At 44.4% G+C, this 221,180-nt stretch overlaps 1 protein-coding gene across 1 annotated transcript; it reads right to left on the bottom strand.

The window, feature by feature from the left end:
• Positions 1–441: 441 nt before the first annotated feature.
• On the bottom strand, positions 442–214,369 carry LOC144827307 (maternal DNA replication licensing factor mcm3-like). The gene is made up of 17 exons (XM_078685676.1): positions 214,210–214,369; positions 213,531–213,643; positions 200,415–200,623; positions 168,310–168,440; positions 167,970–168,208; positions 160,024–160,132; positions 159,775–159,928; positions 134,797–134,928; positions 112,048–112,256; positions 85,455–85,629; positions 33,226–33,352; positions 29,163–29,313; positions 25,572–25,712; positions 25,403–25,491; positions 25,230–25,324; positions 21,074–21,164; positions 442–794 (listed from the first exon to the last, which is right to left on the bottom strand). Exons 1-17 carry the CDS (start codon positions 214,282–214,284, stop codon positions 596–598), a joined length of 2,439 nt encoding a protein of 812 aa, XP_078541802.1. The 5' UTR covers positions 214,285–214,369; the 3' UTR covers positions 442–595.
• Positions 214,370–221,180: the final 6,811 nt, after the last annotated feature.

The following is a 221,180-nucleotide window of genomic DNA, read 5'->3' as shown; positions in this document are numbered from 1 at the left end:
GGAACGACGTCCACCCACGTGGTACCCCGACTCGTGCCCTGATCTAATGCAGGCCATTTACTGATCTACCCATATTCGTGTCAGTAGTTTAGAAGTAGTACTTTGCCAGTCCAGCCTGATGTAATGGGTTAACATGGGAGCATTTATTGAAAACGACTGCTTTTACCCAACATACCCAGGTTCTATTTGGAACCCTACACATAACAGAATGCTCCCCGTTTTTAATCTCTTAAGATTTAGGGATGTTTTTGTGTTTTATTGGGCAGATAATTAAACTTGCTAGTAACAGCCTGTCATTTGAGCAGCTTACCATGTGGCAAGCCATGGAACCAACTGGCAGGCTGAATATAGGACACCAAAGAATAGACTATGGCTCCCAGAATCCGCAAATGCAAATCAGACCACAGACTGGGGAAAAAATACATTACAAGAAAATCTGCATGTGATCATTTTTTATTTTATTTTGCGCTTAAGAGTATTGTGTAGGATTTTACAAAACCATAAAAACTATTTGCTATAAATTCATATATATTTGTTACACTATACATTGATATATTATTGATCTATTTGTACAAATACACAAAATATAGACTCTTCAGATCAGAAAGACTACATCCTCAGAAAGCATGACTTGATTGTCACTTTGCATGGTTTCCAGAGCCTGCTGCACTTCATCATGGTCGAAGGGGTCGTTGTTGACTTTGTTGATAATCTCGAGAAGCCGCGCAACAGCAATGGATTCAGATCGGGTCGTCTTGAAAGCTTTCAGGAGGGCTGCTTTAAACTCCTTTATTCTGTGAAATAAAAGTACATGAATCAGACCAGTGACAACACAGCAAAATTATTTCTGCAACAGATCTGCAGTGTTTGAAGCACTCAAAGCCTGGTGGGGCACATCAGCAAGGGTATACACACATGATACAAATCAAGTTCAGATCAGTTGTCGCGCAGGGATCTGTACCTACACTTATTTTTTAGCAATCATTTCCAAAAAGTATGCGACAGTCAGGAGCAAGGACATCAAATTCCACTTTGGATTTTGCTTTAAAACATTCTGATGTCAGTATCTAAATAGATGTACATTTTAAGGACTCTTCAGGCACCCATAAATTAGTGAAAATCCAAATGATTGAAGCACACAGATGCACAGGTTAGTGCAATCAATGAAGCAGATCAAGAATCCCTTCACTCTCTCTGCCATTGTTACTCAGCTGCAAGCCTGAAAACGGTCAGAAAATACTATAACGTAGTTGCGTGGGTAGTAGGTAGCATATGAAGATGCAGTACATGAGGAATCACCTTCCAGAAGAAATCCACAACCAGCAGCCACCATCAGAGTAAATAAAAATCAACCTTGTCGGAGCATCTTGCTACTGTTATTACAGTAGCACTTCAGTTAGAAGTTTCTATATGCCGGGGAGAGGATCTACAAACATTAGCTGTTCAAGTACCTAATGTTACTTTTGTACGTGTTTCAATGCATTTACAGCTTATCTTTCACTTTCAAGTATGATCAATGTAGAACTTTTCTAATTTTTTGATGAAGGGATCAGGAGTCTGTTTGGTCAGCTCCTTGATTCAGCGATGCAACTGATGGGCGGATTACTTACTGGTAATCTTCATTACTTCCATTCTTCCTTACTGGTCCCAGTACTTATGAATTGGGGGAATATGCCCATTCACTATACCGGTGTCATTGCGTCCCAAGTTGTTTTCCCTTCCTACGTCCTGGATAGAACCTACCCATGAAGCCCCTCACTCCATCTTTGACTTCCTGTTCTAGATCAGGACCAATGAGGGCTGATAAAGGGACCCGGGAGGATGAGTCTTAAGTACTGCGATGAATAAGGAAGAATCAGAGCAATTAAGATTACCAGTAAGGGTGGGTTGTAAGTGCTGCAATGAATAAGGAAGAATCATAGAAATTAAGATTATCAGTAATAATCCGGCCATTACTTCCGCTTTTCCTTTCTTGTCCCATTCCTTAAGAATTGAGGTATATCAAAGGAAAGATATTGCATCAGCTGAGATAAAACCAGAACACTTGGATAAAGTTAACAGCATTTTATTTCATTCTTACACCACTCATGCTTTTCGGAGATTCTAGGGTAAAAAAATGAACATTAACAAACTAAGGAGTTTAGTACATTATCCTGACATCAAACCCAAGACTATTTGAGAACCAAATGCAGAACCCTGAGCAACATGCAATCTATAGTGTGCCATAAATGGAGCAGAAGCCGAGCTGGCAACCTTGCAAATATCTTCAGTTGAGACACCTGCCCATTCAGCCCGGGAGGTAGCCATGGCTCTAGTGGTGTGGGCCCTAATTGAACCCGGAATTTCTTCGCCAAAAGCCTGATAAGTGAAAGATAAAGATTTCATCCACTTTGCTAAGGTGGAAGAGTAGGGCTTTTTGCTCCTCTTTACAAGCCAGAAGTTGACAAAAAGAATCTGAAACTCTATATTCAGATATTCTATTTAGCTAGATCCTTGCAGCCCTGACCACATCCCAAAACATGTATTAAAGGATCCATGCTCTCAACATGGGTTTTAGAATAGGGAGAACAATCTCTTGACTCCTGTGAAATTTGGAATTGATTGTCAACAGGAATGTTGAATCTAGAGAGAGGATGATACGGTCCTTTAAGACCTTCAAGTATGGATGTCTACAAACAAAAGACCAATGCTCACCTAAGTGCCTAGCCGTGGTAAAGGCAACCATAAAAAAATTCTTAAAAGATTAGGAACTTTAACGAATGGTCTCTAAAGGCTCAAATTGGCCCTTCTGTAGGAAAGCCAAAACGAACAGTAAATCCCAAGAATGAAAAGGTATGCGTACCTTTCGTAACAAAACTCTTCAAGGGGTTTAAACTTTTGAGACCTATCAGTCAATTGTAGACATTTAATTCCAGGGAGACCTAAACTATCAAATTGCAGCCCAGTGTAAACTAAGATGGTTATAAACAACATATCCAAGCCCTCCTGTAGAAATTGAAGTAAAATAGATGTTGCAGCAGAGATAGGATCGAAGGAACTCTGAGAATACCATGAATCAAAGGCAGCCCAGTGGTGATCATAATATTAGTTAGTAGACCCCTTTTAGATGCTTGTAGGGAGCTACAGACAATCTTATTCAGAAAGCCTTCCCTTCCAACCTCCAAACCAATAGTTTTAAATGGCCCAGAGTCTCTAAAGGAAGAGGAGGAAACATAGGGGGAAGGGGATATCTGACCCAGCTGTAGACGTCCCAGCAAAGGAAACCACGGTCTCCTTGCCCAAAAAGGAAGAACTAACGCCATATCTGCTGCCTCTCCTTATAGCCTTGCGAATGCTCTTGGGATCAGAGGAATGGGGGGAGCTCAGAGACCCATCTGCTAGTCAAAGACGCCACGTCCACTGCCATCTGCTTGTGAAATCTTGACAAATAGAGGTAGTTGGGAATTTTGGCATGCTGCAAACAAGTCTATCCTAGGGACTCCCCTCCAGCATTTATTTCCAAAATATGAGGGCTCCGGCTGAAATCCTGTGAGCTCAGAAGGGTCCTGCTGAGAGAGTCTGCCTATGTGTTCAAGAATCACTTGATAAAAAGCTCTGAGATCTAAGAGGTCATTCTGTCCACAGATACAAATCTGCTGTACTGTATGATTTATAGATTTTGAGCCTGTACCGAACTGATAACTTGGGTAAGCTGTGGTTACATTGTTGTCTGTCTGAATCAATCACTAAAACCTTTCCCCTCACTAGAGGAGTATAGTATTGTATTGCTTTCCCGACTGCCATAGCTCTTTCCATATATCTCTTCCATTCCGTTCCCCAGTGACCCAGAGCAATCAGTCTTCCTGGTCCACCCCCACCCAAAACTGCCATCAATTGCGGTCAGGACTACTGGGTTGCAGTATGTGAACTGAGATTCTTTAAGTTAGAAGGCATTGTCCACCATGCTAGATTGTCTTATAAGGAAGATGCAACTGGGATTAGTTCATGGTGACTGATGAGAAGGCTGCCAGTGACTGCGTGTAGGAGGCTGGCTCTGTATATACCATACCAAAGTAAGGTATAGTGTGTAAAGAGTCCAGTGGATCCCCAGAGGTATAGCAGAGGCTAAATTAGGTAAATACTAGTAGCTCTCTTTGTGGTAGTGTGGGTCAACATTAATGCTTATCCAGAGGGTGTGTTAAGCATTTTTGTATTCACTCAAGACTGAATGCACACACTCAGACTGAATCCAGATAATTGGGTAAGTATAAAAAGGTATACTTACGTTTTATTGTCTAGAACCAAGTAGGTCTTGGTACAGGTAGGTAAAATATACAATCGATGATAGAACATTTCACGAAGTGCAATTGGGATTGAGTTTGCAATCTGTAGAGGTTTGTATTGGTTCAAAAAGCAGTTTAAATTACACAGTATTAGTTTAGCTTACTTTCTCATTACTTCTGGATTACATAGACTATGCCTAGATATCACACCATAGATATTGTCACTTACAGGCAAGTATGACAATTATCAGTTTAAAACATAGTTGTGTTCTTCCCATGCAAAACAGAAGTTCAAACACTAAGAACATTTTTGGAACAAACACACAACATTAGTCCCTATGGGAGAAAAATGGTTATCGGTTTTACAGATAAGTAGTATCCTTACAGGCATGACTTTTGGGGTTGAGGGCTAAGGTTACACAAGGTCCAGGTAGGCACTCAAATAGCACCATCAGTGGCACTGGGGATGCTGGGTGCTGAAGCCCAATCTTTCTTTCTCAGTTTTATATAGCGCAAACTTGAGCCGAAGGTATCGGAGCGCTTTACATGAGCACCAGTTGCGTCACACAAGGACACATTAATTTGGCTTTGTTAGGCAATGTTAGCCAATAGGCCAAGTGGGCCTTCGGTCAGGGGCTGCATACGAGCAGGCAACTCTGGTGTGGGAGGAAGGCTCCTGTGGTTAAGATGAGCACTGTAGGGACCAACAATCTGCACAGGAGCTGCACAACCAGCAGCACAGGGACGGCCGGGTGAGAGTGCCAAGGCGACGTCTGGGACCCTGTAGATGTCAAAGGAGATATTCAGTTCAGTAAGGATGCTTCAGGCTCAGGCAGGGAGGCTTTCTGGAAGCGACCACCGGCAGGAGAGGTAATTTGGGATCTTGGGGGATGCCTGGGCACCGTCGGGTAGGCCACCCAAGGCAGTGGGGCGTCGGGTTCTTCTTACCACTTCCAGTCACGGTTGGGGGGACCCTTCAGGTTGAGGCTGCCGGTGTAGGCTTTACGATTGAGGGAGGTCAGGGATCCCAGGTCAAGATCGCTGGGGAGACCACCTTCTGGTATTGGGCCACTCGAATTCAGGCCGTGGGGTGCAGAATCGCGGAACCGCCTGGATGCAGATTCTGGGGTTGAGTCTTTGATTGTGCAAATCTAGTGCTCACGGGAGACAGTGTTAGTTGAGTGTAGGGCAAGTCCTTCGGTCTCTGGGGGCTTCTGGACTTGCTTGGATTCTCGCTAATTGGTTCGGTCCCCTCATCTCCAAGATGGAGGGGAATGAGATGTTTGCTCCACCTTGCCTCCCCCACCTGAGGGATGGGGTTTGCGAAGCTGGGCACACCTCTCCTCCTAGCTCTGTTTTCCCACTGATCCTCTCACCCAAAGTGGGAGGCAGAACCGTAGGGAGCCAGTTGCTGGGGGCAGCAAAAGGCAGGGAGAGCTTAGAAAAGGCAACAGGCCTTTGAAGCTTCCCCTCTCGTGGACCCAGCCCATCCTAGACCCAGAGAGCGGGGCTCTCTACAAAGGGGTGCAAAAAGCTGCCTGGTGGTAGCAAATGGCAGGCAGCATTTCAGGAACCACAATAGGGTTGGTTGTTTCCCAGGGGGCCTCTCTAAGATCCCCTCTGTTTACGGTTTAATATGCTGAGAAGTTTGCTACCATAATAGAGCTGTGGACTTAGTAATCACCAACCCCCAGACCATATACTCTTTATGGTTTTACTACACTTACAATGTCTATGAATGGGCTTAGACACTGTAGGGGTACAGGGCTCATGACACTGCACCCTCACCTGGGGCTAGTGCACCCTTCTAGAGGGGTGACTTACCTAGGCATCAGGCAGTGGGCTGCAGGCATGGCACACAGGGATGTGTGCCATGTCAACGTCATGCTTCTCTGCAACAAAACACAGCCTGCAGTGGCAGTGTGAGGGTGTTAAGGTACAGGGCCTACAAGGGTGGCACAATAGGTGCTGCAGCCCTTCGAGACCTTCTCTGGTCACAGTGCCCTTGGTACCTTTTACAAGGGGCTTATCTGTGGCCAGAGATGTGCCAATTGTGGGTACAAAGGTGCAGCTTTGGGAAAGAACTCAGGCCCTGGGAATGTGATTGGTAGGAACCCAGGTCACACCAAGTCAAAGCGCATCATGTGTCGGGCAAAAAGTGAGGGGTACCTAAGCAAAAAGGGGCACTTCCCTACACTGTGGATTTTTGGAAACTACTTAGCCCAGGTGGAGTTGCACCCCAAGAACAAACTCCTACTTGCCGCCTGAAAGGAAGGAAAACAAATCCCCAGAATCTGTATAATTTCCATAAGCAGGCACAAAAACGCATGTTAAAGTGAAATAATTAGTATCTTACCATGTTCACACAAACACATAGCCACTCATTGGCTGTAGCCTCCTGCTTCATCAACATACTCTGTATTGAAGTCCTAAGCTTGTTCTTCCTGGATTCTGGGAGCAGCGTCAGTCCCTGCACTGTGTAGCAAGTAGCTCCTATGTAATCCAGTCGCTGTTCTGGTTGAAGATTGGACTTCTGCCAGTGGATTAGAAAACCAGACTTCTGATGTGTCTGGATGATCAGGAGACCAAATAAGGGCATCCAGATATAGAGTGAACTACTACTCCGTGAACAAGTAAAAGACCCATAATTGGAGCCAGGACTTTGGTGAAGACCCTGGAGGAAGTCTTCAAGCTGAAGGGGAACACCCAAAACTGCCAGTGGAAACTGCCCACCGCAAACCTAATAAAGCTATGATGGGTGAAGTGTAATCAGGTAGGCATCCTGCAAGTTTGTTTTGTTATGACATTTTTTAAAATCAAAGGATTAACCCTCTGTAAAGTGTTCACCTTAAAGTGGTTGTGCGGAAGAAAAGATCCAGTAACCGAAGGTCTATGATTATCCTAAAAATCCTGCAACACTGTCTGGATGATAAAAACTTTAACACCCCTGACCCCCTTCCAGAGGGGTAGGGGAAGTATTGCTTTCTTCGGTCTCAGAAATTCTGTAAGGCTGGCGTCCTGGTCTGCTCGGCTTGTCAGAAAGTCAGTACAAAATGAGGCTCAGGTAGGTCTGGGAGTACTTCTATCAGGCAACCTGGAGAAACATGCTTTACTCATTTTTCCGACATTAGATCACAATCCACTCCCCCACTGGTGCCTGACTTTTCTCCATCCACCGGCAGAAGGGATTAGAGGAGTTATGAAATTAGTGGCTTTAGATACTCCTTCAAGATGTACTTTCCTCTATGGGACGAGGAATCTACAGCAAACCCAAACTCTTCATCATACACTGGCAAAGTCCAAGATCAAACAAAGGGGGATGAAACAAAATAAAGGATCTATCTGAAGGGGGAGGAAATTCCAGGAGGAGGAGGAGATCTATAATGACAATTCTACGCCTCAGACAGACCTGACCAGGTTCAGCAAACCCCTTATAGAAACCCTTATGAAGGGGGAGTAGTATGGGGAGACTTCATCTGATGTTTTCCCATACCGAGAACCACCAAATGAATCTCTTTATATGCTGTAGGTGTCCTTCACTTAGCTGCCCATTGACTGCACGTATAAATAAAAACAATCTCACTTAGGAGGGAAAAACAGAACCTATAAAATTCTTTAAGACAAATCTCATTAATTGTTGAAAAATTATAAAAGTATCTTGCTCTAAAAACATATGGCCATCACAAGGTATCCCTAATCCCGTTAAAAAGAGGCCAGACCAGGCCAGTCTGTACAAGAATTTTACAATACATTGAACTCAAGCAACTTAACTGTAGCGCACTGTCCTCAATCTAGTGATAAACCTTTTATACACTGAAGTTTATTGATTTTGAAGCATACAACAACGTGCTAAAAACTTTATGCTGTTCTTAACCCCATTAGCTGCAGTTTATAATGTTATGTTATAGTGTTTGCAAATAACAACAAAAAGGTATTCGGACACTAAGAAACTGATACAAATACCAAACTACCATATAGAGATCCCAAAAGATATAGCAAGCTTCCACTGTGATCCAATCTATACAGAGAGCAGCATGATTACGGTCTACATAGCCAGGTCTCTACGGCGTTTCTAAAATGGGGGAGGGTAGACATTTTCTAAAACCTTTTGAAGCAGAGTATTTCATAATTATGCTGTTGCTACAGAAAAAGTCATGCCACTGGCTGGGCCTTGAATAAATCTGGGGACTGAAAGAAGCAATGCATCCTGGGAATGTAACGAGTGCCCAAACAGAGATGCTGAATTACTTCCTCCAGTAATATGGACTATGATTCTTTTCTCACAGGAAGTCAATGTAGTGCATTGAAGTCAGAAGAGGCAGACCTAGGCCATCCAAGTGCTAATTATTGCGCTGCATTTTGGATGTACTACTGCGTCTTCGGCACACCCAACCCAGAAAGAGGGGGGTTGCAATAGTCATGAGACTAAGAATAGCTCCCTGAACCACAATCCAATTGGATTTAGTGTGAACGAGTGGAGTAGTTATTCTCAGCACCCTCAACAGGAGAAAGAAGATGGAAGTCAAATGATTGGTTTGTCTCTCCAGAGGCAAATTGTCTTCCAAAAAGAAGACAAGATTGTGTACTAACCATGTCTGAATCAAGCTCATCAAATCGAATGAATGAAAAATTAAGAAACTCTGCTACTGGAAAACTGCTGAACACAATTTGGAGAAAAACAGGTAAAACTACTTAAAACGTTTTGCTCTCGACAGCACGCTGGATGTTGATGCTTATTATGGACATTATGAAGAAACAGAAAAAAACGCTTACCCCATCATCTTTTCATGGTTTTATTTCAAGGCAAATTGTGCAGAAAAATGGATTTGGAAACTATTCAACTAGGTGGGAGACTTTGTATCAGTGGCGGCTGGTGACATTTGAAAGTGGTAAGGCGGCAAATTATTGCCAGCCCGCATGGCGGCAAGTGAGCGTAGCCAGTGAGCCCGTACAACCTCCAGGGCCCCGGGGACCGGGGAATTAGAATAAAGATGCACGATGCTGGGCATTGAAGATTCGAACTCGTGATGGCACGAGGCGCGTAGAACAGCGTTCATGCTCTACATGGAGCCAGACTCACTTTGCTCGTTGGGATAAAACTCCGAGGCTGCCTGTCAGAGCATGACTTGGAGTCTACAGGCTTGGGATATGATGTGTGGCATGGAGAGAGCAGTTGTGTATGTGGTTCACATGTTGAACGTGCTTGAACCCAGAGCCCATGGCACACTAGGATATAACACCATGCCTTTGTTCCGATAGGCACCTTGTGCATTGCTTTCTTCAAAGGGGCACTTTGCAGCCGTGTTGCATTCTGTGTTTGAGAATCACAGTTGCTCTTGTTGTCAGGAGGTGGTCTGTACAGGGTAGGGTGCCAACGCCGTGACCTCTTGGCGCCAGTGCAGTTCGAAGGGTAACTTTTGATGGTGCGGATTTCACATTGCAACCCGATGGGCATGAGATAGTGCGTAAAAGCAGGCAGTGCCAGGGAGCGCCCGCCGAGCAGATAATCTGTTGTGTACTCAAGCCTAGATGCTGCTCTGGAGGATTGATAACGCCTTACTGGCTAATTGGATTAGTCATCTTTGTGTGTAAGTTGTTGTACAACAACAGGAAGATAGTGGGTGCAAGACACACAACGAGTCCTGTCCAAACTAGGAAAAAGACCACAGATGAACATACCAATAATAAAAGAACAACTGGGATTACTAAACTCAACATACATGTTCAAAATGTTATCATACAAAACAGCCCCTTCTAAACACGACATTCAAATTGATTGGGAGATTTGAACCCATTCAACTTCAGGCTATCACAGTGTGATGCCCCATAATCCATGAAAAATATGGGAGTCATGCAACCCATCTGACATCAACACGTTCTACAGCAGGTAACCACCCAGCAATCCAATCAGCATAAGACATTCTGGGACACAAACATTCGATAACCTTAATTGGAATTCATTTCTGAGCACATTCGGGACACTGAAAGTACGAAATAATGCACCCGTAGCATGTAATGTAAAGCACCTGAATGCTGATATAATTCAACACACAGCAATTCAGCACAACTCTTACCCGGTAAAATTTAGCACACAACACGTTCAACCCACAGCAAAACATGAAAACCATGATCAGCTAAACGTAACCGCAAACTCTCACTCCTGTTGAGGCCCTTCAATAATAAACTAAGCCATCGATGGTACCCCACTCTGTGCTACTCCTCGATCGCTGAAATTAAATTAACCCCATAAACCACCACAAAGAGCTCAGTCTCAGTGCATACAATTCCTGCCATTAACTGTTCACACTATGCAGGGGCAATACTGACTGAACGCACCCCTTAACCTGGGCCTGTCGACTGCCTTGCTACCTCACTTATGTAGCTCTGGGTTGTTTGGAAAAGCCGGCTGCATTTCTTCACAGCAGAGAAATAGTTACCGTTCGCTTGCAATGTTTCTAGACACACCACTATGTGCAAAGGCCGGGTTATGAGTGGTTAACTGGAAATAATGGCCTCTGCTACACATTTGCCGCCTTGGAATAAAAGAAATGCGTTGTGTTTCGTCTTATTGGACGGACGGCCTCATGTAGCACATTTCCCATGTTAGCTTGAATTACAGCTGTTTGTTTTGCAGCTTTACTTAAGATTAATTAAATGCAAATGCAACTCGGCGAATCCCGGGAATACCTGCCAGGGCCCTTATTAATACCTTCACTTAAAAACCCCTGTGCCAGAGAGTCGTTAATTTGCACAAAAAAAAGTGCTAACTGCTAGAGCAGCCATTTGCCTGCAAACAATTCGCGGATGACTGCCCAATTAGTTCAGTAGCACTCAGATGCTCCTCTCAGGCCCTGGCCCTTTCTTGAGGACACAATACACAAAAACTATGAAATAAATCGTTAACCCCAACCTAATCCAATATAATTACATAAATAAAAAGGGTCATTTTAATTTACCTGACCGCCGTCCGTCAGCGCCGCATCCTGGGACCTTGGAGCCTTCACTGGAGCGGAAACCCCGCCCTCCGTCCTCAGCCAATCCTGGCGCTGGAGCAGCGCCAGGATTGACACAGGGCATGGTTGCTTTCTGCCCGCCTGCCCATTAGGAGAGCGAGGTTTCGCTCTTCTAATGGGCATGCGTGGGCACAAGTGCGCATGCATGGGCAAGGCTGAAAAATGTGCCTCTGTCCCCACTCATTCGCACCTGTGTGCTGCTGCCTGCCCCAAACAATGCCTTATGCCTGTCAGTCAACATGACACAGGACCGCCCACCCCCTTCAGACTCTGAAGGGGGTGGGCGGTCCTGCATCATGCTGACTGACAGGCATTGTCCCTCGGCGTTTTGAACTTAAGTAAACTGAGAGTTTACTTCAGTTCAGAGTACGCCGAGGGAGCTGCGGGTGCGGGCGGGCAACGCCCCAACGGACCAGCCGCTACTGCTTTGTATCACCACTGGAAAACAGAGGTCTGACACAGCATATAGTCATCAATTCCCAGGCAGTATTTACAATTCAGGGCAACTAATAGACATATGGAGGGACTTTCACAAATTGGAATTATCATATTTAATTTCATCTGAAGTCTTTTACACATCTATAATTCGAAACTGCCACTACAGAGGGAGGAGGGGATGGCGAGGCTTTTCTATATAAGTTTGGGTCCCCAAAATTCTTTAAGCGGGTATGCCTGAAGGTTCTGAGGGCGGCCCTGGAGCTATGGTATAGGGTCAGATGCAGTTGGTGCATAGGATACTACTCGGACAGTGCCCCTGTATGGGATACACCAGGAACACCGGGTTGCCTCAGGGACAGTTTGGCGTTGCCCATAAGGGCAGGCATCACCACCTGGGCCGAGCTTGTAGACTCCGGGGGGATACATCCATGGGAATACTTGAGAGCAAAGATTGGGCCAGGGTTCTCTAGATTTAAATATCTACAGTTGGTGTCATGGTACGATGCAGAGAAGGGGGAGGTTAGCGGGAATGGAGAGATCGAAGGGATGTGGCAATTAAGAAGGAAATCTCTGTATGGTATAACAACTTGCTGGAAGCTGAGGATCACGAGGCACCCCCTTTAGCTGCAGTGTGGACCGAAACCCCCCTTGGGCCATCGATAGAGACCTTGTATGAGCCCTCTTTAAAGGTTTTGTATAAATATGTCAAGCCTTACTTGTTTAAAGGAAAACCATTTTTTCATCATTAACAGGCTCTATTATACCCCCGCTAAGATCGCCAAGTTTGCTCCAGAGCCATCCCCTAAATGTCCCAGATGTTTACTACCTCTTGCTAATGACCTACATATCTTCCTAGAGTGTCCAGTACTTGCAAAATTCTGGACAGAGGTGGGCGACAATATTCGAGATATTCTCAACACCACTATAGATATTAACATGTCATTAGTGTTTTTTGGAGATGATGGCCGACTTAGCCAGACCCTCTCTCAGAAAAACAGAGGCCTATTAATTTATCTGGTGTTGTTGGCACGAAGGCAAATTTGCAAGAGGTGGAAAGACCCCCTACCTCCACAAAGGGAAGATTGGCTTATGGCCTCATTCTCCATGGCTCGGCTAGACTACGAGGGCGCAGAAGATAAGCCAATAAACATCTGGCATCCTTTTGTGAGATGGGGCCAAAATTTAAGATTAATATAATTGGTCTAATGATTACACCAGGCTCCCTCACAAAAAGGGACCGGTCGGACGACACAAGCGAGTGCGGCAAGCCGTAGGGACCACAGATCATGAAAGCGGCTTCATAAAACCTGCAGAAGCTTGATAGGTGAGATGAGGACCAAAAAAAAACAAAAAGAAACTGCCACTGTGAATTTGCATTAAGAAATTATCATTTGGACTTTAAAACATTGATTCGAACTAGTAACTTTCAAAACCTTAAAAAAATCAGGCTGCTGAAGGTTAAAATGTATACCCTGAAGAAGAGACACTACATTATGTATGTCGTAAAACATGTTGGTATTTTCATAGAGCTCAATAAGCTAATATTTTTATGACTCTTAGAAAGTTTTGCTGGTGTGAAAATAATTTCTATTGATGTCAGGCAGATGTAACAAACTATGTTGCAACATGCAATTTTGGGAAACCTGGAGGACCCATAATCCCATTTTAAGGTTCTGCAAATGGTACGGTTTGCGGAGGGCCCCACCCAAACGCAGGCTTGTCATCAGGTGAGAGCAGCTCACCAGCGAGACAATAAAGGTAGTACAAACAGAACAAATGACAGCAATACTCCGCAGTCCACACTGGAGTATTACCCACTAAAGGCCATTATCCTTGTGGACAGTGTAGTGTGTAAAAATACAACAAGCATCATGAACCCCAAACAGAGGACTTTCAATGCAATAAGGTCATATCAATTGTTATACTAAAATTGTGTTTCAACTCATGTCTGTGTAAAACACTAGGCGGGAATGACCACAAGAATGTAGGCACACAAGGGCACTGTTGGGTGCTTCAATTTAACAAAATTGAGGCCACGTTTTAGTATACAAAGTTGTGATGTTGAATCCAAGAAATGGGAAATACAATAGATAAATGGACAATGGCATGGCAGTGATATACATTCTACACCGTTACGTATGGAACACACTGCTTATAAATCGTATTAAAATGGCCAGGGTCTAAAGGATGTACAATGGCATGTGTAATAAAATGATTACATAGGATAATCTCTCTGCGCGCCACACCAGCAACTACTGGTGTTCATTATAAGGCTAGTAAATCAGTCTGTACAAGAATCTTACAATACATTTAACTCAATCAACTTTTTTGTAGCACACAGTCCTCAATCTAGTGATAAGCTTTTAAAGTTATTTCCTAATCCCATTAGCTGCACTTTGTTATGTTATATATTTTATAGTACCGAAAAGGCGTCCTGGCACTGAGAAACTGATGTAATCACCAAACTACCACAGATATCCCAAAAAATATAACAAGCAACCTTTACAAGTCATTCTATACAGAGGGCAGTATGATTACGGTCTATGAAGCCAGGTCTTAAAGGTCTTTCTAAATTAAAGGAACTCTGCGCCTGGAAAACTATCCGAAACAATTAAAATAAAAAAATGAAATCAATAAAAAAAATTATTAACCATGTACCATCACAGGATGAATGAAATTGAGTTGCAAGGCTACACACATTTTAATCCTTTAAGAGTGCCCTTGGTAAGAAAGACTATATGTACACTAATTGAGCAAATGTTTTTATAAGACAGCTAGTTTCGCACTCATATTCCCAAATCTTGGTCACCCCTGCAAGATATTGGTGCTTTACTCAAACAATTAAGGATCCCCCAATAGGAACAGAATGGTACGACAGGGTGAATGGAAACCAGAGATTTACAGACAGGTTTAAGGATGTCTATTTCCCTCTTGTTCCAGACTGCTCTAAAACCTAGAGGGCAAACTGAACCCAGGAATATTCAACCTTCAGCCTTAGTTTTTTTTCCATACGAATAAAAATAAGATGCTATGTAATGCATAATTAAGAGTAATTCCATATTTCTAAGCAAAATGCTTGGAAACTAGGATTTCATCCGAACGTATCTCACTAATCACAGTGTGTCCTCTGGGAGGAGACAAACACTGACTGATGACCTGCCATTCATGCCAACTGGTTACGCTACAGAGGCAGTGTGCCTGTGCAGCTGGAGGCTGAGGCACGAAAGGTTGCCAGCTGCACTAATGTGGCTGGTCCTTTGACATAAGCTGATGAAGCTATATATTTGTTAGGGTGGAACATAGAACAAAGGACCACCCCTCCCGCAGTCCACAATGAAACTTTAGAAATAAAGAGCTTATGAAAGTCACACATTGCAGAAAATGAATATATAAAACGAATTTCCTGACGCACCGCAGTACATACGGATATTACTCAAAATGTCGATATGACACTCAATTGAGCTTGGCGAGTCAGTCAGTAAGACAAATGTGCCAATTTCTGCAGCAACAGAGCAGTCTGGTGGGAGGGGATGAAGCGAGAGCACAGACACTGAAGTGATGTGCAAATAGGAGGTGGAAGCATCCCTGCTGGAAAGAAACAATCTCAGGAAGTTAAACAAAAAATATAAAACTAGGAAAGTTCAGCAGAAATGTGTGTCAGGGAAGCCCATACAGAGGTGGTCAATAATGCAGCCCACAATACTCAATCAAGATGTGTTACTGTATAATGCTTCAGACAAATCTCACACATTTGCCCCCCCCCCTTCCCCCAATTCGTTAAGTAGGAGGATTATACTATTTGACAACAAAACGAAGCAAGAGAATTATTCTAGCAAAATAACGATTTTGGAGGACTCCATCACTGGATATTGAAGTTAATGGAATAGAAGAAAAAACTTTCCGATATAATCCTAACTACACATGAATAATATCTATCCTATTTTATTGTTTGCTTTTTCTAGCCACACCTATGACTCACCAAACTGAAGTCTCAAGCAATTACACTAAGGAGAAGCAAAGTTATTTCCTTAAACATGCAAGATCACCTTTGGCAATAGAGACTAGTAGAACGTTGTTCCCATTTCACCAACCGAAATGAGACTCAATAAGAATTCTCGGTTATATTTCAGGGTGCCCACAAGGCAGAATTTGGACTGGGGATAAGGTAATCTGCACAAAGTGATCAAACAAGTGCGTTTATTAATGTAACCAAGAGTAACTAAGGTTCAGCAAGATGTAATAAAAATACAACACAATGACCATCAATAGAAACGTTAAGGTAGGGAAAAAACTAGGACACAAAAATTGGAGAGAAGGAAGCGGTTACCTCACACAAGAAGTAGGATGTAAATATGAGTTCTGATCTAGAAACAAGTGATGCTTCTCAGACACCAAGGGACATCTTATTTAACTAGGAATTACAGCTTTTGAAATGATCCCGTCAGGCTCATCCACGCCAGTTTGTAAGTACAGGAGCCTTCCCTCAGTATTTGGTGCACGAACATAAAAGGAGCAGTTTGAATGCCCCTGTGAAATAAAGGCTTCAGAATGTGCTGTCTATTGTCCCTGTGCAGACCCTGCCTATTAACAGTCATCCTCAAGGGTTGAAAACTAACTGGGAGCACAGTTGAGACATTACGTTTGGCTCCAACTAATCCATCCTGCTTCTTCCTTAGACGTCCATACATTCAGGAAATGGTTTGGAGTATGATCCTTGGCCAATTCTATAAAATACATTCAAGAGACATACCAACATCAAGGGGATGACCAACTCCCAATAAATGACACAATCCTGTTTCTCAGGCCTTGCATAACCAAAGTAAACGTAGGTATCTAGATTCATGAATTTTTTTTGTATCTCTTGGAGGAAGAATAATCATCTTATCACTGCTACCCACATTACTTCTAAATGTGGGTAAAGTAGATGTTAGGTGATCATATGCTAGTGGTTTTAAAATGTTGTACCTCCACACATCCTCAGTCTGAACACCCATCCTGGTTTCATGAGGAGGCAAGAAATGTTAGCAATTATAGGCATCTGAAAGGGTGGATGGTGTTGAAAGCCTCTGTATTTCTGAAAGGTGAGGCAACTGTTAGGTTTTTGTAAAAGTAAATTAGCACATAAGTCCAACGTGGTAAAATTGGGGATGTTGACGTTTTTAATGTATGATTTTCGCCCATTATGAAGCTCAGAGATCGTCCTAATTTATTGTGTTCCCAGCACCTATATTTTCAGCACAGTAATTATCGCTCAGCTTGAACCCAGCCAAGCTTAAAAATGTATGCAGAATTCTTCCTTTCAATGTGCCTTTTGTAGAGCTTTTCTACGCACAGATATGGTATAGAGAATTTCAAATTTCCGGACCTTTTCAACGCACAACAGCATTGAGGAGGCAACTTATTCTTTCAAGTATATACACTGGAGAACGATTCTGGTCCCATAGCTGTAGATAAAATGTAATTGCAAGTATCCCTAGACTTTCACAAAGGTTGCTTAAAAAAAGATCTTTGCAACATTGCACTCCTAATTATGTGGGGGAACAGTCTGTTGTATTGAATTAATAGTGATTTTGGCAATCATCTAAAACCTCTACAGAGACACCTGGGAGAGAATAGGAGCTGCAATGGTTGGCTTTGGAGAACAGCAACTACATAACATTACAAAATAGAACTACCATATATAGTATTTGTGGTGCACATCTATTCACCAAAATTAGATGGGGCAGGATATCCAGTTTTGGCACATGCCATTGCAGCTATTTTCTTGGAGTTGCCAAAGAGGACTGCAAGCTTTAGTCATTTATTACCAGTCACTTTTTTTTAGCCTAAAGGTAATAAAAATGTCCTTTGAACGAAAATGGGGAAGTATATGTGGAGAGTTTTCAAAATTACTTGACTCTGTTCAGATCACAACTACCTTGGGGTGACATTTGAAGTTATTGTGGCACAAAGAACAGGATGTGGAAGGCTAAAGTAGACACGGTAGATTCAAATAGGTTTGTTCTAGAGCCAAGTGACATCCAGATTACTCAGTTTGTGCAAAATGAGATCTCCAATTTTTTATGTTGCCCCGTGTGATTGGGAAATGATATATCAGACCTGCAGAAGATTGCATGGTCACGTTCTCTTGTGATGGGGTCAAGTTATCTTGCGATGATCCAACAGGAGCGCAGAGACCATAGAGAGTGGCAGCATTCCAGATGTTACTGTCATTTACACAGACTATGAGCAGGTTTAAGCGAGATACCCAACTATATTTTCGAAGGTTCGAGGTTTGCCTTTTTTTGAAGGGAGGGAGAGCAACTTGTAAAATACTGCAGTGATGATTGTACTCTGAATATTTATTTGAACACTCATACACTCAAACTTTTAAACTTTGTGTTAATTTTTTTTAGGTAATGCCAAGTTAGTAAGGTTTAAGTAACAGCTTAGTTAGGCAAGTTTCACCTGGTTTCTCGGCTGTAGCCTTCAAACGTCTCCTGGAATTGGGATTTACTCAATTTATGGCTATTCATTTTGGTGAGCTGCTAGGTTGGGTCATGGGGTATGGGTAGATTAATAAGGTATGATATATAGAATGCTAGATTGATCCGTAGGCTGCAGTAAGGTTTTAAATTAATAAAAGTATTACTCAATTGTCTGTACTTCATTCTAGAAGGAATTAAGCACATTATCCCAAGGTTCAGTTCAGACAAAGCACCACAGCTAGAAATGTAGCCAGCCTTGTTGGTCACACCATGAAGATCAGATGGCAAAAACATGAGAATAAAGAAGCTCAGTGCAGGCAGCATTGAGATGGAGACTGGATGCCTTGAAAGATTTATGGAAAGGGTATGTATGGAGGACTGAGGTGCTTAAATGCAAATGTAAGTTTTACTGTATTGTCCACAACTGCTTTAGAAGTCAGGCTTACACAATCTCTGCTAGAAGAAATCATTTGTATGATAAGCTTGCCATGATGAGAAGATATATTTGGAATAAAAAGGCCTCAAGAGTCAAGCTCTCGGTGGTACAACTCTCCGTAAACCAAGGTGGGCTGGCTCTTCCCCATTTTAAGACATACTATGAAGCAGCCTTTTTCGATATAGTGGCAGGATTACTAAGGATTAGACAGACAAGAGACAATTTTTTTTTTTAGATAGAATGCTAGAGGAATCAGGCTCTCAAATTTTTTTCTTTTTGGAAACGGCAAAGCTTCCAAAGAAAACAAGATACAAGACATTGATAGGGTACTCATCAAGATTACGGCTTTTATATAAAAAACACGGTTCAGATGGTTCCATTTATTTGAAATTACTAGAATGCGTTAAAATGGGTCTCAAGATATTCCTGAATCACCTGATAGAATGGGAATCTGCCAGATTTTGCGAAATAAGACACCTACTTATTCAAAATAAGGTAATTAGCTGGCAAACGGTTATAGATAGTGCGTATCCTAGGCGGCTTATGTTTTTTGAATACGTACAACTGGTTTATTTTATAAGAAAAGAGATTGGGTGAAGTATCCAAACCCCCTATGTCTTGTTAACAGCTCTATATGGGGAGAAACATAAGAGTATAGGATTTTGGTACAAAAAGTTATTCCTTTCTGGATCATCTCCTGTAATTGTTAGTCATCTAGAAAAAAAAATGCCTCACGTCACAGTGCGTTTTTACAGATAAAGACTGGGAAGTAGTATGTCGTTTAGGAAACAAAGCACTCCGAGCAGCTAATTATAAGCGAATGTCCTTTCTTTCTTGCTGGCTGGCGTACTATACCCCGGAGGCCTTGCAGAGAATATTCCCTGAATGTGAGAATAAATGTTTTAGATGCAAAACTAGGGGTCAGGGTGGGTGGTATCATATTTTTTCTCTCCTGCCCAAAGCTAGAATCTTTCTGGAAGGGGATTTTCGCAGATATGGAGCTGGCAACTGGGAAAATACTATTACCAGAAGCAGAGGTGGCCCTTTTTGGTATTTGTAAAGAAAGGAATAGGTTCAATAAATCAGAAGTATTTATTTTTATTTCTACTGTTGTAGCACGGTCCTTGATTTTACAAAATTGGAAATCTGTGGTGATTCCATGTTAATTAAAATGGGTTAATAAAATGAGAAGAACATGTTATTTTGAGAGAGCTTATGCAGGTAGGGTGGGAGCGATTGCAAGATTTGAAAGGAATTGGAAATATTTTGAGAAGCTGGAATCGATAAAAGGAAATTGATGCTTTACTATTGCTTTATTTTAGTCAATTTTTACATGTTACTGCATTGGCACTTTAAGAATTGCAAGTATATATTTGCTGTTTTATATCGGCTGTTTGTGCACTTTATCGTATTAGCACCTTATGAACTGTAATAGGTCTCTTGCTGTTTTATTTTTTTTATTAACCAACTTTGCATGTTACTACACTGGCACTTCAAGAATTGTATCAATATCTTTACTGTTTTATATCAGCTGTTTTTGCACTTTATTATACTAGGCTATAGGATGTATAATAGTAATCTTGATGCTTTATATCAGTCTTCTTTTTATATTAGCCAATTTTGCACGACATTGCAGTAGCATTTTAAGTATTGCAATAATATTTTTGCTGCTTTAAATCGGCGGTTTTTGCACTTTATTGCACTAGCACTTTATGAACCGTATAGTAATCTTGATGTTTTTTATCAGCTGTTTTTATATTAGCCAACTTTGCACGTCTCTGTACTAGCACTTTAAGAATTGCAATGATATCCTCGCCGCGTTATATCGGCGGTTTTTTGTATAAATTATAATAGGAATTTCAATGTACTAGATCAGTTGTTTTCCTTGCACTAGCACTTTAATATCGGTACGCTTAGTCGTACGCTATTGCAGTTTTTGCACTTTCGCTGTGGTATTGTATATTCTAGGATTGTCTCTTGTATATTGTTTGGAAATGTTGTCTAATGATGAAGAATGTAATGTACCAATGTCTTCCTACTGCCTTGTTCAATAAAAAAAAATAAAAAAAAAAGCTCGCCAGTGGGGAAGGACAGTGCTCACTCAAATGAGAGCGGAGATAGTGTATTGGCGCTCAGAGCACAATACTAGGCTTATCCCACATGTTGAACCACAAAGCCCCACCTCTTAGAAGCTGGTGTTGGAGTCTTACCAAGCTCTTGGTGCAACCACAAGACCTAGGCTCCTTCCCACCTGAATACTAATATGCCTACAAAACCCACATATGCCCCCAAGCAAAATGAGTCACCAAATAAGTGCACGTGATTACATTATTTCGAAGAATTACTAAAAACCAATGTAGGTTGAACCCAGAAGCACTGGTGGCAGTTTTAATGTATGTAGGCCAGAAACCAAAACACTCAATTCACCACAAAAGGCCAAACACAGATTGAACATACCTTTTATCTGTCAAAGATTGCTTTTTAATTGCCCCCTGCCCAATATCAGTTGGCTTTTTTCTAGGAGTCCTTGTTATCCGAGCTGACAACGCTAAAAAGCAATACAAAAACATGTTAATTTGTTTATATTTGCTCCTCTGTTTACATGAAGATACCCCAGTTTATAATGAAGGTCATCGGATGCCTCTGTGACGAAACGTGAAATGCACCTTTAAAACACAAATACAGTGCGTTTGGAAATATTTAATGCTGTGTAATAGTTCGGACATGAACGTTAAGTAGTTTTTGTGAGTGGAGAATCGTGAAATGTGCTGTGTGGTTATTCAAAAAGCCAAAGAGGAAATGTAGATTTCATAGTCCACAAATAAGATATGGAGGCAAAAATATACTTTTTCTTGCATTTTGAAAGCCTCTTTCTTAATACCTTCATTTTCTTTTTTTTTAAATTACATATAAAGTTTATTAAAATAGTAAAAATCATTGTTTTCTCATCTTTAGAAATCCCACCAAGTTTCTTGGCCCTCAAAACATGCTTTTCATTCTCCTGGCTTCTTCGCCCATTGACTGTAAAAGAATGTCCGAAATTGGCTTTGGCTGCTTTAGACCAATTCTGCCGTGATGCCACTACAACTCCTGCTAATTGGAATGTATTAAGTTTGGGATGTTGTGCAACGTTTGGTATAAGAATTTTTCAATTTTGCAAAAATAAAGACCTTGTTTTAGTCTTAGATAGGCAAGTCTTCATGAGCTCCATTATGAACTTGGGTACTCGATAAGCTCTTATTAAGAGGATGGTAGCTTATTTGGTTTTAACCCCTTTTTAACCACTGGCATTCAGTTTTGATCTATTTGTTTTCTGTTTGTTCATCGTGAATGGCAGACCTAGTATTTTAGCGATCAGTTTTTGTAACTTGCTTAACTGATACCGTGTTATGGTAGCAATTCGCATTTGGTCACGCAACACTGACAGTGCAAACTGCCAGCATGAATTAGTGCCTCAGGAAAGGTACCTGTACCAGGAACCTAACCCTATAGATAGAGCCGGCCCTCACCCGAAAGCACCTTGGGCGTAAATAAATGTGCCACCCTTGCTGCTGCTGGTGAACAAAACGAGACATCAGGGTGTCCTTTTCACAGGTCAGTCCTTGGCTGGCTAGATCACTGATTTGCCACTGCACACAACTATCTCCTTCCCCCACTTTACCAGAGCCCCTCCAGCTTAGCTCCATCAGGCAGGTAAATAAGATTAGAAACACTTTAAACAGAATCACTGGAGTCAAAGTGAAGGTACTGTCCTCTGCAGGACCTTAATGCAGAGCTCCATGAGCCCCTCTAAAGATTGGCACACAGGGCCAGGGCCGAGCGCGCCCATGCCAAAAGCCGGCTCGACTATACAAACCTTTATCCTCACACCTCTACAACCCCATTGTGTTTCAAAAAATAATTTCAGCAATGTGATTAGGCAAGAATCCCATTATTGCATGGTATATTCTAATATTATTAAGTCATTGATGGGAGTGTTCTGATTTTGGGAGAAAATGCTCCTACAAAAAGTAAGTTTATTTGGTATCAGGGGTACTGCAAAATATTTTGACTAGTGGGGAAAAACTGCACATGCCTAGCGCAAATGTCCCTCTACGAAGCAAAGCTCGTTGACCTCAAAGGCTGATTAGTTTCAGCATTAGCGCTCAATTTGTCCACTTGAAATACAAACGCTCTCTCCGGCTCGGATCATTTTTTTGCTGCATCCTCGTGATAAATATGGTGATGGAGTAAAAGTGTGGCTAGCAGAAGACCGATTATGCACGTGGGGTGTAATCCAGTAGAAGGCTCACAAGTCCTAATATCGGTATAAGCAAAATGCCATACAGGAGGAGAGAGTACCATGAAAAATTACCAAATTGCAAGAAAAAGGCTCTTTGACCATTCCTTAAATGTAGCAGAGAAAAAAAGGAGTTGGAATGCTAAAGGTTTGCTAAGCTCAAAAGCTCTACTGCAGAGCCAGGTGACAAAAGAAAAGGACTGTTTTTTATTGCTCAATGGGAAACATTGCAGCACGAGTTTTGCCATCCAAAAATGAATTTAGCTTATAAAGCAGTTTTTGGTGTATAGGAACACGTTCCATACAGGTTCCTTTGACCACCCGATGTCTTTTTACGCTCAAAGCAATGGACTATCACTATTAACTTTCGAGGAGTAAGTTGAGGGCAAAGCATTTTGTAGAATGGTTTTCGAAAGGGTGGGGGCTTGCAAGAATTTGGGAAGATCCAATCGGTTAACTGGGATCAGGGGGTGATGCCAGGAAGAAATGGGCAAAAGCATGAAAACTGGTTGCAGAGTTAAGGAAACACGCCTGCACAGCAGGAAAGCCACTGCTGTCAGGATAATGCTGAGACCCTGCGGCTTGATGACCCAGTGACAGTACCCTGTGCAACAAAATCATTCAAGCAGACCTTGAAGAGACAGAGGGGCTCAACACATGTAAGGACCCACAGAATATACATAGTCATTCTCCACCACAGTATTCTTGCATGATTAATCTCAAGCAAGGAGCATCTTTCTAGACAATGTCTAAACAAAATCAAGGCAACCCGAGGAAATTGTTCCTGGAGGATGATCGGGGTGAGCAAAAACTGCTCGGGGAGAAGGAGCACCAATTAATTAGTACCCTGCACACATGCAGAACAGGACCGAATGGAGAGAACAAATTAAGATGGATGAATACTGTACAGCCTGATGGGTAGAGTAAAGGAGATCTAGCAAATGCATGGAAGAAAAGGAGCTCACCCTTCTTCCCTCGACCACACACTTGCTATAAATGCCTTCCTGGAGTGCTTTGGAGACTACAGACAATACTCTGTAGTGGATAATGCAAGTCTATACAATGAAGGAGTCACAAGAGAATTCACGAACAGGCACCGAGATGCAGATTTTGGGAATTCAAGTAGAGGCAATGGAGGAGGAATGCCACTGGTGGTGAGGCTGTTGCTAGAAGATCGATGCAATTCGGACAATACAACAAAGCTGACAAATTAAGGAGGTGGCACTGTTCTGGCAAAGGTCACATCTCTGCAACTGAGCAAATTCATGTGGAGGCCTTTGCAAATAAGGAAGCAACACTAAATGCAGTGATCCAGAAATAAGAGAATAGGAAAAGGTTAAGTAGAAAGAAAATTATGATTGCTCTTGGAAATAAGTCAGTAGACTAAGAATAATCTGCATTACGAGTAAGAAACTACAGATTTTGGAGATTTCGGCCACCATCAGCTAACCGGGAAAACTAATGGTAGTGCACATGTACGCAACATGTGCTCTAGGGATGAGGCTAGTTGAGCCTCTGCAAAGCAAGTTACGGGAGGGTCATATTGATTTGTTCAGATTTGCTCATAAGTGTTGCTCACAATAGGAGAGGAGCCGCTGGGTGAATGCATGAAAGGCTGGGGAGACTAACTCACTAGTTCTGAACTTTAGCTAGGTCTTCTGCAATGGATACTGAAGGATTTAGTTACTGGGTTGAGTTTGGCGTTACCCATACTTATGTTGATCTGTTCCAGTCTTCCTGATTGGCTCACATCAGAGCAACAGTGTTTTCTAACCTGGAAGTACTGAAGCACGTACTTCTTGAAGTAAAAAAAATGGAGGATTCTGCAATCAATTTTTAATGTGCAGCTACAGATGATGGTTGCACTGAGAATAGTATGTATATGTGAATAGGATGTATGCTTTGCAACGGACTGTGCTTACGTTAATCAAGCCACAAGTCTCAGTGGTACCACACACCTTATGGAGATCAGTTTTTATTATGAGGTCCAAGATCTAAAACCCTAACTAGTCTGACAGCCTTTGACTTTAACCAGAGAACACTACACTGAAATAGTGAATATGTTATTTACAGCACAAGGACCTCACTGAGACAAGCACTCACTGCTAATATTTGTGGTTTACCTACAGGTCACAGGTTTTAATACTGCAAAAGCAGAGCCAGTTTTTCTCCTTCCAAGGCCAATCAACTGAGGTCCATTACGTTATGAACAAACTGCCCTTTACTGTGCACAAACAAATTAGCCATCAACCTACAAAACCAATTGATCCACTTGAGTAAAATTAGGACTCTATTTTACTAGAAGTGAAAGAAGAAATATAATAAACATTGTACCTAAATCCTGGGTCATGCTTTTTCCGCTGAAAGAGTACGGATCATTTATGTCCATCGCATCATCTTCATCTTTTGACTCTCCCCTAGAAGGCTTCCTACAATACAAGCAGAAAGGCTAAGAACATGCTGACACAATTCTCTAAGAAGCCCTTCGCAGACAACCTGGGATTTACCTTACACTTTCCTGGCTTGGGACGACTTGGCTAGATTCATCACCATTTACACTATCAGCATCAACTTTTTTCTTCTCTTTCTCCAAAACCTAAAGATCAAATTTTAAAGACATCAATTTTTGCCCCGGTGCAAGTATTCCACAAGAAATATTTATAATCTGAACATTACCTTTTTGAAGTAAGCAAACTGAACAAGTTCCAGGGCCACTTCAGCATCTTGAATATCGATGGTTTTGCTCATTCTGAGTTTAGCATGAGCTGTGGACAATCGGATCATGGTCTCCAGAGCTCTTGCTGTAACGGGCATCGTCTAAATACAATTCAAATACATTTGATTAGTGATGAAATGAAAAAGAGCACTAATCAGAACAATAAAGTTAACTTAAAACACCACTTTGAACGTACTTTTGTGCCATTCACAAAATCAAGACCTACAAAGAAATCAAAATGTTAGCTACCCTCCAATCCTGGTAACAGACATTGCTAGTCTTTCAATACGCATATCAATCTTTGCTTCACAAATGTAAGGGTTGCCACCACCCCCCCAGACATTGCACTCTCACAAATCTTGGCAGTGGATGGTTTGTCAAACTGTGGTTACTACATAAAAAGTTTGTTCACATGAAAACAAAGAACATAATGCAGTAACAGTCCACAAACCATCTACCTCACACATCACATGTTGACTGGCTTAGCCTTATACAGCGCATCACTGCCTTTCAGCTAGGTTTGCACTACATAAATGGTGCATACAAACATAGCAGTGATTTTAGTTGGGCTTAAAACATCATGGTACAGAATCCACGTTAATAATAATATATATATTTTTTTTTAAAGTGTGTGTGTGTTGGGGGGGCACAATGGATCACTGCCAGGGAGCAATGACTGGATTATGCCCACATCCTTTCACATTATCAACAGCTTCAACATGGTGACCCTTCAATATGCTGCCAGAATTACAGAAACTGTACTACAATGGTTCAGATCTTATGCTGCAATACAACTCACCAGTTAAAATACAGCAATTGTTTAAATTCAAGGGAATGCTGTGCAATCTAAAAGACTCTTCCTGGCTCTCTCCGATACGTAGACGACAGCCCTCATAACCACATTTAAAAAACAGCAAGGTTAGCAAGCACATACAGACCGCACCAAACGACATCAACATTTCTAAACGGTCGGGGAAACTACATTACAGTCAGTAAATGTCTTAATAAGTGTAATAGTGCATAGTTCCTAATTAGCACTGCATGAATTGCAATAACAGGTAATATCTTATAGACCGGAAGGGGTGGGAGCACACAACTGACCTCCCAGCACAGTTCGCCCCTTAGCATTATGGTAAATGCAGTTTATAGTGCATGCTTTCTTGGTATTCTGCTGGAGTGTTACAAAGTTGGTGCAGGTTAGTGCTGTACATCTCTAGACGTGTTTCTGGATTTTATCCATCATCAGTATAGATAAAAAAAACAAAAAAAATTCATCTGAGGTGGCTGAGCAGGCTGCCACAATTCTTACAGGACTCAGTATCTCACAGGTGCATCTCCACAAGCTCGTCAGCTCAACTTTGGTGGAACACTCCAGCAAAATAACAATTAAGCATGAACTACAAACTGCATTTACCATAATGCTAAGGGGCGAACTCTGGTGGGAGGTCAGCAGTGTGCTCCCACCCCTTCCTGAATATCTTACTTTTAGACCTTAGAGACACTGGTGTACTGCTATTTGATTGTGCCAGTTTCCTGCAATGGGGAGCAACCATCCACCTCAACTCTCAAGCATGATCAGGAATACTGGGCTAATCTTGGTTTCGGAAGTGTCCTTCATTCACAAACATGCAGAATGTGATCAATCTCAATCACGTTTTTTGGATTCCTCCAACTCTCGTATACTCTCCGAAAACCTATCATTCCCATAAAAACTTTTAGTATGGATCACTGCAACAGGCCGAGCTCTTCCACCTAAAAATCCTCACATAAACCAGATCTTTGACTCATTCCGGTCCTTGTAATGGACCACACGGTCTGCTTTGATGCCAAGCAAATTACTGCCAGTTACAGAGAAACTGGAATTTAAAACCCTCTGCATGGTGCTAAATCTATGCATATCAGGAACCCGGAGTTCATGAGTTAAGTGATGTTGAAAAAACAAACCAAGGCACCAGGACGGACGTATCAAAGCTCCGCCTTTTTTTTTTTTTTTTTTTTTTTAGAGCCGGATCTAAAAAGCTCCACTCTGAAAGAGTTTGAAGGAATTCCTATTGAGGAACATACTGAAGAAAAAAAAATATTTTACACATTGGCCAAAACGAACAGAGGAAGCTGATTAAATAGGCCTATAAACATTTGGTTTTAATCTAAGTACGGATCAGGGACGAGGCAGCTGTTGTGATCTTAAAACCAGGGCTGGTCCGCCTCTTTGCATCAGATGCCCTATTCTCGTACAGATTTTGTGGAATAAAATACTGATAAGTTTGGACTATTTTATTGAAGTGCTCTTAAGATTAGATTTTTTGCAGTATTCTGGGGCAGACCTTTCATCAACCCCTCAAATTTTGAAAGAAAGGGAGTAACAAGACTACTGTCTTGAAAAAGAAGGTGCTATGTGAAGAAACCTTCGAAACACGTCAATGCCCTTATTGTAGCCACAAATCCATCTGTATGAACATTACCTTAGATGTGTATGATTTGAAAGGCATCAGGGTTCATGTGTATAAATTCTATTTTTGATTGTGGCGATTCATGACAAAGATTACTGTCCGTTTTTAAACTCTCGTGTTATGTTCTTGGAATTATTTTTAACTATGATGAATTTGTTTTAATATTGAATGCAATGCAATTTCTTCATTGTGATTTTTGGATATAATTGTTTTTAACTGTGTACTTTTTTGGAAAATATATTGTTTTAATAAATTACAATTATCACTTTACTAATTACAAGTGTTTTGTGCCAATACATTGCAGCCTCAAGGTTCAGAGGTGGTTGTTATGATTAGGTTTTGAATGTATGTGGTTTTGATTATCAGTATGAGATAAGGTGCAGATACAAAATACTCCCAGAGGACGCTTTTGTAAAAATTCTTGCTGAAAAACGACCCAGACACCCAAAGTCCAACCCCCCTCTTCTATGAAGCATAACGTTTTTTCTAGTACCAGTACTCTGCTAGTAATTCCCACTCATTCATTCTTTTAAAGGACTTTGGAGAATCCCTCTGGTTACCAAAGTGCTTTACTGAAGCCATAAAAACAAATGGATTGCCATGATGGCAACACCAATGTAAACATGGGGCTCATAGTGACAGAATGTTGACCGTATTAGCTGGAAATTGAACATTAAGCTTTACTTTGGGAATAGTGCAGAATTCACTATGACGGTTTGTACATTTTCACAAACGAATTTACCTCTTCTCCCAAAATACACATTTCCCCAGAAGGATAACAAAATAAATAAACCAAGGGTGTATGCAAGCACAAACTTTATATGGAGTGGCGCTCTAGATAAAGTGTAATACGTTTTGTTTCCAACCCTTGCTAGATATTAAAAACAACTTAAAATCCATTGTATAATAGCGGCACAGATAAAACTGTTATCTTCTATTGCTTCATTGGAAAAACTTATTAGCAAGAAATGGTGCGCATAAGAACATTTTATTTTTGGGGTTCACAAATTGGCAACACTTGTGAGGTCGCTCTTAGGGGAACAAAAAGGAGCTGCTCAATTGCCAAAACCATCAAGGAAGATAGGATGAATTAATACTTACCCTTGCACGTTCGTTATTCATCTGATCATGGCTGCGGATCTTCGAATATTCTTCAGCTATATAGTCCGCCGCTTCCTGGCTTAGAACCGGCTTTACCAGTTTAGCCACATGGATATACTTTCGAATAAATTGCATGCTTACAACCTTGTCTCTATCAAAGAAAAAATACAAGCACAACACTCATTAAATAGACTCAATTTAGCGAGAACTCGATCATGAATAGCAGCAGTTGAACACGTGAATTACATCTCATAACACTAACATGAATGGATCCATACTTGCATAGCGTTGCACTCAAATGGCACCACAGGATTTCAGTGCAATTTTCTGCCAAGGTATGATTTCATGGTTTGTTCTCCAACCAAACCTCTAATTTAATCTTTTAGTAGGTATTCCATGATTCTTTTAGAGATTTTTTAGGGTCCCTCCGAATCTTATCAGAAGTAATTTCAGCTTTGTTTGATATTTTATGCGTAGTCAAAGTTATTTTCCAAGTCTTCAACTGTCTCCTTGACTAAGATATGGATTTGCCTTCTGCATTATTATTGGGAAAATGAACTAGAATTTCCTACATTCAAAAACAAAAAAACTCTAAAATGTTTGTAGAGCTAGTCCAGGGTATGTGCAGCACTAATGCGAACTTCCAAAAATGGACTTTTTTGAGGATAAGAAAGCGTCGTAGAAAGCAGATATATGCCGTTCATGCAACCCAGCCCTCAGCTGACATACAACTTGTCAGAATTGAAGTTCAGAGAAGAATATTGGAGGGTAACATGAAGAGTCTAAAGAAGAGCATAGGAGCAGTGCTATGCTCCATTCTAGGGGCCAACTATCCTGAATCCGGTACTATAGAAACCACCTTGGTGCGCAGTATGTTACCTCTATTGTGGAGGTAATTCAAAGAAATTTACCACAAGGTATAGTATATATATATATTTTTTTTAAATGGCACTATTATATATATATATATATATATATATATATATATGTTCCTTATAGCCTGAGGCTGAAAGGGTATTATTCGATCTGCACTTTCTGAACCTCGATGACTAAAATCATTCATCACCAACCTTAGGGCCAGTATGGCTCTAAAATACATCTATTGCCCATTGCACCTTTATTTCCAACTTCGCACCCTGACCCCCTCCACTATCAGACAGAAATTTGAATGAGAGAACATATCTCGAATTGATAGTATCTATTCCCTCAAAGTGCTGTTACAACACAGTGACCATGTTCACAATGTTGTAGTGATCCTTCACAACAATGTTGGTTAAATGCTTTTTTTTTTTGCTTTTTTAAAAAGCTCCTCATGGTTCGGAATTTGTAGGTGTGGCTGGCCTACTACCATGCCCGAGTCGTGCTGGTTAGAAAATATTTCCATGGGTACTTAACGCCACAGTGGAGAGGAGGGTACAGGCCAGTGTGTGCATCTGCAACTCATATCCTCAAATCTTGCAAGAATCCCTTCCGAATAAAGTTTGAGTTGGTTCAGAGGCAGGCAAGCATCTGCTCTTGTTCTCGGATGCTATTTATTCCCTTTGTTACGCCCATGATCTGGGCCATGATCGCATTCTAAGCCACTGACATAATGGCAGAACCACAGAACATGTATTAATGGGTAAGATGAAGGCCTATGATGCATAGAGTCTTGCTGGTTCTATTCAGAAGGCATTGGGATGTTGCTAGGGGTCACACTTTCATGGGAAAAGAGCTGCCCATTAGCACTTTAGTGCTAGAAACCCACAAGATGTCATCAACAATGTTTGCTATGGGAGATTGCGGGTTGTGTCCAGCTGCAATTCATGCTGAAAGAAACTAATTAAAAACGGGGAATGATATGGCTTGTAAGGCAGTCAATTAAGGGGGCAGAAACAATGCACATCATGGTGTTTTTTTGTTGCAAGTCTAATCCTAAAAAATGAGAAAAGTAAAATAGTAGGATAGCCTACCTCGTACCTCCACAAAGCCCTACTGGAATAGGCAGGTTATGCAGGACCCAACACCCTTCAAGTAGAAGCATCTTGGACAACTCCAAAGAGCTCGCCCTGCCCAGCAGGATAAGCAACTTTTTACTTTTCCACAGACTACCATGGGTCATCATTTCTACAAACTAGACAGCTTGTGATCATTGTACATTTATACGCAGTGTGTGCAACTGGAGAGTGCACAGCAGATAATGTTTAGCCAGGTTAAACTCTGAAGAAACCAGTGTATTTGGACAGTGAAAGTTGCCACTTTGTGTGCTTCACAGTAATTGCATGCTTCCTGTTGGATGGGACCACAAAGGTACAGCATTCGACCTTTGGTTTGATAGTGCAGTTGTCACTAGACCTCACGTGGTCACAGAAAAAATGCCTTCAGATGCACTACTGGGAGAGGGTCTTCGATTCCACCTACATGTTTTCTCTGAGCACAGGTTTGGATTGGACAAAAGTTGAGCACTTCTGCTGAAATAGTGCTTGCATTCCAATTGTATGTGTTTGTAAAGCGCATCATTTACCCTCAGGAGGGTATCACGGTGCTGATGGAAAACAGACACAAGGAAAAATAAAAGTGCTGGAACTGAAATACAGCAAACCAAAGAAATTAATCACGCTGAGAGAACAGCCATGTATATAATGCTTTCCTAAACGTCGAGAGATCAGACAACTGTCAAGTTCAATGGGAGAGAAATCCACTGTATGGCAACGATACAGAAAAGGCATGACCAACATATGTTTTGTAGTGGACTACGACAGCGAACGCTTTTTGCTTTCTGACAAAGGTTCAATGAAGAAAGTCACATTCAATCCCAAAGGTCTACTTTGTTTATTATGAAATGTTATAACAAAGGCAATAGGCCTGGCTTATTTATTGTGAAAATCATTTGCTAGATCCAATAGGCATTTAATAGTGGATTTGTTTTTATCATACTGTGTTACGGGTTGTAGTTCTGGGAGTTAAAGATTTTCACTGTGAAAAACCTTGCTCGATCATTCGGAGAGGGGTGTAATTTCGTTTAGATGTGTAATTTAAAACTATAGCATAATGGTAGTCCGCTTATGTGCACGTCAGTAGGCCAATGTTGGGTATGGTGCCGAGCCAGTTGTAAAGGCTATAGGCTGTATTGGTTTATTGCGAAACATGAAGTTAGATCCCATAGGTTTTATATGTGAAATAAAAAAAAGTGAGGAAGTAGCCAGTAGGACCAACTTGTGTATTGTGAAAAGCTTGCATTATTGGCAATTGGCTTTTCAGGGTGGGTTGCTGTTACACTGTACTAGTACGGATCCTTGGTTACTTGGAATCTCACAGTTTACTATAGTAGGCAAGGGTTTGGTGTTGATTAACCACTCTACAAAACCGTTGATTTGCTCTATGCAGGCAGATGCCACAGGGCAGCAGAACCAATGGCTGAAGCATTCTGCTTCCACACATGAATGTATGCAGAGGAGGGTGAACCAAATTAAGCCATTGGCTCTATTACTCTGTGAACAACTGCATTTGTCTGTCCACATAGGCACATCCGCCTAAAAAGGAGTACAAGTCCTTTAGTTTTCCATTTTCTCCACTTTCATGTCTTACCTTGGATGTTTTCATTTCAGAGGACACTACATCACCCCAGACAGTGCCACTTCCTTACCTCAATTCATATGTAGTGTGCTGCATCCCCCCCGAGGCCAACGCCTCTTAACCAACCCACTACCATGGAATACTATGGTCAGTGTCGTTTTTCACATTTCTATGATGGGCAACACGTTGGTTATAAATTTGGTGGCCATGCAGGACTTTCAAAACAAAAGAAACCCTACACACCACCAATGCAAGGCAGCCACGGGCTGTGATGTTTCAATTTTATTATTGCAAGGCCTACGTCAATAGGTGCTATTTTTTCACTTTAATTTATCTTGCAAAAGTTGATAAATGTGTGTGTTTAGTTGTGGTTGTGTAAGAGAGTAAGTTCGGAAACTTTAAGTATTTCAATTCTGTTGCTTTTTCATTTGGTGGAAACGATTTGAAGAAACTTTCTGGAGTATATCAAATTAACACCATGCAGCATTATGGAAGGTCCAATCATTACCTTTTGGTACGTGGACCATGAAGTAAGTTGTCATGTTTTTCATAAATCTGCAGTTCTTGCTCTGCTTCGTTTTGAGCATTTGGGTCATCAGTTGCAAAGACCTCAACATTGCATCCAAGCGGTAACGCTGAAAAAAGCAACCAAGAACTTGATCTAGACAAAAGCCAAAAATGTACAATTTTCACAAGCATTTTTGATCTCACTAGGACTTAAACAACTAATCAATAAACGCTTCTCTAAACAGTTACATGTAAAGTGATTTTCTGAGATGAAGCAACAGTGCTGCCCTTGGGAGTGCAATACATTATACTGGTCGATTAAAAAGAGAAAGGAAAATGGACTATATTTTATATGCAACTTGACTATTACAGCAGATGTTAATCAGGGAACAGCGAGGGCAATAATGACAGGAGGCGTGGGACAGCCGGCACCTGTGTTCCACCGTATCACTCCTGTCCTTCTCCGCTCCACCCCTCCCCCCGGCAGTACGACCAGACCAGGTGGATCTATGTCACAGGGACATTTTTCCATGATCGGACTTTGCTTTGACGTATCATGGTCATCATATGTGCTGTCCCAATTGGCTCAACTAAAACGAACCAAGACAACTCCCAGAACGCACAGGTATGTAAAAACAAAGTCCAGGAGTGAGAGTGTCCTGTTGACATGGGGTCAACTGGCAAACCCAGTCAAAGATCACCAGAGGCACCTCCTATGTAGCCCATTACTCAGACCCCCCCCCCGTCATGCAGAGCGCTAGCTCTCTGATGACAGAACTTTTACCCATGTTAGAAGTTCATTATTTCCACCTCAAGATGGCTTCCAGTGCCTGCCACGCTTCCCATGAATATTCGAATGTGGAAGCTGTCCATTCCCCATCCGTTTTTTCACTTTCTGCACAGGAACGTCCATGCTAGAAGTAACCGTACTAAAAACCTAGGTGCTTTGTTTTGAATATAATAATTGTTAAAGTAGGGTTCAGAGAGTCGGATTTCACGCCGTGGGAGAATATGCATTAAGAGGTTGTGCCTTGGCGGACCAGTGTTGGTGGGCAGTTCAGTTTTGTTGCTTCAGAGGACTGTTATGTTGCTAATGTATTTTCAACTCTAGAATCTGGTCGGCGAGTGTCATTAGGAGCGCAACTGCCACCTGACTAAAATGGCAACAGTCTTGCAAGACGAGCAACGAATACTGTTTGAAATCAGGACCTGTTTGCAGTGCCCCCACTTTTTGCTCCATTTGAGACCCCTGGATGCTGGTTTTCTGACTGAGAGTGCCCTGGGTTCTGTTCCGCTGGGCAGGCCCAGTGATATGTTGAAAACACCCACTGTTATAGTGAAAAAACACACATACATTGGAGTACACTGTGTTTCGGTACCCCTATGATTGGCATGACCTACCCAATAAGGCCCTAGTACATAATAGAACAGGTGGATTAAAACGACCTTTAAGTCACTAGAATATATTAGGGATGACAGTTTAGAAGCCAGCAGCTTTTGCTGCACTTGTGTGCACTGCTGAGAGCCGGAGATAATTTTAAAAGCAGCCCTGTTTTGCAGCACTGCTTTTAAATGTAAATTGTGCCCAAACTCTACTTTGGGGGTAGGGCCACTCATAAAGTGATAAAACTACAATATTTTGGCAAATCCTGTACCTCCAGGGTCTCCCCTAGGTGTCCCAGGGGTGGGGAGGGGTTATGTACTTATAAGGAGGAACCTTATAAAAGAGATTTTATGCACCCTGGGGATAGTGAAATTGCACATATCACTTCCCCCATTGTAGTAAAGTGCTTCCCAAAATCGACTTGTGTTATGAGCACTGTGGTGTGAGGATCTACATTGTTGCATATTCAGGACCCCTAAAGTCTCCTCTAGGTGTCCCAGGGGTGGAGGGTCATTTAGCTATAAGCAGGGTCCTTATAAAATTATCTTTTATAGGCCCTGGTGTTGGAGAAAGTGCACATTTAATTTTCCGCATTGTTGATCCCCGAACACATAGGATAACATTGCAATATTTTATGAACGCACAACTATTAGTAGGAATCAAAGGAAAATATAATTTAAGGACTTAGGAGGATGGCATTGATACATCCAACAATATGCTAATGTTGAATGTATCCTAAAATATACAGAAAATAAGTTATGACTGTCTGGAAGCCAAAATTCTGCCTTCTTGTAGTCTCCCCTGATTGGTCAGAGTTAAGAGGATTAGCCAGGCTGCTTTGATGAAGTGATGAGTGGCACCCAGGAAAGGCTTTCTCTTCGAGAGAACTCTGCTAGACAGGAATGTCAGAGCAGGGTGGAGGGGGTCGTAAACATGGAGCTTCAAAGGGAGATAGGATAGGATAGGCAGGGAATGCCAGGCCCATCTACCCACCAGCTCCCCTGACTTAGCCAGATGCCAGGCATTTGCTGATGGTAGGGGGAGAGGAGAGCTATTGAAATGACACATACTGGGGGTTGGTTTAACTAGTTCTTGCTCCTCTGCTGCAAGTTCAGCCGTATTGAATTTGAGAAATAGGGCTTTCTGGGAGAAGATGATGCCACACTTTGGAGGAAGTGGTTGGCTCTGGAGTGTTGCCTTGCACTGCATTGGATAGGAGTGCTCTCCTGCTTGACCCCAGAGAATACTGAATAAATATGTGAGGTGCAGAGCATCTCACATCTGCTGCTTGAAATGCAGAAGGTGGCTTGCCAAGCTGGAAACCTGATTTGCACCATCAGGCCCTGCATTCTGAAAGACTACGCCTGCTGCATTATTTTGAACTACAGCCCTTTGCATGGACCTTGCTTCAAGAGGAATAAAGGGTGGACTCCCTGCAAGCTACAGGTTAACGGAGCTCACCTGGACCATCACAACCTAGAATCCCCAGCCTGGAGCACATCCAGGGAATTTGTATTATTTAGCCAGTGAAGTTACTGCTTTGTGGACCGTGTTCCTGGTGCCTGCGTGGAGATACATTTCTTTTTTCCTGTAACGGCTAAAAAGACTGAGAAAGGGAAGAAGAAAATATGGTGGCTAAAGTCTCTTGAGAACGTGGAAGAAGAAATGGTAGCATACCTGCTTGACTCTCCCGCATGCCCGACTGGTTTAAATTAAGCACACACCTAGGGATCTACAGCTGCAACTGGCTGGGCGTACCTTGCCCCTTGACTGCAGTTCTGATGTGTGGATCCAGTCAAATTCTGTAGTGGAGTGAATGGAGTCAAAGAACGAGCACAAATACGGTTACAACTTTAATTTTAGTCAGTAAGCCAATTATAATGTTTCTGTGTTGCTCATACTAAAACTTTTAAAGACAGGGGCAGTTCTTCCCCATCACAGTGCATCTGTAAAATGTAACCTCAAAGCTCTGAGCACATATATATATATATTTTTAATTATGAACCATAAGAGCCAGGCCCAGAATTTCACTTATTTCAAGTGCAAAATAGCATGATTATTAATAAAGGCACTTCTAGTGCACACAGAGTCTCCAAAAAGTGTCCCAGTGCAGTACCTGCAGTACGGTTAGGCAGGGAACATGCACAGTTTAAAGAACCACGTTTTCAGCTTTTTTAAATAAAACTATCGCTTACAAAGCGTAAATCCAGCAGAAGAGGATTCCAAGATACAGCACACAACATGGAAAGCGATCTGCCGCCAGCTCTCGGTCTGTGAATCCTAGGTGTACAGACCAGCAGCTTATTTGAGGATCGCAGTTGCCTCGACTGATTGTAGAAGCTGAATCTGCAGCTCAAATAGGAGGGACCTTTGCGGTACACGGCGGCATGGAGCAACACCGTTTTGAACGTCACTCTTTCCCCAATAGGAAGCCACTGGAGATCCCGAAGAGGAGGCCTCGCTGTCTCCTTCCTAGCGAGGAGAAGCAGGAGCTGCTGCATTCTGGATAACCTGGAGTTTGTCAAGGAGATATCCTGGCAGACCTGCTTACAAAGCATTGCCATAGTCAATGCGGGACGTAATAAGTGCTTGAATAACAGTTGTCTTAGCATGAGAGGAAAGAGCGGCATACATTTCTTTAGCGTTCTCAGAATTCCGAAGTAGGTCCCAACCAGTCTTTTGTGATTTGGGTCCCAAAAGACAACTGGTCATCAAACCATATCCCCAAATGTTGTATCAGCCTACCATGGGGAGCCTACGGGGGTGCATCGTCCGGCCAGAATGAAAGCCAAAACTGCAGGGAGAAGTCCCCAAAGAGGTGAATATCCATTTTGTCATCATTGCATTTCAATTGAGCCTTTGCCAGCTAGGGGAAGACTGAAGAGAGCAGGATTTTACATGAGCAATTTGCCTCTCTCCCCTTATTCTTGGAAAAGAGCAGCTGTGTATCATCTGCATAGGGGATAACGTTTGCACCAAGTTTATCTGATAACTGAATTAAAGGTGTAAGATAAATATTTAACAGCGTGGGGCTCAGTGCCAAACCCTGAGGAACCCCAGTGTCCAATTTTTGAGAAGTGGCGGAGAAGGGGGTGAGATCCAGATTTGTTGGCTTCTATCCTCCAGGAAGGATTTTAGCCAGTTCCATGTTGATCTGGTCACTCCTCTTTCAAGCAACCGTTCTAACAGAAGGGCATGCAGCCCGTGTCAAACATCGCCGACAAGTCCAGTAGCACCAGTATCAGCCTACCCCCTGTTTCCAGGGTGCCCCGGATAGCTTCTGCTACCTCGACTAGTGCAGTTTCAGTACTGTGCAAGGCCCTGAAACCTGATGGAGCCTGATGAAAGAGCTCATTGTGCTCCACGAACCTCAATAGCCGTCTGTTCACCTGCTTCTCAAGAATCTTAGAGAAGGCTGGAGGTAAGGAAATGGGCCTATAGTGGTCAGGTGAGGTGGGATCTGCTTAAGGTTTTTCAAGCAAGGGAAGATTCATCACCTGGTTCCAACCTCTGGGCACTTTGGCAGCTGCGAAGGATAAGTTAAGCAGCTTATTAGCCAGAGGCTTAATAACTTCTGCCCTGCAACCAACAATTTGGGGGTGCAAGGGTTGATCGGGGAGCCTGATTTTAGTGACTTAAGAGCGTGGAGTGAATACTCCAAAGAAATGACTTCAAAGGCATTTAATTCGGGGAGACTAGCCGAATTCCTTATGATAGGGGTTTCATCCTCCAAATCCTGTCTTCTGCCAGCGCCTAGACTTGCCAGGATTGTTTGGACTTTTCACACCACTCCTTGGAAGCCTCCTTGGAGTGAGTACAGGCAACTGGGGTCTCTGTAGAGTTATTACCAGAGCAGACAATGCGCTCCTCATACTAAAGGCATTTAGTTCTTAGGATAGCCACATAATAGTTTATTTGAGCTTTTTTAAAGATTAGTCTGCTAAATTATAATCCTTCCTCCACTTGCGTTCTAAATTCTTGCAGTTTTTTTTCTTCCAGTTTCAAGGAACCGGACAACTAAGGCTTAGAGTGGGTGATTCTTCCTCCTCTATGCTGGAAGGTGGGAGCCAACTCTTGAGCAATTTTTTTTTTATCCAATTATAACAGCTTAGTGAATCGCCCTCAATTTACCCAGCCAGCTCAAGGGTGCAAAAAGCTAGGCTCTTCAAGAATTCAAGGGGGTCTATCTTATTAAAGGCCTTCACCCTCTGTATCTTTTCATTAGAGAGCGGTTTCAGTTCATTCAGTGTCTGCCAGGCAAACTTAATCACAAAGTGATCTGACCAGATCACACGATGAGGGTCTTCCAATAGTATCTCCCCATTGGAGCAAGCATGATCTAAGATGAGCCCCCCCCCCCCTTCGATGGGTAGGTTTCACCACAAATTGTTTAAGGTTTAGCTGGTTCATGAATTTAATAAACTCTAACGCCTCCCCATCCTCAGTGTAGATTAAAATCACCTAGGACCATGAAGTGGGAGTATCTCAAGGCCAGGTGAGCGATTGCATTGTCCAAAGATTTCAAGAAGGCACTGGCTGGACCCAGTAGTATTTATATCAAGACTCCTGCTATTGCATGCTGGCTAAATGTAAATGTAAATGTTTGTATTTTATATAGCGCACTTCTACCCGGAGGCCTCGTAGCGCTGTATTCATACCGCTGCGGAACCCATCCTGGCTTTCCTGTGAAATGTCCACTCCTGGGCACCCCCAAGGTGAAGCCAGGCATCCACAGCGCTGCTGGGGCCGTTGTGGAGATTAAGCAAGCTATTGCCCAGAGTCACAGAGTGGGACCCATGATTAGACTAGGCACCGAGGCGAGAATTATCAGGTCCGGGGAAATTGAGCCCAAGACCCGCCGAGGCGGGAATCGAACCCTGGTCCCGGGCCAGACCTCTGCATCAGGGTCTGCCGCTCTAACCATTGAGCCACACTTCTCCACAACGCTAGAGAAGTTGATACAGAAGCCCAATGCTTCAGCTCCCATCAACTCCCCCAACTCATATCCCTGGCAGCCCTATTGGTCCTTCAGCACAATTGCTAGACCGCCTCCACTCCCCTCTTTCCGGTCCAATCTGATAATCTTGAAGCCCTTGGGAATGGCCATTGCAATGACCGGATGAGGTTTTGGTGAGCCAGGTTTCAGTATTGAAGCTCAGGTGAAGAGCCTCATCATTTAACAGGTGAAAGAGGTGCTGTGCGCGTTTCTGAATAGAGCGTGCATTATGAAGGCTGCCTTAACCATGAGCTTGCCCTGCTAGTTCTGCGCGCACACTCCCAAATGCGCGTGTCAATGTGTTTCGAGAGAGCTTAAAGTTACATTCCACACAGCACGAGGTGTTTCTCAGCGCTCTTTTACACAGATGCTATCAGGGGCAAGCTGCAAGTGCCCCGTTCTGCTGTATTTAAAATGTGACCGTCTCACCTTTTGTAACCGAACGGGCAGCATGGCTGGCCACATCCCAGATGCCGACGGGCACAAATGGGCTTGTACACAGCCAAAGATGCTTATTATTCATAATCAAATAACCTTTTTTTCTGAGCTTTGATGTTTTCCAGGTCCCTGTGTGAACAGCTCATCCAGTCTTGGCTTTTGTAGGAATTCTTGGATTTGTAGTCCTGGTTATACCTTCATAAAATTAGAGCTACAAATCTCAGAATAGAAAGCAACTAGATGAATTACTCCTCAGTAGACCTAGGAACCTTAAGAGCTCTGGTTTAAAAAACATTATCCCTCCATTATATGCTAAATGTTATAAATATGACCCTGAATACCACACATATCCACCAATAGTGAGTCTATAGTGAAAGATCGCAGTTACAATAATAGGGGTTATAGTGTCTTAGGAGTTTCTAATGACGGAACCATTATGGTTTCTGATAGACATCGTAGAAATGTGACGTAAGCTTTAGAGTGCAGTGAAGTGAATGCAGGTTTAGAATGTCGAGCTTGCGGTTACACGCTCAGTTATATTAAACTCCATGTGTGGTGTAGTCATTGGAGAGTACCCTGGCTAGGAAGGATGCTACAACTGGCCACAAGATACGGGATAAGTAACCAGAAGATACAATGCTCTCCCAAAGAAATTACAGTGGTCCATCAAGTTGCTTGTGCATGCCACATGTGCCTCTGAAGTGCGGAATCGACATTTGGAGTATGTGAAGTCAAAGCACAGTCCCAGTGCCATGGAAAGCATTTGCCGGTAATGAAAGCTTGACTGAAAAAACCTGCTGGAATGTCACTCAAAGTAGTACTCATCTACTATACAACTCAAAGCCATACATTCATACTGAGTGTGAACACTGCAAACCGACGCGCTGAGAGGCAGAGACCAACCATGTGTCGGACAGCTCAAGGAGTCGCCTACAGGCAAAGTGATACCCAAAAAAGGGTCAATTGCTTACCAGTACGGAGTAAAGAGTGTCATCACACCGCAGCAAAGGAGGGAGTGACTCCGGAGAAAGCACCCAGGATTGTGTCTGCCGAGCTGTCCAAACTTGAAGCTGCACCAAACCAAAGCTACCGAGTGGGGCTCAGAACAACTCCAAATGTCTCCAAGGTTCAGAAAGCAGAGAGTGGTGACTGGAATCATTAAAGTTTGCTTTTCCAATGGAGACCAAGAAAGGGGTCATGTTTCATGTCAGCCTGAAAGATGATCCAGAGGTCAGCACATCACAAGGCCTCAGATTTGTTTGCATAAACAAGATCCCGAATCAGCGGAGAGAACTCTACTCTCCAGGTCAGCAAGTTCCACAAATACCTTCTGCAAACCACCACGCTGTTTATTGTCAAAAAGTTGAATATTGGCGACAAATGCACCTCCTGGATAGAGACATTTGATGATTTCATTGAGGAGATTGAGGAAGCAGATATTAAGATTAACAAGCATTGTAAGAATTTTGCTAGTGAAGGTGTAAAAGACAAAGAAAATGGCACAAGCTGATGAAATTGCGTACAGTCAATACAAAGCAGCCTTAAATCTCAAATTGAATCCAATGTAAAACGTAGATTAAGAAAGGTACATCTTCAGTCAAGAAGGACAGAAAGCTGGTGAGACTATTCACAAATTTGTTGAGAAACTGGACACGCTCAACACCAAGTTCAAGTAATTTAATGAGGAGGAAGCTATATGCCTCAAGTTGATTGACTGATGCTTGTCAGTTTCGTTCAGATGAAGAATGCGGAGAGAAACCCGGAGTCTAGAGTGAGTTCTTATGGTAGCCAGAGCTGAAGAACGTGCTGTTGACATGGAGGCGAGAGGTGCTCAGAGTTAGTCACTACGAACGTGAGAAATAACTCAAAGCGCAAGGCAGAGAAACCCAGAGTGATTTCGCTATAGAAGAAGCTGTGCTTCAAGTGTGGATTTTCATTTCCAAATGAAGGCAAAAGTATCTCCATTGGGCAGATCTGCAAAAGCTGTGTAAAGGAGAACCATTTTGTGACTGTATGCAAGGCAAAGTCAAAAGTGTATCACGGCACAAAGACAAAATGGCTGCTCGAATGTTCCAGAAACGACGTTCGATGCACGCTCATGAGGCCAAGCAACCTGAACAGCTGAGGGAAATCAACACCAAACAGCCAATTGAAATCGAAATCTTGGTCAAATAGTTCTTCTGTATCAATATGAAGTGAAAGTGAGGAAGATTGTTGTGCCATGTTTATGTTGTCCTCAGATAAACATGTGCATGTTGGACTGGCCAAATGTGAAGAAAAACACTGGCCCAAGAGTAGTAGACATGATAAAGCACCAAAGACATTCAAACATTGTCCGGAAATCACACTAAAAGTCAATAGTTGTTCAATACCCTTCATTATTGTTAGTGGTGCATCAATAAATATTATGCCAGAGGAGAAGTATAATGAACTGTCTCCATTGCCCCAACTCAAGTCATTGAAAACTAAAGTTTATACGTGCACTGCTTCAACACCCCTAAAGAGTCAAGGCTTATTTGTATCAAAGATGAAGCATAAGACAACAAAAGCACAAGCACCCATTCATGTACTGCAAAGTACAGCGCCAAGCAACTGTTTACTCGCCTCAGCACAGCTTCTGATATGGGACTGATATCAGTGAACTAGAACATGCACGCTCATCACAAATAGTAAGCCAATTGCCTTCATTGTTTCATGGGTTGGAAAAGCTCAGGACTATGAAAGCCCAATTACTCATTGAGCAACAGGACAGACATCCTTAAAGAAACAGATTATTTGCCCTTAACGTACAAGAAGCTGTTGAAAAAGAACTTAAATCCTTACTCAAATGAGATGTAGCATTCCACTGGTCCAACTTCATTGGTTTCTCCCATAGTGGTAGTACCCAAAAAAAACAGTGAATAAGCTGTACACATCTCCATGGATATAAGTCAAGCGAACAAAGCAATTGAAAGAGAACAACATCCAGGTCCACACACTGCAGACATAATAACAATTGAATGGTGCAAAGGTATTCTCTCACCTGAATTTGAATAAAGGATCTCAGTTGAAACTTGAGGAGAATTGCAGGTACATTACAACCTTTTCTACACATGTTGGTATGTTCCATTACAAAAAACTAAGTTTTGGTGTGCCTTCAACTGTAGATCTATTACAAGAGGTCATTTGATGTATCATACAAACTGTCATGAATGATTTCAATTACAGCGATGACCTATTGCTTTTCGATGCCACAAAGAATGAACATGACCAATCTCTCAAACAAGTGTCTCAGCTGCTTGCTGATGCCGGTTTAACTTTGAATGCTGAGAAATATGAGTTCCATAAGACAGTTAAAAATTCTCTGGCCATATCTTTTCGGATGAGGCATGACCCCAAAACCAGCTAAGGTGCAAGCACTGTCAACTGCACAAGACATTTCCATGTTACGTTCATTCCCTGGCATGTCCAGCTATTGCTCTAGATGAATACAAGACGTTGCCACTATTAGTATGCTATTAAGAGACTTGAATAAAATGGGATTTTTGGTCACATGAATGCAAGCAAAGCTCCCAGAATATCAAAACCAGCTATTGAGAACACGACTGAAAAGGCATATTTTAATCTTAAGCTTCATACTGAAGTTGTTGTTGGCACTAGCCCCGTCGGGTTGGGCCCCTTCTTTGAGCAGCCCAGCAGACACCCAAATGCTTGAAAATGTAATGCAGCATTTGCAAGCCAAATTTGCCCCAAGCTGAACATGCTCATTCACAACCTGAGAAAGAAAGCTTAGTAGTGGTGTGGGTTTGGAACATTTCCATGCATGCTTGTGACCGATCATCAAGCATTGTTGACTGACCATCCAAAAGCAAAAATGCCCACTCGCATTGAACATTGGGATATGCGATTACTAGAGTACAACTACATCATTGCGCATCCTGCAGGGAAAGATCAGAACCCTGCCAACAACTTCTCATGAGTGCCTCTACAATGCCCTGGCACCACTTCAAAGACTGCGGAGGGTTACATAAATGTAATTGTGAAATCAAGCACCACAGCTGCCATTTCGATTGAACACATTGTCACTGCGAGAAGTCAAGATAGTCAACATCTACATGGCTCATTATGAAACTAAATTCATATATAATGAGCTAACCCTTTCTTTGAGTCTGTTTCCCATTGGGCCCGATACATAGATGATATCTTCTTTGTCTGGACCGATGGGAACCAGACCCTGCAAGAATCCCTCACTTGGTTGAACCTGACAGATACAAACTTAAAATTTACTGCCCATACTAGCAAGAACCAAGTCAAATTTTTAGATATCATAATCAGACACAACTCAGATAAACTAGAAGTAGAACTATATGTAAAACCGATGTTAGAATCGGAGGTCTCTGGTTGGCACAGGCATGCGCTTGTGACAAGCAGGGAACCTCTCTTCTAGTCAGGGCAAGGGAAATACTCCTTCGAATACCCCTGCTCACCCTCTAGGTAGTGTGGCGTGAGCAGACAAGGCTAATCCTCAGGGCGATAGTTAGTTTTTGCGATCACGCACAGTAAACCCACTGACCCACCACAAATGGACACCAGTCGTAAGGTATCAAAAATACGTATACTTTATATAAAAGGTATACTCATATGCAGATTTAACACAAGACCATATAGCGTTTAGCGATTGGAGGCCACCAGATTTAAATAGGCAATTAGTCTTTAAATGTTCGTTGCTCAGCAAGGTACGATGACAGGGAAAACAGAACGTTGCGGACCCTGGATCCGATATGAACTCGAGACTGAGTTCAAGTGTACCTTGCTTGTGAAGGTCCGAGGCGTTTCAGGCGCGGCTACTGGTGAGGGCAGACCCGGGACGAGGCCGACTGTTCTCCAGAGGATCTCTCCAGCTCGGCCCCCCTCGAGGTGCGTGAGCAGGACTGTGGAGGGTTGTGGCGATCCGGGGTCGATGCAGCTCACGGGGCGAGGCACCGTTCAGGCCTGCGGGGTGTACTACTTCTTAGCACGCCAGGTCGTACTCGTGGATCTCTGAGGGGCGTCGCGTTCTCGGGCAGACGGGTGCAGCACCAGGTTTCCGGTACCGCGGTACGGGGAGGCCTTTCTTGAGGTGCGGCACGAGCCATGGTATGCAGAAGGGCAAAGCGAGACAGTCTGGTACGTTACGACGTACGGACCGTCCGAGGCTAGGGAATGCGCTCCGTGCAGATTCCAGCTGGAGAAGATGAGAGGCGCACAACGCGCTCCGTTAGCAGGCGAGGTGACAGGAGAGCGGGCGGCCCGGCACTGAAGCGAAGAGCGACTCAGGGATGAGCGGGGCTCTCTGCGGCGGAGCGGCCAGGCTCCGAGCTGTCACGACCTTGGGAGGGACGAAGGCGCCCGAGTCACGACTCCAGCGAGGGAATAAGAACTAAGGCCCAACAGCAGACGGGCACAAGCAGAATAGAACCCAATGGTCCTGGGGTTCTGTTCAGGGGGCAAGCTCGCAATCAAGCCCTTGGAGATCGTCTTAGGCACAAGTCTACAAAGTCCTCTCTGGTCTTTTCCTCTCCTTTCTCAGCAAGGCACCACTGCAGGCCAGTCTTACAGGATACAGACTGCTTTCTGTCCTTCAGCTTCTCTTGGTCCTTCTAGTCAGGCAGAGGTTCGTCGTGGTCAAAACTGAATCTGATTTGTAAGGAGTGGAGCTCCTATATTTATATTGGGTTTCTTTTGTCTTGGCAGGCCAGGGGGCCTGAGCCTGGTTCAACCCAGTTTTGGAGCACTCTGCTGACAGGAAGCTGCCGTCTTCTTTCAGGGTGCAGGGCAGGGACATCGGACGCTCCGCAGGAGGTGGAGCCAGCATTGTGGTGGTGGAGCACAACCCTATTCAGAGTCAAGGACTACTCCGCCCACCCATCCTGGTGTAAGCACCCTATTCACCACCTGGAGGCCAAGACTGTCCCCGGGAATTCCCCAGCCCTGTCACTCATACAAACCAGACAACAGATACGCATCCTGGCAGAGGCGGGCTGAATAGTTAGGCGAGCAAAGGCTAACTTTCTAAAAGTAGCGTTTGCAAACACAGGATATTAAAATAAACCTTGCTAAAGGAAGTATTTTATTATTCTGAGTTCAGGCATACTAAACTCGACGTGCCACCGTGTTCCCTGAGCCTACCGGAACTTATAGCATGTAATAAGTCCGGCAGCTCACCTTGGCCCAAGAGAACAGGCAGCCCTTCAATAGTGAACGAAAAGGGCGGTAATTAACTATTAGGACATGCCACACCCATCATGGCTTGTCCTACCTTACGCTTACAATGCACCCTGCCCGTAGGCCTACCATAGGGGTGACTGATATGAAGGTTTAGGAGCTGGCAAGTGTGGGCACTTGCGCAGTCGGCGTGACAGTATGAGACTGTACGCAGAGTCTGCAATGGCGGACCCAAGACATCTTACAAGGCCGCTTCTGTGGGTGGCGCAACCAGCGCTGCAAGCCCACTAGCGGCATTTGTATTTACAAGCCCCGGCAGTCCTCGTGCACTTTACTGGGGACTGACCGTAAACTAAATAAGCCAATCGTGGAAATCAATTACATATACACTTTACCTTGGGAGCACTTGCACTGCAGCATGGATTGGCCATGGCGCAGTGCCCTGAGCATCGGATACCAGCAAAACATCTGAGGCACATCAGCAAAAAGTGGAAGGGAGACTCACGCCAAGGTGCCAGGTCTAACACATGTCCCCTCCAGCTGAAATGTGGGGAGAACTACCCTTGCCCAGGGAGTTCCTCATCACTAAGGCGGAAAAACCTTGACAGACCGTCAGCATTGGAGTGGTCTATGCCAGGGTGGTGTTCCACCGTAAAGTCCATACTCTGTAGAGAAATGGACCACCTCAACAGTTTCGGGTTCTCACCCCTCACTTGCATCAACCACCTGAGGGGCCTGTGGTCCGTCTGAACTCGGAAGTGAGACCCAAACAAGTAGGGTCTTAGCTTCTTCAGGGCCCAGACCACAGCAAAAGCTTCTCTCTCGATCGCACTCCACCTCTGTTCCCGTGGAAGTAACCTCCGACTGATGAAGGCTACAGGCTGGTCCCAGCCCTCCTCAGTCATCTGTGAAAGGACAGCCCCTACCCCATGCTCTGAAGCATATGTCTGCACTAAGAACTCTTTGTAGAAATCAGGAGCCAGGAGCACAGGCGCCGTGCACAGGGCCGTTTTCAGGGTGTCGAATGCTTCCTGACAGGCATCAGTCCAGATCACTTTCCGGGGCTGCTTCATCGAAGTCAGCTCTGTCAAGGGGGCAACGATGGTGCCATATCCCTTGACAAACCTCCTGTAGTACCCGGTGAGTCCTAGGAAGGCCCTCATCTCCGTTTGGGTCTTGGGGGGGGTTCCCAAGCAAGGATGGTCTGAATTTTGGGCTGAAGGGGCACCACCTGGCCGCTCCCAACTTGGTGTCCCAAATACACCATGGAACCCTGCCCGATCTGACACTTGCTTGCCTTGATCGTGAGGCCTGCCTTGCGCAGTGCCGTCAACACTTCCCACAGGTGTCGCAAGTGTTCTTTCCACGTACCGCTGAACACTGCGATGTCGTCCAGGTAGGCGGCACTGAACGCGTCCAGTCCAACCAACACCTGGTTGACCAACCTTTGGAAGGTGGCAGCGGTGTTTTTCATCCCAAACGCATGACCCGGAACTGGTAATGCCCGTCTGGTGTTGAAAACGCCGACCTCTCTTTGGCCCCATCAGTTAAGGCGATCTGCCAGTATCCAGACGTTAAGTCAAACGTGCTGAGATACCGGGCAGCCCCCAACCGATCGATGAGCTCATCAGCTCTGGGGATGGGGTGTGCGTCGGTCTTCGGGACCGAATTGAGTCCTCGACAGTCCACACAGAACCGGAGTTCGGGTGTGGCTCCCGGCGCTGCAGCCTTCGGGACCAAGACCACTGGGCTGGCCCAAGGACTGCTGGAGGACTCAATCACCCCGAGAGCAAACATCTTTGAGACTTCCTCCTTGATGCAGGCTCTTACCCCGTCAGTCACACGGTAAGCCTTGTGCTTCACCGGCAAACTGTCTCCCTTGTCCACATCATGGACGCACCAATCTGTGATACCCGGAACCAGGGAGAACAAGTCAGAGAATTGCCCCAGCAGCTGGCGGCAATCACTCTGCTGATCAGGGGTCAGGGAGGGTGAGAGGTTAACTCCATCCACTGACCCATCTTGCTCGGAGGCCACCAAGAGGTCCGGAAGAGTCTCGGTCTACTCCTCCATTCCGTCATTGGTTGCCAACAGCATGCCCACTTGGGACCTCTCCAAGTGGGGCTTAAGGCGGTTAACATGTAGGACCCTCAAAGGGTTCCTGGGAGTTTGCAAGTTCACCAGGTAGGTGACAGGACTCTTGCGCTCCACAACCTCAAATGGACCCGTCCACTTATCCTGAAGTGCACAGGGCTCCACTGGGGCCAAGACCCACACCTTCTGTCCAGGTTGAAGCTCTACCAGAGTGGCATTCTGGTCGTGACACCGCTTCATCTCCTCCTGGCTGGCTTCCAGGTTTGCCTCAGCAAGTTGCCTGAATCGCCGGGTCTGGTTTCGGAAGGCCAGCATGTAACTGTATACATTCTGGGGATGTTTCCTGGGAGATCCCCCTCCCCACTCGCCACCCCGCTCCCGCCTCCCAGCTGCTCCTCCCTCCCACTGGAAACATAAGGTGAGACCCGCGAGGCGGGGAGCTGTGACCGACCTGACCTGGTCAGAACTGGTCGCTCCACCCGCCGCGTGGCCCTCCTTGGTGTGCCCGATCTCCGCCTGGTATTGTATCTGCCCCTGATCTCGTCTTGCATTTTGTGGCAGTAATTGTATTTCTGTGACCTCCTTGGTGTGCCCCTGATCCTGTCTTGCATTTTGTGCCAGTAATTGTATTTCTGTGACCTCCTTGGTGTGCCCCTGATCTCGTCTTGTGCCCGCATTGTTTTTGTGCCAGTATTTTGTTTGTGCCTCTAAGTCCGTCTCTCTCCCGCTGCTCCACCCCGCACCCCGCTCCCTGCCGCTGCTCCCCTGCGGCCCCACCCCCGTTACCTCCAGCATCACCGGACCGATCCCCTCCCCACTCACCACCCCGCTCCCGCCTCCCAGCTGCTCCTCCCTCGCTCCGCCCCCCCACTCTCCATTTACGGCAGAGTCCGAGCGTACGCGCAGCGGGCGCGCCGATTGTGCGCCGAAGGCGCGCCAAAGGCAAGCCCGTCCGCACCTGGACCGCGCCCAGCGACAGACCCCCTGGCCCCCGCAGAGGCCATCCCACCCGCCGGACTTACGACGACGCCACCCTCAGCGCCCTCAACACCGGCCGACTCCCCGGCTGCCACCGAGCCGCCCCAGGACGCACCCACGGACCCTTCACCTGCCAATCCTGCAAGTTCTCCTGCATCCGGACCTACACTGCACCCGCACCCGCCAAGCAGAGCACCAACAACAACCACCTGAAGTGCATCCTGCTCAACACCCGCTCCGTCCACAGACACGCCGTGGAACTATGGAACCTACTCGACACCACATCTCCGGACGTCGCCTTCCTCACGGAAACCTGGATGAACGCCTCCTCAGTGCCCGACATCGCCATCCCGGACGGATACAAGATCACCTGAAGGGACCGCGTCAACCAGACAGGAGGAGGCATCGCCATCGTCCACAAGAACACCATCCGCATCACAACCAGCTCCGACGACACCCTCACAGCCGACGAACACCTTCACTTCCAGATACACACCGACCCCAAGACCACACTCAGCGACACCCTCATCTACAGACACCCAGGACCCCGCACACAATTCAGCGAAGCCATCGCAGACTTCATCAGCCCACACGCCCTCCCCTCCGATGACTACATTCTCCTAGGGGACCTAAACTTCCACCTGGAGAACAACAACGACAACAACACCATCACCCTGCTGGACAACCTCGCCAACCTCGGACTCAAGCAACTGGTGAATACCCCCACCCACTACGCCGGACAAACGCTCGACCCAATCTTCTCCTCCAACAAGTACATCTCCTTCAGCCACGCCACTGGACTCCACTGGACAGACCACAGCTGCGTCCACTTCAGCTTCAGAAAGACCACGACCCACCACCCGCAACAGGTTCCCCGCAGGAGCTGGAACAAGATCACCACCGACCAGCTCACCGCATCACTGAACCAGAACCCTCCCGCCAGATCAACGGACCCCAACCAAGCAGCCAACAACCTCGCACAGTGGATCACCAACTGCGCTGACGACCTCGCACCCCTGAAAAACTATCACAGCAGGCCCGGAAGCAAGAAAGCCTCCTGGTTCAACGACGACCTCAAGAACTCCAAGAAGAACTGCCGTACCCTCGAGAAAGCCTGGCGAAAAAACCCGACCACAGACAACATGACCGCCCTCAAGCACGCCACCCGCAAACACCACCAGCTGATTCACACCACCAAGAAATCAGCATTCAAGGATCGACTAGACAACAACGCCCACAACAGCAAGGAACTCTTCAGCATCATCAAAGAGCTCTCCAACCCCAGCGCCGGCAACAACGACATCATTCCCTCACAAGACCTCTGGGACTCACTCGCCTCGTTCTTCCACAGCAAGATCGCAGACATACACAACAGCTTCGGCGATCAGACCATGCACCCAACCACAGAACCGACGCCCCCCACCACCACCCTCCGTGCCTGGACCCCGATCAGCACTGAAGACACCATCCGCACGATGAACACCATCCACTCCGGATCGCCAACCGACCCATGCCCCCACCACGTCTTCAACAAGGCCGACTCCGTCATCGCACCCCAACTCAGAGACATCATCTACTGCTCCTTCAACACCGCCACCTTCCCGGAGAGCTGGAAGCATGCCGAACCCAGCGTCCTCCTGAAGAAACCATCAGCAGACTCCACCGACCTCAAGAACTACCGCCCCATCTCACTCCTCCCGTTCCCCGCCAAAGTCATCTAGAAGACCGTCAACAGTCAGCTTGCCGCCTTCCTCGAGACTAACGGTTCCCTCGACCACTCACAGTCCGGCTTCCGAGCCAACCACAGCACCAAGACCGCCCTCATCGCAGCCACAGACGATATCCGAATCCTGCTCGACAACGGGGAAACAGCAGCCCTCATCCTCCTGGACCTCTCCGCAGCGTTCGATACGGTCTGCCACCGCACCCTAGTACAACGCCTCAGCAACGTCGGTATCCAAGAGAAGGCACTGGAGTGGATCATCTCGTTCCTCGCCGGAAGAACCCAGAGAGTCTGCCTCCCCCCGTTCCGATCTGAGGCCACCGAAGTCATCTGCGGCGTACCACAAGGATCATCACTCAGCCACACCCTCTTCAACGTCTACATGAGCCCTCTCGCAGCCATCGCACGCCAACACAACCTCAACATCATCTCCTACGCCGACGACACCCAGCTGATCCTCTCCCTCACCAACGACCCTACCACTGCCAGAACCAACCTACACGAAGGGATGATAGAAGTAGCCGAGTGGATGCAGAACAGCCGCCTGAAACTGAACCCAGACAAGACGGAAGTCCTCATCCTGGGATCATCACCCTCTGCCTGGGACGACTCCTGGTGGCCCCCGGCCCTAGGCAGCGCACCCAAACCATCGGACCATGCACGCAACCTGGGCTTCATCCTAGACTCCTCCCTCTCGATGACCAGACAAGTCAACGCCGTCTCATCATCGTGTTTTAACATCATACGCATGCTCCGAAAGATCTTCCGATGGATCCCCACCGAAACCAGGAAGACTGTCACCCAAGCACTCGTCACCAGCCGACTGGACTACGGAAACACTCTCTACACCGGAACCACCGCCAAACTGCAGAAAAGACTCCAACGCATACAGAACGCCTCCGCACAACTCATCCTGGACATACCCCGACACAGACACATTTCCAGACACCTGAAAGACCTGCACTGGCTCCCAGTCAGCAAGAGAATCATGTTCCGTCTCCTCACCCACGCACACAAGGCCCTCCACGACCTGTGCCCCAGGTACCTCAACAACCGCCTGACCTTCTACTCTCCCACCCGCCAACTACGATCGACCAACCACGCCCTCGCCGCGGTTCCACGCATCCGAAGAGCCACCATGGGAGGAAGATCCTTCTCCTACCTGGCTGCCAAGACCTGGAACTCCCTCCCCATCCACCTCCGTCGTACCCAGGACCACTTCTCCTTCAGGAAGCAACTCAAGACCTGGTTGTTCGATCAGTAGCGGACCCCTCTCCCCCAAGCGCCTTGAGACCCTCTGGGTGAGTAGCGCGCTATACAAATTTCTTGATTGATTGCTCCCAGCCTTCCCTAACCAGACTCAGAGGTCCTCGGACCGGGTGACCATACAAAAGCTTGAAGGGACTGAACCCGAGCGACTTCTGTGGCACCTCCCAGTATGCAAAGAGTAGGCATGGTAAGAGGACGTCCCACTTACGCCTGATTGGTCCTTCTAGGCCCATGATCATGCCTTTCAGGGTTCGGTGTAACCTTTCAACCAACCCGTTTCCTTGGGGGTGGTAAGGGGTGGTGAACTTGTAGGTTACACCACACTCTCGCCAAAGGGATTTCATATAGTTCGATATGAAATTGGTGCCCCTGTCAGACACCACCTCTAGAGGGAATCCCACTCGGGAGAAAATTCCCATCAGTGCTCGTCCCACCACGGGGGCCGTGACTGTCCTCAGAGGGATGGCTTCAGCGTACCGGGTGGCATGGTCCACCAAGACCAGGATGAACCTGTTGCCCAGGGCTGTCTTGGGGTCCAGAGGCCCCACAATGTCAATTCCCACTCGCTGGAATGGGGTACTGACGACGGGGAATGGTTGGAGGGGAGCTTTGTTCTTCCCTCCACACGTATTTATTTAGTTTCTTATATCCCTCCGCACTTATTTATTTATTTTCTTATATCGCGCCAGAATCGACCCCAATGGGGTATCTCCGCGCTTTGCACGCCAGGATGGAAAAGTTCGTACCTATGTGGATGAGCTAAAGGCCATTAGTCTTCCAGGAACAGAGTTGTTTTAAGCATTTTCCTGAAGGATATGTGGTTGGTGTTTTGTCTGAGGCTAAGGGGCAGATTGTTCCACAAGGTCGGCCCCACAAGAGAGAGGGCACGGCCACCTTGTCTGGTCTTCTTAATGAATGGAGATTTTAGTAACAGTTGGTTGCTTGATCGAAGAAGGCGATCCGGTTTATAGAGCTGGAATTTTTGGGCCAGGTATTTGGGGCCACCTCTAAAAAGGCATTTCTGAACAGTGCAACAGATTTTAAACTTGATACGTTGCCATATCGGTAGCCAGTGGAGTTTTCAGTAGGGGCTTGGAGGGGGTTCTTGCAGGAGCATTCCGGATCAGTCTTGCCGCCGTATTTTGGACCACCTGCAGCCGGTTTAAAGCATCCTCGTTAGCTAATATCAGGAGCCCGTTACAATAATCCAACCGGCTTATCACCAGGGCTTTTACAAGGGTCTTTCTATACGTGTCGGGCAGGAGGGGAAAAACTCGCCTTAGCAGGCCAATGGTGCGGAAACATGCTCCCAAGATTACATTTGCATGCTCCTTTAAGGTTAGATTTTGATCTAACTTCACACCCAGGTTTTTCACGGTCAACTTTGGGCAGGGTACTGGTCCCAAGTCCTGAGGCCACCAGTCGGGAGACCAGAGTATGGTGGCTTTCCCAAAAAGCATTACCTCCGTCTTCCCGACATTGCATTGGAGGCAGTTGGAAGCCATCCAATTTGACACTGCCCTCATGCCCTCAGCAAAAGTTTCCCTAACATTCGAGTTAAGAGAATGGAAAGGGTAGAGAAGTTGGGTGTCGTCAGCGTAAGACACCGGTGTGAATCCGTACTTCCTTACAATCTCAGCAAGGGGGGCCACGTACACATTAAACAATGTGGGGCTTAGGCATGAGCCCTGTGGCACCCCCTTCGTGAGCACCCTTGAGGTGGAACGATAGGGGCCCAAGCTGACAGATTGTGATCGCCCGATGAGGAAACTCTCCAGCCAGGACAGAGCCTGTCCTCCAATGCCCACTCCCTGCAAACGGCTTAGAAGTATTTTATGAGACACAGTATCAAAAGCGGCCCACAGGTCTAACAGCATCAGAATCATTGAGCCTCCTCTATCCTGTGACATCTTGATGTTGTCGGTCACGGAGAGGAGTGCCGATTTGGTGCTGTAGTTGGGCCTGAACCCAGATTGTGAGTGGTCCAGGCCCCCTGTCGCCTCTATGAAACTGGAGACATGGATGTTGACATGTTTCTCTGCCAGTTTGCTCAGGAGGGGTAATAAAGAGATGGGACGGAGGTTAGAGAGTTCCGTCCAAGGTGAAGCTGAGTTTTTCCGTATAGGATGCACTACTGCCTCTTTCCATTGCTGAGGGAGTTGCCCTTCTTTGAAGGAGAAGTTCAACATTTTATAAATGATTGGGCATAGTGTCTTGCTCAAAGTGGTCGCCACTCTAGCAGGAAGCAGATCAAGGGGGGAGCCAGTTTTCATGTTGTTTAAAAGTGACATAATGTCACTCTCAGTGGCTTCAGGGATGTCAAGAAAAGTGTCTCTTTGAGTCTCCAAATGAAGAGTACTGGGGGCCTCAGTGTCCATGGGGTATTTGGCCAAGATGATTTTATTGTAAATAGTTTCAATTTTATCCTCAAAGAATTGAGAGATATTGTTACACAGCTCTTGGGAGAATGTGTCGGGGCTTTCACATACCAAAGGGTTAGTGAAGGTCTGCAAGATTTTGTATAGTTCCCTGGTGGAATTGCCAGCTTCGGCTAGCTGTGATGTTAAGCAGGTCTTTCTAGCTTTAATATTTTTATAATAGGTGGACATTGCCTGCAAGTAATGTTCTTTACTAGCACTAGTGTGGGTTTTCCTCCAGAGTTTTTCCAACTTTCTACATCCTTGTTTTTCTAGTTTTAATGCTTCCGTGTACCATATCTCTTTTTTGGCAGTGGAGCGTTGTTTAATTAGTTTGTGAGGGGCCAAAGAGTTGATAACATCCAGGAGTGCATTATTAAGCTTGGATAGAGCCGACTCAGTATTATCAGAGTCTGATATTATTGGCTCCTTCCAGACTTGTTCAAATGTGTCCGGGGTGACTTTATGCCAAGGTCTCCGCTTGATAGTCAGAGTGGCAGGGGGGTCTGTAGATTTGGCTAAATGCATGAAGGAGAATTCCAACATACTGTGGTCTGACCAGTTTATACATTTGGGGGGGTGACAGTGTATGGTAGGATAATTAGTGAAAATTAAATCCAGAGTATGTCCTCTCTTATGAGTGGGGCCACAGTTTCGCAAGTGAAGACCTAAAAGGGCGAGATCAGCTAAAAGGAACTTTGTGTCAGAGTGTTCCGGAACATCAGCATGAAAATTAAAATTTCCAAGTAAAATAAAATTTTCTTTGGCCTTCATGTGCGGAGCTAATATTTCGGTTAGGGCTAGTGTAAAGCCAGCATTGGGTCCAGGGGGCCGGTACACTAAAGCACCTTTCCAGTGATCCTTGGGTCCTGTTTTTATTTTAAAAACCATTATTTCCATGGAAGGTTGTATGATTTGTTCTATCACTGAAATATGGAGCTTTTCTTTATGTATAATTGCGATCCCGCCACCAATTTTGTCCAGTCGGTCCTGTCTTAGGATTTTGTATCCTAGGGGAATCCCCAAAGTAATGGACGGGATGGTATGTGGTTTTAACCAAGTTTCCGTGAGGAAACAAACCTCCGGTTTGAGGCTCTGGATAGTGTCCCATATCTCGGAGTGGTGTCTCGGTAGTGATCGAACATTTAATAGGAAGCTTTTCCAGCCTTTCAATTCTGGTTTAGTTTCCTTGGGATACCCGCTAATAATAGTGGTGGATGTGGCTTGGAACCTGCATAACCGGCAGGAGAAAGGCCCTTCGGGACATGGCCAATTATCACGGGCGCACCTTTGCCACCCCTGAGGTCGAAGAGCTAATAAGGATTGAGAAGTGTACCTGAGACGTGTGTCTTCTAGAAGGGCCATGGTGATGAGTAGAAAAATGGACAGAGTGAGTGGCCCAGTCCTGTCGCGGACGGGCGCAGACGGGCTACTCTTCGGCTCCCCTGCGCGCGATCGCTGCGCGCTCGACCGGGGGCGAGGGCTAAATAGCCCCGAGAGACCCAGGCGCTAGAGCGCTAACCGCCAAGCAGATACTGGACAGGAAGTGGTGTCCTCCCCCTTGCTAATCAGAGGGAAAACGAAGAAACGAACACAAATGCGGCTACTGCACACAATTAGGATGAGTGTGGCGAGTTTCTGCAGTGAGTGCAAGAATGTGAAGTGCAATTTTAAAAATGTAAAAATGTAAACTTTTTCCGTTTTAAATCACAGATAAAACAAAATTTAGCAAATCACAAAGCACATCTAGGCTGGAGCACAGGCTCTATACAATGGCCTCTGGCGAGCTAGTGGGTCAGGAGGAACTGCCACTACCCCTTACCGCAGCGCGCTGTTGTCAGGCTCAGCCTAAATAGCCCCGAGAGGCCCAGGCGCTAGAGCGCTAACCGCCAAGCAGATACTGGACAGGAAGTGGTGTCCTCCCCCTTGCTATTCAGAGGGAAAACGAAGAAACGAACACAAATGCGGCTACTGCACACAATTAGGATGAGTGTGGCGAGTTTCTGCAGTGAATGCAAGAATGTGAAGTGCAATTTTAAAAATATAAAAATGTTCCGTTTTAAATCACAGATAAAACAAAGTTTAGCAAATCACAAAGCACATCTAGGCTGGAGCACAGGCTCTATACCACTTGCCTGGCAAGTCTGGCAGGTCCTACAGTGAGCATCTGAGCTCCTGTGCATTTGGGGCCAATAGAAGTGGGTGACAAGCCTGTCATAGGTCTTGTCCATCCCCAAATGTCCTGCTAAAGGCACATCGTGAGCCAAACCCAGTAGGAAGGCCCTGAACTTCTGGGGTACCACCAGCGCACGGGCTGACCCAGGTTCAGCAGCCTTAGGCTCTGAATACAGGCGATCGTTCTCCCAGTAGACTAAGTGTTTTCCGGACTGAACACCATTGGCCTGGTCTGCAGCCTGCTGCCGCATACCCACGAGAGAAGGGCACTCTTTCTGCTCCTTGCAGAATTCCTCCCTGGAGGGGCCTCCCTCCTGCTGCCAATGGGTCAGCTCAGGTAGGTCCCCCAGTTCGGCGATCTGTTCCCCCGTAGGCTCCAGGGCATCCCCCTCGAGGTCTGCCTCCTCCTGGGCCGTGGGAACTTCGGGGGCCGGCTGTCCGTGCCCCGGCGCCTTCTCTCCAAGGCCGGTTCCTGGGCCTCTCCTTCAGGCTCCAGGGCATCTTCAACACCCCTACTGGCTGCCATGGACCGCGTGGTCACGCACGCCCAGTCGGGTAGACCCACCATCCGCAGATGAGCCGTGTCCTCCACCTTTCCCCAAGGGGAGTTCTCCAAATCTTTCCCTAGCAGACAATCGACAGGCATGGAGGTCCTCACAGTGACTTGCAGAGTACCTGAGACCCCCCCCCCCCACTCAAAGGGAACCTGAGCCATCGGACACTGGCTCTCTGAATTGTCAGCATTGACAACCCTACAGTAGGCGTGCGGTACTACCTGCTCTTGAGACACCAGGTGCTGCCTTACTGCAGTCACACTGGCTCCTGTATCTCGAAGGGCCTCCGCCTTCTTTCCATTGATGGTCACTACCTGCCCATACTTTTAAGTGTTGCTGGGTAGGTAGTTTTCAGTTTTTGGGGACCATTTCACTATCTCCTAGCGAGACTAGGGTCATCTGGACGGGATCCCCACCCCCGTGGATTGCCATCTCCCCCCCCCCCCCCCAAGTTAACATTCGCTATTTGCCTGGGGGGAGCACCAGTGGGTGCGGATTTCGCAAAGAGGTGACACTTCGGGTCAGAGGAAACGTGACCCTGGTCGCCACACCTAAAACAGGTGATGGGCACTCTCTGAACAGGTTTACCTGTCGGGGCCCCGGTCTGCTTCGGGGGTGGAGGAGGCGGAGAACCTTTCCCTTGGTTCCCTTGGGGATTACTTTGGGGGCCTTTGTGGAACCCTTTCTGTTTTCCCCTGTCAACCCCACTCTTCTGCTGGGGACCCTGCCCACCTTTAGCTCGGTCTCCCACTGGACCTTTGTGGACCCTGGTGCTGAGCCAGCGGTCCGCTTCCTTAGCAAGCTTCCTCGGGTTGGACAGCTTGCTATCATTCAGGTGCTGGCGTAACTCAGGAAAACAATTAAGCAACAAGTGCTCCCATGCCATTAAAATCGAGTAGCCCTTGAAAATCATTCACCTTGCTACCCTTCACCCATCCATCCAGCGCTCTGCAGCAAAAGGTCACATACTCCACACACGTACCCCCTTGAATCTTCACACAATTCCTAAACTGCTGCCGGTACATTTCAGGGGTTAACCCAAATCAGTTCATCAGGGCATCTTTCATGTGCTGGTAGGAGGTAGATTCTTCGGAGGGAAGATCTAGCAGGGTATCCCGCCCCTCGGTCAGGAACCGTCCCCACAACCCCGCTCCCCAATCCTTCTCAGGGACCCGGTGGGAGGACATGGCTACCTCGTAGGCCCTGAACCACTGCCCTATGTCATCCCCCTTAAAATACTCTTTAACCACATCCTTTGGTACGTAGACCCTTGGCTCTACCTGCGCTGGCGTTGTGCTGCCACCAGGAGCTGCGTCCAAGCTCTTTGCTTTCAGCTCCAATTCTTTGATGCGTATTTCATGCTCTAGCTGGAGTTTCTTCTCCGCCATCGCCATCTGTCCATTCAATCTTGCCATCTCTACTTCATGCGCTCTGGTTGTGGCCCTGTCCGCCAGCTCTTCTGACGACAGGCCCCGGGGTACCTCGACAAGGCTGTCTGGGGGATCCAGCACCAGCTGATTCTCTGGCTCTCTTGATTCTTTCCAGGCTCTCAGTGCCTTGATGGTCTGGGTTTTGTTTTTGCACCCGGTGTGGGAGACTCAGGACTTTAAGCAGAGGGCTTACAATTGCTCGGCTTTGTAATTTTCAAGCCCTTCCCAATTGACATCATCTACTCCAGAGATGACAGAGGGTGCTCTCACAGGGAGTGAACCAGGCATGGTTTAGCGATACGAGATCTCTCGGCAAGACAATAAATCTGTGGCTTCGTTATAGGTCTGCTCTCACTACGTGGTGATAAGTAATTCACTGTAAATAAATCACAACTGCAAATCCGGAATCCTCACCGCTGCTGCCAATGTTAAAATCGTAGGTCTCTGGTTGGCACAGGCATGCGCTTGTGACAAGCAGGGACCCTCTCTTAGTCAGGGCAAGGGAACTACTCCTTCGAATAACCCATACTCACCCTCTAGATAGTGTGGCGCGAGCAGACAAGGCTAATCCTCAGGGCGATAGTTAAGCATTTCGTTCACGCACAGTAAACCCACTGACCCACCACAAATGGACACCAGTCGTAAGGTTGTATCAAAAATATGTAGAATTTATATAAAAGGTATACTCATATGCAGATTTAACAAAAGACCATATAACGTTTAGCGATTTGAGGCCACCAGATTTAAATAGGCAATTAGTCTTTAAATGTTCGTTGCTCAGCAAGGTACGATGACAGGGAAAAATGAACGTTGCGGACCCTGGATCCAATATGAACTCAAGACTCAGTTCAAGTGTACCTTGCTTGTGGAAGTCCGAGGCGTTTCAGGTGAGTCTACTGGTGAGGGCGGACCCGGGACGAGGCCGACTGTTCTCCAGAGGATCTCTCCGGCTCGGGCCCCCCTCGAGGTGCGAGGTGGGTGAGCAGGACTGTGGAGGGTTGTGGCGATCCGGGGTCGATGCATCTCACGGGGCGAGGTGCCGTTCAGGCCTGGGGCGTACTACTTCTTAGCACGCCAGGTCGTACTCGTGGATCTGTGAGGGGCGTCGCGTTCTCGGGCAGACGGGTGCAGCACCAGGTTTCCGGTACCACGGTACTGGGAGGCCTTTCTTGAGGTGCGGCACGAGCCTTGGTATGCAGGAGGGCAAAGCGAGACAGTCGGGTACGTTACGAGGTACGGACCGTCCGAGGCTAGGGTATGCGCTCCGTGCAGATTCCGGCTGGAGAAGATGAGAGGCGCACAACGCGCTCCGTTAGCAGGAGAGGTGACAGGAGAGCGGGCGGCCCGGCACTGAAGCAAAGAGCGACTCAGGGATGAGCGGGGCTCTCTGCGGCGGGGCGGCCAGGCTCCGAGCTGTCACGACCTTGGGAGGGACGAAGGCGCCCGAGTCACGACTCCGGCGAGGGAATAAGAACTAAGGCCCAACAGCAGACGGGCACAAGCAGAATAGAACCCAATGGTCCTGGGGTTCAGTTCAAGGGGCAAGCTCGCAATCAAGCCCTTGGAGATCGTCTTAGGCACAAGTCTACAAAGTCCTCTCTGGTCTTTTCCTCTCCTTTCTCAGCAAGGCACCACTGCAGGCCAGTCTTACAGGATACAGACTGGTTTCCGTCCTTCAGCTTCTCTTGGTCCTTCTAGTCAGGCAGAGATTAGTCGTGGTCAAAACTGGATCTGATTTGTAAGGAGCGGAGCTCCTATATTTATACTGGGTTTCTTTTGTCTTGGCAGACCAGGGGGCCTGAGCCTGGTTCAACACAGTTTTGGAGCACTCTGTTGACAGGAAGCTGCCGTCTTCTTTCAGCGTGCAGGGCAGGGACATCGGACGCTCCGCAGGAGGTGGAGCCAGCATTGTGGTGGTGGAGCACAACCCTATTCAGAGTCTAGGACTACTCCGCCAACCCATCCTGGTGTAAGCACCCTATTCTCCACCTGGAGGCCCAGACTGTCCCCGGGAATTCCCCAGCCCTGTCACTCATACAAACCAGACAATAGATACACATCCTGGCAGAGGCGGGCTGAATAGTTAGGCGAGCAAAGGCTAACTTTCTAAAAGTAGCGTTTGCAAACACAGGATATTAAAATAAACCTTGCTAAAGGAAGTATTTTATTATTCTGAGTTCAGGCATACTAAACTCGACGTGCCACCGTGTTCCCTGAGCCTACCGGAACTTATAGCATGTAATAAGTCCGGCAGCTCACCTTGGCCTAAGAGAACAGGCAGCCCTTCAATAGTGAAGAACGAAAAAGGCGGTAATTCACTATTAGGACATGCCACACCCATCATGGCTTGTCCTACCTTACGCTTACAATGCACCCTGCCCGTAGGCCTACCATAGGGGTGACTGATATGAAGATTTAGGGAAGGTTTAGGAGCTGGCAGGTGTGGGCATTTGCGCAGTCGGCGTGACAGTACGAGACTGTATGCAGGGTCTGCAATGGCGGACCCGAGACACATCTTACAAGGCCGCTGATCCAGCGGCCTATAGGAAATATGCCATAAACAACGCTACCCAACTTCATAACCTATAAACAAAATTCTACACTAACTCATGGACCCATTTATAAACCTGACATATTTGGGCCTGCTGAATCAGGTGGTCAGATTAAATCTATATACACCTTATTTACAAACTATATACAAATGTATACATTTGCGGAAAGAATGTTGTCATTATAACAAATCCTAACTATTTAAACGACCACCATTGGCGACGTGATCTAGCCAATAGTAACCTACACTTCTGAATAATCAAGACCAGCTTGTTTGTCAAAAGTACGATTTTATTTACTAATTATAGTATTTCAAATTGTAGTTTTATAAATGTAATTTATTAGCATTAAAGCAAGCATGTTTATAAAGAATCATGAGAAAAATACAAATTAAGCAAGCGAATCAAAGTTTAAGTAAGCATTTAAATTTTTTCATTTCTAAAACCTAAGTCCCTAGCTAAGCTAAATAGATGGAAAATAAAGTTCTTTGAGGATTCTTACGTGCTCCACGCAATGTCCGACAGCACTTCACCCTCATCGGAAAGTCAGAAAGCAGCAGCCAGCCCATCCCTAAGGGCATGACTTTTTATACCTTTCTATGCTAACTAATCTAAGCAAAGGAAAGTTTTCAAAAATCCACGACGTCCCATTGGTTGAGAGTGACAAGTGACATGTCACCCACATTTCAAAATTTCCATTAAGTCACATTTCTTAAGAACCATTGTCCTTTCTGAATGCAACCAGGAGCTTCCTCGGTTTGCAACAATTGTAAATAAAAGTTCTCGCAGCGTTCGATTTACTTCCGTGGGTGCCAAGTTAGAGTTGACAAAATTGTCCTTTATCACATATCCGACCTTGGCCACGTCCGACAGAATGATGACAGCACATCAGTTTTTGCTTTGTGAATGCAGCTTTGACGAACACTTTATTTCAGAATGGGCATCTCGTGATTTTTGTAGAAGTAAATTTCAGCTTTAGTAAACTCGAGCAAACTAGGCCCAAAAGCAGGCAACTTATGCTTTCTAGTAATAAACAAAAACAAGAAAAGTATTAATGTAAGAAATAATGTTGATTCTGTATCCACCCTAGGTTTGCTAATTAATTAACCCACCCGAATTAGTCAAAATATTACCTAGCAAATGCAAACAAATAAAGCAGCGTTTATATCTACCAGTCTTCATTAATCCATGAGACTTAAGTGCACCTAGAATAGTAGAATTGACATCACATAGACAAGGAAAAGCAAAATAAGCACATGCTTCTTTTAAGTTTGCTGCAGTTAGTAATGACAAAAACGAAAACAATAAATTATTTTATTATTTTGCACGAACAAAAAGATGCAACACTTATGCACGTTTATGAGCACACATGTTAGTCCCCCCATGTGTAAAGTTTAATCTATGTTGTATTAGCACGACATATCACAAATCATTAATATTATTATTCATGTTATGGAAATGTGACTTCGCGAGTTTAAACAAAATTTTGTTTTCTATCTCGCTCCATCAACTCCCTCATCTGGTGATTAACAAATCACCACACCACCACCCAATTTTTGGTAATTTAAACTTCCGAGAAAAAGATTCAAATTCATTTGTGTCAGTAAATTCTAAAAACCAGTATCTGCAAAATCCTCAGAATTTGCATAACGTTCTCTATGTAATTCCTGTAACTCAATCTCCCTTTCTTCTTCTTTTCTAAGTTTATAGATCCTTTTCTTTTCTTTCAACTGCTTCTTTCTTTTATGCAACAAACAACCAATTTTAGTCAAAATAAAAATGAATACTATTATAATCAAAGGTGCCAAAATCTTGCCAAGAATTGAACTCCCAATGTCATGAAACCAATTTCTAATTGCTTGAAATCTTTTTGAAAGTTTCTCTGTGAAATCATCTTCTAAAGGAATTATCTCCGAATGCATTTGTGTAATATTCTTGATGTACATTTCAATATTCTTACTTTCATCAGGTATATATGTACAACAATGTTGCACATGCAAAATGCCACAGACTCCTCCCTCTTTTGCTAGGAGTATGTCTAAAGCAAGGCGATCTTGAATTACCATTGATCTAATTGCAATTACTTCAACATTCACTAATTGGAATCCATCAGCTGTATCTGTTGACAATCTGTCAACTATTGTGGACAATTTTCTGATTCTCCCTGCATTTAGGGTTATACCAACAAAAGGTATTACTGCTTGAAAAATATCTCCCAAAACCTCTGTGAAAGTTTCTCTTTTGACTCTATTTACATAATTATGAATTTTAAACAATCCTTCTGAATCTCTGTCAACATGAAACACTTTAGGAAAAACAATTCCCACATAACAAGTTCCATACCAGTGGTCTGGAAGGTTGTAGTAGGCTTTGTCACCACAAACAAAATAAATCCCAGGAAAGATTGGATCCTTTCCACCTTTGAATCCCCAACCTCCCATAATCTGATAAGTATCTTCACAGTTACTTGCACCTACAAAATAATTATCAAAAAGTGTATTATCTCTTCTAATGCAAAGCTTTCCACTAACTGGTTTATCTATGTGAATAGCAACATTTTCAAGCATTTTGCCATTTAACTTCTCATCCTCTTTCTGCCAGAATTTTGACTTAGTCTGTTTGACTAATTCATTCCTTTTGTAAATTGCTCTCCTCTCCTCAACCATATTCAAAAATTTCTTTCCTTCAGCACTTAATTTGCAAGTTAGATTATTCTTGTAAGCATACTCATAAGTGAGTTCATTAGTAACAAGGAAAAATTCTCTCATTTGTTTAGCCTTCTTATGCTTATTTAAAGCATTTTCAATCTTTATATTTGCGAAAATCTCATCAAAATCTGAATAGTAATATTCTAAGCGTCCAGTTTGATAAAATAAACTAGTTAACACACTACATGTTACACCATAAGTAAGAGGAAGCATATTATATGTTACTCCCTCAGAAACAGAAGCAGGTAACTTGACGCAGACGTAGCAGTCTTTTGCATCCATTACCTTAACATATTCACTCAAAAGCTTTGTGAATGTATTGCTTGAAAAATCACTAATGGATTTATCTAGATGAATGTTAGGCTGATGATCAATAACTTTTGCAGATGTACTATGTTTAGTTTGGCTAACCAAAGCTTTGCTTGTTATGTTAACTTTGTGTAATTCTCTGTTCATCTCTAAAGGGATAATCACAGCTAAAACTAACCAGAGCAGAATTAAAATGAGCAGACACACCAGAGTCATCTTACAGCATCTCTTAAAAACAGAACACCTTGAAGTGCTCTCCTTAACATAAGGCATTTTTGGTTAGTTTAGCCTCAAAATAAAACAAAATAAAACAAAATTTTAAAATCTAAAATTATATTTACACCCCCCTTTTAAAATATATATATATATATATTTTTTTTTTTTTTTTTTTTAAAACCCTAAACAAGATTTCTTCGACCTTATGTCATACATAAGTTTTCTTCAACTAAACAGTTTTTCTTCGACCTTGTGTCAACTAACAAAGTTTTCTTCAGCCTTTTGCCAAATTAATATTTCTGTACTTCAATCATTGTCACTAATTTCCTCGATTTCGTCTTCTTCTTCACTACTACCATATATATCAATAACAGGTGGAATTACTAAATAAGTCCACTCAGGAGACTTGTATTTCTGGTTTGGTCTTACTATTCTTTTTCCTTTTCTCGACACCACTTCAATTTTCCTTCCAACTCCAACTTCCTTTCCAGGACTCTTTTGACTACTGATTTCTTCAACTTGCTCTTTAGGTTTCTTGATCAACCTTACTCTTAATCTTCCACCAGGCCAGTAGTCTGCTTTTCTCACGTATTTCTTTCTTGGTTCAGAATTATTTGATTCTGACTTCCAAGTCCTTTTCTTTCTGTTTCCACTTTCACCATCCACGTCACTTTCTTCAGTTTCGTAGTCTGAAATTTCAATTGACTCAGGAACTTCTCTATTCGGCAATTTCACTCCTTCAGGAACTTCACTTTGTTTTCCATCACTGGTACTTGGTAATTCGTCTTCCTCCTCTTCTTCAATTACCCCCAATTTCCCAGATTTTGGATTTCTGTTCCTTACTCCAGAGCTTGTTTTCTGCCTTTCGATACTCTCCTGGTCTGAAACTTCTTTTTGTTCTGCTTCTTTGTCTTCAATGGAGACAACCGAATCCTCAGTTATCTTTCCTTTTAACAGATTCTCTTCTCCTTCAGAATCTATTTCAATGATTTCTAAGTCTTTTCTTGTTAAATTTCCATTCACAGGCACAGTTTCCAGATGTCGACCTTCTTGTCGATCTTCAGAATCTGGATTTATTTCACCTTCTGCTTCACCTTCTGCTTCAGAATCAGAATCATCTGTAGTATCACTTTCAACATCAGAACTTTCAGGAGTTGGTACTGGAATAGTATGACTCGGATGAATCCAACGTTTCAATCCTTTGCACTTTACAGCATTAGTAGTGATCAAAATTATTTGCCTAGGCTTCTGCCATCTAGGAGCCAGACAATTTCTTCTCCGATGTACTTTTGTCCTGACCCAATCACCAGGTCTCAGATCATGTGTTAAAACCTTTTCATCTGATTGAGCTTCAGTTCCCACCTGATTAGACACAGAAGTCACCATATCAGATAACCTTTTACAGTAGTCCAAAATAGCACTGTCATTTATGCTCAACAATTTACCTACAGGTACAAAAGCTTGCCTCATAACTCTTCCCATTAAAATTTCATGAGGACTCAATCCTGTCTTTTTATCTGGTGTACTTCTTAATGACATCAAAACAAGTGGAAGAGCATCTGTCCACTTTACACCTGTTTCAAGACACATTTTTCCAATTCTGTTTTTAATTGTTCCATTAATCTGTTCAACCACCCCAGATGCCTCTGGTCTGTATGCACAGTGTATTTTCTGCTCAATGCTCAAAGCTTCACAAATTAACTTCATCAGTTTGTTATCAAAATGGCTTCCTCCATCACTCTCAATAGTGACTGGAAAACCGTACCTTGGGATGATTTCTCTGAGCATCAATTTTGCTACTGTAATTGAATCACAATGTCGTGTAGGGAAAGCCTCTACCCATCTTGAAAATAAGCAAACAATTACAAGGACATATTTCAAACAATTGTGTAAGGGCATTTCAATGAAATCCATTTGTAACCTGGTAAAAGGACCACCCTCTCGACCAATAATTCCTGTCCCCACCACTGATTTTCTGTTTGGATTCATTTGTTGGCATGACAAACACCTTTGACAAAAAGATTCTGCAATTGTCCTAAATTTAGTATTGAACCATGTTTCTCGGAAAAGTCTAACCATAGAATCTCTTCCAAGATGTGCTGGACCATGATATAATCTGGCCATGTCAGCAATCAAGCAATTTGGTAAGACCACTCTGCCATCTTTGTAAACCCACACTCCATCTTCATCACGTGGTCTACAATCTGATCTTAACCATTGATCTTTCTCATCATCATCTGCTTCGTTTTGTAAATCTCTAATCTCATGCCATGTTTCTACAACTGTTGTTAGCATTAATGAATTTGAATCAGTTTCTTTACTTCTTTCCCGATTGTATGAATAACCCTTTCTAGCACAGTATTTAGCCGTTTCATCTGCAAAGGCATTGCCTTTGGAGATATAATCAACTCCTTTAGTGTGTGCTGCACACTTAACAATAGCGATCTCTTTTGGCAATTGTATTGCTTCAATTAATCTCCTAATGAAAATTGCATTTTTAATCGGTGACCCTGCTGATGTCATGTATCCTCTCTGTGACCAGAGTTGTCCATAATCATGCACAACTCCATATCCATACTGACTATCAGTAATGATGGTAACTCTTATATTTTTCGATATTTCACATGCACGAATCAAAGCAATCAATTCAGCCACTTGTGCTGAACGAACTCCTTCAAGACATGATGCTTCTTCAACATCTTTAACTGTACAGATAGAATATGAAGCTTTTAAGACACCTCCTTCGGATCTTAAACATGAGCCATCTACAAAGTAGACAAAATCCGATTCAGACAAAGGTCTGTCTTTGATGTCTTTTCTTGGTTTAGTGCAGAATTCCATGACATCTAAACACTCATGTTCTGTCTCAATGTCATCAACGATTTCAGAATCAGGCAGTAATGTAGAAGGATTCAGAATTAAACATCTTGAAATCGAAACATTATCTGCCCCTAGTATGATTTTCTCATACTTTGTCAATCTGCTGCTTGTCAAATGCTGAGTTTTACCTCTTGTCAGCAATATTTCAACTGAATGAGGTACAAAAACTTTCACAGGAAATCCCATAATGATTCCCTCGCTTTGTTCAAGACTAATACTTGTAGCTGCAACTGCTTTCAAGCAACCTGGTAATGCTTTTGCAATGGGATCAAGAACTGCAGAGAAGTATGCAATAGGTTTCTTTAGATTTCCATGTCTCTGAATCAACACAGATAATGCACATCCTTCTCTTTCACTGCAATACAGTTCAAAATCTTTCTCATAATTTGGCATACCTAAAGCAGGAGCTTGACATAAGCTCTTTTTCAGGTTTTCAAAAGATTCCATCTCAGCATCATTGAGAATAATTGGATCTTTTACATCTGACTTTGTCAGTCTTTGCAGTGGTTTCGCAATTACTGAGAATCCACTTATCCATTGACGACAGTAACCAACCATTCCCAAGAACATTCTGACCTGTCTCTGTGTTCTTGGAGGTAACATAGCTTGAATCATTTTTATTCTCTCAATTGTTACTTGTCTTTTTCCCTTTGCAATTCTGTGACCAAGATATTTTACTTCTTGTTTGCAAAATTGTAGCTTTGCTGGGGACACTTTATGTCCTTCTTCTGCAAGGCGATTCAACAGTATTATTGTGTCAGTTACACAATTTTCTCTTGTTTTAGCAGCTATCAACAGATCATCGATATACTGCACCAATGTAGACCTACCAGGTAAGTCTAGGTTTTCTAAAGATCTTTTTAACAATTCATTGAAGATTGAAGGACTCTCTGTATAGCCCTGAGGGATTCTACACCATCCGAGGGTCCTACCTTGGAATCTGAAAGCAAAGATTTCATAACTGTCTGGATGTAAAGGAACTGTAAAGAAAGCATTACAAAGATCAATGACTGTGTACCATTCAGCATCATGTGGGATTTGGTACAGAATTACTGCTGGATTTGGAACCACAGGACAACATGGAACGACAATTTGATTAACCTTTCTCAAATCTTGTACGACTCTAAATGTTCCATTTGACTTTTTAACTCCCATAATTGGTGAATTACAAGGACTACTCTCCATTTCCTTTAATACACCCTGTTTGATAAAATTCTCAATTATAGGTGTAATCCCTTCAACTGTTTCTGCCTTCATTTTATACTGTGGAATGTTTGGAAATTCTATTCCCTGTTTCAATGTAATTTTTACTGGATCTATATTTTTCATTAGACCCATTTCGTTCCCAGTAAAATCCCATATTTCAGATTTCACTGTTTCTCTGAGCTCCTCAGGTAAATCTTTCTTTTCTAATGTAGGAAACAATTTTGTTTCTTCTGCTTCCATCATCATCATTGTCATTCTATACAAACCATCTTCCTCCATTGTTTGTAATTCAACCCCATCAGGAGAACAATATATTCTGCAATTCATTTTACATAAGATGTCTCTGCCTAAAAGATTCACTGGACTACTATTACAAACAACAAATCTGTGTTTGTCTCTGTAATTTCCAATTTCGACTGGAACTGGATCAGTTAAGTCAGTTTTAATTTGCTGATTACTTACTCCAACAACTTGGATGGTATCCCCAGAGAGAGGTAGGTTTTCAATTTCCACTGATCTAACAGTAGAACGGGTAGCACCAGTGTCCACTAGAAAAGTGATGTCTACATCATTAACTTTCCCGTTTACAAAAGGACCAGACTGGTCAACCTCAAGAGTGGCTCCAACAACACACTTCCTCCTCTCCCGGGCACCGTCAGCAATAATCGTCAGAATCACTGTCCTGACTCTTTGTTAATAAAAATTGTTGTGAAGCATTTTGCATTTGCACTCTTTGCTGTTTTTGCGGTTTTATTACCTGTTCATTTCCCTGAAATCCCACGTTTGGATTATATTTTTGAACTCCCCCACAATTCGGAAAAGGTGGTTGTGGCAATTGATCCTGACGGTTATTCACCTGTTGCTGTTGCTGCAACTGTCGCTGAATGTTTAGCTCGTTTAACCCCTGTTGCATCTGTAGCTGTTGCTGCAGGTCAACACCATTCTGCATCTGTGGATTCAATAAGGGATTCTTTAAGTTTTTAGAAGGATGAGGACACTCGTCTCTCCAATGTCCAATTTCGCCACAATTAAAACAAGGTAATCTTTGTTTCAACTCCTCAATCTTTGGACTAAATTTCTTTGGGAAATTGTTACCTTTAAACTTTCCTTGTATCTGGTTTGTATTTCCAGTTTGAACAAAATTAGTGTTTTTATTACCCATGCTGGCAATCTGTTGCTCAGCCACTTTTACCTGAGCCCACATGGCTTTTTCCTTGAGTTTCTTTTGTCTCACTTCCAATTCATCACTGCAATATTTAGCTTTTCTCAGAATATCATCTACAGAAAGTGATTGCCATCCTACAATGCTATTTCTGATCATTTCTGCAATTTCGGGTTTTAGTCCATAAACAAATCTATAGACAAAATGACTCATATCTTTTTCATCCAGCTTTTCATAGCCACTGTATTGTTTAAAAATTAACAGTAGTCTCTCATAAAAAGAATGAACTGATTCTTTTGTTTCCTGTTCTGTCCTTTCTATTTTAACCCAATCAACCTCTTTGGGTGGAATTTTGTTTTTCATCCAAACAATCACTTTTTCGTAAAAATCCATTACAAGAGGATTAGGAGCACCTGTTTCCTTGATTCGCTCAGGTTCTGTTTTTGGCCAACTTATTGATATTTTACATTCTGTCCAAAGATCTGATGGAACGACAATATCGAAAAATCCATCTAAATCAATCCACAGAACTTTTGATACTTTGATAAATCTATCCACTTGTCTATACCATTCTACTGGTTTCTCCCTCAATTTTGGAAAGTCATTTGTAAACAACAGTATGTCCTGTCTCGACCAAGGGACATGAACATATCCTCCACCTGCAATTTCTCTCATTGGAAATTGTTTTGACAATTTTTCCAATCTTTCATCTTCCTTCCTTTTCGTCCATTTCACTCTCCACTTATTGAGTTCTCCCAGCTTTTTGATGTAAACAATCAAATCTTTTATATGTAGTATTCTTCCCATTGAGTTCAAACTCTCAATGTCACTTTCTGAAAAGTCTAGTCTGTAATGCTTTGCAAAATTCTTTTGTTTACTCACATCGATTTCAAGTTCTGCTGCTAGATCCTCTAATTGATCATATTTATTCTTTGTTTTCCACTGAATGCTTTTGCAAATGAACAATAGTTCATCATCTCGATAGTAATTTAAACTATCTGGACCAATTGTTCCAATTATTAATTCTTCGATATTTGCTTTTAATTTGGCCACATCAAGTTTTGATGTGGTCACCCTGACTTCAGGACTCCCTACATCTGATATAGCACCCATTGGTGTTTTTGGAGATAAATCCTCATTAAAGGTTAAATCAGGCATTCTCGATCTAGAAGAGTTTATTTCAGATAGGTCTGAATAAAATTTTTCAGCAACCCTTTAAATTTCTGTATTTAAAGGAATAGTTAATCCTGTCTTGTTTGTTTCGCTTTGGTCAAATACAGGCTGAACAGGACCAATAGTTACTGGAAGTGTCACAGCTTCCATGCCTTTTGTCATTCTTCTAATTAATTCTTCCTTAGATCTTAAATATTCAGTAGAATCAACATCTTCAACATTTCTTGTCTCTCTTGTATAATCTTTTGGAGGTTCCCTTGCTCTTGGTGCCATTGTAAAATGTCTACCTTCGTTTCGAACATTATCAAATTCTGGTCTTCTAGGAGTTTCAATTATTTCACAATTATTTGGATAAAGTTTAGGAGCTTCATTAATTGGAGGTGCACTCGGTGAAGTTTCAGTAGAAACCACCGGAGTAGACCATGATCTAGGAGGTCTCAAAGGTTGATTCTTTCTAGCTGTAGTATATATTTCTTCCATAACTGCATCTTCAGATTCACTTTCTATAGATTTCCCAGTAGGAGTACCCATTACCATTTCCTGAATTAAATACAATCCTTCACTCATGTTTCCCTGCCTCCACATTCGCAATCTATCTTCATGAGTATCTCTTCTCCAAGCTGGAGTTTTAGAAGGTCTTTTAATTCCACTAGCTTCTCTTTGTAGCTGATACATTTCATCTTCCCACTCAACTAAAGCCTCAAATTGAGTTGGTCTCGGTTTTGGAATAAGAGCATTCATTTTCTCTCGTAAATTCCTTAATACTTTCACATTAAATGAACCATCATCAGGCCAAGTTAAAACACCGTCGTTCTTTGTATAGCGTTTCCAACTATCAAACCATAAAACAGTATGATATCCATATTCACCTTCCATGTATGCTGCAGGTGTTTTATACTTATGAAGTAATTTACCACCTCGCGTTTCAATTTTCTTGTCAGGCGAAAATAAATTTTTAAATTTCTGAAATAATGTTGGCTTTTTCTCAACATGTTTAAAGTGATAACTCATTTTTAAGAGTTAAATCTAATTCACAAATTTGTTCGTAAAATATTTCCGGGATGTTCCACAAAACAACCAATCCGTGCGCGAAACACACCAACAAGCCAATAACAGTTGAGCTACGTCACTTTTCTGCTCAACCAATAAAAATGGAGTTTTCCTGAAGAACCAATTAGCTTACAGGTCGTCAGAGACTCAAGAGCCAATCAGAGTACAGTTTGTGACGTAGGTCACCCAATCCCAGCGCGGCTCTGTGACGTACACAGCAGCTGCGGTTTCTCGTTTCTCACTCCTGGCGCTTACTCCTCCTTCACAAAATCTTTTCACAGCGCCATTTTAAGAACACTTTTCAGTGTAAATTAATTCTTAACATTGACAATAAGGACTCATCTGTTTGTTTCACTATTTAGAATAGTTTACATACATTCAAGTATCCACACTTCGGAATAGACGGCGCTATTCACACTAAGGATAATTTTCAATTGTTAGTAGAGTAACCCTTACCCCACCCTTCTAACACGTAAAATTATGAACTCGCTTTCCTCTGAACGCACCGCGAAGTGACAGTTCTAAGAGTTCCACTTGAACATAAATTACAAATCAAACTCGCACTTTCACACGGAAAATTCCCTGATTTCAAACACACATGAAATCCGTACAGGACTCTCACCTGTTTATAGAAATCATGCACCGTTAGCAAAATAACGACGTTATCCGTACAGGGTTCTCACCTGTTTTTAGATATAAAACATGTACCCGTACAGGACTCTAACCTGTTTATAGATAATCATGCACCGACGCTACTCTACCCTTCACTCAAGCTCGGATATAACTAATATTCTTATCACAGTGAGTTTTATGGAAGGCGCTTTGTCCCTATTCTCATGCTGCTCTAATTTCTTAGAAAACCCTCACTATACAAGATTCACACCTAGCCCTAAAACTGTGCTGCACGGCGACAACACTATGGTACACGGCGATACCACTTGTGATACTCGGCGATATCACTACAAACAGAACAGATGATTTGCGTGACTAATTTCTCGCCACACAATCTATACCGGTATAGCTTACAGATAGCACGAAAAACGAACTCAACATGTGTTAAAACATCGATCCTATTTCCATACGATAACACTTTAGTAACCCTTAGCAACCAACATATTACCTTGGTTACCCTTAGCAACCAATATATTACCTTGGTTACCCTTAGCAACCATCAATTTCTGCTACCAGAGAATTTATCCAGCGGCCTATAGGAAATATGCCATAAACAACGCTACCCAACTTCATAACCTATAAACAAAATTCTACACTAACTCATGGACCCATTTATAAACCTGACATATTTGGGCCTGCTGAATCAGGTGGTCAGATTAAATCTATATACACCTTATTTACAAACTACATACAAATTTATACATTTGCGGAAAGAATGTTGTCATTATAACAAATCCTAACTATTTAAACGACCACCATTGGCGACGTGATCTAGCTAATAGTAACCTACACTTCTGAATAATCAAGACCAGCTTGTTTGTCAAAAGTACGATTTTATTTACTAATTATAGTATTTCAAATTGTAGTTTTATAAATGTAATTTATTAGCATTAAAGCAAGCATGTTTATAAAGAATCATGAGAAAAATACAAATTAAGCAAGCGAATCAAAGTTTAAGTAAGCATTTAAATTTTTTCATTTCTAAAACCTAAGTCCCTAGCTAAGCTAAATAGATGGAAAATAAAGTTCTTTGAGGATTCTTACGTGCTCCACGCAATGTCCGACAGCACTTCACCCTCATCGGAAAGTCAGAAAGCAGCAGCCAGCCCATCCCTAAGGGCATGACTTTTTATACCTTTCTATGCTAACTAATCTAAGCAAAGGAAAGTTTTCAAAAATCCACGACGTCCCATTGGTTGAGAGTGACAAGTGACATGTCACCCACATTTCAAAATTTCCATTAAGTCACATTTCTTAAGAACCATTGTCCTTTCTGAATGCAACCAGGAGCTTCCTCGGTTTGCAACAATTGTAAATAAAAGTTCTCGCAGCGTTCGATTTACTTCCGTGGGTGCCAAGTTAGAGTTGACAAAATTGTCCTTTATCACATATCCGACCTTGGCCACGTCCGACAGAATGATGACAGCACATCAGTTTTTGCTTTGTGAATGCAGCTTTGACGAACACTTTATTTCAGAATGGGCATCTCGTGATTTTTGTAGAAGTAAATTTCAGCTTTAGTAAACTCGAGCAAACTAGGCCCAAAAGCAGGCAACTTATGCTTTCTAGTAATAAACAAAAACAAGAAAAGTATTAATGTAAGAAATAATGTTGATTCTGTATCCACCCTAGGTTTGCTAATTAATTAACCCACCCGAATTAGTCAAAATATTACCTAGCAAATGCAAACAAATAAAGCAGCGTTTATATCTACCAGTCTTCATTAATCCATGAGACTTAAGTGCACCTAGAATAGTAGAATTGACATCACATAGACAAGGAAAAGCAAAATAAGCACAGGCTTCTTTTAAGTTTGCTGCAGTTAGTAATGACAAAAACGAAAACAATAAATTATTTTATTATTTTGCACGAACAAAAAGATGCAACACTTATGCACGTTTATGAGCACACATGTTAGTCCCCCCATGTGTAAAGTTTAATCTATGTTGTATTAGCACGACATATCACAAATCATTAATATTATTATTCATGTTATGGAAATGTGACTTCGTGAGTTTAAACAAAATTTTGTTTTCTATCTCGCTCCATCACCGCTTCTGTGGGTAGCGCAACCAGCGCTGCAAGCCCACTAGCGGCATTTGTATTTACAAGCCCCGGCACTCCTCGTGCACTTTACTGGGGACTGACAGTAAACCAAATAAGCCAATCGTGGAAATCAGTTACATATACACTTTACCTTTGGAGCACTTGAACTGCGGCACGGATTGGCCATGGTGAAGTGCCCTGAGCATCGGATACCAGCAAAACATCCGAGGCTCATCAGCAAAAAGTGGAAGGGAGACTCACGCCAAGGTGCCAGGTCTAACAGCCGACAGCTAGAAATACGCTATTACATTTCCACAGCAACCATCCAAGATGTCAAAGACAAGGTATCCCATTTTCCCAATTCTTAAGAGTCAGACGTAACTGCACAAACCTCAGACTTTAACAAGCAGTTACCATGAAAGAAAAATACCTAGCCAGAGGCTATCCTCACCAGCTGCTCCGCAGGACGACACTTAGGAGAATCACGGGAGAGACGACAACATAAAAGTTGATGATGTAACAGCTCCCCATAAGTACTCAGGAGCAGATATTCGAGCTACAATACCTTTTAAAGTACCAGCATATAAGGACCCATAATACGGTCAGTCCTTCACGCTAAGGAACAGTGAATGCAAAAAAGTTTGAACACTGAATGTGTGTTAGATTTTATATATATATATATATATATATATATATATATATATATATATATATATATATATATATATATATATATACACACACACACACACACACACACACATAGGTGTGTGCGTAAAAAAATATTCACATTTTTTTACAGCTGGGAAGATGGTGTTGTGTGAGCATCTAATGACTGAATCATTGTGGCTCCTGATGGACTCCGTAGAACTGTGACGTAAGCATTAGAGAGTACTGAAGTGAATGCAGGTTTAGAATGTTGAGTTTGCAGTGACACACAGAAGAATAAAGATGTGCTATACTAAGCTCCATGTGTGGTGTACTCGTTGGCAAGTAACCGGTTTGGGTAGGACGATAGAGGGGTTACTTTTTTATTTCTATTTTTTAACAGGGCAATAATACTAATAGTTCACACTAATAGTCATTCCAAAAGGATTTAGACATCTCATGTACTTTTTCCCCCCATTTATGTTTTTGCTGTTTTTTAGTTGATGGGCCAAAAACACCAGATTTCAGCACTTTTCCTGATATTTTACCAGCCTGGACTTAAAAACACTCCCAGGCCAAAAAAAAGTGATCGACTATTGTTACAGCTGATTCATTGCAAGTGCAGGATTTGGACTGAATCTGTGTGGGTGTTAGGCCTATCAAAAAAAGGTAAGGAGGAAGCGCCAAGAAAGAGCACAACTAACGTGGATTTCTAATCAAGGACTAGAATTATGAGCAACCCCAGGTCTCTATTTAACTATTCGGTGAGCACAGCCTTCAGGGTGCACGTAAAGCAAGGTATCCTTAAGTAGCAGCCGCTGATTCACTATTTTATAATTGCTGGGAGAGCAGTACTGTGAGAGACAGTAAGCAAGCAAGAGTGACTAAAGGCAACACAGGGAGACCGCAGGGCAGAAAGGCTTTAGTGACTGTGGAATTAGAATACAAATCATGGATGACTAAGGCAGACAGACCAATTGAAAAGAAGCGATATCTACAGTGAAAATGAGGGAGTAGAGAAAAAAAAGATATAAATGAGGCAAGGAAGCCAAGTCACAGGTAAGGTGTAGCAAAAGAAGTATAGTATAAGAAAGTGGATTATTTGTGATGGGCAGTTAAGGAGTAACACGGACATGCCAGAGTGAACTTCAAGGTCACTAAATTAATCTGAGTTCAACCCATTTGTAGCTACTGCACAGAGAAGACAGGCTTAACTTGGGACAATGTGTAAAGTATTTGTGTGGTACCAAAACATTAATAAAGTGTAATCTCCAAATAAAAATCCCTAACCAAATTAGAAAAATAGCATAAAATGTTATAAACAAAAGGACATCACAAATGACAAAATCCAAACAGGGAAGCCAGAGATGATTTTTTAAAGTTTTAAGTAAAAATAGCAGCAAAATTCACTAAGCGCCAACATCAGTCTAAAAGTAGTAGATAGGGACCCAGGTGCAAATTCAGGTCAACGGGTTAGGTCTGGATCAAATATTACACCTTCGGACTTAGTCTTTTTTATGGAGCTCAAAACCTTCCTGTATGCTGCATCTGAGGAAGTGGCATTGAAATCTGACACCTTAACCACGTGGTCCTATTGACAGCTCCAGAAGACTTGGAAGTCCTGCTTTTAGTGAGTATTGAGCAGCACTTCTGGTCATTAATTTACAGGCATCCCAGTACCTTAGAACCAGCACTTGGGGACCAGGAATCATTCTAGTAGAGGCCAACAGCAAGGTCCACCACAGGTCCAGTTGGTGCTGATCAACTGGGCATTCATAAAAAGACCTCTTGCTACTTTTTTGTGTCCTTGTAGCCACACAGGAGGTCAGCTAACGGACTCTTGACGTCCAATTTGTCCTGAATACAATAGAGAGCAATTCCATTCCTGCAGGGCTCATCTCAGGCTACAGACAGCTGGTCCAGTCCTCATGCACACACAGAGTGAAAGGCTCATCGACTATGGATCTGGTTGAATGTTCTTAAGGGTACTGCCATCCATACAGGGCAGTGCCATGGAGCTCGCACCTTGAGGTAGTAAAATCTATATCTACATGTGTGGGCAAAAGTGGATTATGAGTTGAGTGGACAGTAGTCCTCTTCAAGTAATAGTGGCACTAATCCTTACTAGGTACAATTAGGTCTCAATTTAAACCTGAGCTCAACCCTGGTTAGCTAAAGAGCACAGCAGAAATGCTTAACTTAGGAGAAATGTAAAATTATCAGTATCAAAACAGTTAAAAAGTAGCACACAATACAATTAATATCCCACTCAAATTTATAATAAAGTGTAATGAGCAAACTGACACAGAAATTACAAAAATCAGAAGTAGAAAAGCAGGGCTGATTTAAGAGGTTTCTAGCACCAAAAAGTGCAAGTGCTGACTATGGCGATCTGGTCACAACATTGTCAGCTATTGGGACCCGGTTTGGTCCAGTAGAAAGATTTCCCCTTTGACGCAAGTCTCTGGAATGGATGTCAAAAATCCTTAGCTGGGCAAGGCCGCAGGCTGTGGCTGAGATGGGTTCCACAAGGCTTGATAGCCATGGACTAAATCACGATATAGCAGTTGATATTTGGCGGAAAGCTCCAAATGAGAGAAATTTGACATTCACACCCTGGAAGGTCCCATTCCAGCTGGATACTTTCGCCCAGTGAAGAGTTCAACCTTATGGATACAACTTTTTGTGATGTAAGGATCCCAGACAATGTGTGCACAAAGACATGAGTAATATTTACTTATCAAATGTATTAATCACAAAGTTAGTAAATATATATTTAAAGTTGGCAATGATGGAAATAAAACTGCTCTTGAATCAAAGGGAGGGGTCATCTTGTAGCTATTTCAGTCGGAGTAGGGAGGAAGTAGGTATAAAACGTGTTTTTTCTCAAAATGTCTTTATTACGTTGAGAAGGGCGCATATTATAAATGGACAGTGTTATCGCATAAGACCAGCCACACATTACAAGAGTTCGGAGAGTGATGTGCACTATCATTCAATTAAAACGCAGTTTAACAATGCAAGTGCCCATTGTAATCCCTTTCCCCAAAACGTCCCGAAACAAAGGAAACTACTAATTAACATGCATGGATCAAATTCGGAGGCAGTTATTGTCGGGTAAGAATCTGATTTGGCAGCTGGGGAGCAAGCACAGACCCAACCTGAGAGTGAGATGTGGGCATACACAAGATTGAGGGTATCAAACCTAAAAGAGGTGGAGCGCTCTTGTACAGTTAGAACTGGAGAAGAGTGGGAGGCCTGAAGAGAGGAATTGCACTAAAGGTTTCATACAAAGTCGAAGTCTTTCCTAATGTCGGAGTATATCAGCAATGCGGACCATTGTGAGTCCCTGCCTAAGGCGGACATGCCTCTGGTACATAGAGAGGGCTTCAGGTTTCTTCCATTTTGCAGCTAAGGTCGTTTTGGCAGCTCCCAGGCAGAGCCACAGGATAGATCTATCTCCCAATGTTTGGTGTTTAAGGGACTTATCTCGGAGACCATAGACAAAAAATTATGTATGCGGGGGGGGGGGGGGGGTAGCTTAGAATCTCTCATTTGTGCTAAAATCTCAGCAGAATATAGTTTTATCACTGGGTAGACTCACCAAATGCGTGTAAAATCTCCCAGTAACTCCAACAGCGATCTGATTCGCTTGGAAATATTTTCTGGAGGTTTGCCAGGTGTAGCTAAAAATCACAAAACTTTATAGTGAGCTTCCCTTCGGCCTATCTAACAGGTAAACCTGTATATGTCACCCTAGAGTTTGCAGCCCTCAAAACATCATTTAAATGTTACTAGACCTGCATGTCTAGGGACTTAATCTATTCGACCTGATTATAATGGTCTTGACCCATAAACTGGTTCCTAATGATGCGATCCTGGGCAGATATTTTAAATCTCAGAGCCACCATTTTCTTAACAGTTATGTGCGCACCTTCAAATATGAAATTTCAGCAGGTTTGCTGTTCAAAAAACTTGTGTTTGATTTAATAGGCTAAACTTTTGCTCCCCATACAATACAAATCTGGTCACGTATAGGATACACATCACCCCCCCCCCCCCCAACTTGCCTCTCTGTTCATTAACAGCATTGTCAGAGCGGACCAGTAAGGTTTCTCAAATCATGTTTAAAACCAATCACTTAATACGTCACTAAAGCATGAAGTGGTAACACAGTGTCATTTGTAATGAGTAGATTTTACATTGACATGGCCACAAAATTATCCACGGACATGCGGTTTTAATAATAACACTTTATAGTGTACAAACAATGTATGGAAATAGTTTCTATCAATGGTTGTCATTAGCACATCACAAAGTAGTGTTCTGATTTGTTTTGCTCCTATTTAAATCTTTGTTTGAATCACACTTCTCAATCACAAAAACGTGTGCTTCCGTAATTCCGGACATATTCTGACATAAGGGCTATTAATTTGCAAGCTATGGTATGTGTTAGAAAACTGGCATCTTTCAGCCTTTTGCTTCACAATGATTGTCAGACAGCTCACTAGACAAAACCTCACTGTAGTAAGATAAAAAGAAATAAACTCCATTATCCAAGCAACAATTACTAAAAAGGCAGTGATATTTCCCATTTCCTTGAACAGACAGCAAATGTGGTAAGATAAAAACAAGATTCAAAGGCCTCATTTTTGCTCATTCACTTTCTGAATGAACAGAACACCTGTCCCTTTCCAGATTATGTTCACTCGCCAGAATGGACCAGTAGGTGCTAAAAATAGCTCGACCTGATAAAATTTGCCTCGCTATTGCGAGTGGGCAAGTATATTTTTCAAGGCCAGGACTGCGGCATTTTTCTGTAATGATCGGTGTCCGAAATGTTTGTTCCCAAAGTGTCATGTGGAGTCAAAGAATGGGCAGCGGTGGTCAGAAGTGAGTAGAAAAAAAAAGAACCGTGTGTCCCCTCCCCCCCTCCCCTCACCCCCGGTCACCGAACAAATTTCTCTAAAGGGAAAGGTCCATGGTGGCTGATAACTTTAATGTTGTCTGTAGTACTCTTTGCTCCAATTGGGTGTAGTGGTATATCTGAGGCAGGAAATTGAAAGTTGCTGTGGTATTGCTCAAAGGTAAGTATTCCCCACCCATGAAAGATACTAAATAGTAAGGCAACCTCCCTCCGGCCACAGATCGAAGTGTCCCAGTAGTAAGGCAGTTTTAAAGGCTTAATTGTAGTTAATAGATATGTAGTTAGAGGAGGAAATGATGCCAAACTGTGGGCATGAGCCACACTGTCCCACAATTTCAGAGTGGTAGTAGTTAGCATGCTCAAATAGGCATTAAGTGGTCAATCATGTTTGGGTTTCCACAGGACATCCCAAATTGTCCTACCGACCACCGCTCTGTCCAAGTGGAGGTAAGGTTTCAGATTCTCTAAGGGACCATTCTGCAAAATACTTGTAGTAGATCCACTTTATAGTACAAAGTAAGGTCCAGTAAGGCTAGTCCCACTGCATCCCGAGTGAGGGTCAATACTATATGCAGCAGTCAAGCCCTGTGGTTTTGCCAGTTAAAATTCTGAAATCGAGCGGATCGAGGAGAAGAATCCCCCATCGACTCCAAAGGGCAGTCCTTGAAAGATATAAAAGTTGTGGTAGAATAGTCATCTTTATTGCATCAATGCGGCCAAGTCAAATACACTAGGGCCCAGCGTTTAAGGTCAGCTTTAAGTTACCACAGTAGGGGAGGGCAGTTTGCTTTGTTTAGGCCAGTTACTGTGGGAGCGATTTTTATCCCCAAATAAGTGAGGTCTTTTCATCCATTGGAAGGAGGTGGAGGACAGCATCTCCTCCATTTCTCTTGTCTGGATTGTCAGGTTAAGTAAGAAGGATATATGAAGGTTACCAAAGCCCAGCAACTGGTTCGTAGTTGGGATTGTTTGGCTGATATTACAATCTTTCACCTCCTCCCGGATGTTATTAAGTCATCTGCGAACATGGAAATGTTATGCTCAACTGAGCTAAAAGATAGCCCATGGATGAAGGGCATTGCTCATATCCTTGCAGCTAGGGGCTCAATGCTAAGGGCAAATAGTAATGAGAACAGCGGGCACCCCTGTTTCGTACCTCGTTCCAGACTGAAATAAATCAGAAGCAGTCCCAATTACTTACACCGTGGAGCAGGGATAGGCGTAATTGGCTTGGATCATTGCTATATAAAGTGGTCCCCTATCCTAAATTGATGCAATGTGTGGGCGAGGGCCAATCCACTTGGTTGAATACCTTCTTGGTGTCTAATGCGAAGATGGCATTAGTATATGTTTTTTAGTAGCTTTTTTGACCAAGAGGATCACCCATCTAAATTGGTCGTGGGTCTGCCTCCCTTTGATTTAGACGGATTGAATCGCATGGATCAGTTACGGCATGGATGTCTTTCAACCTGTTGGCTAATATTTCAGTGTATAATTTGTCATCAAGATTAAGTAATGAAATTGGTCAGTAGGACACAGAGAAATAAAGGTCTTTTTTGATTTTGAGGATGACATATCAGAGCTTCTACAATTGATGTCACTGCATGTATCTGCCACATAATTAAATAGTTGTGGGACCAGGTCTGAACTGAAAGCTTAGTAAAATGGAGCAGTAAATCTGTCCAGACCAGGTGACATATGTAGTTTAGGGGCATCAATAGCATTTTGAAAATCTTCGGTCGTTGTGGGGCAATCCAAAGTTTCGTTGGGGCTGTGGGGACCCGTGGCAAATCAAGCTCTTCTAGGTAAGCCCACTGCTCCACAGTACCTCGTAGGTACGAGGTGCAGATGCATTTATAGAAGTCTTGAACTGCACGAGCCTTCCCCCACCTCCGTTTGCAGCATCTCTCCGGACTCTCCATGTATTTGACTTATGTATTCCCTTTCCTGCTCGACTTGCAACTGTCTCACCAGCTGTAACCCAACTTTATAGCCCAGTTCATACGTGGTCTTTGAGGCAGGTAGGGTTAGTTCTGCTCAATTAGTGTATAGAAAAGGGGGTGGTGATGAACAGAGTGTCTGAATTAAGCAGACCACTCTTACCCAGTCCAAAGATCAGGGCTTGATCCATCACCGTTATTTAGCTCACTGCCCCATCCCAGCTCAGAACCTGGCTATATGCAAATTAGTCTGTCCCTGGCCCAGTGCATCATGGGAACAGGGCAGACCAAACTACCAAGCCAATTCTTCACCAGAAAGGAGACAAGCTTTCGGGGACCGGTTTCTGACATTTCAGCCGTCGTCGGCCCGGCTTGCTTGAATCCTGATGGAGCAGTGAGTCCCTTGCTCATTGCACCATCAGGATTCAAGCAAGCCGGGCCGACGACGGCTGAAATGCCAGAAACCGGTCCCCGGAAGCTTGTTTCCTTCCCAGTGTAAGAATTGGCTTGGTAGTTGTTTGCCCTGTTCCCATCATGCACTGGGACAGGAACAGACTAATTTGCATATAGCCAGGTTCTGAACTGGGATGGTGCAGTGAGCTACAAAACAGTGTTGGATTTAGCCCTGATCTCTTGACTGGGTGAGAGTATTCTGCTTAATTCAGAAACTCTGTCCATCACCACCCCTTGTTGTTAAACAATTCGTGTATAGGGCATTGATTTTTTCCTCATAGTGCAGTGACCTTCCTCTGGAGGGTCAGGGTGTGTAGGCTTTGTGAACCTGTTCGGCCAAATGAAATTAAACCTCTTGTGCTAGTCTTTGAGACTTATGTTGGGTTAGAGTCAGGGCCGGACTGGCCGTAGCAGGCACCAGGCAATCCCCCGGTGCGCTGCACAGGTGGAGGCCGTTTTTGGGCCGCTGGGGGCCGTTTTTGTTACAGGGCCGTGTTTGCAGTATAGCTGCAAAATCGTCCCTGTAACAAAATCTGCAGAAAACCGGCCCTGGCAAAGAGCTCGGCAGCACCTCCAACACCCCCGAGTGGGGAGGTGGGTCCGGCCGAGCACTTTGCCAGGGCCGTTTTTGGTTCCCAGTCTGGCCCTGGTTAGAGTGGTCATCAGTCAGAAACATTTCCCCCTAACCACCATCTTGAAGGCATCCTATGTTGTTGAATGGTTAGTGTCCTGGGACTTATTCATTTGGCAGTAGTCTCAAATTGTTTTACAGAGTTAGTCACGGAAGAGACAGTCCTGAGTAAAAGGGTTTGGGAAGAACGATCTACAGAAGGTGGATTTCAGTTTGCCGCTCCAATATGAACTACACTGGGGCATAATTCGACATGTATAGTTGTGCATGGTGGCATTTTAAATGGTGTGCTGCAGAGGTTGGATGAGGAAAACATTATCTGGTCTGGAATATGTTTGGTAGGAATGACAAAAAAAAAGTGTAGTCTCAGGTGGTGGCGTGAATAGATCTCCAAGAATCAAACAAACCTAATTGGCGAAGCCCTGGTTTAGTATTTTTAGTGAATACAACGGCATGTGTTCTGTGATGGTGAGTATTAAGGCGGTGTCCCATACAAGATCTCCCATCAGTATAATGTCCCCCTCAGCAAACCCACCCAACAGGGAGAGGAAGGAGAGGAGAAATTCAGAAGTGAAAAAAATATGTAGATCTAGAGCTATAGATCTAGATTTCTATTTTTTGTTTTTACTTAGACCGAAATGCCCAAATCTCCATAATTAAATGGTAAGGAAAAACGTACATTATGAGATGCAATATTCGTCCTGAGAAGGCATTTGGGTGAGGCCAGTCCCTTCAAGAAAAAGTTAGAAAAACACCTTCCCCCAGAGGGTACACGGATGCTGGCTATTCTGAGAATGCGGATGCAGCAACAAGGCACTAACTAGTGCATCCTTGTTTAGTCTTTCCCACAGCCCATTACTAATTGTAACATTGAAGAAAATTAGTCTGCCACACACTGTACAACCTGCCTCCTCCATACCTTCCATCCAACACTGCTCCGAGGCACGCTTGGAATAGATCATCAATGCGAAAAAAGATCTGTGCCCCACAACTTACATTAGCCACTCATGTGCCTCATTAAAATAGTTCCTAAAAGGTAACAAACAACTATCAGATCAACTGTTGACAACCTCTGTGCACTCTGATTATAAATGACACTAATACAGGATGAAGCAAGTAATTATCTGAATACATAAAAACCAATAATTTAAGTTAGTCTGGTCAGAAAAAAGATCGAGGCAAATAAAGTTCAGATGTGCTGGCTTTATTCCTAGTCTTTTTTTTTGTAAAGAGATTTTATTGTCAGATTGCACACGTTATGCAGGGCCCTGTACCCCAGGGTCGACTGCAAATCATAAATATAACAGCATCAAAGGTAATCGACCTTTCACCTTACACCCATGGAGTAGCGAGTGAATAAACAAACCCTCTGAAACAACCTCCCCTCCCCCATGCCACCCCCCCCCAAGCCCCATCCGGAGTCGCACAACCACATCCCAGCCCAACCCGTTCATAACAAGCAATATACAGTGCAACAGATAAGACATACATAAGCACACTCGCCTCCCTAGTTCCATGTCCAACCGCTCCAAGGAACTCGCCCCATCACCCATCCCGGGGAAGGTCCTCCTGCTCCACTGGGGGCTCCAGCCACATACCTCTAAAATCTGCCCAGCACTTCCAGATTTATAATGTTTCCGCAGGCACCCCCTGGCCACAAATATTGGCTGCTCCAGCCCCATGTAAAAGTCTAGCCCCCCTCTTCCAGACAGCCACCGACTTGGCTCGCGGGTCCTTCCACCCCTTAGCAAAGTCTTTTGGCCATCGTGAGGCCCAGCAACATCAGAGGTCTTTTATATAGGTTACCCGCCCCCCACCCCGTCCATTACATGTAATAGGGCAAACTGTGGCGTAGGCAGGAGCTCCCATCCCAACACCTCAGATTATTCTACCTATTTAACAACATAGTTTATTGAAACGTTTGCGCCTTTGATTCATAGCACTAGACCTCGCCCACATTTATGAAAGGGTGTCTCAGATGAGTAGAAGGCAGTATACCCCAATTAACATAAGCCTTACCATGTCCATCTTGTTCTCCTTGTGCCCTGTATCTGTGCATGCGCAGAACATGGTCCGAAATCTCTCGATCATTGTCTGCATCCATTTGATCGAGAACTATGAAGAGCAGATCGAATCTCGACAGAAGGGAATCTTGCAGCCCTATGTTTTCCATTGGTGTTTTGTACTGGTCGTACTGATGAAAGGGGAGAGGGAAAAGGAATTGTAAACTCATTGCTTATGATATTACATTGCAGGTCATTAACTAGGGCACTTTGCATAATGATTTAATAGAATAACCATAACCTAGTAAATACTTGCAATGCACCATTCACTAGAAAGCTCTTGAAGTAAACATATCCATGGTGCATGCATGTGGCATCTAACCACCATGTTACTTTTACTTTAATTTACCACCTGCGAGAGTGGCGTCAGCATAAATCAAAAAATAATTAAAGATGAATACAATGAGTAAAGGAAGAAACAAATATGTAAAGCTAAAAAAGTAAAGATGCACCTTTGCAAATAATAATAATGAAAATGGCAAGCCCAGGGGTTTCAAACCCTGTGATTTGCAGCGAGAATGAGCCGGGCACTCTCAGGTGCCAGTGGTACAACTCCTGTAATGGAACATATGCCTCGAGATGGACTGTCGGGACGCACTCAGTCCTGCCATCAGAAAAAACAAATTAAAACTACTTTTCCTGGTCATAATCCCGGTACTGCTATGCAGATCATCTAAGTTACCCTGGCGCATGTCTAGAATGTTAATAATTAAGCATATTCTAAGAGGTGAGCGGAAAGGCCCCTACCCCAAAAAGTAGACCCAGAAATTCAGTTTAGGTGTGGCCAAAAGTTGGCATACACCTCAGCATGGATTGGCGACATATATAGCTATAGATCCATCCTTAAAATGTCCATTCCAACAATACTCGGGAACCAATTAGGATTAACCACTTCCAATATCAAAGCAATTGGTATGGGAGAATAGATGTATACTATGACACGTCACATTTAGGGTTTTGCCAGAAGCCATTAACAAGGGATGCATCCAGACTAGCTCAGACATTCAGTTGGACACAGTTTCACTTTTCAAATGCACTTTTAGCTGCTTACACAGATGAGAGAAACAGATTGACAAATTTAGCAATTTAAGAACTAACGCGGTCACTTTAATTGGCAAGAGTGGAACATCTGTACTTCACGTAAGACAGTCTGTGCCAAGGCAAGCATTAAACCTAAGCTACAAAAGATTAGTCCTTATAATGAAAACAGTTTGTCAGGTAAGTTCCTCTAAAACAGTTGACTTCATAAAGAAAGGGTTAAAGTCTGGACCACTTTTGGCTGGCATCTATCCATGGCCTCCTAAACTAGGCTACACGCTTGAAAAAGTATGCATTAAACTTCCCAAACCAGACCAACAACCAAACTGGAGAACTTCCTAAAATGGATTCCACAACCCAAGTCAGAATGTATTCATCCTAAGGAAACTGTATATTGCCCTGAGAACGATCACATTCTAAGAGTTCAAATGACACCCCAGCTTACTATACTCCATACCAAAAATATGTATATGTAGCACACACAAAGCTGCAAGGGCATTTAATGCGTTTAACCGCATTCCAGCTTCTTCTCTGTCAAACTGATATTTTATCCTGTCCGGATTACACTGAAATCTGACATTTTGAATGCCACGAACAGCTGTGGATCAGTAGTCCACCTTTCAACCACTGTCACCGCAGGTGAGTTTGGCTCAAACTAAAAGTGAGGAAGGGGCGGGTCCGGCCAGAGAATACTCCAAGGTTGAGAATCCGAGCGGTAGAGCCCTGGTGCAGGGTAAAAACTAATTACAAACCCGATCAAGAACTCCTTTGAATATTCTATACATGCTCATACCTCACCCCCCCCCCACATTCCAACCAACCCAAAAGCATGCAAACCTTTTATTTCACAGTTAATAAAGCCTTTTGCCAAATCCAAGTCTGCCTTCACTTTGCATGTGAAAAAATTGATTAAGATCCCACATTCTGCCTAGTTATATGGCCGAGCTACACTAGCCGTCACACTATACATGCCATAGAAATACATGGCATAAAATTAAACAAATGGCATTTTTTTTTACCTTTATGGCCAATCGTGCTCTTTACAGGCATTAAGGGTCCACGTGACAAATCAAACGACAGACTGCCTGGAGCAGGGAAGGATTAATGAAGGATAAAAAACATTATCCAAGCAAGAGAGCGCATCAGGGCCCGTATATGTGGGAACATTGAGTGGTCTTGTGACGCATCAATGAAAGTAGAAGCAAACTTTTTAGGAACTGATCTGAACCCTCTCACTGGATCTCCGTTGATTACCCTTTTTCATGCCAGGGTAAAATACACCGAAGTTAGAGTGCCAAAAGGGGAAGATGTTCCAGTGCTTTTCCTCAATTAAAACAGGATTGGCAAGTAGGGGAGGAAAGTGGGAGGCTAGGGATTATGCATCCTATTCCTAGTCGATCTGCAGTTGCTTACAAGAGGAGAACTCCGAGCCAGGGACCAACCTGACTCCACACCCTCTCACTCCTTAAACTCTTCCGAGCCACAGAGCAAAACAAAATATTAGAAAAACAACCAAAGCATCCCGGTAACATTCCATGGGAAACTGCGGAATTACAAGAGTGACCAGGCAAGACTTAGCCATGTCTGAGAAGAATATGACAGACATTGGTCCCCAGTAAATTAGCATTCGTGCCCCGATATCACTACCAGTTTTGCCATCCTCATAGCGGATGGCAGTCATTGGAATGGCAACAGAACTTAAACAGTCCAACACAAAGGGAGACTGGTGGAGAAGCAGCTCTTTAAAAGTCACCTTTTACACATCAGTTTAATTTAATTACGATAGTGCCCTAGAAGCACATATTCTATACTGGCTTCTGGAGAATGGAAAACGAATTGCAGGCTAACCTGGCCTTTAAAATGCAGGCCTCAATTGCTGGCACCAAGAAGTTAAGTTTGCTTCTTTTTGACCTACATTGTCCCTTGGTTCTGGGTCGAAACATTCACTAGTTGGCCTTCCATTGGCCTAGGGTTCTGAGAAATAGGCAGGTGTCCCTTCAATAGTGTAGGAGCATCTCTAATACAAGATAAGACGCATGGTCCACGTCATGGCACCGGCAGCAGAATGCTAAAGGTACAGTAGTGTCAACTCGCCCACTACGGCATTCCGGAATTTCTCTCATTGCTACCCTACACCCCCCCCCCCTCCTCCCCCCCACCGTCATTTCAAGTGTCAAAAGCTGTGATTTGCACAGCTCCTGACAGATAATTACACCAACAAAAAAATACACAAACTACACATCTTGGCTAACGAGGAATAGTCTGTGAAGCAAAAAAGTGCAGTTTATGCATTTAGAGTGTGGAGAGTCCTCCAAGTTTAAGGCAGGCCTTCAAACGGGCTGTCCAGCTAAATGAGCCCTGCCTGGCAGCATTCCTATAGGAAAATAATCAATTGAGATGCCTAGTGCATGTGTACAGGTAGAATTCTTCCGTGCACGTTGGCATGTGTGTGGCTTGCTTTACTGTCACTGTTGTACCTCTTCTGTGTGTAAACGATTGTGTTTTACCCAACATTTTAAAGTAAAATTTCATAGATTGAAGTTCAAAACCAATGACAATAAGTGAAAGGAAACAGAATAAAGGTAGGGGGGTGCGTAATGAGCAGATGTGCTGGTGCCTGCTACAGCAAAATAATTACTGAAGTGAAACAAAGAGGAAAATTGGAATGGAAGAGAAACCTAATAAGGCAGAAAAACACCCTGGGTGCCCTTGTCCTCTAGACGTGAAAAGTCAAGCAGTGAAAAGATCATGATGGGTTGATTTAGTCTAAAATTAATAAATAGAGATGCACAGATGGTCACACCTGGTTACTCCCATTCCCTGCAAGGATAAAAGATTAGATTGAGTATTATTCCCAAATAGACAGCGGTTCTCCTACAGACGTGGACCAGTGTTCACTATAGGTGAAAGGTCAAACAGCGATATGGTCCCTGCTGCGGTATTTGTTTAGTAACTAAAAAAAAATCCAACTGCTCTTCGAGAAGATAGTCATGCAGGTGAAATGTTTCAATTGTTCTATACCTGATCGATATGATAAATGGGTTAGAAGTAATAAAACTGTACAATAATTATAATTATAAAAATGGCTACACAGTAAATTAACCAATACCCATCTAATACAAAGAGAAAATAAGGACGGCGATTCAAATGTTCAAAATTGCCATTATCAAACGTTTCCAAAACTACTCTGATGTAAATGGCAGTATGAAAAAATCTAAAAACTTGTAATTCTTCCTACTGCTTGGCAGTTCCGTTTTAAAAAATATATATATATATTACACCATCCTTTAATGTTCGAGTCTTATTCGAAATAAACAAAGGCGTTAGATACATTGTCCACAGCACAAGGAAAACTGGGCAAATACAGTGTGCCCAATAGTTTCATTCTTGTAATTACAAAGTGAGCAAGGTTGTGTATTCACACAAGTCAAGTTCCACGCGTCTTCAGATTGAGATAGGGAATATAGAACAAAGAAAACATAGGAACCCGAGTGTATAAGTTGGTGCAAAGGTTGTTGAGATACCCCCGAGATGTGTGTGAATTGGAATCCATAGTATAGTCAGAAAGCTTGTATGATTTTGATATACTCTTTACCGCGATTGGTAGCTTAAAATTTCACAAAGAGCCTGTCCTCTGCTGTAACCATGATGCTGCGGCCAAGATCTTTAATGGTGGTAGATGGTTTCTTTTAACAATATTGACAGAAGCGAGACAGTGTAGAACTAATAATCATGGAACTTCTCAATTCAGCGGCATTAAGTTGCTTTAAAGACTCCCCTGTCAATACTAGACAGTCACAGTTGTTGTTTATCTAAGTGGTATCGGCTTATCAGAGTTGGTAAAGAGTTCCAGTCTAAGTCTTGCCTCGGACGTTGACTTCGGTAAGTGTAGAAATGAATTGATCTCAAATTATATTCAAGATAATAACCTTTGAGTCAGAGACAATGGAGCCATATAATAACATTGGAATCAATTTCAAATTAATTATGTTAAGTGACTGTGTAACCACTCTCCCATGGAAATTGCTAACAAATCTCTTCACCGAGTTGGTGATAATGGAGGCTTTCTTCTGTTCATTAGCAACATGCGCAGACCATGATTTTCTCAGAATTTACCGTTAAATCATTTTCATGATTAAATTCTTCCAATTTCCTTAAATCGTTTTGGAGGCCACTAGGGGTACTTGATAAAAGTATATTAGCATAGGCTAAGTAGGGTATTGTTGCTCAACTAATTTTGACCCAAGCCCACATAATTTGAGATATATATATATATAAATAAAAAAATAAAAAAAAATAAAAAGATGAGCACAAACACAGTCTTATTTAAGGCAGCTGTTGGGGGACATCGTATTGCTGGTTAATTCAATTTGAAGCCAGGTGTTTTCATGCAACAAACCATACAAATGTAGTAGAGTTTGATTAAGGCCCCAGTTGGGTAGTTTTGCCCCCAACTTCGATCTGTTGACCAGATCAAAAGCTGATGAATAATCAACAAAACATAAGTGGAGTTTGAGACCCCATTGTAGGGTTTTATCCATAAGAAGTTTCAAAATGACAAGGTCTGTGGTGGATCTGGTTTGCCTGAAACTGAATAGTGGCAAAAGCTTGGATTCCAGCGCCTAAGCATACAATGCATTCAGTAGATGTTTGTCCCTTCGGCATCAAGGAGTTACAAGTCAGTATTTCTTTGGGACCACTTTATTCCCTTTTTTCTGGACCGGGTGCACAATGGCTCCTTTCCAAGATGCAGGAATTTTGCCAGACACATGAATGTCTGTAAAATGCAGATGTAAAAGATGCCCACATGTCTAGATCGGATTTGATCACATCAATTGGGATTCTGTCTGGGCCAACGGCACTTGACCGGCAAGATTTCTTTTTAACTAGTAGTTTTATTTCTTATCTAGAAATCTGTAGTGTTTTATTTAGGTAAATGGTGCAGGTAAGGCAGCTCTTAATACAGGCCCAGAATGAGAGTTCGCCAGGCCTCAAATTGGATGAAAGAATAGTTGGCAAGTCTATAATTTCCAATACCACGGCCAATAATTTGTCAAAACAAATTCAAGTTATTTGTCTTGATGCTGTGTGCAGCTCCAGCCAGGCGGTTTCACACGTTCTGTTGCATTTGTTTTAGTTCAGTCCTATACTCCTTTTTACAGTTTTTGATCTGCGCATCACGACCTTCCAAGTGCTTCTACACCTTCTGATTGTGTAGAAGCACTCCACAAATTCAACTATTTTGAGTTAACTTATGCAGCACTGGGCAGGTTAGCATGACATTTAGACTCACCAAGACAGTATGCACTGTTCCACCAAGTGAGCAGTGCCCCAGGACACAACTATTTGCACTGTTGAATTATGTTCTCGTTGATCAGTCAGGTCATAGATATAGAAGCTACCGTAGGCAGTATACATTATATCGCAGGGGACCACTAATTTTCTCCAACAATTTTCATAGCAATAGACAAAATGCTTAACAGTTCTACAGTTCTGTACAGGGGAGCTTATGAAGTGGCTGTGCTCTGGAGTTGTATGTCCAGCATGCAGTTGAGTGGACCTCACTACTCCCCAGTATCAGAACCACCAGCTGAGAGCAGATCATTCCTGGCGGCTGAAAGTCCACAAAATGCTAGAACTCAATAGGGTAACCTTATATTTAGCTTTACGAAGTATAGCACAATGGCTTTCTGAGCGCTACACTCTTAGTACTTCAACAGTTTATATCGGGAGTAGCTAGAACCATTACCAGTCCGAGTAATCAATTGTAAGGTTTTCATTGTCATACTCCAATCCTGTAAGATCGGTAGAGAATCATCTGTAATGATCTATTATGATTGTTAACTCAACTAGCTCCTAACTGATTAACCCAGGTTATTAAAATGTAATTGATTAGATCTTATATAGAGCTGTAAAAAAGAAACTGGCACAGCCAGTAGTCTATAAACCAGCACAAATGCAGACAATTTGCATTGAAGACTGATGCAGCCCCACAAAGCCTACAAACCCAATTTGTCATTCCCGTCATACGGCCAAAGTGGTACTCTTTATGGAGATTTGCCACCCTATAACTGTAGTAATTGCTTCTTCATAGAGCGTTTCATTGGATAGTTCAGGAACCCTGCGATATTACCCAGGCTGTAAAGAAGTGGAGCTGCAATTATAAATCCAGACTGCTAACTGCTTCAATGTTAATCTTACCCGTTTGGTCAAAATTCTGCCTATCGTTTTGGGGTGGTAGGGAGCTTTCCCAGAGATCCTTTGCTTTCAAGATTTCGGTCTAGGCTCTCAAACATCTATGCCACTTTAGCTTTACGTCAGAAAAGATTTGCCAAATGGCATATTTCGATGAGCCGCTAGCTGTATTCTACACTTTCAAACCGTATACTAAGTGAGCTTTTATTATCAAGCTTTTCCTTGTTAAATTGAATTCCAGTCAAAGACAAGACCCAAGAGAGGAGTCTGGGAAGGTGAACACTGAGAGGAAGCCTTTATTTTGTGACTGATGCAGCCAAATCTCAAGTTGGTCTCTAAACGCGAATGCTCTAAACATCAGAGTTGGCATTAGCTTTCTATGGATAAGCTTACAAGCGGCAGACATGTTGGGGCAGGTAATTTTTTTGTACCAAATTGCAGAACGTAGATATCAATGCATAACAGGCATGTTTCTGGGAGCTGAGACTATCAGAATAGCTGCCTTGTTTGTTAAAGCAAACGCCCACATTTAAAATCCTGCTCTTTGTGTTTTTGATTTGGAGTTTATTTGCTTTGTTGTAGGCCACCAGTGCAGTCAGGGGACGCTGTCAAACACGCGTATGGTCGAAGATGATGGCGTCATCAGCATACTGAAGAACTTTGACTTTCATTCCTGCCAATCTCGGAGGAAACACTCAAATATTATGGGCTGCAGATGTTCAAAATCTTTGGGCCCAAATATCAGCTGGTGCAATGTGTGGATTTAACTAGAGCCGAGACAATATTATTCCTTGGCCTCGGTTGCATCACAAAGTTTGTATGCTTGTAGAGTACAAAGAATTGGAAGCTGAATTCGCGGATGGTGCATGGGTCAATTAATAATCATGCGAGCTCTCAACCGTTCATTTTACTGGAAGCGGAAATCATGAGGGTCTGCCAGCAGCAGGAGAAGCACAGCCTGCTGCAGCGTGTGGAAAGGAGACAAACAGCCACAGGGGCCCTCAGCAGTGGTGTAAGGAGCAGTACGTTGGGGGAGGGGGGAGACCCAAGGTGCAGAGAGGAGCAAAGGGGCACGGAGCAGTGTGGCGATGCAAAGCTGTGGAATACTGGGGAGTGCACTATACTTTTCTCTGCTTAGCACTTCAGAGTTGGAGATTGTTGCTTGCTTTCCACCTCCTTCACTCGCTCCCGGGTTGCCCTAGCCGCCCTTGTGCACCAGATTAATCAGCTAGCTGCGACACAGCCAGCACCACACCACCAGCACCTGTAGGAGGCTCATGTAGCATCCATACACCCCCTCCTCCAGGTCCCACCTTCTGCTAGGGACAGAGTGTGCCCAGTACTAGGTACTAAGACTAGGGCTGGGGGAGCAGATGGTGTCCGCATCAGGTGCGTACGCTGGCAGCTTGGGGTCCAGTGCAGCTTGCACCACTTAACAACTCCTTTCCCTCCTCACTGTGAAAGGTCTTTGGCGGCACAGGCCAATAGTCGGACAACCAAGGAGAACTTAAGGAATCAATAAGCACTTCTAAGACTGAACCCCATAATATTGGGCCCTATCGATGCGGAGCCCAAGACTCTAGGAGTTCGTGCAGACCAGAGAAACACATATGCCAGACTTGGGTATTAAGAGACAGTTGCTGTTTCGGCGCAAAATATTTACAGTCCCTTCACCGCACCGCTTAAGTGAGCTAAGGATATTAGAAAATGCTACGCCACAGCGTAAGAAGCAAATGGAACTCCGCTTTTCCCGACCAATTTGCAAAGCTAATCAAAAACCCAAGCAGTAGCTAACAGCAGCGAGTGATCAGACAAGTATATTATGGTATTAAACCAAGATAAAAAAAATAGATTACAGAGTACGAGAAAACACACGGCTTTTCAATCCAACTAAAAACTGTCACAGAGTCTTCCTGATGATGTGCAAACAAAAAAAACACACAAAAAAAAGACCAAAAAAAAGGGAGGGCAAGGCAAACAATCTAAAAACCTCCAAAAAGGGAAACTTATGATAAAAGAAAGCTTCACAATCCAACATCTACATGCAATAAGTTCCTCACTGAAACAGATAATCTAATAATTTAGGGCCTGCAGTAGGCCAAACAAGGACACAGCCCTGCAGGGGGGCCTAGCGTGCCCACAGTAAACACAACTGAAACATATTTCCGGTCAAAGGAGAACGAAAAGGCTGATAAAAAAAAACAACAATCTAGCCTACAAGGACAAGTAAGGATGAGCAGTGTGATAATATCCATAGCAGGACAACAAAATATGAGACACAAAAAGGTACACATTTGCCGTGAAAAACTAGGGAAGCCACAAAACTATGCAATTAAAGAATCCTCAACATCCACTCTTGTTTGGAAGTTGGCGCATGACAGCATAAATCCCTCTGGCAGCTTTAGACTAAGTAAAACTGATGTTAAAATATTTAATGAAACAGAAGTCTCACATCTAAAGGAAGGAGGGACGGCGCCACTGCAAATGTCAAATGCATCCAAAAACTGCCAGCCAAGGTTATCATCCATCAACACGACTCTACTGGCAGCAATAAATGCTTTGACCTGGCAGTCAATGAATGCAGGTGGATCGGTTGCAATCTTTGGTAGATATCTCCGAGATCAATTCGAAGATCAGTAACCTAGACATTAAACTAGGCAATGAATTTATAGGTCACATGCACTCCAATAGAAGACAAACTGTGTACACTTGCAGAGAGGTTATCGTAACTGGTGGAGGATGTGAAGCATAGGAACTCACACAGGGCAGCGAGAGAGCCTGCAACCAGCATGGATCCTACAATAATCCTGAAAACTAATCACACAAGAAATAATCTGGACAGGTTAAATGCCATCAGCAGGTAGGTGCCCCCTGTGATCTAACAAGAAACAAGGATACAAATCCAATGCAAACAGGTGAGTAAACGCCTTCACAGATAGAGGAAACACCAGAATTAACTCCGACAAAAACAACCAACCACTCAAAATGAACAAGCAGCAAAGCAAGGAGTTAAAATATTAACCAGGTGGAAAACAAATGTGATCCAGGTATCAATTACAAATGAATGAAGAGGGTCAGGTTGACAAAGGGGTACAAAGACGAAATATTACCCAATATTCAAGGAAGGGGTGCGAGGAGGCGCAAGGGCACAAACATCAGAGGTAACCTAAATATTGAAACGCTGAGCATAGAAGGTGCTGCAGTTTCGAAAATCAAATGAAGCAAAAAATGAGAACACCTGATCACAGACTGTCTTAGGGAATATTATAGGGGGAGGACAAAGCATCCACATCCCTTCAAATACATAACCTGGTCATAACCTAAATCTGGAAAAAAGAGCCATGGTCCTGGTACCACAGCCTATTATGGCACACTTAAAAAACAAAGCAACATTAAGAAAACCAATTACAACTCATACGTCGAAAGTTGCAGATGAAATGGTGAAGCTCAAGCTACCAACAGCAAGGAGAGTCTAGAATTCACACACTATTGAGGCTCAATAAGCAGTCTGAATTGTGGCACTTTGTGAACAAATTAAATGAAACCATATATAAAAATGGAAACTTCATACCACAAGAAACATGGCTGGCACATATAAGAAACATGTACACAGCAGAGGAAAACAGTAATGGAATCCAGAAAGGCCCCGAAGTGGCTGGAGTTAACTATGGAGAGCCATGTAAACAAAAAATTACTAAAGCCACTTTAAAGATAAGAGCTTACGGCTCAAAGAGCCTGCCAGGAGACAGGTTCAAAACATATATAGAATTCTAGTCCCATTATTTGACACCATTGTATAAAGCCTCGTTCACTTATGCGCAGGTTCCAGAATCATGATATGGATTCATTTTGCATCAGATTCACAAGAGGGGAAACCCAATGGATCCTACAAATTACTGGTTGATAGCCTTATTGGTTGTTGAGGCCAAGGCATATGCGAGTATTCTTTTGAAATATCTAGAAAGTAGGGGCAGATAAGGAAAACTTGATTTCTTATCAAACAGGATTCAGTGAAAAAGCCTTGACTGTAGATAATACTGTTGTCCGATCATACCTGGCCACTCGGGCGAAAAGGCACTTGCTTTGTGGATTATTCAGCAGTGTTCAAATATTATGGAAGAAGCTCTATGAGTGGGGTATTTCACAAAGTCTGCTTAAAGCAATGATGTCACTATACAGATCCCTTAGGTGCGAGTCAAATTGGACCAAGGAAACAAGACCATCAAATCAATTACCACTTTAACCTCTTTATCATGGTGCTTTGGTCAGCAGTGTAAGTCACTCCCCTACCCCCGAAAATAGGGTGATTCAAGATCCCCGATCCTACAATGTGCAGTCGATCTTGCAATTCTAGATCACACCAAAATTGGATTGAAACCCTCTCTCAATGAGCTGCATATGTATAATGCGAGCAACAGGTTGGGGGCAAAATCTAGCAAAACAAAAGGGATATTTGCAAACCTACAGGGGGAAACCAAACAAATTGTGGAAACAGGCCCTGAAAAGTTAGATTACACCACGTTTTATAATTATCTGGGAATATGGTTAACGGCCTCCAACTACAACTCAACCTGAGAAAATTGGGGGAAAAGAATTGCAACTTATATTTGCACTATGCCAACTAAACACAATTCTATATAGTCCAACAGCTGAAGCTATCATAAGGGTGATAAAGGCCAAAATTATACGAACAATTTTGTACAGCCAGCAAGCATTCCCATTGAAAATGGCAGCATTATTGGATGACATGCAATGCATCGCCTATAGACTAATATTTTAGCTACCTCAGTACATCCGACGAGCAGGGGCGGCTCCTCCATGTGGGCGGAGAGGCGTCGCTCCACTTCTTTCTCGCAGTGCAAGAAGCAGAAACATTAAATGGTATTATTAATACCATTTTATGTTTCTGCCTATCGCACTGCAAGAAAGCAGAAGGGTTTTGTTTGGGGGCGGATGGGTGGGCTGTTCTGCAACAGGACAGGGGGGCTAGCCCAATGTTGCGGGCCCTGACTGTTTGGTCAACCAAACCAGTCGAGCGCACTCTTCATTTTCTCCTACATTTTCTAATGCAGCATACATGGAGAAAATGGCCTCCCCATAGACGCCTGAGCGGTCGACGTCCCAGCCAATCACAACGATGCCATTGAGATGGATTGGCTTTGGGGAGGGAGACTGCTTGATTTCTGTTACTCTGTTCCTGATGAGGCAGGAAAACACGGGACCTGGGAAAGGTACATTTTTAAAATTATTATTTAACACCACCCCCCCTCCCCCCCCGCCCCACCCCCCAAATTAAGGATTCAAACTCTCCACACTGATCTGTAGGAATTTAGGAACATACTCTGGTTGATAAATTGTCCCCAAAGAGTAGTACACACCTGATGTTCTTTTTTCTCAATCTATTTCTTTTCCAGTACCCAATATTGGCATGCATTTTCAATGCTAAAGCATTTCTAAAAAAAGAGCATAATAAACAAAATGTATAGAAGAAAAACGGAGTTAAAAGGGACCTCAGTCTGAACCGGATTAGGGTAGTGTGAGAATGCCAACGTGCCCATTTTTCAATATTCTCATAGATGACCCCATTGAGCTTACCTTCAAGACTGTAGGACCTGCCCACGTGTTCCCTTCCCTCGATTGAATTTCTGATGGTGCACCTCCACCACTTTTACAGGTTATCAGCCGCCAGCGGAGTGGTATGTTGCCATCCTTAACACAGTACAATGGCCAGCCAGCATTTGGAACCTGCACGTGCTGCTGGACTTGCCCAAAAAAATGGCACTGGTGGAAGTTGGAGTGGAGCACCAAAGCTGTTGGGCAGGTGGTCAGGCCACTTGGCCTGGCACTTTTTCAATGCACTTTAAAAATGCAAATCGATGCAAATGTGCCATCCTAGGTTCTATTACTCGTTCGAAATTTAACACGAGCAACTGCAGTCATAACTATGTATTAGCAATTTCTAGAATATGGGATTATTTCAATAGCATAAAAACGATTAAAAATCTAGTGTATAGAAGAGGCACACCTGGTATATTGTTTAATGAATAATCATTTCAATTCATTATTTTTCCTCAAACTGATGTGTCATATTGGATCATACATTCATAGCCCACACACAGATCATCCTAACATTGCAGCCTTATTGCTTGTATATGTTCAAATCTTTAGCAGCGATTTCATGAGCAAACAAAAAAATTAAAATTGAAGCATTGGCTTTTATATTTAATCCAATAATTCTTCACCAACACTATATAGTAGGTACATTCTTTGAACAAGGCTGCTCCATGTGGTTTTACAATCATCTGGAAAAAAGGGTGTGAATTATCCGTATGAGCGTTAAGTCACTTGGTGAAAGCCCCCGTCCAATTTATTTATTTAGAACTCTTGACTCCAAAAAGCAATGGCCCGAGAAGGGTTACTTAGGTTGCTTTTTAACATTAGGACATTATGAATTCAAATAGTGTTCTTGGCTGTGTTGATCGTGATCTTAAGATTTACTTCTGCCTAAAGTGGCTTGACAGGTGATCTCTTTGTAAAAATACTTCTTGAAAACGACTCACTCAATTCAAGATATTATTGAAATCAACAGTGAAATGGCTGAAGAGAGGGTACAAGCTAAATGCATTGCTGCATCACTCTTTGGTGGTAGCTGAACCTGGTAGTCTTCACTTTTACTGTAGTAAAGCACTGTTTCTCCAGAGACTAGGAGATTTATGGTATATAGGTGTGGTGATATACTGCTTATATGATCATACAGGCGCTTCGCTTCAGATACCTATACAGACAGCTTTCTAGAAAATGTGCCAAGTCGATTGAATCATCAGAACTTTTTTGGTCGATGTCTTGACACATAGGAATGAATATACTGGGTACACCTACTAGTTTGTTAATAATGTAAAAGTGGATACAATTGACGGAGTAGCATCCATTTGATGAAATCAAAAACACAGAAATACTGGTTATTGAGCACCATTTTCTAGAATTCGGGTCCAGAGGTGAGGATTCGGTCTACCTTCACTTTATTTTTCAGCTGCCATTTCATAACCATATAATAGGAACTAATTAACCATGAATCCGGGGGGACAGGGGGGTAGGGGAGGGACTTAAGCCACAGTAAATTGTCCAATCCATTATCAGGGACCCATTTCTAGTCCTTTGCCCATCTTGGTGCCTCCTCTTTCTTCACTGCTCCAACAGCCAAGATAAGTGCCTCCGGCCACTGGGTCACGTTATTGCTCGTTTTTTATTACATGTTTAAGGATTTATTGGTGTGGTCCTCTGCATGGTTCAGAATGCGCATTTTGCACATAGTTGTCCCGACAGGCACACTCACTCCATTAAGTATCAGACGAGAGCGCAGCCAACCGTAAGCCTTGCGAGGGAAGTGTTGCCCCTTATACCTGGAGCTTAGGCACCCCATTGGGGTCTTATTGCACATCTTGCAGCACTCAACACAATCACGCCATCTTACACACTATTACTGTGGACCACCCCCTAGGTGTCCATTTACCCTGGGAATCATTGGGTGTATGGTAACATGGAAGGTTAACTGTGCCCCACTGGCCTTGGGAGCCTTCCATAGCCATTGTGGCACACCCCAACATTCAGACTGTCCTCTCAGCCATGACCAATCCAGAGCCCATAAATACATTGGGAGAACCCCCATAAGACAGCACATTCCTACTCACCTGGGCACCGTGAATGATAGAGGAATCCTATATGGAGGACCTAGCATGACCCATCTACCCATTGATGATAATTCTTGTGAAGTGATGAAACCTCCATTCTGAAAGCGGGGACACAGGTGGTAGCACCCTCGAGCAGAAAATGACTGAATATGGTGGAATGCTACTATAAATCCCTCCCTTCCAGGGTAGACATTCTGAGGACCTTGCTCCCTCTACCTCTGGAGCCACCAAGCTACCCGGCGCTGAATATGAAGTTCAACTGAAACCAGGTTCCAGGCGTCAACCTGGATGCATTTCCACAGTTGAAACAGGCCTTCATGGACAGTTACCAGCCTTTGCCCGTTAATCCTATATTGGTGCCCAACCCCGGACCCTCAGGTCCACAATCTGCCAATGCAGAGCCCCCTCCTATACCACCTACTCCCCTAGAAGGGATAGATAGACTCCCTCCTCCGGTTCCAATGCAAAACCTGATAGGGCTCTCAGCCAGGGTGCCCCTTACCTCCCCCCGACCCCCAATGGCAAGATGCCCAGGCGTTATACCCCATGAGGCACCCTTAGGTATGCTGGACTTCGAAGAACTACTGCACCACCACTCTGCGGAGGGTCCCCGGCCAACACGTTTGCTGTCTACGTTGTGGTGAGATTGTGCAAAACTTTAGACAAGGGTGTCTGTAGCCACTTAAAAGCGGAATGCACCTGCCTGTGTCTCGGCGATAAGGTGGCTCTGACACCAGAAATCAATGCCCGCATGGCCACCTTTCTGGCAAAGTACATTAGAGACCCAATGAGTGCATTGTTAGATATGGCGGGCATGCAAAGATAAACTCCTGGACCTGCAGGACCAAATGACATGAGTCCTGGCTATGGAGGACGCCAACGCATCCGGATCTCTAATCTCCTGAGCTGCTATCGAGGTGGGCTCAAAGGGCCATCACTTTTTTGGGGCAATAGCGACTGAGGCGCAGATCACTGCATATAAAAAATAGACCCCAAGTTGGGGTAACTCACCCAATAGTGCAGGGGCGGCTATTTAGAGACCAGTTTATCCTGGAACTAGGCAAATTTGTGGCGGCTCAACTCGCTCAACAAGGCTCAAGCCTCTACTAAAAGGATCTCAACGCCCTGGACTTTTACCGGGGCTGGTTGAGTCAGTGGAGGAGTTCAAGTGTGTGTGTGTGTGTGTGTGTGGGGGGGGGGGGGGGGGGGGGGTGGAAGGACAAAGGCAGGATTCCTCCCACTTCTGCAATTTCTACCCCACCAGAGGGTACCGTGCCATAGGATTTCCAGAGGAGGCTGCAGAGGCAGTGGCAACCTCTGATCCTGAAGGGGAGTGTAAATGTGTTCCCGGTCAGCAGCTGCAGGAGCAGACGGCAAATTTTGCACACAACTGCGCAACTCTCACCTCAGACTTGTCCTTTCTCTAAACTGTACAGGGTTTCAGTATAGAATTCTATAGCTCACATTCCCAAAAGGTTCTACCTACTCCGCTGTTATTCTCTGAAGCAGATGCCGCATTCGTAGAAGAGGTACAAAAGGGGGTGGTGATGGACTGAGCATCTGAATCAATCAAACACTCACACCCAGTCAAAAGATCTGGGTTTACTCCATCACCGTTCTTTAGCCCACTCTGCCACCCCAGTTCAGACATGGCTATATGCAAATCAGTCCGACCCTGGGCCTCATGGGAACAGTCCAGCCCGAACTGCCAAGCCATGTCTTCCCTGGACCGGAAACAAGCTTCAGAGGACCGGTTTCTGGCATTCCAGCCGTCTTCAGCCCGGCTTGCTTGAATCCAGTGGCAAAGTGAGCAAGGGACTCACGTCTGAGCATACCCTGCCACACTTATGGCGGCCAAAAGCGGTACAAAAGGGGGTGGTGATGGACGGAGCATCTGAATCAAACATGCAAAAAAACGATGGATTTAGGCCCAGATCCTTGTACTGGGGTGAATGTATGACATTGTTCTACATTCTGTCCATCAACTGTTTTTTGCAATTTTCACCCCGAGTGGGCTGGGTATGCTCAGACGTGAGTCCCAGGCTCTCCACACCACTGGAGTCAAGCTATCCAGGCTGAATGAAGGCTGATAGCCAGAAACCGGTCCTTGGATGCTTGATTCCGGTCTGGGAAAGACATGGCTTGGTAGTTCGGACTGGACCCATGAGGCACAGGGTCAGAGCTGATTTGCATATAGCCAGTGTCTAACCCAGGGTGGTGTGGAGTGCAAAAAAAACGATGGATTTAGGCCCAGATCCTTGTACTGGGGTGAATGTATGACATTGTTCTACATTCTGTCCATCAACTGTGTTTTTGCAGCATTCGTAGAAGAGGCAGTGCCAAAAGGTTCCATTGGGACAACGTTGCCTCATCCTTCCAGTTTCCTCAGCAATCTCTTCCTAGTGGAAAAGAGTGACAGCGCCCCATCATCAACCTAAAGGAGTTCAACGAATGGTTGGCAGTCTAACTCTTCAAAATGGAGAGAATGGTTCCGCCATGAGCATCGGTGCCACTGTGCTCATGATGGAACCATTCCGTCATGAGGACAGGGGCAGGAAATCCCTCTGCTGCAGACAGCAGAGGGATTGCCCTATCTCCCACAAAGCCTCAGGAGTGAGTTCACCAGACCCCCTCACTGGTTTCTGTGCAATGACGATCAGCGCGCACGTCGCGCTGTCGTCATTGCACAGAAACCGAAACTGAAACAAGCCTTTAGGCTCGTTTCAGTTTCACTTTCTATGAGCACTTTCTATGTGCTCATGGGGCGCTCTCAACCCCCCGGACATGTAGAAAGACAGAAGAGGTATCATTGGAAAGGGGAGAATCACCCCTTTCTAATGGTACCCCACTCTAGTGGATCCCTACTTGGGGCTCACCTCACATGGGCGATCCCCAAGCAGGGATCCACCCTCTAGACACCAGGGAGGGGGGAGCGGCCCCTTTGCTCCCCCAAATATATTTGGTGAGATTTCGTCTCAGTAGCAGTAGCCCCCAATCTGCCCCCTGCCGGGGGCAAAAAGCCCACTAGACACCAGGGATTTTTTTGGGGTGAAGAGTTTATTAGGGTGGGGGCTGCCCTTAAAGGACATGTCCATGCCCCCACCCCTGCAAATGTACAGCCTTTCTTCCCCCCAGGGGGCAGTTGGGGACAGTAGCCCCCAATCTACTCCCCCCCCCCCCCCCGGGTGCAAAAAGCGCACTACACACCAGGGATTTTTTTGGGGCAAAATTTACTTAGGGTGGGACATTGGCATGCCTGTTTGGGCAGCCCCCACCCTAATTAAAATTTGCCCAAAAACTCCCTGGTGTCTAGTGGACTTCCTGCCCCCCTGGGGGGCAGATGGGGAAATTAACCCCCAATCTGCCCCGCAAGGGGTTGGAGGGCAAAATGCCCACTAGGCGCCATGGATTTTTTTTGGGGCAAATTTGAATTCGGTTGGGGGCTCCCAAAACAGGCATGCCCATGCCCCCACCCCGTCCTCCACAAAAATTACAGCCTTCCTGCCCCCCGGGGGGCAGATGGGGCAGTAGCCCCCAATCTGCCCCCGGGGGGGGGCAAAAAGCCCACTAGACACCAGGGATTTTAGGGGGCACATTTTAATTAGGGTGGGGGCATTGGCATGCCTGTTTTGGGCAGCCCCCATCCTAATAAAAATTTGCCAAAAAAAGACCTTGGCGTATACTAGGCTTTCGGGGCATTAGCCCCCAATCCGCACCCCTGGGGGGGGGGGGGGGGGGGGGGCAAAAAGCCCACTAGTCGCCAGGGATTTTTCTTGGGCAAACGTGAATTAGGGTGGGGGCTGCCCAAAAAGGGCATGCCCATGCCCCCACCTCCTCCCCGCAAACATTACAGCCTTCCTGCCTCCCCTCGGGGGCAGATAGGGCAGCAGCCTCCAATCTACCCCCCCCCGTGGGCAAAAAGCCCACTAGATGCCAGGGATTGTTTGGGGCAAATTTTAATTAGGTTGGGTGCTGCCCAAAACAGGCATGTCCATGCCCCCACCCGCAACAATTACACCCTTTCTGCCCCCAGTGGGGGAAAGATGGGCAGTAGTCACCCAATCTGCCCCCTGGCGGGGGCAAAAAGCCCACTAGACGCCAACGATTATGCTGGCTTTTTTTGTGCGCGGGGGCTGCCCAGAAAGAGCATACCAATGCCCCCATTTTCCTCACATTTCTGTGGTGGATAGTTCTGGAATCTGCGTGGGTCCACAAAATTCGACGCACACTGCATTTCCCAAAGTTTTCCAAGAAAAATGGTACCTCACGACAGGCGGCAGGCCAGGGCCCAAAACCTATTGAGGCGACATCAAAATTATCTATCACAAAACAACCTGGTTTTGCAAGAGGGGTCCCATGAGTTTTTGGCCCTGGACTTGGCCATCTAGGGAAACCTACCAAACACACACATTTCTGAAAACTAGACACCTGGTGGAGCCCAGCGTGGTATGGCTTGCATGGGTCCCCCAACGTTTTCCAAACCATAATCCCCTGCAAACCTCAAATTTAGCTGGAAACAAAAAAACACTTTTCTCAAATTTCTTTTTTCAGCTAAATGAGGTTTGCAGGGGATTCTGGGTAGGAAAACGTTAGGGGACTCATGCAAGCCATACCTCGCTTGACTCCCCCAGGTGTCTAGTTTCCAGAAATGTGTAGGTTTGGTAGGTTTCCCTAGATGGCCACTGAGCCCAGGGCCAAAAACTCATGGACCCCCCCTTGCAAAACCAGGTTGTTTTGGGATAGGTAATTTTGATGTCGCCTCAATAGGTTTTGGGCCCTTGCCCGTCACGGGTCCTTGACCCACCCATGCAAGTGAGGTACCGTTTTTCTCTGAAGCCTTTGGGAAACGCGGAGTGAGTGGAAATATGTGAATCCACGCAGATTCCAGAACTTTCCACCACAGAAATGAGGAAATTGTGGGGTTTTTTGAAAATCTGTTTAGGTTTGCAAGGGACTCTGGGTAACAGAACCTAGTGAGAGGCAGTCAAGTCACCCCATCCTGGATTCACCTGGTGTCTAGTTTTCAAAAATGTATAGGTTTGCTAGGTTTCCCCAAGTGCCGGCAGAAGTAGGGTTAAAAAATTACAGCTAGGTACTTTGCCAAAATATGATCATTTTTCGGAGTGAAATTGTGGTGTGTCCACGTTGCGTTTTGCGGTGTTTCCTGTCGCGTCCACTAGGCCTACACACACAAGTGAGGTACTATATTTCTCGTAAGACTTTAGGGAACGTGGAGTGGGTGGAAATTTGTGGAACACAGATTCCAGAACTTTCTCCCACAAATGTGAGGAAAATGTGGTTCTTTTGACAATTCTTTAGGTTTGCAGTGGATTCTGGGTAACATAACATGGTGTGAGCCTGTCAAGTCACCACATCCTGGATTTCCCTTGGTGTCTAGTTTTAAAAAATGTATAGTTTTGTTAGGTTTCCCTAAGTGCAGGCAGAGCTAGGGTTCCAAAACTACAGCTAGGTACTTTGCAAAAAAAGGGTAATTTTTCATTGTGAAAATGTGGTGTGTTCACGTTGCGTTGTGAGCCGTTTCCTGTCAAGGGCACTAAGTCTACCCACACAAGTGAGGTACCATTTTTATCAGGAGACTTAGGGTCATTTAGATTTGTAAAGCAACTGTTATTACCTATTGACTTTCGATACATTTCTGCCTTCCAAAAGAAAGACAATGTGTAAAAAAAGAAGTAATTTAAAAAAAAATGATCGATAATTCTCATGCTAGTAGGAGTATTCCCAATTTCGGAAATGTGCAAATATCTACTCTTTCTAAACTCTATATTTTGTTCCCATTTCAGCAATACATAGGTGTCTTTCATACCGATTTTTCCATGTATACATTTTCCCAGAATAATTGCTATATACCCGGGACATAATGAAAAACCATTGCAAGTTGCTGCTCAGTTTTTAGCTCTTAGTTAGTCAGGTTCTTGGTGAGCCTACAAGTCCTATATATCCCCACAACCAGTAAGGTCCAGCGGATGTAACGATATATTGTTTTTAAAGAGTTGTCATAATTAGAATAAGTTACATGTGAAAACGTTGACACAAAAGGCTGTTTTTTTCAACTTTTCCTATATTTAACTGTTTGTTTCTATAAAGAAACCTTGAAGGATCTACACAAATGACACCTTGCTGAATTTAGAAATTTTGGCTACTTTTCCAAAATGTATAGCTTTTCTGGATCCATTATTGCTTTCATACCCATCTCTACCATTAACTGGAAGGAGTTTGAAAGCACAAAAAACAACAAAAATAAGGAATATGTCCCAGAAAATTGCCTAAACTGTAAAAAAAAAATTGTGATTTCCTGACAAAAGTCTGCTCGTCCTGAAAGCTGGGAAGATTGTGATTTCAGCACCATAACCCCTTTTTTGATACCCTTTGCGGGGAAATACAGATGCTTTCATCTGTAGCTCTTTTTTCTCATTTTTCCCTCAAAAAACAATATATAGCTGTATCTTACAATATATAGCTGTATTTTGGCTAATTTCTGGGTCCCCCCAGGAGAATCCAAAAACCCTGGGTACCTTTAGAATCCCCATGATGTTGAGAAAAAAGGACACAAATTTGGCTTGGATACCTTAGGTGGTCAAAAAGTTACAGGGGTCTAAGCGCGAACTACCCCAAATAGCCCAAAATAGGCTTAGCACAGGGAGGGGAAAAGGCCTAACAGCGAAGGGGTTAATGCAGCCTTGTAAATATAGTTTCCTTTAACGCAGTTTTCTTCATTAAAGGGGCGTGCAATGGTTGTTGTTGTGGGCATTCCCAGCAACTTCACTGTCTTTTTACACTGCCCCAGATTTACAAGTAATCTTTACTAAGGCAGCGCTAAAAACATGCACCTCCACAAGGGAGGCGTAAGGGAGGCGCAACAAGGAAAAATACTTTTATTTCTCCTCATTTTTCCTTTTTCTATGTGTGCTGCATTTTGCAGCACTCCTAGGAGGAAGAAGCCTCTTGGGATCGTTTTTGTGCAGTAAAGTTTTTCTTACTGCAAAAAAGCAAGCATCCCAGCCATGCAGTCACCCTTGCACCGAGGGGCAAATGTGCCTGCATTGGCGCATGGCAGCCTATTGTACGCCAGCGCATGGGGAAAAGGACAAGAATGAGCCCTCTGATAGATATGGAGCATTTCTGCCCTTTTCTTTTGTCATTGGGCAGCGCATCAGGAAGGCCTGCAGCGCTGCCCTACGGCACAATCCTTGTAAAAAAAAAAAAAAGGCCCAAAATATTTTAGGCAGCATTAACATCTCACAGAAATGTTGTATAAAAGGACAATATGAACAGACAAAGTAGGTATATTTAAAGGATAGCTTTAACCAAGTGAGGGATTGAGGTTTTGTAGAAAGGTGCTGTTCTGTGGGTCAGCCACAATCATTACAAATTGTAATAAGCTAAAAATGTATGCAAAGTTGGTTCTAACAAATTTTAAATTTCTTAATTGCATTGCAATTGCTCTTTTTTCTTTACGTATTTAGAAGCACTGCAGGGCTTGATTAACTCAAAGAGTGAGGGTCAAACATATCAGGAGACAGCAACTTACAGCTCATTGGACCAAGACATCAAAGGGATCAGAACCAAGGAACTGCAGAGGCAGTGACTAGAAGGACCAGCAGATTTAATTCATAGCAGCGTGTAATGATTTGGAAGTCAATAAGGTAGACCAAGCTTATGAGATGGCTATCTTTGAAGAATAATGTCAATAGCTTAAAGAGGACCCCGTTTTCAGTGAGCTTCATGTCAAAATCAATCAATCTTGGGCATTTGTAAAGCGCGCTACTCACCCGGAAGGGTCTCAAGGTGCTGGGAGGGGGGGGGGGGGGGTCTGCTACTGCTCGAAGAGCCAGGTCTTGATGAGCTTCCTGAAGGAGAGATGATCCTGGATCAGTCGAAAGTGGATCGGGAGGGAGTTCCATGTCTTGGCTGCCAGGTAGGAGAAGGATCTTCCCCCGGCGGTGGATTGGCGGATGCGTGGTACGGTGACGAGGGCGAGGCTGGTCGATCGTAGCTGGCGGGTGGGTGCGTAGAAGGTCAGGCAGTTGTTGAGGTACTTGGGGCCCAGGTCGTGGAGGGCCTTGTGCGCATGGGTGAGGAGCCTGAACGTGATCCTCTTGCGGACGGGGAGCCAGTGCAGGTCTCTCAGGTGGCCGGAGATGTGGCTGTGTCGGAGGATGTCCAGGACGAGTCGTGCGGAGGCGTTCTGGATGCGCTGGAGTCTTTTCTGAAGTTTGGCTGTGGTCCCGGGTAGAGGGTTTTTCCGTAGTCCAGTCGGCTGGTGACGAGTGCCTGGGTGACCGTCTTCCTTGTTTCGGTGGGGATCCAACGGAAGATATTACGGAGCATGCGCAAAGTGTTTAAGCATGATGAGACGGCGTTGACGTGTCTGGTCATCGAGAGGGAGGAGTCCAGGATGAAGCCGAGGTTGCGTGCATCGTCCGTTGGTTTGGGGGTGGTGCCCAGGTCAGGGGGCCACCAGAAGTCGTCCCAGGCGGAGGGCAATGATCCCAGGATGAGGACTTCCGTCTTGTCAGAGTTCAGTTTCAGGCGGCTGTTCTTCATCCATTCGGCGACGTCTTTCATCCCTTCGTGTAGGCTGGTTCTAGCGGTGGTCGTTGGTGAGGGAGAGGATTAGCTGGGTGTCGTCGGCGTAGGAGATGATGTTGAGGTTGTGTTTGCGTGCAATGGCTGCGAGAGGGCTCATGTAGACGTTGAAGAGGGTAGGGCTGAGTGATGATCCTTGTGGTACGCCGCAGATGACTTCGGTGGCCTTGGATCTGAACGGGGGATGCGGACTCTCTGGGATCTTCCGGCAAGGAACAAGATGATCCTCTCCAGTGCCTTCTCTCGGATTCCGATGTTGCTGAGGCGTTGTACTAGGATGCGGTGGCAGACCGTGTCGAACGCTGCTGAGAGGTCCAGGAGGATGAGGGCCTCTGTTTCCCCGTTGTTGAGCAGGGATCTGATGTCATCAGTGGCTGCGATGAGGGTGGTCTCGGTGCTGTGGTTGGCACGGAAACAGGACTGCGAAGGGTCGAGGGATCCGTTCATCTCGAGGAAGGCGGCAAGCTGTCTGTTGACGGTCTTTGATGACTTTGGCAGGAAAAGGGAGGAGCGAGATGGGGCGGTAGTTCTTTAGGTCGATGGGGTCCGCTGTAGGTTTCTTCAGAAGGGCGCCGAGCTCGGCGTGCTTCCAGGTCTCCGGGAAGGTGGCAGTGTTGAAGGAGGTGTTGATGGTGTCCCGAAGATGGGGTGCGATTGAGTCGGCCTTGTTGAAGACGTGGTGGGGGCAGGAGTCGGTTGGTGACCCGGAGTGAATGGTGTTCATCGTGCGGGTGGTGTCTTCTGTGCTGATCTGGGTCCAGGCGCAGAGGGTGGTGGTGGGGAGCGTTGGTTCGGTGGTTGGGTGCGTGGTTTGTGCGCCGAAGCTGTTGTGTATGTCGGCAATCTTGCGGTGGAAGAACGAGGCGAGTGAGTCGCAGAGGTCTTGCGAGGGAGTGATGTTGTTTCCGGCGCTGGGGTTGGAGAACTCTTTGACGATGCTGAAGAGTTCCTTGCTGTTGTGGGCGTTGTTGTCCAGTCGTTGAATGCCTTCTTGTTGGTGCGGATCAGCTGGTGGTGATTGCGGGTGGCGTGCTTGAGAGCAGTCATGTTGTCCGTGGTCTGGTCGTGGCGCCAGACTTTCGAGGGTGCGGCAGATCTTCTTGGAGGTCTTGAGTTCGTCCGTGAACCAGGGGGCTTTCTTGCTTCCGGGTCTGCTGGGAGGGTCTTTCAGTAGTGCGAGGTCATCTGCGCAGTTGGTGAGCCACTGTGTGAGGTTGCTGGCTGCTTCGTTGGGGTCAGTTGTGCTGGCAGGCGGGTTCTGGCGGATGGAGGTGGTGAGCTGCTCGGCGGTGATCCTGTTCCAGCTCCTGCGGGGAACCTGTTGCGGGTGGTGGTGGGTCGTGGTTTTTCTGAAGCTGAAGTGGATGCAGCTGTGGTCAGTCCAATGGAGTCCGGTGGCGTGGCTGAAGGAGATGAAGACGGGGTCAAGCGTGTGGCCGGCGTAATGGGTGGGGGTGTTCACCAGTTGCTTGAGTCCGAGGTTGTCCAGCAGGATGGTGGTGTTGCGGTCCTTGTTGTTCTCCAGGTGGAAGTCGGCAGAGGGTAGGGCGTGTGGGCTGATAAAGTCGGCGATGTCTTCGCTGAATTGGGTGCGTGGTCCAGGGGGTCTGTAGATGAGGGTGCCTCCGAGGGTGGTCTTGGGGTCGGTGTGTATCTGGAAGTGGAGGTGTTCGGCGGCGGTCAAGGTGTAGTCGGGGTTGGTCGTGATGCGGATGGTGTTCTGGAGTATGATGGCGATGCCTCCTCCAGTCTGGTTGACGCGGTCCTTCTGGGATGGCTATGGCGATGTCGGGGGCTGAGGAGGCGTTCATCCAGGTTTCTGTGAGGAAGGCGACGTCAGGTGATGTTGCGTCAAGCAGGTTCCAGAGTTCGACGGCGTGTGTGGACGGAGCGGGTACTGAGCAGGATGCACTTGAGGTGGTTGTTGCTGGTGCTCGGAATGTCGGGCGCGGTGCAGGTTCAGAGGCAGGTGATTTGGCAGGCTTGGCAGGTGAAGGGTCCGTGGGTACGTTTCGGGGTGGCTCGGTAGCAGGCGGGGTTCCGGCCGGCGTGGAGTGCGTGGAGGGTGGCGTCGTCGTAGGTCCGTCGGGTGGGCTGGCATCGTCGGGGCCAGCGGTCCTGGTGCTGGGCGCGGTTCATGCGCGGACTGGCGCAGACGGGCTTGCCTTTGGCGGTGTGCGCGTTTTCTGGGCGGCCTCCATATGAGGGGCTGAGGGAGGGAGGAGCAGCTGGGAGGCGGGAGCCGGGTGGCGAATGGGAACGGCGGGGGGCGGGGCCGCAGGGAGCAGCGGCAGGAAGCAGAGGGCGAGGCAGGGAGCGGGGGGGCACAGAAGGCAGAAGGGGGAGCGAGGGGGACACAATCACAGGTACAGAATGCAAAAGGGGAAACAATTACGGGGAAAAACGAAAAACGAAATCAAACACGGCACAGGTTACCACGGAGAAAACTTGCCAGGACCAGCGGTCAGAGCGTAGCACAGCGCACAGCACGAGGAGGACCGCGCGGTGGCTAGGGGGGCGACCTACCTGGTGACAGGGTCAAGGGAAAGAATGCAGTGGCAGCAATTCCTAGAAAAGTTGGAATAGGCTTCTTTCAGCAAGTTGTGTCTCATCCAATAGGGTGCATCAGTACTGCAGAAGACCACAAAAACTATTGAAGTAAAACAGTTTTGCTGAGGACTCGGGATTGGTTTTGTGGTTTCTATAATTTTGTACCGTTGGAAAATTGAACTGCATATTCTGGAAACTGATTATACAATGTTGTGGTGCCTCAGTAAAACACTAGCGCAATATGTAGTTGTGGTCCATTTTCTCAGCGCTAGAAAATGCAACTCACCATACACAGCAGCTCTATCCACCCATCTAACCATCCATCCATATGCAACTAAAACCATTCCATGATTCAGAAACTAGCCCACCTGCTTTGTCAATATTTAATTTAGAATACATCTTTAGTGTTTATTAGCATGTTCAACATAATAAAAATATTTTACTGATCAGAATATTTGATGTACATACCCTTCCATACACAGGGTTGGCAGCAGCTAATACACTGCAGCGGGCATTCAGCCGTGCCTGGATTCCTGCTTTCGCTATAGTGACACGGCCTTGTTCCATTACTTCATGAATAGCCGTTCGGTCCATGTCAGACATTTTGTCAAACTCATCAATGCAGACAACTCCTCTGTCAGCTAGCACCATAGCGCCAGCTTCCAATCTTCTTTCCCCTAAATAATACATTTAAATCAATCCATTGAAAAAGGAAAACAATACTTAAATAGACTACAAACATTTAACCACACCCATTGCCTTTTAAAAATCACACACGGGATGCTCCTGGTTCTTTTTCAAAAGCTTCTCTGTTGTCAAGATGTTTATATTTATTGCAGTCTAGAGAAGGAAGGACAAGAAACAATCTGGCATCTGCAATCAAACACAAATGCACACAATAATAAAGTCCCCTAATCTCGTTTTTTAAATTTGCATAATCTGCAACAACAAAAAATCACTTTCATATATTTATATGTTACTTGCACAAAAGATTCTCTGTAATTTGTCATTAACAATATGCAGAAGCAATTTACCATGGAAAAAGGTCTATGTAATTAAGAGCAAAGGTGGGTTACATTACAGTTTAGCGAAATGTCACAAATTATTCTTATGTAGCTTTTCACGAAGTATCGAATACTAAGGTAAGCAATCAGTGAAGAACATGGAAGTTCAGAGGAGGGAGTGAGGCAGGTGACATCACATGGACAGGCCTCTCTGGCTAGGCCGGTCTGTACCAGACAACAGTCAAAGCCTGGAGAGGCTCCCCAGGATGCAGTAGCCTTCAACAGTGTTCCCAGTGAGCTTGGTTTATTCAAAGGAAGTGGTCATATGAAGAAATAATCCAAGTCACATTAGTAAAGGAATTAACACGTGCCTGGCAGAGTACAGGAATCTCTTGATGACCAACATCAGCCGTAATAAGAAATCCCAACTGTTCCGTACTTTTTATTACAGGTGCGTTTGGGCATCTAAAAGTGTTGTGTGAGGGGCTGCAATTGTTGAAAGCAGCCACAGAACACATACCGAAACGTTAACCTGTTTTTGCCAGCTCCTCAAAGTGACCATCCTTCCATTAACATCATCCAAGAAGGGACTTAGTTTCAACATGCCTAGTCTTTCGTTTGAGTGAACTTCGACTGGGCCATTTATTGCAGCTGCTTGCAAATAGATGCAGGATCAGGCTCAGCTGCACCCAACAATTAATGAACGAGGCTTGCCCAAAGGGCGGACTGTCTCACAGACTCCTTAGATGCAAGCTACAGTGGTGTTGTAAGGTGTTCTTGACTGTTTTCGGCATACAAGGTTGTTGTGAATTGGTCTTCACACATTTGTGATCCGGCTATCTAGAAAACATTCTTAGTTAACCAGGATGCATAAGAAACAAAATATCTACGGTTCAACCACAGGAAACATTGTTGTAATCTAATGTCAGTTTCTGTTCAAATAGAATAAAGTATTGTCTCCATATGGTATTGTTCTTTTCAAACAAATGAAGATTAGAATATCTACTTTTTGTATTGAGCCATGTAGAAAGAGACTAGATCAGGTTTACAAAAACAGCCTACAGCATTACCCTTGGTTTGGAGAAAGTCTCCTTTGAATGAAGAAACATTTTGTTTTGAGTGGTAGACCTGCCAGTGAGACGAAGTTAGTGGGTATGGGCTAATTAGTTCATATAGATTTCAAATGCATGTAAAGTTTGACTTTGTGGGATGTTAGTGTAAAAATATTCAACTCCAATGAGACCAAGATTTAGTCCAGTTAATTGAATTGGTTGTCCTTTCTCGCCGTCACCGTTTGTAGATGTAGATCATTTTTCAACATACATCCATTTTGTTTATTTTAAATGCTGGCAATTCTATCATTAATTGATGAGCACAACTACTTCATGTTCCTGCATCTTATTTGCAAGCAGATGAAACAAGTCATTAGCTTAGATCGGTCTTTTTTGGCACATAACAGTAGCTTTTGGGTATCTGTTCAATGCACTGCTGAAAATCAGAGAAACCATCACTCTAAGTCAGTGATTCCCAAACTTTTTGACCCGCAGCTCCTTTGACCAATTGGCCGTGACTCCCCATTACTAGTTTTTTTGGGGGGTGGAGAATGTAAGGCTGGCCTCAGTAGGACTTCCATTTTAATCCCTGAAAATAATAGGGTTTACGGTGAGGAGAGCTTCTCATATTTTCCAATAATCGTTCTCTTTTGAGGTCCTGCTCAACTGACTATATCAAACTTGGTTTAGTTAGATTGTTTCTATAAACAAAGCCAGCAAATTTCTCAAGTGGATAAACCACATGTTGTGGTATTGATTTTTAAATGCGTTTGAGCACCTATTGCAACCCAGGTTTGCATGCAAAAGAATTTAAGGGCAAAATTGTAGTCACAACTCACGGAATCGCCAGGATTGCAAGTCATAAATGGGATTCATTAATGTGTAAATTCTGCAGTATGGTACAATGTCTGCATTCACAAATGTAGGGTTAGGTGTGTCATGCTTGGGAGGTCCTACCTGAAAGCGGGGTGAGCATCGCAAAGTAGACTTGAATTTCTCTTTCCCCTGCATCTTAACAGGCCCAATAGAATTGAAAGGAGCCTCTCCCTGCACCCAGACAGATCTTATTGACTTGGATGGAATTTTCTTACCCTATCTCTACCACTGTCACTACGTACCGGGAGATGCCATGATGGAGGGTGAAGGCGAAGACATATTCCCCCCCCCCCACCCACCCCCCCCTTATGTCTCACCTCTCCTAATCTCTCCTCCTCACAGGATCCGGCTAGGAGGGATCGGGACGTCTGTCGCCTACACGGACTTCCATGGTTTCGATGAACTGAACATGACCACATCACAAGATCCGATCAGCAGTGAGGATTATGGCCCGTCGGCCTGGATAGGCAGCGCGCACGCTGACGAAGGAGGAAGCGACTGGAAGGTAAGGAAGGACTACACGCACGACCCGCTGAGGCAGCAAAAGGAGGGCAGAAGAGGAGAGATTCCTGAAGCACCCTGGACCGAGCCCTGAAGCGTGGAAGCCAGTTCCCCAAGGAGAATGCAAGGGAGGGAGCCGGACAAGATCCGGTACCACAAAATAGGCCGCCAGGCTCCAGGAGTAGCGTGGCTGTCAGAGGAATGTGCACGGCTTTGGGGTATATTTCAAAGGGGCCCTGGAGAGACGGTAGGTCCTTCCGACTATAAGGGAGGGGGCGGTTACTAGCTCCTGGAAAGCGTGTAGGGAAGACCAGCAGTTGGGTTCCCCCGAGAGCATGGCGTCCGCGTAATGTAGCTAAAACACTGGTGGTGGAACAGGTGGCTAGCCTATCCTCTCACTCCCTTTCCCCTCTAAAACCGGGGCACAGACACGGTCCTCACCCCTTCTTGTTTTTCTTTTTCCGAGGACCAAAGAGGAGTCCCGACAAGAAGAAGCACTTTTCAGACAGTCCCTTGCCAGAAGAAAGTCAAGATAACTGAACTGACTCAAACACAATAAATAAACCCTTGGAAACGAACTTAAGCATGCTCTGGTTTCTCCCACTGTCACAACCACCTTATAAAGTCTCAAACGGAGTCTGATCTCTGCACAAGTGTCTACAACAAGGATGAGATTGCGTTCAAATGCGTGCTCTGTGGAGCAGTTCGGAATAACTAGCAGATTTTCACTTTATATTTGTAAGGGCCTCGTGCAGAGTATTAATTTTGTGATGAACTAAAAAAAAAAAAAAAAAAAAAAAAAAAAAAGAGGAGAACGTTTCATCGAGAGGTAGGGTGACCAACTGGCATGGGTGCAAATTCAGGACAGCGAGTGCAAAAATTCAGTACAAAGGGTTAAAAATTCTGGACAGAAGGTCAGAATTCAGGACAAAATTCAGTACAAAAGGTACGTTTTACATACACAGAGAAAGTCACGCAATAGTGCATAAGTAAATAGGCAACCAACACAAGCACAAGTTAAAATAAGTTTATTTTATGTTGAGAACCTTGCAATCACTGCATCTGTTGTGTATGCGAGTGAAACACACCTGCGTTTGCATATTAAAAAAATAAAGTGAGGAAAAAGATCAAAGCTGAAGGCTTCTCAGATCTTACATGCCCCCTGGCGTCCACTGAAAAAAAACACACCCGATCCGAAATGCTCTCACTGGGCAGAGAGTCCCATTATCATTCTATATGTGATAATTAGGCCAACATACAGAACGATAATGGCCCAGATAGCAGTCTGTGCCAACTTGGGGAAGGGCTGCTGCAGGCCACAGATCACGGCAGGAAAGTGAGCTGGCCCCTGCAGTGAGTTACAGGCTGCTTTCAGGGGGCAGCTCACGCCAATGAAATTACGGACAAAATGCGTCTGTGGAAGAAACCCTTACGGACAACAGACAAGAGGCCCAAATTACAGGGCAGTCCATGAAATTTACGGACGGTTGGTCACCCTGTAGAGGGCTTGTGAAGTTCTTGAAAAGAGGGAAACGCGGTGGAAGATGGCGGGGTTCAAGAGAAGAGAACACTTGCTCATGGGTACACGGGCCCTCTGATCTTGGGCTTCCCAGTTCCACAGGGTCAGACGGATTTGCATATGGCCATGTCTGAACTGGGGTGGCGGAGTGAGCTAAAGAACAGTGATGGATTAAACCCAGATCAATTGACTGGGGGTGAGTGTTTGTATTGTCAACGCTCCGTCCATCACCACCTTTGGGTTTTCTTTGTTCGCCCTAAGTTGGCAGGGTATGCTCAGACGTGAGTCCCTTGCTCACTTTGCCACTGGAGTCAAGCAAGCCCGGCTGAAGACGGCTGTAATGCCAGAAACCGGTCCTGGGAAGCTTGATTCCGGTCCAGGGAAGACATGGCTTGGCAGTTCGGGCTGGACTGTTCCCATGAGGCACAGGGTCAGACTGATTTGCATATGGCCATGTCTGAACTGGGGTGGCGGAGTGAGCTAAAGAACGGTGATGGATTAAACCCAGATCAGTTGACTGGGGGCGAGTGTTTGTATTGTCAACGCTCCATCCATCACCACCTTTAGTTTTTCTTTGTTCGCCCTAAGTTGGCAGGGTATGCTCAGACGCGAGTCCCTTGCTCACTTTGCCACTGGAGTCAAGCAAGCCCGGCTGAAGACGGCTGTAATGCCAGAAACCGGTCCTGGGAAGCTTGATTCCGGTCCAGGGAAGACATGGCTTGGCAGTTCGGGCTGGACTGTTCCCATGAGGCACAGGGTCAGACTGATTTGCATATAGCCATGTCTGAACTGGGGTGGCGGAGTGGGCTAAAGAACGGTGATGGATTAAACCCAGATCAGTTGACTGGGGGTGAGTGTTTGTATTGTCAACGCTCCGTTCATCACCACCTTTGGTTTTTCCCAGTTCGGAGAAGGCACTGCCTGATCCTTCGTATGCTGTGAGAGCTAGTGCTTAGAAACTGTTTCAGGTGCTAAAAAGAAAGCAAAGTGGTATTAGCTTCCCTTTGGCAAGCTGCTTTAGTGGACGTGCGTCAGACACATAAAGTACTAAGATTAATGGTGACTTGGAAAGAGGGAAATAAAGACTGCATTCAAACGCATTTCAAAGTATCAGGATATTCAAATAAGATACGAAGTCCTGCACCTTGGGGGTAAATACAAGTGAGAAAATTGAGGTTTAACTGATTTGAGGACGCTCTCCATCAAACCCATGAATATAATCTAACTGACCTAGATCTTATAAGTTTCAGTTTGAGGCTAGTAAGCCGAAAGTGTGCGATGTATGCATATTGCAAGCTCAGAGCCAGTAATTCTTTTATTTATGGTTATTTCTCGAACCGAGAAACAAATATAATTAAAGTATATAATTTGAAAACAAAATGACTGCATACAAATTTTCCATACGCAACTACGAGAGTTCCTATACCAGTTTCCAGCTGCTCAGTGCTCGACCTACCCATCCCATGACCTGCTCTCCTCGTGAGCTAACAGAGGACATGATGCTACGCCGCCTCTGATCAGGGCTTGTGGGCAGTTAGGCATTCACGTGCGAGCAAGAGATGTTCTGTAATTATCCAACTAACATTTTCAAAGTGAATAAAAGAACATGCAGTGTAATATGTGAGCATGCCATAATGTAAATAAGACAAGTCGGTTGAAACAAAATTAAGAAGGACACTTTACCAGGCAATAAGGTCACACTCTTGGCTCGCTGTGCTTCGCAACTTGCAGGGTGACTTCCTCCCTCTCAGAGGCAGCAAGCACACAATATACGGGACGCCAGGTGCAGCGCACCCAGTCTACATACCAACGGCTGACTTAATACTTAAAGGATTCTGCTCAGCAAATGCAACCATTGGTGCCCCTGGCTAGTTTGGTGGCACACCGTAGTGCCCCGGCACACAGTTTGTGAACCACTCCTCTTAGTTGTCACAACTGTTGAAGTGGAAATCAACATATCTTGAAAGTATCTAATGCTAAATGGATTCAATAGGGACAAATGATGGTCGACCCAAATAGAAGCTATAGCTAGCTACATCTCTAGCCAACTATGTCTCTATCTAGCAATATATATATATATATATATATATATATATATATATATATATATATATATACACACACATACACACACACACACACACACACACATCTACACACATCTACATCTCTAGCTAGCTATAACAGAGTGGTGGTAGTCACTCTGTAGCTCTAGTTAGGGTTACCCAGAGATACGAATTACTGAGATTTTTTTACCCATTAATAAATTTGCACCAGTTTGACAAATCTCCTTGAAACATTGCCCTATTGCACCCGTTACATTGGCCGAGGATTGAAAGTTTTGTAGCATTTGGTCAAGGTGGCTCAAAGTTAAAAGGGGTGTCCCAAACCACACCAACTCCAATGTATTATATATAGACTTTTGTATTAGACGTAACGCGAAAAAAAGCTGAACGGGTTTCCATGAAATTTGGCAGGATTAGACATTATGGTGCACAGTTGATTCTTCTAGGTAGTAATTGTAAACATTTTTTTAAGTTATAGGGAATTTTAACTTAGTGACACCTGTTGCAGTATTTGTGGCAGTATTACAGTACATTGTGATAAGTCATTAGTTGTTTTCTATGTACATTTTGCATGAGTTCTGCATTACACCTTCATAGCTACAGTACATTACATTCTACGCTATGGGACTGTACATCAATACAATCTATACTTCTACAGTCGACGCTATTCCACTCTACACCACTAAACCCAATATTACTCTACTCTACACCACTCCATGCCAGTCCAGTGTACAACAAGCCACTCTACCCCACTATACTGTGGGGCATCAGACTTCACAACACTATCCTTCATTGTACCACACTCCTTTCGTAAATTGTACGATTAGAAAACAATTGCTAAAGTAAAAAACATTGAATTCTATGGGGGAAAAAAAGGTTAAGGTTACAGTAAGGAAAATGTTATTTATTCTTTTTATAAAAACCAAACTTAAAATACACAAGCATTAGAAATTTTAAAGTTTGTGTTATAACAAATGTATAATTTACGCACTTCCTTCATATTATTTTAGGTCGTGCACCTCCGTACACAATTTTGTCACCTCACTCGCCACACTTGCTGAACGCCGCGCACGCCGAGGGTCTTGGAGCCGTAACCATATTACAGGTTCGGCATTTCATAATAACTTGTTCCCGTTCTGATTTCGTGCACTTTGGCTGTTACTGAATCTCGGGGGACCCCGACGTGGGAGCACGATTATAGGCGGCTCCATATCTAGAATCGGAGTTTGAATTTTCTGCATGAAAAAAAGTCATCCAAGAAACCTACAGGCCGATATACGCTATTCGACTACTAAGAATTCATGTCCAGCCGCTACAGCTCATCACGCTGTGCCGTATCCCTCTCTGATCTTTTTCTTCGGACTTTCAAGTTTATCATTATTTGCCCTGACGAAGTTCCTAAAGGCAAAGAGAGGAACGAGACGCGTTGGCTGTGCCTATGCTGTTTGAAAGAATTTCTAAATAAAGAAGAATTTACATAAAAAATCATCCCCGATATGGACTTTACTGGAGTGCACCTTCTATTCTGTCCTGATATTCTGATCTATTACGCATCCTACGGCAGCGGATGTCGGAAGAGTTTGCACCACCATTAATCGGGAACTAAATGAATCTTAGTGCTTGACCTGGTCTGCTGCTCTTGTCCTTTTGTCTTATCACTCGCCACACTACCCTGCATTGTGTTCTGAAAAATCATGGGAATTCATAGGTCATAAGGGTTGTTATGAACGCTATGATTTCACATGATACAACTTAAGTAATATGAAAGGGTATAGATAGAGTATGGGTGAGTTATAGCTAATATAGTGTGGTAAGCGATGTAACAAGACTATACTGAGGTGGACAATTTATAGTAATTTGAAAGTGGTGGGTAAATGATAGACTTGTACATATATATATGGGGCCTGGCCAAGATGGCCATGGAGCAGGACGTGCAAATCCCCGCTCTCCACATAGGCCCACACAAAATCCTGCTTACATATTGTGCCTTCAACCCACAAAGGGGTTAATGACCTGAGGTCCCCCCTCCTCCTCCCCTCCCATTACGAACCGGAACCTCCTGGTAGCACACCCGATGACTGAAGGACCCCCACTGGTGTGCTAAAGTCCCTCTTCCCGGGGTGTGGTGGGCTACTGAAACATCGTGGCAAGTGATGCATTGAAGCCTGATAGGTTTCAATTCCATGCCCCGCCCCTTCGTACATTATGCTTATGAGTTAGCGGAATGTGTCTAACTAACGATTTGCGTTTACGCATTTACATTTATGTTCTTATTATCCAGTTATTCACTTATGCGTGTGACATTATTTCAGTTTTATTAGCTTAGCTTGTGTGCCACCATCTTGAAGCATTTTCCTATGCGTGCAAGCTGCACTTGCTCATTCCCCCTCCCGTAGGAATAGGAATGATTCCTCATGTCAGCATATTTTCGTTTCTTGGTTTACTGTGGCTGAAACTCCTGTTAAGCGAAACTCCTTATCAGGCCGTTCTCATGTATTGGAGAGGCAGCGGCCTGGCTCCGTGTCCTTGGGATATGATCACAAACGCTGCCATTGCAGGTGCAGATGCCTCTTGTATGAGGCCGTTGTCTACTCTCTCAGAGGCCCAGTACTTTTCCTTTTGTGGGCGTGTTTTATTCTGCCTTTTCGTATTATAATGTATCACCATGATGATATGAGTCAGTCCTTCTCGGCGCACTCTTAGGGGTGAGGTCGAACAGGGCCCTCTCATAAGGGAGTGTGTGGCCTAATAAATTGCTTTGTTTATTCTTCTCCACTGTCCGGCTGACTTATTATTGGGTAACTATAGGTGAGTGCAGTAAGTCACTCGGGTGGATTTGAGCCACGCTTATCAAGCCCCACAGATGCACCTCTTGGTGAGCGATACCTTGCCGAACTGGCATAGCTAGCTGATAAACGTGACCTGCTACCTCCTGGAATATCAGACCCTTATTGCCTGTTGGTGGTGACATAACTGTGGCAAGAAATACTTGGAGCCTCGGAAGGTGGGTTTGCGAAACACTGGCCTGGCCTTTAACAGTCTGATTTTCCCCAGTAGCACACAATGGCCAAATATAACAATCCCAAAACACCTGCCAGGGATGCATCTCCAGCTTTGCATGGGTGGTGAGACACTCCTGCAACTGAACTAGTCACACTCCACGCTGGACAACGCTGCCCTCCTTCAACCTATACAGTCTTCCTGAGAGATCCTGGAAAGGAGGGTTGGCGAGGTACGGTCTGAGGTTACTCTACTCCACCAGGACCTCTGCAATGTGGGGCCGGGAGGGGGGGGGGGGGGGGGGGGGGAAGAGTTGGAGGCTGAATCTCAGAACTAGAAGACACTTACTACCCTCCGTAAGGACGTTGCAGCCTCCAAGTCCTCTACTAAAAGAATATTGAGGCAGTTGGAAGTTGCAGAAAATATAGCCCGCTGCAACAGTCTCCGATTTCTAGGGTTTCCTAAAGGGGTGGAGGGTTCAGATATGGTGCAATTTCTAGACACTTGGGTTTGCACTCTCCTTCCACAAGATACATTTTCCTCTTACTTTGCTATTGAGAGGGTCCACCGTGCATTTAGAGGGTCCTTAACCCCTGGTCCTAACCCAGAACAGTCATCGCACATTTCCTGAACTTTTGCAAAACAGACATGATCCACACTGAGGGGCGCAAACTTAGGGAGAGGAGGTGCAACAACTCTAGAATTCTGGTATTCCCCCCCCCCCCCGATTATAAAATAGAGGTACAGAAGCAGAGACCGCTTCGATAAGGTGAAGGCCAAGCTACGGGATCTAGAGATGTGATACATGATTATGTTTCCAGCCAAGCTAAAAGTACTCTGTCAGGGGTTATCATCACACTTCTTTCTAATGCCAGAGGATCCTTGGGCCTGGCTTGAAGAACATCCCAACCTAAATCATCCACGTGACAGACTCCTTGACACCCGCCCCTACTTGAATGAGGGAGCTAGACGCTAGGTCCAATGCAGGTTCGAGCAAAGGAAATTAATACCACTGCGGACAATTATCGGCTCATCAACATGATTTGGAGACTCCCTGGCCAATGCTATTGCAGCCATCGAGGTGGATACACAGGCCCCTACTTCCAACACTGATCTGCCAGCAACGCCCTATTGGCAGCGCGACTATCCAGGGCCGGTGGGGAACACATAAAAGTCAGCCAGGTGACCCCCCCCTTGCAGTTGGCCCTGGAGGCAAGGGATAAACTGCATCAATTACACCTACTGAATAACTGTTACCAGGGACGGTTGATTTTGCAATTGTTTTTGTTGTTGGATTTGTGAAATTGATTTAGTAGGTGGGGCGGGTGAGCTAAAGGCCTCTCTGACTCCCCTGTTGAGTTGTTTGAAGTCCATTAATGGGAGGTCAATGGGTTTGACTTCAGGTTTTCTAGCTACAAATTCAGTTGCGAATGTTTAGGGGTACTGTTTTTCCACAGCTGATCAGCATCATTTCAGAGATTAAGCCTCAAACCAAATTGGACAACATGCTTTCATGGTGGACTTTAAGGCCTCGCCCAGAGACTCGCACTCCATCACAGTAGAACGCACTGTGGGCACCACACCAGGCCCACAACATTTCCCATCCTCTAACACACAGATGGCTCTACAGTAGTGCCTCCAGAAGAGCACACCACGGTAGTGCCTCCAGGAGAACACACCATCTCAATCGTGACATGGAATGTCTCCTACAACTCTCCTACTTTTAACCCTTTCACTCCATTGGAGAACAAGGAGGTTACCAATCTGCTGATGGGATGTAGTTCTGGTTCCCCTATGAACCCTTGTCCAGCAGCAGTAATAACATTCTCCCCGGAAGTCATTTTGAACACCTTAACCCCTTTATTAAACCTCTTACTGGAGTCAGGTCTTTACCCTATAGCTTGGTAAATTGCTTCTATTCTGCCACTGATTAAAAAACCCAATCTGGAGCTTAGTGATCCTACAGACCTATCTCCCGACTCTCTTTACCAGCGAAAATATTGGAGAAGGCCATGAACATGCAACTAAGTCTGTTCATTGAGAACAGCAATACGTTGGATCCTTCTCTGTATGGGTGCCGCGTGGGACACAGCACTGAGTTAGCATTGATCAAAGCCACAGAGGAGGTTTGCGAGGCTGTGGACCAGGGAAGCTCAGCTATCTTGATCATGCTTGATCTGTCAGCAGCCTTTGATACGGTCCATCACAAGCTGCTGATGGGCCGTCTATCGAAGGCAGGGTGCAGGGTGAAGCCTGGAACCTACTGAAATCTTTTCTGGCCGACAGTGAGCAAACGGTGGAGCTAGGTAGGGACAGATCGAAACAGTTTTCCCTCCCTTGTGGAGTGCCACAGGGGTCCTCACTCAGCCCAACACTCAATTTATATGTGAGCCCACTGGCTGCCCTTATAAGATCCTTTGGGCTATTATTAACTTCTTATGCAGACGATACCCAAATCGTGATGTCCCTTCAGCAGGGCAAAGAAGCGGATAAGGCTCCTAGCTGCCACAACTGCATGTTAGCAGTAACTGACTGGATGTCTGAAAACTGCTTGAAGTTGAATGCTGGCAAAACCGAGGCGATTATTTTTGGGAACAACCCCAACCTCTGGTCTCCAGCACGGTGGCCCAGTGACATGGGCAACCCACCACTCCCTTCGCTGAAAATCAAGAACTTGGGGGTAATCATGGACAGCACACTTACATTTCGGGGACCAGGTCAGTGGGGTGGTGTCAACATGCTTTTTCATCCTGAGAACCCTGAGGAAAATAAAACTCTTCCTCACTGAAGAAAGTTTCAGAACAGCTGTCTCAGCCCTCATTCTGTCCCACCTGGACTATTGTAACAGCCTGTATCTGACGATTAGTAAGAAACAGATTACAGATGGTGCAGAACGCGGAGGCCAGGTTGCTTACGGGCACTCCAAGGTTCAGGTCAGTCAAAAATGGCCTATGCTGCCTTCATTGGCTTCCGATAAAACAATAAGCCAAATTCAAGGCTCTCTGTACGGTCTTTAAGTCCCTGATGGGTAATGGCCCAGAAGACCTAAAAAAGCGTATTCAACGGTATTTTCCCAGGAGAATGCTGCACTCAATGGAAGCAAAGCTGATCGTTCCCTGCGCTAAAATGGCTAACTGGGGTGGTAGGAGCTTTGTCTTAAGAGCCACCAATGCATGGAATGTCCTGCCGTTATATCTTAGGAATGCCACGGAGCTCCCGTCATTCAGGAAAGATGTTTTCAGCTCAGTCCAATTCAGGGGCTGTGGGTACCAGGTAGATAGTGCTTAGCGCCAAGACACCCTTGGGTAGCAGTGCGCTTTAGAAGCATATATAAAATAACAATGGCTTGGAGGTGCGGGGGGCAACGTTAATAGGGGACTAGTCTCATAAGATATAAAGAGGCTTCCACCATTCATGATCTTTCTACAGGAAACACTTTAGGGTGCCGCAATGTAAATTTGTGTCTAGGGGCATACACCACTTTAGTAGATTCAGGTTACACCTCTGGATCTAGGGGAGTAACTATATTTGTTCGCAAAAACCCACCTTTCACAGTTGTGAAGCACTGGACTGACCCTTTGGGCCGATATTCTGGGGTAAAGGGGAATAGGGGGGACAGCAAGATGTTACACTGATCAGGGTTTATGGGTGCCCCCGGCCGCAGTCGCCTACCTTGGACAAGGTGGCTGACATACGGTTAAAGGCAGGGTCCTCACTCCAACTTGTGGGTGGGGATTTTAACGAGGTCATGGTGTCAGACTAAGATAGCACCAGCTTGGCCTCGCATGTCCACCCAACACCTCTCGCAGACTTCACTACCACCCTGGGACTAACTGATCTATGGAGGTGAACACACCCATATACCAACAACTAGGCTAATTTCTCTGGAGCTCATAAGGTCTAACATTTAGAATACATCCTAGCACCAGCAGGGGAGGTAAGCTCAATACTTGTCCCGGGGTCTTTCTGACCACTCGTCTCTACTGATACAGTTAGGCAAGAGCTCAAGGCGTGCAAAAGCTTGAAGCTTAATGATTGGGATCTGCAGGTTCGTGAGATAGCAATTGGTCTGAAAGTAGACACAGATCTCTATTTAGCAGCAAACAAGAACTCACATTGTGGGAAGCCTATAAAGCAGTCCTTCGAGATAGGGCGCAAAAACTGGAGGCCCAGAAGGAGAGGGACTTCCACTCACTGGAGCAGTTAGAACCTCAGTTGTTGGAGCTTGAGAGAGCCCTCGGCTCGGAGCCAGACCCCTTGGTCCCCCAGCGACTAAAGCTTCTTAAGAAAGAGCACCTTGCCCTAGTGCAGGAACACAGCAAAAACCAAATGCTAGCAACACTTCATAAACTATAGGATGCTGGTGATAAGGCTGGTAGACTATCGGCCTGGCTGGTGCGCAAAGAATTAGAGGCCAGATGGGTGAATCGGATGGTGGGAGTAGGTGGAGGGGCAATTGAGTCCAGATAGGGACATAGCGGAGACCTTTGCACACTACTACAAAAACCTATACACTTCTAAATCACTACAACCGGTACATCGGCTCACAACATATCTAGACATAACTCTCATTTCAGTCTTTGATGCAGAGTTCTGTGACACGTTGGAGGCGAAGATCTCACTAACTGACATCAGGAATGCCATAACCCAACACAAATCCAGTAAAACCCAATGGGATTCCTGCGGAATTCTATAAGAAATATGCAGACCTCCTGTTCCACTGTCTTCAAGACAATCTTTTAGAGCCGAGCCAGTCCAGTGCTCGCTCCCCTGATATACAGAGGGCAACTATAGTTGTTATCCATAAAGATGGTAAGCCTAGAGAACTCTGTGGCTCCTATCCTCCAATTTCACTCCTAAACACTGAAGTCAAAATACTAGCCACGAACCTAGCCACCGGACTGATCCAGGTCATCACGCCTCTTATCCATCTGGACCAATCAGGCTTTATGCCCGGAAGATCCACCTGCTACAACTTAAGACAATCACATAATTGGATTAATGAAATCCAAGGTAGTCAGGAGTCACACGTTTTACTGGTACTCAATGCCGAAAAAGTGTTAGATGCCGTACATTGGCTCTTCCTTGAACACACAGTGGTAAAGTTTGGCTTCGGTCCTAGAATTAGAAAATGGGTTCAACTGTTATACCAGAAGCCAATGACATCAGTGAGAGTCAATGGGTGATGTTATCCGAATTCCAGATAGGCTGGGGAAACGGGCAGGGCTGCACCCCCCTCTCCCCTTCTATTTGCCCTTACAATAGAATCAATGGCATGCAAGATCCGTGACCACCCGGAGGTGTGTGGCTTTAGTGTCCAGGGTGAGGAGGCTGCAGAAGAAAGAAAATCTCCCTGTATGGATGACGTTCGACTTCACGTTACCAAACCCTCCCGGTCTCTTCCACTACTTTCAGATACTGGACGAGTACGGAAATTATTCCCGATGTATCAACCGAAATAAATCACTTCTCTACCTCCTGCAGAGGAATATTGGGACTCCTCCACTTCCCCATAGTCTGACACCACTCTGGGCTTCAAATACCTGGGTGTATTTCTGACTCCCCATAAAAAAGCATGTCGCAAACACATTTTAGGGAGGATTATGCGTAACTGCCGACAGGACATGGCCAGATGGCGTGGACTGCCCCTCACGGTGCTGGGAAGTGTGGCAGTCTTCAAAATGATAGCATTGCCTAAACTACTTTACACCCTCCAACACACTTATTATCCCATTACTTCTGAGACATTCACAGCACTAGAGAGAGATCAGCGCACATTACTATGGGATGGCAAACACCCCAGAACATCCCCAGCCACGCTCCAGCGTAACCTACACAATGGCTTCCCATCTTATCAACGTCAACTATTGGTTTCCCCCCGCCCCACACCCCCTGACCACTCCACTTTCAAGCTGGAACGGTCCCAATGGGCCTCGAAGTCCTGCCTTCACTCCTTGTACTGGGGTTGAGGAATCCACCATCTCCTACCAGCTACTGCAGTGGCAACTTAGGCCTGAGTTGGTGCCATAACATCAATGGGATGGAGGGGCAAATCAATGAGGGGAAATGCCATTGTGGGCGGGGAACTGGCTTCCTGAACTTAGCAAACTGAAAGACCTCAGGATCTGGGACTGATAGGAATTTAAAAAGTAGGTGACCTCCTGGATGATGGCGTTATTCGATTGTTCTCCTTGCTCCAGCAAGAGTATACTATGCATGATACCCAATTCCCCTCAAGTACCCACACTTGTGACACACATGGAGAGCAGAGGGGCTCCCAGGAGAGGCAATCCCAGAATATGCACCTCTCGAAGGGAGGCTTTTGATAGAGGAACTAGGTAGGGCGAGATTTCCGTGACATATAGGACTCTTATTAACAATCAACCAGACACCTTGAGGGATTTGAGGGGGAAATGGGTGGCCGACACGGAAGACATGGAAGATCTGGACTAGGAGGCGGCTCTAATGCACCCCCAGGAAGCAGCAATAAACGCACTGCTCAGGTTTTTACAGTTTGAAAGCTTACACCAAGCCTAATATGAGAAGCGATGATTACATGCCATGGGGAGAGCCTCAGACCCACGTTGTCAGAGATATAAAGATGCAATAGGTTCCTTTTTCCATACGATAGGGAGCTGTCCCCAAATACAGGTTTAATGGTAAGCCATTATAAGGGATATGTTTATTAGCCCTCCGAATGGACCCCAAATGTATCCTTTTGGGTATTCCCAATGATCTAGATCTACCACAAGCTCAGTTGTTGTTCTACAACATAGCCCTGGTGGTATCCAAAAGAGATGTGGCCCGTCACTGGGGCTCTGAGGGGGTCTCACATTGCTGGAATGGAGAAACACCATCGACATGTACAGGATGGCTGAAAAAGCTACCCATGTCAGCAGGGGTTGTTCCAGAAAATGTCATAAGGTTCGGGATAGTTGGATATCGTACTATGCCAATGAAGGCTTGGTGGATGACTGGGGAAAGGGAGGGCATTAGGTGAGAGGCACCATTTACCTTGTTAAGCTTGTGGGAGACCACTATGTGATGATTCTTCATGATCTTGTAACTCTGATGGCGGCTATCAGCTTGTGGGGGGGTATAGATGTTGGGGTTAGCAAAAGACACAGCATATTTCTATGCATGTACTTACAGTATCCTCTACAAATGAAATATGCTTATATATGCTAGGTCATCATTGAAACCTTTATTAAAATAAAACTATATTAAAAAAATAACGTATACTTAAAGCAAAAGAGGAAATGAAAATAAAGAATGCAACCTGACAAAGCACCCTGGTAAAAATTAGCGAACGTATCAGGGCCGTCTATAATCTTTACTGGGTGTGATCAAAGCCAAAAACATGATGGTAATACAATATGGCTGCGAAGATTACCCATGATCACTGATTCGGCCATCAGAAACAGCGTAGTGCAAGCTGTTCAAAACAACTTGTATTCTTCATTTTCACTGCAAGCCCAAATCCGTCTCAAATTCAACCACACAAACCAGACTGCTTACCAAGCTGTTCACATTTTCAATCTTTGGCAACATTGGAAGCCGGCTCGCAGGTCTCACGTAGGTCTAGAAAATGGGCAGAAAGTTGCTCTTGCAAAAAAAAAAACCTACTTTAATGTCATGACTAAACTTCTGAATCTTTTGATGACTGACCTTTGAGATCCCTCATCAACGAGCTTTAAGTTCATAGTGAAGAAACAGTATCTATGCTTCTTTAGTCTAGACAGTTCAGCATGTTCCGTCACAAAGCACATCACGTTATTGGACCTGCATGGCCAAATTGAAATGCAACCATACCTACTCGCAGCACTCCCATTTAAAATGACGTGAGATCTTACTAGACTACGCTTTGGCCTATTTGATGTAGTAGAGATCAGGCAACGATGGAAATACACTCTCCAAACTGCTGCTTTTGCCCCTATTGGAAGGAATCGAAGGCCCAGGAAATTTGCTGTGGTCATGGCTTTTCAATAGAACGATCTAAATTTTTACTTCCATCTTTTAGAAGTTTATATATTAGATCATTCCACTAGCACTGTAGGAATGTTTTAATCCGACAGGTAAGCAATTGGCCAACGGTTTAATGACATTTTTTAATATAGTTCTGGCCAACTACCAAAAATAGGCAAGTCATGAATTTGTATTTTAATTTGCCTTTTTATAAAATTACACACGCGATTTTTTAATAACTGGATTAATTAGCAATTCTTAAATGTTTATTTTATAATGGTTTAGAATTAGTAGATATTGGTGTGTAACTGTTCTTATTAACCATAAAATGTATTTCAATATATCTATAGGCGCAGAGTCGAGTGTACGGCTAAGAATTACACTCATCCCACCACACCACTTGCACCAAATTAACCTGCCAAAGTTTCAACCAGGAAGAGCTGTAGGAAAAGGTGATATTTGAAGCCTTTCGCATCCTAAGCTGTTCACCAAATACAACAAGCATTGGAAATGCAATAGGTCTCGCAGCATTAGAGTTAGTGCTTTTAGAATTGTTTATGGGTTTTTTTGTAAATCTTTAGCATTTTTGTTTCCTGTAGCCAATGCTAAAGAATTAAAAAAAAAAAAACCATAAACATTTCTAAAAGCTCTAACTCAAATGCTCCGAGACCTATTCCACTGTGTGAGGGTGAGGGGTTGAGGGTGAGTGAGGGTGAGTGAGGGTGGGTGAGGGTGAGTGAGGGTGAGGGGTTGAGGGTGAGTGAGGGTGAGTGAGGGTGAGGGGTTGAGGGTGAGTGAGGGTGAGGGTGAGGGTGAGTGAGGGTGAGTAAGGGTGAGGGTGAGTGAGGGTGAGTAAGGGTGAGTAAGGGTGAGGGTGAGTGAGGGTGAGTGTGAGTGAGGGTGAGTGTGAGTGAGGGTGAGTGTGAGTGAGGGTGAGGGTGAGTGAGGGTGAGTGAGGGTGAGGGGTTGATGTTGAGGGTGAGGGGTTGAGGGTGAGTGAGGGGTTGAGGGTGAGTGAGGGTGAGGGGTTGAGGGTGAGTGAGAGTGAGGGTGAGTGAGGGGTTGAGGGTGAGTGAGGGTGAGGGTGAGGGGTTGAGGGTGAGTGAGGGTGAGGGTTTGAGGGTGAGTGAGGGTGAGGGTGAGTGAGGGTGATGGGTTGAGGGTGAGTGAGGGTGAGGGTGAGTGAGGGTGAGTAAGGGTGAGGGTGAGGGTGAGTGAGGGTGAGGGGTTGAGGGTGAGTGAGGGTGAGGGTGAGTGAGGGTGAGGGTGAGTGAGGGGTTGAGGGTGAGTGAGGGGTTGAGGGTGAGTGAGGGGTTGAGGGTGAGTGAGGGGTTGAGGGTGAGTGAGGGTGAGGGTGAGTGAGGGTGAGGGGTTGAGGGTGAGTGAGGGACCGCAAAGCTATGGGGGGCAGAAATACCACAGGAGGGGGCTATAGCATAAATACCACTGGGAGTTGATAGAGCGGGAAAACGGCCAGAGATTTGCAGGGCAGAGAGAGCACCACAGCGAGACAGCAAGGTGCGAACTGTGTGAGATATTGTGACCGGCGCACGGTGGGGCATTCCCAGGGTAGAAACGCACTGGGACAGTGGCAGGACAGAGAACCCGCGCGAAGCTGGAATGGCAAGAAGATCTCTGGGGTTGGTATGGGTTGAGTACCACTAAGGCTGGTAGGAGGGGTGTACCACGTGAGACTGGGGAGTGTGAAATAGGAGCAGCTTTGTGAAAAACGCCGGAGGGTGGTCCGTGGAGAATTTGGAGATTATTGAAAGCATGGCGGCGCCCCCAGATGTTCTTGTTCTGCGTACAGTGTTGTGGACGCGCAAATAGCCGGAAATCCGTGAATTGCTCACGGCAGCAGCGGCGGTGTTGCAGGACTCCTGCATGGTGCTTGCCAGAACTTGGATAACTTCAGAGAATACGGATAAAGTACATTTCAATGCACGCAGGAGACTCCAGGAAAAGGTGCAAGGCGCACCGAAAATGGAACTGCCTGACAGGATGCAGATTTAGAAGGTCGCGTGCCAAATGCAAATAATTAAGACAGTGCTGCATTCCGTAATGTAGCCCGTGAAGCAGCATGCTGGAACAATGACAGAGGGATCTGCTTAGCAAAACAGTCATTCCAGGGAAAACAGCATGACCAGGCGAGAGCAGAATGCTGTGACGCACTTAAAGCAGGCATGGAAATTCTGCCAGGCTAACTCAATCTATCTTCGATGATTCAAGTCTCTTCTGCAGGTAAAGATTACGAAGCGGACGGCACATGAGCGTTTGTTATAATGCAAACCGCTCGAGCTAACTCGACAGACGTCTGAAGCAGGACCAGGGCGCCTAGAAGACCACCCGAGGTGATACACAGTGGTATGCAAGGGATGGCACCCACTCATTCGATCTCACGCAGGTTCACATAATAACAGCTCTCTAACACTCTAGGTCAAATTTTGAAGTGCATATTAGGGAGTCAGGGAGGAGATATGGTGGTGGTGGGGGGGAGGGGGGGTAGTGTTGCTAAAGGAGATTTTGAAAATCGTCAGGTCATTTAAGATATAAATGCGCGAGCGATAAGGATTAACACAACCAAGAATGGGGAAATGAAGCAAAATACACGCAGAATGGGGCAAGTGGCAAGACAAACTTGAAACAAAAGGGGGAGGGTAAGGGTTCGTAGGCATGCTATAGATGCCGATCCTGCCACGCCTCTGTAGCAAACTAGAAACTATATGGTAGGCAGGGACATTCGGAAAGATGTCAGCTACTTTAGGCAGTGTTCTATCTACCGTAACAGCATAAAAAATGTTTTTAAAAACGGTTCGACTTAATGGTTTGACGGTAAGAGCTGTAATTTTAAGTACTGAAAAATAGAGCTTGTGCAAAATTCCATGAAAAATAAACTGGAAATCTTTAGATTTATACAGCAGCTGAGGAAATTGCCCACTTATTTTCATTTTTTTCCATTTCAAAATACTTATTTTTTTTCACGCTGCATACAGACATGTAACAATTTTGTTAAAGATTTGATCCAAACTTCAAGTTACCGGCAATATTTTCCATTATACAGAAAACCATGGCAGTTCACAGCAGCTGTGCTTTAATGTACAACAAATCGGGAATCTTTTTTTATTCCACTGATACATTTGCCTTTTAGCGGAATTGGAAGTAACATTTTCTTAACAGCTAAGGTGTGTTTAAATTGTGCCTGTGGTGGTGGGCCCGCACACTCGATGGTGACCCAGAGCTAAACAGAGAAAGACAGAAAACGAAGAAAGACCGAGGAAGATATAGATAGAAAAACAGTCACAAAGGAAGACAACAAAGATGAAAACAAGACGGAGGGAAGAGAGGGGAGGGGGGAGGAGAAATGCGACACGGCGGGAAGGGGAGGGGGCGGAGCGGGTACAATAAACAAGACGGAGGGAAGAGAGGGGAGGGGGGAGGAGAAGTGCGACAGGGGAAATGCGAGACGGCGGGAAGGGGAGGGGGCGGAGCGGGTAAACAAAGACGGACGTGCACGCGCTTTTAAGCTCAATGCGCATGCGCATTGAGCTTAAAAGTCACGGGCACTGCAAGGAATCGCCACGATTCCTTGCAGTGTGGATAAAGAGCGGATAAGTCCCAATACTCTCGCCTTGCTCGATGCGCATGCGCATCGACAGGCGAGACCTAAAAATGTGGCTTATGGGAGTTCATGGACTAGGTTAAATCTGAAAAATAAACTGGGGGCTTTTCTATTTTTAGGAACTGTATCTGCCCCTGTGCTACTCTTCCACATTTTTAGTGGTTCTATAGTTCAGTGCCTTGCATCTAGTAACAGTCACCACAACAAATGTTTCCATGGCACCCAATAAGTTTGCTCGGGTCTTTTGACCCTACTTGGGTCCTCGAACCCACTTTTGGACCCAGAAAAAAAATGCCTTTACCAAAAAGAAAAAGTTTTATTTTTGTATTAAGACCGACTTTGCAAAACATGGTGGACAAAATTTCAGGATATCCACACTTAATTGCATTGCTAAAAATATGTAGTGGATTAAAAAAAACAAAAAACGCTTTACCTCCTTCAATTTTTTGCGAAAGCCAATTCAATTGTTTCTGAAAGTTCAATAACTTGTTTCTTCAACCCCCTTGTTTGATATTGGCAAAACTCAAAGATCAATTCAACGTGGAAGAATCAAAGTTCTGTGCCATTTCATCAAATGGCATACACATTACCATTATAAAAAACTGCCATTTCTACAGAGTGAGTGATGCAACTATCACTACTAAATAGATCCAATCTTACTGGTCCATGAGTGTGAAATGAAAGCTTCAACAGCACATCCGATAGGGCTTTATAAATTAAGTAACACAGTTAAGCTTTATATCAAATGATGTTAAATTAGGTTCCATTTAGTTACCTTAGTTTTACAATTGGGAGAGAACCCGGAGAAGCTAGCCTTTTCTTTAAGAGTTATGACTTCCATCGGTACATAGCAATATCTGCTTTAACTTTCTAGGAAACCTGTTTTCTAGTGGTTACCGAACTTTATGGAGCCTCCAAAATGTCCTCTAGATTTCAACTCCCCATTCTCAATCACCTTCACAACTTAGTCGAGGAATAATCAAAGCTCGATTCCCATGAATCCTGTTGGGTTGTACGGAAACGTCATTCGACAGACTCTTCCCTCCAAAGCCAGCAGGTTTACGTTCAGAAAACATTGGATGATTAAACACCTGGAATGCATGTGTTTTTGGAACAGTACTTTAAAGGATGAAGTTCACAATTTCCCTGCATCGTCCCTCCTGTCTATATTGAAGTAATTGGCCATTGACATTGGAGTGGCAATTTTAAGATAGGTCCTGAAACAATCCTTCTGTGCTTCCAGTGGCATGAGCAGACACTTCAGACTAGCTTACCTTTTATACTGCCCGATTACAGAGCATAGCATTAATGCTACAGCAAGAAATGCACTCCCACCTGTCCTCTTCATAAAAAAAGTGTATTCTAAACCAGTAGACCATGTAAACCATGCTGTCTCGAAGGGTTTTGTAACGCATTTATCTACAATAGCTGCCAGAAATAATTTAATGGAAATTGTGAAAATGCAAATATTGCAATATTCTCATTTTATGGGATTACAAAAGCAGCAAAATGTATTGTACACTTGCGACGATAGAACTCCTTCGAGTATACAGCAACAACTGTTCTTAAATGTTTCTCAAGGTCATTTTAGGTAAACTACCAAAACAAAATGTACCTGTTTCCTGGTCAGTAGTAACAGCAGCCGTCAATCCTACTCCAGATGATCCCCTACCAGTGGTAGGTATAGCTCTTGGAGCGGTATGCAGCACATATCGAAGAAGCTGGGACTTCGCAACAGAAGGATCACCTTTGAATAACAATTACATTTCAATTATAAGAACGGGGCCTTTAAAATGTTATTGCAAGACAACTAAATCAATTCCACCCACAAACAAGATTAGAGCACAGGTTTTAGTCATGATATCCTACCCCATATGTAGTTATAATACTGCTTAGTGATCAACCAAGTCATGCGCTTCATCAAACCGGATTACTTTAAACTATCTGAGAGATTTGCCAGAGTGGAGTGCTCTAGGAGAATCATACATTCGGCAACAATAAAAATCATGCAAAGGAGGACAATTGTAATACTGAACTGTAAAGCTATTATAAAGTTAATTTTTCTCTGAAGGCATTCGACAAGGCAAATGTAAGACAACATTTAACCGGCTACACCTTGAACTGTTTCCCCACATGAAACACCTGAGAAATAGGGGTAAACAATATGGTCTTGTGACACTATGAAACTGCCTGTCAATCTGTGTGTGTGTTCCCTAAATAGGACATACAGTTGACCACACCCAATTGGCTTATTGGACTTTGGCCTCAGTAATTTAGTGCAAGTCATACAGGAGTGTCATGCAAATTAAATGTCACGTGGACAGCAGTGTAGATTTACACTTTCTGCTTGTGCATCTCGAAAAACAGGTTTACAGGTCCACCACCCACTCTGGTCTGACTATCAGCAGCCTAAAACCCCATAGTTAACACTTGTCAGAGGAAAGACTTCTGGCTTGCAGTAAAGCAAGTTATTTCATGATGGTCACTCTTAAGTGTGCCTTGTAACCCACACAGCTTGGTGCTTTATGTACAAACATCTGACATGCTAAATGTTAAGAACATTATACCAAACAATTTCCAACTGCAAGATAGCCGTTTTACTGTGCATTTAGAATAGAATGCTTTCATGTGAAGATGGCAGATGGCAAGTTGAGATTAAAAGTGAAATATGCACACTTAAAGACAGAAAAAAAATATATTTCGTAATTTTTAAATTTCTTTAAACAAAAATACTAGTTCAGTGGTCACCTAGATGGAGACCGATAACTATAGTCGAAAAGGTAGCTACATAAAATAATACTTTGTGCTGCCTATAGACTTTAGCAACAATCAATTCAGTTCTGTTAGGCTTCCAATTAAGCCTTGATGAAGCTTGAAAAGGTATTCTTGCCAGGAGACAAAGCTACTTTAGGGAGCAAAGAAGCTGGGAAGTGGGTGATCCCAGTCATCTCTTAGAACACAGCTTTCTGTAGTGGTCAAGTATCTACAAAGCACCAGGCTGGATGTGGTCCTCTTCATATAATAAAGTGAGTGTGATCAATTGGAAATTGATAACATCCCTAAAGGCACTCAAAGCTGTTGAAATCCTCCAAAGTTATGCAAAAAGTAAACGATGTTGCTTTTCATGCGTTTATTTTCAGTTTGTTGACAAATGTTCACTTTAATCCATTGTCCATAAAGTTTTCAGTTCAACAAAGATTCAATCCATATCCAAAAATGTCAAATTACATCCAGCTCCAATGCATTTCGGGCAGCGGCCCTTCGTCGGGGAGCATAATGTAACTGTCAAAAGACCGATCTTGAGTACGGTCAACAAAGTTCAGCGGTTCGATATGGTTTAAACCGGCCGAGGTAATGCGGGCTTCATAGGTGAGCATTCATATAATGACACTGAACAGGGTTGTTTGTTGGAGGTCTCGGAATGGGGGAACCTCACATACCAGTGTCCCTACTTTCTGTAGGTGGAAGGGGGGGGGAACAATGTGTTCCTGGGACAGTCATTTTTCAGGGCATATGGGGGGGTTCAAAACGAATTACAATAGGACAAGCCCTGGGATGAGTTAAAGAGCTCTGAACACAGGTTGTAGGGTCCTATCATCCTGAACAAAAGCTTCTGGGATAGTTTGCAGGCAGGTAAACAGGAATTTACGCAAAAGCGTGATGGCTAGCCTGTTCGGATTCTGTAGGGATTTTGTGCACTTGTTGGCTAAGGGCACAGAGTGCAAAGGACAACCCACCACCACCTCATAAAAACTCGTGGCTCTTGTGGAAAATCAAGGAGGTAGGCAGTGTCAGAATCTGCCTTTGAATAGGACCCAGTGGTATCCTGCTTTCTCCTGGAACCCAAGGACTAGAAATTCTCTCTTAGTCTGTTGACTGGGTTCTCGCTTACCTCTGGGACACAAAGAGCTGAAGGAGTATTCCTCCTTCATGGGAGAAGTAACTGCCCCAGACGGGTATGGGGTCCACTGGACATTGTAGGGAGCTCTTGCTGGAGACTGACCTGGGTAACATTCCCAGCAACAAAGTGGGACTTTGTCATTGTTTGGCCTCTTGAGAACCTAGATAAGGCACCAACGCTCCCAAAGAAAGATCTGACCTTGCCGGTTTGTCACACTCTTTTCTTTCAAAAAATACAACTGCCACTAGATCACTGAAAAGTAGTAGCCAAGTCCACAAAACCCCTGTGCACAGCATTTTGCCTTGCCCACTGGAGAACTTAGTCACTGTTCTGTTATTCTAAGACTGAACACAGGACAAGATAGTTCAGAGAATCCAGCCACAAATACCTCAAAAGGTACAAAAACTAGCTCTGTCCGACAGCTTTTGGTGCCAAAACCAAGGGCTCAGTGAGAGCTCAGATCAAGTATCAACTCGGAGGGATACTCCTAACTTCAGCATTCTGCCTTGCACTGCAGTAAGAGTGGCTTCCAAAAAAATGACAAATAAAAAACGTTGGCCTAAGTGGCTTGGAAGACTGGACTAAACCGCTGATCTCCACTCCATCATAGGCAGCTTGAAAATGTCCAAGTTACAGTCAAACACTGCTATTGTCCTTAATTGGTGTTCTTTTTTCATTGCAACCTCTGAAAATTCATATCTTAGTTATCTTAATTCGATTGGAACCATTTCTATGTCATCCTGATCATTGCATTTTTCTTTTTTACCAAGTTGGCAAAGTGCTCTTATTGTGCTAATTAACAATATTGCTTGTGATTCCTTAATAATTTCACACATTTGTTCCCCTCCGGAAACATCTGCTGCTTCAGCCTTAACTGGTAGAGGTTGAACAAGGTTCTCAATGAACTCTGTTTAGACCCACTATATTGCTTGCATTGGTAGTGTTCCATCTTCCCAAATTAAGTATTTAAGATCTCACAAAGATCATTCATCTGTCTTACATATAATCGCCATCAAGGAGGCTCTCAATACCTTTAACGTAGTCATACTTTCACCATGTACTTTGCAAAATTGTACAGAGTAATTTATTGCTCACTCCCCATAAATGACTTTTTACCACCTTTATTTGACCAGTACATAAAGGGATTGCTGCTTTGGTCATGCACTGATGAATAAGTCCAGTACATCTCTCCTTGCGAGACAGTTCTGTATAGGCTTTATTAACTGGCTATGCTGTGGTCAATGTGCTGGACGTTTGACACTATTCATAACTTAACAAATGCCATTTTAAATATTTCCTTTCGAAACATTCTACATAAACAAGTTCCCAATTTGGAATAAATGATGACTCGATTAGGTTACATGATAAAATAGGACCAGGAAGATTCAGGCAGGGTAACAATTATTAACTATTTCTAAAGACCATACTATGGAATTTTTTTATATAGATAGGTCATTTTATTTAATTCAGAACGCATTGTATACAAGTTCATTTGCAACTGGTACATTATGCTAAACCAGGACTAACTGTTTCTATCTGCTAAAACTATGCCATTTACTTAAGGTTAAGATTTAATATTCTATTTGGTATAACTTGGGTTTTTGACATGTCATTAGCAGTTTTAGTTTTTTTTTTTTTTACAAAAGATTGAAACTACAATTTCAGATGTACCCCTTACTTCCAAGTAGCATCCAATTTGGTCCCCAAAATCAATGAGCACTTGATATCGCAAACATAAATTGAACTGTTTGCTTTCACGATTGCATCTCCAGCTTGCACATTATTCAGAGCTCATAACCCCCGCACTGTGCCTACTCCAGAGTTCATGCAACATTCCCCCACTGTATCCCTTAGAATGAATCCAACATGCAGTTGTGTCTTGTAGTGCTCACTTGTTGGCCGCAGTTTTATTAGGAACACATGTATATACTTGTCATAATTTGCATTCCCTGGTCATAATCATTGGTGAACTGTCATATTTGTGTCATAAATCATATGCATTTTGTCATACGCCATATCTTCCATAAATCATATGTACATTGCCAATTAGCAAATTAGACTGACAGTTCGTTGGTTAGCTAATTTGCAGGCTTGTCTGGTTTCTTATCCCTTCTGGGTAGTTTCTTTGCTTGGTTGGATTTGCGCTCTCTTTGCGCAGGGGGTAGCTTCTGTCCCGGAGTTAGGCCACAACTCGCTACCTTGTTAGACTCTTTTGTGCCCTGCCATCCGGAGGGGGCTGGGCTGCGAGTGCAGTCTGTTTGCTACCCCCTTTTGGTAGGCCAACTCACCCAGCTGTGAGGCATCCGAAAGTGAGTGGTCCTACACACCGCCCTTAAGCCAACTCACCCAGACGTGAGGTATCCCAAGGTAAGTGGTCTTTTTCTGGCACACCGCCCTCCGCTGTGCCTCCGTACCAACCATTGGCCCCCGTAGCTCTTCACCACACCGTCAGGGAGGCTTACGTCTTCCTGCGGCTCCCCCATGCTCCTCGTGCTCCATTTTATCTGCAACCTGCTAGACCCATGCCACCCCACAGGTTGTTCCAGAACACTCGCATGCCTTCCTCCGGCAGGTGCACGCCATCCTTTGCATAAAATTCGGGACGACCCGTGTGTATGAGCCCGTGCCTCATACTTTCAAGTCCATTTGTTCTGCAGAACTTGCTCACAGCGAGGTTCAGCTCTTTTCTCGAGTTAGACTGCCTTGTGCGATTCAGCCCCGCACCACTTACTTCTGCTGATCAGCTCCGACCAAAGAATGCTGGTGCTCCCGAAGTACCTGGCTGTTTCTGTGAGATCTCACGGTATATCGAGGAGGAGTGCTTTCCTACCCAGTCTAGCCAAATAGTTCCCCCCCCAAATGGATGATCAAAATGTCCGGATGGCATGCCACGTGCGGATTCAGGTCCTCTAGGGTAGCCGGGCAGCTGGTCTCATTTCATTCCTGGTTGGCCGAACCACCGTATGCATGTGTCCAATGGTCATCCTTCCCGTCAGTGGCCCCCTCGCCGCCACCAGGACTGCATTTGCGTTATCAAAGAATGGCCCACCACCCATACCAGGCGTGGTCTCCTTACTGCCGAGGCAATGATCAAAGTGTCAATCTGCTGCTGCCCTTGGGAGAGGCGCCCCTGTCCTCTCACGGCAATCACAGTGGTTCTATAGCAACTGTACTCTCATGTAGGTCCGGTATGTCCGCAACCGCCATCTACCTACCGCCTGTATCCCTGCCTCGGACATCCCATGTTGCGCAGCTGTTGTTGCTGCCCCTATCCTGAATGAACGTGACCGAAAACCCGCTGGTGGCAGCCCGGCTTTGGTGAGGGCGAGGTACATGACTGCTGTGAACTGGAATTTGCTCAATTGTGTGCCGTCTCTGTGTTTGAACAGGGGCCCTTCGCCAGCGGCACTGCCATGAATGCTAGCATGTGACATACTGCACAGCAGCTCTGATCCTCGATGCATTTTAGCTTTAATACTGCCCCTTTGCTGGTCTGGTCTGTCTTTGACTGCCGCAGTTGTATCTCTAGTTCCTTTATTCTTGGTGTCACATCGTTTGCCTGTAAGCAGTGTTTGGCTGGCCTGGCCCTTGTGGGCGTCACTAATTCGCTGAGGCGGAATGGCCCGAAGAATGCGGTGGAGAATGCGGCCTAAACATGGAGGTGATCAAAGGTGTACTTTGTTATGTCACCCAGCATTCCCAACAGTAGGCCCAGCTTTGTGTTATCTATTGGGCGCCTGCTGTCCCTCCTCGTGCCTTCTGCGCGTTTCCACCCTTTCATCGCCGCTTTGATATGAGAGGCCACGGGGTCCTGCCCTGTCTCTAGTTTTGTGTAATGTGCCAAGGCGGACAGGTGGGCATGTGCCCATGACCTGGATTTCCTGCAGTAAATGCCCACTGGATGGACTTCTCCACTGCCCTGCGTGTAGCGCCCACATCGCCCAGGGTCTGCATGCCCCCTACCCACATTACAGTTCCAATGTACTTTTTATATCTCTTGACTGCTTCCGGGGCAAGGGCTTGGTTAAGCAGCTCTGATAGATCTACTCCGCCAGGCCCCACAGTTGGGAAAGGGGTCATGTTCGGCTCCGCCCCAGTTGCCAGTTGCCTTAATCTGTCAGTTTGTGATCTTGACAGGACGTTTGATACCTCGTTCTCCACCCTAGTACGTGGCGTGCTCTCAGGTCTAGGTTTCCTTCTAACTGTAATTTAACTAGTCGGCGCATTAATCGCAGTGTGTCTGGGCACCTGGCTGATCCCCTATTATTCGCCTGTACTATGCCCTGGGAAACATCCTTTACAACACAACTTTTACCACGCAGTGCCTTTACGACGCAACTTTTACAATGCAAACCATTACAACGCATTGCGCTGGGGGGCGCTCTAGGATAGGGAATAGATTTAATTTACTCTCCAACACCTTCCCTAGTGTCCACGGGGACTGGAGTTGGAATAGTAAATTAAACTATTCACTATCCAGCACCCCAAAGCGCTATGCGTTGTAATGGTATGCGATGTAAAAACCGCGTTGTAAAAGCATGCGTGGTAAAAGCATGCGCTGTAACGTCATACATCCCTATGCCCTTGTTGTCGGACCATAGTGTCAGCTTCATGTTCTGCAATTCCCGTTTCCATATGGTTAGCGCTACCATGATGGGGAAAAGTTCCAGAAAAGTGATAGAGCTGGTTATGCCCTGCCTGTCCCAGTTGCTAGGCCATTGGCCCTCCCACCATTTACTGCCCAGGATTGCCCCAAAACCTGTGCTGCCAGCGTCCATGACCAGCACAATCTGTCTGCTAGTGACCCAGCCTTCTCTCCAGATCAACATACTGTTGAAATCTGCCAGGAATGTATCCCCACATTAAAAAGGTCCTGTTGACTTCTGCCCTGAGCCTAACGTGATGGTGCTTGTGGGTAAGTCTGCACGTTAATTGAGTTAAGCGCCTAGCAAACACCCTACCTGCTGGGATAACCCTGGCTGAAAAATTGAGTTTGCCTATTAGCCTCTGGAGATCCCTCAGTGTTGCCTTCTCACGCCTGCAGAGGCCCCTGATTTCCTCCCTGAAATCCTCCACTTTCTCAGAAGGGAGCCTAGACGTCCTTGCCATTGAGTCTGGTTCTATCCCCAGGAATGTGATTCTGTCACTTGGCCCACTGTTTTCTCTGCTGAAAGGGGTATCCCTGAATCCTCCGCTAACTTCACAAATGCTGCCAGGATGTCGCCACACTCGGTTGATGCAGCCAGGCCAGTGAGAAGGAAATCATCCAAGTAATGGAGTTTCCCGCCTGGGGGATGCCAGATGTGTAGTGCCCATTCTATGAAGGTGCTGACAATTTCAAAGTAGGCACAGGATACCGAGCACCCCATAGGCATGGCCTTATCGAAGTACATTTCTCCATCCCCACTGAAACCCTAGTAGGTGGAAACTCGAGGGGTGGACCAGGGAGTAAGCGAAAGTATGATTCAATGTCTGATTTTGCCACGAGAGCCCCAGGGCCTGCCGCTCTGACTAGGTCAATAGTGTCATCTACCGTAGCGTAACCCACTGAGCAAGCTTCTGATCCCATCATTTACCAATCAACTCCCTGGGAAGGACAGGTGGTAAATTAGCCGGTATTGTCCTGGTTCTTTTTTGGGGACCACCCCCAGTGGTGAGATCACCAACCCCTTGCTCATGTGGGAGGGGGCCCTCAATTCTACCCAAGGTCCTCTCTGCTTTTTCTTTTTAGTCTCCCCATTGTTACTGGTTGCGTCTGCACCCTGCCAGGTGTCCCCCGCCACAGGAGGAGCAAATATGCTGACATTTGCACAAGGCCCCGTAGGTACATTCGTTCGTCTCGAATTTCCAGCAAATTGCAGCTGTCCTGCCAGTATGTGGAGCTTTCTATTCGTAGAATGGTTTGGTCTTTTGGAAAGGCCTCCCCTCCCCATGTGGAAGGAACCCGGAAAGGACTGCTCGCTCTTCCCTGTCCAGGTTTTGGCCTCCCTGGCCACCATCATTTTATGGATGAAACCCGATAAATCCTCCTCATTCCATCTCTGGGTGCGTTTGCAATTTGAGACAGAAACACTTATCATATTCTAGCCAGGCATCGCCCGGGAATGGACTGTGCATTATGGATGTTGGCCTCGTAAAGCCATAGATCGGCTGCGCAGCGCGGAAATTTCTCTACAATTATGCATGCCATTATCCTGAATGCATTTAGCCAATTGTCAAAATTACTTTCCTTTTGCTCCTTCCACCTTTCCTTTTTATCGTCATCCTTCCTATCGCAGCTAGTCAGATCAAGCCCCTCTATCTGTATCTCTAGCAGTGAAAAAATTTCAATAAATTCCTTCCTCCACATACTTTCTTTGACTACTAGCGGTATGAGGCTTGCTAAACCTGTGGCCCTGGTGGTCAATGATGCTGGACCGGGCGTATGGCTCAGGTGCAGGGGGGGGGGGCGGCGAGTAGGTTGCTTGCTGTGGTCGCACCACCCCATGCTGGCTATGGGTGATCCTACTTTTGCCCCCCCCCAAACCTCTGGTGTGCCCTGGCCCCTTAAGCATTCCTGGCAAACCTGGCCTGGGTCCATTACGTGCCAAGGCAACCCTAAAACCTCCCCTCTGTTTCTGCTTCTGTTGCCCCTAATCCTTCCATACCCAAGCTCCTCAGCAACAGTAGTGCAATTGTTGGGATTTGCTGGGTGCTGCTGCCTCCGCCAGCTTGGCTGGCACTCTCCTTCTCCTCTTGGCTGCTGGTGCGCTGATGTCTTGCAGTTGCTGGTTGGTTGCCCCTCTCCAGCATCGTGCAACAGGTGAGGCTGCAGCCAGTTGCTTCTATGGACCTCTGATGCCGCCCTGATCTTTCGCAGCAGTTCGTTTAGATCTTCCGGGTGCCTTTGTCCCATTGCCTTGCTATCTTCTGTGTGATTGTCGGCCGGCTGGACTGTACCTGGTGGGGGCTTTGGAGTGGTGCGGGGGTAAGGCGGTATGCTGCCACCAGCCCTTATGCACCACATGCTGCTCCTTTGCTCCCATCACGTGTATTGTGTGAAGAGGGGCAGTCTCAGTTTGTGTGTGTAGTTACTGCGGATACGAAGAAATGCCTGAAAATATGCCTAAAAATAATCCAAATATATATAGGTGGGTGACCCAATAAACCCTTGCGAGCTTGGGCTGGAATATAGTAAATGCTAAAGTGCTTGCAAGGGTTTTTTTTTAGTATGTATTTAAACTGATTTGGAAACAGGAAATTGATCAAACTTTACTGATAGTGATTTTGAGATCAATTTAAATTAATTAAAACACCTGTTTTTCATCTGATACAACACTCACTTGATCGACAAAGTGGTAACAGCTCACTATAGTAAAAAGCTACACGGGAAGTAGTTTTTATAAAAAGAGTTTATATTTCAAATTTGCATTTCATGGGGTACAGTTTTTTAAAAAACAATCAAGAATATTCAGCAATATACAAGTGGACAAGACATATATCAATTGTTCTTTGAAAACCACTTGCGTTGTAGTCCACTCTTTTTAAGATATAACACAACGTAACTAAGCCAATATAACCCAAAAGTAACGTTGTGTAGAATTAATCGCACAAAAAAAGAAGAAATGTGGACTGATGTGTCGACGTTTCGGCCTTATTGTTGACTAATCTTCAAGGCCATCCTCAGGACTTTCAATCTTAAATCTAATAAGACCCCCTGTAAAAGATACAATAACCATATTGTTACCTCTTTATTTAACATGTGCTATTTACAATTATCAACCCGTGTGCTAAGTGAAAAGAAGATATCAAAATTTGTGCGTATTGTTGTTCTATACAGTGACAAATTGTTATTAGACTTTGTAGAAGAACTGTATCACAATTGTCTAAGTTCTAGTTAAAACATTTCTCAAAAGCTGTCAGTTGTGTTCAGACTTTAATAAGCAAAGAATTTCAGAGTATCGATTATTCAAATGCCGGTGGAGAAAAGTAATCATTGTTCTGGGCATTTATAAACAATGCTGGAATTCCAAAGAAAATCAATACTGATCCAGACTCGTAGTCTATGCAATTCAAATAGGTTATATACTGTTTGTTTTTTATAGGTCTCTGCTTTGCAAAACAGTATCCAGTACTATTTCTGTCCTTTGAAATCAAGATTAAGCAAATGTATTAAAGACTACAGAAAGTTACAAAAAGTTACTTGAAGGTTTACCTGTGTCTCCTAATGACAGCTTCGATTATGTTTTTGGTACAGGACCTTTATTTCTTTTGTATCAACTGTACCTGTCTAAGGAGAAAAGACTTAATCGTATTTTTGTCCAGACACAAAAGCTGTATCTGCATACTCATAGGAGCATCACAAAACATAAGTTCACAAAACTGCGTACCTGATTTGTTGAAATTTGTTTTGCACTAAGGTATAGAAGTATAATTTATCCGCTGTCCCAGTAAGAACCTAAAGGAGAAAAGGGGCTGCGTATTATTAGATGCACTAAATCTAGCATTTGGTGTCTTTAAATGTGGTGGTTGATGTTAATTATTTACTGGATACACATAACTGTGATAGATCTAATTTAAAGATGAATCAGAGATGACAGCCACTCCCTTGTGGTCCACAAAGTAACTGTCAAATGGACATTTTTTATCAAAACCGTAGTAGGGTTTAGCCTGATAGTCAAGCCTACCGAACACTGGTAGATAAGATAGCTAAAAAAAAAAAAAGCCACTGCACTGTGGTCCACGAAATTACTGTAAGATAGATATTTTTATCGAAAACAGTGCTTGAATATAGCCTGGAAATCAAGCCTGCCGAGCTTTATTTGAGGAGAATGCGGTTTACAAAAAGCTGCAGAACACAGTTAAAAAACAGTTAAAAGACATCGCCTATTTGCCTCATTCCGCTAAGTCTAAAGCAGCAACTGAACTAGATTACTTAAAACGCATGCTAAAGGGCTAGCGTACTTGCTCCAAGTTATTATTAAAATACGGTATTTCTACACTATTTTTGGGTGCGAGAGCATTCACGAAGCAACAGCCTGACTTACTTATGTTAGAGATTCCTCCGGCGTGGCTCAGTCTCACAAATGATGCGACAAGATACCGATTGACCAGCTTTTTGTAAACAGCATTCTCCTCAAATAAAGCTTGGCAGGCTTGATTTCCAGGCTATATTCAACCACTGTTTTCAATAAAAATATCTATCTTACAGTAATTTCGTGGACCACAGTGCAGTGGCTTTTTTTTAGCTATCTTATCTACCAGTGTTCGGTAGGCTTGACTATCAGGCTAAACCCTACTACGGTTTTGATAAAAATGTCCATTTGACAGTTACTTTGTGGACCACAAGGGAGTGGCTGTCATCTCCGATTCATCTTTAAATTAGATCTATCACAGTTATGTGTAGCCAGTAAATAATCATCAACCACCACATTTAAAGACACCAAATGCTAGATTTAGTGCATCTAATAATACGCAGCCCCTTTCCTCCTTTAGGTTCTTACTGGGACAGCGGATAAATTATACTTCTATACCTTAGTGCAAAACAAATTTCAACAAATCAGGTACGCAGTTTTGTGAACTTATGTTTTGTGATGCTCCTATGAGTATGCAGATACATCTTTTGTGTCTGGACAAAAATACGATTAAGTCTTTTCTCCTTAGACAGGTACAGTTGATACAAAAGAAATAAAGGTCCTGTACCAAAAACATAATCGAAGCTGTCCAATAGGAGACATAGGTAAACCTTCGAGTAACTTTTTGTAACTTTCTGTAGTCTTTTAATACATTTGCTTGAACTTGATTTCAAAGGACGGAAATAGTACTGGATACTGTTTTGCAAAGCAGAGATCTATAAAAAACAAACAGTATATAACCTATTTGAATTGCATAGACTACGAGTCTGGATCAGTATTGATTTTCTTTGGAATTCCAGCATGGTTTATAAATGCCCAGAACAATGATTACTTTTCTCCACCGGCATTTGAATAATCGATACTCTGAAATTCTTTGCTTATTAAAGTCTGAACATAACTGATAAAACTTTTGAGAAATGTTTTAACTAGAACTTAGACAATTGTGATACAGTTCTTCTACAAAGTCGAATAACAATTTGTCACTGTATAGAACAATACGCACAAATTTTGATATCTCTTTTCACTTAGCACACGGGTTGATAATTGTAAATAGCACATGTTAAATAAAGAGGTAACAATATGGTTATTGTATCTTTTACAGGGGGTCTTATTAGATTTAAGATTGAAAGTCCTGAGATGGCCTTGAAAATTAGTCAACAATAAGGCCGAAACGGCGACACATCAGTCCACATCTCTTCTTTTTTTGTGCGATTAATTCTACACAACGTTATTTTTGGGTTATATTGGCTTAGTTACGTTGTGTTATAACTTAAAAAGAGTGGACTACAACGCAAGTGGTTTTCAAAGAACAATTGATATATGTCTTGTGCACTTGTATATTGCTGAATATTCTTGATTGTTTTTTAAAAAACTGTACCCCTTGAAATGCAAATTTGAAATATAAACTTTTTATAAAAACTACTTCCCGTGTAGCTTTTTACTATAGTGAGCTGTTACCACTTTGTCTATCCAGTGAGTGTTGTATCAGATGAAAAACAGGTGTTTTAATTAATTTAAATTGATCTCAAAATCACTATCAGTAAAGTTAGATCAATTTCCTGGTTCCAAATCAGTTTAAATACATACTAAAAAAAACCCTTGCAAGCACTTTAGCATTTACTATAAAAATAATCCAGGCTGTGGCTGAGCGCCCGAGCACTATTTCCTGAAAGGGGGGGAGATCGGGGGGGGGGGGGGTTAGTCCAGACGCACGCTTGGTCCTGTTCACTTTCGTCTGCTTTGCCGGTGAACTAAGCAAACACAAAGATGATGGATGGAGCGCTGAAACTTTTCAGAAACTCACCCAGTCACAGATCTGTGTTGAATCCATCATCATTCTTTAGCTCACTTCGCCACCTCAGTTCAGACCCAGCTATATGCAAATCAATCTTGACCCTGTGCCCCATGGGAACAGTCCAGCCCGAATTGCCAAGCCAGGTCTTACCGGAAACAAGCATCCGGGGACTGGTTTCTGGGTAACACTCGGTCCATCATCCCCTTTGGTTTTGCTTTGTTCACCCTAAGTTGGCAGGGTATGCCCAGAAGTGGGTCCCTTGCTCACTTTGCCACTGGATTCAAGCTTGCCTGGCTGATTAGCCAGAAACTGGTCCCAGGATGCTCGTTTCCAGTCCAGAGAAGACATGGCTTGGCAGTTCGGGCTGGACTGTTCCCATGAGGCACAGGGTCAGACTGATTTGCATATGGTCATGTCTGAACTGGGGTGGCGGAGTGAGCTAAAGAATGATGATGGATTAAACCCAGATCAATTGACTGGGGTAAGTGCTTGCAATGTTCATCACTTCGTCCATCATCCCCTTTGGTTTTGCTTTGCCGGTGAACTAACAGCTGTTGTGCCCGTCTCTTTAAGAGTTGCTCTCCTCCCCTGTGCTCGTTCTCATTGGCGCACGCTCCCGGATCATCTGCGACGGGACGTGCGAGGAGGCTATGCAAGGCCTTCCCTCATGGTCAGTCCCCGTTCTGGCGGTGCAGGAAGGCCTTAGGTGAAGCTGTAAGGTGTGTCTCCCCTGTCTCTCCCCCCCCCCCCCCCCCCCAAGATCGCTTTTTTTTACCTCAGTTGGCTGTTACATCGTCCTCCACTTGTCCAAGGGGTGGGGGGGCCGGGGTTGGCACCTGGTCGACCTCTTTCTTCGTTGCAAAGGCACCTGGGCAGGATCTTGCAGTTTTCGCCCTGTGGGCTGGCAAAGGTGCTTGTCCCGTTGATGCTAGGGGGAGCCGGGGCGAGCACCCGGTCCTCCTCTTCTTCTCAGACGACCCCTTGACTCAAAGGTTGCTTTCCGCTGCAATCGGCCGTGATCGGCCTCTGCTTGCTCAGGGGAGCAGGGGTGGGCCCCCGGTCGTCCTCGTCTCGTGAGACGGGTTGACCCCTTCAAGAGCTCACGGACAGGGCTTCGCCACACGCTCGGACAGGACTTCGCCACAAGCTCGGACAGGGCTTCGCCTCCACCCAGGTGACAAAATTTGTGTAGCGCCGATGCTGCTCCCCTGCTCCACAAAGATAGGAGTTTACCTGGTGAAGCAGCGCTTATATCCCCCCCCCCCCCCCGCAGGTGTTTCTCCTGCTTCTGGGTGCCTCAGCGCACCAAAAACTGGTTCCTCCCAGTGCTCGGCATTGGTTATGGCGTGAGCCCTCGAGGCCCCCTTCGGGGGCCGCCTCTGCAAATAAACTAATATGAACATATTACTGAATCATATTTTCACATTTATGCAACTATCTTAATTATGCCAATGTTCAATTGGGCAGCTACGTTTTTCCTCTAGTACACACTGATTTCTCACAGCCCCAAGACACCCCAAAATTTCTTGACAAAAGCGCTTTGTTGGCTTCCCTGTATTTTTTTTTTTTTACAGTTTTGACAAATGGCACATTTCGGAAGCGCCTACTGTACAGTGGTGTGGTTTTGTCTTTTTCATGCTGGAAAGGATTTTACAGCTGGGACTAGTCACAATTTTTATTTAAGAATAGGAACATAAACCAATGTTTCAACACTAGCAGCTGGTGCGTCGATAAAGTGGCAGAGAAATGGGAACAGAAGGACAAATGACGAGACCATTTTTTTTTTTTAAACACACAAATCGCTTACCTGCCGCACTCTACTATACTGCAGGCACAGGCTCCCCGAGTCCACTGCGGCTAATCCAGACACTGCTTTCATGCTGCTGAAAGCAGCGTCAGGATTGGCCTGAGTGCCAATGATTTCCACTCCCAGTTAAGACTTGGAGCCCGTGCCTGCTCTCTTTAACACAGCAATGCAGCTCAGGTTTGAGAGAGATTCAGTGCACATGATTGTTTAGCTGTCCTGAGATGGCCAGCCAGCCAGTCATGCGCACTGAACATCAGCCTGCCATCCCCCTTGCCCTGCCCTCAAGCATCAGCTACATGAACAAAAATAAAACTATAAGAAACAAGGGTTTGTTTTATTTTATTTTTTGGGGGGGCTGGTGGGGCGACGCTCCTCCACCATAGCGGAGTAGCCACCGATGTGTTCTAATTTCTTGACCAGACAGTAACTACTGGGCCTTGGTTCGGGATGGGCAACATTCCTTCCCCAGGGGTCGCATTACACAGGTGGCACATTTTCCTTCATAGCGCCGGGTGCACCGTTAAAAAGGTGCACCCAGTGCAATAAAGGAAATGCGACACATTACGGGGAATGTGCTGCCGACAGAGCAGCTGCGAACTTGTGCTGGCCCCAAGGCAGAGCATTCACGTGAAATATGAAGCAGCTGCTTTAAAGCCACTCCGTTTTTCACTGTGCAGGTGGTAACACATGCTTGGAAATAAAACCTGGCCCACTAAAATATTCTGCACAAAAAGGTGCAGTTCACATAGAACATTATCATGTGTCTCCAGTCGCGAAGAGATGAATCGGTTCCTTTTAGTGGATACATATGTAAATGGACTATTAAGACCTGACATTACCCAAGGGCTGCACGCAGTTTATACTGAATATTTGTGATCAGATCGGTTGCAGCCTACCCACAACATTGATTATCGGTGTTTAGATGGTCCAATATTGTGGGCTTACACGTTCGTAGGTGCAATGTGGAATAATAAGTTAGGGGTCATAAATGACAACCGGTTCTAAAGCCTCATCTGTAAATATATGGTGGGGGGTTATTAGGGTAGACCTGCACATTTATGTTCATTGTACAGAATTTTAAATCAAGAAAGACTAATTACCACTTTGTCCTTGTTCTTAATAAGAGAGAAGAGCCCATGTCTATCTTTCCAACTTGCACTTTAAAACTAAAAAGTCGGTCTGGCTACTAAAAAATGTAGTCAAGCCACAGCTATACCATGCCCACACAGCTTCCATTTCATGTGGTCTCCAAGAACCAGATGGTTCATTCATGCTGTAAATTGGTCCAGGTGTATCCGGTGTATGAAAGTGCCTTTTCCTTAGGAGGTGGTACCTAGGGGATGATATTATGGAGGAGGAAATTTGAGCAGAGGTCCGACAAATGGCCCGTGGGAAGGTTCTGGGAACAGATGGCCTCCCAGTGGAGTTTTATGCTGCTTATCTTAACATCCTCACTCCTTGCTTGGCAGCCTAATACCATCAAGCACACACTAGCAAGACGCTTTTTGACACCCACCCCGTAAGAGGCTCTTATTGTCCTTCTGCTCAACCTGGGGACGTCTGCTGCAGACATGACTGCATTCCAACCTCTGTCAATGTTGAACGTTAACTAGAAGATCCTCTGCAGAGTGCTGGAGCAATGTTTACTTCCCCATACGACTAGGTTAATTAAAAAAATATATATATATTTTTTTTATTCAGACCTAACAAGAGATCAACAAATACAGATATTTAACATTATTATTCTTGGGGCATGACTAAAACTATTGAATTTCTAATTAAAATGATTAGTTAGTATGGTTTAATATAACACAGTTAATAGAAATGCTAAAATTAAACATTTTTTAAAATATCAAAAAACTTGTACAAAAAATAAAGAAGTGATAAGACAAACTCGTTAGGAGAGTTACACGTATAATTAGATCTTGAGCTAACATGGCATCTTATCTTAACTGAATAGGCGATATAAACCATCGTCTAGCCTTTACCAACCTTTGGTTGGGACAAATTAAAAAAACATGTGGCACATCTTGTTGCCCGCCTTTGCATAGATCACATATGCATTTAGAGTTATTTGTGCCTTCCCACTTAGCTAGAAGAGTTGCTAAAGGGAGAATACCCAAGCGTAAGAAGAGGATACAACACCTTGCCTCATGCTCTAATTGGAACTGTAAATAAGGCAGGTGTTTTAAATACTATTTTCTCAGCAAAGAGGTTATAATGCTTTAGTAGAATACAGTATTGTTTATCCCTTTCATAGCTGATATTTGGGGCCATATGTTTTAAAAAGAGCTTCAGATAGCTGGAGAACAATCCTGTAAAAGTGCTAAAGTGCATATTGAAACCCCAAGGGCTTTCAGCAAATTCCTATTAATATATATATACCGGGACGCCCCCTCTCTAAAACTCTGGTTTTATCGAATATCTGCATGTTTTGAGATTATATGCCGGTCTTATGTTATTAGAAATTAATCAGGCAAAATTCCAGTTTTAGATAGCTCAAGGAGAGGAGCTTGAACTGGGACAGATTTGGAAACTTTTACCAGTTTTGGAAGTATATTTCCTTCCTTTATGTTGCTCTGCTGCCATGTTTTGATTTGAGGATATTCCATGGCATAGGATAATATCAGAGGGATTTTCATGCCATAGACCTCCAAAAACTATTTGAAGTGTCTATTTCAAGTGGAACAATACAATCTCAGTAATGCCCCAACATGCGATTCTGCATTCCGCCCTAGTTGTTGAGGGTGGGCTGTATCTTGTAGATTATGCTTAAAAGTACGGCCCAAATATACACATTCTTCTACGGTCTCAATTTGCTTACCTCCCAATGACCAAATGAAAGATAAAGGTTTCCTTCTGCCATTAAAAAGGCAGAGTTTTAGTTTTAAATATATTTGGGACCAGAAAATGTTCAATTACATGTTGACTTAATTAGTTAAGATTTCTTTGCAGGCCAATTGGAGTACGATCGAGTATGATGTCATCTGCATACATTAAGCAGTGTATATCTACTTGTTCTAACTTTGGAGGGAAACTCTTAATTTGGGAAAAGTGCCCTGGTAGATCACGGATATAAATAGAGAACAATAAGGGGGCTAATAAGCAGCCCTGCTTCAGCCCATTCTTCATAGGAAATGGTTTAGTTAGACCTTTTTCTCCCACCATCTGGACGCTACACCAAGATGCTGTATGTAGGGAAATGATTATTGTAAGAAGATCAGAAGGGATTCCCAGATTCTCCAATTTTCTCCACAATGTCGTTCTATTTATGCTGTCGAACGCAGTTGAAAAATCAATAAAAGCACAATGTAAAATTTGAGCATTTAACTTAACAGATTTGTCAAGTACTGTCTGAAGTACAGCTATATTATCCAATGGCGAGTACTTCGAGCGAAATCCGGCCTGTGTCTCAGGGATCACTTTATTTGCAAATGCCCAGTCTTTTAAGTGATCCAAAACACAAGCTGCAAAGATTTTACCCATGGCGTCAAGTAGAGCTATTTGTAATAAGCAGAATTTGTTCTTTGTCCTTTTTTGAAGAGAGGGACCACTATACTCCCCCCCCCCGCCAAGAATCTGGTATTTCTCCAATCTTCAAACAGTATTGGAAGAGAGGGACTAAAAGTTTGCCCCAGTCACCAGCGTTTAAAAAAAAAAAAAAAAAACAACAAAAAAAAACTTTCATTGGGATTTTATCCGGACCATTCGCGGTTGATGGCCTTGCAGAGGTTATAAAAGCAGAGATTTGTATCGCTGAAGTTTATTGGTTCCTGCCCACGTTGGTGCTTCTGCACAAGATACTGGTTAATTCATACTGACCAGTCCAGGTTTATACCAGGCCAGTGTACGGCTCCTGATGTTCGGAGACTACTGGCGATCTTGGGGGAGGGTCCGCAGCTACCAGACTGGGCTGAATGAATGTTTGTAGGCATTGAGAAGGTTTTCAATAGCCTAGACTGGAGCTTTATCACTGCGGTTATGCTCTGGATGGGATTGGGACACAGTTTTGTAGCCAGGACCTGTTAACTTTATGTGGACCCTGAAGCAAGGATCCGTACTGGTTGCACAATCTCAAGGCAGTGTAATATGGGGCGAGGCACCAGTCCATGCTATCCCCTATCCCCTTTGCTTTTTACCCTCACGGTAGAGCCATTGGCATGCAGGACATGCCCTCTGCAGGCATTTGGACCTGCTGGGTTTCTCATTTTATCTCCCTCTATGCGGACAATAGGGTGCTTTACCTGTGCAACCTGCACACGGAGACAGAGGGCAGTATATTTCCTCATGAAATTTGGGGAGGCCTCTTGCCTTCAATTGTAGTGGCTAAAGACCATCCTGTTCCAGATTTATGGGGATAGGGAGGAGTCCCCAGACGTAGGTGACATGTGGTGGGAGCCAACTGTGGTGCAGCATCTTGAGGGGCGAATCCATCTAATTCTCCCTAACCTCTTAGAGGGCAATATAGGAACGGTGGTGACAGATCAGCAAGTGAGTGTAGGGTTTTGAAAGACCTTGCCCCTCTTGGTGGCAGGCCAAATCGCCGTGGATATGATGGTGATGCTACACCGCCTTTTGTATTTATTTATTTTTGGCACTCCTACTGGGGATTCTGTGTGCTACTTTTCGGTACCTAGACTCCAACCTTACTGATCTCATATGGAATGACTAAACTGCAGCTGGCAACAGACTGTGGGATGAATGCCCAGATTTTTATTCTTATTTGGCAGCACAAATACAGTGATGTATGTGCTTGTTTCGAGGGAGGGAGGCTAAAGAATGAGGAAATAGTTGGAGCCCCCCTGGTTCGAAGCAGCTGTGGACCCCTGTACTCAACCAGAGGTGGGCCACCTGCATTGGATGACATGACCTGGCAGTCTTCAGGGCCTGTTGGATGAGGGTCCTTAGCTGAGCGCAGATACGTTTTCCATATTCTCCGGACCTCCTACTGCAGGCACTTGTCAGGCAATTGGATAAGGTAGAGGTGGGTGCTTACTGGACTCTGCAGCAGTGGGTCTGGTTACAGAGGGCACATTATACGCAGATTTTGTACTGCGGCTATTTGCGGACTACTGTGCGGATTTTGACCTGCCTGTGGATCAGTTTGCATTGTATGGTACCCTGAAAGTGGCGGCGCACACGGTCTGAGGAGGGCACAGTGTGGAGCCCAGGCTGCTCCATAATTGCAGCTTCTTGTGCGACACCTCCAAGACCAACCGTCTAGTCTCGGGATTGTAAAATGCAGTGAGAGAAGATGTATGCCTCCCTCCCCCGACAGTGCTGCGAGCCGGACATAGGCACCCCCATGATAGATGGGGACTGGGCTAAGAAATGGGGGGAGGCCCTTCAGATTTTCCTGAACGCTAGTTTCAGACTTGTACATTGTTACGTCCTCCATCAGGCATACCTCACTTCCTTGAAGTTTAGTGTCTACTTTCGACCAACCCCGCCCAATTGCTCGCACTGCCATTATGCTACGGATATATCCTCCTCATGCTCTGGGGGTGCTCTCGGTGTACCTTTTATTGGACTTTAGAATCCCTGCTGGTGGAGGCTATGGACCGTGCTTTGACCCCCAAGTTCTCTCCTGGGCATCCACTCTCGTAAGCACAAAAATCACCACCTGATTCATTGACGTTGCTTTAATGCTTGCCAGGCATATCATCGCAATGCACTGCAAACATACTGAAGGCTCCCCCGATTGGAGGGCAGACGTATAGCGATGGGCAACATGGGAAGGGGTTGCATTACTCCGCGAGGCGCATCAGGGCAGGAGATGCATGAAGTCAGCACCGGCGTGGGACACCATTTGGCTGAAATCCAGGGGTGTTAGGGCGAGGATACAGGGGATGCTTCTGACTAGGTTTTCCAATGAAGGGCTGTCTAGCTTTTTTAGGTCTCTGATACAGTGATGGCCAAGTACTAAGAAATGTGTTAATGATCTTCTGGGCAGATAATGACCAACAGTGATGAGCTCATACTGTAGGGCGATAGAGGAGGGTTGCCCCTTATTATATTGTTTTTAGGATTCAAATCCGTTGGGTGGGCAGTAGATTCCGTGGGGTAGAGGGGGAGATGGGAAGGTGTTCATTTTTGTTTGTTTATGTTTTTGAACGGGGCCACCTGTGATCACTCATTTGGCCTCAATTCAGAGCGCTATAATGTGAGCGATGTGTGATGATTCTATGACATGTTGATCTGTATCCTTTTGCTCATTTCGAGAGGCTGAGACCTTACAGATGGACTTTATGCTGCAGATGACCTGTATTGTACTTTATTATATTTCGCTATAAATGCGACGGTGGTACTATGTTTTATGACAAAAATCTGTTAAAAAAAACAAAAAAATGAGATCGTCCACTATTTTTTTTAGCTTGAATTTGGGTTCTACAAAAGTATAGGAAGTAGAGGATCACGTGGGTAGGATAGGAAAGTATCCCATTACTGTTTTGTTATATATTCTAGCAGTCTTAAATTGGATCTGCTAGACAGGTTTGGGTTTTTTTTTTTGTGTTTTTTTAAAGTTAAATTCTGATCGAACAATGGCATTTAGAACAATTTGTAGGCAGTTAATGCTCCTTTTGTGGTGGAGGGGGGTCGGGGGGATGGGGAGGTTAGTCAAGGACTGTATTACCAAAGTCCAGGCAAGGTTGGACACTGCCACTGGCCACCATCACTTTGTGAGATAAAGACAAACTAAAAGAATGCTATTTAGGTCCTACATTTAAGTGCACAAGATTTAGCAGCGATGGCAATTTGTACATTTAGCAAAAGACTACGGTCTAGTTGAATTCCTAGATTACTCGAGTAGTTGGTGAGGAAAGGCCATGAGGAATTGTGAATTTACTAATTTTGTAATAAACATGGGAGAATCTTTTTTTTTGCTCGGTTGCATTGCAGAATGTTTTGTTCCAGCCAAGCCTGGGTGCTTTCTTATGCTAAGTGTAGGACTGAACGGTCCTTATTTACAGAATTCTTTTAAAGCAAACTGACCAGCGGAATGTAATTTGTGCAAAATAAGCCATTACATGGACAGAAGGTGACTGCAAGTAGGTTGAGCTAGAAGTTGAATAAGACATGTAACATAATGGGCTCGAGGAAACCCCCATTAAATGAGTTTCAATGCAGATTGAACATGATCTAGTTGGATTTTTCGGGAGGGATTAGAAAAAGATGAAGGGATACATTAAAGTACAGTGTTGCCAGTTCAAAACGTATGTAGTTTTTTGCAAGAATGGAGTGATCTATGGTGTAGAAGGTGTCCGTGAGGTCAAGAAAACTCAAGGCTGTCATCCTCGTCAACCACCCCGCTCAGTTCACTAACAGATTATAGAATGTTCAATACCTCTATCTGGCCCAACACCTACTTGAGTATCCTGGAGACAGAGGTTGCTTTGAATAAAGTCTTGGATTGGCGATACTACAAATTTCTCCATGATCGGAAGCAAAGGGATGGCCCTAAAATCTTTAAAATCTACAGTGGGTTTCTTCAAGATGGGGTAAAAGACTGCCTGTTTACATAGGTCAAGGAAAGAGCCCTTGCTCAGTGACATGTTAATATGGACCATAAAGTATACAGTTGAGCAATTTGTTTTTAGAAAGGAGTCAGGGATAGGGTGCATAGGGCATACCAAAGATCTGCTATTTTTCATTAATGTCTCAAATTTGTCAATAGAAATAGGCTCAAAAGAACCGAATGTGTTTAAATTTAGAAAGATCCACATTTGGGAGATTGGTGGGTACTTGTTCACATCGGAGTCAGAATGACATTCTGAATTGTTTGATTACCTCCAATCATCTGGATTGGCGGTCTACTAATTTCTAGAAGGAAAAAAAATGTACTGCATACAGCTGAGGGGTTGAAAATTGTTGGGGGCATTTTTTAATTAATTCTTTAGTGGTATTCACTGAAGAAAATTTATTGGAGTAAAACGTTTTTTGCGTTCCACATGAAGAAATAGTATTTGTATAATTGTCAGCCACAATTAGGCTATGGCATTGAGCGACTGCCACCACAGCAGATCTAGTATTCTCAAATGTGTTTTTCTTAACTTTTTGGTTGGGTGAACGACTTACGTACAGCAAATTTTGATTATATACTCTAACGTGTAGTCGGCAGGTCTGCTCAAGTAATTGGTCTAGAACATTTTAAACTTTGTAGACCATTACTCTGTGGTCTGGCTGATTCCATGGATTAGAGACAAAGTTAGGATTGATATAATAAAAGGGCTAATTCACGAAGAATGTTGTCTGGCCAGGCACTGCTCAGGGACGATTTTTAAATTTGTACTTTGATTATCCCTTCCTGTTGCAGTCTAGAACTAAACTGAACAAGATTAGAAAATGATCGGTCCCTAATATTTCTGTAATTATTGGGTAGTCTACGAGGTTGGGTGTGGAGAATTACAAGGTTCAATTCATGCCTTCCGTGGGTACATCCATTTACTTGTTGGGATATACAGAAGGAGCTCAAAGTTGGGATCAGATTTTCATTTCTCTCCAAACTAATGGAGTAAAAAAAAAAAAAAATACGCTATCAGCTTTTAAAAGAAGCTTGTTTACTTATGTAAATGTAATAATTTTTTTTATCAGCAGCAAAAACCCTATGCTGCCCTGGAGGATAGGTACAGGATATAAAACTACCTTTAATAAATAAAATTAATATTCATTTATTTCCACAGTACATGGAACGTGCTTTTGGAGCAAATGGTCATGAACTGATATAAATAAGCATAAAGTAAAGGAGCACGTTAAGACCTAGTTCAATATTTCGCTCAAACTTTTTACAAAATTATGTAGTCTACTGAAAGCTTATTAATACACAAGACAACACAAATACTTAGTTTAATATTAAATACTTAAAACCTCCGGAGTCTATGAATTGCTTTCCAGCCCTGAAGTAGCAGCACAATACCTAGGTCGTAGAGTGTGGGGTGAAGAACATCACTATTACCATCCCAAAATAAATATATCAGCTACTGTGATGGAGCCTAAAACATTTTCTACAAATAGGAGTTTATCATTTAGGTTATACTGATTTTAGAAAGTGGTTTTGATAAGAATAAGCTTACTGAATCTCTTATCTAGGATTTTTAACGCAGGGGTATCAAATAAATCACTAGCCCAATAAGTGGCTCAACTAAAGTATTAGGTCACAACTCTAATTTTAAAGGCAATCCTCATTAGCAAGGTGGACAGAAGTAAAGTCATCATATATCCACTACATATCCAATTTTTCATCAAGATGCTCAATGCTGTGATAAGTAAACATGCTGAAACCTTGCAATTCCACATGAAAAATTCAAATCTTGGCAGGGCCCTGACACGCACAACAAAGATGTCTCCAGTCTAGTGCACAGTCCTAGTTGGATTGCTTTTGTGCAACCTTATTGTCCTAGCTATATAGGTTTCCATAGCAACCTATACAACAATTGTAATTTGCATTGGAGTTTCCAACTTGATATTCTTAAGTGAATATAAGCTAAGACACCCAAAGTTACCACATCTCGTAGTCCGTTAACCCCTTCCATGCCGACGACGAGCTCAGCTCGTCATCAGCATTACCTACCCTGTGCGGATGACAAGGTGAACTCGTCACTCAACATGGTATTTATGAAATTCCAGCGCACAGCGGGAAAAACGGCCGCACGCATGCGGTTAAAGATCAAAGGAAATCATCCTAGACGGAGCTGCATTTGCAATATTCTAATGTTTTATGCTACAAAGCCTCTACTATATGTAATGATATTCCACGTATTAAACTTTATACATACATTTTCATTCACACTCCACAATACAGTGGTTGTTTTCCTTTCACTTAATTTCATAATTTAATATGGATTGAAATTGATAATAGTACAAGATAGAACTTGAGGGCTTTTCTGCACTACATGTTGATCACTGGACATTTTCCTAACGTTATAAAAGGAAAGAAAAATAAAAGCTTAGTTCAAAGTAATGTTGGTTCAGACGCTTACCTATCAATAAAACATTGATGTCTCCTCTTATGCGTGTCCCGTTTTCAAGAATCTTCTCATTGCCTCCAAGCAGCATGCACAAAATAGCTTTTTTAATATACTCGTGTCCATGAATACTCGGTGCCAACGATTTGCTCAAGTGCTCGAATATATCCTGTTTAAAATTATAACGCAATTAAAGAAAACATTACCAACATTGAAATGTAACCTCATTACCCTCGAGTAGTACCTCTGGCATTTACCACTCACTTTCGAATGAGTTCTGCAAAATTTCTTGATCTTTGCCACATCATCAGCTGAAAATGTAGGAGCCATTTCTTTGCTCATCTGTTTGACGTTATTAGCCAGCATGATAGTCCTGGGTTTTCAGAGAGAAAACAAGTTCTAAGTTTCATTTCACGCTGCATTTTCTAACTCATAGTCTAGAAGTTTGTTTTATGAGATTCTATATATTAAAGCTATACACGTTATACAATACATAATTTTCTGGCTGCATCTAGAATGGTCCACACCAATCAGGAAAAAGGTTTTCCATACACCAAGTCTGCCATTTCACTTGAAACTTATTAAAAACATGAATGGCTCAGTTTAAATTAACATGGCCACTTTACATTGGCCTCCAGCTGCATCAAGCATATTGGCGTTTCTCTACTTAATCACAGAAGAGAATATGGATTGATGACACATGACCCGAAAATAAAGGTGTGAATCAAAAATGAAAAAGTAGGTTTTTCACCTTTCCGTATTAACCAGACCATTACTTACCTGTAATACAAATTCTCGTTCTCACAGTAGCTTTTATAGATTCCTCACACTGGATTCATACGTGTCCTATGTTAGAAATGGCTATTTCCGGTTGGCTAAGGCTTGCACCAAAGCCAGGCAGAAACCAACACTCTAGTCAGGGCAAGGGAGTTACACGCCAAGATAACCCCTGCTCACCCTCTAGGCAACGTGACATGAGCAGTAAGGCTTATCCCGGAGGCAATGTAAGTTAAGTATTTGCGCACGCACCCACCAGCAACAACATCCAAGGCCCCCCACAAAAGGAACTCCACACAAGGTTATATAAAAATAGTCTTTGTATTATCAGAACACATCAGAATCACAGGATGTACATTGTACCATAGGCACGGGCAGAATTTACAGGGGATTATATACATGGGACAGGGCCACATGGACCACTGTCAGGAATAAGCACTGTTAGAACTAGCACTTGGTAGAATTAGCACTTTGTAGAAATAGCACATAGCACATATAATAACTATAGCGCCAAATAGCAACTGTAGACCACAACCAGTAACCATTGGTAAAAGGCAAGTACCACCTAAGCAATCCTAAACACATTAGGCAAATATCACGCAGGGAACCACAAGCTCACTAGTATAATCCATACTAGATAAAACAACCTCCTAAGCCTAAACATAGGTCTAGAGGTATCAGAACACAGGGTGCGCAAGACATACTACACACAATACATTTCCTAACACCCAAAAAGCAATAGCACATGAATCATAATAGCACATAAATCACATTTAGCGCAGAAATCACATTTAGCACATAACTCACATCAAAGTCCAGGTTGCGCAACTGCGCCAGAACCTAAACGTAGCAGCTGCCCACTACTTGCTGGGCAGCTAAGGGACAAGAACAGGGCCTAAAAAATGCAGCTGGCGCGAAGGGCTGCGCAGCTGGGGAAGGCTAAGGTAGGGATGAAGGAGTGCGACTCACTTCTGAGTTCAAAGTACATTTCCCTAGAAAAGAAAACCTAAACGGAGCAGCTGCCCACTACTTGCTGGGCAGCTGTGAAATCAAACTGCGACATGGGCTCTCACTGGCCCTTAGGACAGAGGCTGTGCACAGGGGAGCCTTCTAGGCTCTAGAAATAAAACATTGGGGACGTTGGAGCCACCTAGGCTCTGTAAAGAAACCTGCTAATCGTTGAAGCCCTCTGGTTCTACAGCTATACATGTCCCCTGGAGCGCTCTGGCTCCTCGACTCCTTTTGCACCAACTGGGGTAGCACGGACCCCTGAGGACCCCCCTGGGGCCCTTTAGACAATCATAGCCAGTTTAGAGCAACACAGGCTCTGGAAATCACTAGTAAAATGTCGGGGCGGCCCGCTGCCATCCGGGGCCGCCCTAAATGTTTCCTGCCACTGTGCCAACCGTTGGAGCGGCCCGCTGCTAGACAGGGCCGCGCAAGACTTGGGGGCCTTGCACTGGGACCACCGAAACCCCATCTGCCCCCCAGTGCCGCAGTCGGCACGAACAGAAACACCCATGGAGTCCCCCAGCCCTTCTTCGACTTACCGGGCTGCTCCCAGGGGACTCCGCTCTCCATCGGATGGCAGCATTTCTCACTCGCAAGGCTCTCACCGGGACAAGGGAGCCCTGCTTGGCTCCCTTGTCCGGTGGCGGGCAAAAGGCGGGGCTCTCTTCCGCATGAGCGCTCCGCTGACCCCAGAAACACTTCTCTTGCCGGCCGCACTTCCTGGTTGACGGCCCCGGGGCTCTCCACAGCTACGGGAGCCCCGGGAGGACTTCACTTCCTCTCTTCCTGGGCTCGAGGAGGCTGGGTGGGCTCGAACCTCCTTTCTCATGGCATTACTTCCGGCCGCACTAGGGACTTCCGTCCTGCGGCCCCGCCCACAGTCAGGCGGGCCGCGGTTCTCGATCGGGGCATAACAAGGGGTAGGCACCCTCAAGGTATGGAATAAAAGTAGGAATGGGGTGGGCACCCATTAAGGGGCACATAAACAGGGTGGGCACCCGTAAATAAGTATAAAATGCAAATGAAGACGCAGGGTGGGCACCTGCGCACTCTGGGGCATACAAAGGGCAGGAGCGCTTCCCTCCTCGGGAAAACGACAGCGCTCTGCCCAGAAAGGAAAATTAAAGCGCTCTCAAGGCGCTGGGGACACAGACAGCATCAGGCCCCTAAGGAATGGCCCCTTAAGCAACCAGGGCCCCAGCAACAAGGTCCTCCTTGGTGCAGAGGGCAGGAGGGTCCAAAAGTAGTCCCCCAGCACCCAGGCAAGGCAGAGGGGTCCCAGTACAAAGACCATCAGCAATCCAGGGGCTGGGCAGGGCCCAGTGAGGCAAGCCTTCCCCTGGGCCCCAGCAGCAGCACGCCCCTGGTAGATTCTAGTCAGGAAAACAAGAACATTTAACATGAGGTCACAGCCTCTTTTTATACACCAAATCCCTTTGTCTCTAGGGTGCATGGTGGGGGAAAACCAGACGCAGCTGGTTTGGGAGCACTGTTTTGCTCAGCCCCTCTTCCCATTCACAGGACAGGCTAGGGTCAGGGGGCGGATCCAGCATTGTGGAGGGAAAGCCCAGCCCTATTCAGGTCCCAGGTGCAGCCCTCCCTGCCATCAACATGCAGATCTCCCCATTCACCACTGGGGCAGACCCATCCTGACTTCTGGAGCCAGGCACACCAGCCAGCTCCAGCCAATCACAAGCCAGACAGTCACTGCACAGACAGGCCAACTTCTAGAAGTGGCCCTTCCACACTAGACACATGAACGGCGCACACATCGCGCAGAATTTAATCACACGAGTCCGCACATACCAAACTCAACCTTGTACTCCCCACGCATCAGGAATTACCATGGACACACATTCCCCATGCATTCCTATGGGAGGGCAGGCCAATCTCACACACGCACTCAAGAAAGCGCACGCACTTTACACTGCGCCACAGTGCTAAAGTGCACAAAGACCAGAAATAATAGTGATGTAACATTAAAATGCAAAAAGTTCAGGGGTGAACCTGCCAGAAGTGCAAAGTCCAACATCCTGGAATTTTCGGAAATTCCACAATGTTAGGAAACATTTTGTAGGCACTCATTGTTAGTGCTGAAATAACCCAACCCCTAAAAGGAGTGGCTTTTTAAAAGTTCCCACTTGCCAGAACATTTGTATGTGCAGAAGTGATAAAGCACAGACCAGAAAGATTTGTAAGCCCAAATATAGAAGTACGAATCGGAGGAATAAGGCAGCATGAGGAGTGCCAGGGCCTTTAGGACATGAAGGAACAAATTTACTCAGTATACAAATACTAGTGCGGAGTTCCTCTTGGAGGCAGACCTGGCCTCTCCGAGGAAGCCGAGGAATTAAGAACCTTGGGAACAGAGAAGAAAAGTTACACCAGGGTACTTTCAGTTATATGCAAGCACATATAACCAGACACCCTAAGCGTCTGGTTATAGACGCCCTAAGCAGCCTGCCTGGTTCATAATTGTGGAACCAGAATCAAGGATTTTAATACTTTAAATCCCATGCAAGATGTGAACAGAGGAAAATCTACAAATTCTGCATCAAGATAAAAGACCACCGTATTTCCACTACCCTGCTCCTTCTCCCTCCAAAAATAAACAAGAGCCACTATATAGGGAACATGGAAGTGGACTAGCTTACTTTTTATGGTAATCTGTGACATTACACTGCTGGACTTCCCAAAAAGTCTAGCAAGTTTTTTTTCGTATTTTTTTTTAAAGAAACTGCCGATACAGTTCACTTTTCACGCATAGTGTTGCTCAGCCGTGCAAAAAGGCCCTGAAGATTTAACTATGTGTTTATTATTTTTTTAGTAGCAAAGACACACAACCCCAGCTCTACAAAAATACGCCAACGATGTCCCCTTAGACATAATGACAGCCTATTATTACTAATATCCTGTCATTTCATTGTATTACCTTTCAGAGCAAACCACTACAACGAAAACGGGTAACTGGACAAGAACAATCTGGGTAATACATTTAAATTGAAATGTGATCTTAATGTGAGGAGTAGGCTTATTATATGGTGATGCTTGTGTTTATATTTAAGGGTCATTTTACAGTCGAGTATAGGCTGAGATTACGTTTTTGTTGTTGTTTTTTTTAGGTATGGAAGAAAGTATCAAAGTGATGGTTAGGAAAAATATAATCAGTCGTTAGACGGGGGTCAATCAGGCTAATAGGAGTTAAACTGGGGTCACATCAAGATTATAATTTGGTCAGGTTATGGAAAGAGCAAGTGGCAACCTTAGAGTAACAGCCACGAGAAGGATCCTTGTTTAGGGGAAACAAATAAAAGTTAAAATGGCCTAGGAGCAATGGCTAAAATAAAGGTGGAATTCAGGAGTAGGAAAATGTTTTTAAGTATTGCTAAAAACATTTTAGAGCATAAAAAAGTATTTCAAAAGAAGACTGGTATTTTTCAGTTTTCATGGATATACTAGACTGGTCACAAATTTCTATTTCAATACAGATAAAGCAAAATCGGACCTTTAGAATATTTTCATGAATAGACACTTTACTGATATGTACCAAGATTAGAATGTAGAATGCCAAAACAAAACAAAAAAAATCTCTACACAAGCTTGTTCAAGAAACCCTCTTGAACTTCCAGAGGAAGGCATCTAGCTCAAAACAGGTTTTCTAGATTATTACAGATGTACCCATTTTAAACAGTTTTATCAACGAACAGTGTAGTAGAAGTGTGTGAAGAAGAGACTATCTTCGTATATGCACCGTGCTTGGGCGCCATGCGCTTAAAACTTCCAAGTGACTCCCAAAATGTGCCAATTATCAGTCAAACTGTTGGGGTGGTGTGGGGGTGCTATGGCAAACATGATATGCCAGTCAGCTGTTTAACTTCTTACAGGGCTTCAACTGGAGTGTGTTCTGGTGCCCAAACCACACATTGTAGATGAGTTCAAACTGGTCCAGTAAGGCACTACCAAGAGAAAATGCACTTATTGAAAAGCTTGCGGTTTACGGAGACAGGTCTTTTGAGTCAGTCGCTGCATTCATTTTTTCCATTTCCACATTCTCTAGTGTGGGGTGTTAGCAAAAAGGTGAGAAGTCTGATCGGTCTAAAACGTTTAAGACGGAGGCCATAGCGGACTCGCCTTTCCAACAAAGAGGTGTTCATGCCTCAGCTAACTTTTCTTGTCCCATGAGCCAGTAACTTTTCTTTTGGTTCTCCTCCTGAAACAATTTACAGTTTTGCTGCATTCTTTAGTAAAGTGCTTCACTTCCAACACACTTTCACTTCCCACTTTAACAATTTTCCCTCTTGATGCATTTATAACCACACTGATGTGGCCTTGTTGTGGCACTATAAAGGACACTATATTGTTTGTTTTCTAATAATCTTATTTCATCTTGATTCTCCTGCATTTCGATGGACAATAACCACTATTCCAGACAAAAACAATTATATGGAAGGCAAGAGAGGTATTGTGGCTCTCCAATGAGGGAGCAGAATTGTGGAGTTTTTTGTTAAGTCTGTGATCTAGAGGTGCAAGTGAATATAATTTAACTTGCAATCAAAATTAGAAAAAGAGTACACCTTCCACGGATCCTGCACAACCTCTAAGCAACCTTTTACAGTCAACCACCAAACATTGAACACCACCCTGGAAACATGCATGGGTCTCACAAACATGGCCCTGGATTTGTTCACCCATTCCTTTACCAACCATCAACAGCTCATCCAAGTGGAAAACTCAAGATTACAGAAAAGAAGATGCAAAGGTTTTCAACCAGGCTTTACAACTCGCTGTAACGGGAGATAAGAACTGGATTTCTATGTATATTAAAATGAATTGGTTTATATGATTTCTTCCAATGATGAAAATACATTATATATATCACAGAAAATCAGTTTCCAGAAGAGTCTCAAAGGGAAACTGAAGACATTGCTTCACAGAACATTACCAACTTCTCCCCAACTCATAGTAAGTTTCAATTGTACCCTCAAGTACTCGCCCTTCGGTTCAGTGCTCCATTACTAACCAACTAGGCTTGTGCTATATACATGTCTACATGCATTCAGTCATTGCAGCTAATACTTTGCATGTCAGAATAGCATCATTACTCAAAGCTGGGCTGAAAGTTCATGGACAAATGGCTGTCAACAAACCCGGAAGTGGGGCAGCAACAAAGATACTGGAGTCTGTGAAATACCACTTGTAAAGTATCCCACAGCTGCATCGAAGTTAGATAGGCCTGCTCCAACCTACACATACATAAAGCAAGAAAGGAAAGCCCAGTTGTGCAGCCCATTTCATCAATTGACCCAACACAACACTAGTTCAAGCTTATAAACAGTAAAGTTTAAGGGTGACTTTTTGTGTGTAGTCCTTTATCTGGACTAGGGAGGAATCAGCTACCCAACTTATTTCCAGTTCAACTAAACTAAGGTAGGTGTCAGATTTTTCTTTTTAACTCTTAAAACCAAGCCAAATATGTACCTTCGACAGCAGTAGATATCACTTGCATTTTCCTAATTGACTTGTCTAAATGTGAATCAGGCCCATCATTTAGTGTGGAGTTCGCTCAGTAATGAATACTGCCAGACTAGCACTCAAAATACCAGAATACACAATCAACAGAGTTTTAATCAATGTGTGTTCAAATTCTGACTGGGCATAGACTTGTGTTCAATTACACTTCAAAGCTCAATCGATACCAATTAAGGTTTCAATAACTTTATATAGTTACGAGGTAGAGAGGAATCACCGTATATAAAATGCTCGGTGGCACCTCTACCACACACTTACCAGATTATCGTTACTAGTTGTTGTGTTAGCATCTGCTGGGAAATAGCTTGACCAAAATCCTACTCACACTTTCCACCCAATTTTCCACATTACACCAAAGCGTGTTTGGATGGAAACACTGGATGCCTCAGTTGTACCAGGAAAGTGTTTTATGGATGTAATGTAATGGACATGGATGCTGGGATCACAACTGGGTATTAACATTGAAAGCCAATGTCTTAAACGCCAACACTTTAATCTGAAAGGCTAGTACTGAAAATGGGAAACAAAGTAACAAATGCTAGCATTTAAACTGCAACACACTGAGTTCTTGGAATTAATGAGCAAGCAGGAGTGTCACAAAACACTATTACGAAAAGAACTATTTTTACTGCCCACTATCAAAAGCAATGAAGCTCCATTTTTACCAATTACTTTAATTTGCAGAGTGACCTACTTAGTCACACCACTTGCAATTCAGGAGGACATCACAATTACTCACCGTGCAAAGTCCACTATAATACACATTAATTTCTAGAAATGACCTACATATACACCAAAATGGTACTGCAGTGGACTAGAACATGTTTGTATTGCTGCGGTCAGCACATTGAGAAGCTTGGGAAAATAGCATGGATACTGTCAACTGTTGCTACCTGAAGGTGCCAGAAGTAAAGCCTCCCTGCTTGGAAGGAAGGCAGCGGTAGATTCCTACAATCTGCACTCTATCGCCAGGTTTGCAGCTGTCAACCAAATCATCATCTGCAATTATATCAATAGATCGAGGAAGCTGTCCTGCAGGTGCCTTCTCCGGCATTTCCTGGATGCTCAACGTCTGATGATCTTTGTAGGTACTAAGTCCATACTCTGTTTCCAAGGGATTATTTTCCTCATCCTGGAAAAAGGCAAGAGAAAATGTATAAAATGCTTGCATTTTCAAGTTAATGGTGTCCAGGTGTACAATGGCCATATAGTTCAACAGAAGGAGATGCTTACCTTTGTAGGATACACAGCACTTGATGGAAATGGGTCCAAACTGGTGATGTCTGTATACTTGCGCTCCAGTGTTTTCTTTGTGGCAGGGCAGTAATGTACACTTCGCATTACTTTGGGCCTCACCAATGAGCCTAGCAAAAGAAAAATAAGAGTTTACAATTGAAGTGACTCGACAGCAAGATTATGAGGCTTGGTATCCTCTATTCAACCCCATCTACAAACGTGGACCAATTAGCAAGCAGACGTGTATCCCTTAATGGGTGTATTAGATTCAAAGGAGAACCATTTTGCCAAAAATCGTTCCAAACATACAACCCTATTAACAAAAGAGGATGTTTAACTTTACTGGCACCGAAACACTGTTCCACAACAATCATCAAAGCATTAATTTTACCGTCCAGGAAAGCAAGAAACAAAATATTCGGTTGTACATTTGCTATATAGTCTAGACTGTGGAATCTGACAACTCTTGGAATCAGTCAATGGTCCAAGCTGAAATATTTTTGTTTTGGGTTGGGGGAGGGGGGGAGGGGTTGGGGAGAATGGCTGACAGAGGAGTCCTCATAAATTCAACCAAATGTAGGTAGTAGCGAAGCTATAGAGCCATGATATTTTTCCAACCAGAATTAAGAACACTGCTTTAAATAGGTTTATTCTTCCCCGTTTGCAGGCAGATGGCAGCTCTTGCAGCCATGATAAATAAAGCAGAGTTTTCCATGAAATGTACGGGTATGTAATCTAACGTATGACAAGTGCCTGGTATTCGCCTCAACGCCAATTAATCTGCAGATGTCCCAAATGCAAATTTTGAAACAGGAAAACATTGGATTGGTAACTAAGGCAAAACATAAGTAATTTCCTTTTAAGACGAGCAGTCACATTTCAACGACATAACAAGCCTATAAAGATGCAAAAGAAAAAAGTCTGCCCATACTTGGATGGATTAGGGTAGGCTTTAGCGCTGGTGGTGCCCAGTGCGACAATGTTTGTTGGCGACCCCCCAATGACCTTCTCCAAGGATTACCTCACTAGCCTCCTTTAACAGTGCCACTCAAGTTTGCTTAACCACTCTCTCTCATGCATTTTTGTTTTATAGCGCCACTCCTACCAGGGCAAGGTGTCAGAGCACTTTACATCACAATCACATTAAACAGAGAAAATGAATCATAAGTGTGTAGATCAGTGTATAATTTTTTTTACATCAGACAGAGGACTGCAAGGTGAAGTAGTCACAAGTCATCCCTACTGGTAGACAGTATAGTTTACGAGTGCTTGGTCTGGAGAAACACAAAATATGAATTTACAACTTACCATGGTTAAAGTTTGGCTTCGCCAATAACAATTGATTTCTACCCAAGTGAACCCTTTTTGCAACATAACGATGATGAAAGACTGGGAGAAAAATAGCAATCTAATTTATATCTTGCAGTTTGCATGCAGCTCTTTGACGATAGTTAATAGCTCACGGTTCTATATTAGGATTTAAACGTATAAACTGCAAGTAACAAAAGGGGTTCTGTGACAGAATGGTAACACTGACCTATTTACATTGTATGCACTTTGTGATCTGCATGGTACACGTGCTTTGCAGTAGGCATTTGTACCTCCTGCATTACTTCATGCAGAGTCAAAGCTTCCACTAGATACAACTTCGATCTCTCTACAGCAGGTCCAATCAATCACCAGAGTAATCTTGGGCATTTTTATGGTTACCTGAAAATTGCTGGAGGCAAGGAACGCAGTAGTAGGAGCATTTAAATCCATATTGTACTTGAACACAGCACCTCTCACAGTCAGCGCCCGTTGAGGCGGACCGATCTCACCACCCTAGAGCCGTTGATGGATATGCATTTGTGTTGAAATCAGCATCTAGTTAAGAGGTAATTGTTTTTTATGTGAAGCGATATTAAGTAACACCTCTTTACAAGTGTTACACTTAAGAACAAAAAAATCTAAATTTGTTATAATCCGGCAGCACAGATTGGAGCAACTGGCCTAAGGGGAGCCTGATGGAACTCTGTCTCCACTCTTCTGCTAGCAGCAGTTCAAATGTTGAGTTTATAACCAGTGCGAGTGCCCCTGAAAAGATCATTCTAATAGTGGAGATAAAATCTTATTGGTCATTTACTCTCCATCCGGCTACCCCTGGCAGGTGCACTAGTATTAATGTTGTTTATTATTGCCCATAGGCCATTGCAAATCTGACTGACAGCGCGGATGCCAGTGCCCAAAACTATGAGGAGCTCTATAAATAATTTGTCACTTTGTTTTACTCTCACCAGAAGAGTACATGACTGATGCGATGACTACATAATTTACTGAAAACTTAGTAGTCACAGTTAACAGTGCTAACTAACACTATAAAAAAAATGGCACACACACTTTACAAATAGGAGGGTCTTGTTACCTAAATCCAAACGCCTAAAATCGCCAAGTAAATATAAGACATACATTTGGTCATCCTGAATGGTATCCCTGTGCTGAAAAGAACCCTCAGTCCTAGACTAAAAAAGGTAGACGTATAATACCTAATTTGCACATAGGTGGGTCAGAACTGGGGTGGCGAAGTGAGCTAAAGAACAATGATTGATTCAACCCAGTCTTGTGAAGGGGGGTGGGGGAGTCTGAAAAGTTTCAGTGCTCTAGCTATCATCTCCTTGTGTTTGCTTTGAACCCCTGGAACCGGAACCTCCCTGGGGCTAAACATCAAATTTAAGAACAAATACAGAATACCTCTCCCTACACAATAATTAATACATACGTAATCCATCCTAAATTCGAAAACACAACATTGTCCCATAAGATCAGTTTTTTTAATTTTATTTTTTCAAAAATCTTTTAGTTTATATATAAATTTGTTTGTACAAAAAAACTTTACTGTACAGAATTAAAGTAGAGCAGCTCCAAGCAAAGCATAACAAAGAATATACAAACTAACACCACAAACCACAGAGACAATCATACAATACATATAACAAATGAGACGAAAATTACACCCAACTGGTTTTTCCCTGCCCTCCTCACCCGACATTCAGAATTTCAGGGACCCTCTATTGTTTTTCTAGTTAAACCTCAAATTTATGCAGGGGGAACGGGACAACTCGCAGCCCCGTGGACCACCACCTCCACCGCCACCTCCCTGGCACAATTCATTCACATTAAGGGGGGTCACCACCCTCCTGGAGCCAGAGAGGGCCCCAGGGACCACCTAACTCCCCAGGGCTGGTTCTTGCTATGTACCAGGGTGCCCACCCCCGGGACATAGTGGTTTGCTGTGGCTTGGCGGGAGTTTTAATTGTGCCCACTAAATCACAGCAAACACTCCGCTTTCAGTAAACTAGAGCTGTGAAAATGCCATCTCCTTCTGGAAGCGGAGCTTTCATCCGTTTCCTTGCCTGCCGTCAGTCAAACAGGGAAACAGACTAATTGTTTTCACACACAGGGAGTGGCATATTTAGCAACTCTGTGTGAAAGTAATGCCAGCTCCCCAGGAGCTGGGGAGTCAGCTGGGACCGTGAGGACCTTGAGGCTCCCACGCAGTCACGGGGAAGAGTAGAAAGACTCAATAAAAAAGCTCAGAAAACTAGCAGAAAGATGCAGAATAAAGGTCAGAAACCAGCATGCTGTGACCTCGGAGGCCTGCCCCCTTTTTCAACCACTCTGCACAGGGGCCTCCTGCACACTACAGGTTGGAGGATGAAGTCCCCTCGGTGGCTAAGGGTCATTGGGGGCCAAGAAGCCCTACGGTTGCCACAAGTAAATACCCCCTCTCAACCACTTTGAAAATGCCCCAGCCTCCTGGTGCACTACAGGGTATAGCCGTGGTCACTTCATCACGCTCACCTAGAGCGCAACAGAATTCCATTCCATTGTGAAGTTTATTAGCAACTGTGTTCTCCACTGAATGGCTGAATTCCGTAAACTCCGTGAGTTGAGCGAGTTTTACGCACAGGCCTAGTTACCATTCACAGACTTACTCACTCAATCTCATACCCACTAATCTATCTATAAAACCACTCACACCACCCACTCACTCACCAATACACCCACCAACACACTCACCCACACAGCTTACACACCCACTCACACACGGATACACACACATTGTCACTCACGTAATACATGTTGGAAATTGTATCACTCATTAGCTGTACACCAAGGATACTAATTTAACTTTTGTAGTAGATTATAAATGGTTAACAAACTAACTTTGTGTCACGAGGACATGCTCTCTATCACGGACGGGCGCGGGGTACCTGTTAACGTCTATCCCTTTCCGCCCCGTCCGCAGGATCCCTTGGACGTTTCCTGGGTGTCCTCGGCTCCACCTTCGCTGACCCAGTCACCGGACCAGCCTTTCTTGACGTCAGGGGGAAGTTCTCTGGCGGTCCCAACGCTCCACCAATCAGGAAGGGGATCGTCATTGGCCCTGAACCAATCATGGGCGCTAGGGGCGTTTAAGGAAGTCCCGTTCTCATCCACCGGCGCGGAATCTCCAGGCGAGAAGCTGACCCACGAGGAGGAGAACGCCAAAGAAGAAGAAGACGGAAGGACCATTGCGCCACTGCAGGTTTTGCCGGAGCAGAGACTCGACAAGCCAGGAGGCCAACGGTCCCACGAGCCGCCCTGCCACACTTCCAGGGGAGAAGTGTGGCTTCACAAGGTACGAGGGCAATTCCAAGGGCTGTTTAGTTCACGGGGTGGGACGGGGTAGGAAGAGGGTGGTCACGGGCCGTGTAATGTTCCCAGCGTCACTGTGCTTTAGCGACCTAAATCGGTGGTGGAACCCTGGTGACCCCTCACTCCCCTGCCCCCCTCACATGCCTTGACCCCGGACCAGCCAGTAATACGGCTGTTGGTTTCTTTCTTTCCTGAGCCACATCAGACCCGAGAAGAACCGGAGGGAGAGCCGAGACGGGAACTCAAGAAGCAGGAGCCCAAGTCAGGAAGGAACCGTACCTATTGGACTGTTTGCCGAACTGTATGCATTTCTACTCTCTTGACCCACTGGAACAAGTAACTGTCAATAAACACAGATTATTCAGATACCCCCGGGTCGTGGTGTCCGTACTTCCCCAGCCCCACCCTGACACTTAGGTAAAACGTACTCCGCGGACAAGGTCCTCAGTGATTTCATTTGAGATGTCACTGACCAAGTCAGGAGTGATTTAATATGTGAGGTTGTATAAGCAGTGCATTGCAGGGGTGCACGTTATAGTTAATTCAGGTAACTATAACTTCTTACATTTCTCTGGTTTTGGATGAGTGAAATGTGACCCTAACTATAACATCCCGGTTACCTTTAATTTTTAGGTCGAGCCTTTGACAGCGCTTGAGCTGTTTGCAAGACCTGTGTTATCTTTTTCTGTGCGCTTTGGCACACCTGCCGATTGCCATTGGTTCTTTCTTCCAAAATGCAGCCTTTGTATTGGTCCATTGCTCTCAACTGGCCCTCCTCTGAATGCCCGTTTCAGCGGAGGTCATTTCAGTAACGGATTGTTTTTTTTGGCCAATGCACTCTTCCTCCTCACACAGCGCGTGATGGCCCCTCCTCCCATCTGGCCATTAAAGTTCTGCAAAGCAACATTGACCAACCAGTCATGTTGCCTTGTTTAAATCTGTGTACATTCAGTTAATTTCCAACACAGTCACATGCCTCTAAAAACACTTATTTTGTAAGTTAGCTCTTTTTCACGCTATGCCCGTTAAAAAGAACATCATTCCCAGCCTTCTTTGCAGTGCTGCGCTCCAGAGGTAAGATGTTCAAGGTCTTATCGTGCTCTCGATATCCGCGTCTATAGCACGTTGGCGGTGTTGCTCCAGGCCGCTCCCGTTCTCTCTCTCCCCTGCCCATATTATGTGGCCAACCTATCCCTTTTACCAGAGTGGCATTTGCTTTGCTGGGTGCATACAATCTCCTTCACACAAGAGCAGGGGGAGTTATGCAATCAGGCATCCACATGCTCTGCCCTGTCTCTTATGGGGAGCTTGTTACCTAAATTGTCTGACGTGGCTGTTGGTGCAGTTTAAGAATGTTTTCTGCCGTTGCACCGCTAAACAGTCTTTGCTGCTACATTTGCAGATTTCCATGGCATGAGCACACATAATAAACTGTTGGAGGAAATAAAGTGGAGAACAACTGCTCCAAATGTCTGCCTAGGTACGGAGTAAAACAAAATGTACCTTGCATCTACCAACTTCCCATGAAGGTGCAGAGTGAGCAGACACCCAGCCCCGGAACTTAATTTCACCACGTAGGTGATGGACTTCACTGCAGTCTTCATATGATGAAACTTTTCACAGACCTGTTCCGAGTGTCCGTGCAGAAGTGTTTCTCTGAGATTAAAACTGCTACACATGCCTAGTGTGGGGCGACCTGCGTCACTCGATACAAGGCTGCTTTTACTCCCAATTAGTAGCTTTTTCGAGACTGTCGCCCCAACCCTTGAGTTACTCTGGTGCTGCACGTTACTTATTTTTTTTACATTAATTTGTCTTGCAGATTGATGGTATGGTTCTGTGGACCTTAACGACAGTCGGGCGAGTACACTGGAGGACATTCGTATACGATAGTACTTAAAGTAGCCTTCTACTTTGGATTAGCAAACTTTTTGGTTTGCATTAGCAAACTTTTTGGTTTTGCCTGGTACTGCCGCCTTTGATCGCAGAATGCCTGCTATATTCCTAATTGCAAGGGTGCAGTGGAGACTGTTGATGCAAAATTGGTGGAGGCTGGATCACAGCACAAGCTGTGAGCTCAGGTGTGCTTTTGCCACCATTTGCACGCTTCCTGAAGAACTGATCAGAGTGCGACAGGACATAGATCTGCTGATCCATAGCGCATTTATAGAGATCTGGAAAAGTTACCTTGGGCCTCCTTTAATCCTGTGGAAGAGAAATCTGCATTTTGTACTCTAACTTTGTCCAGCCTATAATTAGACCCCTGTCGTGCCTGAAGCCCTTGGAAGCTAAATGTGCATTTTATCTCCCACCTCAGCCAGTCAGTAACTAGTATTTAAATAGGACTGAATGAGGTGCGCACTTGCTCACAGGAGTATAACAATAGGTTTATCAGAATGATCCCTCTGAGCCGGACAGAATGTACAAGGGAGGATGCTTTTTGACATTAAAGTGTCAAGTTCTGCTTGAATGTCACATTCGACACCAACTAACAAGTAACACTCAGTCAAAAACCTGCTCAGAAATGAGGGTTGGAAGATTGCGTGTGCTGCTTGCAAAATCAATAACGGGACACCCTTCCGATAGTTACAGTGTTCCCATCAGAGTTCCATCCTGTACCGCCCTTCATCATTTGGGAAGACCACCATAAGTACACAGGGAAACCCCATATACGATTCGACACAGCATGGTGGAAAACAATGCCCAATGAAGTTGTGACAGGTCGGTGGCAGGATGTAACCAATAAGCAGTGCTAAATAATGAAAATAAAAGAATTTTTCAAAAATGTGGTGATGTTAAAAAGGGGTAGAAGAAGGAAAATAGATTTATTAGCAACCTTCAACTCCCACTCTCTAAAAACAGTGCAAAAAGGTAGTGTAAGCAAATTACTACCTCGACAGTTTATAAAGTCACGGTCGACATGTTTCTGCAGCTTTTACCTGTGCCCCGGGGTCACTTGCTGCTTCTTCAGGACCTATCCTGCTACTGCTTAATTAGTGCATAATAAACAAGGAAACTTAAATAAAATAAATGTCACCTTAGATTCTCCTGATGGAGGAACCAGTGGATTTCGCAAAACAGCACACACACATAAAAAAGAAGAAAAAGAGAACAAGCCTATTAGCAAAAGCTCTCTGGGCGAGACTCGAATACAAAGCAAAGTCTCGCAATTAATGGTTTATAATCCATTTCCTTCCACACTTATTTTGAGATAACAGCTATTCCCAAAAGAGCCAGATTGCCACTTGTGTACAAAAACACACTCACCCCACGTTATGGAGAATGCTGCCCCACCTCACCCGGCATTAGCTCAGGTACTGCGGAGCCCCGCTCTGTATGAATCACAAACACATATAAAACAAGAATCAATTAAAGGAAGTACTGTAAGGTCAAGGCAGGCCACTCGATATAGCGTGGCTTACAGAGGCGCCTGTTCTGTCTGTTGACTCACCTATCCGTCGGTACTCCAGACGTCCAACTGGGCTGTCTGTGGGAGGTACCGGCGGACGGAGTCCTGTTACTTAAATAGGCTATAGATCTTATGAGCCTACCGGCACATACCGTGAAACGGGGACGCGCTGCCCCGCTCCTTGCTGCTAGCGTCAGTCTGTCCTCTTCCGGGTATGCCAGAGGAGTATTACGATTGGCTGGCGCGGAGCGTGACGCGGACGCGTCACGCGAGGAACTATGGGCTTAGTGGTTTGGAACCCTCGTGTGTACTCTATCTAAACCTATCTATTGTATAGGGACTAAAAGGTCTCATAGACTCCTCAGATTTTTTACACACAAAACCGGCGTCAGCACGCAAATTATCGTGACGCCCTCGCAATATGCAAGAAAATTTTTTTAACAATTTAAACAGCGTATAAAAACGCCTGGCGGCAACTCCTAGTTGACAAAAAAGGGAAGCACCAAAACTAAGGCCCCGTGTGTCTTTTTAGCAAGGTCTATGACCATATCATGTTTAGGCTATTGGCGCATCTGGGTAAGACCTAGACAGATCTCGCCTCAAAAGGCCATTATAAACGCGCTACTCCTGCGCTGTATCCATTGTGCTGGACAACAAAACTACTGAGCATCCATGCACCCAGGCAGCGAACATGTTCTATCTCCCTTAATCAGCAGGCTGGCGGTGCTCTATCTAGAACAACTCCACCAGTCTCATTAATCTCATCCTTTAATCTGAACACAACATGTGTTACACGCGTCATTCCTGATATCTACTGTCGAGAGGGCCCCTTCTGTTACCCTGTCGTGATGTGGGAGTAATACTCACAGCCTACATGCCATATGATCATCAGGTACTCATACTCAAGGGAAGTAACAGATATACCTCACTCCGGGCATATCATTCATTAATGTAAAAGCACTGATTATCTTGTGCCTCTAACTCTTGAGTGACATCCAAGGAATATCTTCATTCAATCCTCGCTTGTCTGTGCCCAGTTTATATACCCATCGCTGTTCACGCTGGAACAGGAAACTCTTAGTGTCAGTGATATGGGCTGGTATCAAAGGCTGCTCTATCACAGTCCAATGCAACTCAGACGACATATGCTTGGCTGTTAAAAAGTGGTTCGTCAGTCTGGTCGACTGTCTTGAGCACCGAATAGAGCTTTTGTGTTCACAAATGCGTGTCTTGATTTTGCGAGTAGTCATACCCACATACCTTTTGTTGCATGGGCAGCTAATTAGGTACACTAAATTGGAGCTGTTACAATTTGTGAACCTACGCTGTTCCCACGGTCTCCCAGTCCCTATATCAATAGTTTGGGATTTCGTTGTGTTTGGACAGGCCGCGCAGTTCCCACAGGGATGGTGTCCTGTGGCCGCAGGCATGTCCCATAATGTACCTAATGCTCGTGGTATGTCCCCTTTGGGACGCGTGTGAACCAATCTGTCCTTTAAGCTCTGCCCTCTCTTAAAGGCAAACAGTGGAGCTGGAATAGTGTCCCCTCCAGTATTCAGAATGCACCAACGTTTCTTTATTATTTTCTGGATGGCATTTGATTGCGGAGTGAAGGTGCTCACACAGGTCATTCGATTTTGAATGGGTTTGGGTGGCAATATCTCCAATAGCCCCTCACGGTTGTTGTTGGAGGCTCTCTTTTTTGATTTCCGAACTAGGCCTTTGGGATAATGCTTTTGTGCAAGATCTTCTTTAAGGCAATCGGCATGATGTTCAAACCGGTCTTTAATTGAGCAATTTCGTTGTATGCGCAAAAATTGCCCATAAGGTAAATTATCTCGAAGAGATTTAGGATGACAGCTGTTATAGTCTAGTAAAGAATTACGCGACATCGGTTTGCGGAATGTCACATTCTCCTTTACAGGTCTGCTGGAGCTTTTCATACAAAACTTGGGGCACCCTTGAAAGAAGCCTCTCCTATAACAGTCAACTGTTAACGGACACTTGGGTAGGGCCATTCTGGGGTCTTCCCAGCCATTCAGGACCAGTCACAGTGGGTCTCCTCTGACATTATAGGGTTGCAGCCTGTTTGACAGCTCTGCTAGATTTACATATAACATTTGGGCACATTTCAAACAAGGGAAACTGGATGTTAAAACATTGTGTATCCATGGTCTAGTTGCTGAACGTTTAGCTTTGTTCTACTAGGCTTCAGTTTCAGCAGTTGTTGTAGGTACAAGGACTACATCAAACTGGATTTTGGGGTTAGAAATTCTTGAAAGTGTACACTCTTGGTTAGGGACTCCCTATTGGTCATTCCGATCGACTAATTCATGGCAGGCATAAATGGGGCACCTCCAGGTCCCCACCTCAGAACACACATGGAACCATGGAAAATCATAAGACTGAACCATCTGCTGTCCGAGACCGGAGGAGACCATAGAAGACTACACTGCTCTCCGTCTTGTGCAAGGACAAGTAGTTGACTCCAAAGGTCATAAACGTTGACCTCCTGCTAGATGGACAACAAGCTACAGGAGGCCTTTTCCTGCAGCTGTTCAGCTGACCAGTACCAACTGGACCTATACTGGTCTCTCCTCTCAGCCTCTGCCTTCGATACTGCCTCTCAGCGCCCCCCCCCCTTCCTTTGGTCCTGGGGGCTTTAGAATGGTATTGGGACTTAAAGGAGTAAAGTCAAAACCAAGACAAACGCGGTTGGAGTGTCTGACCCGCAGTCCATCGCGGTGAGCAACAAACTGACCTAGGTCTTATTCCACTGAGACCGTGAATTATCGTTGGCACTTTGTGCTTCTTAGTGCCATTTCTACTTAAAACCTTATTCATAACTCTGGCTCCCCTAATTGAATTTTTGTAATGTTGTTTCTTAAACTGTACTCTATTTTTCTTATTCATTTTAAGCTTTTTACATTTTGGAATTTTGACTTTATTACTGTTACAGTACTGCACAAATACTTTACACTTGGCCTCCAAGTTAAGCTTGCTTGCTCTGTGCCATAGCTAAGAGGGGGTTGAGCTCTGGTTTATTCAGTGAGCATAGTAGCTCACTCGAACAAGGATTGGGATTGTTACCAGGAGGTGGGTACTTGCACCCATCAACTAATAACCCAATTGTTTGGGTAGCATATTTCAGAAATCTAAACTTAGTAATGGTCACTCAACATTACAGGCTGTCAAGTAGCAAAAACTAATATTACTATTGTCACCGGGCAGGGTGAACTGTAAACAGCTCAAAAAAACATTCTAATTGTCGACAGGGCAATTTTGTGAAAGGGTCAGACTAAATACTTTTTTTGAACCATAAGCCTATTCCACTGCACTGGCCTCCGTGGGCATCTACCTTGTATTAATGTTCTCTTGCAGCTACCTTCTTTTAGAAACTACTGCAGAATTCTCCGGGACACTACTATCGATTTAAATCAGATACACTTATGTGAGTGGTAGGGTCAGTGACACGTCAGTGGTATCACTGAATCTGCATCTTGCCACCATCGCTGTGACATACTCATACTATTGATGGCTGATAGAGCAGTGCCAATGCCCTCCACCTGCCCTCAGAAAGACAGCCTGGAGCTTCATTAACAATTGGTAACCAACATGTTTTTCAAAACATATGTTGGGTTTGCAAACACAAAATCAAGAATTAAAAAATAAAATGTTTGAAAGTGGTATGGTCTAGTTTCTCATCCACACCTCCTCGTTCACTGTACCACGTAGCTTTCTGCCTCTCTCCTTACAGCAGCAAGTGCAAACAGCAGCTACAGCTATCCATTCTGGTAGGCACTGGCTGTTTATCTGTTAGAATCGCCACCGGACCTTACTGGCAGCCCCATCACAGCTCTGACTACACACGGGGATGTAGTTGATTTGGTGAGGGTCATGGACTGCTGAGCATAGTGGTGGTCAGACTACACTTAAAGGGACACACTTTACAAGCTTACCCCTCCCTCTCAGCCAATTGAAAGGACCAGCCAAATGACACCTGCATTGCAGATGACTAACAAGAGTCCCCATATCATTGCAAATGCTAGACCTTGCTCTGCTGAGAACATACTGACAGAAAAACAGTTTGGTATGAATAAAATCTCTTGCAGTAGTCTCTCTTAACCGTTAGCCTTTCCAAGAACTCGCTTTAGGAAACAAAAATATTTCCCCATTATGCTGAAACTTAAAAATAGCAAAGTGATATTGGAAATGAATAATCATCACCACCATATAGTCACAAATACAAACTGTTGATCTTCATTTAGTGTTCATAGCTGAATGCAATTATTGCTCATTTAGTGCTCTGTTTGTGCTACTAGTCTCCAGTTCTTGTTCACATGGAGTGTTATTAATATTCATTTAGTGTTCACATTGAGGACTACTAGTCTTCATTTACTGTTCATTGCTAGTCTTCACAGCGAAAACTACTGGTCTTCAGTCAATTAAGAACGCTTCTACTTTAGGCCAACAATATAGAAAGTGTGGAAAAAGTGGCCATTTTCTCAGGGTGTAGAGGTGGGAAGAACTGTGGTGCTCATTGTGTACTTAATAAAGAGTGTGAAGACCAGGTGGAGAAGTCTGTGCAAAGTAAGGAACTAGTTTAGGGTTCAATTAGTGAGGGGACAGGTAGAGGGAGGTACATTGCATATCCATATATTGAAGCCTTAAATCAAAGAAAAAAAAATTACACTTCTAGTTGACACGGGTACTACCGTGTCTCAGTAGAAATCTGACCGGTTGTGGCTTGATAAAATGTGGTTTCCAGATATTTTAACTGTGGTGTTTGAAGGAAGCAAAATAGATTTAATTGGGTATTTCCAGGCTACAATGAAGGTATTGGGTGAATCAATCAAGGTAAAGGTTTAGATGGCTAAAAGTTATCAATGTGCCAGGGGCAAGGGGACATCAAGCAGAAAACCATGTGCACATTTAATGGAGTACTTCAGATTACTCCTGAAGAAAGGTGCGGAGATTGTGTGGTCCAAGTAGTGTGAATTTATGCTTCAAAGAATTAAAGAAGAACTTATCAAGGTACCTGCTTTACAATCATTTGTGGAAGGAAGAAGGTAAATGGTTGCAGTAGATGCACAGGTATTTGCTGGCGTCTGTTTGTCTGTTTGGAGCTTGAAGAAAATTAAGCTGCATCTGTGGGGCATCGGTGTAAAAAAAAAAAAAAAAAAAAAAAAGTGAAAAGGCTTGAGCGCCTCCAAAATGGCCGCGTGAGCTTGAGGCTCCCAAGACCCCCGCTGTCCCCGGGTACATCCTGATCTCTATCCTGTGGTTGGACTGGAGAATTCGGTCGCAGACAGGAAGCAGTGCCGGGTGCTGAAATTTGCGTCCCGATCGGACGCCGCGATCCCGAGCAAAAGGACCTGGAGGATTGCGGCCTACCTCATCAGAAGTCGGGGTCTCGAGTTGGAATCGGACCCCGGCTGCAGTGCATCAACATCGGGGTCGAAACTGGAAGTCTCCGGCTCGGCCCAGAGGAAGTCCTGGCCTCTCTCCCCACACTTGCTAGTCGCCCCCCCCCCCCACTGCCCCCCACAGTACATTACGAGCGGACCCACGGAAGGGGCACGCTCACGCCGTGGTGGCACTACTCTTGGCATTACCTCCACCTGGGGCCCCAGCTTAGTGGATGCTGGACTGTGGCCTTCCTGGGTCGCGTTGACTGGGAAGAGGAGCGGAGCTGTGAGCTGAGGGTCCTTGATTGAACGTTGGGGAGCCGGTGAAGGTCAGAAGTGCCCCAAGCTGTTGTGTGTGGATACGGTGCGGTGACGCAGGAGAGGAAGGGCATGATGTGGCTGTGGTCAGGCAGGGAGCATGGCAACTCTTCCACTGAGGACCATGGACATTTAGTGGAAGGCTTTCGCGGCGTGCATGTATCCTGTTGCCTAGCCATCGGGCTGGGTATTGAAGAGCAAACCAGAGGGTCGCCTACCGGGTTTGGGAAATTACAAGATGGAAGTATGGAGGCGTCCGCCTCTACAACAGAGTCAATGCTACAGGATGCGATGGCTGCTATCGACGGGGTGAAAACCTCCCTCTGTCAGAAGATGGAGTCCTTAGATCATAAGCTTGACACGGTCACGATCGAGGTTAACTTAATCCATGCAGACCTCACCAAAACCGGTGAAAAGAAAGTCACTGGACATCAAAACCTCCAGTCTTACGGATGATGTGGCTTTGTTGCAACAGGAAGTTCGTGATCTCAAAACTTCTAGTGAAGTCGCAAGTCGGACGAATATGAAGGGAGAAACAACGTGCGCATTATTGGTGTGCCAGAAAAGGCCGAGGGGCCAGGCCGCGGACCTCTTTGTCGAAGACATTATACTCAATCATTTGAAACCCAGAGGCTTGGGGAATTTCTTTACAGTGGAAAGAGCGCACAGGATACCGGGAGGGAGATCGCGACCTGGAGCACCACCCCGGCCAATGATTGCAAGGGTGCTTAATTTTAGGGACAGAGACGTTATCCTGCAGGTCTCCAGGACTGGGGGTCCTCTGAGGTATGAAAACTCTACCCTCAGTTTTTTTCCGGACTTCACGCAGGCGGTGCAGAAACAACGGCAAACCTTCATGGGTGTCAAAAGGAAACTTTGTGATAAAGGGCTGAAGTATGCCATGATGTATCCTGCCAAGTTGAGAGTTGAACATGAGGGCAAGGCGTTCTTTGACAATCCTTAAATTGCCTCGGAGTGGTTGGAGACTCTTTCCTCACGAGATGAGCGGCGGCGACAGAGCGGAGATGAGGATGAAGGCGCGCAGGAGCAAGAATAATGACTGACATTGTTGCAGGTGGGGTTGGATCGAGTTGGGGTGTGTACCCTGGCTGAACCTTACCCGCAGATAAGTCAGTTGTAGTAATGGCTTAAACAGGTCCAATGATACACTGGGGGTTAGGCGGGGAATCGGAGGGTCGTACTCCTCCTCAGTTTACTTTTCGATAGTTCAGTAGTTAGATTATGGGGCGACAGGCACAATGCGAGTTGGGGGCGGAGGAACATCGTGAGCAGGGGTGCAGGGAGGGGGGTGGTAAGTGGAGTTTGTTTGGGGAGGGGTTTTTTGTTTTCTTTTTGTATTGTTTGTCGTTCTTTATCAAGGCATCAAATTGGACAGTGTTCAGGGGTTGTGGGGTGACTGCTCCTTCTGTGTCTTTGATGATGAGGGTAGGGATCTAAGGGTATGGAGTTGGAATGTGAATGGGTTGGGTGACAAAAATCAAGCGTAGTGTAGTTCTTCAATATTTTAAACGGTACGCTCCTGATGTGGTTCTACTACAGGAAACTCATTTGGTTGGAAATAAGTGTAAGGAGATGCATAGAATGGGATACAGATTGGTGGCACACACGGGCTTTACTACTGGCTCTAAGGGGGTAGGAATCCTTGCTCATAAGATGCTCCCTTTGGTGATTGGTTCTATTTTCGAGGATGACAGGGGCAGATATGTTGGAGTGACGGGTCGCTGGGAGGGTCATATTCTATCCTTGTTATTAGTATGTGCCTCCAGGCATGCAAGCTCTTACTTTTGCCGATTTGGGGAAAGCTCTACTAGATCTCCCACGTGGCCTATTGATTTTGGGGGGGGTGATTTTAATGCGGTGGCCTCTGGAGTTATGGATAGGCATCCCCCACGGGATGCGGGACGCGTTCATAGATGGGTGCCTGACTTCCTCGATGCCATGGGTTTGGTTGATGGCTGGAGACTACTCCATCCGGACCAAAAGCAGTACACCTTTCACTCTGGGGCTCATGGTAACCTGTCTAGATTAGATTACTGTCTTGTGCCTGCAGCTTACGCATCTTACGGATTGGAGGGGACACCCCTTGCTAGAGGCATATCTGACCAGTCACCGCTTTGGTTCCGCTTCGGTGTTGCCTTGCGATCGGAGGGTAGGGTGGCCCCCATTAATCCCCAGCATCTGCGTAATCCAAAAATTAGGGGGGACCTGATCAAGGCATTAGACCACTATTTCCTACAAAACGAGGGATCGGTGTCCTCGTCGATTACGCTCTGGGAAGCCTTTAAGACGGTTCTTAGGGGTCAGGCTCTCTCGTTGATAGCAGGAGCTAAGAGACCGAAATAAAGAAATTATTGAGGTAGAGGCTGAGTTTGGGGGCCTGGAAGATGAGCTGGAGCGGGAGGTAACTTGTGCTAAGCTGCATGTCCTTAATCTTAAACAGCATAAGTATAGAACGCTGGTCACAGATAGCACTAAAGCCCTGAGTAGAGAGCAGCAGGGTCGGCTGTATGACGTTGGAGATAAAGCTGGGAAGCTAATCGCTTGGTTGGACAAGAAGGATAGGGCGGATCGAGTTGTCCCAGAGCTTGTGACAGAGAGTGGGCTACATATCACAGACCCCCATAATATAGTGGATAGCTTTGCGGATTAGTTTCACACTGAGTACACCTCGGTATCAGATCTCCCGGAGGAGGACTCCCGGTTGATGCTACGAGACTTGCAGCTCCCATGAGTTTATGGATAGTGCCCTCACCATAGATGAAGTAGCCCAGGCGGTGCGCTCCTTGAATTCTGGTAAGGCGTTGGGGCCTAATTGGATCCCAATTGAGCTGTACAAACGTCGACCTGACAAGATTGCTCCCGAGACGCATGTTCATTGAGCCCCGGGAGAGGGGGATACTGCCCTACGATCATAGAGTAGCTTCTATAGTGGTTATTCATAAGGAGGGCTAACCAAAATCATGTTGTGCTTCATATAGGCCTATCTCGTTATTAAATGAGGAACCCAAAATCCTTGCTAAGATCCTTTCCACCAGATTGATTAGGGTGATCAACGGATTGATACACCCCGATCAATCTGGTTTCATCCCTCATAGGAACACGGCCCTCAATCTGCGTAGGTTGCATGGTGTGATCGCCAGGGCTCACACCCTGATGGAATCCACTGTACTAGCATTGCTTGATGCAACAATGGCCTTTGATACGGTAGAGTGGCCTTATTTGTGGCTAAATTTGTCTTTGGCTCTGACTTTATCCGCTGGGTTCGCTTGTTATATACTGAACCCCTCGCCCAAGTAGTGGTGAATAACTAGGTCTCGTCGCCATTTTGCCTTGGACGGGGCACCCGACAGGGCTGTCCCCTTTCTCCCCTTCTGCTCTCATTAGCTATGGAGCCGTTGGCCCCCTGGATCCGCTGGGAGCTCTCGGTTCGAGGTCTCCGGTGGTCACCACAGTGGGGGGGGGGGGGGGGGGGGGGGACAGTATCTCTGTATGCAGACGATATTTTACTTTATTTGGCCTCACCTAGGAAATCCCTGGATGCTGTTTGTGACGTGTTTGCCTCCTTTGGTAGGAACTCGGGGTTATCTATAAATTGGGGTAAATCGCTTTTGTTCGTTCTTAGTGGGGAAACTCCGCTTCCCCCGCGAAATTGTCCGATTCAAATAGCTACAGACGGGTTTAAGTATTTAGGGATCTTTGTCTCATTGGACCCCGCAGTCCGTTATGCTAGGAATCTCCTTCCCCCCTTGGTCAGACTAAGAAGTGATGTGGCCGGCTGGAAGAGACTCCCTCTTTCCCTGCTGGGGCGAGCGACCCTCTTTAAAATGATGTCTTTGCCCCGTTTTCTTTAAGCCCTTCAAAATATATTAGATGTAGTGCCAGCGAGTTACTTTCGAGAGGTCGAAGGGTTACAACGTAGCCTGTTATGGGATGGTAGACGCCGGATCGCTTTGGCTAAACTGACGCTTCCATGGTATGACGGCGGGATTGCACTCCCTGATATCAGGCGATACTATTGGCCCTCTCAGTTGGTGTCCATTAACCTTAGTACTTATGGGCCCCCTTCAGACCCTGGATATGCGATGGATAGATGGCTTCTTCCTGGAGGCAACTATAATCGGGCGCTGTATGCTAGGTCGGCAGGGAGAAGTTTGACAGGGCCGACTGGGCATGCGGTGCGGATTTGGCGTGAGGCCACTAGCTCTTTGGGATGGAGGGACCGTTTGACGTAGGCTACCCCACTCTTGACTCCGAAAAGTTGGGCAAGCTTTGGAATACAAAGGGTTTTGACAAGTGGGACCTGATTGGGATCGCGACTATCCGTGACGTTTGGGTTAAGGGGAGGATTAAAACTTTTAAAGACTTGCAAACTGAATATAAACTGGGGAGAACTGAGTACTTTCGCTATGCACAGGTCAGGCATGCGTTGATGGCGGCTCTGCCAGTGGAGGCAGACCTGTCCGAGGTATCTCCTCTTGAAGACAGAATTTTAGATGGTCATCTGCCTGAAAAAACGATTTCCCTGATGTTAGAACCAGCTGTCTCTAGTTGGCAGAGGTATACACTTCTAAAAAATAGGGACACACCTTTTCTAGTCAGGGTAAGGGGATCACACACTTAGATAACCCCTGCTCACCCCCTTGGTAGCTTGGCAAAGCAGACAGGCTTATCTCAGAGGCAGTGCGTTAAGCATTTATGACCACATACAGTAATAAAGTGAATACACTACAAATGGACACGACAGTAGTATTATAAAAATAAGGATGTTTATATAAGGCTTAGCACAAGACCAGATAACGACAAAAATATACCACAGTCTTAATAAATACTCTTGGAAGGAAAAATAATAGTTTAAGCGTAGTTTCTTCTTAGCACAAAGTCTTTAGTAACAAAAGCAACTCTTCTTCTTTAAAACACAGTTCTTGGCAACAATGTAACTCACAAGGGAGTCACACGACGTCGAGGCAAAGTTAATCCAAAGGTTCGGCGTCGACCGCAAGGAGCGCTACGTCGAGCCCGGAGTCGCACAGACCCCCACAGACCCCCACAACACAGTACCTTGGAAAAGCGAAGCACACGATGATCAGCGGCATCGAGATGTCCAGCGTCGAGTCTTCGGCGTCGATCGGGCCTCGGAGTCGGGGCGATCTGCAGCGGCGTCGACAGATGTCAGGCAGGAGCAGCGCTCACGAGGCGAAGCAGGATACGGCGTCGTCGATGTCGATGATGATGTTGCAAGAGTGAGCAGCGCTCACGGCGTCGAGAGGGCTCGGTGTCGAGGCGTCGGCAGCGCTTCGCTACTAGCATTGATCGGGCCCGGCGGCCGGCGTCGAAGGTGCGGGACACGGGAGCTGCACTCACGATGTCGAGCTGGATTCGGCAGCGTCCGTCGGCGTCGAGATTGCTGGATTCTTCAGAGGTGCTGGATTTTCAGGTTCCAGTAACAAGCACTTTCAGCAAATAAATGAAGTCCTTTGGCCCGGTGACTTCAACAGGAGGCTGGCACTCTTCCAACCCTTGGAGATTTTCTTTAGCAAAGCTTGAGAGTACACACACAGTTCCTCTCTCCTGGTTCCTTGGCAAAAATAAAGAAGTGACTGCAGGATTCCCCCCAGCAAACAGCACACTGGCAGAAGGGGTAGGCAAGTCCTTGGATCAGCAGGCTTCTTGTCCTTGGTTCAAGTTTCCTTGTCAGAAGTGATCTAAATTCCTGGTTCAGGGGTCCTTCTCTTATACCCCTTTTTGGCTTTGATCCCTTTGTCCATGCAGGGGGATTTCCCCCCCCTCCTGGGTTTGTTGTGAGTGTTGCCAGGCCGAGCCACCTGGCCTATTCACTGTGCAGGGCAGGGTCTTCAGCCGCCCAGCAGGAAGTGGAGCCAGCATTGTCACTGGCAGGGGCAGGGCCGTCAGTCGCCCGGTAGGAGGTGGGGCCAGGATCGTCCCTGGCAGGCACAGAGCCATCAGTCGCCTGGCAGGAGGTGGAGCCAGCATTGTGTCAGGCAGGGCAGGCTATCAGGAGCTACTCTTCCCCTACTCTCAATGCAAAATGCCCCACCACCCCACACTGACTCATTCAGACCTCTGGAGCCACCCAGCTCCTGTCACAAGCACGCCAAACCAGCAGAGACCAGTAGACAGACAAGAAAATAGCCACTTTCTAAAAGTGCTATTTTCAAACACAGAGTCTAAAAACCATCCACCCAAACAGATGCGTTATTAAACCATGAGTTCAGGGATACCAAACTCGACATTGCACCATGCTCCCCGAGCCCGCTAGGATTATACCATTAATAATCCTGGCAGCCCATTCTAACTTATGGAGAGCAGGGAACCTTACAATAGTGAAAAACGAATATGGCTGTAATTCACTATTAGGACATGCCAACCTGGCCAGGCTTGTCCTACCTTATGCTTACAATGCACCCTGCCCTTGGGCCTACCATAGGGGTGACTAACATGAAGTTAAGGGAAGGTTTAGGGACTGGCAAGTAGGTGTACTTGCGCAGTCTGCGTGACAGTACCAGCTGCACATAGGTCTAGCAATGGCAGACCTTTAGGCATATTTTACCAGGCCGCTTCGGTGGGTGGCACAACACGTGCTGCAAGCCCACTAGCAGCATTTGTATTTACAAGCCCTGGCACTCCTGGTGCACTCTACTAGGGACTGACAGTATACCAAATAAGCCAAACATGGAATTCAATCAATACAGCAATTTTACATAGGTAGCACTTGCACGGTGGCACTGATCAGCAGTGGCACAGTGCCCAAAGCAATATTCCAGCAAAAAGATCGTAAACAGAGGAGGCAAACAGAAAAAAAAAATGATGCCAGGTCTAACACCTGATTTATAAAAAATTGATCAATCATAGGGCAGATCTCCTGGTTGAATTGAGGGAAAAATGGTGGCAAGATGGTATTGAACTAGATGAGGACTGGCAATCTGCTGTGTCTTCACCGAAGGTAGTCGCAATCCCAGCACGCCTGCGGCTTGTTCAGCTGAAAATATTGCAGAGTTTATGTCACAGGACCCCGCCTGGTTCGGATGGGGCTGTCGGATACAGGTTTGTGCAGACGGGGGGGTGGCTCTGTCGGTACATTCCTCCATATCATTTGGGAGTGTTGTTCGGTAGCCGAGTATTGGAGTGGGATACATGATGTTATGCGGGAGGTTTTGGGAGTGGCTGTGTTGCCGGAAGCGAGGAGATGCCTCCTGAATATTTGGGAACCCACTGATCTTAATGTAGCGCAGAACAAATGGGTAACTCTAGGTAATATGATAGCGAAAAGGAATATAGCCTAGCGGTGGAGATCCGAGAGGCTACCTACCGTTGACGAGTTGAAAGAGAACATGGACTGGTGTATGTTACGCGAAAAAACTGTGTAACCGCTACAGGGGAGACATCTGTGTGCCACCTGTTGATTCTCCCATTGATATTCCTACCTCTCCATGATGGTTTATCACTGTGTACTATGTTTCCTGCTTCCCCCCCCCCCTTTACAGGATGGTGTGCAATATGGGAGGGTGTCTCCTCCATGTCATGTCTTTATTTTTGATGCCTTCTTTTAATAAAAAGAAATATATAAAAAAAAAAAAAGGCTTTAGTTGATCTCTCATCAGGAAGAAAGCTTAAATTTTCTACAGCTTAGATTGCTAGACTGTCAACCAGATTATTACAAATTTCTTTCACTGTGGAATATATTCCAGGTGGGAAGAATTGAAGGGCAGATTGACTTACGGTTACCCATCGAGGAGGTCGAAAATTATTAATGAGAATCAGAGGTCGAGGAGAGTTTTGTAGCGCAGGTTGAAAATTTGAGTAGTTGAAAGAAAGGAGGATTGGGTAAGAGTAATTGTTGAAGATAAGATTTTGAGTGAAGTCATTTCATTTGTAAAGTCAAGTTGTCAGAAGGAAAAATAATCTGTTTGAAAGGCTACAAATGTTCAGTAAGCAATAAAGTTTGGGTGACTGAAGGCACGGTTGAGTCAGTGGCGTGTCCAAGTAAAGATTAGCAAAGAGTATAAGTGTACTTTTTGGCTCCAAATATGTTTTGCGAAGTCAAGCAAAATATTTTATAGTCCTGATCAGTGCTTTAAATGAGAAAAAATAAGTGCAGGTACTCACCAAAAGAGCAGTGGGCAGAGTTTAGGGCGGGCACAAGGGTGGTGCTATGGGGGAACAAGGGGAAGGGTTAGCTTTTTGACCGTGCCAAGGTGGTATGCATGCAGTTCTGTAGTTTCATACGGTGTGATCCAATAAGCTCTAATCCTTTGTACATCTCATCTGCACGTCTACGTGCTCGCACTCTCGCTTGTGAGACCTTTGTGCCTGGAACCTACCCGTTGCTTCCCATTAGTTTGCAGCCTGGTCACGCTTCTTTGCTGCCTTCTAAATGGAGAGCGTTTGCCATGCGTCACTTCCTTTTCTTTCAGTAGTAGATGGAGCAAACGCAGATGAACTAGTGTTCATCCGCAGCTTGTGCTATGATTCAGGTGCTATTTATTTTTTTTTAAAACGATATGACATTGTGAACGCTGGCAACGTCACAGCGCTTTAACCTTCGCCTGCCATCCTCCATCTTGTTTCTTCTCCCCTCCACCTTTCCCCATTCTGTTTCTTCTACCTCCTCACACTACCATTCCTTCCATGTTTCTTCTGGCCACTTCATAAAGCTTCTTTTTAGCTGTTCCATTACAAGACCTATTGCTTTGCCAATGCTGGTCTTACTTTTCTCCCAATTCAGTTTATTGGTTTTTTTGCCAACTCAATCTCTTTAGCTTTGCTGTTAAACCGTTGAACACTCCAATTTCCTTCAGGGTGGTAGGCAGATTCATCCACTCCTGCTCATATACTGTTAGAATGTTTCAGCTTTAAATTGCCTGCACTATCACCTACTATGACTTTCAGTAAACATTCCTTTCTGAATACAGCATCCACAAAGTTCACCTCAGCAAATATTTCCCATTTGCTTCGATTTTGTAATCTGTACATAAAAGTAGTACGTTTTATAAGGGAACCACTCACGCTTGCAAATGGTTTTAAATAAAGTTTGTAATGGACAGTTTAGGTATCAAACCTCAAGGTCTGAATACTAATGAGGCCATTGCTTAACGGATTTTTCTATAACCTAACTAAAACGCATTCATTTTATCAACCGCCTAGGATGACATGCAGCTTCAGCCTGCCTTAAATCAAACCGGTGGCCTAAAACCCACTGAGTGATTTTTCTAGTACACAACTCTCTCCTGGAACATTTGCAAACCTAAGTTAGGGCCAGAGATGACAATGTCTGTACTGTGGAACCAGGTGCCAATGCCCACCTTTTTTATTGGACTTCGTCTGTCCAAGGTCGCTAAAATAGGAATCAGTGAGTTTGGTAACAAGATCCCTTCCTATTTAAACATGCAAGAAGGCAATTTACATGTGTGGCGACGGTAAAAGCTTTAGCAAACTTTTTTTGTTATGTCCTGAACAGTGCCTCCCACCGCCAGCCATTAGATTTTACAGCCCCCTCTTAGCCCCACTGTGAAAGATCAATGGATAAGTGAATGACTCTGCAGTCACACCCCTGCGCGGATGACTTACAAAAGCAGCTCACGCTGTGTCCTGGTGGCGAGCTCCTGTGATTGATTCCGTGCTGTGCTTGATAAAGGTGCTGCCTTGGTATCATTTGAGGGATGAAGGGAGCGCTGCCTCAGTTAAAGTTAGGTCCCCATGAGTACCGGTACTCTTCGTTCTAGAAAAAGTGCCGGTACTCAGTACCGGTGATTACCGGCCCATTTAAAGCACTGGTCCTGATTTATCATCTTTCGAGATGGGTTGAGTGAACCCACCATTAAGAGTTTGATTGGTTGTTTACAGATGGTGTTTGTCAGAGAAGGAATTCGAGGAGTGATAATGATGGATAACGGGATTCAATTTACCTCGTCAGATATGGTACCTTTTTAAAATCATATCCAATTAAACATATTAAGACGCCGCAATATCAGCCCCAAAACAATGGTAAAGTATAACGTTTCAAAATGCTTTTATTGGAATGTGGTCAGTCTACGTGTATAGATATCTGCAAAGCAATCAAATAACTGGTATGGTCACATCGCACCATACCACACAGTATCACTGGAAGAACTATATTTGAATTGATGTGGAAAAAAGCATTGAGAGAATTGGGTCTTTTTCGGACAGTTAGGTTATTCTCAAATAAGGAGATGTATGGGATTGGTGGAAGTCGGCTGAAATGCATTCTAATATGGCCTATTTGTAAAGAGTGAATGCTGATAAAAGAATGAGAATTTGTAGATTGAAGGTTGGAGATTGGGTATGTGTTAACAATCCTATCATGGTTGGGAAATGCTTTTAAAAATTCAAAGAGCCTGAGCAACATTCGGAGAGATTATGTGAAGTGGTCAGATGGCAAATGGGTGAGTAAGTCTTGTGTTACTCTGGATCCCAACTTACATAGTAATGGTGTACATGGTTGCAGTATAGTACATGAAAAATCAGGACAGGAGAAGAATGAGTGGTGTCAAGAGAAGTTCTGGTTTTATGTGTGCACCAAAGAAATGTCAAGATTTTGTAAAACTGTGAAGATGATTTGTAGTGGTTGTGTAGGTATAGTTTGTGAAGTAGAAGGTAATATTTCGTATACAGTTTTTAGAATGGGCCTTCAAGATGGAATGTTAGTATGTCATGGAATATGGGCATGCCAAAGAGGAAGGTTCTATGCTTAGCAGTCATCTCCGAGCAGTATGAACGTTCATTACTATCTTCACTAAAATATTCTTTCTACAAGAGTTTCCCTGGAATACTATCATGGAAAGATACTAAAGAATGTAAATTTAAGACCTCTCTGAAATTCCATGGGTAAAGTATTGTTTTGCACAGAATTTCTTTTTTCAGCGCACAGTGAAAAGCACGCCCATCCCTGGAAAGGAAGACTGCTTATTTACAAACTAGCATCCAACCAAAGTCAAAGTAGCCTGCTGAATTACCAAAGAACAATGCATGCGTGTGGGGGAAGAAAATGCTGTCAGAACTACTAATTGTAGCTCCGTTCTTACATTTCAACTGGAAGCATTTCCGTGACTCAAAAGATCATTTCCTCAATATCTTCTTAAAGTGTTCGAGCCCAAAATTTTTCAGAATCAAAACAAACATTTGATGATTGGCAATAGACTTTGGTCATCGATGGGCGAATGCCAGTGACTGATCTGTAGCAGGCATGGTCATACTGGGTGCACGAGGCATGTCTGCAACAGAAAGATTGTGCACAGAGGTAGTGCGCTCAGGCACTTGGGTTCTGCAGTGAGTACAGATGCTCAGTTTGCATTTCCTGCATAGTTGAAGCTGCACGCATGACAACAGGCATGGAGTCGGAACACCTGCGAGAGCATTTGGGGGACTTTCTAGCACCCTTGTGAAAATTAGTTTTTTTTTTTCAGCAGATCAGAGGGGCTAGATAAACATGCCGCCTGGCTTGCAAAGCCTTTAGGTCTGCGAGGCTGTGGAAGGCAGATCGATAAGTCCTCCCAACTATATCACTACATAACTGTATGCTCAGACAAAAAACCTGTAAATATCTGAACATGCGTGATCAGGCACACAGTGGAAATCTCTAAGGTCCAGAGGAAACAAAACTTAAACAGTCCATGTAACAGACAGAGAAAATAACTTTCTTTGGTTTGTTGTTCTGATGAAGTATTTCTGTTTTGCAGTTTTATTCATCACTTTATCTTGCTCTATGAAGCCGCAAGCCCCCCCACCCCCCCTCCAAAAGTTACTACAGAAGAACAAAAGACCAGGCTGAGGAAAAGACCAGGTGGCCGATCTAAAGGCAGAATATGGATATATATTTTTTTTTATTCAAGATCACCCGAATGATGCAAAACCAAGACCATGGCAAAAATGTAAACGGAAGATAATACTGAAATTACCAGCATCTTAAGCAGTTCAGGCAACTCTTCTGTTCTAAGAGATTAATGTTTTCTCCAAGAAGGTCTGGACAAGGGTTGCTGATCATCACAGTTGCTACTGACGATATATAGATCAAGCGATCCCTTACCAACTCCAACAACAACTCCTCAAATACAAACACCTTCAAATACTATGGCACAAGCAGACACGCACCCACTAACAAATTGGAGCAGGAGACAAGATGCTATTGAGCATCAATCTAAGGAAAGAAATTGCATTCTGTACTGTTCTGGAGAAGGTGGTATTCAGGGCAGTTAGGGAGGGCAACCACACAGGTTACCATGGCTAAACCAGCACAATGTTCGAAGCAAGGGATTATTCTAGGACAGTTACTTTACTGGATACTAATTACAATCTATGCACTTTTGCCTTGAAAATTTGTTGCACAAATTCATTCTAACTAAATGGAAGGAAATTGCATGTTGTAGTTATATTTAACCAATAAGCCTGGAGAAAGCCCTGGTCTAATAGGCCAAGTAGGGCGAAACATGTGTGTCGGCTGTTTTTGCACAACCCAAAAACTTTGAAATCAGATAAAATCAATACAACTAATAAAAGACTGTTTGGAAAAAAAATAATTAAACATGCAATACTTGCCTTTCTTTCAAATTATACTTCACAGCCATACAGGATACTTTTGGGAGATTTAATGCTTAAAAGAAAGAGTAGAATACTCAAATTGTCTTTGCTCAGTTCCTTAAAAGAGGCTGGTAGGGAACAGTGCCTTGAACTAATCTCCTCCCCTATTACAGACAAATATTGGCAGTACCACCCAGGACCAGGATCCCTAGACCTTCTCACACTAACAGAAAAACATCTGACTGCAATAAGACCTTCTGACTTCAAGCGCAAGATAACTTCTAAAACCATTTATCACCCATACTTCAATAACATCAGTAGGATTATGATTTGAGATTAGACTTTAACACGATGATCAAAGACCCGGCTTCACTGTAAAGGAGTGAGAAGGAGAGGTCCACCTCGAGGGAGAAAAACCCTTGGTCAATCAGCATTGCTAACCTGGCCTCACCTACTTTGTAGTCTGTAGTGTTCATGGATCTGTGTGTCAGATGCAACTCAAAATTTGCAATCAAACTTTTGCAGAGTGTTGGAGAGTAAAGTGAAGCCAGGCTGAAAGTGTACAGAAAAAGCAACCTGCAAAAAAAAAAAAAATCACACCCCCTTTACTTCCTCTATGCCCTCACCAGAGTGAGCACACTGCGACTGAGTCAGTCTTGAGCGTGTCTACCTCCACTAAAAACAACCGAATTAGTATTTTAAGACTTGGAATCCAACTACTTCAGCCACTGCCTCACAACAGGTTGGGCAAATGACAGAAATTAAAGATAAACCAATTTAATATATAGCCACCTACAGTGAGGTTCAAGGTCTAGCACAAGACTCTTCGTTGATAGTCTCTCCCTGATGGTGCAAGGTGAAACAACTCGGGAAGTAACTTCAATGGAGATGCAAAAAGAAGCAGTGTGTTCAATGCCCCATGAAAGAATCAAGCGGAAGATAGACTGGTAAGTCCATGAGCTAGGAGACAGGTTACATGTCATTGGTGTATATGCCTAAAACAGGGGTATGGAAAAGTCAGTTTCAGCAGACCCAAACGAAATCTGTAACGTCAAATTCTTTACACCATGACGCATTAGAGTTATTGAAATCTACTGCCAGCTTTAACACTTATGCAGGGCTAGCACAAGGATAGAGCTGCAATTCTGAAAGTGTTCACGGCAAATACAAGAATTTCAGCCTGCTCGCTCCACAACAGGTAACAAGAATTAAGGAAATTGAAGATCAGCTGAATTAAATTGAGAACACAGCTTCTCAGACTGCTAGAGGTACGTTCAGTTCAAATCTGATTTCCAGAGCAAGATTGGAAATCTTGATAACTGTCAAAAGAAAATATAGGAGTGTTTGAATATTTATTTTATTTACATTATTTCTAGAGCGCAACGCTCATTCCTATAGAGATATCACTGCGTTCTTTCTGAACCTGGCATGGTCGGAAGTGAGGCACAGATCCAAGAGGTTCCAATGGGCCACTGCCAAGTGGGTAAAAGAGCGGCCACCCATTCTGGTCTTTTTGACACGTTTGACTTTAGATAAAGCTAGATTAGCATACTTCCGGCTTTTTGAAGGTTTATAGAGTTTTATCTTAGAATGTAGAATTCCAGGTCCAACTTTGTAAAGTGCTTTGTGTATATGGCGCGAAACTCGAGCTTACGAAAATATGGAACAAACAAAGGAAGTGAGGAAGAGGCTCCTTACGGCAATATGAGTGAACTATTAAGTGGTCTTCAGAGCTAAATAACCATCACATTCCTGTCCTTCATTATTATTATTCAATGGGACTTTGAGCTGCAATATCTTCAGAATAAAAAGATCCACTTCAAAGCGAAGTGGCTGTAGACAACGTGACGCAACTTTGTTTTCTTTCAAATGAAATTTTATGGACTACAACAGGCAAATATTAGTATACCGAAGGCATGAGCAATGAGTTCAAATATCTGCGCGCATAAGTATTGCAAAAAACTGCTACACTGAAAGCATTATTCGAAGATTAAAAGACTGTCATACTACAGACGGTGCATAATGCAGAGCTGGTGAGAACAGAAAAAGACAGAAGGATAAATGAATAGGACAGATTGGATGCATGTGAAGTGGTGGAAAAACTTTAAAAGACAGACCATGTATAAGCAGCAAATGAAAATCCAGCCCACCCAATTAAACATCAATGCCTCCAAATTAAGTGATACAGAAAAACTCCCATCTCAAAGGTTTTTTAATTAAGGGTCAGGAAAAATGGGGGGTGGGGGGCTGATGGGAGTAAGTCCAAGAAACAAAAAAGTTACACATGGAACTTCTGTGGGGCTGGGAAACGTTGGGTTACACACTCCGATTCAATAACCAACCATCATCTATCTAATAATCCTCATCTACAGAATGGTGATAAAATGTGCTTATTCTCTTGTATAGGATGATTTAGAGGGTCAACAAGTACCCTAAAAACATGACTCCAGATAAGGATGCAGAGAGCTGAAGTGGGGGAGAGGTGGGCGGCGAGGGGTCGACTGAAGATTCACAATAGCGTGTACGAAGGTTTATGGATGAAGAGGGGAAATGCAAATAAACTTAGTATTATGTCAGTTACACTGATGAACAAATAGAAGATTAGAAGCTAACCCTGGAACACAAAAGGGTTGAATGTTAGATTACAGCGGTATCGAGTGAATAAGGGATTGAGATATGTCTCCCTCCTTAATCCATGTCAGGGACACATGTTAAAACTCATATCAATCTTTATGCACACAAGGTTTAAACTGTGTATTTGCTCGTGTAACAGCACTGCTCTGCAGAGTAACTATCGTGTTGCTAAATAAAAGTTAGGGCATAGGAAAATATATAGTACATTCAGCTGGCTGAAGGGCAGACATGAAGAGGGGAAAACGTTTTTTCATTGGTTGCTCATATGTCCGAGATATTGATAATGCTGATTTTATTTTTGCAAAAACTGACAATTGAATTATCAACTGGAGAACTTAATTTGTCCGCATGAACTTTAGCTGGGTCTTACATATTGTAGGGCAAACATAACCCCCAATTAAACAGGGAAGATGAAAAAGGGTCAGTGTGCATCAAAGAAACAATGGGTATTCTCGATTTAATGGAGACCTGGGCAGCTGAACATCTATTTGATAGGGAGCAGACCACCCTTTTTCAGCCACCCAAATACTCTTGGTACTGGCATCTCAAGTGACCGAGCAACATGTCTGATGCCCTGTGGAGCTGTTTAGGCAGCTATAGAGTTGTCTGGCTCATCCCATCGGGTGTCTCCTACCCAGCCGGACATTGGACATCGTTTTTCCTCGTTCTCCCAGTTGTTTCCTTCCCTCCCTCTGTGTTCCTGTGGCTACCTACCCTTTCCAGCATATGTGTCATTAACATTTGATATTGTATTATCACCGTTTCTCTCCTAGGTCTATTCTTAGCTCCTGTAACGGATGTAATTTTTGTAACCTGTAACTCGCTGATACTCATGTAAAGCGCTCCGATACCTCCGGGTCTAGCCAACGCTATATAAAACTCTGAAAATAAATAAAGAAATAAACTAGCAATGAACGTGAAACAACTAGTCATCCAATGGTACACAATCTGATCATGCCACTATATCGCTAGAGGGTATGTGGGCAGATGAAGGGAATCAGCTCTGATGATGGACCTTCCATTTATATATTACCTGTCAAGGGAGGACTTTACAGTACTTTTTTTTCCCCCAAGTGTTCAATCCAATATTATTGGGGGGTCACACTTGGAAGATTCCCACAGCTCCAAAAGAAATTATACAATTTTCAAAGAAAACAAGGACAGGTGCCTCACTCCTACTCCAATACAGGACACTCTAATAGAAAGGGAGTGTTAAGAGTCAAATAAACCCGTCAGAGAAGAATATGCCTATATTACAGCTATTTATTTTGCAGTATTGGTGTACAAATTATGTGCATCAGTATGATCAAAATAATACTACATTCCTGAGATAACATACAGATAAGGGTGAATGTTAGGTAGACCCAATCAGATATCACACAACCCTAAACCATTGGTCTTTTTTCTACCCCAAGTACCCTCATTTTTCCAGCCATCCAAATAATAAATGGCCCCATGTACAAATCTATTTTAAAGGTCACAAATAGCAGCCTGATTCATAGAATCGGGCTAACGCGTAAAAATGCATTTTGCAATGTTACAAATTGAGATTCAGTAACTTGTTACCAAATAACAGTTTGGTTATGCAATTCAGTATTTGGAAGGAGTGTGTTTAGGGTATCCCTTCCAAATATTGAATACCAGTGGCATCCATTAATGTTTTGCCACCGAATTCTGGTCTCAAACTGTAATATTTGTACCACTTTTTCAGAGGAGGTGGTAACCCATTGCCAAATGTGAAGGACCCTCTTTTTACCCTTTGAGAATGTACAAAAAAATGTTTAAGAGCAGGTAGTGGTCCCATAGTCCACTGCCAACTATTCAAAAAAAAATAAACGTACGTTTCTTTAGCTTTTTAAATGCATCTTTTTTTTTTTAGGAAAATGTGCTCCATTTAAAAACTAAAATGTGCTTTATTTATAAAAGCAATCAAAGACATTGTGGTCTGTTGACCTCAGCAGGACACCATATTGGTCATAGCAGCAATTCATAGTGGGTCACAAATTGGGACCTACCTCTAATATTCATGGAGGTAGGTTGATTTGCAACCCCACTATGAGTTGCTATTATAAAATATATTCTTTTGTACATTAGGAACTGCAGTTTCCTCACTGCGATTTGCTAAAAATTGCAATTTGGAAATGGCAGTTCTTAATTTTTGTACATCTGGCTAAGAACACTGCATTTGTTTTCTATTCTTTTGTAGAGTCGTGCGCGGTATAGTTTCCCCATATTCCTGGTGTTATCATGCAAACTGTCAGAATTCAGACACTCATCATCTCCCCTGAGCAACCGGACCATGTGTCTCAGTCCTTATATGCCTTTATCCTAATTAGCTCCAATTGAGGTAGGAGGGAGTCATTTATGATTGGCTCCTGCTTTGCTACAAAAATGTGTAAATATTGCCCTTTTGCAGAATTTTACAAAAGTTAATGGTACTTTTCCCTACCAAGACTGGTCCCATGTTCATTTGCAGTTCAGCTACAACACGAGCACCAGAGAAATTGAATTATTTCCTTCTGTGCCTTGTTACATTAAAGGATGCTTCAAAAAAATAATGGTTTCTAAAATGAACAAGATGGTCGAGTGCACGCATATTCAGCAAATTAGTCTGCGGTCAACGGCTCTAAGCCTATTGCACAGGCTCACCAATATAAAATGCAGCCCTGCTCACATACAGCTGGGCAGCTTTTCAGGTAACATTAATTAACTTAGGCTTTACTACACCACAATGACATACCAATTAGATGAAAAACTGGTCCAGTACATGAGTAGGGCGCAAGCACTACATGGCAACAGAGTACTTGGTTGGGCAACAGTTAGAACTTCACATACCTGTTCACCATCCCTCACATATCTGTTCCTAGTTTTCCCTCACCGTCCACCCCTCCTACTCTACACCCCATGTGATGCACACAGAAAACGTACTGCCAACATGATAGCCATGTTAATGTGACCTGTATGTGTTTATCATTGATACGTGCACACGTAACTGTTATTACATTTAAAAATTAATAAATACATGTAAACAATAAACATGAATTGTCGCATGAAGGCCCTGGCACTCAGGACAGGATACTCACATTTTGTTACAATGCCTTCCACACAGAGCAGGTTACCAAGAAAGTGGGCACCGAGGGTACGAGGGGAAACATGCTTTGTTCCAAAGCTTCCTTCAAATCCAACACTGAACTCCTCAAACTGTTTGGAATAAGTTGCATCAATTGAGCTAACCATATCTTTCAGTGCTTTTTGGAAAGCAATCACTTCTCCAAACGAATCATTCAATAATCTGGAAAAGGAACACAAATGGTTACTTCATTGTTTAATTCGAAACCGATCAGTTTCCAGAGCCAAGGCCTGCCAACTCCCAAGTACTGCTGGTTAATCTAACAATACTGCTTGGTCCCCACCACCACACTATTATACATTGTTACACAAATGAGCAGCTTCTATACACACCTGCAAGAGAAGGCGAGAGCAGGAGAGTACCATATTTAGAGATATACAGCACTCTCTCCCTAGCCCCAGTGCACAATCAGGTAGCCGTGCACCATGCACACATATTTGAACCATAGTGCAAGAGGGGCTGTGGAGTCTAGTATTGATTTTTGTATTGAAAAGGTACCCTTCCATACAAATTAGAATGCTTAGACTAACTTTAAAATGTTTACCACTTTGTATCTTTGTTGTGCAGCACACACGTAAAGTTAGAAAAGAAAGAAGAAATAAAAACATTTCTCTGTGATAGTGCCTATTTGAAATGGATGTATTAAAAAAATGTTAACGCAAAACTCAATTTTTTGTAAATAGGGATGTGATAAAGGACCCGGCAGAGCTCACCGTGTGGCCGGACTACGGGGCCCAGAGTCCCCTACACGAGTAGGTCACTGCTCAGTTAGTCACATCCAGCAGGAACCATGGACGGCGATCCATGCCTCTCATCTCTTTCCACAGCGAGGACTGACGTCAAGGGGAGGACTGACGTCAAGGGGAGGAGCGACGGAGGAAGGACCAGTAAAAACCGACGTCAACCAGGAAGAGGGGTCGCAGAACGTCGAGAGGGCGGACCTTAGGACCGACGAGGCTGACCACGCAGAAGACGCCGAATCTCTGAGCCGGGTGCCAGAGCTGAACGCCGAGAGTCAAGACAGCATTCCTGAGCGTGAGGAAGAGGCAGGGGAGACCGAAGACCGCTGGACGGAGGAGTGGTGGTGTCCCCCGGAGGAGGCTGGAGAGCGGGCCGTGACTCAGGAGAGTTACGGCGGGGCCGGTGAGTGTATTGGGGGTTGCTGGTTGTTGTGGGAGGTGGGTGGCATAGTGTGATATTGCGGGAGGAGAGTGGAAGTGGGTAGTAAAATGGGGAGAAAGTCTGAAACTGCATGCTCGCACTAAATAGGCATTAAAAGCGACACATTGGTTTTCTTTTGGGAAGTAGTAATCCTGCACTTTCATCTGCCCCATCTATTTTTTTTTCTACCTTGACCTCACTCCACCCCCAGAGCCTATACATAACCTACCCCCCTTTTCACCAACACTACACGTCCAGAGCCTATTCACACCCCCCCCCCCCCCCCCCCCCATTTTCCGGTCTATTAAGCACTACTGGGTGTAGGAAAAGGGATTCTACAGAACAGACGAACTGACAGGCTCCTTTTCTCCTTTCCTCTCGGTGCCCTCCGGGTAAACCAACGCCACGGAGTCCACATCGCCCCAGGATCCACATCTTCAGGCTGAAGAAGGAGAAACAACGCTGAGTGCCACGGCCGGCCCTTCCAAAACTGAGACATTTATTGAGGGAGGAACACTAGAGCCTGTTAAACCCAAGACTGGGACATCTGATAATAAAGGCACTGTTCGTCAATATATTCAGCCTCCGCGTCTGTATATCCAACCTGCCCTCCCACAAGGGTATTGCATCAAAAACCAGGGTAGTTGAATAGGAACACCCATGAACCCTCAACCCCCCCCCCCCAACTTTGGTGTTATCCAAATCCAAAAGCATTGTTGAGTGTATACTTTGAAGTCAATTTCCAGTGCAAAGCAGTTTTGCGCAGTAAAGTAAATTTGGTTAATAAATAAATAACGAGTTTATGAGCCGTTTTGTGTCACTTTTGTGATGCAAACACAAAATCTCGGTAAATATACCCCATAATGTTAAAATAAATTATGACAAGCAGGGGCCATGATAAAGGCTTAATGGGCAGTGAAAAGGGAGAGTAAATGCATTGGTAGGGCTACTGGGTGAGAGAAAACACGTTTTGGTGAAATAACCAACGATTTTTGCATTCTCTTTGGAGTGTGTGTGCGTGTTTTAGTGTGTATGTAGAGATTCCTGTGAAATCCAACAAACATCTCACCATACCTGACTGAAAGCACCTGCACTCTACTATCACAAAATGCATTTATTTTGGGTTGGGGGTAACACCTCAAATGACCCCTCCTAAATCTACAACTCTGCACATTGTGGTGCTGACGTCTGAATTGAATTTACCGCGTTCGAATGCCAGAATAAGACACAGGTCCCTTCTAGGATGTGGAAGACGGCTCAACATCATTAGCGCTGTTTGGGCTTTACTCTTGCCAAAACAACTCTCCATTGAAGGAACATCACTTTTTCAAAACTCTTTGCCAAACATTGGACTATACTTAAGATTGTCAACATATACAGCGTGTGGTTCTTCTCGCTTCATTACCGACACTGAAATTGACAAATATTTTCCAGAGGAGCTCTTCTCCTTTTTGGAAGCCCTGAAGAATCCTGTTACGGGTGAAACGCGTTGGCTGTATTAGCTTATTGTTGAAAATATCAGCAATAAAGGATTGAAGACTCAAAGATCTCCTCTCGTTTCATGTGCTTATGTCCAGCATTTGCGCGCTTAACACTTGAAAGTTTGTTTATGTTGCCTCTCAAAGCCTATGTTTCAATCTCTGCACATTACTTGCGGTTGCAGTAAGCAACGATTCAGGTCTTGGCACTTTTATTTCATTGTAGAAAGGGCGTCTGCAGGCTACTCCAAATGTTTTAACTGAAGCACACTTCAACCCTCTTCATGTACTGTGTTGTTAAAAGGAGAGCCAGGGCTAGAAATATGGGGGTATATGTACAAGCCCCTATCGCCATGGCAACATCACTTTTTGTGGCGTTTCTGTGGTGATAGGGTCTTTGCCTTATTTACAAGGCAGCGTTAAGCCACTTAACATGGCTTAACTCTGCCATGTGAATAAGGCCCCCTTAAACACTATGCTTAGCGTGAAAGGGGTGGGCATTGGGTGTAGCAGTCGGCGTTCCACTGCAACACCCCTTGATTTTGACACTGCGCCCCCCCCACCCCCCCCCCCATTTACAAGAGCAACGTAAATAGCAGGCAGCGCCAAAATTTAGACGGGGTCTTAATTTGGCGAAATACAGAGAAATGTTATATTTCTCCTTGTTTTTTCCATGTGTACTACCTTCTGCAGCACATATGGAAAAAGCAAAAAACCTTGTATTATTTACGTACAGGAAGGTCCCCCTCCCTGCACATTAACAATCTTTTCTTTTAAATTACATTTTGTGACTTCCGTGTGTGCTCCATTAAGCAGACACACACAAACAATTCTCCCCTGCACGCAGACACCCTTGCACTATGGCGCAAAGGTGCCTGCGATGGCACTACACTGCTAAGTGTAGCACAAGCACAGGGGCAAACCCCGGGCTGCACCATATTGTTGTAAATATGTTGAAACCTTGCGTTTCTGAAGTGGCTGAGTGAGGCGTTAAGCCATGATGGTTAACGCCTCACTCTGCCACTTCTGTTGTACATATCCCCCTTGCTTTCTTGCTACCATTGCACCTATGTCCAAGAAGTTCGCTTCATATAGATAGATGTACCTCTTCCCTGTTGCATGGCATCTTCACTACTATGCCTCAGTTATATTGTTGACGACATGGCTGAATGTCCAAGCCGATCCTCACTTATATAGACAAACTTATGAACACTCCCCTTTTCAGAGTACATTTTAAAATACGTGGCTTTTGGGCTTTTTCCTCGCACCCAGTAATGTTTTGTTCACTGCTATTGCCCCAAGTGCACCATGTCTTTGCTTTGTACACTTCTTGAAAAGAAACTACAAGTTTCAAATACAATTCAGTGTATATCCTCCTGTGTTTTAAGCAATGCTACTGGCCCAAATATTAAAATGAGCCCATTTTTCCAAATTTTCCTAAGGGGCACTGGGCGTCTTCATAGAACTACAAAATATTAATTTTGACCAATGTTTGCCCACAGTGGTTTTTACAGTTCCATTTGAAATTCACAAAATCCGCCAGATTGAACTCTTAAGCCAGTATAAAAATGTGGCCGTCAAATATGGCTAGATATGAGGTAGAAAGTGTATTAGATATATAACCCACCCACAATTGAACGGTCCATATTGTACAGATGCTTCCAGGTCTAACCAGACTCCTGTGCTGGACCCAAAAAGAACGCAGCCTCAAGATCCCACAGATAGTGTGTAAAGGTAGGTCTTTAAGTGGGATGAAAAAAACTGGGGTCTCTCCAAGGGGCGAGTCTGATTTAATTAAGGGCGTTGCTTGAAAACAAGTAAGCTAAAAATCTGCTTAGCATGGCGTGCCCACAACTGGTTATTTTGCTGTGTCTGTCGTTGCATACACTTATATAATAGATTACACCTACAACAAGCCAGGGCTTTTGGCTTTGTCAATGGTGGTTAGTTACATAAGATGCAAAAACAAAAAAAAACAAAAAAAACGCAGCAACTATGGCTTCGTTGAACATAATATTGAAAATGCTTCAGTTCTAAAATGATGAGTCTGTAAAAGAACTATAACAAGTCTCTTTGAAGTTACATCAGAGGCAGAAAAAGGTTGGCAGTGCTGCGAGTAATGGTTTTTTTTTCGGTGAGGGCAAAAATGAAGCAGGAGCCAGATAGAGACCCGTCTCGGCACCTGCTTTTTAGGTCGAGCCTTGGAGAAAGCAAGCGAAGCTTGCTGAGTCCAGCTCAACAACTATAGTCGTCGGTCTCCTGTGAATCTGAGACAGGGGCCGGGCACGAGCGTCGACTTAACCTCGTGGGCGTGCACGCCCAGCGCCTGCCTCAGATTCACAGCAAGACAGGCTCTCGCCCGCACGCACACACAGCCACACTCACGCATGCGCACACACATACACCCACGCAGGCACACAGACCCACATATACACACGCACAGCTAACAGACACACAGTCCCACATATACATACACACGCACAGCTACACACGCGCACACACACAGCTACACCCCCCCTCCCCCTCTTACCTCACCGGGCTTCCCGATGTTCTTCACCCGGGCCCCCTCCTGGGACCTGGGACTTCAGCTGCCAGACTTGGGAGGGCGGGGGCTGCCCGCGCATGCGCGGCATTTGTAACTGGGGCTCTTCAGAATAAAAGTTAGAAATGTCGCGCATGCGCTGGCAGCCCCCGCCCTCCCAGTTCTCCACATAGCCGGGATACAATTTTATTATTCTATTTCCAGGACACTTTTTTTTATTGTTAGCGCTTTCTGCTGCTTGTATAAACTGTCGCTTAGTTCAAGACTGTAACCCGTTCATGAGAAAAGTTTAAGGGCTCGTTAGGGGGGTAGTCAGGGCTGGACTGTTCTAGGGCCGTTAATATCATTAGGGACCTACCTCGAACTTGCCGTCCAATTCGCCGTCAGGCAGCCGGTGGTTCGGCGCAGGGGGCTCTTCCTGGGGGGCGGCGAAGGTGCTGCCCGGACGGCTCTTGTCTGCCATCTCCCTCAGTCAGGGCTGTGGTCCCGGCTCAGCCTCCTTCGAGTGGCAGCAGAGCTCAGCTCTGTGATCTTGCAGCCGCAGCGGCTCCTCGCCCTCCCTCGGGCCGGGGGGGCTCCCTGCGGGCTGGCAGCTTCCAACAAAGATCCGCCGCCTCCTCCTCCCGCGCCCTCTCCCTGTCTGCAGGCTGCGAGGCCCCCGTGCACCGATCCTGCCCCGGAGCTTCACAGGGCGCCGGCTCATATGCTATTATCTGGGTGGGCTGCTTGCTACCATTGCCCTCGTCGAAGGGGGCTCAGGCAGGGGCTGTTTCTGGCACTGGCCTCTTGTGTAACCATTACTTTACATACGGGACACCTGTCACCGGAACTGTACCCCTCTTTTCTGTACTTGCACCTGCTTTTATGATGGCACTCGCAACTTCTCTTTCTCAGTAAAAGACCAGAACCTATTGGAAGACTGCTTTACCCTTTCTCTCACCACTGGGTACCCAGTTTGAACGGCTCGATCCATTCTTTCTCCAAGGGACACTTCTTTTTAAATCGCCACCTTTTGCTTCTTTTTCGGGGCACTTCTTTTTAAAATCGATCGACCTCTTCTTTCTCTTCGAGGCACCTCTTTTTAAATCGATCTACCTCTTCCTTCTCTTCGAGGCTCCTCTTTTTAAAAGCACTCTAGTTTTTCTCCCTACTTCAGCCAAGTCTTTTTAAATCGCTCTCTCTGTTTCTCTCCTGAGGGCACCTCATTTTATAATGTCCCGCCTTTTATCGCTCCTCTAGCCTCCTCTTTTTAAATCGCTTTGCTCTTTCCTTTTCCTCGTGCCATCTCTTTGTACACCACTCTCCCCTTTCTCTCTGCCTGGGGCACCTCTTGTTGATCAATGTCACGCAGCCATCAAATTTCCTTTTGTTGAGGCCGGACAGTAAGCTTTCCATGCAGAGTCCCTACTACTCTAGAGCTCATCACCTGTACTTTCGTAGATCATTGTTGTACTTCTCCCCTGGACTACTGGATCAGCTCCAACGTAACCACTTTCCTTTACTCAAGCAGTATCTGCAGTCTCCATTGAGCAGTGGCAGGTGCTCCTGGACACTTTACTTGGTGCCTCATTTTGGGGATGCTTCTCGGTCATCAGGCACCTCTTCAGCAATCAGACAACACTTGTAGCCACGCACAAGTTCATAGACACATGCACTCCTGTGCAAAATAACATGCACTCCTATGTGCACAAGCTCTTGCTCTCATGTCCACACACTCGTGTGCACCCATACTCCTGTGCACACTCCGATGAACATATACTCCTATGCACGTTCAGATACACACACTCGTGCACATACCGATGTGTACCCACACCAGGCGTGCACCGCCCATTGGACTGAAAAGGCTCAACCCCGTCGCCCCCACCCACCCCTTCTCCCCATCAGTTTCCGAGGGCTGGGCTTGTTATGGCGCTCTACACGCTAGAACATCCAGGTATTTCTCTTCTTCTTGCAAGGACTTTTATGCATTTGCCGAGCTTCTGTTTCTTTTTTTATTGCTTTCGGAGACGAGTGTTTTCATTCTCACCTTTTCCGTGACAGGTGCTGGCCGGCACCCTTTGTTTCATTGTTTCAGCGTAACATTATTGACCACTGATGTGGAGTGCTTAGAATGTCTATGGGACAGGTGTGACATCTCAGCAAGAAAGCAAACGGGGTCTCTGCCTTTCCATTCACAAGTAGACAACGGGGTGCCCTGCACTACGGTAAAGGACAGCATGAGATTCCATCCACAGGCGATTAATAGGCAGAGACAGTGCTACGACAGAAGCATTGCTTTTTTTTTTTTTCTTTTTCTTTTTCTTTTTCTTAAAAAAAGGTTTGCTTTGTATTCCTCATATACCAATAATGGGTATTCTGGATAGGGTATCTCCGCCTCTCGCCATTGCGATGTACCGGCCACCAGGATTAAATTCAAGGGATTCAATCCAAAAATAGGAGAGAAAAAGAGAATCCCCTCCAGGCTGAAACTGTTTGCTATGTCCACTCCATACCCTTTAATCTGGAAAACCCTTGGTTGGGTAGGAGACAAAACACCAACAGTACCCGGGTAAAATCATAGGAATCTTCTCATCTGTTCCACCAAGCCGCCAAGGCCGCCCAGATCTTAACAAGGCTTGAGCCATCACAAGCAATATCAAATTCGCTGACATATATGATATAACTTAGACAATCAGCAAAGGTGGGAGCCTTCTCTGATTTCCAGGATTTACATATTTCCCGTCTAGCCAATACCATTATATAAAATAAGAATTTGGTCCTCATCTCATTAAGCTGGTACTCTTCCCCTAGCCCAAAAAGGATGATCATGGGTGTAATGGCTATATGAGTACCCAAAACTTCCGTTATAAATTCTTCGATTTTAGCCCAGAAAGGCGATAGTCTTGGGCACTCAACAAACATATGCACATCGTCCGCAGTAGAAGCCTTACAGCGTGGGCAGCAGTGTTCAAGGTTTGTAAACTTAACCAGTTTCTTAGGGGATATATACGCTCTGTACAGGGTGAACAGATGATTTCGTTTTAAGGGGGCTGATTTCACGACTGTATGTAGTAGTTTAAAAGAATCTCCCCATAGAGCTCGTAATTTATCGCCCTGCAAAGCTGTTACTTCTCCCCATAGTTTATTAAGTTCAAGTTCTGTGACCTCATCCTGCTCATTTAAAGCCTCATACCAGAAGGAGATCTCTTTTTTCCAGCTCCCTTTTTTCTTTACCAGATCAAACTTAGGATTAGCTGTTAGACCCCAAGCTATAGTACTCCACCAGCTAGATAACTGATAAAATTTGAACCTGGTAAGAGTTCCGTTTGTCAGACGGGAGAGTGAATCCCACCCTAGTAACTCTGAGTCATCAAGGAGGTCCTTCCACTGCATGATACCAGCTGTTCTGAGGGGGAGTGATAATTGATCCCTGAGACATTCGGGTGTTCCCGGAGAGTCCCATATAGGGGCCAGAGGTGTATAATAGGGGATATCTAGTTTTTTTCTCAGAAACACCCAACTTCTCAGGGCCGTTCCCAATATCTTTAGTCTGACCTTCTTGTAGAATTTTGGGTCTCCAAACTTAAATAAGAAAGATTCATGCCCTAGGGGGATGCTATGTAATAGCGCCTGAAATAGCCGACCCAAGCAAGATGTATCAGCTTTGTCAGCCATTTGTCTAAAATTTCTAAAGTGAAAAGCATGGCAATAATGTAGGATGTCAGACATAGCAAGTCCACCTATCTTCAGCTTTCTTCTCAATTTTTTCATGGAGATTCGGGGTGATTTAGAGTTCCAGATGAAAGATCCTATTCGTCCCTGCAATTTGGCAAAATCCTTGGGGTTAAATGACAAAGGAATCGAGTTAAAGAGGAATGTGATCTTTGGCAAAATAACCATTTTAATTAGGTTTACCCTCCCGAAAATGTTCAATGGCAGTCCCGACCATCGATGTAAAAGTACACTTATATCTTTGTAAACTCTGTCCAAGTTGGCTTTGGAAATCTCGGAGATGTTCTGTAGCAAATGTACACCTAGATATCTCATCCGAGGCTTTGTTCCAGGCAATTGGACCACCGGATTCCATTGCATGACCTCGGTTTTCTCTTTGTTGATTCTGTACCCTGAAGCCTCACCAAAAGCTTCCGCATGATGAAATATTCGCGGAATTGATATTTCAGGATTGCAAGTAAACAATAAAAGATCATCCGCGTATAAGGCAAGTTTTAAATCTAGTTCATTTATACGAAAAGGCTTGATTAGAGTATCAGATCTTAACTGGATAGCCAGGGGCTCTAAATATAGATTGAACAATAAGGGACAGAGGGGGCATCCCTGTCTGGTGCCGCGAGTTATTTGAACCCAGTCTGTAAGTGAGTTGTTTACAAGAAATTTGGCTCTGGGGTGTCGATACAATGATTTAACAGATGCTATAAAGTTGGCTGGAATACCAAGCTTTAACAGAACTTCCAACAAGTACAACCAACTAACCTGATCAAAGGCCTTGGCGGCATCAATTGCTACGATAGTTAATGGAGATTTTTCCTCTGTGGCATAATCAATGGCAGCAATTGCCTGGAAAGTCAGCTCGTTCAGCTGTCTACCAGGCATGAACCCCCTCTGATCCTCATGGACCACAGTCTTAATTACTTTGGCCAGTCTCCCTGCCAACACGCCCGCAAAGATTTTGTAATCTATATTTAGCAGTGAGATTGGCCTATAAGACTCGGCATTAGTAGGGTCTTTATTTGCCTTCAAAACTAACGTAACAGTGGCCTCTAACCAGGACGGGGGAATGGGCTCTCCTACTAGATGTATTTTATTAAATAAAGACGTAAGAATAGGAACCAATATGTCAGACCCCATTTGGTATACTTCTACCGGGAGCCCATCTGGGCCAGCTGCTTTTCCTCTGGCCATTCTTTTTAATTGATCGTGAACTTCCCCCTCCTTGATCAAAGAACTCAAAAACAGGCTATCTGTCTCAGTCAGATGTGGCAGGCATACCCCCTCTAACCAATGGACTGCACCTTCAGTTAAGATTTGGTCGTTGTTCCCCATATATAGATGTTGAATATACGTTTTAATTTCTCTCAACATCTCGTCATTGTCAAATGAGATGTCCCCAGATCTCTGTATCCTTAATTTACTTATCTGGTTCCTAGTACGATCGGATCTAGCCTTCCAAGCTAATATTCGACCACATTTCTCCCCATAAGAAAAGTTCTGCAGTTTACTTGCATCCCACTTTTCTTTGATCATTTTATCCAGATTAGCCCGATATTTAATTTTTAAGCTCTCCAGCTCCTTCTGTATGGGAATTAGATTAATCTGCTGCTCTAGGGAGGCTATCTGTAATTCTTGTTCTTTTTGCTTTATTTTAAATACAGATTCATCTTCAGCCTTTTTCCTGATTTTATTTCTCCGTATCATAATGGATGTAAGTGTCCCCCTTAGAAAACACTTGAATGCTTCCCATATTATTTGTTCTGATGCGGTGGCTTTATTTAGCTCAAAATACTCTGCCATCTGTTTCAGTAGATCCTGTCTTAACTCTTCCTGTAATAATAAGGATCTATCTAGGGTCCACCGCCTAATTTGAGGGCTTAGTGAAAATTTAACTGTTATATCTACCAGGGAGTGATCAGATAGGATTGCTGGAATATAAGAGGTAGACACAATCTCAGGAAGAAGACTTTGGTCCATGAGGAAGAAATCGATCCGAGAATGATGTTTATGTCTGTGGCTATGGAATGAATAGTCTCTGACGTTCTGATTCTTGACCCTCCAGACGTCTAATAGATTGAAATCCCTCATCATATTTCTAAGCTCTCTTTTAGATCTACATAGGGAGGGCGAGGCGGCTTTAGAAGTACGATCTAACCTCGGGTCAAGTACAAGGTTAAAATCACCTCCTAAGATGATGGGGGCATTTAATTCAAGGAAGCTCGTTTTTAAGCTAATCAGAGCCTCCGGAGAATCCTGGTTTGGACCATAATATACTGCGCATGTCAGCTTAGCCTTACCTATAGCTAGAGATGCAGTCAGCCATCTACCTGTGTGATCGGTTTGGTACTTCTCTACTCTTATCCCACTGTTGATTCTGATGATTATCGCCACCCCTCTGGTGTTGCCACTCTGATAAGAGCAGAGGAGGTCCTGTATCCACTTTTGATCTTTAAAAGCTACTTTACATTCCTGTAGTTCAAGGTGTGTTTCTTCTAATAGAAGGATGTGGGCACCAGATTTATTTAAAAATTCGCAGATTCTGCCACGTTTCCTGCTCTCCCTCAATCCGTTAACATTCCAATTTATTACTTTTATTCTATTCTCCATTTTCCCAGAATTTCACTGTTAAGTGTGTACCCGGTAGTAGTGTTATCTCCAGTATCCTTATGATAAGAGCCGGAGCCATGCCTATCTCATCTTTTCTAAATATATGAGGATTTTTTTTTCCTTTTTTCATCCCCTCCCCCTCCTCCCACCCTCCTCCCCCCATGAGGAACCCCCCTTTATTACCTTTGGCGATTGTATCGCCATTTGGGGCCTGTCCCCCTGAACCGGATTCCATCCACAGGCGATTAATAGGCAGAGACAGTGCTACGACAGAAGCATTGCTTTTGAAAGAAGTTTGTATGAAGTTAAAACAAACCTGTTAATAGTAGTTTGTTTAAATTTCTTAGTGCTTGGAGTTCTTGCATTATGTGCAGTGGTATTTAAAAATACACTGAACAAAATACATTTTTGTGTTGAAAAAAATGTATATAAATTCCGTTTAATACACATGATCTATAACTGCATATCGGTGCTATTATTGTCAGTCAAACACTTTTGTTTGGTCACTAGGACCATAAAAGCGGTATGCATAAAAGACATTTACAAATCGACAACAACTAAAAACTTGCAAGGTTAAAACCCGAGAGAATTTTGAATAAAAACCACAGCATGACCCTCTCCAAGGCAGTGTACAGCAAGTTACTTACAAGCCTCCCCATACAATGCAAGTGCATACCTAACAAAATGTCCCCGGTCAGCCGTATTGAAGTACAAAATAAATAAGCATGGGACCAGGCAGATATGATCACAACAGTTTGCAGCAAGTCGGGAAACGTACATACATAAATACTAAAAACCAATTCTCCTGGCTGCACCCAGACTTCCCAGCCTAGTATGATAAAGGGCTGCAGGTTCACTAAATGCTGCGTGTCCTGGGCACAAATCTGCTAAAGCGGAAGGCCTATGTGTTTCCTTATCACTTCTACTGCTAACAAACTCTGCTCAAGCAAAACAAGCATTTGCAATGCAATAGGTCTCGCAGTAACGCGAGTTTCAGCTATTGGCATTGTAAATTACAATACGTTTTATTTATGTTTTTAAAAAGAAAGCAAGAATAAAAGGCATTGTTATTTGCAATGCCAATAGCTCAAACTCGCGTCAATGCGAGACCTATTGCATTGTAAATGCTTGTTAGAACTGCAGGGCCTAAGCACCGGCAGGACCCAGCCCACTTAAAGCCCGGTGCAATGAGAACAGGAGTCTCGCATATCTTGGACAAAAGCCAAAACATCTTCGCCAATAAGTGTCCATGAATAAAAAACATTTAAAAAAAAAAGATATCTATATATACGGAAAAAGACACACCCAAACAGAATCCTTTAACAAATTTGTAATGCACCCAGCCCATTTAGATACAAAATCACTTTTCACGTTAAAGAGTGGATATGAAACCAATGCATGTCAGGTTATATATATTCCTCTTCAGCCTTTGCACCCACGCTGGGGACAGGCAGGTTGAGAATTTGTAATGTAACAGGAGAAAACGAAGTATTTTTAAAAGCGTAACTTAAGCATTGGTTACAAGGTCACCAGAAGTTAGATCATGAAACGGCGGGGGTGCAGCCGCCCTCACCGGTTGGCCCTGGCCTCGCTCTTGCGCCGCAGGTCGTTCATGTTGACAATCAGCCGGTGCTGGTTCTCGCTGATCATATCCCGGACCTTGCCATGATACACGCCCTGGTCTTGCTGTGGAAAGAAGGAGAACCGTCAGGAGCAACAGGGGTTCAAGAGGAGGGGTTGGGGAGCGGTCATTAACAACGCACTTTATGGGTAGGTCAAAAGCTAACTTATAAACGCAATTATTTGTTGAAGACCAACTGATCCTGCAGCTCTCTTTTTAACAGAACAGATTGAATATGCGATTTTTTTGTCCCCCCCTATAAATGTTCGGGTGCGTGGCTAAATATAGCAACAGATGGTGCAGCGGTACCCAGTCACAGCTGAACCTCTGGAACAGGCGCGACATTTTTTACTATTAGTCTTGGGGCCCGTGATGGTTATGCTATGGTACATTTAAATGGGTAAGCAGAAAAAAAATCTACCTAATTTCAATGATCCCAGCACGCTTTGAACCCCAAAACAAGCATAGGCAAACGCGCGCTGAGCCATATACAAAGCAGCGTAAACATTACGACTTCGCATCAGACGCTCGCCCCCACTTTCAAGCCCACGAGGGGAGCAGGACACAGTTGGGCGCCCTGCAGAATAAAGGGTTGTAATTAATTATTCTCTTCAATAACAAGGGGCCGTACATCATCATCGAGAAAGTCCAGGTACTCCCGCTGAGCTTCCCGGAGCTCCTGGTCGTCAAAGCCCACCACATCCATCGTCAACGAACACGACAGAAACAGCCACTCCTTGCAAACCGGTCCCTGATGCTCAAGGTGAACGTGAGGACGTAACCACGCTGTATTGTGGGTTGCGCGTGCTTCTGAGGTCAACAGGGCATCGACACTGCTAATTGGCTGTTTTGCACCTGGATCACACCGCCTTTTCGTTCCCTGCTTTTTATCCATCGTTGTTTTGCATTCTGGGACTTATATTTTCTATGTTGCTATTCCAGAGGCACAACGTGCAAACCATACGTTTCAATCCTTCGGTGTGTGAGCTCACGTACTTGTAGCCTGTCACACTCTGTGATTGATTCCCCCCCCCCAGTTGAAACGGTTCTTACTTTTGGGTATCCAGCCATAGCTAAAGCATCATCCTGGCACGTAAGTATTATTTGGCTGCTCAGTGTCCATAGGAAGGAGGATATACCCCCCTCCTCCACTTATCCAGGCCTTTTTTCCATTCAACATTGATTTGAATTCTGGGTACTGCAGTTTCAGACACGCCCCTGTGACTTCCTACAAGATAAGTGTTCTTGGCTTATAAGCCTTCACTAGCTGCAGGCGTCACACCAATATAGAATCACATGGAAGCCATTAGAGAAACGGAGGATACATAATTGTAACTGCATTAAGGGACCATTATGTAATGGAAAGAAAGGTTCTGCTGATAAAATGAAGCACATGCCTGAGGGCAAATTAGATTGTAAATTTCACAAGAACCCGAGCAAGATTCATTTGACTATAGTTGCCCTGCTACTAGTTATAGGTTTAAAAAAAAAATTACATATTTATTTTGACGCAGTTTGCAATAAAACAAGACATATTTCTTGAAAACAGGGAACACTGGACCATGCTGTTCAGTTGTCGGCAATGAAAGAACATGTTTAGTTATGTTACTCAGTAAGGGGTTGCTACAGACAAAATGCTCCATTCTAGTAAGAAAGTGTGATTTTACCTATGAACTGCAGTATTACATGTCTGCATTTATTAGGACTGTTTTGACTGCACAGCTGTCTGCAGCAAATATTGTTGACAATGGTATAACATATGTATTAAGTGCGCATTGGCTCCATCCTAAGGAGTGTACCCGACCACCTCATGTTATTGGCTGTTTGATATACCATTTCACCTTCCAGGATGTGATTCTTTTGCATGGAGGGCTATTTTACATCTGAAATCAGCATGCTGTTTGACGAATCAAAATCTGTACCAGAAACAGGCATTCTACACAGAAAGACAACCATTTCTCTGCTTTCTTCCCAGATTTGGCAAAGTCAGTAGCGAAGGCTTTAATGTGATAAACAGCATTTCTACATGAAGTGCATGTAAGCGTTATTTGGAAATGCCTATGTATACATGCAGTGGCAAAATAAAGCCAGAAATTTGGTTCTTCTAATGTGTTTTTTTCACTGGTATGGTAAAAAATACATTTAACATGTTTTATTGGGCTACATTTATTTTCACTGGCACAGCATGCAATGCCAGTGATGATAATGTGGGTGGTTTTTCTCTAGAGTTATATTTTTCACGCTCCCAATAACATTTAGAAATAGTGATTTTTTTATGATAGATTCTATCTGTAGACAATGAAATAATATGTGTGCAGTTAAAACAAGTTTAATATATTGTATAAAAGTGTGTTTATTAACATGTTTTGGTTACAACACATTTTAGTGAAACTGCCATATTAGATAAAATGGATGCTGTTTTTGTGTCTGTGTATTTGCTACTCTATTCACTCCTCTCACCTGGTCCCCCGGAGTGTCCTCTCTTCCCACAGGCTCTACAAAAACAACTGATGCAATGTGTATTTGATCAATTACAATGCACAGGTTTAGTAAGATGACGCTTCTAGTGCAAGATGGCAACATTCTTGTTTTTTCTCCACTAAGTTTCTGTAGAAGAGTTCATTTTCAGACATTCATGACTAGCATTTGTTATATGTTGCAAGTTGTGTTCGAAACGTCTTCAGAATTCCACTAGTTGCACTGCACCTACTTGACACCTGAGCGACTACATAGATTTAATAAAGAGTGATCTCCCGCCTGCCCACGAAACCAGCGACGCCTTGGGACTGTGCTAAACTGAGGACTTACTGGGCCAGGATACTGCATGAACTGCGGGTGGTCATGCTGGCCCAGATCAAGGCCTCAGCCAAGCACTGCTTGTAGGGATATCAGCCGGCTCCAAAATAGGGGCACAGATTAAACACAGCTTTGCCTTGTTTGGACTGGTGCTGGCCTAACATCACATAGCGATACCAAAGGGAATGATGGATGGAGCGTTTGAGCAAATCAAACACTCACCCCCAGTCAACAGATCTGGGTTGAATCCATCATCGTTCTTTAGCTCACTCCACCACCCCAGTTCAGACATGACCATATGCAAATCAGTCTGACCCTGTGCCTCATGGGAACAGTCCAGCCCGAATTTCCAAGCCATGTCTTCCCTAGACCGGACACAAGCATCCTGGGACCCGTTTCGGATTCATAATCTTCATCCAGTGGTAGAGTGAGCAAGGGACCCACGTCTGGGCATACCCTGCCAACTTAGGGCGAACAAAGCGATACCAAGGGGGATGATGGACGGAGCGATTTGTTATGAACCCGAAACCGGTCCCAGGATGCTTGTTTCCGGTCCAGGGAAGACATGGCTTGGCAGTTCAGGCTGGACTGTTCCCATGAGGCACAGGGTCAGACTGATTTGCATATGGCCATGTCTGAACTGGGGTGGTGGAGTGAGCTAAAGAACGATGATGGATTAAACCCAGATCTGTTGACTGGGGGTGAGTGTTTGATTTGCTCAAACGCTCCGTCCATCATCCCCTTTGGTATCGCTTTGTTCGCCCTAAATTGGCAGGGTATGCCCGGACGTGGGTCCCTTGCTCACTTTGCCACTGGATTCAAGATAGCGTGGCTGATGAGGGTTATGAACCCGAAACCGGTCCCAGGATGCTTGTTTGCGGTCCAGGGAAGACATGGCTTGGCAGTTTGGGCTGGACTGTTCCCATGAGGCACAGGGTCAGACTGATTTGCATATGATCACGTCTGAACTGGGGTGGTGGAGTGAGCTAAAGAATGGTGATGGATTAAACCCAGATCTGTTGACTGGGGGTGAGTGTTTGATTTGCTCAAACGCTCCGTCCATCCTCCCCTTTGGTATTGCTTTGTTCGCCCTAAGTTGGCAGGGTATGCCCAGACGTAGGTCCCTTGCTCACTTTGACACTGGATTCAAGATAGCCTGGCTGATGAGGGTTATGAACCAGAAACCAGTCCCAGGATGCTTGTTTCCGGTCCAGGGAAGACATGGCTTGGCAGTTCGGGCTGGACTGTTCCCATGAAGCACAGGGTCAGACTGATTTGCATATGGCCATATCTGAACTGGGGTGGTGGAGTGAGCTAAAGAACGATGATGGATTAAACTCAGATCTGTTTACTGGGGGTGAGTGTTTGATTTGCTCAAACGCTCCGTCCATCATCCCCTTTGGTATCGCTTTGTTCGGCCTAACATCACATAGCAGTTCGCTGGACACGTCCTGCCCCCGCCACGCTGGACAGATGGTGGGTGGACTTGCGTGACTGGGGTGTGGCGGAAGAGCGACCGCTAAGGCTGGTCTGCACCGATGAGAATGCGCAGAGGGACCTGGAACTGTGGGGTGACATGTTGGAAGGTCTGATGGCCGAGGAGCCCCAGCTACGCCCTCTGAGCACTCACCATTCACAGATTTGGTTGTATCCTCTGAGACCACACAGACAGGTTCCTCGGACACCTGAATGGTATGCAATTATGTATGTGTGTTACTGTGGGTGTGTGTGTGCCTGTGTGAAGGAGTGAGCGTGTGCGTGTATGTATATGCCCATGGGTAGGGGGGTGAATGTGCGTGTGTGTATATCTAGAGCTGCTGCCACTTCTGCATGCGAGATGGGGAAAGGCAGTAGTCCTGAGGTTGGGCTCTGAATAGCCTTTGACCATCTAATTTCTGCCTCCCAGCCCCTCCTTTTACTTAATAGCTGACTCAAACCCCCTCCCCAGGGTCTCTCTGATTCACCACACATGTCCCCTCTCACGGCTCACGGACGGATTTCCCGGGGAGCCGGGCTTTGAGTGGGATGAAAAAACTGGGGGGGTCTCTCAAAGGGGCATGGCCAATGTAATTAAGGGCGTGGCTTGAAAACACGTAAGCTAAAAATCTGTGCTTGGCATAGTGTGCCGCCCAACTGGTATTTTGCTGTTTCTGTCTTTGCATCCAGATATATGATACAACAAGTAGCATCATACCTACAACAAGTCAGGACTATTGACTTTGTCAATGGTTGTTTGTTGCATAAGATAAATAAGCAGCAACTATGGCTTGTAAATAATATTGAAAAAGCTTCCATTTAAAGCCCTGGTGACACCAAAACGATGTTGCTGCTCTTGAGTTTCAAAAAGAGAAGGGAAATCCAGAGAGAAAATGGCTCTCTTTAAAGGATTTCCCTTCCCCTATAACGCTAGAAAAAAACAAACCGCCTGTGCCAAGGCACAAAACAGAGCCCGATAGAGACCCGTTTCGAGGCCCTCTTTAAAAAACTGCCAGTGCTCAGACCCGGTGAGACCCGGCCTATTTAAAACCCTGCTGGGGAGGACAAACACTGGCTGGTTATCTGCTGCCACTATTGTTAGTTGTTGATTTATTGTTTGGGATTTCCTTGGTTAATGCATTCATTGCTTTTTACCCTGCTCTGGTAAAATACTCTTGTACCACAACTCGCCTGCAAATTCTCATGCTGTAACTTTGACACACATGGTTGAGAATTTCTCCAGGGCTGACCGATATAGAGGGCATTGCCCTAAATTGTTGGACAACTGTACTGTATGTTCCCTTTTCAATGATGGCTGTACTGGATTGTATTGCTTTGTCTTCTGAGATGCCAACATGTATTATATTTTACCAAGGTAACACATTTTAGTCTTCGGCATACCAGTGGAATGGAAGAGTTTCCCAACCAGCTAATGACCACTTGCCTGCAGGTACCGATTTTCAGCTCTGGGAAGATAGACTTTTGGGCATGCACACATGAGATGATTTATTGATTCCAATTTGTAGCCACATAATTAGCAATTTGTGTTTTGATACCAACCCTTCTATGTAGGGAGAAGGTCGTTGGAGTAAAATAGGACTAAATATAAGAGCATAAAACTCTGTTGGATTGCTGGATGAAAGGGCCCAGAGACGTATGCTTGATACCTCAAGTTGTTCTAAGAGTTTATCACTGCCCATGCATGCCTTCACTGTGCAAGAATGTTTTTTTCTTGTAGGAGTGACGGCTTTTTGGATGTAAAATTACTTAATTTGGCAAATGCAGCTTGACCCATCTGGCTGCCCCATTTCTCAAGATAGGCATCCATGAGTTTGTTTTCGCTCCATTTTACCCTTTATCCCAGGCCAACATAGATTATTCAAGTTTCCACTCTCTGTGGCACGAAGTCTCCAACACAACTTCACAAAGGTGTTGATTCGTTGATATTTCTGGCTTTGGAGACCGAATTCCAAGGGCCCCTGGGCTTGGGAGGACGCTTTGGGAAGACTGAAGACTGCTTTATAGACCTTTGTTTGGAGATGATTTAAGATTGCTATCTCCTTGCCATGCCATATTTCCAGACCATACGTCAGGGCATGTAGAAGGTGTGCCACCATCACGGTCAAGAGATGGATATGTAATGGACCGCTCAATTTCATTTTCAGAAGCTTGAGGGTGATAATTAACGACTGGGCTTTTGCTTGTAAGATCGTAACGTGATTGGTTAATGAAAGTTGGTGCCACAAGGTCATTCCCAGGCATTTATATGAATCTGTTGATTTATATGACTTGCTCGCGTTTAATAAACCACTCATGCTTATTATATTTGAAGTCCGCTAGACGCATCAGTTTGGTTTTTCGCGGGTTCAACTCTAGCCCTTGTTGCTCGATATAACTTGCCAGTGCATTGATCACTCTTTGCAAGCCAATTGGTGTTTGGCTTAGGTCGATGATGGCATCAGCATATTGCAAGCATTACATTATTTCATTTGCCAGAATAGGTGGGCTGCTATCAACATTTGTCAGGAAGTTGTTTATCTCGGCTAAATATAAGTTGAACAAACTCTGGGCCAAAACGCACCCTTGTTTCAGGCCATTTTTGGTGTTAATCCTTGAAGTGATTCTACTGCCATCTCCCAATTTTACCTGTGCCCATGTATTGCTGTGTAAACCTATGATTGCGATGAGCGTTTTCTCTGGCATGCCCCTAAATGTATTTATTTTTAACTCTTTTTATTAAAGTTTACTCAATTATACATTTTGACAGATCACGACAGCAGATGTTATGGCATTACAGAATACGGTTTCATTACCAATCGTAGCTCAGATCAACAAGTACATCATTACAAGCCAGTGGTATTTTCCTCACAAGCAGTTCTTCCATAAGTCGTCCTGCTTATTTCAGTGGCAGGAGCACTTATACGACCCATATGCACATACAATTTACCCCATATCTTGCCCCACTTCTTTGTGCAACCTCTACCTTCGTAAATGATCCTTTCTACTACCATAGACCAGTCCATGTCTCGTTCCCACTCCTCAAGCGTTGGTTAATCACTTGTCCCTTATTTTCGCACATTTCATTTTTCAATTGTAACCCCCAGAGCTACCCAAATGTGTTCCTTTCTGCCCAGATCTGACTGTTCCCATATATTAAGAACACATTGTGGACGTGGGTTGAAGGTCTTTACCGCATACAATTTGCAATTGAGTCGTTATAGACTCCCAATATTGTTGAATGACTGAACATTTCCATAGTATATGGCAAAACGTACCCCCTTTTTCACATTTAGGTTCTTCGTTACATCCCATTTCTTTCAGGGTACCACA

This window comes from Lissotriton helveticus, chromosome 4_1 (genome assembly GCF_964261635.1).
Source record: "Lissotriton helveticus chromosome 4_1, aLisHel1.1, whole genome shotgun sequence".
Lineage (NCBI taxonomy): Eukaryota > Metazoa > Chordata > Amphibia > Caudata > Salamandridae > Lissotriton > Lissotriton helveticus.
This window is presented reverse-complemented; position numbering and strand designations above follow the sequence as displayed.

Bases quoted from the DNA above. Each gene is read 5' to 3' on its own strand.
- LOC144827307 (XM_078685676.1), bottom strand. From the start codon at position 214,284: ATGGATGTGGTGGGCTTTGACGACCAGGAGCTCCGGGAAGCTCAGCGG. The intron at 213,644-214,209 runs GTACGGCCCCTT...TTCTTTCCACAG, and splicing joins TGGACTTTCTCGATGATGAT to CAAGACCAGGGCGTGTATCA. The intron at 29,314-33,225 runs GTAATGATTGGA...TTTCTTTGATAG, and splicing joins CATGGTCCACGTACCAAAAG to AGACAAGGTTGTAAGCATGC.